The sequence below is a fragment of the Heptranchias perlo genome, chromosome 6, assembly GCF_035084215.1.
Source record: "Heptranchias perlo isolate sHepPer1 chromosome 6, sHepPer1.hap1, whole genome shotgun sequence".
NCBI classification, from domain to species: Eukaryota; Metazoa; Chordata; class Chondrichthyes; order Hexanchiformes; family Hexanchidae; genus Heptranchias; species Heptranchias perlo.
In genome coordinates this window covers 57,643,894-57,931,492 of record NC_090330.1, presented here as the reverse complement: position 1 = coordinate 57,931,492, position 287,599 = coordinate 57,643,894, and the positions used below count along the sequence as shown (strand labels likewise).

General features: G+C 44.0%; 3 protein-coding genes and 1 non-coding gene across 4 annotated transcripts; 2 read left to right on the top strand and 2 right to left on the bottom strand.

Moving 5' to 3' along the window:
- Positions 1 to 77,472: 77,472 nt before the first annotated feature.
- LOC137323192 (V-set and transmembrane domain-containing protein 5) lies at positions 77,473 to 86,025 on the top strand. The gene is made up of 3 exons (XM_067986701.1): positions 77,473 to 77,551; positions 83,893 to 84,219; positions 85,853 to 86,025. Exons 1-3 carry the CDS (start codon positions 77,473 to 77,475, stop codon positions 86,023 to 86,025), a joined length of 579 nt encoding a protein of 192 aa, XP_067842802.1.
- A 5,362-nt stretch (positions 86,026 to 91,387) lies between these two features.
- med17 (mediator complex subunit 17) lies at positions 91,388 to 120,033 on the bottom strand. The gene is made up of 12 exons (XM_067986348.1): positions 119,723 to 120,033; positions 116,701 to 116,867; positions 111,657 to 111,867; positions 110,103 to 110,239; positions 109,306 to 109,390; positions 107,739 to 107,891; positions 106,389 to 106,519; positions 94,473 to 94,657; positions 93,915 to 94,052; positions 93,280 to 93,397; positions 92,415 to 92,574; positions 91,388 to 91,907 (listed from the first exon to the last, which is right to left on the bottom strand). Exons 1-12 carry the CDS (start codon positions 119,973 to 119,975, stop codon positions 91,699 to 91,701), a joined length of 1,947 nt encoding a protein of 648 aa, XP_067842449.1. The 5' UTR covers positions 119,976 to 120,033; the 3' UTR covers positions 91,388 to 91,698.
- A 9,634-nt stretch (positions 120,034 to 129,667) lies between these two features.
- Positions 129,668 to 262,865, bottom strand: cep295 (centrosomal protein 295). The gene is made up of 30 exons (XM_067986347.1): positions 262,787 to 262,865; positions 259,919 to 260,061; positions 258,658 to 258,776; positions 255,902 to 256,102; positions 249,993 to 250,117; positions 247,969 to 248,062; positions 245,737 to 245,850; positions 243,160 to 243,300; positions 242,496 to 242,679; positions 233,865 to 234,041; positions 224,297 to 224,554; positions 223,930 to 224,036; positions 221,426 to 221,725; positions 214,375 to 214,472; positions 209,942 to 211,037; positions 209,048 to 209,273; positions 204,438 to 204,617; positions 203,230 to 203,463; positions 200,821 to 200,943; positions 188,045 to 188,188; positions 187,458 to 187,709; positions 177,090 to 177,247; positions 173,016 to 173,187; positions 169,957 to 170,666; positions 161,135 to 161,302; positions 140,749 to 140,872; positions 136,323 to 136,523; positions 136,129 to 136,231; positions 134,418 to 134,517; positions 129,668 to 130,323 (listed from the first exon to the last, which is right to left on the bottom strand). Exons 2-30 carry the CDS (start codon positions 259,932 to 259,934, stop codon positions 130,282 to 130,284), a joined length of 5,967 nt encoding a protein of 1,988 aa, XP_067842448.1. The 5' UTR covers positions 259,935 to 260,061; positions 262,787 to 262,865; the 3' UTR covers positions 129,668 to 130,281.
- On the top strand, positions 245,319 to 245,437 carry trnal-caa (transfer RNA leucine (anticodon CAA)). Its single transcript has 2 exons — positions 245,319 to 245,356; positions 245,392 to 245,437. It is a non-coding gene; the product is annotated as a tRNA-Leu (tRNA).
- Positions 262,866 to 287,599: the final 24,734 nt, after the last annotated feature.

Here is a 287,599-nt window from a genome sequence, read left to right as displayed (position 1 = left end):
CTATTGTATCCACACCAAGAATCTCCATGGTTTTCTCATTAGGAGTCAAGGGTCACAACTTTGGTGATCCACCTCCTCCGTTTGCATGTGATGTCTCTTGTTATGCTCCGCCTCCTTCAAGGAAATTGAAAATAGAATGAAAAAGAAGACACATGTCACCCAAGTGCCCAGGCCCAGTCAGCTTCTGGGGCTGTGTGAACATGCAGCATTCAGGTAACTTGTGCTGGCAGCACCCTTGGGACTTGTTGCTTGCTATATTTAATGGGCCACAGAGTTAACATGTTGATATAGCAATATTACACACGAGCATCATGAGCATTCCTGTATAATTAGAAAGATGAACAGATAGCAGAGTACATTCTCCCTCTGTGAATGTGCATCAAATTTAGAGTGAAGTGCAGTTCACGTTATATTACTGGATTAGCAAACCAGAGGCCTGGACTAATAATCCAAAAAAAGTTAGTTCAAATTGCACCATCTTCTCAGGTCAACTAGGAATGGGCAATAAATGCTGGCCTTCCCTATGACACCCACATCTTGAGAATGAATAAACAAAATATAAGGCAACATTGTAAAAGCAAGCCACATGTCAGTACACTTACCTCAACAACTTTACATAGCCAAGAAACATTTCATCACCTGGTATCAGGTTCAGGCCAAAGGTGAGACAGTGTTCATAAGAACATAAGAAATAGGAGCAGGAGTAGTCCATTTGCCCCTTGAGCCTGCTCCGCCATTCAATCAGATCATGGCTGATCTTCAACCTCAACTCCACTTTCCTGCCTGATCTCCATATCCCTTGATTCCCTTAGAGTCCAGAAATCTATCTATCTCAGCCTTGAATATAGTCAATGACTCAGCATCCACAACCCTCTGGGGTAGAGAATTACAAAGATTCACAACCCTCTGAGTGAAGAAATGCCTCCTCATCTCAGTCTTAAATGGCCAATCCCTTATCCTGCGACTATGCCCTCTAGTTCTAGACTCCCTAGCCAGAGGAAACAACCTCTCAGCATCTACCATGTCAAACCCCCTCAGAATCTTGTATGTTTCAATGAGATCCCCTCTCATTCTTCTAAACTCCAGAGAGTACAGGCCAATTCTACTCAACCTCTCCTCATAGGACAACCCTCTCATGCTAGGAATTAATCTAGTGAACCTTCGTTGCACCGCCTCTAAGGCAAGTATATAAGGAGACCAAAACTGTGCGCAGTACTCCAGGTGAGGTCTCATCAAAGCCCTCTACAATTGTAGTAAGACTTCCTTCCTCTTGTACTCCAACCCCCTTGCAATAAAGACCAACATGCCATTAGTCTTCCTAATTGCTTGCTGTACCTGCATGCTAACGTTTTGTGTTTCTTGTACCAGGACACCCAAATCTCTCTGGCTTCTCACCATTTAAAAAATATTCTGTTCACTTGTTCTGTCACCTCTATCTTGCTACTGCTCCCTATTGCAGGGTGAACCTCCTCTCTAAAAAGATAGAGGGGAGGTTCACCCTGCAATAGGGTCTCCCTGCACTGGGATCTCCAAAGCCTGTACCACTAAATGGGGAATTCTCACCTTTGTCTGCTTGTAGCCATTTCCCCCTTTCTTGCAGGACAGCTTTAAGGGCAACCAGCAGCCAGTTCTAAGCTGCTGATGCCCAATAAACCTGACCCCCCCCCCCCCCAACTTCCAGGTGCCATAGTGCTCACAGCAGATTATGTTTTGAGTGCCAGGATTGCATTATCCACACAAGTCTGTAGTAATGAACTTAAGGTGACTACCAAAATTCTATAACATATAGGTAGTAAAATTATACGTCCTTAAAATCCTGAATTGGAGAGGCAGAAAAGCATGAACAGTGACCTCAAAGAGCCCATGCTGCAGTCCCATCATGTGTCTGAGATGAACATATATCACGCAGCTAGGCTTTTTCAGAAGGAGTTTTGGTATGAAGCCCTTTTAAGCTGTTTGTGTACCAACACTTTCTATGATAACTTACAGCAGAACTTACAGCCCTGCTGCAGAATGGGCATATATGGTAAGCAGTCAAAAGATGGTAAGGTAGACTGAGAGGGAAGAAATGCTTTGTGGCTTATATACATTGCTGATGTACTTGGCACAAGATAATGAAAGTCCCACTTTCCCTTCACTACCATTTTCCTTGACCTACATTAGCTCCCTGTCCCCCAGTGTATTAAATTTGAAATCCTCTTTAAATCCCTCATTGGCCTCACCCCACCTCATCGCTGCAATTTCCTCCAGTCCCATATCCCTCCCAACAAAAAAAACCTCTATTCTTCTGACTCTGTTCTTTTGCACACAGTCTCCTCTCTTCATTCCTCCATTGGCAGCTGTACCTGCGGCCACCTGGGTTCTACTCTCTGGAACTCCCCTCCCTAAACTTATCTGCTTTTCCACCTACCTTTTCTCATTTAACAATGTCCTCAAAACGAATCTCTTCAACCAAGCCTTTGGTCATCCCTCCTAACCTCTCCCTTCCTGCCTTGGCAGGTGTTGTTGTTGAGAGCTAGAAATGCGAAAATGGAACAACAGCATGTGCGACCACCAAGGTTTCCCAATATAGCCATGGAGGTGCTGCTAGAAAAAGTGAGGCACTGGAGGATTGCCCTGTTTGACACTCAAAGACACCCTCTGCACAGGACAGAAGTCCCACCAGGGACTGTTCAGAAAATTACCCTCTACCTATGTAGATTTTCAATCAATTTTTAGAAAAAGAATTGATTAAACATTGAATTGCATCTCATCTCTGGTTTGGTGAGTTTATCCAGTGAGTAGGAGAGCCGTAGCTAGGGGTACGGTAACATAGTAGTTATGTTACTGGACTAGTAATCCAGAGTCATGAGTTCAAATCCTGCCACAGCAGCTGGGGAATTTAAATTCAATTAATTAAATACAAATCTGGAATAAAAAAATCTAGTATCAGTAATGCTGGCCATGAAACTACCAGATTATCATAACAACCCACCTGGTTCACTAATGCCCTTTACGGAAGGAAACATGCTGTCCTTACCTGGTCTGGCCTATATGTGACTCCAGACCCACAGCAATGTGGTTGATTCTTAATCGCCCTCTGAAGTGGCCTAGCAAGCCACTCAGTTGTAAAATCTCACTACGAAAAGTCATAATAGGAATAAAACCGGACGGACCACTGGGCACCGGACACGACAAGGGCAAACCAAGCCCAGTCGACCCTGCAAAGTCTTCCTCACTAACATCTAGGAGACATGTGCCAAAATTGGGAGAGCTGTCCCACAGAATAGTCAAGCAACAGCCTGACATAGCCATACTCACAGAATCATACCTTTCAGCCAATGTCCCAGACTCTTCCATCACCATCCCTGGGTATCTCCTGTCCCACCGGCAGGACAGACCGACCAGAGGTGGCGGTACAGTGATATACAGCCAGGAGGGAGTGGCCCTGGGAGTCCTCGACATTGACTCTGGATCTTATGGCATCAGGTCAAATATGGGCAAGGAAACCTCCTGCTGATTACCACCTACCGCTCTCTCTTAGCTGATGAATCAGTCCTCCTCCATGTTGAGGAATCACTGAGGGTAGCAAGGGCACAGAATGCACTGTGGGAGGGGGTCTTCAATGTCCATCACCAAGGGTGGCTTGGTAGCACCACGACTGACCAAGCTGGCCGGGTCCTGAAGGACATAGCTGCCAGACTGGGCCTGCGGCAGTTGGTGAGGGAAAAACCTACTTAACCTCATCCTCACCAATCTGCCTGTCGCAGATGCATCTGTCCATGACAGTATTAGTAGGAGTGACCACCGCACAATCCTCGTGGAGACGAAGTCCCATCTTCGCACTGAGGACACCATCCAACGTGTTGTGTGGCACTACCACTGTGCTAAATGGGATAGATTCAGAACAGATCTATCAGCTCAAAACTGGGCATCCATGAGGCGCTGTGGGCCATCAGCAGCAGCAGATTTGTATTCCAGCACAATCTGTAACCTCATGGCCCGATATAATTCCTCAATCTACCATTAACCAACAAGCCAGGGGATCAACCCTGGTTCAATGAGGAGTGTAGAAGAGCAGCACCAGGCGTACACTAAAAATGAGGTGCCAACCTGGTGAAGCTACAACTCAGGACTACATGCATAATAAACAGCAGAAGCAACATGTTATTGACAGAGCTAAGTGATTCCACAACCAACGGATCAGATCAAAGCTCTGAAGTCCTGCCACATCCAGTCGTGTATGGTGGTGGACAATTAAACAACTAATGGGCAAGAGGAGGACTCTGTAAACATCCCCATCCTCAATGATGGCGGAGTCCAGACATAAGTGCAAAAGACAAGGCTGAAGTGTTTGCAACCATCTTCAGCCAGAAGTGCCGAGTAGATGATCCATCTCGGCCTCCGCCCAACACCCCCACCATCACAGAAGCCAATCTTCACCCAATTCGATTCGCTCCACGTGATATCAAGAAACGGCTGGGTGCACTGGATACAACAAAGGCAATGGGCCCCGACAACATCCAGGCTGTAGTGCTGAAGACTTGTGCTCCAGAACTAGCCGTGCCTCTAGCCAAACTGTTCCAGTACAGCTACAACACCGGCATCTACCCGACAATATGGAAAATTGTCCAGGTATGTCCTGTTCAGAAAAAGCAGGATAAATCCAATCCGGCCAATTACCGCCCCGTCAGTCTACTCTCAATCATCAGCAAAGTGATGGAAGATGTCGTCAACAGTGCTATCAAGCGGCACTTACTCACCAATAACCTGCTCACCGATGCTCAGTTTGGGTTCCGCCAGGACCACTCGGCTCCAGACCTCTTTACAGCCTTGTTCCAAACATGGACAAAAGAGCTGAATTCCAGAGGTGAGGTGAGAGTAACTGCCCTTGACATCAAGGCAGCATTTGACCGAGTGTGGCACCAAGGAGCCCTAGTAAAATTGGAGTCAATGGGAATCAGAGGAAAACTCTCCAGTGGCTGGAGTCATACCTAGCACAAAGGAAGATGGTAGTGGTTGTTGGAGGCCAATCATCTTAGCCCCAGGACATTGCTGCAGGAGTTCCTCAGGGCAGTGTCCTAGGCCCAACCACCTTCAGCTGCTTCATCAATGGCCTTCCCTCCATCATAAGGTCAGAAATGGGGATGATTGCACAGTGTTCATTTCCATTCGCAACCCCTCAGAAAATGAAGCAGTCCATGCCCGCAATCAGCGAGACCTGGACAACATCCAGGCTTGGGCTGATAAGTGGCAAGTAACATTCGTGCCAGACAAGTGCCAGGCAATGACCATCTCCACCAAGAGAGAATCCAACCACCTCCCCTTGACATTCAACGGCATTACCATGGCCGAATCCCTCACCATCAACATCCTGGGGGTCACCATTGACCAGAAACTTAACTGGACCAGCCATATAAATACTGTGGCTACAAGAGCGGGTCAGAGGTTGGGTATTCTGCGGCGAGTGACTCACCTCCTGACTCCCCAAAGCCTTTCCACCATCTACAAGGCACAAGTCAAGAGTGTGATGGAATACTCTCCACTTGCCTGGATGAGTGCAGCTCCAGCAACACTCAAGAAGCTCAACACCTTCCAGGACAAATCAGCCCGCTTGATTGGCATCCCATCCACCACCCTAAACATTCACTCCCTTCACCACCGGCACACCGTGGCTGCAGTGTGTACCATCCACAGGATGCACTGCAGCAATTCGCCAAGGCTTCTTCGACAGTACCTCCCAAACCCACGACCTCTACCATCTAGAAGGACAAGGGCAGTAGGCACATGGGAAGAACACCACCTGCACATTCCCCTCCAAGCCACACACCATCCCGACTTGGAAATATATCGCCGTTCCTTCATCGCCGCTGGATCAAAATCTTGGAACTCCCTACCTAACGGCACTGTGGGAGAACCTTCACCACACGGACTGCAGCGGTTCAAGAAGGCGGCTCACCACCACCTTCTCAAGGGCAATTGGGGATGGGCAATAAATGCTGGCCTTGCCAGCGATGCCCACATCCCATTAATGAATAATAATAAAAAAAAATTCCCCATAGTAACAGGTTTCAGAAGTGGTTGTTTCAAAAATATCACTATTTACTGGGGAGCTACATTCCTAAATTATTTGATCACCAATGTTTATCATCTTAACTAGATATGTGAAAGTTTTGTGTTTCCAGGAAAATATGTTCAAATACACTACTGTTAACTATAAAACTCTACCTCTTGAAAGGATTTAAAATGTTATATAATTTGAAACTAGTGATACCTAAGAGCCATATTTTCCTCTTTGGGTTGAGGATTATACTGGATTGTTCTCTGAACTATTACACGTTTTGGGCCAGATTTTGGGCATAAAGTGGAGTAAAATAGGTTCTTAAAGTCTACCAGCTCAAAACTGTTGCTAAAAAAACTGCAGCAGGATAATCCTTCCAAAAAAAATCACCAGTCCCCTTGAAGACCCACCAGGAGCCTGCTCTGATGCATTTAAATGAGTCAATTAGGGATGGCTAACCTCTTTGGCCGATATCCCCCAATTTCCACCTCCAACCTGCCCCATATAATTACCACCACTATACAAGTGGTGGGCTGAGCTGCAGTAACCTATCCCTGAAATGGATACTACATTGAAGAGGCCATTTTGTGTGCTGTTACTGAAGCTTAGTGCTACTCAGCCTCATTAGTATTTTTCTGGTGAGCTCTCAGCAGTATTCCTGCTTACACCAGGGAGTCTGCGTTTGGTGGCAGTGGCTGCAGGTCTCAGGCGCCTGCAGCAACAGAATGAGGCTGGCTGCCCGCAGGGCGGTAGAAAGAAACAGGCCTTTTAAAGGTAAAATTTTAAATTAAGGGATGGAAGAAGTGAATTGACATCGCCTACTTCCGCCATCACCTATGGTAGAAATTTCTGGAAGCAGTGGCAAATGTCAGGAGCAGGCAGAACAGAAATATGTGGTAACGTTGAGGAAACTCCAGCCAGCATTCTCAAATTTGTCACTTTCTGTCATTGTAAGCTTGGAAGAGCAGCCTGTCAACACTGCCTGTGGCCCAAAACAAGAGAGCACCCCATAGCACATTACGTTTCTCTCATCATGGTTTACAAGCATCAATCAATGAGTTTGATGGTACAGCTGAGGTATCACACTGAATGTATCTCCATCATCTTTGCCAGCTCATACATAGGAACATGAATAAGCCATTTAGCCCCTTGTGCCTGGTCCACCATTCAATGAAATCATGGTTGATATGTGACCTAACTCCATATACCCGCCTTAGCTCTATATCCCTTAATACCTATGCTTAACAAAAATCTATCAATCTCAGATTTAAAATTAACAATTGAGCTAGCATCAACTGCCGTTTGTGGAAGAGAGTTCCAAACTTCTACCACCCTTTGCATGTAGAAGTGTTTCCTAACTTCACCCCTGAAAGTCCTGGCTTTAATTTTTAGGCTATGTCCCATAGTCCTAGATTCCCCAACCAGCGGAAATAGTTTCTCTCTATCTACCCTATCAGTTCCCCTTAATATCTTGAAAACTTTGATCAAATTACCCAGTAATCTTCTAAATTCCAGGGAATACAACCCTAGTTTGTGTAATCTCTCCTCGTAACTTAACCCTTGGAGCCCAGGTATTATTCTGGTAAATCTACACTGCACTCCCTCCGAGGCCAATATATCCTTCCTAAGGTGCAGTGCCCAGAACTGAACACTGTACTCAAGGTGTGGTCTCACCACGGCTTTGTATAGCTGTAGCATAACTTCTACCCCCTTGTATTCTAATCCTCTAGATATAAAGGCCAGCATTCCACTAGCCTTTTTCATAATTTTCTGTACCTGTCCATGACATTTTAGTGATCTATGTACATGGACCCCTAAGTCTCTTTGGACCTCCACTGTTTTGAGCTATTCACCATTTAGAAAGTACTCTGATCTATTCTTTTTAGGTCCAAAGTGGATGACCTCACTCTTGCCTACATTGAAATCCATTTGCCACAGTTTTGCCCATTCACTTAATCTATTAATGTCATACCATTTCCTGATGCTGGGCATTCCTTCACCCATTGCCAGAGATTTGTGTTGGAGCAGGCTGCAGGGTAGTAATGAGATTGTTGAAGATCTGCAATAAGGCTATCTAAATCTGATTCCTTAGCATTATGAATCCAGACAAGATTGGAGCTTAAGGTCTACAACATTTGTGCAACATGGAATGACTGTTGTTGAATGTAGAACAATGTAACATATTTGTGGAAAATTGTCATATTCGAAGCAGGCATGATTCTTTCTGATAGCATAAAATGTGCAGATAGCACTTGATTAAAAGTATTTTTAATATCACAGAATCATCAACTATTACTTTGGTTTTGTACCTAGTGATTTTGTGTGCCTTTTGTCATAAGGAATCCAGCAGTTGCAGACATTGAATACGTCATGGTAAATTAACTTTACCAGAGCCCATGGATCGGTAAAACAGACGTGAACTATACAGGATTGATAATCTTCATTATCTGGTTAGACCTTTTTATACTTCTATTAGCATTAAAATTATTCCAGCCATCTATTAAAGTCAATATAAACATTTGTATGATATGGTGTCAACAATGTTCATTGTTCTCACAAATGTAAAAACCCTTGTTAAGAAAAAGAGCACAGGCATTCCAAATATTACCAATCTCTTGCTTTTATATCTATACTTTCTGAAATTATGGAAGTTGCTTTAAATTCTCAAATAATCTTTCACATTGAAAGATCTGGTCTAGTCTATGATCAACATCCTTATCTGAAACATGGGACTTCTTTCTAACTTACACATCTAGAACTATTGATATTGGACACTTTAGTGATTCATTTGCCACCGTTTCTCATCTCTAATTTTCAACTTCACTCTCAATGTCATGACCTTTCTTATCTCTTTTCTATTTTATCAATGGTCATTTATCCTCTGAATTTTCCTCACTTGTTCCTACTGAGCTTTAAATACAACATCTTACATGCTCTTTCTGCTTGCTACATCCTCACTGAAATCAAGATTTATCTCACCATCTCCTTCTCTGACTTATTTTTGCATGGCTCTTCAAACTATGGAACTCATTACTTCCTTTAGTCCATCCTTTCTCCTACAGCCTACATACTTTTAAAACCCAAGCTTAGCATCAAAGGATATATTTTCTGTCACAAAAACAGGTGATGCAGAAGTGGAATAGACATTGGGGAACTCAAAAATCTGGCTCAGAACCTAACAGTTGGATCTGACTCACTTTAGAACTCGGCATGATTTTCTGATAGGAATTTTAATGATCTCACTGAAAATGCATGATCGCTTCTTTTAAATATTACAATGTCGTTAAATAAAAAATGGCATGTGATACCTTTGGATGCTCTTTTTCCCCATTTGGAGTTCTGGGGCAATAGACAACTTAAACGGTTGGAAGCTTTTTAACCATTTTTTAAAGTGTTTTACAGTGCTTTTTTATACTGGTATTCCAGGGCTTTTGCATCCAGTATGCATTTTGAAGGTTTATTCCACATGTTGATCATTCTTTGCATGAAGAAAAATTTCCTGATATCTGTCCTAACAGTTCTGCTTTGAACCTATGACCCCCAGTTCTGCTTCTGCAGTTTAATTTAAAGTAATATTCTGGGTTAACTTTTTCTATACCCTTAACAATCCTATATAAGATCACCTCTTTTCCAGACTTTCCCGATCGTTCACACCTATGACAGTGGGGATTATCCTCATGGCTCTTCTCTGCACTTCCTCCAGTCCATGAATGTACCATTTGCTTCTTAATGACTAGAAATGGACACAGTGTTCAAGGTGTGATCTGACTTGTCTAAAGTTTGATCATTACCTCCTCTGATTTATATTTTACTGTTTTGGCTATTTAGTTCAACGTCCTATTAGCTTTGTGATTGCTGCTCTGCATTGGTTGGACATGTTTAGATCTATTAAGTGTTAGATCTATTAAGACTCCTAAGTTTCTTTCAGCTTGATCCTTAGTTATTTCAACATCGTTCATGGAGTACATGTATCATCTTTTTTCTCTATTTGTAACACTTTATATTTGTCTGCATTAAACTTCATCTGCCATTGTTCTGTCCACTTGCATATATTGTCCAACTCATCCTGTAGTTTCTGAGCTGCTCTTCTGATTCCATTGCCCTTATAAGTTTGGTATCATCTACAAATGATACCACCTTGCATTGAGTTTCTGAATAAAGGTCATTTATACAAATTAGAATATGTAATGCTCCCAGGACTGAGCTCTAGGATACCCCACTCTGTACTTCACCCCACTCTGACATAACTCCTCTAATGAGTCCTCATTGTTTCCTACCCTTCAACCAATGTCTTATCCATTCCCAGGGTTTACCATGAATTCCCACAGCTTTGAGTTTAATTAATAGTCTCTTGTGTGGAACTTTGTCAAAACCTTTTTGGAAGTTGAGGTTGTCATAGGGTTTACCAGAGAACACTTGGGTTGTCACTTCCTCAAAGAAGTTGTGAAAGAAAACTCATTAATTCCCCATCAACCTACTGCCAGTAAGGAGAAGAAAGTGTGCTTTAGAGACAATGGAAATATCTTGAGGAAAGTCTATGCTGTCATTATCATGGCATGAGTGAACTGGTGAAACATCACAACTAGGAAGAGAAATATTAGTGTTACATAATCTATTTAACTGTTTTGCCTAGACAACATTCTTATATTAACTTCTCTAACGTTTTATTTCCTGGCAAGGTTATTTTCAGAGAGTTCTTACTGCATTATCAGTTGTCCGAGCACAAGTAACCTCCTGTTTGGCTGGAGCTTTCTGCTTGACACTGGCTTTCCCTTCTGTCATTATTGGAAACAATTTTACAACACCAAGTTATAGTCCAGCAATTTTATTTTAAATTTAAAATAAAATTGCTGGACTATAACTTGGTGTTGTAAAATTGTTTACAATTGTCAACCCCAGTCCATCACCGGCATCTCCACATCGTCATTATTGGAGCAATTGGTGCTTTGACAGAGATGAAAAGTCTCACAAGGTATATACTGTGAAGTTAAATGACAGTGCCCAGATGCATCATTGGGGTTTAGTAAAAAATTGGCTAAAGTACTGGATATTATTATACTTAGTTGTATATGGGCCCATAATGAGATCTTTGGTGCCTATAGAGCTGCAGTGCATCCGGTGGCTGCTCCTTACATGCTAACAGGGTACAGTAGCATAGTGGTTATGTTACTGGGCTAGTAATCCAGAGGCCTGGACTAAAATCCAGAGTCATGAGTTCAAATCCTGCCACGGCAGCTGGCGAAATTAAATTCAATTAATTAATGAAATTCAATTAATTAAATAAAAAAATCTGGAATTAAAATACTAGTATCAGTAATGATGGCCATGAAACTACCGGATTGTTGTAAAAAACCCATCTGGTTCACTAATGTCCTTCAGGGAAGGAAGCCTGCTGCCCTTACCCGGTCTGGCCTATATGTGACTCCAGACCCACAGCAATGTGGTTGATTCTTAATTGCCCTCTGAAATGGCCTAGCAAGCCATTTCGCTACGAAAAGTCACAATAAGAATAAAACCGGATGGACCACCCGGCATCGGACCACTAGGCACCGGACACGACAACGGCAAAACACCAAGCCCAGTTGAACCTGCAAGGTCCTCCTTACCAACATCTGGGGACTTGTGCCAAAATTGGGAGAGCCTGACATAGCCATACTCACAGAATCATATCTTTCAGCCAACGTCCCAGACTCTTCCATCACCATCCCTGGGTATGTCCTGTCCCACCGGCAGGACAGACCCACCAGAGGTGGCGGTACAGTGATATGCAGGAGGGAGTGGCCCTGGGAGTCCTCAACATTGACTCTGGACCCCATGAAATCTCATGGCATCAGGTCAAACATGGGCAAGGAAACCTCCTGCTGATTACCACCTACCGTCCTCCCTCAGCTGATGAATCAGTCCTCCTCCATGTTGAACACCACTTGGAGGAAGCACTGAGGGTAGCAAGGGCACAAAATGTACTCTGGGTGGGGGACTTCAATGTCCATCACCAAGAGTGGCTCGGTAGCACCACCACTGACCGAGCTGGCCGAGTCCTGAAGGACATAGCTGCTAGACTGGGCCTGCGGCAGGTGGTGAGCGAACCAACACGAGGGAAAAACTTACTTGACCTCGTCCTCACCAATCGACCTGTCGCAAATGCATCTGTCCATGACAGTATTGGTAGGAGTGACCACCACACAGTCCTCGTGGAGATGAAATCCCGTCTTCGCACTGAGGACACCATCCATCGTGTTGTGTGGCACTACCACCGTGCTAAATGGGATAGATTCAGAACAGATCTAGCAGCTCAAAACTGGGCATCCATGAGGCGCTGTGGGCCATCAGCAGCAGCAGAATTGTATTCCAGCACAATCTGTAACCTCATGGCCCGGCATATTCCTCACTCTACCATTACCAACAAGCCAGGGGATCAACCCTGGTTCAATGAGGAGTGTAGAAGAGCATGCCAGGAGCAGCACCAGGCGTACCTAAAAATGAGGTGCCAACCTGGTGAAGCTACAACTCAGGACTACATGCATGCTAAACAGCGGAAGCAACATGCAATAGACAGAGCTAAGCGATTCCACAACCAACGGATCAGATCAAAGCTCTGCAGTCCTGCCACATCCAGTCGTGAATGGTGGTGGACAATTAAACAACTAACGGGAGGAGGAGGCTCTGCAAACATCCCCATTCTCAATGATGGCGGAGTCCAGCACGTGAGTGCAAAAGACAAGGCTGAAGCGTTTGCAACCATCTTCAGCCAGAAGTGCCGAGTGGATAATCCATCTCAGCCTCCTCCCGATATCCCCACCATCACGGAAGCCAGTCTTCGGCCAATTCGATTCACTCCACGTGATATCAAGAAACGGCTGACTGCACTGGATACAGCAAAGGCTATGGGCCCCGACAACATCCCAGCTGTAGTGCTGAAGACTTGTGCTCCAGAACTAGCTGCGCCTCTAGCCAAGCTGTTCCAGTACAGCTACAACACTGGCATCCACCCGACAATGTGGAAAATTGCCCAGGTATGTCCTGTCCACAAAAAGCAGGACAAATCCAATCCGGCCAATTACCGCCCCATCAGTCTACTCTCAATCATCAGCAAAGTGATGGAAGGTGTCGTCGACAGTGCTATCAAGCGGCACTTACTCACCAATAACCTGCTCACCGATGCTCAGTTTGGGTTCCGCCAGGACCACTCAGCTCCAGACCTCATTACAGCCTTGGTCCAAACATGGACAAAAGAGCTGAATTCCAGAGGTGAGGTGAGAGTGACTGCCCTTGACATCAAGGCAGCATTTGACCGAGTGTGGCACCAAGGAGCCCTAGTAAAATTGAAGTCAATGGGAATCAGGGGGAAAACTCTCCAGTGGCTGGAGTCATACCTGGCACAAAGGAAGATGGTAGTGGTTGTTGGAGGCCAGTCATCTCAGCCCCAGGGCATTGCTGCAGGAGTTCCTCAGGGCAGTGTCCTTGGCCCAACCATCTTCAGCTGCTTCATCAATGACCTTCCCTCCATCATAAGGTCAGAAATGGGGATGTTCGCTGATGACTGCACAGTGTTCAGTTCCATTCGCAACCCCTCAGATAATGAAGCAGTCCGAGCCTGCATGCAGCAAGACCTGGACAACATCCAGGCTTGGGCTGATAAGTGGCAAGTAACATTCGCGCCAGATAAGTGCCAGGCAATGACCATCTCCAACAAGAGAGAGTCTAACCACCTCCCCTTGACATTCAACGGCATTACCATCGCCGAATCCCCCACCATCAACATCCTGGGGGTCACCATTGACCAGAAACTTAACTGGACCAGCCATATAAATACTGTGGCTACGAGAGCAGGTCAGAGGCTGGGTATTCTGCGGCGAGTGACTCACCTCCTGACTCCCCAAAGCCTTTCCACCATCTACAAGGCACAAGTCAGGAGTGTGATGGAATACTCTCCACTTGCCTGGATGAGTGCAGCTCCAACAACACTCAAGAAGCTCGACACCATCCAAGATAAAGCAGCCCGCTTGATTGGCACCCCATCCACCACCCTAAACATTCACTCCCTTCACCACCGGCGCACTGTGGCTGCAGTGTGCACCATCCACAGGATGCACTGCAGCAACTCGCCAAGGCTTCTTCGACAGCACCTCCCAAACCCGCGACCTCTACCACCTAGAAGGACAAGGGCAGCAGGCGCATGGGAACAACACCACCTGCACGTTCCCCTCCAAGTCACACACCATCCCGACTTGGAAATATATCGCCGTTCCTTCATTGTCGCTGGGTCAAAATCCTGGAACTCCCTTCCTAACAGCATTGTGGGAGAACCGTCACCACACGGACTGCAGCGGTTCAAGAAGGCGGCTCACCACCACCTTCTCGAGGGCAATTAGGGATGGGCAATAAATGCCGGCCTTGCCAGCGACGCCCACATCCCGTGAACGAATAAAAAAAAATTTTTTTTTTAAATGTCAGCATTTTACGCTTCACACTTAACAAGCTTATGACTGTCACAGAAAACTAAATACTGCAGAAAGCCCAGAGGAGTATAGAAAGTACAGGGATGACGTGAAAAAGGAAATAAGGAAAGCAAAGAGAGGGCATGAAAAAATGTTAGCTAGTAAGATTAAAGAAAGCCCAAAGATGTTTTATCAGTACATTAAGAACAAGAGGATAGCTAAGGAAAAGGTGGGACCTATCAGGGATGATAAGGGTAACTTGTGTGTAGAAGCAGAGGATGTGGGTAGGGTTTTAAATGAATATTTTGTCTCCGTATTCACAAAGGAAAGGGATGATCCAGACGTAGTAGGAGAGGTGTGAAATATTGGATAAGGTAAATATAACGAGAGAGGAAGTACTAGAGGGACTGGAATCCTTGAAAATTGATAAGTCACCAGGGCCGGATAGATTGTTTCCTAGGCTATTGAAGGAAGCCAGGGAGGAAATAGCGGATGCTCTGAGGATCATTTTCCAATCCTCACTAGATACAGGAGAGGTACTGGAGGACTGGAAGACTGCAAACATAGTACCATTGTTTAAAAAGGGTACGAGGGAAAGGCCGAACAATTATAGCCCGGTCAGTCTTACCTCGGTGGTGGGCAAACTATTAGAATCAATACTGAGAGATAGGATAAACTGTCACTTGGAAAGGCATGGTTTAATCAGGGATAGTCAGCATGGATTTATTCAGGGAAGGTCATGCCGTACAAATCTGATTGAATTCTTTGAGGAAGTGACAAGGAGGATTGATGAGGGTAGTGTAGTGGATGTTGTCTACATGGATTTTAGTAAGGCATTTGACAAGGTCCCACATGGCAGACTGGTCAGAAAGGTAAAAGCCCATGGGATACAGGGAAATGTGGTGAATTGGATCCAAAATTGGCTCAGTAAAAGGAACAAAGAGTAAAAGTCGATGGATGTCATCGCGAATGGAAATCCGTTTCCAGTGGTGTGCCACAGGGCTCAGTGTTGGGTCCCTTGCTGTTTGTGGTGTATATTAATGATTTGGACTTGAATGTAGGGGGCATGATTGGCAAATTTGCTGACGGCACAAAAATTGGCCGTGTAGTTGATAGTGAAGATGATAGTTGTAGACTCCAAGAATATATCAATGGGCTGGTGGAGTGGGCAGAAAAGTGGCAAATGGATTTCAATCCGGAGAAGTGTGAGGTAATGCACCTAGGGAGGGTAAACAGTAAAAGGGAATACGCAGTAAACGGGAATATATTGAGAGAGGTAGAGGAAGTGAGAGACCTTGGAGTGCATGTGCCCAGGTCCCTGAAGGTGACAGTACAGGTAGATAAGGTTGTGAAGAAGGCATACGGAATGCTCTCTGTTATTAGCCGAGGTGTAGAATACAAAAGCAGGGATGTAATGATGGAACTGTATAAAACGCTGGTAAGGCCACAGCTGGAGTATTGTGCACACTTCTGGTCACCACATTATAGGAAGGATGTAATTGCTCTGGAGAGAGTGCAGAGAAGATTGACAAGAATGTTGCCAGGGCTTGAAAATTGAAGCTACGAGGAGAGATTGGATAGGGTGCGGTTGTTTTCCTTGGAGCAGAGAAGGCTGAGGGGTGACTTGATTGAGGTGTACAAAATTATGAGGGGCCCAGATAGAGTAGACAGGAAGTACCTGTTTCCCCTAGCGGAGAGTTCAAGAACTAGAGGACATAAATTTAAGCTGATTGTCGGAAGGATTAGAGGGGACATGAGGAAAAACTTTTTTACCCAGATGGTGGTGGGTGCATGGAATTCGCTGCCCGAATTGGTGGTAGAGGCAGGAACCGTCAACTCTTTTAAAAAGTACCTGGACCTGCACCTAAAGTGCAGGGCTACAGACTGGGTGCTGGAAGGTGGGATTAGAATGGGCACCAGGTTGTTCTTCGAGCCAGCGCGGACATAATGGGCCGAATGGCCCCCTTCTGTGCTGTATCTTTTCTATGGTTCTATGGTTCTAAGCGTGACTGTTGGCCCCAATCTGTATGAAAGTATTTGCTGACAAAATTCAGCAAACCAAGCCACTCAATGCCACTCCTAATGTTAATGGAAGTGGTTAAGGCCCTGTATAACAGGCAGCCAATCCACTACCACCCGTTTTGTGCTCCCCCACTAATGTTTATTCTTCTTCCCGAGTCTCATCACTTTGCACATGTCAACACTGAATTTAATTTGCCATTTCTCAGCCCAACTTCCATATCTATCTAGATCCCTCCACACCTCATCAGGTGCCCTTGATTGTTTGCACCCTTCTTTTTCCCACCCTGCACTTTGAAGTCATTGGCAAAACTTATAAATCATTGATATACAACATGATAGCAAAGGTTCCAGCATTAATCCTTGGAGAATCCCACAAGTCACTTCCCACCGCTGTGACACAGTTCCAAGCATGACCACCCTTTGGCCTGGATTTTGTTTACAATACTGCCTGAAATCAGAAATTTTCCTCTCTTCTCCCACTGCAGACATCTTGGCCACCAAACCTTGTCTTCCTACTGTAACTTGGCCTTGCTGGGTGCAGAGAGAGGAAACTTTCATTCTTTCAGTATGGGCTGGATTCACGGTCCAAAAATGAAAGAACACTGTGTGCTAACCCACTTCACTACTGTGTGCTGCTTGATGCACACTCCATTATAGTAACAGCAAGAAGGATGTACATTTTAATCGTGTCTTTAAGTAGTAAACATCCTAGTTCTTCCCAGAGGAGAAATGGATATCAAGCAGTAGTAGGAGAAGAATTAGAAGAGGTGGTTGAAGGCATAGTTGAAAAGATAGGTTTTGAGGAGCTTTTGAAGTTAGGGAGAGAAGCTGTGGGGCAAGGTTAAGTTTGAATGTGAATTCTAAAGCACAGCTGTTGACAGGATCATCTCAGACAGGAAAAAGTGATGAGTTTTTGAGGCTGAAGGATGTGGAGAGATTGGCTAACAATTTCTGCACTTTTAGGAGTGATTTTTTGGTATTCTGCCTACAAAGCCTTGGGCTTGCTGCTCACTGCTTCTGGGAGTATAAGACCATCAGGAACTTTAGGACCCACCCTGATCCACAGTGAGGGTTTCTCAGGATCAGGTATGGTATTCTCTGTGGGCATACCATTATAATAGAGGAGAAGGAGCAGCAGCAGAGGATGGAGGAAAGGAGACTAGGGCAGCATTTAAGTAGAATACATCCCACAAGATATTACCCCCCATCCACAGAATATACAGACAACACAAGTCATATGAGGTTGTTAGTGAGGTGATGTGTATAGAAAGGTGTGCTTCACAAAAGAGGCAATAGAGAACCACTACCACTTATTGCATGAGGACCTGTAACCACAGTCCTCTGGCCGCACTGCTCTCTCTGTGGCAATGAGGTGATGACTGCATTCAACTTTTATGGCACAGACTGTTTTCAGGCAGCCATGGGCGATATTAATAATATGAGCTAGGGTGCACTATGGCATGCGTTCGTAAGGTGACTGATGCACAATTCAGGAGAGCTGGGCAATTCATCACCTTTAGCATCATAGCAAGGTAGCAGTGAGATAGGTCCATCCATTTTTAAGAGGTTATTGGCTTTCCTGGGTTCCAGGATGCGAATAAATGACACCCCTACTGATTTGCAATCTCCTGCAAAAAAAAACCCTCGACTACCTCAACAGGAAGGGCGTCCACTGTCTGAATGCACAGATTGTGTGTGACAACATGCAGTGGATCGTGCATGTCAGCGCATGATATGCTGGAAGTTGTCATGATGCATTGATCTTTCAAAATTTGGACTTCCTTTACCTCTTCAGGGAAGAAAATCATGTTAACAGCTGAGAGTATGAAAGAAACTTGCAAGGGATACCAAAACCAATACGAAGAACTTTTATAGTTATATTAGGAAAAAGGCGGTGGTCAGGAGCAGTGTTGGCCCCTTAAAAACTGAAAGTGGGGATATTGTCATTGACAATGGGGAAATGGCGGACATGTTGAACAATTACTTTGTGTCAGTATTTACAGTAGAAAGAGAGGATAGCATGCCGGAAATCCCAAGAAAACTAATATTGAATTAGGGACAGGGACTCAATAAAGTTAACATAGGTAAAGCAACAGTAATGAAGAAAATAATAGCACTAAAGAGTGACAAATCCCCAGGACTAGATGGTTTCCATCCCAGGGTTTTAAAGGAAGTAGGTGAGCACATTGCAGATGCCCTAACTATAATCTTTCAAAGTTCTCTAGATTCAGGAACTGTCCCTCTAGATTGGAAAATTGCACATGTCACTCCGCTTTTTAAGAAAGGAGAGAGAGGGAAACCAGGGAATTATAGACCAGTTAGCCTAACATCTGTTGTGGGGAAAATGCTGGAGTCTATAATTGAGGATAGAGTGACTGAACACCTCGAGAATTTTCAGTTAATCAGAGAGCCAGCATGGATTTGTGAAAGGTAGATCGTGCCTGACAAACCTGATTGAATTTTTTGAAGAGGTGACTAAAGTAGTGGACAGGGGAATGTCAATGGATGTTATTTATATGGACTTCCAGAAGGCATTTGATGAGGTCCCACATAAGAGACTGTTAGCTAAGATAGAAGCCCATGGAATCGAGGGAAAAGTACGGACTTGGTTAGGAAGTTGGCTGAGCGAAAGGCGACAGAGAGTAAGGATAATGGGTAGGTACTCACATTGGCAGGATGTGACTAGTGGAGTCCCGCAGGGATCGATCTGTCTTGGGGCCTCAATTATTCACAATATTTATTAACGACTTAGATGAAGGCATAGAAAGTCTCATATCTAAGTTTGCGGATGACACAAAGTTTGGTGGCATTGTAAGCAGTGTAGATGAAAACATAAAATTACAAAGCGATATTGATAGATTAGGTGAATGGGCAAAACTGTGGCAAATGGAATTTAATGTAGGCAAATGTGAGGTCATCCACTTTGGATCAAAAAAGGATTGAACAGGGTACTTTCTAAATGGTAAAAAGTTAAAAACAGTGGATGTCCAAAGGGACTTAGGGGTTCAGGTACATAGATCATTGAAGTGTCATGAACAGGTGCAGAAAATAATCAAGAAGGCTAATGGAATGCTGGCCTTTGTATCTAGAGGACTAGAGTACAAGGGGGCAGAAGTTATGCTGCAGCTATACAAAATCCTGGTTAGACCGCACCTGGAGTACTGTGAGCAGTTCTGGGCACCGCACCTTCGGAAGGACATATTGGCCTTGGAGGGAGTGCTGCGTAGGTTTACTAGAATGATACCCGGACTTCAAGGGTTAAGTTACGAGGAGAGATTACACAAATTGGGGTTGTATTCTCTAGAGTTTCGAAGGTTAAGGGGTGATCTGATCAAAGTTTATAAGATATTAAGGGGAAAAGATAGGGTGGATAGAGAGAAACTATTTCCGCTGGTTGGGGATTCTAGGAGTAGAGGGCACAGTCCAAAAATTAGAGCCAGACCTTTCAGGAGTGAGATTAAAAAACAAAGGGTGGTAGAAGTTTTGAACTCTCTTCCACAAACGGCAATTGATACTAGCTCAATTGCTAAATTTAAATCTGAGATAGATAGCTTTTTGGCAACCAAAGGTATTAAGGGATATGGGCCAACGGCAGGTCTATGGAGTTAGATCACAGATCAGCCATGATCTTATCAAATGGCGGAGCAGGCACGAGGGGTTGAATGGGCTACTCCTGTTCCTATGTTCTTTTGTTCCTATGACTTGTGAGCGACAAAGCCTACCCTCTGCTCACATGCATAATGTGCCCGTTAAGACTGGCCTGAACAGCAGCAGAGGAGCACTACAAAGACTTGTTGTGCAATAAGATATGACCAGCAGAGTTTTAGATGAGCTGAAGTTTATGGCGGATAGGAGGCTGGCCAGGAGATCATTGGAATAATTGAGTGTGGAGATCACAAAGGCAGCAGATGGCATGAGGTTGGGTGGTGGCAGGCAATGTACATCTTTGTGATGGAGAGCATATTGGTTCAGAAGCTCAGCTTGGGGGTCAATGAGAATGTCGAGGTTGTGAACAGCTTGGTTCAGCGAGAGACAGTGGCATAGATGGGGGATGTAGTTGGTGGTGAGGGTACGGAGTTTCGGGTGGAGCCCAATGACAATGACACCAGTCTTTCCAATCTTTAACTGGAGGAAGTGTAGGCTCATCCTAGACGGAATGTCAGACAAACAATCTGACAGTGCAGAACAAATGGAGAAGCCAAGAGGGGTGATGGAGAGGTGGAGCTGGTATCATCGGCAAACATGTCGAAGCTGACCACATATCTGCCGATGATATCACCAAAAAAATGTGGATGGGGAGCAGGAAGAGTCCAAGGATGGATGGATAAGCAGAAAAGGAGCGGCAAGAGAAAATGGGAAACAGCAGAAATAATGTTGAAGGGTAAAATGAATGCAGAAAACAATAACAACAGTATGTATTTATATAGCACATTTAACATAGAAAAACGTTCCAAAATGCTTCACAGAGGCATAATCAAAAAAAAATGGTTGCCAAGCCAAAGAACGAATTATTAGGATGGGTGACCAAAACCTTGGTCAAAGGAGTATGTTTTAAGAAGTGTCTTAAAGGAGGAGAGGTTGGTGTAATTGGAAGTCAAGAGCTTGCCATTTTAATTAAACAACTAACCGGAGGAGGAGGCTCTGTAAACATCCCCATCCTCAATGATGGCGGAGACAAGCATGTGAGTGCAAAAGACAAGGCTGAAGCGTTTGCAACCAATTTCAGTCAGAAATGCCGAGTGGATGATCCATTTCGGCCTCCTCCCGATAACCGCATCATAGAAGCCAGTCTTCAGCCAATTCGCTTCACTCCACGTGATATCAAGAAACGGCTGAGTTCACTGGATACAGCAAAGGCTATGGGCCCCGACAACATCCCGGCTGTAGTGCTGAAGTCTTGTGCTCCAGAACCAGCGGCGCCTCTAGCCAAGCTGTTCCAGTTCGGCTACAACACTGGCGTCTACCCGACAATGTGGAAAATTGCCCAGGTATGTTCTGTCCACAAAAAGCAGGACAAATTCAATCCAGCCAATTACCGCCCCATCAGTCTACTCTCAATCATCAGCAAAGTGATGGAAGGTGTCGTCGACAGTGCTATCAAGCGGCACTTACTCACCAATAACCTGTTCACCGATGCTCAGTTTGGGTTCCGCCAGGAACACTCAGCTCCAGACCTCATTACAGCCTTGGTCCAAACATGGACAAAAGAGCTGAATTCCAGAGGTGAGGTGAGAGTAACTGCCCTTGACATCAAGGCAGCATTTGACCGAGTGTGGCACCAAGGAGCCCGAATAAAATTGAAGTCAACGGGAATCAGGGGGAAAACTCTCCAGTGGCTGGAGTCATACCTAGCACAAAGGAAGATGGTTGTGGTTGTTGGAGGCCAATCATCTCAGCCCCAGGACATCGCTGCAGAAGTTCCTCAGGGCAGTGCCTAGGCCCAACCATCTTCAGCTGCTTCATCAATGACTTTCCTCCATCATAAGGTCAGAAATGGGGATGCGTATTGATTATTGGGCAGTGTTCAGTTCCATTCGCAACCCCTCAGATAATGAAGCAGTCCGTGCCCGCATGCAGCAAGACCTGGACAACATCCAGGCTTGGGCTGATAAGTGGCAAGTAGCATTCAGGCCAGACAAGTGCCAGGCAATGACCATCTCCAACAAGAGAGAATCTAACCACCTCCTCTTGACATTCAATGGCATTACCATCGCCGAATCCCCATCATCAACATCCTGGGGGTCACCATTGATCAGAAACTTAACTGGACCAGCCACATAAATACTGTGGCTACAAGAGCAGGTCAGAGGCTGGGTATTCTGCAGCGAGTGACTCACCTTCTGACTCCCCAAAGCCTTTCCACCATCTACAAGGCACAAGTCAGGAGTTTGATGGAATACTCTCCACTTGCTGGGATGAGTGCAGCTCCATCAACACTCAAGAAGCGTGACACCAACCAGGACAAAGCAGCCCGCTTGATTGGCACCCTATCCACCACCCTAAATATTCCCTCCCTCCACCACCAGCGCACAGTGGCTGCAGTGTGTACCATCCACAGGATGCACTGCAGCAACTCTCCAAGGCTTCTTCGACAGCACCTCCCAAATCACGACCCCTGCCATCTAGAAGGACCAGGGCAGCAGGCACATGGGAACACCACCACCTGCACGTTCCCCTCCAAGTCACACACCATCCCGACTTGGAAATATATCACCATTCCTTCATCGTCACTGGGTCAAAATCCTGGAACTCCCTACCTAACAGCACTATGGGAGAACCTTCACCACACGGACTGCAGCGGTTCAAGAAGGCGGCTCACCACCACCTTCTCAACGGCAATTAGGAATGGGCAATAAATGCTGGTCTTGTCAGCGACGCCCACATCCCATGAACAAATGAAAAAAACTACCTCTGAGGCATAAGGGGTACAGGGATCCCGCCGTTGATCGGCCATTGGACACAGAGGCAGTGGACGCTGTCTCTGGGTTCCAGCACCCCTCGTTATAATCACTTCTGTCCTGAAACTCCATTCTGAATGCATGATCTAGCTCTGACACATCATCGCTCAGCTGTGAATTCTCACACTGCACTTGTGCATTCACCTCTTCCAAATCCTTGTTTTTCCTATTAACCTGTTCTAACTGGTGAGCCAGGAGGACATTCAGGTTTTCAACTGTCTGCTTCTCACCCCGCGAGCTTTGTTTCTCTGCATCCACTGTTAACATAGCAGCTTCTAGCCCCTTACACTGAACTTCACACTCCTGCAGCTGCTTGGAGAGTGCTTTAAAAGCCGTAAGTGAGCCTCGGACCATCAAGCCATTTTTATGTTTCTTACTAATGTTTTTAGCTAATTCTTGCTCAAAGCAAGTTCTTATCCAATTTAATGGATCAGCTTGTAGGACTGCGGCAAGCACAAAGTCCATACCCTTATGTTTAAGGATATATTTCTCTAAACATTCAGCTCGATAAGATTTAGGCACAGCGATGGCTTTAAAATAATGTTACTGCAACGTGCAAGTACGAATAGTCAGTAGTTGGCTCTAGGCACTTCTCTTCCTTTCAGAGAAACCAGGACGCAATCCTTCAGTCTCTTTTCTATGATATAATTTCAAAATACTCCCTTTACTGGGGTGCCAATTTGTTAGAGGAAGGATGTTCTTATAATCTACTCCTCAAAATAATAGGGTTCACAGCATTGCAGGTAGATATTCACAGATTTATTAAGCCTATGATAGTAACTATATTGACAATAATTAAACATACACTTAACAACAGCACTTACGTGTTTGTAACCCGGAGAATCCACAAGTTAACAGTGAAATCATCGGCTGCTCAGGCCCCATCGAATTCTGAGGTCTCCATTCCCGCAAAGTCTCTTTTATATTGATTTTTTCCAATCCTGTTATCTTTTAGTATTTCCTATTGTTCCTTTCTCGTCTTTCATGTATCCTGTCAATGACTTCAGTTTTACACATCCTGATTGATCTGTCAATCAAATCCTTAGGATAAAGTCAGTCACAGAACTATCAAAGGCATTCTAACACTCCTGTGCGCTTGTTACTTTTCCATCACCCTAGGCCGCAGTCCTTTCGACAGATGTCGCCTTCCAGCCTTTGCATGCAGCCGTTTGTGTATCAATACAAACACCTTCAACTTTACAGTCACTGTTGCAATGTAGGAAATACAGCAGCCAATTTGCACATGGTAAGGTCACACCAATATCCCAGCAATATGATAATAATCAGACAATCGGTTTCAGTGATATTGACTGAGGGATAAATATTGGCCAAGATACTGGGGAGAACTCCCCTGCTCTTATTCAAAATAGTGCCATGGGATCTTTTAAGTTCAACTGAGAGGGTAGACGGGGCCTCAGTTTAATGTCTCATTTGAATGATGGCATCTCTGACAATCAACAATAACCTCAAATGATCACATGTCCTAATATGGCTTCAAAATTATCCAAATGCATGTTTAAAATGTAACACCTTTGCTTTAAAAATATGATTTTGTACTTGTCATTGTTTGATACAATTGAGGCATAATTGAAATCCGTATTGATAATATGAGATTGCATTCTCATGCAGTAAATGTAAGTATTCAAATGAACTTTGTTTCAACAAAGGGGACTTTCTTGCTGGCATGTTTCTTTTTAGTACGAATTTTTGTCTTATCAAGTTAAGGGATGTTAGAACTGGATTGAAACTGTTTAAGTCTATTGCACATAAGGCAAGTATAACCAATGGATAGAGCATTCCAACAATCTCGGTTAAATTTGCTCACAGGGCCCATAGATGAAAAGCCAGTGTCTAATCCACTGTGCCATTCACTACCCAGTACCTGATGTGTTTTCAACTAATTAATGGATATCCCATGACATCACTTATGGTGAGTCAGGGCTTATCCTTGCTCGAAACAAATGTATGAAGCTTGAATGGAAAGCCTCAGTGATGTTAAGTGCTTACGTCAACAAAGCCTACCACCAGAGTAACCAATAACAGTCTTTCCTTCCCTTTTATATTTTTTAAAACATTGTGACAAAGTGACAATGTCTGATGTGTGACAGATGTGTCTCAGATTCACTGCACCTTTCACCCCATCACTTCTCTCTCCTCTAAAAGCCTTCCCAGACTCTTTTTTTTTGCCCGGTATGTCACCCTTCCAAAACTGTAAACAATTTTACAACACCAAGTTATAGTCCAACAATTTTATTTGAAAATCACAAGCTTTCGGAGGCTTCCTCCTCCCTCAGGTGAATATGGAAATGAAATCCTCGAACCTTTCGCATTTATAAATCACAGAACAATACCTGGTGATTACAGATAGTCTTTCCAACTGCCCGTTGCCAAGGCAATCAAAGTGTTCAGACAGAGAGGTGTTACCTACAGGGCCACCGAATATACAAACAACCAAAAAAAAACAACAGAGAGAGGCAGAAGCATAGAAACATCCGGAAGGAAGAGAAAGACAGCAAATGACCCATTATATTAAAAACAGATAACTTTTGTTCGCTGGTGGGGTTGTGTGTTTTTTTTTATTCGTTCACGGGATGTGGGCGTCGCTGGCGAGGCCAGCATTTATTGCCCATCCCTAATTGCCCTCGAGAAGGTGGTGGTGAGCCGCCTTCTTGAACCGCTGCAGTCCGTGTGGTGACGGTTCTCCATTCAGGACATTCAGGACATTCAGCCACCGACCTTCGGGTAAGCGTACTCCAAGGCGGCCTTCAAGACACACGACAACGCAAAATCGTCGAGCAGAAATTGATAGCCAAGTTCCGCATCCATGAGGACGGCCTCAACCGGGATCTTGGGTTCATGTCACGCTACACGCAACCCCACCAGCGAACAAAAGTTATCTGTTTTTAATATAACGGGTCATTTGCTGTCTTTCTCTTCCTTCCGGATGTTTCTATGCTTCTGCCTCTCTCTGTTGTTTTTTTTTGGTTGTTTGTATATTCGGTGGCCCTGCAGGTAACAGCTCTCTGTCTGAACACTTTGATTGCCTTGGCAACGGGCAGTTGGAAAGACTATCTGTAATCACCAAGTATTGTTCTATGATTTATAAATGCGAAAGGTTCGAGGATTTCATTTCCACATTCACCTGAGGAAGGAGGAAGCCTCCGAAAGCTTGTGATTTTCAAATAAAATTGTTGGACTATAAATTGGTGTTGTAAAATTGTTTACAATTGTCAACCCCAGTCCATCACCGGCATCTCCACATCATGGCTTCCAAAACTGTGGCAGCTGGCTCAGGGTTCTGCTCCTCTTACTATCAGTCTGTAAAGGGTTAAGGGATGTTTTGTTTATTAAAAACTCTACATAAATGCAAGTTATTGTTAACGTCATAATATTCACTTACTGCAATCTCTGTAACATCGTCCACCTCTGCCCTTACCTTAACCCCCGTGCAGCCAAAACCCTCATCTACACCTTTGTCAGCTCTATATTTAACTTTTTCTTTTTTTTTATTCGTTCACGGGATGTGGGCGTCGCTGGCAAGGCCGGCATTTATTGCCCATCCCTAATTGCCCTCGAGAAGGTGGTGGTGAGCCGCCTTCTTGAACCGCTGCAGTCCGTGTGGTGACGGTTCTCCCACAATGCTGTTAGGAAGGGAGTTCCAGGATTTTGACCCAGCGACAATGAAGGAACGGCGATATATTTCCAAGTCGGGATGGTGTGTGACTTGGAGGGGAACGTGCAGGTGGTGTTGTTCCCATGCGCCTGCTGCCCTTGTCCTTCTAGGTGGTAGAGGTCGCGGGTTTGGGAGGTGCTGTCGAAGAAGCCTTGGCGAGTTGCTGCAGTGCATCCTGTGGATGGTGCACACTGCAGCCACAGTGCGCCGGTGGTGAAGGGAGTGAATGTTTAGGGTGGTGGATGGGGTGCCAATCAAGCGGGCTGCTTTATCTTGGATGGTGTCGAGCTTCTTGAGTGTTGTTGGAGCTGCACTCATCCAGGCAAGTGGAGAGTATTCCATCACACTCCTGACTTGTGCCTTGTAGATGGTGGAAAGGCTTTGGGGAGTCAGGAGGTGAGTCACTCGCCGCAGAACACCCAGCCTCTGACCTGCTCTCGTAGCCACAGTATTTACATGGCTGGTCCAGTTAAGTTTCTGGTCAATGGTGACCCCCAGGATGTTGATGGTGGGGGATTCGGCGATGGTAATGCCGTTGAATGTCAAGGGGAGGTGGTTAGACTCTCTCTTGTTGGAGATGGTCATTGCCTGGCACTTATCTGGCGCGAATGTTACTTGCCACTTATGAGCCCAAGCCTGGATGTTGTCCAGGTCTTGCTGCATGCAGGCTCGGACTGCTTCATTATCTGAGGGGTTGCGAATGGAACTGAACACTGTGCAGTCATCAGCGAACATCCCCATTTCTGACCTTATGATGGAGGGAAGGTCATTGATGAAGCAGCTGAAGATGGTTGGGCCAAGGACACTGCCCTGAGGAACTCCTGCAGCAATGCCCTGGGGCTGAGATGACTGGCCTCCAACAACCACTACCATCTTCCTTTGTGCCAGGTATGACTCCAGCCACTGGAGAGTTTTCCCCCTGATTCCCATTGACTTCAATTTTATTAGGGCTCCTTGGTGCCACACTCGGTCAAATGCTGCCTTGATGTCAAGGGCAGTCACTCTCACCTCACCTCTGGAATTCAGTTCTTTTGTCCATGTTTGGACCAAGGCTGTAATGAGGTCTGGAGCCGAGTGGTCCTGGCGGAACCCAAACTGAGCATCGGTGAGCAGGTTATTGGTGAGTAAGTGCCGCTTGATAGCACTGTCGACGACACCTTCCATCACTTTGCTGATGATTGAGAGTAGACTGATGGGACGGTAATTGGCCGGATTGGATTTGTCCTGCTTTTTGTGGACAGGACATACCTGGGCAATTTTCCACATTGTCGGGTGGATGCCAGTGTTGTAGCTGTACTGGAACAGCTTGGCTAGAGGCGCAGCTAGTTCTGGAGCACAAGTCTTCAGCACTACAGCTGGGATGTTGTCGGGGCCCATAGCCTTTGCTGTATCCAGTGCACTCAGCCGTTTCTTGATATCATGTGGAGTGAATCTCCATTGCCCTCCTTGCCTAACTCTTAATGCCCACCCTCCATAAACTCCAAATTGTCCAAAACTCTGCCCGCAACCTATCCCACACAAAGCCCTGCTCATCCATCACCTCGATCTTCACTGACCTACACTGGCTCCCCATCGCTTAACAGATCAAAATTAAAATCCTGTTTGTTCTCTACAAATGCCTTCATATCCCCACCCCAACCTACCACTGCAGCTTTCTCCAACTTTATCTCCCCTCCTGTGCCCTCTGATCCTTTGACTCTGGCCTCCTGTGCATGCCCCTCCCTGCATTCCACCTTCGACGGCAGAACTTTGAGCCACTTTGGCCTCATGTACTGGAATACCACATCAAAAACCCTACCATCTAACCACTCCTTGCCCAATGTAGCTTCACTAGGAGGTTACCTGGTATGAGGAAATACAAATGCGAATAAAGACTTGAAAAATTGGCCAAAACATCTGTTTACGCTGCTTCTCCAGAGTTTCCACCGATCATCTGGCAAAGTTACAGTGGGAGATCGGGAGAACTCTACGGAAATTCAGGGCTCAGATATAAAGCTCCAACTGGTACGTCTTATATACTATCTTATTGTGCATTCACAGGTTTAAAAAGGATAAAATTGAACACATAGGTAAAGGAATATATATCTATATATTTTTAAGATCTGACATGTTTCCAGTGAAAAGTTTTAAGTAACCATTTTGGCTGTGATGCCCAGCGGTATCTCTAATAGGACTGTCCAGTGTTAATGTGACATTCTGACGCCATGTGACTGCTTTGAGTCTGCATGTAGTTGCAGCTTCTGGTCACCAAGTGGTGCTGTATCTAATCCCCACAAATCACTCAAATGTTCTCTGAAAGTTTCTGCCATTTCTTTCTCAGTAACTGAAATTTATATCAGCCAAATATCTCTGTAAGTGGCGAGATGGCGGCCCACCGGGACATGCACTGCTAACCCAGCTAAAGTTCGTAGGGTCTCTAGGGATGGGTCCCTTAATTAGCAACCCAATGGCAGGTGCCCGTGCCATTAGGGACATTTCTAGGGCACCTGCCTTGCCCCTGAGACTGCACACTGTGGTGCAAGTTGCTAGTTCTGGTGGGAGCAGGTGAGACAGACAAGGAGCTAGCCACAGAGAAACATGTTCAGGAACAAATCACAAAATTCAATGTTTAAACAGATCCCTTAGAAAGTAGCAAACCACTGCTGTCAGATATGGGATCCCCTTCTCCATGGTATCGGGCTCATGTCCTACACCTCCCCTCATTGCTGACACACCAGGAATCCACCAGCGAGCAAAACCCCACATTCTACCCACAGTTCTATCAAACCCAGGTACCCCTCTCAGATCAAAAGACCCCAACGCTGACAAATTCCAGCAGCCCCACTGCAGTTCTGTCAAACTCGAAAATCATCATCCCTACTCTCTCAGACCCCAGGACATCCCCCAGTGCGACCAAAATGCAGGACTGCCTCAAAGTGCAGCCAAACCCCATTGTGCCTCCCTACAACTGCTAAATATTAGGGAACTGAATTTATCTCTGGCAGAACAGCTCTGGTGGAACAGCTGAGAAATGGACCAGGATCGCAATATGCCAGTTCTCAAGCTAGGCTAGGATTTGCATTTATCCCTTACAAGGTCACTGAAGCGGTGGTGGGCAAACATCGGGGCAGAGACTCCCTACACTGGGACCTCCCACTTCTCCAGTCCATATGGGACCAAATGTATGTCTTAAAGCCAGTATACCCGATGATATGAGGCTTACCCCCCAGGATCTACCTGAGAAATTAAAATCCTTTTCATGAGCAAGCTACCTAGGGGTGCTTAGCAAGCATCTACAGCTTACTGGCCTCATGTTTATGAGGCCAAAGGCCTCAGGCCTATCCGTTCTGGTGCAGGGATCGTTCTCTGGATCAACGCAAACCAATTTCTAGGCCCCAGTCTCAGCTACGTTGAAACAACAACAAAAACAATAACAACAACTTGCATTTATATAGCACCTATAACGTAGTAAAACGTCTCAAAGTGCTTCACAGGAGCGTTATCAAACAAAATTTGACACCGAGCCACATGAGGAGATATTGGGACAGGTGACCAAAAGCTTGCTCAAAGAGGTAAGTTTTAAAGAGAGCCCTAGAGGAGAAGAGAGACATAGAGAGGCGGAGAGGTTTAGGGAGGGAACTCCAGAGGTTAGTACCCAGGCAGCTGAAGGCACGGCCGCCAACGGTGGAGCGATAAAAATCAGCGATGCATAAGAGCACAGAAATTGGAGGAGCGCAAAGATCCCGGAGGTTTATAGGGCTGGAGGAGGTCACAGAGATAGGGAGGGGCGAGGCCATGGAGGGATTTGAAAACAAGGATTAGAATTTTAAAATCGAGGGGTTGCCGGACTGGGAGCCAACGTAGGTCAGTGAACACAGGGATGATGGGTGAACGGGACTTGGAGTGAGTTAGGATATGGACAGCAGAGTTTTGGATCAGCTCAAGTTTGTGGAGGGTGGAAGATGGGAGCCAGCCAGGAGAGCATTGGAATAGTCAAGTCTAGAGGTAACAAAGGCATGGATGAGGGTTTCAGCAGCAAATGAGCTGAGGCAGTGGCGGAGACGGGCGATGTTACGGAGGTGGAAGTAGGTGGTCTTGGTGATGAAGCAGATACGGGGTCGGAAGCTCGTGTCAGGGTCAAATAGAAAGCCAAGGTTGCGAACGTTCTGGTTCAGCCTCAGACAGTGGCCAGGGAGAGGGATGGAGCCAGTGGCTGGGGAATGGAGTTTGTGACGGGGATCAGGCAATGGCTTCGGTCTTCCCAATATCTAGTTGGACACAAAGAAGTTTGATAAGTAGGCCCTCCTTCCTTAGTGAATCCTCTGTAGATAGAAAATAGTAATAAAAGCCATGTAGGCTAAATTGGGCAGCGTAGCGCTTGTTTTGTAAGCGCTGCGCTGACACCTAAGCCCTGGAAATGGCGTCCCAGATGCGCTCACACACGTCCAGCGTGACGTGCACAGGATGCCATATTGGCACGTAACGAACGCTGGCAGCATGAGGAGTAGGAAGATTATGCACTGTCTTGACCACGCACAGCTGAACAGGAGTTAAAGGACATGAAGGACCCTCCACTGGTGCTATTTAAAGGGATCATGCAGGAGTAATAGGTTTGTTGCTAGATTAGTTATTCTGGCTGCTGGTACAATTGTGGGTGTTTGTGAAAGTTTCCTATACTTGGGGAAAGTTGCAATATTCTATTGAGAGTGGTCTGCAGTACTGCTAATGGCATTTAAAAGAATGTGCTGAACAAAGTTGCTTCCAAACAAACATAGGTGGCCTGCTAGGGCTTCCTCTGGGAATGAACATGATTGAGAGCATGCAGAGAGGCCACACAGAGCAGGAGAAGCTGCGAGAAGAGGGAGGAGGAGGAAGTGAAGGAAGAGGCAGGGAGGCCTTCACTTCCTCCTCCTCCCTCTTCTCGCAGCTTTTCCTGCTCTGTGTGGCCTCTCTGCATGCTCTCAATCAGGCCCTGTCTACCAGGGTTCTGCATGATCAGAAGATTTTTTTATTCGTTCATGGGATGTGGGCGTCGCTGGTGAGGCCAGCATTTATTGCCCGTCCCTAATTGCCCTTGAGAAGGTGGTGGTGAGCCGCCTTCTTGAACCGCTGCAGTCCGTGTGGTGAAGGATCTCCCACAGTGCTGTTAGGAAGGGAGTTCCAGGATTTTGACCCAGCGACGATGAAGGAACGGCGATATATTTCCAAGTCAGGATGGTGTGTGACTTGGAGGGGAACGTGCAGGTGGTGGTGTTCCCATGTGCCTGCTCCTCTTGTCTTTCTAGGTGGTAGAGGTCGCGGGTTTGGGAGGTGCTGTCAAAGAAGCCTTGGCGAATTGCTGCAGTGCATCCTGTGGATGGTACACACTGCAGCCACAATGCGCCGGTGGTGAAGGGAATGAATGTTTGGGGTGGCCAATCAAGCGGGCTGGTGTCGAGCTTCTTGAGTGTTGTTGGAGCTGCACTCATCCAGGCAAGTGGAGAGCATTCCATCACACTCCTGACTTGTGCCTTGTAGATGGTGGAAAGGCTCTGGGGAGTCAGGAGGTGAGTCACTCGCCACAGAATACCCAGCCTCTGACCTGCTCTTGTAGCCACAGTATTTATATGGCTGGTCCAGTTAAGCTCCTGGTCAATGGTGATCCCCAGGATGTCGATGGTGGGGGATTCGGCAATGGTAATGCCTTTGAATGTCAAGGGGAGGTGGTTAGACTCTCTCTTGTTGGAGATGGTCATTGCCTGGCACTTGTCTGGCACGAATGTTACTTGCCACTTATCAGCCCAAGCCTGGATGTTGTCTAAGTCTTGCTGCATGCGGGCTCGGACTGCTTCATTATTTGAGGGGTTGCGAATGGAACTGAACACCGTGCAAACATCAGCGAACATCCCCATTTCTGACCTTATGATGGAGGGAAGGTCATTGATGAAGCAGCTGAAGATGGTTGGGCCTAGGACACTGCCCTGAGGAACTCCTGCAGCAATGTCCTGGGGCTGAGATGATTGGCCTCCAACAACCACTACCATCTTCCTTTGTGCTAGGTATGACTCCAGCCACTGGAGAGTTTTCCCCCTGATTCCCACTGACTTCAATTTTACTAGGGCTCCTTGGTGCCACACTCGGTCAAATGCTGCCTTGATGTCAAGGGCAGTCACTCTCACCTCACCTCTGGAATTCAGCTCTTTTGTCCATGTTTGGACTAAGGCTGTAATGAGGTCTGGAGCCGAGTGTTCCTGGCGGTACCCAAACTGAGCATCGGTGAGCAGGTTATTGATGAGTAAGTGCCGCTTGATAGCACCTTCCATCACTTTGCTGATGATTGAGAGTAGACTAATGGGGCGGTAATTGGCCAGATTGGATTTGTCTTGCTTTTTTTTGTGGATAGGACATACCTGGGCAATTTTCCACATTGTCGGGTAGATGCCAGTGTTGTAGCCGTACTGGGACAGCTTGGCTAGAGGCGCAGCTAGTTCTGGAGCACAAGACTTCAGCACTACAGCCGGGATGTTGTCGGGGCCCATAGCCTTTGCTGTAACCAGTGCACTCAGCCATTTCTTGATATCACGTGGAGTGAATCGAATTGGCTGAAGACTGGCTTCTTGATGAGCAATACAGTAACCTCAATGACACCTCCCCATTCACCAACAGTCCCACACTCCTTACCTTTCCTTTTTCACATGACCATCAAAATGTCCTCCTTATGATTACACATTGCTTTCTCCCTCAGCTCATCGCAGAAATGAAAACCACCATCAAATACAAATTCATAACCACATTTTTAGATTTACACATGAAATGATTCAAACAAACTTATACTATTCACCCTTAGTGCCTGTCATTCGTGTGCCTTTACCTTTCCTAGTGCTCCTACTAGGTGCATCCCCAATGGCTGGATCATGGATGGTGGAAGGCTGCTGACTCTCTATGGAGGGGAGTGCAGATGGCCTTGGAGGACGACCTCGAACAGCTCTGAGCCGGGAGGGCCAGGCTTTAGATTGCACCATCTTGGCCTGGCTGCAGCAGTCTGGCCTGGCTGGCTAACAGGCAACAGCAAGGACACTGGCGGAGTGGCAGGGGTGGGAGCAGGAATGCTGTCATCCTGAGAGAGGACAACAGGTTCATCTTCCATGGCGTCACTGCCACTCTCCCGGGGCGGCGCCACAGCAATCCTGGTGATCTGCTAGAGAACAGATTGCTGAACTGCTATGACGCCCTGGAAGCCCCGTTCCACAGTGGTTCCCAAAGCCATGATAGCAACAATCTGAGCCTGGAACACAGTAGTCTGAGTTTCCAAAGCAGCAGTTAGACCTTGGATAGCAGATGTATGTGCTCCAATGGAAGCTGTGATATTGGTCATCAGACGCTGCATCATGGTGGGTTCCGCAGGTATGCGGATGGAGGTGGGAGGTGCCCACCTATTCCATGTTGGTAAGGATGGGCTCCAAGCTCTGCGCAAAGCACTGTGCCAAGTTGGAGCTGGACTCCACCATGCCCCTTGACATTGTGCACCAGCTTTCTGGCAGGCTTTCCAGTGCACCAAGCACTTGGTTGTATAGGTCCATCAGCCTTCTTCTGTAGCCTGACTCCTCTGCAGCAGAACTAGTGTGCGACCTCGCCCTTCAGCGAGTTGGCACCTGCGATATCCATTCCCCCTGCTCCGGTTCCTGTGTACTTGTGCCCAGTGTCTCACCACGTGCAGATCCCTTCTCTATCCTAGCCTTTAAACTATGCGCAGTGTCAGTCTCTGAGCTGGTGGCTGCGAGTGTAAGATCGAGTGATGGTGTGTCTTCATCATCGCTGTCATCTGCCTCTGCCTCCTCTGACTGTGCAGGATCCAGTTCTTGGGTATCTGAAATGACATAGAGACACAGGTTGACTTGTGGTGCGGGGAGAGGAGAAAATAAGACATGCGTGCTTACACCATCTGCAGAACGTGAGTCAGAAAAGATTGTGGGATTAGGGAGATGTGGGAAGCAAGAACATAAGAACATAAGAAACAGGAGCAGGAGCAGACCGTACGGCCCCTCGAGCCTGCTCCACCGTTCAATAAGATCGTGGCTGATCTTCGACCTTGAATCCACTTTCCCGCCCAATCCCAATATCCGTTGATTCCTTGGATTCCAAAAATCTATCGCTCTCAGCCTTGAATATACTCAATGACTCAGCATCTACAGCCCTCTGGAGTAGAGAATTCCAAAGGTTCACAACCCTCTGAGTGAAGAAATTCTTCCTCAGCTCAGTCTTACATAATCCTGAGATTATGGCCCCTAGTTCTAGACTCTCCAGCCAGAGGAAATAACCTCTCAGCATCTAACCTGTCAAGTCCCCTCAGAATATTATATGTTTCAATGAGATCACCTCTCATTCTTCTAAACTCCAGAGGGTATAGGCCCATTCTACTCAATCTCTCCTCATAGGACAACCCACTCATCCCAGGAATTAATCTAGTGAACTTTTGTTGCACTGCCTCCAAGACAAGTATATCCTTCCTTAGATTAGGAGACCAAAACTGTAGACAATACTCCAGGTGTGGTCTCACTAAGGCCCGATACAATTGTAGTAAGACTTCCTTACTCTTGTACTCCAACCCCCTTGCGATAAACGCCAACATACCATTTGCTTTCCTAATTGCTTGCTGTATCTGCATGTTAACTTTTTGTGTTTCGTGTACAAGGACACCCAAATTTCTCTGAACACCAACATTTAATAGTTTCTCACCATTTAAAAAATATTCTGTTTTTCTATTCTTCCTACCAAAGTGAATAACCTCACACTTCCCCACATTATACTCCATCTGCCGCTTTCTTGCCCACTCACTTAACCTGCCTATATCCCTTTGCAGACTCTTTGGGCTCAATTTTAATTTGGAAGTGCAGGTGCGTTGGGGGCAGTGGGGGGGCTACGAAAATTGGGGAAATGAGGAGCGGGAAATAAACCCGGCTCCGACATGCCGACTTCCACGTCTCACAAAGACGCAGCTGGGTGCGCGTGCCATTCCTGAACCCGAAAGTCCCGCCAGTAATTAAAGCCGGCAGGACGATATTTAAAGAAGCAAATGTACCTCATTGAGGTAAGAAGGTACTTTATTTCTTACATATTAGGTAGCTAAAACGATTTTCGACTTACCTGGGCGGCTTTCCTACAGCTTCTGATTCATGCCTGGTAAAAAAATAAATAAACCTACCTTTGAAACACTGTCACCTGCACCCCCTGCTCCTATGTCTGATGTCGCATCGATGTCACCCCCCGATGACTCCTTCTCCGATGTGTCCCTCCCCCCGATGCCTCCCTCTCCGATGTCTCCCCCAACGCCCTCCATGTCTCCCTCTCTAATGTCCGACCCCCCGATCTTTGCCCCCCCCCCATCTTTGTCTCCCCCACCCCACTCTTTCTTGCAGTGCCGGATGACGTCTCTCTCTCTCTCTTTCCCCCCCCACCCCGGCATTGCAGCTCCTGTCAGCATCCAGCCTGTCAATCAGGCTGGCTGCCAGTCGCGAAACCCGGAAATAGGTTTAATGAGCAGCAGTTACCTCGCGATCACGTGGGGAAAGGTAAGATATTATTTTTCGGGTTTGCCACACGCCCATTGAACCCCGCTGCCATCCCGCCACCCTTTTTAAAATTAAGCTCTTTGTGTCCTCCTCACAGTTTACTTTCCCACCTAGCTTTGTATTGTCAGCAAACTCGGTCCCTTCATCTAAGTAATTAATATAGATTGTAAGTAGCTGAGGCCCAAGCACTGATCCTTGAGGCACCCCACTATTTACAGCCTGCCAACCTGAAAATAACCCATTTATTCCTACTCTCTGTTTTCTGTCTGTTAACCAATCCTCAATCCGTGCTAATATATTACCCCCAACCTCATGAGCCCTTCTCTTGTGTAACAACCTTTAATGTGGCATCTTATCGAATGCCTTTTGAAAATCCAAATAAATCCACTGGTTCCCCTTTAACTACCCCGCTAGTTACATTCTCAAAAAACTCTATGCTGACTCTGCCTAAGCATGTTATGATTTTCTAAGTGCCCTGTTACCATTTCCATAATAAAGGATTCCAGCATTTACGTGACGACTGATGTCAGGCTAACTGGCCTGTAGTTCCCTGTTTTCTCTCTCCCTCCTTTCTTGAATAGCGGGGTTACATTTGCTACCTTGCAATCTACTGGGACTGTTCTACAATCTAGGGAATTTTGGAAGATCACAATCAATGCATCCACTATCTCTGCAGCCACCTCTTTTGGACCCTAGGATGTCGGCCATCAGGTCCAGGGGATTTAATGGCTTTTAGACCCAATAATTTCTCTGGTACTTTTTCTTTACTAATATTAATTCCTTTAAGTTCCTCACTCTCATTAGCTCCTTGGTTCCCTGCTATTTCTGGTATTTTTTTTGTGTCTTTTGCAGTGAAGACAGATACAAAATATTTGTTTAACATCTCTGCCATTTCCCCATTATAATTTCTCCTGTCTCAATCTCTAAGGGATTTTTGCAACTCTCTTCCTTTTTACACATTTGTAGAAACTTTTACAATCTGTTTTTATATTTCTTGCTAGTTTACTCTCATTCTATTTTTTCCCTCTTTATCAGTTTTTTGGTCATCATTTGCTGGTTTCTAAAACTCTCCCAATCCACAGGCTTACTACTCTTCTTGGCAACAGTAAAAGCCTCTTCATTTAATCTAATACTATCCTTAACTTTTTTAGTTAGCCATGGATGGATCACTTTTCCCATGGAGCTTTTATTTCTCAATGGAATGCATATTCATTGAGAATTTTGAAATATTTCTTTAAATGTTTGCCATGGCTTATCTACCATCATACCTTTTAATTTAATTTCCCAATCTACCTTAGCTAACTCACCCCTCATACCTATGTAATTGGCTTTATTTAAATTTAAGACTCAAGTTTCGGACTTAAGTATGTCACTCTCGAACTCAATGTGAAATTCTATCATATTATGATCACTATTCCCCAGAAGATCCTTTAGTATGAGATCACTAATTAACCCTGTCTCATTACATAAAACAAGATCTAAAATAGCCTGTTCCGTGGTTAGTTCCATGATGTATTGTTCTAGGAAACTGTCTTGAATGCATTCCATGAACTCGTCCTCTAAACTATCTTTGCCAATTTGATTTGCCCAGCCTATATGAAGATTAAAACCCCCCACAATTATTGCATTACCTTTGTTACAAGCTGCTATTATTTCATGATTAATACTCTGTCCAACAGTATAGCTACTGTTAAGGGGCCTATAAACTACTCCCACCAGAGTTTTCTGCCCCTTGTTATTTCTTATTTCTACCCATACTGATTCTACTTCCTGATCTTCCAAGCCAAGATCATTTCTCACTACTGTCCTTATGTCATCCTTTATTATTAGGGCTACCCCCCACCCCCCTACTTTTCCATTTTGTCTGTCTTTTTGTAATGTCAAGTACCTTGGAATATTTAGTTCTGAACCTTGATCACCTTGCAACCATGGGCCCGAAATTAGGAGGGCGGTGGGTTCTCAGCGGGGGGTCGACTGGGCGCATGGGTAACGCGCCCGGTGAAATCAGTATGCTCCACACGGAATCGCAGGCTAATTGGAGCCACTTACCTGTGTTTCCGGGTTTCCCACTGGTAAGCTGCGCAGCGGGCGGACTGCGCATGCGCAGCATAGACTGTCAGCTGGAGGAGCTCTATTTAAAGGGGCAGTCCTCCACTGACTGATGTTGCAGGGAATAGGAAAATTTACAGCATGGAGCAGCCCAGGGGGAAGGCTGCTCCCAGTTTAATGATGCCTCACTCGAGCTATTATTGGATGGGGTGAGGAGAAGGGGGAGGACAGAGATCTTCACCCCGGCGGGCGGGAGGAAGCAGCCTGCCTCTGCCACCAAGTAGGCCTGGCTCGAGGTGGCACCAACATATCGCGCACCTGCATACAGTGCAGGAGGCACTTCAATGACCTAAGTAGGTCAGCCGAAGTGAGTACACTTACTCATTCCCCTACACTCCGTCTGCCACATCACCGCCCCCACCCCACATCTCCTTCTGCACTGCCAACACTACTCTGTCACATCACCCCTCACACCCACTCAAACCTCATCCTCATCTTACCTGCACTTATTCACCTCGTCAGTACTCATCCCACCGCTACCACTCAACCCAATCCTCATACAATCTCATGGCTCTCTCTCATACTCACCCTCTCGTGCATCTCTTTCACGGTCAGCCCCACTCAACCTGCCACTACCTGTGCTGCAGCCACAGGGCATGCATCACATATGTGCAGTAGGAAGAGTAAGGCAAATGTGTCGTGAGCATGAAGGGGATGCACAAGGGTGTTTGAGGGTTTGTCATGGTTTTTACTTATATTTAATTTCTGATCAACTCACATTACATATTATATTGTCACGACTACTGCACATGTTTGCGAATCTTGTCTGGTTTGTGCAATAATGCCCTTTCCTGAGGATCACAAGAAGACCCACAACTGATGACACCCATTGTGTCACTGCAGAGTGGGTGTAGATGTATTTGCAGGGCTCTTTTGTAGACGACTGAGAGACATCGGCGATGTCCCCGGTGGCACCCTGGAAGGATGCGGAGGAGAAGTTGTTGAGGGCAGTGGTGACTTTGACAGCGACAGGTAAGAAGATGGTGCTCGGGCCAGCCGGGAGCAGCTCGACATGAAGGAGGCTGCAGATGTCCACGACTACATGTCGAGTGACTCTGAGCCTCCGTGTGCACTGCTGCTCAGAGAGGTCCAGAAAGCTGAGCCTCGGTCTGTAGACCCTGTGGCGAGGATAATGCCTTCTGTGACGCATCTCTCTCTGCCATTGCCCTCCCTCCTGTTGTGCAGGTGGATGTGTCAAAGCACTGTGTTGTGGAGCTCCACGTGTCAGAGGTGGACGCATGGCCGGCGAGGCTGGTGATGTTGTTCGCCCTCCGAGGAGGTCATGACTGCAGCTACGGCGGCCCCCATCTGGACGATGTACATCTGAGGGGGTCCGCAAGGTGGGTAAATGTGTCTGGACATTGGGGTAAGTGTGCAAGTTTGTGAATTTTATTGTTAGGAGGATGGTGGTGGAGGCCAAACTTTGTCCAAAGTGACAGAGTGGCCTCCTGCAATGAGTGAGGGTCTCCACCCCCCACCTGTCAAATGGACCTTTGCAGCTGCCACAGGCTGATGGCTTCAACACGTCCATTTGAACTGGGAGTATTTCCCCCAGTATGGGAAACAGTCCCAGTTGTTTGCAAAATCCCACCCCTCCTAAAATGTTATGTTAATCAGATCTCTAAACGACCTGAAATACCTTAATGAGTACTTTAAGAGGCAACCCGCCGGCTTTAATTGCTGGCGGGAGTCCCACATGCGGAGGCTGCGTGCGCATGTCAGCGCGTCACTGGGGAACCCGGAAGTGGGCGGGTTGGAGCCGGGCTCCTGACCCGCCCCTAGAATCTCCAATTTTGGCAGCCCCCCCGCCACGAACGCACCCGCCCGGGGGTGTGAAAATCGAGCCCCAAGTCTCTGTAATGCCTGTTAGATCAAACCCATTTATCTCTATTTGTGCCATTAATTCATCTATCTTGTTACAAATGCTTCGTGCATTAAGATAAACCGCCTTTAATTTTAACTTTTTACCATTTTTCGCTGCTTTGATCTTATTCGCTGATGCACTATTACCGTTAAACTCTCTGTCCCTTCCTGTCACACTCGGCTTATCTTTACCCAAATCCCTATTTCCTTGACTTTTCTCTTTAGATTTCTAAATTTCCCCTCACCTAACCCCTCCCCCCACCTTCTTAGTTTAAAGCCCTAGATGAGCATTAGGTATGCAGAGACCTTCATTATCGATACCTCCAGCGCCACCAGTGGCCACGGCCTGTTCAATGATGGCCAGCACTGTCTCCTCCATGGGGCTTAGGACTTGTAGGCACACCTGTCCTCCGTCCATTCTTTCCTGCTGCTTGCTGTGGTGCGCCACCTTCTCCTACAAGAAAGCGGGAAGTGTGTCAGTGAGTGCCCTGCAAGATGTTTGGGTGATGTGGCTGTCATGGTTGAATAGCTGCCAGTGTGTGTGACCTGTGAGTTGTGAGTGTGCGGCTTGCCAGAGTTTTAATGTGTGATGGTGAGATGCAGCATCTGATTTGAAGGGTTGAGTAGTGATTGAAAGAGTTTGTTGGTAGGTGGGTGATGGGGGCTGTAGTGCGTGGAGCAGTGGATGAGGCTAGTGATGCGTTGGTAGGATATGCCACTTGAACTCACTCACCTTGACCACTCGTGTCAAATCATTGAACTTCTTTGTGCACTGCATTTGTGCGTAGTACGATGCTCCTGGCATTGACCTCGTCCATCATCGTCACCCACTGCCTATTCAGCATATGTCTGGAGGGCCTCCTGCCCCCCTGCGGATAAAGGATAGCTGTCCACCTCTTCCACCAAGGCCTCTAGTACACCGTCCGCGAACCTTGGTGCATGCTCTCTTGCCGGCGCAGCCATTCTCCAGTATATTCCAGCACAGATTCACTTCCCAAAGCAATTCCAGCACTTCCTGCAGCCATAGTGCACCTCCACTTTAAGAGGTGCAGGCTGCAGGCTGCCTTTAAATAGTGCTAGCCACTCCCGATATCGGGGCATCCTGCTTGTACGTGCAACCAATCAACAGTGCAGGTAGCATTGGCTGCACGCAGCTATTATTGAAATCATCAGGCCTCATGAACACTATGTGCTACCTGCATCGCAACCAACAGGCATGGGTTAATCACGCACCGCGATCCCAGCGCCCGTTTTCAGGGGTTAATCAATTTAACCCCCCATGCTTTTAACCCAACCCGCCCTGTGGGAACAGGTTGGGTGAGGTGAGCAGTTTAAAATGATTTGTTGTGTATATGGACTTTCAAAACGAGTTTGATAAAGTGCCACAAAATAGAGTTGTTAGCAAAATTGAAGCCCATGGGATTAAGTGGGCAGTGGTAACTCTTAACTTTTTAAAAATCAAGACGGGAAACAATGTCATAAATACTGGACAACTCTGCAGTGAATCAAGAAAAGAGAATGTGGGGAGCTGATTATGATTCTTCACCAGTGCTGGATTCGATAAGGTGCCACACAAGAGGTTGTTACACAAGATTAGGGCTCATGGGATTGGGGGTAATATATTAGTGTGGATTGAAGATTGGTTAACGGACAGAAAACAGAGAGTAGGAAAAAAATGGGTCATTTTCGGGTTGGTAGGCTGTAACTAGTGGGGTGCCACAGGGATCAGTGCTTGGGCCTCAGCTATTTACAATCTATATTAATGACTTAGATGAGGGGACCGAGTGTAATGTATCCCAGTTTTCTAACGATACAAAGCTAGGTGGGAAAGTAAGCTGTGAGGAGGACGCCAAGAGTCTGCAAAGGGATATAGACAGGTTAAGTGAGTGGGCGAGAAGGTGGCAGATGGAGTATAATGTCGGGAAATGTGAAATTATACACTTTGGTAGGAAGAATAGAAAAGCAGGATATTTTTTAAAAAGAAAGTCTTTCATTTATATAGCACTTTTAACAACATCCCAAAGTGCTTTACAGCCAATGAAGTATAATCACTGTTGTAATGTAGGAAATGGGATAGATTCAGAACAGATCTAGCAGCTCAAAACTGGATATCCATGAGGCGCTGTGGGCCATCAGCAGCAGCAGAATTGTATTCAGCCACAATCTGTAACCTCATGGCCCGGCATATTCCTCACTCTACCATTACCAACAAGCCAGGGGATCAACTCTGGTTCAATGAGGAGTGTAGAAGAGCATGCCAGGAGCAGCACCAGGCATACCTAAAAATGAGGTGCAACCTGGTGAAGCTACAACACAGGACTACATGCATGCTAAACAGTGGAAGCAGTATGTTATAGACAGAGCTAAGCGATGCCACAACCAACTGATCAGATCAAAGCTCTGCAGTCCTGCCACATCCAGTCGTGAATGGTGGTGGAAAGTTAAACAACTAATGGGAGGAGGAGGCTCTGTAAACATCCCCATCCTCAATGATGGCAGAGCCCAGCACGTTAGTGCAAAAGACAAGGCTGAAGTGTTTGCAACCATCTTCAGCCAGAAGTGCCGAGTGGATGATCCATCTCGGACTCCTCCCGATATCCCCACCATCACGGAAGCCAGTCTTCAGCCAATTCGATTCACTCCACGTGATATCAAGAAATGGCTGAATGCACTGGATACAACAAAGGCTATGGGCCCCGACAACATCCCGGCTGTAGTGCTGAAGACTTGTGCTCCAGAACTAGCGACGCCTCTAGCCAAGCGGTTCCAGTACAGCTACAACACTGGCATCTACCCGACAATGTGGAAAATTGCCCAGGTATGTCCTGTCCACAAAAAGCAGGACAAATCCAATCCGGTCAATTACCACCCCATCAGGCTACTCTCAATCATCAGCAAAGTGATGGAAGGTGTCGTCGACAGTGAGGTGTGAGTGACTGCCCTTGACATCACGGCAGCATTTGACCGAGTGTGACATCAAGGAGCCCTAGTAAAATTGAAATCAATGGGAATTGGGGGAAAACTCTCCAGTGGCTGGAGTCATACCTAGCACAAAGGAAGATGATAGTGGTTGTTGGAGGCCAATCATCTCAGCCCAGGACATTGCTGCAGGAGTTCCTGAGGGCAGTGTCCTAGGCCCAACCATCTTCAGCTGCTTCATCAATGACCTTCCCTCTATCATAAGGTCAGAAATAGGGATGTTCGCTGATGATTGCACAGCGTACAGTTTCATACGCAACCCCTCTGGTAATGAAGCAGTCCATCCCCGCATGCAGCAAGACCTGGACAATATCCAAGCTTGGGCTGATAAGTAACATTCGCGCCAGACAAGTGCCAGGCAATGACCATCTCAGACAACAGAGAGTCGAACCACCTCCCCTTGACATTCAACGGCATTACCATCGCCGAATCCCCCACCATCAACATTCTGGGGGTCACCATTGACCAGAAACTTAACTGGACCAGCCACATAAATAATGTGGCTACAAGAGCAGGTCAGAGGCTGTGTATTCTGCGGCGAGTGACTCACCTCCTGACTCCCCAAAGCCTTTCCACCATCTACAAGGCACAAGTCAGGAGTGTGACAGAATACTCTCCACTTGCCATTCACTCTCTCCACCACCTGCGCACTGTGGCTGCAGTGTGTACCATCTGCAAGATGCACTGCAGCAACTCGCCAAGGCTTCTTCGACAGCACCTCCCAAACCTGCGACCTTTACCACCTAGAAGAACAAGGGCAGCAGGTGCATGGGAACACCACCACCTGCACATTCCCCTCCAAGTCACAAACCATCCTGACTTGGAAACGTATTGCCGTTCCTTCATCGTCGCTGGGTCAAAATCTTGGAACTCCCTACCTAACAGCACTGTGGGAGTACCTTAACCACACGGACTGCAGCGGTTCAAGAAGGCGCCTCACCACCACCTTCTCAAGGGCAATTAGGGACGGGCAATAAATGCTGGCCTTGCCAGCGACACCCACATCCCATGAATGAATTTAAAAAAAGGAACATAGAGACCTGGTGGTTCACATACACAAATCTTTGCGGATGGCAGGACAAGTTGAGAAGGCTGTTAAAAATGTATACGGGACCCTTGGCTTTATTAATAGAGTTATAGAGTACAAAAGAAGGAAGTTATGCTAAAACTTTATAAATCACTTGTTTGGCATCAGCTGGAGTATTGTGTCTAATTATGGGCACCGCATTTCAGGAAGGATGTCAAAGCCATGGAAAGGGTGCAGAGAAGATTTACTGGAATTATACCAGGGATGAAGAACTTCAGTTATACGGAGAGACTGGAAATTTGGGATCGTTCTCCTTAGAGCAGAGAAGGTGAAGGGGAGATTTAATAGAGGTGTTCAAAATTATGAAGGGTTTTGATAGAGTAAATGAGGAGAAACTGGGGATTATATTGGTCGTTGAGATGCAGGCAGCATATAACATTTGTGCTGCCTGGTGATTTACCTGATTGTTGAGAACAGCCAGGCTCAGCTGTGCTGTTGAGTGGCTGCTCACCAGCAGGGGGGCCCGATATCTCAAGTGGCTAACGCCACTTAAAGGCAGCCTGCACCTCTTACTTGCAAAATATAAGATATGGGTCTGCACGGAGTCTGAATGGAAATTAGACATCACACACATAAAACACAGATGCAGATCCCGTCCCTATGTTTACAAACTGTTGAGTTATTTTAAAACATTGAATAAAGGTTGCATACCATTAAATACCATGGGCTCAATGTTACCAAGGCTGCAAGTTTGCGGCAGGGGGGCTATTGGGCGCGTGGGTAACGCGCCCGGCGAAATCAGTCTGCCCCCCAGCGCGATCACAGCCTAATTGGATCCACTTACCTGCTCCTCTGGGTTCCCCACTGCTGATCTGCGTGTCGGGCGGACTGCGCATGCACAGTAAGCTCTGTCAGCTGGAGGAGCTCTATTTAAAGGGGCAGTCCTCCACTGACAGATGCTGCAACAAATAGAAAAAATTACAGCATGGAGCAGCCCAGGGGGAAGGCTGCTCCCAGTTTAATGATGCCTCACTCCAGGTATCATTAGATGGGGTGAGGAGGAGGGAGAGGACAGAGATCTTCCCCCCCACCGGCGGGCGGGAGGAAGCGGCCTGCCTCTGCCACCAGGAAGGCCTGGCTCGAGGTGGCAGAGGAGGTCACCTGCACCACCAACATATCACCCACCTGCATACAGTGCAGGAGTCACTCCAATAACCTAAGTATGTCATCCAAAGAGAGTACACTTACTCATTCCCCTACACTCCGTCTGCCACATCTCCGCCCCCACCCCACATCTCCTTCTGCACTGCCAACACTACTCTATCACATCACCCCTCATACCCACTCAAAGCTCATCCTCATTTTACCTGCACTTACTCACCTCGCCAGTACTCATCCCGCCACTACCACTCAACCCAATCCTCATACAATCTCATGGCTCTATCTCAAACTCACCCTCTCATGCATCTCTTTCACAGTCAGCCTCACTCAACCTGCCACTACCTGTGCTGCGGCCACAGGGCATGCATCACACATGTGCAGTAGGAAGGGTAAGGCAAACGTGTCGTGAGCATGAAGGGGATGCACAAGGGTGTTTGAGGGTTTGTCATGGGTGTTACTTATATTGAATTTCTGACCAACTCACATTACATATTATATTGGCACCACTACTGCCATGTCTTTGCGAATCTTGTCTGGTTTGTGCAATAATGCCCTTTCCTGAGGATCACAATGAAGACCCACAACTGATGACACCCATTGTGTCACTGCAGAGTGGTGTAGGTGTATTTGCAGGGCTCTTTTGTGCAGACGATTGAGAGACGTCGGCGATGTCCCCGGTGGCACCCTGGAAGGATGCGGAGGAGAAGTTGTTGAGGGCAGTGGTGACTTTGACAGCGACAGGTAAGAAGATGGTGCTCGGGCCAACCGGGAGCAGCTCGGCATGAAGGAGGCTGCAGATGTCCACGACTACATGTCGAGTGACTCTGAGCCTCCATATGCACTGCTGCTCAGCGAGGTCCAGGAAGCTGAGCCTCGGTCTGTGGACCCTGTGGTGAGGGTAGTGCCCTCTGTGACGCATCTCTCTCTGCGGTTGCCCTCCCTCCTGCTGTGCAGGTGGATGTGTCACAGCACTCTGTTGTGGAGCTCCACGTGTCAGAGGTGGACGGAGTGGCCGGCGAGGCTGGTGAGGCTGGTGATGCTGTTCGCCCTCCGAGGAGGTCATGACTGCAGCTACGGCGGCCCCCATCCGGAAGATGTACATCTGAGGGGGTCCGCAAGGTAGGTACATGTGTCTGGACCCCGGGGTAAGTGTGCAAGTTGGTGAATTTTCTTGTCAGGAGGAGGGTGGTGGAGGCCAAACTTTGTCCAAAGTGACAGAGTGGCCTCCTGCAATGAGTGAGGGTCTCCCCCCGCCCCCCCCACCTGTCAAATGGACCTTTGCAGTTGCCACAGGCTGACAGCTGCAACACGTCCATTTCAACTGGGAGTGTTTCCCCCAGTATGGGAAACAGTCCCAGTTGTTTGTAAAATCCCACCCCTCCTCACATATTCCCTTAATCAGGTCTGTTAATGACCTGAAATAGCTAGATAAATATTCTCAAGTGACACCCCGCTGGCTTTAATTGCCTGCGGGAGTCCCACATGCGTGGGCTGCGCGCGCACGTCGGCGCGTCTGTGGGGAACCCGGAAGTGGACGGGTTGGAGCCGGGCTCCGAACCCGCTCCAGGATTCCCCGATTTTCGGAGCCCCCCCCGCCAGGAATGCACCCGATAGCAGGTGCTAAAATGAAGCCCCATAAACTCCAATCTGCACTCCAGACCTCACCAATCTGCCAATCTGAGTTTGTACCAGGCCTGCGAGAGAATGTGCACCAAGGTTCTCTGCTGATGCTCCAGAGAGCTTGGTGCAAGAGGTGGACAGAAGGAGAGGCATCCCATATCCACCGGGGGGCAAGAGGCCCTCCAGACATATGCTCACGAGGCAGTGGGAGGCAGTAGGGGACGAAATAAATGCCAGGCGCATAGCACCGTGAACATGGCTGCAGTGCAGGAAGAAATTCAATGCTTTGACACGAGAGGTCAAGGTGAGTGAGGTCAACTGTCAAGTGGCTTCTCCTACCAACTACACACCTAGCCGCTTCCACTGCTCCACGCACTACACCCCCAGCACCCACCTACCAACAAACTCTTTCAATCAGATGCTTCCTCTCACCCTCACACATTACCACTGTTGCAAGTCGCACACCCACATCTCACAGGTCACACACATTGGCAGCTATTCAATCATGACACATCACCCATTCATGATACATCACCCAAACATCTTGCCAGACACTCACCAACACACGTCCTGCTTTCTTGCAGGAGAAGGTGGCGCATAACAGGAGGCAGCAAGTGGCAGTGACTCCATGGAACATGAACCTGCTGTCCTCTCCCAGGATAACAGCATTCCTGTCCCACCCCTGCCACTTCGCCAGTGCCCTTGCTGTTGCCTGTCAGCTAGCCAGCCCACTCCCTGTAGAGTATTGAAACTTTATTATAGGAACATAAGAAGATAGGAACAGGGGAAGCCATTTAGCCCCTTGAGCCTGTTCCGCCATTCAGTGAGTTCATGGTTGACCTGTGACCTAACTCCATATACACGCCGTAGCCCTATATCCCTGAATGGGATTTGGATAACCTTTGGTTAACAAAAATCTATCAGTCTCAGATTTAAAATTAACAATTAAGCTAGCATCGACTACCGTTTTTTTTATTCGTTCATGGGATGTGGGCGTCGCTGGCAAGGCCAGCATTTATTGCCCATCCCTAATTGGCCTTGAGAAGGTGGTTGTGAGCCGCCTTCTTGAACCGCTGCAGTCCGTGTGGTGAAGGTTCTCCCACAGTGCTATGAGGAAGGGAGTGCCAGGATTTTGACCGAGCAACATTGAAGGAACGGCGATATATTTCCAAGCTGGGATGGCATGTGACTTGGAGGGGAACGTGCAGGTGGTGTTGTTCCCATATGCCTGCCCCCCTTGTCCTTCTAGGTGGTAGAGGTCGCGGGTTTGGGAGGTGCTGTCGAAGAAGCCTTGGCGAGTTGCTGCAGTGCATCCTGTGGATGGTACACACTGCAGCCACAGTGCGCCGGTGGTGAAGGAAGTGAATGTTTAGGGTGGTGGATGGGGTGCCAATCAAGCGGGCTGCTTTGTCCTGGATGGTGTCGAGCTTCTTGAGTGTTGTTGGAGCTGCACTCATCCAGGCAAGCGGAGAGTATTCCATCACACTCCTGACTTGTGCCTTGTAGATGGTGGAAAGGTTTTGGGGAGTCAGGAGGTGAGTCACTTACCGCAGAATACCCAGCCTCTGACCTGCTCTTGTAGCCACAGTATTTATATGGCTGGTCCAGTTAAGTTTCTGGTCAATGGTGACCCCCAGGATGTTGATGGTGGGGGATTCGGCAATGGTAATGCCGTTGAATATCAAGGGGAGGTGGTTAGATTCTCTCTTTATGGAGATGATCATTGCTTGGCACTTGTGTGGCGCGAATGTTACTTGCCACTTATCAGCCCAAGCCTGGATGTTGTCTAGGTCTCGCTGCAGGCGGGCACGGACTGCTTCGTTATCTGAGGGGTTGCGAATGGAAGTGAACACTGTGCAATTATCAGCGAACATCTCCATTTCTGACCTTATGATGGAGGGAAGATCACTGAAGAAGCAGCTGAAGATGGTTGGGCCTAGGACACTGCCCTCAGGAACTCCTGCAACAATGTCTTGGGGCTGAGATGATTGGCCTCCAACAACCACTACCATCTTCCTTTGTGCTATGTATGACTCCAGCCACTGGAGAGTTTTCCCCCTGATTCCCATTGACTTCAATTTTATTAGGGCTCCTTGGTGCCACACTCGGTCAAATGCTGCCTTGATGTCAAGGGCAGTTACTCTCACCTCACCTCTGGAATTCAGCTCTTTTGTCCATGTTTGGACCAAGACTGTAATGAGGTCTGGAGCTGAGTGTTCCTGGCGGAACCTAAACTGAGCATCGGTGAGCAGGTTATTGGTGAGTAAGCGCTGCTTGATAGCACTGTCGAAGACACCTTCCATCACTTTGCTGATGTTTGAGAGTAGACTGATGGGGCGGTAATTGGCCGGATTGGATTTGTCTTGCTTTTTGTGGACAGGAGATACCTGGGCAATTTTCCACATTGTCGGGTAGATGCCAGTGTTGTAGCTGTACTGGAACAGTTTGGCTAGAGGTGCAGCTAGTTCTGGAGCACAAGACTTCAGCACTACAGCCGGGATGTTGTCGGGACCCATAGACTTTGTTGTATCCAGTGCACTCAGCCGTTTCTTGATATCACGTGGAGTGAATTCGAATTGGCTGAAGACTGGCTTCTGTGATGGTGGGGATATCGGGAGGAGGCCAAGATGGATCATCCACTCGGCACTTCTGGCTGAAGATGGTTGCAAACACTTCGGCCTTGTCTTTTGCACTCACGTGCTAGACTCTGCCATCATTGAGGATGGGGATGTTTACAGAGCCTCCTCCTCCCGTTAGTTGTTTAACTGTCCACCACCATTCACGACTGGATGTGACAGGACTGCAGAGCTTTGATCTGATCCATTGGTTGTGGAATCACTTAGCTCTGTCTACAGCATAGTGCTTCTGCTGTTTAGCACGCAAGTAGTCCTGTGTTGTATCTTCACCAGGTTGGTCACCTCATTTTTAGGTATGCCTGGTGCTGCTCCTGGCATGCTCCCCTGGCTTGTTGGTAATGGTAGAACTGAGTCATATGCCAGGCCATGAGGTTACAGATTGTGCTGGAATACAAATCTGCTGCTGATGGCCCACAGCATCTCTTGGATGCCCAGTTTTGAGCTGCTAGATCTGTTCTGAATCTATCCCATTTAGCACGGTGATAGTGCTACACAACACGTTGGATGGTGTCCTCAGTGCGAAGACGAGACTTCGTCTCCATGAGGACTGTATGGTGGTCACTCCTACCAATACTGTCACGGACAGATGCATCTGCGACAGGTAGATTGGTGAGGACGAGGTCAAGTAGGTTTTTCCCTTATGTTGGTTCGCTCACCACCTGCCGCAGGCCCAGTCTGGCAGCTATGTTCTTCAGGACTCGGCCAGCTCGGTCAGTCGTGGTGCTACCGAGCCTCTCTTGGTGATGGACATTGAAGTCCCCCACCCAGAGTATATTCTGTGCCCTTGCTACCCTCAGTGCTTCTCAACATGGAAGAGGACTGATTCATCAGCTGAGGGAGGGTGGTAGGTGGTTTCCTTGCCCATGTTTGACTTGATGCCTTGAGATTTCATGGGGTCCAGAGTCAGTGTTGAGGACTCCCTCCTGACTGTATATCACTGTACCGCCACCTCTGGTGGGTCTTGCCTGCCATGTGGGACAGGACATACCCAGGAATGGTGATGGAAGAGTCTGGGACATTGGCTGAAAAGGTATGATTCTGTGAGTATGACTATGCCAGGCTGTTGCTTGACTAGTCTGTGGGACAGCTCTCCCAATTTTGGCACAAGTCCCCAGATGTTAGTGAGGAGGACTGTTGCAGGGTCGACTGGAATTGGTTTGCCTTTGTCGTGTCCAGTGGTCTGATGCCGGACGGTCCGTCCGGTTTTATTCTTATTATGACTTTTTTTTAAGTGAGATTTTACAACTGAGTGGCTTGTTAGGCCATTTCAGAGGGTGATTAAGAATTAACCACATTGCTGTGGGTCTGGAGTCACATATAGGCCAAACCGGGTAAGGACATCAGGTTTCCTTCCCTAAAGGGCATTAGTGAACCAGATGGGTTTTTACGACAATCCAGTAGTTTCATGGCCACCATTACTGATACTAGTTTTTTTAAAATTCCAGAATTTTATTTAATTAATTGAATTTAAATTCCCCAGCTGCCGTAACAGGATTTGAACTCATGACTCATGGATTACGAGTCTAGGCCAGTAACATAACCACTATGCTACCCTGCCCTACTTGCCTGGTTGAGTGCAGCTCCAAAACACTCAAGAAGCTCGACACCATCCAGGACAAAGTAGCCCGCTTGATTGGCGTCCCATCCATCACCTTAAACATTCAATCCCTCCACCACCAGCACACCTGGCTGCAGTGTGTACTATTTACATGATGCACTGTAGCAACTCGCCAAGGCTTCTTTGACAGCACCTTTCAACCCCATGACCTCTACCACCTAGAGGGACAAGGGCAGCAGATGCATGGGAACACCACCACCTGCACGTTACCTTCCAAGTCACACACCATCCTGACTTGGAAATATATTGCAGTTCCTTCATGGTCGCTGGGTTAAAATCCTGGAACTCCCTACCTAACAGCATTGTGGGAGTACCTTCATCACACAGACTGCAGCAGTTCAAGAAGGCAAATCACCCCACCATTTCAAGGGCAATTAGGAATGGGCAATAAATGCTGGCCTTGCCAGCGACACCCACATCCCGTGAATGAATAAAAAAAATATACTCAACGACTGAGCATCCATAGCCCTCTAGGGTAGAGAATTCCAAATATTCATGACCCTCTGAGTGACAAAATTCCTCCTCATCTCAGTCCTAAATGTCCGACCCCTTATCTCGAGACTATATCCCCTAGCTCTATATCTCCTAGTCTGTGGCTTTGCCACAGTGACTGGTTGAGGCAGAGACCACTGCCTCTTTTAAGGAAAAGTTAAATAATTATTTGAAGCAGAGAAAGGTACAGTGCTGTGAGGAGTGAGCAGGGCATTGGGATTAGTTTTAGACTGCTCTATCAAAGAGTTGGCACACACACAATAGAATGAATGGCCTCCTTCTGTGCTGTAAACTTTTATGGTTATTTGGTTCTATGTTATCCCATCATTGATTGTTACTGTTAATCCAGAGATTGTGAATTCAAATCCGACCGTGGCTGTTTGAGAATTTGAATTCAATTTTAAAAACCTGGAAATAAAAAGCTGATGTCATGAAGCTGTCAGATTGTCGTAAAATCCCAACAAGTTCACTAATGTTCTTTAGGGAAGGAAAGCTGCTGTCCTTACCCGTTGTGGCCTATATATGATTCCAATCCCACACCAACGTGGTTTACTGTTAACTGCCCTCTGAAGTGACCAAGCAAGCTACTCAGTTGTATCAAACTGCTACAAAGAATAACAAGAATGAAACAAGATGGACCACTAGTCATCGTACCGGGACACGCCTTCAGCATCGCTGGGTCAAAATCCTGGGACTCCCTACCTAACAGCATTGTGGGATCACCTTCATCAGATGAACTGCAGAGATTCAAGAAGGCGGCCCAGCACTATCTTTTCAGGGAACTAAAGATGGGCAATAAATGCTGGCCCTGCCAGTGACGCCCACATCCTGAGAATGAATGAAAAAAGATAATTGATTACAGCATCAAAATAACATATTACCAAAATGATGTGTAAGGTTTATTGCATATAGCTCTTTAAAACTGTTAAGTTCCATTTTAAGAGCAGAATTAAAAACAACCTTTCATCTCAGTTTGTGGCAATGTTTGTTACAAAACAGACAATATAATTGTCCCACTCCTAGGTGGCATGTTGATGTAGGCTGTTAGGACACCAATGTGTTGTGCCACAGAATGGTGGATATGAACTTATCCCTACCCCACACACCTGCATTCACAGCTATATGTTTCACACATGCCTCCATAGCTGGATCCTGAACAGAAGCCGGATGATTCCCAACAAGGAGAAATGGAAAATCAGAGAGATCGAGAAAGAGAGTAATTCCTGGGCTGCTGTTGCACATCAAGTGGTTGCCATCAAAATATAATTGGTGGAGATCTGCGATAAGGTCACTTATTTCTGATAAACAATCCAACTACCACCTTTAACCTCTAACCTCTTTTACTCCATAATTTTTTGTGTTGCTTTATTTTATCAATACAATAGTGATTGCTCATTTGGACGTTTTGCTCTTCTGCCACCTAATCTCCATGCACCATGTATTCTTTCTCATCATAGGTTGCTATGTTCCATCCTCACAGAGCTAATAACATTCAGCACACATTCTTCAATTCATTCTTTTCTGAAACTCAAAACCATAAAATGCTTTCCTCCCTCATTGTTAGTTTCCTCTGAGAACCCACATGCTTTTAAAACCTAAGCTTGTTGTCACATCATCACTATTTCTTGTCATCACTCATCTTTTCTCTTTTCAATGTTGATAGATGAGCTTTGGCCCTTCACTTAGGATTCTCAGTAAAAATAAATCTGTACCATTTTGGCCAAGGATATTGCATGGAATAGGAAGATCAAGGAGCAATAGAGGAGAAAGTATATTTTCCCTTAGCCTCAACAAAGACTGCTCCCTTCTGATAACAGCAGCATCAACATTATCTATCTCTAAATCTGCTAACAGGTAAGTCATAAATAATGTTATCAATTTCAGAAGAGTATAAAAAGTAACATAGTTCATAAACCTAGAAAATAATTTACCCTTATTGGTCTGTCAACATTTACAAAAATCAATTTAAAATCAGTTGTGCCTAGTCCTATCTAAAGGAGACTGATTTGTAGCTATTGCTACCAAAAATATCAATGCTCCTCCGGGTGTCACTGCTTCAGAGAAAAGGCTATGCCCTAGTGCCAAGTCTAATTTCAAATTGGGACCTATCAGTGCAAATTTAAATTGTTTCTCATTATTTTCACCTGTATGCGTCATCATTAAAGATGGTCAGTGACTTCTGACATTTGCAGATAACAGGCGACATAGTAAATGTTAATGGCAAGATGTAAGTTCTTCAGGACAGTAGCACAAAATGTCATAGAACTTAACAGAGCCCTACACCTTCTTCTCTACACTGCTATCACATACTAATCTGAGGGTTTCTATAAATTTCAAAAAACTTTAAATGACATTGGTGTACATCGGGGTGCAAAGGAACCGAAGAACTTCAGTACTGGCAGAAATTCATCAAGAGGACACGTATTCCACTGAGAGCTGTGAACATTGTGTTATAGAAACAATAGAGGATAATGAGACAGTTCCACTCAAGAAGATTCCAGTGATCCTACTGAAGAGTTTCAGCATGACCAGGTATCCTTATAATAGAGAGCTCAATTCTCCTAAACCTCCCAAGCAGTGCAGAGTTTCAGCAATCAAGTAAAATAATAGGGGAGCAAGAGAGAAAAATGATTCAAGAATTCTAAGTATTTTTGGATAGGGTGGTACAGGCAGGCATAACTTTAAAGGGAGAGCACTTGAGAATTTACAGTAAAATGGGTAGAGTGGAATGGAACTAAGGTGAAAGAGAACACTTTTGGGAAATAGTCAACAAAGAGGAACACCTGGGATAAGCCAAATTGAATAAGAATGCCGAGGAAAGTAATACTTAAAAGCAGGCATAAAATAGAAGTAAAATAAAAAGGGAGCACCTAGAATAAAAGTTAGAAGCTTAGAGAGCAAGGTACAGCAACTTACAGGGACAGACAGAAACAAGAGGATTTTTGTGGTCAAGTGGATAGAATTAGATTCAGTAAATGAGTCATCTCAGGTAAATTATATGGACAGGCTAGCATCAGACATGGGAATGAACCTTCAGAGACTGGTGTTGGAGACCAGTACAATCAGGACCAGCATTGTCACAACAGAGGAACAAGTGCTGAAGGAAGCCAAAGAAATGGGATACTGGATGGATTACAGTTGACTAAAGAAGCAAGAAAGGTAGAAGATGCTGTGAAATTACCTAAGAGATTATATTGGTGAACAGATTCCAGGCACCATTCAACATTGCAAATGTAATATTTCTGGATAAAAAGTTAGTTAGAAAGCCATGAAGGAAGCCGGGTCAAAGATACAGTTTTCAGGTCATGGAGAGATTGTAGTCATAGGCAATTCTTGCTCAGGTAAGTGGATAACCATGTGTATCATAAGAACAAACCCACAGAATGGTGAGCTGTCTACCTGGAGTGAGAGTAGTATATATTGAGGAAGGATTTGGATGGATACTGAAGGGTCCAGGTAAAGACCCAGTGGTGGTAGTCCACATAGAGGTAAATGGCCTAGGAAGAACTAATACAGGGGCTTTAAGAGTCACATTTACTGAATCTAATACTATCCACTTGCCCACAAAAATCCTAAAGAGCCTGAGGATTGGGGGAGTTTTAGAAACCAGCAAAGGATGACCAAAAAATTGATAAAAAGGGAGAAAATAGAATATGAAAGTAAACTAGCAAGAAATATAAAAATGGATTGTAAGAGCTTCTACAAGTATGTAAAAAGGAAGAGAGTAGCAAAAGTAAACGTTGGTCCCTTAGATGCTGAGACAGGAGAAATTGTAATGGGGAATAAGGAAATGACAGAAACATTAAACAAATATTTTGTATCTGTCTTCATAGTAGAAGACACAAAAAGCATACCAGAAATAGTGGGGAACCAAGGGGCTAATGAAAGTGAGGAACTTAAAGATATTAATATCAGTAGAGAAAAAGTACTGGAGAAACTAATGGTACTAAAAGCTGACTCATCCCCTGGACCTGATGGCCTACATCCTAGGGTTCTAAAAGAGGTGGCTGCAGAGATAGTGGATGCATTGGTTATGATCTTCCAAAATTCCGAATTTGCCACCTTCTGGATTGGAAGGTAGCAAATGTAACCCCGCTATTCAAGAAAGGAGGGAGAGAGAAAGCAGGGAACTACAGACCAGTTAGCCTGACATCAGTAGTCGGGAAAATACTGGAATACATTATTAAGGAAGTGGTAACAGGGCACTTAGAAAATCATAATATGATTAGGCAGAGACAACATGGTTCTATAAAAGGGAAATCATGTTTGACAAATTTATTAGAGTTTTTTGAGGATATAACTGGCAGGGTAGATAAAGGGGAACCTGTGGATGTAGTATATTTAGATTTTCAAAAGGCATTCAATAAGGTGCCACATAAAAGGTTGTTACACAAAATAAGGGGTCATGGCGTTGGGGGTATGTTAGCATGGATAGAGGATTGGTTAATGGATAGATAACAGTGACTAGGGATGAACAGGTCATTTTAACTAGTGAGGTGCTGCAAGGATCAGTGCTTGGGCCTCAGCTATTTACAATCTATGTTAATGACTTAGATGAAGGGACCGAGTGTAATGTATCCAAGTTTGCTGACGATACAAAACTAGGTGGGAAAGTAAGCTCTGAGGAGGACGCCAAGAGGCTGCAAAGGGACATAGACAGGTTAGGTGAGTGGGCAAGAAGGTGGCAGATGGAGTATAATGTGGGGAGATGTGAGGTTATTCACTTTGTTAGAAAGAATTGAAAAACAGAATATTTTTTAACTGTTGAGAAACTATTAAATGTTGGTGTTCAGAGAGATTTGGGTGTCCTCGTACAAGAAACACGAACTGTTAACATGCAGGCACAGCAAGAAATTAGGAAGGCAAATGGCATGTTGGCCTTTACTGCAAGGGGGTTGGAGTACAAGAATAAGGAAGTCTTACTACAATTGTACAGGGCTTTGGTGAGACCTCACCTGGAGTACTGTGTACAGTTTTGGTCTCCATATCTAAGGAAGGATATACTTGCCTTAGAGGCAGTGCAACGAAGATTCGCTAGATTGATTCCTGGGATGAGAGGGTTGTCCTGTGAGGAGAGATTGAGTAGAATGGGCCTATATTCTCTGGAGTTTAGAAGAATGAGACATAATCTTATTGAAACATACAAGATTCTGAGGGGGCTTGACAGGACAGATGCTGAGAGGTTGTTTCCCCTGGCTGGAGTCGAGAACTAGGGGTCATGGTCTCAGGATAAGGGGTCGGCCATTTAAGACTGATCTGAGGAGGAATTTCTTCACTCAGAGGGTTGTGAATCTTTGGAATTCTCTACCCCAGAGGGATGTGGATGCTGAGTCGTTGAATATGTTCAAGGCTGAGATAGGTAGATTTTTGGACTCTAGGGAAATCAAGGGATATGGGGATCGGGTGGAAAAGTAGAGTTGAGGTCGAAGATCAGAAATGATCCAGGATACAATTCCAAAGAGGGTGCAGGAACAGAGAGACCTGGGGGTATGTGTGCACAGGTCGTTGAAGGTGGCAGGACAGATTGAGAAAGCGGGGCTAAAAAAGCATACGGGATCCTGAGCTTTATAAATAGAGGCATAGAGTACAAAAGCAAGGAGGTTATGATGAACCTTTAAAAAATACTGGTTCGGCCGCAACTGGAGTATCGTGTCCAATTCTGGGCACCACACTTTAGGAAGGATGTGAGGCCCTTAGAGAGGGTGCAGAAAAGATTTACCAGAACGGTTCCAGGGATGAGGGACTTCGGTTATGTGCATAGACTGGAGAAGCTAGTGTTTTTCTTCTTAGAGCAGATAAGGTTGAGAGGAGATTTGATAGAAGTGTACAAAATCATGAGGGTTCTAGACAAAGTAGATAAAGAGAAACTCTTCCCATTTGCAGAAGGGTCGAGAACCAGAAGACACAGATTTAAGGTGATTGGCAAAAGAACCAAAAGCGACATGAGGAAAAACTTTTTTACGCAGCGAGTGGTTAAGATCTGGAATGCACTGCCTGAAAGGTTGGAGGAGGCAGATTTAATTGTGGCTTTCAAAAGGGAATTGGATAAGTACTTGAAGGGAAAAATTTGCGGGGAAAAGGCGGGTGAGTGGGACTAACTGGATTGCTCTGGCAGAGAGCCGGCATGGGCTCGACGGGCCATATGGCCTCCTTCTGTGCTGTAGCCATTCTATCATTCTATGATTCTATGATCTTATTGAATGGCGGAGCAGGCTCGAGGGGCCATAAGGCCTACTCCTGCTCCTATTTCTTACGTTCTTATGTATGAGGACCGACTCAAACTAAAAGATAAAGGTTGCAAAGTAACATTCTCTGATATACTTTCAGTATTCGGGAAAAAGGAGAGTTTATCAAAAGAATTGAGGAGATAAACAAATGATTGGCAGCATGGTGTGAGAATAACAATGCCAACTTCATAAATAACTGGGAATCCTTCCTGAATAAAAAGGGCTGGTACAGGAGAGACGGGCTACAATTAAACCAAATAGAGACAAAGAGACATGTGAGAAACATCGATGCAGCAATAGAAAATCATTTCAATTATACAGGTGGGGTGTAGGACAGGTTGGAAGCAGGATCCCAGATGAGACCAATGGTAGGATAGAAAGTAGTCAACAGATGGGTACAAATTCAGAAACACAGGGAGACACAAATGAACTGGAAGTCAGGAATAAGGAGAGTCTAGAGGATGTGAGAGGAGGCAAATATATAATAAAATGTATGTACATACATGCTACAAGCTTTAAAAATAAGATGCTGTTGTGGCAGTAAGGAACTATATGGTGAGAATCCAGAAGATGGAGACAAATATAACATTCAAGGGTATGAAGTGTTTAGAAAAACCAGAGTAAACAGAAAAGGAGATGGTTTAATCATATATGTCAGGTACACACCTGGGAGGCAAAAAAAAAGATGCTCTTCTGTAATTATCTTGCATTTGTGATATTGTGCTGAAAACATGCAACTAAGATTGTTTCAGTGTTTGAAATAATCATTGCTAACTAATCGACTTCTTAAATAACTTTTTTGTTTTGTTCTAAAATGATAGCTTCTTATCAATTTCTTTCAGATTCTGGGAGATATTCCTTGGCAAGTGTATTTTCAGCGAGTTCTTGCTGCATCATCAGTTTCTCAAGCACAAAAAACATCTTATATAGTTGGTGCTTTCCCTTCCATCATTATTGGTGCAGTTGCTGTTTCTACAGCTATGGAAAATAACCCACCATATTGTGAAATGATACAATATTCTAGTCTAGTTTATCATGCATGTGAGACACTTAGATAAATTATGATGGTCCTTGACATAAGTGAGCACGGCAAACTAGTTGTCACTCCGAGGGTGTTGGTTTAATTCTATTGGCATGTGGCTACTAAGCAATAAAAACTGAGCATTCTGGGAAGGGAGGAAACTGTCCGATTGTATGTATACAAAGTCCAAAAAATGAACAATACATACCAATTATAATGACCCCGAATTTCTTGGGGCCTTTTGGAAGGTAGAAACACCAATGGAACAAGATGTCTGGCCATCCATGAGGTACACAGCTGAGCCCAACAAAATTTGCAGGTTCAGCTTATTTGCATAAGGTTGGTGAGGCAGAGGCACAACTCCCATGTAAAACGTCATCATAATAATTACCATCCTTCTCCTCCTCCTCCTTCTTTTCCTTCTCATCTGGCCCTCTGTTGGGTTGGGGGTAGGAAACTTGTTACTGTAGGATTTAAAAGTCTACAGCATTTAAAGTGATAACAGCTTCCTGGAGGGCCAGCAGGTAAGTATTTTTCCTCCAACTTTAGTCAGCATGTTGAATCGCAATGAATTATTACCAAAATAATTTTGTTGCTTCTTCAAGGCCCTTTTCACAACAAGCAGCAGAATTTTCAGGAGCCGAGACATTTAATTTCATCCTCATCAACTCATGGATTTTTTTTTCTCTAAGTTAGGCCAGGGGTTTAACTAAAAGCTTAAATCAATAACTTGGACTTCATAAATTAATTAGTTAATAAAACTAAGAGTAGCGAGAGATTAAAAACTCTAATGAAGTGAATAAATAAATTCTGATTGGACAAGTGATGACAGGGCAGGTGGTGTCGTAACTGCAGTATGTGTGAGTTGGTGGAGAGCAGCGTGATCCCCGGCAACCACATCTGCAGTAAGTGTCTGCAGCTCGAGGAACTTCGGTTCAGAGTTGTCGAGCTGGAGTCCGAGCTGCAGACGATGCATCAAGGAGGGGGAGAGTTATCTGGACACTTTGATCCAGGAGGCAGTCACACCCCTTAGATTAGGTAGTAGTTTAAATTCGTTCAGTGGTCAGGAACAGAAGGGTGTGACTGCGAGTCAGGTAAGGGGGCCCAGGATCTAGTGATGGAGCAGCCTCAGCCCTTGACCTTGTCCAACAGGTACAAGATACTTGCTACCTGTATGGATGAGAGCAAAGGCGGTGGGGAGGATGGGCAAGCTGACCACGGCACTGTAGTACAGGAGGCCATTCAAGTGGGGGGAGTAAAAAGGAATGTGGTAGTGGTAGGAAATAGTATAGTCAGAGGGATAGACACAGCTCTCTGCAGCCGCGACCATAGAATCATAGAAAGGTACGGCACAGAAGGAGGCCATTCAGCTCATCATGCCCGTGCCGGCCGAAAAAGAGCTATCCAGCTTAATCCCACTTTCCAGCACCTGGTCCGTAGCCCTGTAGGTTAAGGAACTTCAAGTGCACATCCAAATACTTTTTAAATGAGTTGAAGGTTTCTGCCTCTACCACCCTTTAGGACAGTGAGTGCCAGACCCCCACCACCCTCTGGGTGAAAAAAAATCTCCTCAGCTCCCATCTAATCCTTCTATCAATTACTTTAAATCTATGCCCTCTGGTCGCTGACCCCTCTGCTAAGGGAAATAGGTCCTCCCTATCCACTCTATCTAGTCCTGTCATCATTTTATCTACCTTAATTAAATCTCCCCTCAGCCTCCTTTGTTCCAAAGAAAACAACCCCAGCCTATCCAATCTTTTCTCATAGCTAAAATTCTCCAGCCCTGGCAACATGTTCGTAAATCTCCTCTGTGCCCTCTCTAGTGCAATCACATCATTCCTGTAATGTGGTGACCAGAACTGTACACAGTACTCAAGCTGTGGCCTAACCAATGTTTTATACAGTTCTAGCATAACCTCCCTGGTCTTATATTCTATGCCTCAGCTAATAAAGGAAAGTATCCCGTATACCTTTTTAATCACCTTATCTACCTGTCCTGCTACCTTCAGGGATCTGTGGACCTGCACTCCAAGATTCCTTTGTTCCTCTACACTTCTCAGTATCCTCCCATTTATTGTGTACTCTCTTGCCTTGTTTGCCCTCCCCAAATGCATTACCTCACATTTCTCTGAATTGAATTCCATTTGCCACTTTTCTGCCCACCTGACCAGTTCATTGATATCTTCCTGCAGTCTACAGCTTTCCTCCTCACTATCAACCACGCGGCCAATTTTTGTATCATCTGCAAACTTCTTGATCAAGCCAAGTCCAAATCATTAATATATACCATAAAAAGCAAGGGACCTAGTACCGAGCCTTGTGGAACCTCACTGGAAACAACCTTCCAGTCGCAAAAACACCTGTCAACCATTACGCTTTGCTTCCTGCCGCTGAGCCAATTTTGGATCCAACTAGCCACTTTCCCTTGAATCCCATGGGCTTTTACTTTTCTGACCAGTCTGCCATGTGGGACCTTGTCAAAAGCCTTGCTAAAATCCACGTACACTACATCAAATGCGCCACCCTCATCGACCTTCCTTGTTACTCTTCAACAAATTCAATCAAGTTAGTCAGACATGACCCTCCCTTAACAAATCCATGCTGACTTTCCTTGATTAACCCGTGCCTTTCTAAATTATGATTTATGCAGTACCTCAGAATTGATTCCAATAATTTGGCCACCACTGATTGACCAGCCTGTAATTACTTGGTCTATCTTTTTCTCCCTTTTTAAACAACAGTACAACGTTAGCAGTCCTCCAATCCTCCAGCACCACGCCTGTAGCCAGGGAGGATTGGAAAATGACGGTCAGAGCCTCTGCTATTTCCTCCCTTGCTTCTCTTAACAGCCTGGGGTACATTTCATCTGGGCCTGACGATTTATCTACTTTCAAAGATGTTAAACCCTTTAATACTTCTTCTCTCTGTGTGTTTATCCCATCCAATATTTCACACTCCTCCTCCTCTTCTTTAACTACAATCTCTGCATCATCCCCCTCTTTTGTGAAGACAGACGCAAAATATTCATCAAAAATCATACACACATCTTCCGCCTCCACACATAGGTTACCTTTTTGGTCTCTAATCGGCTCTACTCTTTCCTTGGTTATCCGCTTGCTCTTTATGTATTTATAAAACACTTTTGGGTTTTCCTTAATTTTACTTGCCAGTACTTTTTCATGCCCTCTCTTTGCTTTCCTAATTTCCTTTTTAATTTTACCCCTGCACACCACCAGTCCTGAAGGCTCTGTTGCCTGCCCAGTGCCAGGGTTAAGGACATCTCCTCGCGGCTGGAAAATAAATTGGAGCATGAGGGGGAGGATCCAGTTGTCGTGATCCACTTAGGAACCAACGACATAGATAGAACTAAGAATGGGGTTCTGCTAAGACAGTTTGAGGAGCTAGGGTCTAAATTAATAAGCAGAACCTCAAAGATAATAATCTCTGGATTACCACCCGAGCTATGTGCAAATTGGTATAGGGTCAAACAGATCGGAGAGTTGAATGCGTGTCTCAAAGATGCAGGAGTTTTGATTCATGGGTCACTTGCACTAGTATTGGGAAAAGAGGGAGCTGTTCCGTTGGGACGGACTCCACTTAAACCGGGCTGGGACCAGCCTCCTGATGAATCGAATAACTAGGGCTGTAGATAGGGCTTTACACTAAAAATGGGGGGAGGGGTCAGGTGAGGGGAAATTTAGAAATGTAATGTGAAAAGTCAAGGCAACAGAGCAGTGTAGTGATTTGGGTAAAGATAAGTAGAGTATGGCAGGAAGGGACAGAGAGTTTACTGATAATAGTGCATCAACAAGTAAGATCAAAGCAGGGAAAAATTGTAAAAAATCAAAATTAAAGACTCTTTATCTGAATGGAAGGACCATTCATAACAAGATAGGTAGAAACGTAGAAACATAGAAAATAGGAGCAAGAGTGGGCCATTCGGCCCTATGGGCCTGCTCCACCATTCAAAATGATCATGGCTGATCGTCTAACTCAGTACCCTGTTCCCGATTTTTCCCCATATCCCTTGATCAATTTAGCATTAAGAAATATATCTATCTCCTTCTTGAATACATCTAATGACTTGGCCTCCACTGCCTTCTGTGGTAGAGAATTCCACAGGTTCAACACCCTCTGAGTGAAGAAATTTCTCCTCATCTCAGTTCTAAATGGCATACCCCGTATCCTGAGACTGCGACCCCTGGTTCTGGACTCCCCAGCCATCGGGAATATCCTCCCTGGATCTAGCCTGTCTAGTCCTGTTAGAATTTTATATGTTTTGATGAGATCACCTCTCATTCTTCTAAACTCTAGTGAATATAGGCCTAGTCCCAATCTCTCCTCATACGTCAGTCCTGCCATCCCAGGAATCAGTCTGGTAAACCTTCGTTGCACATGGCAAGGATATCCTTCCTCGGATAAAGAGACCAAAACTGCACACAATACTCCAGATGTGGTCTCACCAAGGCCCTGTATAACTGCAGTAAGACATCCCTGCTCCTGTACTCAAATCCTCTTGCAATGAAGGCCAACATACTATTCGCCTTCCTAACTGCTTGCTGCACCTGAATGCTCGCTTTCAACGACTGGTGCACAAGGACACCCAGGTCTCGTTGCGCCTCCCCTTTTCCCAATCTATCACCATTCAGATAATAATCTGCCTTTCTGTTTTTACAACCAAAGTGGATAACCTCACATTTATCCATGTTATACTGCATCTGCCATGTTCTTGCCCACTCACCCAACTTGTCTAAATCACATTGGAGCCTCTTTGCATCCTCCTCACAGCTCACATTCCACCCAGGCTTTGTGTCGTCTGCAAACTTGGAAATGTTACATTTAGTTCCCTCATCCAAATCACTGATATATATTGTGAATAGCTGGGGCCCAAGTACTGATCCCTGTGGTACCCCACTAGTCACTGCCTGCCACCCGGAAAAAGACCTGTTTATTCCTACTCTCTGTTTCCTGTTTGTCAACCAATTCTCAATCCATGCCAGTATATTCCCCCAAATCCAATGTGCTTTAATTTTGCACACTAACCTCTTGTGTGGGATCTTATCAAAAGCCTTCTGAAAATCCAAGTACATCACATCCACTGGTTCTCCCCTATCTATTCTACTAGTTACATCCTCAAAAAACTCCAGTAGATTTGTCAAGCATGATTTCCCTTTCATAAACCCATGCTGACTTTGTCCAATCCCGTTAATGCCTTCCATCTTTTATAATAGTCTCTAGCATTTTCCCCACTACTGATGTTAGGCTAACTGGTCTGTAATATCCTGTTTTTTCTCTCCTTCCTTTTTAAAATAGTGGGGTTACATTTGCCACCCTCCAATCTAAAGATAAATTAATTGCTCAAATAGAGGTAAATGGGTTTGACCTAATAGCCATTACAGATACGTGGGGCACAATTTTGAAAGAAATCTGCAGGTGTGTTGGGGGCGGGGGGCAAAAAAAATCGGGTTTTTTTGGTGCGGGCAGGAATCCCGGTTCCAACCCACCAAAGAACGCGCACGACCCAGAGTCATCTGGGTGCAGGTGCCGTTCCTGAATCTGGAAGCCAGCGGGACAATGTTTAAACCACTAAATCAAGTACTTAAAGTACTTGAAATGTAAATAAATCCAATTAACAAAGAAGGCAAGCAATTTGAACGCTGCCTCAACGTGTTTCCCGTACTGTGTGAAACACGGAATTGGACAGTAGTCGGGTTTCAGCCAGCAGCCATTTGGACATTTAAATCCCTTTTTGACAGATGGGGATAAACGGTCAGTTATTGCAGCAGGGCACTCAGTTCTCTCAGACAAACTTTTGGCCGGGAGATCTGTGTGTTTAGACTGAAAATTCTTAGTTTCCAATCAGAATTGTTCTGTTGACACATATTTACCAACTTTTCAGACCCCCTCAAACTGACACCATCAGGATGGGGAGTGCCATCGCTGCATTCACTGGTACATCCGGGGACGAGGAACATCACCATCCTCGCCAGGCACGGCGTGCACTTCTGACACTTGGAGCTCCACAACACAGTGCTGCACCACAGGCACCTGCATAAGAGCACAGAGGGCAACAACAGAAGGACCGACCTCGTCAGAGGGTCGACAGACCGAGACTCAGCTTCCTGAACGTCTCTAAGGAGCAGTGCATACGTAGGCTGAGAGTGAGTCGCCAGTTGGTCGCAGACATCTAGAGATGGTGGTGGAGGGAGTGAATGTTTAAATTAGTGGATGGGGTGCCAATCAAGCAGGCTACTTTGTCCTGGATGGTGTCGAGCTTCTTGAGTGTTGTTGGAGCTGCACTCATCCAGGCAAGTGGAGAGTATTCCATCACACTCCTGACTTGTGCCTTGTAGATGGTGGAAAGACTTTGGGGAATCAGGAGGTGAGTCACTCGCCGCAGAATACCCAACCTCTGACCTGCTCTTGTAGCAACAGTATTTATGTGGCTGGTCCAGTTAAGTTTCTGGTCAGTGGTGACCCCCAGGATGTTAATTGTGGGGGATTTGGCCATGATAATGCTGTTGAATGTCAAGGGGTGGTGGTTAGACTCTATTGTTGGAGATGGTCATTGCCTGGCACTTGTCTGGCGCGAATGTTACTTGCCACTTATCAGCCCAAGCCTGGATGTTGTCCAGGTCTTGCTGCATGCGGGCATTGACTGCTTCATTATCTGAGGGGTTGCGAATGGAACTGAACACTGTGCAATCATCAGCGAACATCCAACCTTATGATGGAGGGAAGGTCATTGATGAAGCAGCTGAAGATGGTTGGGCCTTGGACACTGCCCTCAGGAACTCCTGCAGCAATGTCCTGGGGCTGAGATGATTGGCCTCCAACAACCACTACTGTCTTCCTTTGTGCTAGGTATGACTTCAGCCACAGGAGAGTTTTCCCCCTGATTCCCATTGACTCCAATTTTACTAGGGCTCCTTGGTGCCACACTCGGTCAAATGCTGCCTTGATGTCAAGAGCAGTCACTCTCACCTCACCTCTGGAATTCAGCTCTTTTGTCCATGTTTGGACCAAGGCTGTAATGACGTCTCATGCTTAGAATTCTTGCGTTCAGTCGTATTTACCTACATTTTGGACCCCCTCAAACTGACAATATCAGGATGGTGGGCGCAATGGATCTATTGCACTGTACAACTGAGGAGGAGGCACGTCACCATCCACAGCAGGCATGGCGTGCAGCTCTGGGAGTTGAAGGCCCACAAGACTTCTGCAAAGGAGCAGAGAGGGGACCAACGGAAGGGGGGACGTCGCAGGAGACACTATCCATGTGAGAGGGTCTACAGGCAGAGGCTGAGCTTCCTGGACCTCTCTGAGGAACAGTGTCTATGCAGGCTCAGATTGAGTCACCAGGTGGTCGTAGACATCTGCACTCTCCTTCATGCAGAACAGCTCCTGGCTGGGCCTGGTGGACATGCATTGCCCTTCGCAGTTAAAGTAACCACTGCCCCCAATTTCATCACCTTTGGATCCTTCCAGGGCACCACCAGTGACATTACCAGGATCTCTTAGTTGTCTGCACATAAGTGTATACGACAGGTCACAGATGGCTTGTTTGCCAGGGCATCCGGCTACGTCAACTTCCCCATTGACGACATCAGCCAGACTGAGAGGGCAATGGGTTTCCACTCTCTCATTGGCTTCCCACGGGTGTAGGGCGCAATTGATTGCACAAACGTAGCAATCCGAGGACCCCCGCACATGAGCCAGGACTGTTCACCAACCAAAAGGGATATCACTACATCAATTTGCGACCACCGGAAGTGATTTCTGCAGGTGTGTGCCAAATTCCCTGGCAGCTGCCATGATTCCTTCATTTTACGCGAGTCCAACATCCTGGACCTCTTCCACGCACAAGACAGACTCACTTCCTGACTCCCCAAAGCCTTTCCACCATCTACAAGGCACAAGTCAGGAGTGTGATGGAATACTCTCCGCTTGCCTGGATGAGTGCAGCTCCAACAACACTCAAGAAGCTCGACACCATCCAGGACAAAGCAGCCCGCTTGATTGGCACCCCATCCACCACCCTAAACATTCACTCTCTTCACCACCGGCGTACCGTGGCTGCAGTGTGTACCATCCACAGGATGCACTGCAGCAACTCGCCAAGGCTTCTTCGACAGCACCTCCCAAACCCGCGACCTCTACCATCTAAAAGGACAAGGGGGGGCAGCAGGCACATGGGAACAACACCACCTGCACGTTCCCCTCCAAGTCACACACCATCCCAACTTGGAAATATATCGCCGTTCCTTCATCGTCACTGGGTCAAAATCCTGGAACTCCCTTCCTAACAGCTCTGTGGGAGAACCTTCACCACACGCACTGCAACGGTTCAAGACGGCGGCTCACCACCACCTCAAGGGCAATTAGGGATGGGCAATAAATGCTGACCATAAACGAATAAAAAAAAACATGAGGATGAGAATTTTAAAATTGAGGCATTAATGGACCGGGAGCCAACGAATTAGACTGGAGGTTTAGCAGTGCTGAGGAGGGAAATGTAGGGATTCGTAGCTTTCTGCACATTCTTTCCATTCTTTTAATGTCTTTTCACTGTCTCACTGAGATGACCTTATAGATCAACAGTTTCCTATTAAACAGTTTGCAGGTCATTCAACTCACTGACCTCCTGTCTGCTGTTGGTGTATCTGTTGAACAAAAATAGAAAAAGCTAGAGAAACTCAGCAGGTCAGGCAGCATCTGTCAAGAAATCAGAAATCAGCCTATATTTTGGCTTTAGGCACTTCCTCAGAACTGAAAGATATTACAGATGAACAGCATTTAAAAAGGAACAGGACAAGGGGAAAGGGGAAGGGGAGATGAAAGAAATACTATGAAAAAGGAATAGAATGCTGTGTAAAGTGGTATGGTGGGGAACAGGAGATGGTTAAATGGCAGGAATGATATTTGCAGGAGACAAAAGGAGCCATAGTGAGAGAAATCAAAAATATTTACAAAACACAGTGAGCGTGCGAAGAGCTAAAGGGGGATAGGTAAGTAAAATGGGAAGCATGAAAAACTGACAAAGTGAAGCAGGCTCCAATGGCCCAGGAGTCTGGTGGAAGAGAAAAGTACATCAACACCAAGGATACAGACCATCCCGCCAACACAGTGTTTCGACGAGGGAAGTGGGGTAGTGGGTCACCCCTTCAAGCACCATCCCGCTCCCCTCCCCATCCCCAGAAATACTGGCACACCCATCCTACATTGTCAGCCAGAGGGGAAGTGGGAGCTATAGTTATTGCCTGAATTTGTTAACGACAATATTAAGGCTGCAAAGTGCCCAGTAGAAAGATGAGGTGTTGTTCCTCAAGCTTGCATTGAGCTTAATTAGAACAGTGTTTAAAAAAAAAGAAAGACTTGCATTTGTATAACACCTTTCACAACCTCAGGACATCTGAAAGCGCTTTACAATGAATGAAGTAATTTTGAAGTGTAGTTACTGTTGTAATGTAGGAAATGCGGCAGCCAATTTGCGGAAAGCAAGGTCCCACAAACAGCAATATGTTAATGACCACATAATCTGTTTTAGTGATTTTGGCTGAGGTATAAATATTGGCCAGGCCACCGGGGAGAACTCCCCTGCTCTTCTTCAAAATTGTGCCATGGGATCTTTTATGTCCACCTGAGAGGGCAGACGGGCCTTGGTTTAACGTCTCATCCAAAAGTCGGCACCATCGACAGTGTAGGACTCCCTCAGAACTGCACTGGAGTGTCAGCCTAGATTTTGTACTCAAGTCTCTGGAGTGGAGCTTGAACCCACAACCTTCTGACTTGGAGACCATAAGGCCATAAGAGATAGGAGCAGGAGTAGGCCATTTGGCCCTTCGAGCCTGCTCCGCCATTCAATGAGATCATGGCTGATCTGATTTTTACCTCAACTCCACTTTCCCGCCCTTTCCCCATATCCTTTGACTCCCTTGCTGATCAAAAATTTGTCTAACTCAGCCTTGAATGTATTCAATGACTCAGCCTCCACAGCTTTTTGAGGTATAGAATTCCAAAGATTCACGACCCTCTGGGAGAAGAAATTCCTCCTCATTTCCATCTTAAACGGGCGACCCCTTATTCTGAGACTACGCCCCCTAGTTTTAGATTCCCCCATGAGGGGTAACATCCTCTCAGCATCTACCCTATCGAGTCCCCTCAGAATCTTATATATTTCAATAAGATCTCCTCTCATTCTTCTAAACTCCAATGAGTATAGACCCAACCTGTTCAATCTTTCCTCATAAGATAACCCTTCCATACCTGCAATCAACCTAGTGAACCTTCTCTGAACTGCCTCCAATGCAAGCATATCCTTCCTTAAATAAGGGCACCAGAACTGTACGCAGTACTCCAGGTGTGGTCTCACCAGCACCCTGTACAGTTGTAGCATGACTTCCCTGCTTTTATACTCCATCCCCCTAGAAATGAAGGCCAATATTCCATTTGCCTTCCGGATTGCCTGCTGCACCTCTATGTTGACTTTTTGTGTTTCATGTACGAGGACATCCAGATCCCTCTGTACCACAGCATTTTGTAGTATTTCTCCATCAAATAATATTTTGCTTTTTTATTTTTCCTCCCAAAGTGGATGACTTCACATTTTCCCACATTATATTAGATCTGCCAAATTTTTTCCCATTCGCTTAACCTGTCAATATCCCTTTGCAGACACTTTGGGCTCGATTTTAGCAGGCCTGCGGGTTCCCAGCGGGTGGTCCTCCGGGAGCGTGGAAAACGCGGACGGCTAATTGCGTGCGTCCCCCACGCGATCGCGGGATAATTGAACTGGTTAAGCCCTGCTTCCGGGTTCTCCTCTCCCCAGCTGCGTGCCGGCCGGCTGCGCATGCGCAGTACCGTCGACGCGATGTAGGAGCTCCACTTAAAGGGGCAGTCTCCCAAAGCCCCTCCTGCTGCAATCAGTAGGCTACAGATGATGGCTCACCCGAGGGGAAAGGCTGCGCCACGTTTTTCAGACCTTGCGCTGCAGCTGATGCTGGAGGGCGTGAGGAGGAGGAGGGACACGCTCTTCCCCGCGGATGGACGCAAGTTCCCTGCCGCCGCCACCAGGAAGGCATGGGCAGAGGTGGCGGCGGAGGTCAGCAGCAGGGCCAACACCCCAAGGACATGGGAGCAGTGCCGCAAGCGCTTCAATGACCTCACTAGGTCTGGCAAGGTGAGTACACCAACGCACCCTCCCACAGCCCGTCCCCACCATCACGCCAAACAGATCACAACCCCTCCTGCACAGCCACCACTGCGCTTCATCAGCAATCCTCACAGCCACTCACTCACCATCCTCGCCGTGCCCGCAAGTACCCACCATCCCTGTCCCCACCCGAACACTACCACACACCCCAATCCCTATGCAATGGGATGGGCATGTGGCACACGCATCCTCCCATCCATCTGCCCCACGCTCAACCCACCCACACCGATGCTCGATGCGTCTCACTATGCAATACGCACCCACTCACGCATCTGTGGTTTGCCTTGACAGGAGAAGAGGAGCAAGAACAACAGGGAAAGGGCACGCACCGGAGGTGGCCCGCCGCAAGTGGTGGAGCTCACTGACGCAGAGGTGGAGGCGCTCGACCTCGCCCGCATGCCACATTGCCTGTCGGTGGCTGATGGTGAGTCTGTCGCTGCAGAAACGGCCGGTAAGGGAAAGCTGACACTCAACACTCATGATCGCGAGTGACCGTATCATCACCTGGCATCAGGCGCACCGTAATGTTTGTGCACATGCCTCATAGTGCCCTCTGTTCTCTTGCAGGGCCGTCTGCGAGCGATGCGATTGAGGAGGGCGATTCCTCAGAGGACATGGCGGTCTCTGAGGGTGCATCGTCACATCTGAGCCAACCATCCACCAGCGCAGAGACACGCACCTCGGTGGGTCCCCCTCGCCAACTAGTTGGGGTAGCACTTGGTGATTCACCGCGCACGAGTGAGCATGAGCAGACCCTGGTGGCAGGGGCAGCCGCAGAGGGTCCGCGACGGAGGGAGCACTCATCTCCAGGCTCTGCTCAGCCGGACCCAGATGCTGAACCCAGGGGGCCACCAGTGAAAAGGAGAGTCGTCGAGGGGCACCAGCTAATTGCTGAGGTACTGGGAGAGGTGCCGCGCGCATTGTCCACAATTGCGCAGGCGATGGAGGAGTCCAACTCCTGCATGCGGGCATTGGTGGCGCAGGCACAGGAGGGTACCGGCGACACAGTGTCGCGGGTAGGTGCGGGACTGTCTGCGGTGGAGGACAGGCTGGCCTCCCTCGAGCGTCACGCACAGCTCCACATCGAGTCCGTGCAGGCCCTGACAACGGCTGTACGGATTCAGGGTGAGCAACATTCCGCCGCCATCAACAGGCTGACGGATACACTAGGGGTGGCCTTGCAAGGCCTCACACATGCCATCCAAACTGCCGTCCAGCAGGGTGGAAGGGGTGATGTGGGCCGAGGCCACGAGAGGGATGATGGTGACCGGGGACATGGAAGCGGGGACGCTTCTCAAGGCGCCCCCACGTCCCATCCGTTGCCCCCCTCTCAACCAGTACCCGCAATGGTGCCTCCTCTCCAGGTGGCCGAGTCTGCCCCTGCCCCGGTGCAGGAGGAGCAGTCTGTGGAGGTGCCCTCACAGGCACCGAAACCCAGGGGGCGTCGGCCCAAAGCATCTACCCGGTCAGGGCGAGAACAGGAGCAACCTGCCACTACCTCTGCTGGAGCCACAGGGGTAGCACCACGTAGGGGTACCCGCAAAAGAAATCCAAAGGCGTTATAAGCACAAAGGGAATGCACCAGGGTGTCTATTAATTTGTACACTTTTTGTTTATATTATCTCACATTGGACATATTAAATACTATATTCTCACCACTCCTGCCACCTCTCGTCCATTCTTCCGCGGCCTGTGCAATAGGTGCGTTCCGTGCAGCCCAGCATGACGGCGAACACCTGCTGCCGCCCATTGGGCACACTGCTGTGGGTGCAGGAGTACTGGCAACAGTCTTCAGTGGAGGGGGCTGGTATGGCCCCTCGCATGTGCAGGTGAGGAGATGCGAGCGCCTCGCACTGTCTGACTCTAGGAGAACCGTTGACGTATGAGTGCCTCCCTGGCCCGGCGAGCATCCCGGTGAGTCGTGGTTCGGCGCATGGGTTGTCCACCATCCTCTGGCGCGTCCGCGTCCTCCTCCGCCTCCTCCTCCTCCTCCTCATCGACGTCCTCAATGTGGGTGGCGGGTGTGGATTGGGCCTCCTCCAGCGGCACCCCTCTCTGTTGGGCCATGTTATGCAGGGCACAGCAGACAACTATGATTCGTCCCACTCTGAATGGTGTGTATTGCAGCGCTCCCCCAGAACGATCAAGGCACCTGAAGCGCATCGTGAGCAGCCCTATGGTCTGCTCAATTGTAGACCTGGTAGCAGTGTGGCTGTCATTGTACCGACGCTCCGGCTCGGTGATGGGGTTCCTCAGAGGCGTCATGAGCCACGTGTGTAGGGGATACCCCTTGTCGCCGAGGAGCCAGCCGTTGCCGGCGTTGGGCGCCTGCAGGATGGGCGGGACGGTGGACTCCCTGAGGACGAAGGCATCGTGGCAGCTGCCGGGGTATCTGGCGCACACGTGTAGGAATCTCTGGCGGTGGTCACAGATGAGCTGGGCGTTCATGGAGTGATACCCCTTCCTGTTGATGAACAGCCCTGGCTCATGCGGAGGTGCCCGTATTGCGATGTGGGTGCAGTCGATTACACCATGTACCCGTGGGAAGCCAGCCATGGCATGGAATCCAACCGCCCTCTCCATCTGGCTGCGCTCGTCCATGGCGAAGTTGATGTAGTGCGAGGCCCTGCGGAACAACCCATCGGTGACCTGCCTTATGCACTTGTGTGCAGACGAATGACAGACCCCGGTGATGTCCCCGGTGGCACCCTGGAAGGATCCGGATGCAAAGAAGTTGAGGGCAGTGGTGACTTTGACGGCGACAGGTAGGAAGATGCTGCTTGGTCCATCAGGGAGCAGCTCGTCGTTAAGGAGGCTGCAGATGTCGGCGACTACCTGGCGATTGACTCTGAGCCGACGTATGCACTGCTCCTCGGAGAGGTCCATGAAGCTGAGCCTCGGTCTGTACACCCTGTGCGGAGGGTAGTGCCTCCTGCGACGCATCTCTCTCTGCGGTTGCCCTCCCTCCTGATGTGCAGGTGGGTGTGCCACAGCACCGTGTTGAGGGGCTCCACGTCTCCGAGGCGGACGGCGTGGACTGCGAGGCTGCTGGGGCTGGTCATGCTGTTCGTCCTCCGAGGATGTCAACGCACCACCCATCTGGCAGGTGTTGGTCTGAGGGGTTGTGCAGGGTAGGTGGGTGGTTCCTCGCACTGGGGCTGCGGTTTCACGTCGGTCTGTCCTCTGGCTTGGCGGGGGGTGGTGGAGGGCAGGGGATGCCCTACGTGATGCGGTGGCCTCCTGCGTGGGTGAGGGCTCTCCCCCGTGGAGTGCACCTTGGCAGCTGCCACAGGCTGCTGGCTGCAACACGCCTGGTTGGAGAGAGACTGTTTCCCCCAGTGTGTGAAACTCACTGCCTTGAAGCTAAAATCCCACACTTCCTGTTTTGACAGCTGCTTCAGCTCATTTAATGACCTCAACAAGCAAGGTAAGTACACTCAAGTGGAACCCCGCTGGCTTTAATTGCCTGCGGGATTCCCACCAGCGGGGCCTGCGCACGCACCCCCGCACGTCAGCGCGGCACCCGGAAGTGGCCGGGATCTCGGCACGATCCGGTCACGTGACTGGATATCGGGATTTTCGGGGCCCCCCCCGCTGGAAACCCGCAGGAAACCCGACGCTAAAATCGAGCCCTTTGTGTCCTCATCGCAACTTGCTTTGCCACCTATCTTTGTATCATCAGCAAATTTGGCCACAATACACTCTGGGCGCTAAATTGGGCCGTGTAGCGCCCATTGTTTCGGCGCTACACGGCCTCTCCAACATCCAAGATGGCGCAGATAACGAACGCTGGAATCATGTAAAGTAGGGAGAAAATGGCTTCAATTAATGTGCAACGCTGATTTAAAGTGATAGACACCATTTTGGGACTACTACTTCCTTAATAATAGATTCTAGCATTTTGCCAACGACAGATGTTAGGCTGACTTGTCTATAGTTATCTGCTTTCTGTCTCTTTCCCTTCTTGAATAGGGGTGTTATGTTTGCAGTTTTCCAATCTGCTGGGACCTTTCCAGAATCTAGAGTGCTACCACTAAGCCACAGCTAGAAGGTCAAAGACAGAGAGGTGAGAGTGGGACAGGGAATTAAGTGACAAGCGACAGGGAACTCAGGCTTGTATTTGCAAACAAAACAAAGATGTTCGGCAAAACTGACCCTCGGGAAATGAATCAATGCTGCACTGGGACACTCGCTGCAGCAGCGCGAAGATGAGGAGGACCAGTTAAAGGGGGAAAGAGGCATCCTGAAGATTTCAAAAGATTTTAAATAAAGGCCTCAGACTGGACCAAGGCCTCCCTGCATTGAAAGTTTGGGGCCATTACAGAAGGAAAGATGGCCACCACTAAACCCTCTCCCTCCAAGCAACAAAATGATGGGCCTTCCACTGCTGCCCAGAGTCTACCGCCACCCCTCTCCTGGCAGTCCCTGGGATTGGCAGCAGTAGCAGCGGATGGCAGAGAAATCGGGCAAATTCCCAGGCCCCACCTCCTCCTCATAATTTAAATGTAGCAGCAGGGTCAAGGGATGGCCAGCGTCTTCACTGCTGGAGCAGGGGGAAGAAAATCTATGGGCAGTGCTGGTAGTGACTGGGATGTGGCAATAGGCCTCCTCATCTGATTTCCCTTGCTATTCCGCTATTATACTATCCGATAGTGAAGGAAAATCCAGCCCAATGTATCTAATATATAGACTTAGTGGGAAAGATTCTCTGGGATTCCCCCAATCTCCCGCTGTAATGCCTGGCAGCAGAAGATCAGCGGAAACCCAGGCGAAATGGTACAATTGTCCGTTTCTCCAGCGCTTCAGCCAAAGTTGTAGCAGTACATTGAAATCAATGGAAAGGAAAATCGAGCAAGGCGTATAATAGACGGCTGATCCACTACCGCCCGGTTTACTCCCCCACTGAAGTTGAAAGTTCTGCCCATGCCATCTACTGCATTCACATGGTCAGTCATGTATTTGTGGGTAATGCCATTCCTTTCAATAACAGAAAAGGATGGCCTGTGACTACCAGCAAAAGTTATGATTTATAATAATTATTTTCTAGAATGTGCTAATAATACATACATCTTGAGGGAGTCAGGAGTTCAACTTCTGTTTGAGCGGGAAGACAGAACACAATGGTGTTAGAAATTCAGGTCTGCCATATCTCCTCCAGTTCAACAGCAACAGTCATTCCCATAAATGTCTTACTTTTATAGGAGTTGACTCATATTGTGCTATATCTACTTGTACAATAATGTAACCCAGGGACGTAACAACAGCTCCCGTTTGTGATCTGGATTGGATATTCGGGTGCTTTAACCTCTCTGAAGGTGTGTCAAGCAAACACTTGGTGAAATGAGGCTTGATATAAATCATTAAGCTGCTTTATTTCACATCACTTGAATATACAGAGCAACAGATTCACTTTGTTCAATCGATGCAACTTAATAACGCAAAAATAATTAGCAGGACCACTGCCATGCTAGACTTTGGCCCGGGAGGAGACAACCCATCCTCACCCACCACCTCTGCCCCTTCTTCAGTCGTGCAGTAATTCGACAATTTTTTATCCTCAAACTCACTGATACATTCAAAAGTGTGTGTGTCTGCAGTAGCACCTGCTTCAAGTAATGTGAATGATATAGTGCTGAGGTGAGCTGCCAGCACGAAATGTGCTCCCCATTGGTGCCCTGCTGGATTGCAGATGGGAAATCAGTCCATGCAGCCACTTCTCAATGGCCTGCAGCAACCACTTAAAGGGTAGCTACATTTTGTTGTGTGGGACAGAGGAAAACAACACAGTGGAGCAGCAGGCAACATGGGTTCAGAACTTAAAGCAGCAACTACAAGCACTTTCAAATTCTTTAAGGTGAAAAAACGCACAAGCTACTGCAAGAAAATATTTTCAAAAGCTCTATACAGCTCTGTCTGAGAGCAACTCAAAATGGCTGCCTTCTAACTTGTATTCGTATGGTTGGTGGGAGTAGCAGGAACCAATAGTAGTCAGGCTGTGAGGACAGAAAATGGCATTGTGGTCTAAAGGATCCCTATTTACATGCTTTCATAAGCCTCCCTCCTGTTCCAGGCGGGAGGTCTGGCCGCCAGGAATGATGTCCACCAGAAAATGGGAGCACGCGTAAAAGCAACAGTAAGTGGGTAGGACAAGCAGCCCGATGATTTTCCATCCGCTACAGGGTGGTAACAAGAGGAAAATCGCTCCAGTGTGTTACTTTGTCATGGCCATAAATGAAGCAGTCTGTTTACCATTGTAGAAAATGTGAATACTAGCTAAATAAGATAAATAAAATAAATACACACACACACCTTGGAGATCACTGTTATTGGCTTAGGGTGATGGCAAATGCAACTACTGCTTTGTACAGCTTGTCTAAAATAAACAAAGGGGCTTTTTTACACTTTAGCACAACTTATAGTGATCAAAAAAATATGAATTGCAATAGTCCAACGTCCCTTCAGGAAAATATTTACACATAACACATTTTGATGTTAGAGTGCAAGTCCAGAAATGTAAATCATCTAAACGTAATTGGTACCTGTATAGGTTTAACAAGAATATTTAAAGTACATAACTGGAATTAATGGCATGTTATTATGGAGATATGTTGCAATACTGTACTCTTTTAAAGGGGCATTGTCTTGATAGGAAAAATAATTTGGCATTTTGTTTTAGTTTCCAAGCAGACAATGTGATTGTGTAAGCTGTAACAAATGAGTGTGATGTTATCATGACAAAAATGACACACTGCAGTTCTTCTCCCTTTCCAAATTAAAAAAAAGTTTTAACAAAGTTTTCTTTATGAAGGCAATAACTCTTTAGTAATAACTCCCTTTAAAACAGACATATTTACTTAGACTTTCCATTTACTGGACATTGTGCTGCATATTTTAAATAAGCCAGTGTATACTGTCCTTAGATTTATCACAGGGTAGTATTAAGGACCTGCAGCACTAATAGACTTGGAGTCTTGAAATAACAGGGACCCAAAGGTTTAAGAATTAAGGAAGAAATGAAAAATCATTGCAGCATAACTGCTACAACTGAATATAAAATTATTCCAATTATAAGCTGCAGAATTGTATAGTTGAACTGGAGTTTCTACTGAACAATAGGCATTACATTTATCAATGTGTACACACTGGGAGAAGACCCACCTATGCTTCCTCAATAATAATAACACCATCCTTATGTCAGGCCATGTGCCAGCTCATATGCAGGTGAAAAGGAAACCAGTTTGTCTAGTGTACTTTCAGTACAAAGTCCGTTTAAAACACACTTCAGAGAAGCAGAGACTGAAAGAAATGCACTTGCTGTGCTAATAATCAAACTCCTAATGGATGTTTAAATGTTTCTAATGAGGACTGGAAGCTGGAATAACAACAGTTTTCTGTTAATCTTGTGTTTAACAGGCTTGTGTTTACAAAGTAAGTAACTAGATTTTATATATATTTTTGGTTGTGAACAAGGATGGTTTCTCCTTTGAAAGGGGGAGAGATAGACCATGAGGAAAGGGAACCATGTACAATGTCAGCCAGCATGGGGGGTTAGGAAGGGAAGGTGGGTGGTCAGCAGTTGAGTGGGTAGGAGATGAGAGAGACGGGGGGGTTGGGGGGAGATTTGGCTTGGTGGGAAAGGGAAATAGGGAAAGCAGCAGAAGAAACTGCTATCTTGGTGACAAAGAAATCCAAGAGCTTCACACATTTGTTGTTAGAGGTGAGGGTGGAAGAGGCAGAGGAGAGGGGTTTAAGGAGATGGTTGGTAGTGCAGAAAAGAAGCCAGGGGGTTATCTTTGCTAGTCAAGATTATCCCAGTTTAGTGGGCAGCTTTGACAGAGGAAAACAAGAACTGGCTGAGCTTGATGTGGTCCAGCCAGATTAGATGATGGATGGCTAAGCTAGTTCTGTGTCAGATATGCTCATGCCCAATAAGCACTGAATAGTATACCCATTTTTACAACTGTTTTCAGCAACCAAAATTGTAGTAGTGCAGCTTTAAGAAATGTCCTTCTGAAAGGCCAAAACATGACTGGCTTCTAATGTTTATTTTATATGGGTAGTCTAATAGCACGGCATAGTCCACGCATAAAATTTTGGAAAATAAAGGACAGCTCATTGACATTAAATTGACTTTGGCAATTAAACTTTCACACATTTTGTGTGAGAACACTTTATACCAGCATAAAAGGCCAGCTGGAAAACAGCTGCTGCACAAGTACAGGGTTGAGCCCACAAAACTGAAATCCTCCCCATTTCCCACAAAATCAGCCCCAATGTTTCCTGACGCATATGATGTGATTTGCTTCCCAGTTTTATTTTTAAAAATGTCTAACCTGTTCCAGCAGTGGAAATGTAATTCACAGCTGGTAACAAACCTGATCAAATGGGCATCAGGGATCACAGCAGAGGGAAATGGGGAAACAATTAAATTGTGTCCATTCCAGAGACTTAATTTTGAAACAAGCTGAAATGTTTTGTTTTCCAAAAGTAGAAAGGTTTGTAATTAAAAAGTGAATGCAGGGTCTCTTGGGTACATCAGCTAAGTCAATCAGAACGAAAAACATGACAGATTAAGCAAATAACGAAGCATTTAATGAGCTGAAACTTGCAACATTTTGCTAAGCAGCAGAAGCAAATGTTTTGGAAGTTTCAGTTTATTAAATGTTTGTTAGCTGCTCAACAGTGGGTCAGCAGCATTATTGGTGCTTTCTAATTAGCTTTTCAGTTGTTCTTCCATTATAACATATTCAACCTCAGAAGGGTACCCTACAGAACTATGACATTTCCCACTGCCCACAACAGCCATTCTTTGAGACCAGCCAAACACATTTCTCATTGGTCCGTTATAGTTGGCAGACAGCGGTGACATTAACCCCATCAGTCCGAGCTGGATTCAAACTCGGGTCCCAGAGGTGAAAGGCCAGTACTGATTCCCTTTCTTTCCTGTAACACTTGTTTGACCATTAGGTCACAATGCAAAGGTTTGTAATGGTTCTCAAATTAAAATGAGTTCATTCCATTTAATCATTTAAAACCATTATTAAAATACATCTATTTAATTTAATAATTGAAAGCATACGAGTTGGTATTTAAAAGATTTATTCTTTGTCTTTAGGCAGCAATTATCCAGCCAGTACAAATCTATCCAAAGAATTTATTTGAATCTGCAGATTCAAAGCATAACAATTCATTTTCCAGACAGCATTAAAATGTAACCCTTGATCTTAATTTAAAAGATATTCATCTCCCTAATGTTTCAAAAATATGAAAAAAGTATTTGTAGATTACATTAAAAGAGTTTAAGGGCAAGGCTTCCTTAAATACTTCGTGGTTTCAGCTATTGTTCTAAGGGATTGTTCTCCTTAGAGCAGAGAAGGTTAAGGGGAGATTTAATAGAAGAATTCAAAATTATATGGGGTTTTCATAGAGTAGATAGGGAGAATCTGTTACCACTGACAGGAGAGTCGATAACCAGAGGACACAGATTTAAGGTAATTGGCAAAAAAGCCATGGGAGAAATGAGGAGAAATTTTTTTACTCAGCGAGTTGTTATGATCTGAAATGCACTGCTTGAAAGGGTGGTGGAAGCAGATTCAATAGTAACTTTCAAAAGGGAATTGGATAAATACTTAAAAAGGAAAATTTTTTAGGGCTTTGGGGAAAGATCAGGGTAGTAGGACTAATTGGTAGCTCTTTCAGAGAGCCGGCACAGGCACGATGGGCCAAATGGACTCCTTCTGTGCTGGATCATTCTATGATTCTGTGTGTAGCTACCACAGAATCCCTGTGCTTACTTTTTAAAATTCTTTATTTCAGTAACTATTCTATACTGGAGAAAGAAGAAAGTCAGCATTTCTAAATGACCTTATAGACTTGTATTGAGATTCCTTAGTATATTTTCTATGTTTTATGATCTATCTGTAGCAGGCAAACCTCCCAAACCAGCAGCATGGGTTCTTTTTGAAAAATAAAAAAGGGCACCAAATAGAAAGTGGCTGTTTGTTGGCATCATTTCCACCCAGACTCAGTGAGAAAGACCATCAGGCACATAGGTTTGTGTAACATGAGACGCAGACTTATACAGTTACAAATGGCTTTATTGGGCATAAAAATTCAAGTAGCAACACTGTAGAGGAGCCATCCTATATAGGAAGCAAAAGAACAAGGGAAAATATTGAGCAGACACTGTTGGTAAAAAAAACATCAGGTCTCGTTTTATACTAATTCATATATGTATAGTTTTATACCACGTACTACAGCTGAGAATTACATTTATTCCATTAGCTTCCAATGATTTAAAAGAATTTCTTATGAACACAAATAGTACTGCTGCACTTAGTAAAGTCCCCTTAATGCATTCTACAATCTCCCTGAAGCCACTTGCTAATCTCTCTGACGTTCTTATTTAAAAGTTGTAAAGTATTCATTAGGTCATTGTCACCTTGGTGATATTGTAAGAAGGTGAACATTGGGTTGGAATACGCCACCGGGAAATCAAATTTCACCAGAATCCTCTTAAATGAGAAGGCAACTATAAGGAGATTACTTTCAATGTAAAGTACTCCTCCCTCTTAGCATTTGTAAATTTATAAATCATTTACCTGCAAGAAAAGAGCTCAGGGTTGGCCTTTCTCCTGCGATGGTAGTAGTTGCAGGATATCCACGTTTTTACAGCAATGTATAGTCCCCACTGCCGACAGTGAGTTCCACAATAAAATATTGAACCTGCTCAGAGACGTTCTGCCAATACTGGTCAGAAACATGTAAGCATCAATATTGTTTGCCCAATGGTTACGTATGAGACCAGTGAAAACAAAAATAAAACTAAACTGTCTGCCGATGAACACACCCTTCACCCACCCACTGTAGAGTAAAACTTGAATGCACTGCTCTATTCCTGCCTTGCTGAGAACAAGACACCAGCATGTCTGAGAGCAGAAATGCCATTTTAAATATATAATCTTACCTATTTACAGTTCAATGCTTTGGTTAATCTTATTACAACTCTTTTGCAGAGCTGCTTATTCCACAACCCTACCCGTAAGTACTCAATTACACCCACACCAGCAGTCACTCAGTGCCAACAGGGTGAATTCCACAGATCTCCAGTTTTACTTGCCAGGTACCACCATTATTGTTAGATAAAGTCAATATAAAAAACTTACCACCCACCTTAAATCTAACTTATCATTGTTAAAGTTAAAGCTGTGTAAAGGTAAAAAGTTAAAAACAGTGGATGTCCAAAGGGACTTAGGGGTTCAGGTACATAGATCATTGAAGTGTCATGAACAGGTGCAGAAAATAATCAAGAAGGCCAATGGAATGCTGGCCTTTATATCTAGAGGGCTGGAGTACAAGGGGGCAGAAGTTATGCTGCAGCTATACAAAACCCTGGTTAGAACGCACCTGGAGTACTGTGAGCAGTTCTGGGCACCCCACCTTTGGAAGGACATATTGGCCTTGGAGGGAGTGCAGCGTAGGTTTACTAGAATGATACCTGGACTTCAAGGATTAAGTTACGAGGAGAGATTACACAAATTGGGGTTGTATTCTCTAGAGTTTCGAAGATTAAGGGGTGATCTGATCGAAGTTTATAAGATATTAAGGGGAAAAGATAGGGTGGATAGAGAGAAACTATTTCCGCTGGTTGGGGATTCTCGGAGTAGGGGCCACAGTCTAAAAATTAGAGCCAGACCTTTCAGGAGCGAGATTAGAAAACATTTTTACACACAAAGGATGGTAGAAGTTTGGAACTCTCTTCCGCAAACGGCAATTGATACTTGCTCAATTGCTAAATTTAAATGTGAGATAGATAGCTTTTTGGCAACCAAAGGTATTAAGGGATATGGGCCAAAGGCAGGTATATGGAGTTAGATCACAGATCAGCCATGATCTTATCAAATGGCGGAGCAGGCACGAGGGGCTGAATGGCCTACTCCTGTTCCTATGTTCCTATGAGAAAGAATATTCTCGCTTAATATGTTCAGAAAGTAACTCAGTATAAGGTAATGCAATCATTTTACATTCATCCAAAGTAATTTTGTATTTGTTGAACTCCTTTTATAAATGCTATGGTGAAAATTGTTACTTTGGTCATTACTTTAAAAATCTGTCATGTCCATGACTAAACTTGTTGACTCACCTATCTGAACACTTGTTGCTCAGCAACAAAAGCTTCAGAATTTTACCTTCTGTTTACTTTGTCATTCTCTGTTAACATAATGGATCTGTTTAGATTGCTTATCTAGAATAAAGAACATGCCATGGATCATTGCACTGGAATCGTACAAATTAACTTAGCAAATAGAACTTTATTGAACAAACAACTTTATTCGTGGTGCTCATGTTATTTTCAACTCTTGAGACAAAGGAATAGAGTTTAATTTTGTGATAAGAGGCCTTGGCCTAGAAATTCGATCGCGCCGCACCCGTTTTTCAGACGGTAAACGTGAGCATAAGCGTCCAATATGGTTCACAACAAGCGCGGGCTTATTACAAGCCGTAAGTGTGTTGTCCGCCATATTGGATCAGGCTTCTCTGTAGGCATCCAGGGCGCACGCTGGAACTATGGAAAACACTGAATAATATATTCAAATTAGGGCCCTGCACTTATTGGAGGACCCTTTCCTGACATTGTTGTACCCCAGCACCTGACTCATCCCATGATAAACTCACCCAGCAACTCGTGGTGCTAACAGGCAGGAAGGACCCTTTTGTCGTGCTATTTAAAGGGAGCATGCAGTACTTACAGGTTGCTGGTTTGTCATTTCAGGCCGATGGTTAACTTCTGTTTGTTTTTTGGCCTGTTAGCTGCCTCTGGAAACTGAATTCTGACTGCTGAGAAGATTTTGCTGGTGATGTACTGTTTTTGGCTGCCTTCTAAAGAGTTTGACTGCAGACAGGGGTGGTCTGGTAGAGGTGCCTTTGGGGCTGGAGGAGGAGGGGGAGCAGCAAGAGAGGGAGGAGGAGAAGGGCACTGCAAAGGAGGCCATAACATCAGCGGGTCTTCAGGGAGCACTTCTTCGACATGAACTTTTCTGAGGAGCAATGTATGAGGCGCCTTCGCGTCAGAAAGAGGCTGTCACCGAGCTATGTCAACTGCTGTAACCACAACTTGATCTTCAAACCAGGGCATGGACAGCACTGCTTGTGGCTATCAAGGTCACCATGGCCCTTAACTTTGAGGCCACGGGCTCCTTTCAGGCTGCAGCACATGACATAGCAACGTATCACCCTAGCATCTTGAGGCCCCATTGGTTCTGTTCCAATTACGTTTGAACCACGCTAGACAAATAGGCAGATTTACATCCATTTCATGTCCGGGGTGTGTTCTAACCAGATCGGCAGGAAATTTGAGCGTAACTTGACACTGGCAAAATGGATGTGAGATTGGGCACGTTTTCGGCTCTAACTTCCGGGTTGGTCCCACAGAGGAAATTCCAGGCCTGAAACTGCAATTGACAGATTTGTTCTTCCACTCAAAAATGGTTTTATTCAAGGTACTTCCTAGGTATGAGAATTGCCCAATTCTCTCTCCCCTACTGCAGGGGCATATCACAGCCTGTACTCAGTACCAGCACCAGTGTGGCTCAGTCTGGGAACCCCCATTCCTTAGTGCTGAATGTATGGCACCAATAAGCACCTTTGCAAATGATCTTAAATTTCCTGCCTCATTATATAACACAAGGTTCTCAAGTAGTTTGAAACAACACGAGAGTGGATGCATATTTGTAAATATAATGAACACATCTGGTTCTGTCATTTTGCAGCTAATGGAATTACAGTACTAATACCTGACCATGTTGTCAGTGCTACAGTGGATGAAAGTGCCTTTCTTTCAGTGGAATACAAATGCAGTGGAATACCTACTATTAGATGGAAACACCTGTCACTGTGGGGGCTGAAGAACATCATGACCTGGGAACCAGACAATTATCAAAACATTTCAGAGAGCTATGAAAACCGGATTCAGGAATACAGAAATGGGTCCATCCAACTATCAAATGTTCAGCTACATGATGCAGGCTGCTATGTTGTGACAGTGACAGATGAAGTAGGAAACAGCAAGGATGGTGTTATTGTGTTGAATATAAATGGTAAGTTACAGTTAACAATTTATTTCTTGTTCTTTTTGTTCTGTATTTCTGGCTGTGTTTTATGATTTTCTTTTTGCCTGGAAACAGAGACAGTTTCCCAACAGTTGCCTGATTCAGAACTGTCAACCGGTCTCTAAAGCCGTACTTTTCAATTTTGAATAATCTACTTTTTCACAGGTTACTAATCAGCTATACTTCCTAGCATAATGGATCCTTATACATACTAAATATAATTATAACTAGTTCAACCAGCCACTGGTTTCTCCAAACTGGGTTTAGAAAAATGTTCTTAAAGGTTATTTGTCACCTAGCAAGGAGAGTGTAGATGAAATGCAAATACGACAAACTCTTAGAACAGGTTGTTCCTATAACAATAAATATTAGGTCAGTTGAATCAAGGTAACAACTTGAGTCTGCTTCCCTTATAGCTCAGTGGGTAAATGGTGTAATATGGTGTTATATGGTGTAATATGGAGCTATACAGAACAGGAAGGTCCTAAATTTACTCTCTGCTTGGGAATGTTGTTTGGAATTCACTAGGGCGGCAGTTAGGGTTCCCAGCCCTCCTGGTTTCGGCGGGAGTCTATTGAAATTGGTGATTTGTCTCCCGAGCTCTGCTGTTGGCAACTCAGGATAAAAGTTCATTGCAACCCCAATTTGTGAATGTAGCAATGGCACCCCCGATCCTGATGGTGTCAGCTTGAGGGGGTCCGAAAAGTTGGTAAATATGTGTAAAGAGAAGAATTTTGAGTGGAAACTAAGAATTTTCAGTGAAAACACAAAGATCTCCCAGCCAAAAGTTTGTCTGAAAGAACTGAGTGCCCTGCTCCAATAACTCACCTTTTATCCCCATCTGTCAAACAAGCATTTGAATGTCCAACTGGCTGCTGGCGGAAACACATCTGGTAGAACATGGAGTGTTTCCCACAGCACAGGAAGCACGCTGAGGCTGAATGAAAATCGGTCCCCTGCCTCAATGACCATGAAATTAACTAGTTCAAATACTTAAAATATCTAACTAACTGTGTTAACTATCATCCTGCCGGCTTTAATTGCTGGTGGGACTTCCGCATTCGTGAGGCGTGCGTGCAAACAGAAGCGTCTATGGGGAACCCGGAAGTCGGTGGGTTGGAGCTGGCTTCCGAACCCACTTAGGATGTCCCCGATTTTCGGAGCCCCTCCGCCTCCAACGCACCCGCAATTTGATTTGAAAATCGGGGCCCTTGTATCCACTCAGCACCTCCCTCGATAACTCAGCTGAGATCAGGATAGCATGAGTTCAGGAATCCATGTGGAGAATTGCAAGGGAAATTCTACCATTCAATTGCAGTATGTTAGCGCAATTATTCAATGTACTATAAGGTCACCTCCGTTTATTTTATCTCGCCTTTTTGCACATAGCCTCTGTGATCATATAGACCCAGTTAGAGTCTACAAATACACACTGACTGACTGCTGACTGAATTTTTCCTCATAATTTATAGCTGCAACATTAGTCCTATACTGCATTTCTTATAAGAAATCAGATCAGAATCAGAAATCTATAACCATACACCACTAACAATATAACATTCATGGCTTCAAAAGTTTAACCTGGCTGTTTGCATTTATTTTGACATTTGTATTTCCACAGAACCAGTTTATAAGGACTTGTATTTTGTAGTTATTGTCACAACAGTACTTGTTACAATATCTACTCTTCTAATGTTCTTCCTATGGATCTGCAATCAATGTATGGAATTGTTCAAAATGAAGAGGAGAGCACGAAATGTAAATGGTAATCTCAACATAGTAATTGTGGTTTGATAGAGTAAGAATTCATTGTAGCGAAGCATGGAGAATATTAATTTTGTGCAGAATAATTTTTGCATAGAATAATTGAGGGGGTAAAATCACTATGTGTTATACACACGTGCTAAATTTGTATTCATTTATAATAATTAGTTTGCACTATGATTAATGGAACACTTGTGTACTTTTCTCCATGTTCCTAAAATTCCTCCTGAGACTGAACCAGCTTCACACATTAGCAGCTTTCTATCACTTGTTGAGGGCTTGTTAAACACCAATTAAAGGCAAATGAGCAAATGTGCTCATGCTTGCCTTCCAGTCCCTCTCATGTTAATAATGCTAACTATAGAGGTGACAGTGTAGAGGATTGGTAGATATTGAGCATGAAGCAAAGAGGGAGATACTGTAAAACGTGGCTCAGCTGTTACAGTGCACAGAACAGCATAAGTTGCATCATAGACTCTTACTTTGTTGAACATGCTGAAGGAGCAGCAGAGAAGGGTGAAGGGCTGAGACATAGCGCGAGGACCACTAGCATTGACTAATGTCCTCGGCAGTGTGTCCAACTCAACCATGCTAAGGATTAATGTTTGAAAGAGACTATTTCTCACCAAAGAAGCCAGGGATAAACAATGCCATCTCCTTGCTTGAGAGACTCATACTCTGGAGGATTTTAGTGATTTTAGACATGAAAGCCCAGAATGAATCAGTTCTAACATGTGGAAGGAGCAGAAATAACGGCTGAAGAAGGGCTAGCTGCTGCTCGGCAGAGGCCTAGCATCACCACAGTCCCTGCTGAATCAGGAGCATGAACAGATGCACATCACTTGTCTTCTTGCAGAGTACACTGCACACAAACTGCTCAAAAACAGTCAGCTGAATATAGAACTCTTGTGGCATTACACTACCCAACTATATACCAATTGTTTGCAATGTACTCTGCAAGGAGACAAGTGATGTGCATCTGTTCGTGCTCCTGATTCAGCAGGGGTTGTGGTGATGCTAGCCTCTGCCTGTTGTCATGCATAGTGGACGAGTGCCAGCCCATAGCGATACCGTGTTTATCATGGTAAAGAAAATAATTTCTTCATCATTATAATATATGGTGATATTTCATCCCCATGGGGTTTCTATTTATTTCTCTGTAGCTTTTCCCAAGTTGAGTCAGCTCAATAATAGACATGTGCGACATGTTAACACTATCTATCACTTGTCATTCCTAGTATTATGATGGCATTATATAGATTTGAAACAGAACTCATAATTTTAACCATGTTACCAATGACCAAAAAATGCCTAGATCAGTATCATCATAGTTTTTCAAATCAATTCTTTATTTAAAAGTAGATTCTACCGAATTGTGCAATAATTCTCAATCTGATACATTTGTACACTTTCTGATGTGTTAGTTATTTTGTTTCATCTTTTGAAACTGCTTGTAAGAAGTAGTTTGAATGCAATAGTTCATGTAGTACTCTCCCTTATAACATACCACAAAGTCTTGTTCAGTGACCTTGAAAACATGGACAGCCATTCAAATTGTGTCACGAGGGGGAGTTCTACACTAGTTCTCATACTGCCTTGAATAAACAGTTAAGTGTAAAGCAGAGTAATGCATGTTGACTGAGACACACGAGTAAACATACAGAATTATAACCGTTCAGATCATGTGCCAACTTAGTTGAACACATCATCTCTTTGAAAGTGTTAAAGGTATAGTGTCAACAGACGAGGGATGATTAGCAGTGAGGTCTTTCACATCTCACTTAAAACCAGCGCTGAGATATAAACAGAAGCCACACCTGCCAGCAATGCTGCTTGGCATTTAAAATTTGTAAACAATTTTACAACACCAAGTTATAGTCCAGCAATTTTATTTTAAATTCACAAGCTTTCGGAGACTTCCTCCTTCCTCAGGTAAACATTTACCTGAGGAAGGAGGAAGTCTCCGAAAGCTTGTGAATTTAAAATAAAATTGCTGGACTATAACTTGGTGTTGTAAAATTGTTTACAATTGTCAACCCCAGTCCATCACCGGCATCTCCACATCATGGCATTTAAAACACTCAGAAGCTCACTAACATAATTAAGGCACAACTTTGATGCCTCTTGGTAATGCTCACTAGTGGCAACTATCTGTTCTCCATATAGACATGAATTCAGAGCTAACCATTTTCCTTTGTTGACTTGAATATGCTATTTTATTATGTCCTCTGCTTTTTTTTCTATGTCTAAGCTTCTACAGGTATGGAACTATTACCACTTTAGCCTTGCATGATGTGTTCCAGTTTGTGTTGGAGCAAGACACTGGTACAATCTGAAGATAAAAGCAGCTTGAAGGAATAACTGAAACTAAGAAACTTTATCGAATGAAAGGGACAGATTTACGATACTACATGTTTACACTCCGATTATTTCATGCAAAATTATAGTTGAGATGACAAAAGAAAACAATCAGAATGCAAAATAACTAAATGGTCTCAGCAGTTTTCTGTGATACATTTGCTCTTGCAACTAGTTTTATTAATGTTTGTATAATTTAGATGTATGATGAACAATGCATTTGTTACATACACAGTGCTTCCACTGCAATGTGGATTGTACGCTAAAAGCATGTTTTGAGTACAAGCTTAGAAAATTAAAGCAATACACGTTTAAGTAAATTTTAATGAATGTTGTATCTCTTGACACAGTGGTACATTTTTTGTTTAAATGCAAATTGTAGAATTCTTTAAAATGTTGATTTTTGAACCTATTTGATGAACTCAAATTTTTAAAAAATTAATTTAAGAAAACTAAGTACTTTATATGCTTTGCAGTACCGTAATGATAAAACTGTTAACCGAGGAAGCTACACAAAAATAGTGGATATTTTGATGCACACTATTTTAGGATACTGTGGGCCATAATTAATATGCACTGTACAACCATACTCATTATTGCATTCAGACTATATATGTTGATTAAAAATATCTATCTTTTTAAAATATGAACTTTTGATGTAAGACAATGAAAGAAGCATATCATGTTAATATTTTCAGTGTTTCAAATCATCCACATTCTAATAAGAATCATTAATAGTGTGGCTTAACTTTCTACTAAGAATTCATGAATTTAAAGAGTAATCCACTGTTTTGACTTTTCTTTGTAAAATTTTGATAGCACCTTTTACGACCTCAGGACATCCCAAAGTGCTTCACTGCCAATACATTTTTGAAGCGTAGACATTGTTGTAATGTAGGAAACGCGGCAGCCAATTAGCACACAGCAAGGTTCCACAAACAGCAACGATACGTGACCAGATAATCTGTTTCAATTATGTTGGTTGAGGGATAAATATTGGCCATAACACCAGAACTCCCCTGCTCTTCTTCGAGTCGCAGCATAGGATCTTTTACATCCACCCAGGAGGGCAGACGGGACCTTGGTTTAATGTCTCATTTGAAAGATGGCACCTCCATCAGTACTGCACTTAGTTGTCGGCTTGGTTTATGTGTTCAAGTTGTTGGTGTGGGGCTTCAACCCATAACCTTTTGACTGAGAGGTGGGAGTACTACCACTGAGCCACAGCTGACACCTTACATTCTCTCACTTTCTCTTTAGCCACTTACCAATCACACCCTACCCTCGATACCCACTAATCTCAGTTGATAAAGAAGTCTCTCGTGTTTTATCAAAAGCTTTGGGGAAATCTAGGTAAACGACACACCTCAACAGAATAGGAGGTCGGTCAGGCAAGATCTACGCCTTCTGAAACCATGGTGCTGTGATTTATCAGGTTATTTTCTTGCATGCATTCTGCCATTTTGCTTCTGATTATTTATTCCATTAGATTTCTGATTACTGTGGTCCAGCTTATGGATGTATAGCTGTTGGGTATGGCTGTGAACTCCTTTATAAATACAAGACTACATTTGCCCATTTCCAATCTGTCTGAAAACATCCAATGTACAGTGTTGACAACTTCAAAATGACCATCAGCGCTTCACAAATATCCCCCCTCCCCCCAAATATAGTTCATCTATCCCCATTGATTTATTGGTTTACAGCCTTCTGTGCCTCTGCTTTCCAAATGTAAAGTTCCTGGAGCACACATGATGTTTGTTTGACATTAGATGGTACATTGTTGATGCTCCAATTCTAAATCAGGTCCATTACAGCTGTTCTATTTGAAGCAATGTTTCAATCTTTGCTTCGGGGTAAGGAAAAGAGATCAGTCAAAGGTCCCAGTGTCGATCACTATCCAGTAGCCTCTACAGTATACTACTGAATAGTAGATTATGTCAGGACTAAGCTTGGCTGTGACAACCCACGATTTAAGAGCTTACTGACACTCAATGGCTGGAGTTAAACATGAAGAATACTTGGGAGAGGTGCTACCAGCACCTAGGTTGTAATATCCCAGAAAAGTCAATACCTTAAAAAGGGAGAAAATTGGAAAAATGGCTTGTAAAATGTCACACATTCATCTACTGACACTGAAGCAGATTCAATATTCACCTAAGCTTGCCAGTGTAAATGCTGCAAATAGGTTTCCTGCTGGAACCAATCCTCTGGTGGTAAGATGTAAAATCTCAGCAAATTTTTCCCTGTAGTAGTTTCATTCTACTCAATGCAGCAACTCAGCTTCATTCCAGCCACTGGAATTTATATACATATGTACACATGTTGCATCGCAAGAATTTAAGAGGATGGAGAATATTTACTCTGATGGAAGTGCATTGTTAACCAGAAGAAACAGCATCTCTATTCAGTCTATATGCTTCCTCTTTCCAGATTAAGACATCTGGACTCTATAAAGATAAAAGATGAGCAGGAAAGCATTGCAAGACAGCAATATAGTCATGAGTTGTGATGACATTATAAACTTCAAACAGTTTTATGCATACATCAGGACTCAAACAAAAGGTCAAGAATTTGGGTTGAAATACTGTAAATTATTTTTTAAAAGCATCAGTCCAAATGCTCAAAGTAGATGAGATGCAAATATCTTTTTTTAAAATGCAAGAAGCATTTCCTCCATTGTACATAGAGGGAATAAAGGAAGATAACAGAACACTGCTCCAAATAGCTATTGTGGCAGTGTCAATCAAGAACCTTTTAACATCAGGATGCTGGTCATTAGCAAAATGTTAGTAAAAGGGAAGTTCCCTTTTCTCATGAATGGATGCTGCTCTTGTTTATTGCCTATTCGTAATGTTAGCATGACCTCTGAGTATGACTTGCACTTTGAAGACTTGCCCTGAAGGGAAAAAAAATATTTATCTCAACTATCCCTGAAGAATAGTATTTTTACCGCTGTTGTGATCATAATTTTAACGGTTCAGAGTGTCAAGGCACTGTGAAATGGCATTTTGATTAATGCGGAAATCTGCAATTGAAACATTACCGTATTTTATTTACAGACAATAGAAATTTATGTACAAAAATGAAAAATAAAAAAAATACATCGGCATCACAGCAAGTGGAGCATTTAATCTCTAGTTATGGACTTCCAATTAGGAAGCCTTTAAAACTTTCACCCATCTGCATTTATCGACGCAACATAACATTTTGGAAATTTCAGCAATACAGGAAGTACATTTTTTTTTTGCTAGTCTCAAGTTTAGATCCCATCGCTTAAAATTCAGTAGAACTGTCTGGAGAAACTTGTAAGTTCGAGATGCTGGTTCATACAAAAGCCATCGATTACGGGCACGGTGCAAGAGCTGCCATCAGGAGTTCCATTTTATAAACAAAGTTGCGTCCTTCCATCTTACTCCACAATACTTCCTTGTATGGTCCTCGAAGGTGATTCCATTTACTGTCCTGCATCACATCGCTTTTGGGAAGATCTTTGCACTGACTTCTAGGAAACTGTACCACCACCCTGCAGCCACTTTCAGGCCCATTCCGAACTGTAACAAAAAGGAGCAACAAAAGATAGATGTGATTCATTGTAAAAGTCCCTATGTTATTCATAAAAACAGTCCACAGAATCAGGGCCATTTGAAAATGTTGCTCATTAGAGAAGAAGTGTTGAGTTTTCTTATTCCTCCCCAAAAACAAAGTTTCAGTTGGTATGCGAAATGAGGAAATAAAATTAATCACTTGTTATTTGCATTACAGTAATAAATAAAATTTAACAGGAAACATAAACTTGGATTGTTGCGGCAGACAGCATTGTGTTCTTATAACTAATGTATTACGACTGAAGCCACTCCAAGTGACCAGTTACAGACTACCAGCCATGGCTCTGCTTATCTTCTCTACTGGAGATAGTGGAAGTGAAAACAAAATGAAATAGGGATATATCAAGTATTACACAAAATCCACTTAAGCTGCAAAAAATATCCAGACCTGCACTCAAAACAGGTTGAATCATCATTCACTATGCAGGAACTTTATTCCTGGTATACTCTTACCTGAAATTGAATACTCTCCATTGGGTGAAGCCACAGTTATCGCAGAAGCATTTCCAATACTCTCCACTGGACCCAAGCCCACGTGGTTGCTGAAGCTCAACAGATGCCAACCCATTACTTTGGCTAATTGCTGAACCGCATGTACCTGATGCTGCGACATCTATTAGAGAGAAAAAAAACAGGATCATGTCTCAAGGAAATTTAGAATTATCCAGAGAATTTTAGCTATGAGAAAAGATTGGATAGGCTGGGGTTGTTTTCTTTGGAACAAAGGAGGCTGAGGGGAGATTTAATTGAGGTATATAAAATTATGACGGGACAAGATCGAGTGGATAGGAAGGACCTATTTCCCTTAGCAGAGGGGTCAGTGACCAGGGGACATAGATTTGAAGTAATTGGTAGGAGGGTTAGAGGGGAGCTGAGGAGAAATGTTTTCACCCAGAGGGTGGTGGGGGTCTGGAACTCACTGCCTGAAAGGGTGGTAGAGGCAGAAACTCTCAACTCATTTAAAAAGTAATTGGACGTGCACTTGAAGTGCTGTAACCTACAGGGCTACGGACCAAGTGCTGGAAAGTGGGATTAAGCTGGATCACTCTTTTTGGCCGGCAGACACGATGGGCTGAATGGCCTCCTTCTGTGCTGTAACTTTCTATGATTCTAGGATTCTGGATCCCACTTGTATTCGTAAATACAACATTCACTGTGCAACGAAAGCCCCATAGGTATCTTCAGGACAGATGTCTTTCCACGCTGTTAAATTGATAAATCTTATAAATGACTTTATTCCATTCACCATGACTTGCTTATTCATGGGTTTAGAAGTGTCTAACTGCTCTCCATTATATTGCATCCATTATCTGGTTACCTGGGAGAGAAGGAAGTCCTGCAATTCCTGCTCCTGGTGGGAGAGTGTAATTACTCTCCCATCTCTGTGCACCACCTTAATCTGTTCAACACCAATGTTCAACTGTAGCTGGATTGATCTGAGAAGTGGAGGGAAAAGAGTCACATCAAAACAGAAGTACAATATTTGTTTGGAGCACCATATCTTCCATGTATAAAATGTGATATCCTGATGAATTTCAGGTGCTGAGCACTTTAAACCAGAACAAAAGGAATAGAAGAAGCCTAATATCTCCTTTGCAGCGTGTTTGGATAAACAGGAGGGCTGCAACCTGGACAGATTTGTGAAAACAAAAAAACAGAATATGATCAATTCCAAGCAAATTATTTCTTGCCAAAAGTTATATATTAAATCCTCACATTGGGACAATTAAAAAGGTACTGATCTACTTGCTGGTTTCCACCACAAATTTACCAGAAGGGTTTTAGGATCAGAAAAGACTGACCTCAAGGGTTTACATCAGATACTTGGAAAGTACCAGATACATCAATACTAATATAAATGTAAAGTGTTAAGAAGAAATTAAAAGTTGCAAAGAACACTGACTGAAAAATACACACTAATTTTAACATTGCATCTACTCCATCATTACTCACTTGCAAATCTGCTCATAGCCTTGAGAGGTTATCAACACTTTAACACTAGATTCATATACATCATTAATGTTTGACCAATGAGCTTGTATCTGTGGATCCTCAATACGACTGGCCAAGCTGTCAATTGTCCTGGCAGTTCTAAAATTAAAAGCATAAAAACACATTTGCTTGTACCTTTGATAAATTCTTACACTGTCCCATATAACCAGAGAACATTATAGAATAACCCTTTGCAATTTGTCTACTTTTTAAAAAAAATGATTACACCTTAAAGCACTTTGGGATGTTTTTCTACATTAAAGGTGCTAAATAAATGCAAGTTGTACTGCTGAACATTAAATTACATCTGTATTAGAGAAGTCTAGACAAACACATACTACAGCCAAGTATTGGTCTCTAATGTATGACTGCCATTTCTTCTATGGCTAAAAAATTAGTTACACATTTTCAAGATCTAACTATAATCTCTATCAGGATGTTAAGTTTGCCTTATCTCTGGCACTTTCTAGGTTAATATGCTGCTTTTCTATTTGCACAATTCACTCCAGCATTACTCACCTACGTCTCAAAAAGATGTGCTTAGCCTGTTTGATTATCTTCTCCAATAATCCTTCATTTTGCTGTAAAGCACTGATCTCTCCTTTATCATATGCCTGTGGGCCAGCTAACCTCATTCTCTTCAGCCCAAAAGGTACAGTTGCTGGATGAGGCATCACTGAAGAACTCAAGGTCTGTTTATGGAACTGTGAGACAAAGTTCAATCTATATTTCAGTAATTAATGCTGCCAAAACTATTTTTTAACCAATACTAATTGCACATGGGTAGTCAAGACCAATTTGAATTTTTCAAGTCAAGCAGAGTTAGAAGAGACAGGGAAGGGGAGTGGGAGGGACAAAGAGGGAAGCAGAGGGAATTCAGATCAGAGGGGGTAGAGGCATGGAATAGCCAGTCATTGGGGGGGAAGAAATAAATCCAGTGGGGGTAGGTGCCACGTATGGGAAATGTAGTTGGGGGAATACTATAATAGGGGAATTGAAGTGGGGTAGGGGAGCCACTGGGAGATAATTGCAGCCAATTTGAGGATTGAAATGGGAAATGCAGTCAGCTGAAGAAAGACAGGTTAGGAACATAAGGTAGGGAATTGGTTAGGAGGTAGGAGACAGAGAGTAGGAATAATGGGTATGTATTCAAATTGGCAGGATGTTACTAGTGATGTCCCCCAAGGATCTGTACTGGGGCCTCAGTTTTCCACTATATTTATCAATGACTTAGATGAAGGAATAGAGAGCCGTATATCCAATTTTGTTGACAATGCTAAGTTAGGTGGCACAGTAAGTAGTGTAGATGGGAGCAGAAAGTCGCAAAGGGATAGATTGTGAGTGGACAAAACTGTGGCTGACTGAGTTCAATGTGGGGAAGTGTCCACTTTGGACCCAAGAAAGATAGATCAGAGTATTTTCTAAATGGTAAAAAGCTAGGAACTATGAAGGAGCAGAGAGATTATGGGGTCCACGTTCAGAAATCACAAAGGTAGTGGATGCATACAAAAAAAAATTGAAAAGGCTAATGGAATGTTAGCCTTTATCGCAAGGGTGCTGGAATACAAAGGGGTGCAAGTTATGCTACAGTTGTATAAACCTCTGGTTAGACTGCATCTGGAGTACTGTATTCAGTTCTGGGCACCAGACCTCAGGAAGTATATATTGGTCTTGGAGGGATTGCAGCGCAGATTCACCAGAATGATACCGGGGCTAAACGATCAAATAAAAAAGTTCAAAACCGAGATAGATAGAATTTTGTTAGGTAGGGCATTAAGGGATATGGAACGAAGGCAGGTAAATGGAGTTGAGGTACAGATCAGTCATCATCTAATTGAATGACGAAACAGGATCGAGGGGCTGAATAGCCTACTCCTGTTCCTATGTTCTTACTCTCTGTCTCCTACCTCCTAACCAATTCCCTACCCAGGTCAATTGTTGAGGGTCAAAAACATGCTCAGTGGGGGATTGGGTGGGGGTAGCAAAAACTTGTTCACGTTAAGGGGTGGGGGTGGGGCGGGGGGAAAGTGGTTTGAGGGCCAGAATCTTTTCACTGCAGATTGTGATCCGTGCATTCACTTGTCAGCTGCCACACTGTTCGGTCCAGCTCCATTTTAATCTAGTAACTTTACTCTAACAGTGCAGGCTTCATGGGAAAACTAGATTACAATCTTGAGACACCTTATCCTGAATATATTATCTACAATTTTACTGGTATATTATCAATTAACCAAAAATGTCACCAATCAATTCTGACGACGCAGAATAATAAAATACAAGTGCCACACTACTAGGACATAAAGGGATGCTCAATCTCACACCTGCATACACTTCCAGTACACAACAGTGTGAAAAAAAGGCAAGTTTTTCTATTATTTTCAAAAGGCATTCGATAAGGTGCCACATAAAAGATTGTTACGCAAGATAAGGGATTGGGGGTAACATATTAGCATGGATAGAGGATTGGTTAACCGCCAGAAAACAGATAGTAAGGGATAAACGGGCCATTCTCAGGTCAGCAGGCTGTAACTAGTGGAGTGCCGCAAGGATCGGTGCTTGGACCTCAGCTATTTACAATCTATATCAATGACTTAGATGAAGGGACCGAGTGTAATGTATCCAAGCTTGCTGACGATACAAAACTAGTGGAAAAGTATGCTGTGAGGAGGACACAAAGAGTCTGCAAAGGGAGACAGACAGGTTAAGTGACTGGGCAAGGTGGTCGATGGAGTATAATGTGGGGAAATGTGAGGTTATTCACTTTGGTAGGAAGAATAGAAAAGCAGAATTTTTTAAATGGTGAGAAACTATTACATGTTGGTGTTCAGAGAGACTTGGGTGTTAGCATGCAAGTACAGCAAGCAATTAGGAAAGCAAATGGCATGTTGGCCTTTATTGCAAGGGGATTGGAGTACAAGAGTAAGGAAGTCTTACTACAATTGGCTTTGGTGAGACTTCATCTGGAGTACTGTGTACAGTTTAGGTCTCCTTATCTAAGGAAGGATATACTTGCCTTAGAGGCAGTGCAACGAAGGTTCACTGGATTAATTCCTGGGATGAGAGGATTGTCTTATGAGGAGAGGTTGACTAGAATGGGCCTATACTCTCTGGAGTTTAGAAGAATGAGAGCTGATCTCATTGAAACATATTAGATTCTGAGTGGAGCTTGACAGGGTAGATGCTGAGAGGTTCTTTCCCCTGGCTGGAGAGTCTAGAAGTAGGGGGCATAGTCACAGGATAAGGGGTCGGCCATTTAAGATTGAGATGAGGAGGAATTTCTTCACTCAGAGGGTTGTGAATCTTTGGAATTCTCTACCCCGGAGGGCTGTGAATGCTGAATCATTGAGTATATTCAAGGCTGAGATAGATAGATTTTTGGACTCTAGGGGAAATCAAGGGATATGGGGATCGGGCAGGAAAGTGGAGTTGAGGTCGAAGATCAGCCATGATCTTATTGAATGGCGAGCAGGCTCGAGGGGCTGTACGGCCTACTCCTGCTCCTATTTCTTATGTTAAATTTCCACATCAGTTTCCATTCAATTTTCCCATACCAATGTGACAATGTAATTCCACATAGTGGCCACTTGGTGGCATTGTTCAGCAAATTTCAGCATTGTCTTCCAGCTGTCTCCACCTTGTTTTTCACCCAATGTTTAGGTATTGTCCCCCCCACCCCACTCCTCTTATTGGTCAAATGACTCCTTTAAATTTTACACATTTTCATTTGCCAATTATTTTCTCTCCCTTTGTAATTCCCCCAGACTCCCATCTTCTTCTTTGTGTGCCTCCAGGGATCCTTTCAACCCATGTACCTGGATGTCAGGCCTGCTTAATACTCTTATCTCACTGGCACCACTTTATTCCATCAGCTCCTCTTGCCCATACTAGTACGTTGCCTCACAGCCTGTTTTCGGCCATTCAGCTGCTCTCAGCCAATACACCCCTCCATGTAAATACAGGTATGGACTTAAAGGGACATTTTAACTTTTAGTCCCTTTGTAATTGCCTCATCCTCCCATTCACAGCTTACTGTGCCTCCTAACTTAGTATCATCTGCAAACTTGGATACACAATTCTCTATTCATTCACCCAAGTCATTAATATTAATATATATATATATATATATATATAAAATGGAAAGCTGAGGACCCAGTATAGATACCTGGGGAACACCACTTGTTACATATCCCACCAGAGTATATTCCCTTTATCCCTACTCTGTCTCCTACATCCCAATTACCAATCCATAATTGCATGGTTACCTCCAATTCCATGCATTCTCATTTTCACTAATAATTTCTTGTGCTGACCCTTATCAAGTGCCTTCTGGAAGTCCATATACACATCAATAGACACTCCACTATCCACCATGCTAGTGACCACCTAAAAAAAATTCAACTACATTAGTCACTACAAATGGCTTCCCAGTTTGTCTGCTAATAGAAGGTTTAAGTAATTGATTTTGTAGAGTAAACGTGCATTAGTATTTTAAGAACAGATTTGAGCGGCAGCCAATTTTCTCTCGCTCTCCTGAAGGTTATAACTCATGATAGGGTATGGATTTACTGACACTTTTCTTCCCGTCAAAAAGACCAATGTTAATGCACATCAGCGGAATAATCAACTTCTGAAGCCATCACAGCCAAATGTGGCCATACCTAAATTTGGCAGAGCTCACTGACAAACAATCTTGAACAGGAACACTAAGTTTCTTTTCCTACAATGCAGGTGCTGAGGCCAATGACAGCAAACCCACTTGATTCCCTAGTCTAGATTTTCTAATCAATGTTAAATTATTGCCAGCGGTAACCCACATAAAATATTGAGCCAACTTTAAAATAACCCGGACCAGAAAATCTAGACCAGTAAGTCAGAAAAGACAAGGAATCTAATTGATCTATATGAGTCACTTCACACCATGTCGTAATTTACTCACTGAGCCACTGGGGAAGCTCATGGCAGCCAAATTTAGCTTCCAAAGTCACTGCTTCTCTGATAAAAGCAATCAAGTTAAAGGGACTGTTTATTTTAATGCGGCATGTTCAAACAATTTAAGATAAAAGTGTATGGCTGTTTTGTTTACATCACAATTATAGCCTTTTATTAAAAAAATTCTAAATATATACTTAAAATTATAACATAAGCTTCAGCAGTATTGCACTCTGCTAAGTAGAACTGTAGTTGGAAGCTCCTCCTTCTCTTTGTGAAATTTGCAAAAATGATACTGGGTCTCCACATGGAAAACACCATGGCTCTTTTACTTGTTGTTGGCTGGGAGCAAACCACTAAATTCTATCATGTGCCAAATAATCTTTTTAATTACTAATTAATTATGCGCACGTTTGATTAAGTGCCGCATAATAGGTTTGCCATCAAGATTGAAGCCTATGGAATAAAAGTGGCAGTAGCAGCATGGATACAGAATTGACTAAGTAACAGGAGAGTAGTGGTGAATGGCTGTTTTTTCGACTAGAGGGAGGTGTACAGTGGTGTTCCCCAGGGATCGGTACAAGGACCACTACTTTTCTTGAAATATATTAATGACTTGGACTTGGGTGTACAGGGCACAAATTCAAAATTTGCAGATGACACAAATCTTGGAAGTGTATTTTTTTTTATTCGTTCGTGGGATGTGGGTGTCGCTGGCAAGGCCAGCATTTCTTGCCCATCCCTAATTGCCCTTGAGGTGGTGGTGAGCCGCCTTCTTGAACCGCTGCAGTCCGTCTGGTGAAGGTTCTCCCACAATGCTGTTAGGAAGGGAGTTCCAGGATTTTGACCTAGTGATGATAAAGGAACGGCGATATATTTCCAAGTCGGGATGGTGTGTGACTTGGACGGGAACGTGCAGGTGGTGTTGTTCCCAGGTACCTGCTGCTCTTGTCCTTCTAGGTGGTAGAGGTCGCGGGTTTGGGAGGTGCTGTCGAAGAAACCTTGGCGAGTTGCTGCAGTGCATCCTGTGGATGGTACACACCGCAGCCACTGTGCGCCGGTGGTGAAGGGCGTGAATGTTTAGGGTGGTGGATGGGGTGCCAATCAAGGGCTGCTTTGTCCTGGATGGTGTCGAGCTTCTTGAGTGTTGTTGGAGCTGCACTCATCCAGGCAAGTGGAGAGTATTCCATCACACTCCTGACTTGTGACTTGTAGATGGTGGAAAAGTTTTGGGGAGTCAGGAGATGAGACCCTCGCTGCAGAATACCCAGCCTCTGACCTGCTCTTGTAGCCACACTATTTATATGGCTGGTCCAGTTAAGTTTCTGGTCAATGGTGACCCCCAGGATGTTGATAGTGGGGGATTCGGCAATGGTAATGCCGTTGAATGTCATGGGGAGGTGGTTAGACTCTCTCTTGTTGGAGATGGTCATTGCCTGGCACTTGTCTGGCGCGAATGTTACTTGCCACTTATGAGCCCAAGCCTGGAGGATAGTGATCAATTTCAAGAGGATATAGATAGGCTAGTGGCATCAGTGGACATGTGGCAGATGAAATTTAACACAAAAAATGCAAAGTGATACATTTCGGTCGGAAGAATGAGGAGGCACAATATAAACTAAAGCGCACAATTCTATTGGGGGAACAGGAAGAGAGAGATCTGGGGGTATATGTACACAAATTGTTGAAGGTGGTAGGGCAGGTTGAGAAAGTGGTTAAAAAAGCATACGGGATCCTGGGCTTTATAAATAGAGGCACAGAGTACAAAAGCAAGGAAGTCATGATGAACCTTCATAAAACACTGGTTCAGCCGCAACTGGATTATTGTGTCCAGTTCTGGGCACCGCACTTTAGGAAAGATGTGAAGACCTTAGAAAGGGTGCAGAAGAGCTTTACTAGAATGATTCCAGGGATGAGGGACTTTAGTTACGTGGATAGATTGGAGAACCTGGGTTTGTTCTCCTTGGAACAGAGAAGGTTGAGAGGAGATTTGATAGAGGTATCCAAAATCACCAAGGGTCTAGACAGAGTAGACAGAAACTGTTCCCATTGGCAGAAGGATCAAGAACCAGGGGACATAGATTTACGGTGATTGGCAAAAGAACCAAAGGTGACATGAGGAAAAACTTTTTTACACAGCGAGTGATTAGGATCTGGAATGCACTGCCAGAGGGGGAGGCAGATTCATTCATGGCCTTCAAAAGGGAACCAGATAAGTACTTGAAAGGAAAAAAATGTGCAGTGCTACGGGGATAGGGCGGGGGAGTGGGACTAGCTGGATTGCTCTTGCATAGAGCTGACACAGACTCGATGGGCTGAATGGCCTCCTTCTGTGCTGTAACCTTTCTATGATTCTATTGCAATTCCAGGCTTCTCATTAACTCGGAGTTGGAAGAGGATTGTAAAATTTAGGTACTAGTTCCCAGATACACAATGATCACAGCATTCTTCTTGCATGGATCTAAGTTTATACATACTGAAACCACCAGGAAGAAAAGTTGATTTTATCCGTTTGTGCCAATTTTTGTTTTACTTTGCTAATTCCAAGAGGCATTCCTAACACTTCACTGAACTAAAACAACAAAGTAACACAGATTGTCTAACCGCTTCAACTTGTTTCACCATGCATAAAATAGTCTCCTAAAATAGTTGTGAATGGATAATACAATGAAGACTCTTTATAAAAAGGAAACACTCAGGCTCTAAGCAAAGAAGTCTTTTTCTTTAAATAATTTAATTAATCTGTCAATCTATTTTTACTGTGGAGCCTCCAGTCCCCTTCTGTTGAATAAAAGCCACTCTTTCTCCTCCAAAACACACAAAAAAAATAAAAAGCCACTTCCAGTCTCTGAAGTTTATTCACAAAAAAAGCCTGGTAATCAAAAATTAATATGATGCACTCAGCAAAGCTGACTCCTCCTTGTAAGCAAAGGCAGAAAGACCTTGCATTCATATAGCACTTTGCATATCTTGAAGACAAAGCACCTCACAACCAATTACTTATTTTGAAGTGTACTCACTATTATTTAGACAGATGTAGCAGCCAATTTGCACACAAAGCACCAATGACATAAATGACCAGTTAACCTGTTTTTGGTGATGTTGCTTGAAGGGTAAATGTTTTCCAAGATACCAGAACTCCCCTGCTCATCTTCATATAGTGCCATCTGAACAAGTGCGGCGGGGCCTCGGTTTAATGTTTCACCCGAAAGACGACACCTCCGACAATATAGCATTCCCTCAGTACTGCACTGAAGTGTCAGTCTAGACTATGTGCTCAAGTTCTAGAGTGGGACCTGAATCCATGATCTTCTGACTCAGGTGAGATGCTACCATTGAGCCACAGAGCATAGGAACATAGTAACAGGAGTAGGCCATTTAGCCCCTCCAGCCCGTTCCACCATTCAATGAGATCATGGTTGATCTGTTACCTAACTCCATATACCTACCGTAGCTCCACATCCGTTAATACCTTTGGTTAACAAAAATCTATCAACCTCAGATTTAAAATTAACAATTGAGCTTGCTTCAACTGCCGTTTGCAGAAGAGAGTTCCAAACTTCTACCGCCCTTTGCATGTAGAAGTGTTTCCTAACTTCACTCCTGAAAGTCCTAGCTCTAATTTTTAGGTTATGTCCCCGAGTCCTAGACTCCCCAACCAGTGGAAATAGTTTCTCTCTTTCTACCCTATCAGTGCCCCTTAATATCTTGAAAACTTCGATCAAATCACCCCTTATTCTTCTAAATTCCAGGGAATACAACTCTAGTTTGTGCAATCTCGTAATTTAACCCTTGGAGTCCTGGTATCATTCCAGTAAATCTACGCTGCACTCCGTACAAGGCCAATATATCCTTCCTAGGGTGTTGTGCCCAGAATTGAACACAGTACTCCAGGTGTGGTCTAATGGGAATCAGGGGGAAAACTCTCCAGTGGCTGGAGTCATGCCTAGCACAAAGGAAGATGGTAGCGGTTGTTGCAGGCCAATCATCTCAGCCCCAGGACATTGCTGCAGGAGTTCCTCAGGGCAGTGTCCTCGGCCCAACCATCTTCAGCTGCTTCATCAATGACCTTCCCTCCATCATAAGGTCAGAAATGGGCACGTTCGCTGATGATTGCAGTGTTCCGTTCCATTCGCAACCCCTCAAATAAAGAAGCAGTCCGAGCCCACATGCAGCAAGACCTGGACAACATCCAGGCTTGGGCTGATAAGTGGCAAGTAACATTCGTGCCAGACAAGTGCCAGGCAATGACCATCTCCAATAAGAGAGATTCTAATCACCTCCCCATGACATTCAACGGCATTACCATCGCTGAATCCCCCACCATCAACATCCTGGGTGTCACCATTGACCAGAAACTTAACTGGACCAGCCATATAAATACTGTGGCTACAAGAGCAGGTCAGTGGTTGGGTATTCTGCAGCGAGTGACTCACCTCCTGACTCCCCAAAGCCTTTCCACCATCTACAAGGCACAAGTCAGGAGTGTGATGGAATACCCTTCACTTGCCTGGATGAGTGCAGCTCCAACAACACTCAAGAAGCTCGACACCATCCAGGACAAAGCAGCCCGCTTGATTGGCACCCCATCCACCACCGGCGTACTGTGGCTGCAGTGTGTACCATCCACAGGATGCACTGCAGCAACTCGCCAAGGATTCTTCGACAGCACCTCCCAAACCCGCGACCTCTACCACCTAGAAGGACAAGAGCAGCAGGTACATGGGAACACCACCACCTGCACGTTCCCGTCCAAGTCACACACCATCCTGACTTGGAAATATATCGCCGTTCCTTCATCGTTGCTGGGTCAAAATCCTGGAACTCCCTTCCTAACAGCATTGTGGGAGAACCGTCACCACACGGACTGCAGCGGTTCAAGAAGGCAGCTCACCACCACCTTCTCAAGGGCAATTAGGGATGGGCAATAAATGCCGGCCTCGCCAGCAACGCCCAGATCCCATGAACGAATAAAAAAAAATAACCAGGGCTTAATATGGCTGTAGCATAGCTTCTAAACCCTTGTATTCTAGTCCTGTAGATATAAAGGCCAGCATTCCATTAGCCTTTTTGATTATTTTCTGTCACCGTCTATGACATTTTAATGATCTATGTACACGGACCCCTAGGTCTCTTTGGACCTCCACTGTTTTGAGCTTTGCACCATTTAGAAAGTAATCTATCCTTTTTAGGTCCAAAGGGGAAGACTTTATACTTGCCTACAATGAAATCCATTTGCCACCGTTTTGCCCATTCACTTAATCTGTTAATATCTCTCTGTAATTTTATGCTTCTATCTAAACTGCTTACAATACTGCCTATCATTGTGTCATTGGCAAACTTAGATATGCAGCTCTCTATCCCTTCATTTAAGTCATTAATAAACACAGTGGGTAACTGAGGTCCCAACACAGGTCCCTGTAGGATACCACTAGTCACATTCTGCCAATTTGAGTACCTGCCCATTATTCCTACTCTCTGTCTCCTGTCGCTCAGCCAATTTCCTAACCAGGTCAATAATTTGCCTTCAATTCCATGAGCTAACAGTATCTTATGAGGGACTTTATCGAATGCCTTCTGGAAGTCCATATAAACAACATCCATAGACATTCCCCTGTCCGCTGCTTTAGTCACCTCTTCAAAAAAATTCAATCAGGTTCGTCGGGCATGACCTACCCTTTACAAATCCATGCTGGCTCTCTGATCAACTGAAAATTTTCAAGGTGATTAGGGACACAGTTTAGTCACTCTATCCTTAATTATAGATGTGGAGATGCCGGTGATGGACTGGGGTTGACAATTGTAAACAATTTTACAACACCAAGTTATAGTCCAACAATTTTTATTTGAAATCTACAAGCTTTCGGAGGCTTCCTCCTTCGTCAGGTAAATGTTCAGGAGCTCCTCGAAGCCTACGCATTTATACATATAGAACAATACATGGTGTTTACAGACTGCCCCTGCAACTGCCCGTTGCCAAGGTAATCACCGTGTTCAGACAGAGAGGTGTCACCTACAGAACCCCCGAATACACATTCAACAAAAAAACAAACAGGAAAAAAAAGAGAGGCAGAAACATCCGGAAGGCAGAGAAAGCCAGCAAATGACTTATGAGGGACATGAGATGTTAGGCTAACTGGTCTATAATTCCCTGGTTTCGCTCAGAAGCAGCGTAGAAACAGCATTTGTAAACTTCATGATCAGGATCTAAATACAATTCATTTTAGCAAAAATAACTGGCGTACTTAATTTTGATGCTGAACTTGCTGAAATTACCCAAGCACAGCGAGTGAGGGAACTAATGTCAATTCAACATTTTTGTCAGTGTACAATTTTACAGTAGGGATAATTAAGCCAGTTTTAGCAATGCATATGGAGGGAGCCAGTGAACAAACAGGCTGCCATAATCTGAACTACAGAAGCACTAAATGTAACAGTACTTTTGGATTGATAGCTAGGAACTAAAAGGACAAATTCCTAATGTCAATGCAGGTGCCAATGACTGAGTCCACTATAGACATCAGTCTTGCACAATCTGAAGGGTCCCATCTTCTTAGCAGTGAAGCTTATTTACATAACTTTTCCTATCATTTATAGAGGCTTTTTTAAAATCAATTCAGAGTTCCAGAAGTGTGGACTAATATCATGCCAAATCTTAATTTTTTCCCATAAACTGTGTCCCTAACCAACTTAATAATCTATTGCATTCATCTTCCCTGCTTGATTAATGTTAGTTCTTGGCCAGGTTTTCTGCTTGTGCATCGCCAGGCTGTTACATCCCCATTTGAGTGAACAGGAAAATTACAGACTGGCGAGCACAGAAACAGAAAATTCCTCCCCCTTGAGGCTATTATCTTATTCATAGTCTCCCTTCCTATTTCTTAGTTTCCTAGTTGTCTTTGTATTTTACCTATATTTTGTAGGCATACCAGATGTCATGTACGAGTATTTAGGTTCCTCAAATGCTTTCTTTTCCATTTGGTCAATCTACAGTGCTACATTACACTATTGCTCATACTGTGTTTTTCAATATCCAGTACAATTATTTTGCCGTACAGCACAAATACTTAACTTAGCTTTGCTTCTTACTTTTTGAGCATAAATGCCATCAAATTCCGAAGATTCCAGGGTTCAGATTCTCCACATAGTCCAGCATCAGCTCAAATTGATTCCCATACAGAAAGGGCAATTCTGGCCCTCAACACTGCAGCAGAACCAAGTGTACCTAGAAGCAATGAGCCTCCTTTAACCTCACCGCAAGAACAGATATTAACCCCCTCCTCCTTTAAGACCCTTCTTAAAACCCACCTCTTCCACCAAGCATCTTGTCACCTCTCCAAATATCTTCTACTCTGGTTCAATATCCATTCTTGCCCGATTACACTTCTGTGACGCGCCTTGGGATGTTTATCTACGTTAAAGGCGCTATATAAATGCAAGTTGTTATGGTTATTGTTTTGTTCTAAAAGAAATAGTTAGTTAAATATTTGTGAAGTTCTTCAATACCTCTCTCATTAGCTGGTGAAGGTTGTGTTCCAGCACATATAGATGGTCATCAGGCCGCTGCTTCTCAACAGATATTTTCTGGGTCTTCTTATCATTCACAAAGTGGCACAAGGAAATGGATAACTGCAAACCTAAAATATGTCATTACATGAACTGATTATGCATACAGTATCTCAAATATGCAGCTATACCATAAGGCAGTTTAAAAGAAAAATTGTTCTGTTCCAGTTTTATTAACATATTATCTTTTAGTAGGTAGAGTACATTGTAAATAAAAGAGCCACACCAAAGGCATTAAAGATCAGAGAAAGACTAACACTGCTTTTAGCATACTGTGCTTGATGACCTGATATCAAATTTACTTTTGACTAATTAATAAAATTAATTTAAAGTCTTAATTCAATAAAATCTGAAAATATTTTAGAAATGCTGAGATTGCAAAAGAATAAACCCACTCATGCAAGTTCTCTAATTTCCAAAACATCTATGCAGTAACTTGCTAATTTCAAGCAGGAAAGCCTGGTAAATTTAGAGAACCTTCAAAATATTCATGCAATACAAGTTGTAGAGATCCATGTCATTCTGAAAATATCTTGTTTAACCTAATTAATAAGCATATATCTGAAAAAGGGACAACACAATAGGTTAAGCAAATCTATATTCTTGTTTTTAGTTATTAAGCAATGATCTACACTACAGGGAGAATTTGGTATAACTCCTTAAAAAAAGTTAGGTCAGTCACAATCTTCAAAAAGACATAACACGGTTTCAGTAGCACCAAACATATGGAGTAATTCAGTGGATGATAGGAAAAACAAATCTATTCCACAGGAAGGATAATTCTGTACTCAATGACTTAACTAACCTCTATATATTATTAAAATATAATGCGCACAAGAGAAGTTTATTTTTAATTTAACACTTCCTGTCGGTTCATGCTATTGCAATCGTAGTTTACTTTCATTTAAGAGTTCCTGCCTTATATGCAGTCACATGACAAAACTTAAATGAGAAAACTCAGAAGGAAAAAAATACAGGAATGTAACACGCTGGCCCAGTCAAGGTAACAACGTAGGAACTGCTGGTGTTCCGAAAGGTGAAATGAAATTAAAAGGTCGTGATAATGAATTATTATTTTTCAATCATTTGGAAAAATTGCATGAGGAGCAGAAATTGAAACATTTCAAACAGATTTAGTAATACTGCAGAGCTAAAATATATGAACATTGAAATTAACTGAAAAGAAATGTTATATATGACCCAAAATCTTGCACTTTTGCTGTGTACAAATCACAAGAATAATTCATAGTGCATGGCGCTGAAAACAAACCAAAAAAAAATATTCCTTACCTGGAAATGGTTGAGAGATGATCTGATTTTTCACCACAATGTGAGGTATCTGTGATTTAATCTGTACTGCTTCACGCGAGAGCTGTGCAAAGATCTCTTTACACAAGAGAACACTCTGTGCTGCTTCCAGCTTGGCTTGCCAGTGTGCAGTACCTGCAAATGATGTATAGTTTCACAACAGCTTCTCAAAACATTTATTGCAAAGTTGAATCACTGTCAAGATGCAAACTTAAGGACACAATTATTTGAGGTCAGCTTGGTCCTTCACTTTATCATGGAAGTATAGAATATGTTCCCTTCTCATCCCCCATTTCAGAAGACTCCAAGACTAAAAATATTGCAGTACAATGCAGACACAACATTCTTTCAGAAGATTTTTTTTCTTGTTGCAAATTTAGCATTCAGTCCTGTTTGGAAACAGAATTCTGCAAACAGGACCCTTAACTAGACATAATAAAAATGTACACTTCTTTCAAATTATGAATGTAATTAAATTTTTTCCACCAAAGAAGACTTCTTTTCAGAAAGTGAAGCGTGTTCAACACGAAAGATAGTAGTGTTGAGAAGTGGATGTTTTCCCATTTTGGACACTCAGGCCTGGATTTTTGAGGCAGCTGTTATGGTGTGAATCAGGCGGTCGGGAACGGAAAATAGACAGGAGTTCCACTCCCTCCACACTTTTAAGCTGTATTTCAGTTTTTGGGAGGTGTGAACCAAAGATGTCAGAAGCATCTACGCCAAACAGGCTCAAGCTTCATTTTAATAATCATTTGGGAGCAGAAAGGTACTGGAACTCATTTCTGACATTGGGATGTGCAGGATGTCATTTGCAAAGCTGCCAATGTGACGTGGGTGTCCAGAATTACTGGAGAATCAGCTGAGGTGGTAGCTGATTTAAAGGGTACAAGTAAATTGAAAAAAAATTATAAGTTCAGTCATTTCTTGACATTTCTTTTTCTTCTCTGATTCACATGAGCCTTTGTATTAATTGTTCTAATTTGTGGATTTTTTTTTGCCTCTGGCTCCAATAGGTTTCCCGGTGAAAATCCCCTTGAGGTATTTTGAAGAGGAGGACCACTTACTGAAGCATGCCAAGCTGCACAAAAGGTGCTCTGTGCCCACCCGTTGGTACCTCCACATCTGTAACTGCATACAGAGATGACCTCTTCACCACCACCTAATGCAGAACCACCTGTGTTTCAGCAGCCATCAAACAGGTGCTTGGATGCTGGACTGCTCTGTCACTTGCCTGCAGGATCATGCCTGCACCTTGGGTTTCCTTTCCTTTTTTGCCTGTCACTTCTTAATTTCCTCCACCTTCAGGCTTGCCAAAGGCTGCTAATGGATGAAACGCTATTGTAAAGTTTACAAGTAAATAAATAAAACTCCTGGAACCATTCCAGGTGTTCTGCCAATCACAAAACACAGGAAACGTGCAGTTTATAGCTAGGATTTCCTTCCTTCCAATATAACTGGCATCATAATCATCCAGTGAGCAGAACATGCATCAATAGGCAGGAGATAATCCTAAATATAAACCAATTTTTGATTCTGAACGCCTAGATACCTGGATTGGGTTTTTGTGTAGGTCGTCTAAAGAGGTTGACTGTGCCAAGATCCCCGATGTCAGGAGCCTGCTTCTGAATAGAAACCTTAAAAAAAATACAACATTCATACCTATAAAGTACTGTATAGTAGTCTTGAAGAATAAATGTTATTGGAATTACTCAAAATAATTAAGCAAGCCTTCTGACATGGAAAGGTTGTTATTCATATCATTGCAACAGCTAATACAGCATTTATTCTTGTGAAACCCTAAAGCAGATTACTGTAAGTGTTTAAGAAAATACGACCCACAAGATCATCTTAACTGAGTAACACTAGTTAATCTCATTAGTTGAATTGAATTCATTTTACAAGTTGGACAAGTAACACAAATTAAGACACCTAAACGGGGATAACATTCACAACGGCTTGTGCCTTTAACACAAGAAAACATTCCATAGCACTTCACTGAAGCATAAACAGACATCAAATTGACACTGAGCCAAAGGTCATTCAAAGCTTGGTCAAAGAGGTAGGTTTTAAAGAGGATCTTAAAAGAAGAGTGGCTTAGGGAGGGAATTCCAGAGCTTAGGGCCTAGACGACTGAAGGCACGGCCGCCAAAGATGAGGCAAAGAGCATAGGAAATGCACAAGAGGCTAGAGTTGGAGGAACGCATAGTTCTTGGAGGGTTGTGGGCTGGAGGAGGTTAGAGATGGGGAGGGGCAAACGGATTCGAACACGAGGGGAAGGGATTTGAACACGAGGATGAGCATTTTAAAATCAAGGCATTGGTGGATGGCAATGTGGTTTGTATTTACCTTAATATACGCTGATCCCTCCAGATCACTAGGAATCATTATGTCAAGAGGACAATAATCATCTGGAATTTTCTTATCTGGATCCAAATCAGTATTCTTTAGTACTTCAAATGTCCCGTGGTGAGGGAAGAGGGACCCTTTGGGAAAAAGAATTCAGGTTTAATAGAAGTTCTTTTAACAATCCATCATAGGGATTCTATAACGTAGTGATTCAACATATTTTAGAAATTAAGTAAGAAATTATTCAAATGGCTTCCGGGTAAATGATACTTTTGTGATATTTGAAGCTTATACTGATTTATCTTTAAGATACATTTCTCAAAGTTATATTTTCTTGCTCCTGACACTGGATAATGGCCTTGTGAAGAAGGAAAGCATATAGAATCTTACATATCCCAGTGGATCCCTGGTGACATGAAGTCAGAAGATAGGTTGTTTGATAAGGACAGGAGGATTATATGAGTCTACAATTGTGTTTATATATTTAACTTGTTAGGAATAAAGGGAATGTTGGTTAAAAAAGAAAGAAAAATGAATGTAAAATAGAGTGAAGGATAGTGAAATTATACTGAAATAAAATTAATTCAAGTAATTGGAAAATGAAACAACTACAGACAGAAAGATTGCTATATAAATGTAGAGGTTTATGAATACAATTAATTAACTTGTATATTAAAATGTATCTGTACATATAGAAATTTGTAAATATTTCATAATACACTGAACATATGTTTGAAGTACGTCGCATATCAATATAATAGCAAGATAATAAAAATATTTAAGTAAGTTTTATACTTGTGTGACTGTCAGTTTCCTTGCTGGTTGAAATATAAGTGTGAAGTTGGATATGTGACAGTAGGACGAGGGTAGGTTGGGGAATTTGGCTTGAGTGGTAGGGAGGTATGAAATCAATAAAAGTATTTCTAACTAGTATTTATAGCCACTGGTGCAGGGTTCCTTGGAGCTTGGGGCAATGGGGAGGGTTCTGGTTACGTGCACACGTGTGTGTGTGTGTGTGTGTGTGTGTGTGTGTGTGTGCGCGCGCGCGTATATATACACACCCATAAATGAAAGAGCAGAAATACTGGGGGCAGCAGAGTAGGAAAAAAAATCAGATCGGCAGGAGGAAGAAGAAATAAAATCAAATATCAGGAACTCATTACTTAGCCGACAAATATCCTTACATACTTCCATCATACCTATGTCTCCATAATAGTCTACAGAGTAGATTTTCAGAGTCTTCACATGTTGCAAGTTATGAGCATACGACGTCAGGAAATCATGTGGTCTGTGCCTGCAATTTACTGTGCACTGATTTCAATTAGCCAGCTCTTTCTTATACACACTTGTGGCGTGCGAGGTACTTTGTCACAAGCTAGGACTTTGAAAGTCCATGCTTGTGTCTCTTGGTACTTTACTCTTTTTTAGGCTCATTAGTTCTTAGAATTATTGCACATTTCATAGTTGAGGATTTAAAGCAGCGGCAAATACTTTCCTTACTGAATAGATTAAAAAAGTACCTAAGAAATACTTATGTACTGGAATTCTGCATACCTGCACTTCTATAACTCAAATCCCCAAGGATTTTGTCACCCACTTTTCTTAGTTTCCAGTGTTGCCGTAGTCTGAGCAGCTCTGAGTTGAAGTCTCTTTGACGTTTATGCTCCTGGTTTTCAGCCACAGATTTATTTAATCTCTCTGCTCCTTTCAAGAGAATCTGAGCAGCTCCTGCTAGGGATTTCTTTTTCCCACACAGTTGCAAACCCTGAAGGAAAACAGCAAAATAGGGCAAATGACAACAAAGCAATACAAAAGTTAAGGATGAGACAATACGCATTAATGAGAAAAGCACTAATGCCAGAATCTTCCCCTAAAAGATTTATACCCTTTAAGCCCAGATCTTTTATGACATTTAAATTGTTCAAATACTGTATAACTGAAAGACAACCAATTGAGATTAAAAGTGGATAAGCATTTCAGAAAAGTTTTAAAATCGCTTAAAAAGAGGAATGTACAGAAGGGAAAATGCTCTCAATGGAAAACTCCACCCAACACTCACTACCTATAGATTTTTTCCTCAACCATCAAAAATCTGATACGCTACAATGGGCCAGATTTTGCTGTCAAAATAAGTGAGGTTAATGGCGCTTGCCGTTAATAGAAACACAGAAAATAAGGGCAAGAGTAGGCCATTCAGCCCTTCGGGCCCGCTCCACCATTCAAAATGATCATGGCTGATCGTCTAACTCAGTACCCTGTTCCTGCTTTTCCCCCATATCCCTTCATCATTAAGAAATATATCTATCTCCTTGTTGAATACATCTAAGGACTTGGTCTCCACTGCCTTCTGTGGTAGAGAATTCCACAGGTTCACCACCCTCTGAGTGAAGAAATTTCTCCTCATCTCGGTTCTAAATGGCATACCGCGTATCCTGAGACTATGACCCCCTGGTTCTGGACTCCCCAGCCATCGGGAACATCCTCCCTCATCTAGTCTCTCGAGTCCTGTTAGAATTTTATATGTTTCGATGACATCACCTCTCATTCTTCTAAACTCTAGTGAATAAAGGCCTAGTCAACCCAATCTCTCCTCATACGTCAGTCCTGCCATCCCAGGAATCAGTCTGGTAAAGCTTTGTTGCACTCCCTCCACGGCAAGGACATCCTTCCTCAGATAAGGAGACCAAAACTGCACACAATACTCCAGATGTGGTCTCACCAAGGCCCTGTACTACTGCAATAAGACATCCCTGTTCCTGTACTCAAACCCTCTTGCAATGAACACCAACATATCATTCGCCTTCCTAACTGCTTGCTGCACCTGAATGCTCGCTTTCAGCGACTGGTGTACCAGGACACCCAGGTCTCGTTGCACCTCCCCTTTTCCCAATCTATCACCAGATAATAATCTGCCTTTCTGTTTTTACAAACAAACTGGATAACCTCAAATTTATCCACGTTATACTGCATCTACCATGTTCTTGCCCACTCACCCAATTTGTCTAAATCACATTGGAGCCTCTTTGCATCCTCCTCACAGCTCACATTCCACCCAGGCTTTGTGTTGTCTGCAAACTTGGAAATGTTACATTTAGTTCCCTCATCCAAATCACTGATATATATTGTGAATAGCTGGGGCCCAAGCACTGATCCCTGCGGTACCCCACTAGTCACTGCCTGCCAACTGGAAAAAGACCCGTTTATTCCCACTCTCTGTTTCCGGTCTGTCAACCAATTCTCAATCCATGCCAATATATTCCGCCCAATCCCATGTGCTTTAATTTTGCACACTAACCTCTTGTGTGGGACCTTATCAAAAGCCTTCTGAAAATTCAAATACACCACATCCACTGGTTCTCCCCTATCTATTCTACTAGTTACCTCCTCAAAAAATTCCAGTAGATTTGTTAAACAAGGTTTCCCTTTCATAAACCCATGCTGACTTTGTCCAATCCCGTTAATGCCTTCCAAGTGTTCTGTTATCACATCTTTTATAATAGACTCTAGCATTTTCCCCACTACTGATGTTAGGCTAACTGGTCTGTAATTCCCTGTTTTTCTCTCCCTCCTTTTTTAAAAGTGGGGTTACATTTGCCACCCTCCAATCTGTAGGAACTGTTCCAGAGTCTATAGAATTTTGGAAGATGACCACCAATGCATCCACTATTTGCAGGGTCACTTCCTTTAGTACTCTGGGATGTAGATTATCAGGCCCTGGGGATTTGTCAGCCTTTAGCCCCATTAATTTCCCAAGCACTATTTTTTTTACTAATACTGATTTCCTTCAGTTCCTCCCTCTCACTAGACCCTTGGTTCCCTAACATTTCCAGGAGGTTCTTTGTGTCCTCCTTTGTGAAGCCAGAACCAAAGTATGTGTTTAATTGTTCTGCCATTTTTTTGTTCCCCATTATAATTTCCCCCATTTCTGACTGTAAGGGACCTACATCTGTCTTCACTAATCTTTTTCTCGACATATTTATAGAAGCTTTTACAGTCAGCTTTTATGTTCCCTGCCACTTTACTCTCATGCTCTATTTTTCCCCTCTTAATCAATCTCTTTGTTCTCCTTTGCTGAATTCTAAACTGCTCCCAATCCTCAGGCTTGCTGCTTTTTCTGGCAATTTTATGTCTCCTCTTTGGATCTAATACTATCCCTAATTTCTTTTGTAAGCCACGGTTGAGCCACCTTTCCTGTTTTATTTTTGCGCCAGACAGGAATGAATAATTGTTGTAATTCCTGCACACGTTCTTTAAATATTAGCCATTGTCTATCTACCATCATCCCTTTTAGTAAAGTTCCCCAATCTATCCTAGCCAACTCAATCCTCATACTTTCGTAATTTCCCTTATTCAGATTCAGGACCCTAGTTTCGGATTCAACTACTTCACTCTCCATCTTAATGAGGAATTCTATCATGTTATGGTCGCTCTTCCCTAAGGGACCCCGCACAACAAGATTGTTAATTAATCCTTTCTCATTGCACAATACCCAGTCTAGAATGGCCTGTTCTCTAGTTGGTTCCTCAATGTATTGGTCTCGAAATCCATCACATACACACTCCAGGAATTCCTCCCCCACGGTATTATTGCTTATTTGGTTTGACCAATCTATATGTAAATTAAAGTCTCCCATGATTATAGTTGCACCCTTCTTGCATGCATCTCTAATTTCCTGTTTCATGCCCTCCCCTACATCTCCACTACTGTTTGGGGGCCCATAGACAACCCCCACCAATGTTTTCTGGCCCTTGGTATTTCTTAGCTCCACCCATACAGATTCTACATCGTGATTTTCTGAGCCAATATCCTTCCTCACTATTGCATTGATTTCCTCCTTTACTAGCAACGCTACCCTACCTCCTTTCCCTTTTTGCCTGTCCTTCCTAAATATTGAATACCCCTGGATGTTCACTTCCCATCCTTGGTCACCCTGCAGCCATGTCTCCGTAATCGCAACTATATCATACCTGTTAATATCTATCTGCGCTGTTAATTCATCTACCTTATTGCGAATGCTCCGCGCATTAAGACACAATGCCTTTAGACTTGTCTTTTTAAGACTGTTAGTCATCTTAGTATTATTTTGCACTATGGCCTTATTTGTTTTTCGCCCTTGTTTTCACTCTGCCTTCCACTATTGCTTCTTCCCTTTCTGTCTTTTGTTTCTATCCTTGTTTCCCCCTCCTCTGTCTCCCTGCTCAGGTTCTCATCCCCCTGCCATTCTAGTTTAAACCTTCCCCAACAGCACTAGCAAACACCCCCGCGAGGACACTGGTCCCGGTCCTGCTCGGGTGTAACCCGTCCCGCTTGTACAGGTCCCACCTTCCCCAATGTCCCGGGAATCTAAATCCCTCCCTCCTACACCATCCCTGCAGCCACGCATTCATCTGGTCTATTCTCCTGTTCCTATACTCACTAGCACGTGGCACTGGTAGTAATCCTGAGATCACTACCTTTGAGGTCCTGCTTTTTAATTTATCTCCTAACTCCTTAAATTCACCGTGCAGGACCTCATCTCTTTTTTTGACCTATGTCGTTGGTACTGATATGGACCACGACTACTGGCTGTTCACCCTCCCCCTCCAAAATGCCCTGCAGCCGCTCCGTGACATCCTTGACCCTAGCACCAGGAAGGCAACATACCATCCTGTAGTCACGTTTGCAGCCGCAGAAATGCCTATCTAATTATGCGCAAATGGTACAGCAACTTCAGGCGAGGGGCAGATGCGCGGTTAAACTCAAAAATCCAAGTTGCTGTCCCAGTTGCACTGCTCCACTGTTAGCTTCGCATAAACGGCATCTCGCTGTCTGCCCCACCATTGAAATGCATTGAATGGCGTGAAGTTGCTGTATTTGCACGGTAGATACGAACTAAACTCGCCACAGAAAGTTAAGTCATTTCAATTCTAAGTACCCTTTTAATGACGTGATAAGTATTAATTACTGTCAATCAACCTCTCTGGCACCGAAAATTAACTATTACAAGTGTGGCATCTCATTCCTTCAGGTTTTAACTGTTGTTGGAGATTCTAAAAATGGAAAAATTTAAATTTAATTTTTTTTAACTTTTACTTTCTGTCTCTTTTTTCTCTCTTAATCCAATCTTTCTTTCTCTCTATTTCTCTTTCTGTACCTGATTTGACATTGAATTCACCCACTCTAATTTACACTTCCTTCTCAGTCCTTGTGCTGTTAATTTCACAATCCTTCAATCTGATTGGTTGAGGAGATACACAGTTGCTTGCCCTGTTCACTCAGGTCCCAGATGCCCTGTTTCACTCACTGTGCTGTTATCAGCTCGCACTTTCAGCAACTTGCCATGCAAAAAATTTAAAAACCTAAATGTGCAAGGGCAAGTCCAACCAATGACAGATGCCGTTAGATGTCCTGCTACAGCAAAATCTGGCCCAATATGTTTTTTTTCCAGTTTTGTTGCAGAAGCTCTAAACACCTTTTATTTTGCAGTTTAGGTAGCACTTTTGATACTTCACCGCCTGACTGGAAAACCACTTGCATTAATGTGACTAGGAATCCAAAACTAAAATATTACTTTAGTCAGTCAGGCATCTTGATGCAATTTTGCTCCATTGTTAAATACCTGTTTTGAAGGGGGTGGTTCCTGAGAGACAGGGTCCAATGTCATATATTTTTTCTCCTTGAGGACATTAAGTACATCATACAGCACACACATCTCTGTCAGTGTGCTTCTCAAGTTATTTCTAACTGCATCCCAAGGCCACAAGGAGGGCTGAAACTTCAGTATTGCTAAAAATCACAAGAAAACAAACATAATAAAGATCAAATTTGCATTTATATAGCACTTTTCATGATCTCAGGATGTCCCTAAGTGCTTCATAGCCAATTAAGTACTTCTGAAGCATGGTCATTGTTGTAATGTAGGAAACGCAGCAACCAATGTGCAAGCACAAGGTCCCACAAACAGCAATGAGATAAATGACCAATTCAACTGTTGTAGTGATATTGGCAGAGGGATAAAGTTGGCCAAGACACCGAGAGAACTCCCCAGCTCTCTTTGAATAGTGCCATGAGGTTTTTAACATCTATCCGAGAGGGCAGACGGGATCTCGGTTTAACGTCGCATCCGAAAGATGACATCTCCGACAGTACTGTATTGAATTGTCAGCTAGATTATGTGCTCAAGTCTCTGGAACGGGGTTCGAACCCACGACCTTCTGACTCAGAGGCAAGTGTGCTACCGTTGAGCCAAAACTGACACCTAATAAATAATCAAAGAACCACAGAATACTACAGCACAGAAAGAGGCCATTTCCCCATCAAGTCTGTCTGGTGTTTTCCTCCACTGAGTCACCCAGCCTAATCCCACTCTCCTTCGCACTCTCCATACCCAAACAACAATCATGAAGTCTGATCATACTTCACGCATTTGCCAATCGCCTGAAATCACCTAAAAATCTTCAGCCCACCAATGCAAGATCGAAAATGACAGAGCTGATTTAGCTTCGTCACCAGTAGCATTTTTAATCACAGCCAGTCAGTGAAATTTATGCTCAAGGAAGGCTTCACTGCCTCCTACTGAAAAAATATTGGATCTTTTACATTACAGTGTTGTCTGTAGTGTAACGGGGTAGAAGAGGCACCAATACCTAGCTCAACGCAAGCTCAAGAAACAGCACCTCATCTTTCGATTAGGCACTTTACAACCTTCTGGCCTCAACACTGAGTTCAACAACTTCAGATCATAACCACCACTCCCATTTTCTCAGACAGCAGGTGCTGGTATGGTTCACCTGTTGTCATTTACACCTCCTCTGGACCCATCTTGTTTCTTTTTTGTCCCATTACCATCTCCTTTTGCCTTGCACCATCATTCCTTTTGTCATTTAATCACTTCTACCCTCCACCCTATCATAGACCTTTCCCTTTTCTCTCGCCCCTCCCCGCTTTCCCCTGACTCTGTACTTGCTCATAAACTGTTAAATCTCTAACTTCTTCCAGTTCTGATGAAAGGTCATTGGACCTGAAACGTTAACAGTTTCTCTCTCCACAGATACTACCTGACATGCTGAGTGTTTCCAGCATTTTCGTTTTTTATCACCAACACCATTCATTAATGTCCTGGTATAGAGGGTATAATTTCAAAATTTGTAGATGAAACTAAACTCGGAAATGTAGCAACGTGGAAGATAGGAGACTTCAGGAGGTCAGACAGACTGGAGAAATGGGCAGACACATGGCAGATGAAATTCAATGCAGAGAAGTGTGAAGTGGCAGGACAAGTTGAGAAGGCTATTAAAAAAGTAAATGGGATCCTGAGCTTTATTAATAGAGACAGAGTACAAAAGCAAGGAAGTTACGCTAAACCATCATAGAACACTGGTTAGACCTCAGCTGGGGTAATTGTGTTCAATTCTGGGCACCACACTTTAGGAAGGATGTCAAGGCCTTAGAGAGAATGCAGAAGAGATATACTAGAATGGTGCCAGGGATGAGGGACTTCAGTCTCTCCACATAACTGAAGAAGCTGGTGTTGTTCTCCTTAGGAAAGAGAATGTTAAGGGGAGATTTGATAGAGGTATTCAAAATCATTAACTGTTTATAGTAGCCATGGTGTGGAGATGCCAGTGATGGGACTGGGGTGGACAAATGTCACCTGACGAAGGAGCAAAGCTCCAAAAGCTTGTGATTTCAAATAAAGCTGTTGGACTATAACCTGGTGTTGTATGACTCCTTACATTAACTGTTTTGACAGAGCAAATAAGGAGAAACTGTTTCCAGTGGCAGGCGGGTGGGTCAATAACCAGAGGACACAGATTTAAGATGATGATCAGCAAAAGAGCCAGAGGTGACATGAGGGAACATTTTTTTACACAGCAAGATATAATGGTCTGGAATGCACTGTCTGAAAGGGTGGTGGAAGCAAATTCAATAGAAACTTTCAAAAGGGAATCGGATAAAGACTTAAAGGGAAAAAGGGCTACAGGGTACGAGCAGGAGAATGGGACTAATTGGATAGCTCTGTCAAAGAGCCAGCATAGGCACGATGGGCCAAATGGCCTCCTCCTGTGTTGTACCTGCGATGATGCTTATGTAGGTATGGTCAGTTTATAATATCCTGTGGTAGTGGCTCCACAATTTGTGGAAGGCTGTTGGTGTTCTTAATATGTGAGGGGACTTCAGAGCACTGGCAACAACTTCCCATGCGCATGATCCCACGGGTACAATTGCTCAAAAGTTGCATTTACTTAACCTTTTGGGGTTACAAAATGCACACTGCGGTGGTTTACAAGCAATTACCATCCAGAGGCACATGTGCTGCCTTATTTATATCATCCCCAAACAGCATTAATACAAACTGGATAACAGAGTTTCAGCAGCTGAATGATGTGTTTCCTCAGAGTTGTACCAACTCTCGGGCACAGACAGAGGCGGATGAAATAAGAGAAAAAGCTACCGCAACTGCAAGGCCCGCAGACAACGGGAACCCCAAGGGAAGCGGAGTGGAGCGGATCCCCGCTCCAAAACAGTGCGGCCTCACACACGGCCCGGCCCCGGCCCGGTTCACCGGTCTCTGAGTGCCCCAGTCCTGCTGCTGTCATTCTGTTCCCACCTCCCAAGCCCCTCGACCGGCTCTCACTCACCCTCCTCCTCGTCGCTGTCCTGCTGCCGCTGCCCCCACTCCTCCCCGGCCTGGGCTCCGGCCCCAGCCCCGCTCTCCTGCTCCTCTCCCTCCGAGTCGCTCCGGTTGAAGTCGATTTTCTGCGCCAGTTTGGCCAGATTCTCCGACATAGAGAGCGGCTGCACGTAGGCCTCCGTCCCATCCAGAGCCACCTCCTGCACCTGATTCTCACAGGCCGCCTCGATGCTGATGGTGACAGGTGGACCGGCCGCCATCGCTGCGCCTCGGCCCGTGACCCGACAACGGAGAGCAGGCCGGGCCGCCGCAAGAAGCACGCATGCGCACTCCACCACGCATGCGTCCAACCCACCATCGGGACTTCTGTATGACGTCACTAGCGCGGTAAAGTTCCGAGAATCTGACTCAGTTAACATGAAGAAAACAGCAAACCAGAATCTGAAAGAGAAAAATTGTTCGAGTTGGACTCCAGATCACTAGAGCCCTGTTTTTAAAAGAGCGATGTGTTGATAGTATCACGCCAAATGACACTAAATTCTATAACATTGCAGATAAAAATTGTCGCAGAGAAGTGATACATTTTGACAGGAAGAATGAGGAGAGACAGTATAAATCGTACAATTTTAAAGGGGGTGCAGGAACAGATAGTGTAAATAAGGAGAAACTGTTCCCAGTGGCAGAGGGGTCAGTGCCCAGAGGACATGGACTTAAGGTGATTGGCAAAAGAACCAGAGGCGACATGAAAACATTTTTTTTATGCAGTGAGTTGTGATCTGGAATGCACTGCCTGAAAGGGTGCTGGAAGTAGATTCAATAGTAACTTTCGAAGGGGAATTGGATAAGTACTCGAAGGGAAAACATTTGCAGGGTTATGGGGAAAGAGCAGGGGAATAGGACTAATTGGTTAGCTCGATCAAACAGCCGGCACAGGTACAATGGGCTAAATGGCCTCCTGTGCTGTATCATTCTATGATTCTATGATAAACATCCATGTGGATTTGGAAGAATCCCACCATTTAAACATCAGACAATTAATCCACACTAAAATTTACATTCTCCTAAATTTAAATCACCATTCTCCCATTTGGGTCAATCATGCAATTGGCATCCTACAGTGCCCACCTGTTACTGATAGCTTCAGGCCAACCAGTGAATACTGTATTCTGTGTTCACCTAAGATTGGCAAGCTGGCAGAAATCACACCCAGTGATCCCACACATCATGGACCTACATATGGCCATTTTTGCCAAACCCAGGAGCAGATCCACCAGGGGGTCCTCTGACCTGCTTGCCTATGTACCGGGTGACCAATGATGAGCACTAAGGCAGAAAATTGCAGCCAAAAATTGAGAAGCAGCCCCTTCAAATAATGAAATCGGGGCTGCAACATCAGGTGACCAAGATATTTGTGAATTGGCTCAAACAATGGTTGGAAGCCACCACAATATGCCACATGCACCTCCCAGGAAGTATTCTCAAACACAAAGCTTTCCACTGGAGAAGTTCACCCAAGTCAGGTGGCATAAAACCTTCTGCCAGAATCTATCCTGATGGAAAATGAAGGTGAGGAAGTGAGGAGTATGCAGCAGCAAGAATTCCTTCCATATGGCATAGAATAATATGGGGGAAATTTCCAAGAGACGGCTCAAGTTGTGAAGCAAAGGTATTCAGGGCTTTTGATGTCTTGTGCACGTAAGCAGTTCGGTCTGAACAGAAGTGAAATCAAATAGAACCACTTCATACACCTCTATATAACCAAAGTCAGGGCCTGTTGCAGATTTGATTTTGTGGAGGTTATTGGCAATATATACAGTGAATGCCTCTAGTGACATAGAGCCAGGACCTTCACTAGCCAGTATGTCCTTGACTCTGGTGACTTTTGCAGTAAAGGCTCATCTTCCCCCACCCATCGGTCCTCTCATGCCAGCATATGGCATAGATAGGTAGAAGTTCCTGATCAGCGGCTCCATGAATATTGCTGCCTCCTCAGCGAGGAGAAAGCAACAAATGGAAGCAACCGGGCTCCAGCATTCCAGCAGGTCCAAATAGAAGACTTACAACTTAGATAAGGAAATCCCTTGCAGCTTTATGTCAAAGAGCTGCCTGTCAGCTGTCAGATGAACGATGACACCAGCACAAACTACTTGAGAGGATCCTCAACATAAAGGTATCTCATAGGGTCTGAAGACAGAAAATCACTAAATGGATACGCAGGCATAACAATGACAGTGACTCTGCCGAAGCAGGGGACTCAGAGCCCCAGTGTGTTCCTTTGTCCCAGAAGAAATAAAACAATTTCTCCAGAATCTCAGTGACACAGAGGAGGGGTCAAAATGATCAGCCAGTATCATAACATAGCAGTCATCAGCTGTTGATGACCAGGACTCTTGCCCTGTAGGAAAGCATTTGGAACATTCCTTCCAGCGTCTGATACATGCAGACTTTAGTCTGCAGATTGGTGCAGTTGGCCTGCCAGATGTCCTTAGCAGGGCTCAGGTAGACTCCCAGGTATAGGAGGTAAATGGTGCTCCAGCTGAACGCATCAGAGCTCCTCTGGTAAGAAGTCTACCTGCCGCTGACCCATCAAAATTCCAGAACACTTATCTCAGTTGATCTTCACGGAGAATGCAGCCGAGTACACTCGGTCGCACTCACATATCTTCCACAAGTCAACACAATCCCCCATCACGAAGAGCATATCATCAGCATAAGACAAGGTGATAACCTCCGTGCCCAGTTAGGCAGGAGAGCTTGTGAAGACTCTTCCATCACCATCCCTGGGTATGTCCTGTCCCACCGGCAGGACAGACCCACCAGAGGTGGCGGTACAGTGATATACAGTCAGGAGGGAGTGGCCCTGGGAGTCCTCAACATTGACTCTGGACCCCATGAAATCTCATGGCATCAGGTCAAACATGGGCAAGGAAACCTCCTGCTGATTACCACCTACCGTCCTCCCTCAGCTGATGAATCAGTCCTCGTCCATGTTGAGCACCACTTGGAGGAAGCACTGAGGGTAGCAAGGGCACAAAATGTACTCTGGGTGGGGGACTTCAATGTCCATCACCAAGAGTGGCTCGGTAGCACCACTACTGACCGAGCTGGCCGAGTCCTGAAGGACATAGCTGCTAGACTGGGCCTGCGGCAGGTGGTGAGCGAACCAACACAAGGGAAAAACTTACTTGACCTTGTCCTCACCAATCTCCCTGTCGCAAATGCATCTGTCCATGACAGTATTGGTAGGAGTGACCACCGCACAGTCCTCGTGGAGATGAAGTCCCGTCTTCGCACTGAGGACACCATCCAACGTGTTGTGTGGCACTACCACCGTGCTAAATGGGATAGATTCAGAACGGATCTAGCAGCTCAAAATTGGGCATCCATGAGGCGCTGTGGGCCATCAGCAGCAGCAGAATTGTATTCCACCACAATCTGTAACCTCATGGCCCGGCATATTCCTCACTCTACCATTACCAACAAGCCAGGGGATCAACCCTGGTTCAATGAGGAGTGTAGAAGAGCATGCCAGGAGCAGCACCAGGCGTACCTAAAAATGAGGTGCCAACCTGGTGAAGCTACAACTCAGGACTACATGCATGCTAAACAGAGGAAGCAACATGCTATAGACAGAGCTAAGCGATTCCACAACCAACGGATCAGATCAAAGCTCTGCAGTCCTGCCACATCCAGTCGTGAATGGTGGTGGACAATTAAACAACTAACGGGAGGAGGAGGCTCTGCAAACATCCCCATTCTCAATGATGGCGGAGTCCAGCACGTGAGTGCAAAAGACAAGGCTGAAGCGTTTGCAACCATCTTCAGCCAGAAGTGCCGAGTGGATGATCCATCTCAGCCTCCTCCCGATATCCCCACCATCACGGAAGCCAGTCTTCGGCCAATTCAATTCACTCCACGTGATATCAAGAAACGGCTGAGTGCACTGGATACAGCAAAGGCTATGGGCCCCGACAACATCCCAGCTGTAGTGCTGAAGACTTGTGCTCCAGAACTAGCTGCGCCTCCAGCCAAGCTGTTCCAGTACAGCTACAACACTGGCATCCACCCGACAATGTGGAAAATTGCCCAGGTATGTCCTGTCCATAAAAAGCAGGACAAATCCAATCCGGCCAATTACCGCCCCATCAGTCTACTCTCAATCATCAGCAAAGTGATGGAAGGTGTCGTCGACAGTGCGATCAAGCGGCACTTACTCACCAATAACCTGCTCACCGATGCTCAGTTTGGGTTCCGCCAGGACCACTCGGCTCCAGACCTCATTACAGCCTTGGTCCAAACATGGACAAAAGAGCTGAATTCCAGAGGTGAGGTGAGAGTGACTGCCCTTGACATCAAGGCAGCATTTGACCGAGTGTGGCACCAAGGATCCCTCATAAAATTGAAGTCAATGGGAATCAGGGGGAAAACTCTCCAGTGGCTGGAGTCATACCTAGCACAAAGGAAGATGGTAGTGGTTGTTGGAGGCCAATCATCTCAGCCCCAGGGCATTGCTGCAGGAGTTCCTCAGGGCAGTGTCCTAGGCCCAACCATCTTCAGCTGCTTCATCAATGACTTTCCCTCCATCATAAGGTCAGAAATGGGGATGTTCGCTGATGACTGCACAGTGTTCAGTTCCATTCGCAACCCCTCAGATAATGAAGCAGTCCGAGCCCGCATGCAGCAAGACCTGGACAACATCCAGGCTTGAGCTCATAAGTGGCAAGTAACATTCGCGCCAGATAAGTGCCAGGCAATGACCATCTCCAACAAGAGAAAGTCTAACCACCTCCCCTTGACATTCAACGGCATTACCATCGCCGAATCCCCCACCATCAACATCCTGGGGGTCACCATTGACCAGAAACTGAACTGGACCAGCCATATAAATACTGTGGCTACAAGAGCAGGTCAGAGGCTGGGTGTTCTGCGGCGAGTGACTCACCTCCTGACTCCCCAAAGCCTTTCCACCATCTACAAGGCACAAGTCAGGAGTGTGATGGAATACTCTCCACTTGCCTGGATGAGTGCAGCTCCAACAACACTCAAGAAGCTCGACACCATCCAAGATAAAGCAGCCCGCTTGATTGGCACCCCATCCATCACCCTAAACATTCACTCCCTTCACCACCGGCGCACTGTGGCTGCAGTGTGTACCATCCACAGGATGCACTGCAGCAACTCGCCAAGGCTTCTTCGACAGCATCTCCCAAACCCGCGACCTCTACCACCTAGAAGGACAAGAGCAGCAGGCACATGGGAACAACACCACCTGCACGTTCCCCTCCAAGTCACACACCATCCCGACTTGGAACTATATCGCCGTTCCTTCATCGTCGCTGGGTCAAAATCCTGGAACTCCCTTCCGAACAGCACTGTGGGAGAACCGTCACCACACGGACTGCAGCGGTTCAAGAAGGCGGCTCACCACCACCTTCTCGAGGGCAATTAGGGATGGGCAATAAATGCTGGCCTCGCCAGCGACGCCCACATCCCGTGAATGAATAAAAAAAAATAAAATAAAGAGATTCTTCAGCTTGACCCACGTCTATGCCATTTCTAATAAAAGGATTTCGTCCTACACCTTAATTTATCATGTTTTAGATACTAGCTCATCTGCTGCTCACTTTACAGGTTTATTTCAGATTTCCAGAATTTTCTTAAATCAAACAAATATTTGGATGAAATAGAACAAACATTTGGGATGAACAAAAACTGCAGATGCTAGAAATCTGAAACAAAAACAAATTGACATTTCACGTGAGAACCCTTCAGGGAAGAAGGTTGGTCAATGGAATTGTCCAGAATAGTGGAGGGAGGTGGTATTTAGTGTGAAAGACCCTATGGAGAGTTACTCAGAGAAGTTTAATGAAGTCAGAAAAGTCAGCCTCCCAAGAATGCACTGAACTGACCAAGTTTGCCACTTACAATCACCTCTCTCTTCCAGTAATTAAATGCTTCAACAACTTACCATTAATGTCTTATGAAGCTCCTCCAGGCCTTTTACACAACCAACCTTCACCTTCAAGTGTTCCTTAACTCACAGCCTTACGCACATAGACTTCTCAGAAAGCTTTTCATGAAATATTTTTGCTTGTTTCATGCACCTGTCATCATCCATTGTGATCTGCATGCTGACATCTGGGTTAGATTGCACCTCATGTCAGGCAGCCTCTGAATGTCAGACAGCAAGAAAAAAGAACAGCAAAGATCTGCTTGGCCCACTGCTGGCAGCCTTGCCAGCACTGCATTGCAAATGCCATCATTTATGCTCTCCCTGCCCTGCATCAGTCTATATTCACCTGAAGAGCAGAAAACAAGTGAGACAGAGGGGAGTGGGCAGGAGAAGCTGGGGATGGAGCCTCAAGATCCAGATTCCACAGGCCCACTTTTAAGAGGAATACTTGCAGAGCATGCTCCCTAGTTGGTCTTTTAGAACGTTGTGCAGATGGTAAGGGATGTGGAGGAATTCACAGCCAACATCTGCTTCAACATAATGGATGGTTTCATAGCGGTGCAGGCAACTCTAGTGCACGTAGCAACCCCAGGCTGACCCGCAGCAGACATTCCTACTCAGAAGGTAGGAAGAACTTGCACTTGTATAGCGCCTTACATGTCCTCAGGATGTCCCAAAGCACTTCACGGCTCATGAAGTACTTTTGAATTGTAACCACTGTTGTAATGTAGGCAAACGCAGCAGCCAATTTGAGCTGAGCAAGGTTCAACTAATATCAATGAGAGAAATGACCAGATAATCTGTTTTAGTGATGTTGGTTAAGGAATAAATGTTGGCCAGAACACCGGGAGAACTCCCCTGCTCTTCTTCCAATAATGTCGTGGGATCTTTTATGTCCACCTGAGATGGCAGCTGGGGCCTTAGTTTAACATCTTATCCAAAAGATACCATCTCCAACAGTGCAGCACTCTTTAAGTATGCACTCAAGTGTCAGCCAAGATTATGCTCAAGTCTCTGAAGTAAACAACAACTTCCAATCATATAGCCCCTTTAACCTAGTAAAATGTCCCAAGGTGCTTCACTGGAGCGTTATCAAACAAAATTTGACACCAAGCCACATAAGGAGATATTAGGACATATGACCAAAAGCTTGGCCAAAATTCTAATAATGCTTAAGGAGTGTCTTAAAGGAAGTGAGAGATGTAGAAGTTTAGGGAGGGAATTCCAGTGCTTCGGGCCTAGGCAGATGAAGGCACAACCACCAATGGCGGAGCCATTAAGATCAGGGATATGCAAGAGGCAAGAATTGGAGGACCGCAAAGATCTCGGAGGGTTGTAAGGCTGAAGGAGATTACAGAGATAGGGAGGGGTGAGGCCATGGAGGGATTTGAAAACAAGGATGAGAATTGTAAAATCGAGGCGTCCCTGGACCGGGAGCCAATATAGGTCAGCGAGCACAGAGGTGATGAGTGAACGGGACTTGTTGCGGATTAGCGTACGGGCAGTAGAGTTTTGGATGAGATCAAGTTTATGGAGGGTGGAAGATGGGAGGCCGGCCAAGAGAGCATTGTGATAGTCAAATCTAGAGGTAACAAAGGCACAGATGAGGATTTTGCAGCAGATGAGCTGAGGCAGGGATGGAGACAGGCGATGTTACAGAGGTGGAAATAGGTGGTAATAGGTGGTCTAAGTGATGGAGTGGATATATGATCAGAAGCTCATCTCAGGGTCAAATAGGATGCCAAGGTTGCGAACGATCTGGTTCAGCCTCTAACTCAGAGGCAAGGATGTCATCACTGTGCCAAGGTTGACAGAATTACCTTCTGTCATGCATGCTTAGACTGCTGCCATGTAGGCCTGGGGTGCTAGATTGGAAAGGGTCATCTCTTCTAGTTTCGAAGGATTGCAGGGCTTCGCTGATCTAATTGGTACAATTAGGTCTGCTTTCCCACTGATCAGTGGCTATGTAGAGCCAGTACCCAGTACTAGTGGGATTGTAGGAATATACTCATGATGCTACTGTAATTCAGGATAGTAGCATTCCCACCACCCACCTCAGATGCCTGCACATGTGACAAAGAAGGTAGGGCCAGGCTACTTGTGCAACAGCACAACAATTGCAGGCTGCAGCTGGTCAACCTCAGAGCTTAGCTGCCATTAGACAAGGGTCACCACAGTCCCAAGGGATTCCTATTGGAATGCATAGCCAGCCAGCTCATGCATTGCTGTCATTTACCTTAGCACCTAGGAGTACAAATTAAGATCAAGAGTTCCAATATAACACACTGAGTGCTAATGGTAGTATAGTGGTAAGAAGCATTTGGCACATACACAGTGGGTTGTAAATAACATAATTGCACTGAAATTGTGCATGCAAATGCTATCTTGGCATAGGTTGGAGGGTGGCTTGGATGAGATAAAAGGCATAGGAGCAATATTCATTAAGGCACACAGAGAAGGGCCTGTACATGCTGGAACATTTGTGATTCAAAAGGGGGCAGATGTGGACAGATATATTTATGCACTGGGCAGATGTGATGGTCAAGAGAAGTTCTCCAGTACTGGCACAAATGGCTCTTGCAGCTGGCAATGGAGTGGGCCCAGCATGCTTTTCATGCTGCTGATCGGCATATTCCTGATCCCTCTGCTGCCTACCCCCTCTGGGCTCTCCATGAGAAGGCCTCTTTCTAAGGTAAAGTTGTGCAGCAGACTATCACGATTCGAGACCCTAGCTAGACTATATTGCAGAGCACCCCTAAACCAATTCAGGTATCTGGAGTGTGCCTTCAAAACTCTAATAATGCACACTGTGAAGACTCGAATTCCTTGGTCTGCATAATCTGGAGTTGGGGTAGCAACAGTGGTGTGTCATGTGCCTCCTGTAATGCCTGACCAGCCTAGCCTCCCTCTGCTCTTCTTCCATTCCTCCAAGGACCAAAAAATACTGGAATATTCCCAATGGAATTCTCATTGAGGCCTCTGTAGAAAAGGTGAGTGGGCAAAAAAAAATGGAAGCCCCATAGCAGAAGTCAAAAAGGTGTTTGATGAAGCAGTATTCAATAAAATAAAAAATAATTTCAAAGTCTTGTGGCCATCATTACTCCACAATTAGGAGGCCAGCCATACTGTTAATTTATTTTTAAAGTTGAAATGTGGTTAGACCACACTTGGAGTATTGTGAACAGTCCTTCTGGTTTCCATATTATAAGAAGGATCTAGAGGCATTGGAGAATGTGCAAAGAAGATTTACTAGGATGATACCAGAACTGAGAGGTTATACCTATCAGGAAAGATTGAGCAGCCTATCTCTAGAAAAAAGACTGAAGGGTGACCTGATAATCTTAAAGAGCTCTATGAAAGGGTAGACATGGAGAAGAGGTTTCCAATTGCGGGGGAGACCAGAACTAAGGGCCATGAATATAAGATAGTAACTAATAAATCAAATAGGGAATTCAGGAGTAACTTCTTTACCCAGAGAGTGGTTAGAATGTAGGACTCACTACTACAAGGAGTAGTTGAGGCGATTGGCACAGATGCATTTAAGGGGAAGTTAGATAAACACATGAGAGAGAAAGGAATAGAAGGATATGCTGATAGGGTTAGGGAGGGAGGAGGCTCGTGTGGAGCATAAACACTGGCATGGACCTATTGGGCCGAATGACCTGTTTCTGTGCTGTACATTCTATGTAAAATCTGTATAATTTTAAAAAGGTAGTGTAATTTTAGACGGCATATGCATTTGAAATTAAGGACCCCAACCAGGAGAAGATGTTTCCAATTTCTAAAATAAACACAAAAATTGTGTCTGTACATTTTTTATATAAGTTAACAGTACTATATATAGAATGAAAAGCAAAACAAACACTTAGTAAGGCCAGGACTAAGGACTCATCTGCCATCAGAATTTTTGTAAAATAATTGTAAGTGCAGCCATTAGCTTTATAAGGAACTACTGATTTGATTTTTTTTTAAAACCATGAACGAATCTGAAGCAGTCAGTGCAGTGCAACACAAATTGCTAGTTTTATTTGTGGTATTTTATCCAAGAATTAGTACATTTGGACACACATTGTACAGACTCAGATAAAATGTAGCATTTGATATTAGGTATGATTTCTCCTATTTACATTATTACAATGGAATGCTAACCAATGGTTGACACAATGGAAAACATTCCATACACAAGAATAATGTAATATTGTGGATGAGGTACAAATTTGAACAAAAGATTATATGTTGACATTTATCGAGTGATTCAATTCATGAAACAAAATATTTCCAAATGTATCGAAAGGGATATGTCGGGATATACAGTTTGATACAAAATTGTATTAATTAGTCTATATAATGGATAAATATGAATGTAGTTTATAAATTATTACTATATATAAAAGCACTGTATTGTACAAAATTTACAAAAAAGTGAAAACACCTAAATTCTTATTCACTATTTACAGACTCATCTTCATAGAATGTTGCTTAAAAAGATAAAATTACAAATAAGATAATTATATTAAAATAACAATAAACCACACCATTCAAAGAGGAGTATATACGTTAATACAAGTAATTTGATATAGTTATTCTTGATTGATTGAAAGATCGTGGAAGCATCACTGATGCACTTTTTTAGCTCTTAGTTTTTCCAAAGTTTTCTAGGGAAATCAGAAATATTATTTTCAGCAAGTCTAATATAAAAGTTTTAAACCTGATTGTAGTAATAACAGTGAAGGCACATTAAATATTTTCATTAAAAAAAACATAAGAACACTTTCTCAATTTCTGTTTTCTTGGATCTCCCCATACCAGACACCATCCCTGGTTGATAGAGGGTGTGTAGGTGATTTGCTCCCAAGCCTCTGCTCAAGATGTTCTATAAATGGCCATTACCAAGTGCACAAGAATAGTGTGAAGTGAAATTCTAGCTAATTTTTTCTCTGTGGAGAAGCACCTGTTAACTTGGAGTTTCTCCAAAAGAGCATAGCTTAAAGATTGGTAACTCACTGGGAAGATCGTCAGGGCCCGATTTAGAACGGGCACTGCGCCCAAACTGCGCCAGTGGATCGATGGAAATTGATCCTTGAGCCTCATCAGCATGCTCAGCGTGATCTGCCAGCGCTGGTCGCACCTCCCAGGTAGCTCGACTGAGTGAAGACATTAATGTCGGACTGCCCAGCTCACCAGCAGCAGCTCTTAGATAAGTCCCAAGGGGGAAGAGGGGATTGGAGTGGGTGGGTGATCGCGATTCCTGTGATGTTGTTGAAGGACTCCTGCTCCTCGGGAACGTTTAAAAAGAATTTTCAACTTACTTTTCCGCTACCAGGGCAGGGGTAGAATCCTGAGCGGGGCAGGCCCCCACAGCAGCGACTAATTTCACCAAGGGGTCCTTCAACAGGTGTTAGTTAGGATTATATTTATCTAGGAATGCCTAAAGGAAGGGCCCCATGAATTTAGCAGTGGGATGAATGCCTGCGCAGATTGGGCACCAGGCAAGTACCACTGCTAAACTGGTATGCTTTGTGCCCGAATAATGGGCTCAATACATATCAATTTCTACCCCGGGCAGATACTCCATGTTAAGGCTCTGTTGTTTTCCAACATTAAAAGGTATAAGTACTATTCACCTATAAATAACTATTATAGTTGTTCTAGAGAATGGTATTTTGAAGCCCATATAAAACAAATCAAATTGTGTCAGTAATACAGAAGAAAATATTAGATCAGCCACTGAGAGGAAAACAAGTCCAACCTCTACTTAGTATAGCAATTACTCAAACCAAAAAAAGCACACCAACATAGGGAACAGGATTACACCATTCAGCCCTTTGAGTTTATTCCACCATTCAATGAGATCATGGCTGATCTGTATCCTAACTCCATTTACCCACCATGACTCCATATCCCTTAATACCCTTGGCTAGCAAAAATCTATTGATCTCAGATTTAAAATTATTAATTGAGCTAGCATCTACTGCTTTTTGCGGGAGAGAGTTCCACACTTCTAGCACCTGTTGCATGAAGAAGTGTTTCCTAACTTCTCTCCTGAATGGCCTGGCTCTGATTTTAAGGTTATGTCCCCTTGTCCTAGACTACCCCACCAGTGGAAAAAGTTTCTCTATCTACCCTAGCAACTCCTTTCAATAGCCTAAAAACCTCGATAAAATCACCCTTTAACCTTCTATATGCCAGGGAATACAAGTCTAGTTTGTGTAATCTCTCCTCATAATTTAACCTTTGGTGCCCTGGTAACATTCTGGTGAATCTGCACTGCACTCCCTCCAAGGCCAATATATCCTTTCTTAGATGTGGTGCCCAGAACTGTTCACAGTACTCCAGATATGTTCTAACCAGGGCTTTGTATAGCTGTAGCAAAACTTCCTCCCCTTTATATTCTAGCCCTCTAGATATAAAGGCTAACATTCTATTAGCCTTTTAATTATTTTTTGTACTTGACCACAACATTTTAGTGATTTGTGTACATGGTCCCCTAAATCTCTTTGGACCTCCACTGTTCCTAGCTTTTCACAATTTAAAAAAAAACTCAGATCTATCCTTTTTCGGTCCAAAATGGATGACCTCTCACTTACCTGCGTTGAAATCCATCTGCCACAGTTTTGCCCACTCACTTAATCTATCAATGTCTCTTTGTAATTTTATGCTCCCATCTATACTACTTACTGTGCCACCATTCTTTGTGTCATCGGCAAACTTGGGTATATGGCTCTCTATTATGTTATCTAAGTCATTAATAAATATAGTGAATAGTTGAGGCCCCAGCATAGATCCTTGTGGGACACCACTAGTCACTTCTAATTCGAATACATACCCATTGTCCCTACTCTCCATCTTCTATCGCCTAACCAGGTCAATAATTTGCCTTCAATTCCATGAGCTTTAATTTTAGCTAACAGTCTCTTATGTGGAACCTTATCGAATGCGTTCTGGAAGTCCATATAAACTACATCCATAGACATTGCCCTGTCTACTTCTTTAGATACTTCCTCAAAAAATTCAATTAGGTTCATTAGACAAAACTTCCTTCATATTCTAGCCCTCTAAACATAAAGGCTAATATTTCATTAGCCTTTTTCATTATTTTTTGTACCTGACCACTACATTTTAGTGATCTGTGTACATGGACCCCTAAACCTCTTTACAAATCCATGTTGGCTCTCTCTACTCAGCTCAAATTTTTCTAAGTGCTCAGTCACTCTGTCCTTAATTATAGATTCCAATAACTTCCCCACAACGGATGTTAGACTAACAGATCTACAATTTCCTGGTTTCTCTCACCGTTCTTAAATAATTACATTCGCAATTTTCCAATCTAAAAATGGACAATTCCTGAATCGAGAGCGCTTTGGAAGATTATGGCTAAAGCATCTGCAATTTCCTCAACTACTTCCTTTAAAACCTGGGGTAGAAAGCATCAGGTCCTGGGGATTTGTCAGTCTTTAGTGCCATTACTTTTTCTAATACTGTTTTCTTGCTCACGTTAACTTTAGTGAGTTCCAGTCCTTGCTTTATTATTAATTTTCCCAGAACGTCAGGTATATTATCCTCTGTGAAGAGTGACACAAAGTAATTATTCAACAAGTCTGCCGCTTCCTTATTTTCATTTGCAATATTACCCGCATCTGTTTTTAAAAAGGAAAGGCCCACATTACCCTTGACTACTCTTTTCCTTCTAAGATAATTGTAATAACTTTGTGTTAATCTTGATATCCCTCATAAGTTTCTTTTCGTATTCCCTTTTTTCAGCTCTTACTGTCTTTTTTGTCTTTCTTTGCTGTTCTTTATATCTCTCCCAGTCCCCTGGATCTACACTATTCTTTGCACTTTTGTTTGCTCTTTCCTTTAGTTTCATGTTATCTCTCACCTCTTTTGTCAACCATGACTGTTTTATTTGGTAAGTAGAGCTCTTGCCCCTTAGGGGTATACACTGGTCCTGTATTAAACTAAATTCCTTTTTGAACACCTCCCACTGTTCATCTGTAGTTTTATTCAATAGTTTTGACTAGTTTGTTATCGTCAGTCTCCGTCTCATCCCGTTAAAGTTAACCTCACCAAAATCTAGAATCTTAGTACTTGTGTTACGTTTCAAACCTAACATTGAATTTGATCATATTATGATCACTGTTAGTTATTAGATAACTATTCCCTTATTGTTAGATTAAGTCTGGCTCATTACTGAATCTTGTATGGCCTGCCCTCTTGTTGGTTCTAGAACATATTGCTCCAGAAAACTGTCTTGAATGCACTCAAGAAATTCACTATCTTTCTGACTTGAGCTACTTTGCTCTTCCCAATCTATATGAAAATTAGTCTCCCATTAAAACAACTTTGCTTTTGCTACAAGCCTCTCTAATCTCTGAAATAATACATTGTGCCACTTCATTGCTGCTATCAGAAGATCCGTAGACAACTCTCATTACTGTTTTAAGTCCTCTCTTATTCCTCAATTCTAACAATAACAGTCTCCGCTGCTTGCTTTCCCTTACCTACATCCTCTCTTACTAATGTTGTAATGGTATCTTTAATCAAGAAGGCTACCTTTCCTCTTCCAGTTTCCCTATCCTTTCTAAAGAACATAGCAAATGGGTTTTAACAACTGAGAAATGTGAGACCTGCAATTGAGGAAAAAGTGGCAGACGAATTATTCTTCCTAAAATTTACAAGGTTTCCTCCGAAGTCATTTCTCTTTAGACTCAAATACAGAGATATACATTTAACAGGCTGGTTTATTTACCTTTTGGAATTCTTTTGCTTTTTCCCGATTTCTGGCACACACCGCTTGTCTGGTCACCTCCTTTTTCCTGTTTTTCACTTCACCAAGCTGACTGTAGAGACTGCAAAATATGAATAATATGCTAATACAAAAATACTGACAAATCCAAATATAGAACTTAGTTTCCCAAGTATTTAAGAGAAATTCATGAACCGAATTTAGGACCTAGAGAGATCCTCTTTATGAACTATAGTATTACGGTGTTGATTTGAAAGTTACTGAAGTGCATCCATGGCAAGGAGTTATCCTTGGAATTTGCAGAAAATCAACTATGTATTATTCCCAAATCATTTATTCCATTTCATAGTGGTATTGATGGTACTGAACAGAACACTCATTAGGCTCAATGTTAACATTGAAAAATGGGTGGGTTGGGGTGGGGAGGAGGAGGGGGTGGGGCATTGAAAATTACCACCTTTTCAGACCCACCCCCATCCCGTCCATTTCCAGTTTTCACTGGGGCGGACGACCAACCTGCTCCCAGGAGGCGGGTCAGGCCTGAAAAACTTTCAAGGAGGCTTCAGGCCTCCATTTATTTGGACTTCCCAATTTCGACCCGGGGAGAGGGGGGGCAGGGATTCCCAGGCCTTCTGTTTTACGCCTCGTGGAAGGAGGCGAGAAGGCCCGAGACTAACAGGTTGATGCCTAGAAAAGGCACAGCTTGTGGGTCCAGAGGAGCAGGAGTGCTTCCCTCAGGCCCAACAAGCCTACCAGCACCGACCCCCCAACCGATCGCAGCCCCCCCCCCCCCCCACCACTGGCATCGATCATGGACGCCCTCCCCATTGATCACGGACCCCCGACTCCCAATCCTCCCCCTCATTCTGATCCTCCGATCCTTCCCCCCGACCCTCACACCCTCAATCCTCCCCCTCAACGATCACGGACCCCTCATCCCGACGGCCCCCACCCCCGACTGATCCCCGATCCCATCCCCAATGACTCATGACCCCCGTACCAACCTATGCCCCCCCCATCCATAAAAGACTTACCTGCAGACTTACCTGAAGACGTCCTCTCCCTGGCTGGTCTCCTGTCCGTCTGAGACCAACCTGTTAATCAGGCCAGTCAGTCAGATGGGAAACCAACAAAAAAGACGTCCTTACGTCAAAATTATTAGGATGTCCGGGAAACCCTGACCTCAATTTGACCCCCCGCCCCCTTCCCAGCTCGGTTTTAAAATTGAGCCTATTATCTCCCTCTTCCTAGGTATTTACCTTTCAACAATGATAATCTAGAGCTCTGTTGTTTATAGATCATTACTCCAACCATACTGACCAGTTCAATTTTGTGCTAAAATCCATAATACACTTTTGTAAAAATCTAACTAACCTATTTAACATATTGCCAGAATACTTATCGCACAATATCAGCAGCCTTCAAAGCAACTAACATTACACTTAAAATCTGATATACTGAAACATAAACCACTTTTTGAAATTAGATCTAGTCACACTTCAGACTCTGTCATTGATCCATCAACTGGTGATTTAGGTTTCCATATATGGCTAAACCTTAATATGTAATCTGATATAAAATGATTAAAATAACAATGTTGCACAGCAAAGGATGTCCTAATTCCAATTGTGACCAGGTTTAAAAAAAATCATACCAATAACGTAAGGGGGTTAAAAAGGTTAAACAGAGAATTCTACAACAGCTTCTACTATACCGGAGTGTTCTTTGTCGCATCTCTACTTCTACATTCTTTCTGTCCTCTGGAGTAGAGACTTTCACTTCCCCCACCATCTTCAATTGAGCTGCCGCTGATGATGCTGGTTAGTACAGGAAAGTAAATGAGATAGCTCAGTTTAACAACTCATTTATGAGGGAAGAATAGCAAAAAAAGTGCAGCACAATTCTTACCAGACAAAGAAGTCTGGTCCTGTTTTAAAGGAATTGGTTCCACTCTTGGCTTCATTTTTAGTTCAACAGACCGGACTACTCCAGATCTTTCCTTTCTTTTCATGTCCTCCACTCGTTTTGCAGAGTTTGTAAGAAATTTATGTTTTTTCTTAAGAACTGCTTCATTCAAAATCTTAGATGATTCAAACTCGAATACCAAAACTGGAGAACCAAAGAAAAAATTACTTTTTAAATAACAGTGATATATATTCTGAAATAAGAACCTAATTTTATTATCCTCAAAATTACACAGTACAAATATTAGTGTATCCAAATTTAACATGTTCATGTGGAATTTCCTTGTGAGCTATTTTAACAGAAGAATTACGCTTAAAATAAATGGTTCAGTGCCTGTTAAAACAGTGGACAAATTGTGGAATTTCATGTGAAAATGTCCATTATTTTAACAGAGGCATTAAACAATTTATTTTCAGCAGGTTAATTTTGCATTGTAATTTCAAGGCCTTTAAGAGTTTAGATTGCACTAGAAGATTGCCCATGGCACCAGTCACAGTCAGAAATTACGCTGTTCCAAGGTTGAGTAAGTAGGGAAGGAGTGCTCATTGCCACTGAAAGAATTTTGTAAGAAATCTCAGAGGCAATGTCAAAGACTGGAGAAATGCAGCTGTAATAGGCTAGCCAGGAGAGCATTGGAATAGTTGAATCTGAAGGCGACAAGGGCACAGATAAGGGTTTCAACAGCAAATGAGTGGAAGCAAGTGATGTTACAGAGATGGAAGTTGGGATTCCTTGCGATGGAGAGGATATGGGGTCAGAAGCCTAGCTGGGGGTCAGATAAGACACTGAGGTTGCAAACAGTCTGATTAAGCTGGAAGCAGTGGCCGGGGAGGGGGATGGAATCAGTACAAGGGTATAGAGTTTGTGGCGATGGGATGTGGTCCACTAAACATTGGGAGACCAAACCACGATTGGATATCGGTACGCTGGGTGTCTTTAGCGTACACGTGGAAACTGACCCATGCCTGCAGATGATATAGTCAAGGGGTAGCATGTAGATGAGAAAATGGATAGAGCCAAGGATAGATCCTTGGAGAATTCTGGAGGTAACGGTGTAGGGGTGGGAAGAGAAGATATTGCTGGAATTGCTCTGGTTATGATCAGATAGGTAAGTGTGGAACTAAACGTGGGCAACAGAGGGGAGCTGTTAGGATGGTGTTGAAAGTTTGCAGAGGAGGAAGAGGAAGAGATAATGCATCAGTTACAGATAATATCATTCATGACTTTAGTTAGGGCTGTTTTGGTGCTGTGGGAGGGATGGAAACTCGATTGGAGGGGTTGCAGGAGATAGGCATGGATTTGGGGGCAGGCGACAACACTTACACTGACATTGGAGAGGAAAATGTATTTGAAGATGGGGCTGCAATTTGCAAGGTCAGAGCGGTATTTTTGAGGAGCAAATTTGATAGGGAGGGGAACAGTGATTGAGAAGAGGTAACCATTTACAATGTCATGGGTAGTTGGGTGGTTAACAATTCAGTGAAATGGAGCTGGAGGTGAGTCTCATGAATAAGATCAGCTTGGAGATGGCATGGGGGGCTGGAAAGAAGAGTCAAAAGAGAAACTTGAAAGAGTTGGGGTTCAGCGCTAGGATGGTAAGCAAGCAGGGAAGCAACTGAATGGATGGTCTCTATCTTGGTGACAAAGTCGTCCATGAGATCCTCGTATTGCTTGTTAGAGGTGAGGGTGGAAGGCATAGGGAAGACTCTTGGTAGTGGAAACTTCAAGCAAGACTAGAGATTAAATGATTTTCTCCCACAACATTTAAACATATGGAATAGATTTCCATTAAAAGTAATACATGTTGGGTTACTGGGTAATATAGTGGGTTGGACAGAGCCCTGGGTTCCAATCCAAAACAGTCATGCATGGAAATCTCCATTGGTTGGCTGTAAGAAATTGGTATGAAATGAGTTTGCGCAATCTCAACCCAGTTCTAATGGGCATGAACCCTCAACAAAAAATAAATCTTCCCCATATTCAGCCCACTGAGGGGGGTCACAGGATAGTTGGTGTAGCAAATAGAAAAATGTCACACTACTCAATGAGGAGGGCTCCTCTGAGGTTCTGCTCTTCGTGGTTAAACCATATTGTTGGGGCAAAGGATGCTTTAATCTGTATCTATACCTAACCCGATGCTGACACTGAGTGCCCAAAATGGGAAAAGTATTCCATTTCTCAGCATTAACATCAGTCACTTTGATGACCACACACACACACACACACACACACACACATATTACAATAAAAGACATGCGTTCATCATAACTGTACAACAAAACTTGAATATATACATGGGACAAATAGTAACCAAAATAACAGGAAAATATACTCAGGAAGGAACTGCATCAATATTGGGTGCAGAGCATACATTCAGGTTGGTAACCCTGAGCCATGAAATTGACTGAGCTCCTCACCCTCAGAGCTTTTGTCAACACTATTAGAAACGCCAACCAGTTCCCCTTAGAGTTTGTAAGAAATTTATGTTTTTCATATCACATGTTCAAAATGCACCTCTCCAGGCCTGAATAATGTGAAGTCTAATGTCAGTTTCAGAGAGCTGGAAGTTTTATCTGTAACTAGTCATTTATTTTAGGAGATACCATAAACTAGATACAGTCTACAGTGTGAAAGTTGTTGGAGCAAACTGATCCACTAAATTGTCTGTCATTGCATACATTACAGTTACATCTCATTTAAGATTAATATGTTTGAAGTGCATCTAAACAAGTTGCTTAAACAGGAGTTTGAATGAACTAGTTTCACTGTATAGTAGTTGGTGTCAGCCTCCCACAGACATAGGACTCTTTAGTCTAAGTCATAATTGCTCCCGAAAGATGAAACATATATAAAATGATCCAGGCAAGAATTCAGGAAAGTGTTCAGGGGACCTATGATTCAGCAGGTCAGCTGATGGATCAGTTGTTGCAGCGTGAGCTTATTTTGCAGGCAGAAAAGTAAAAGCAGATTTTTGCAGACAGTTGTGTCCATGGAACTCCATGGTGTTCCAACTTCCGTTTCAAGTTAGCCCTAAAAAAAAATTTTGTTTTCTGATCAGATGAAAAGTACAGTACTCAAGTGATAGTGTAGCTAGAATTAGAGTTTCTATATGTAAATTTAATAAGAGGGAATCTATACTGGGGTAAACTGAAGGCCTAGTTATTCATCTACAAAGAGTCATAGGATCAATCAGCCCCTTATAGTCAACAGTCAACTGGTAATCAAAGAGCTGCAGTTTAACAATCTACAGATCCTATGTAGATTCCATTCTTGTCGTTTTCACAGACAGCAGCTAAAACAATTCTAGTGCCACACCTTTATTAGATCAAAAAAATACTTAGGGCTAACAACAGATCAGTCATGTTTAAGAGGAAGTAACAACATTCAAGATCTGCAATATCAAAACTAGAGTTGGTGATAATAAGCTATTCATGGAAGGGCGGTGGACAGAGAACAAAAAGAGGGATAACACCTCTGATTTGATTGAGAGTTTTGTTTTGTGAGATGTTTGGTAGAATGACATATTATATAAAGTCCAATGACCCAAGACAGTGATATTGAAAAAAAATCCTAGCTATGTACATGCACACATGTTTTCCATTATTAACTTAGTTGCTAAAATTATGTCTTTATCAGGAGCCAAGTGTTTCTAAGCAAATTTGTTTAAACTTAAACAACTCAATCCATGTAAGAGAATAATGGGAGCAAACAATACACTTATAGTTCAATGGGGACTCTTGATGCTAAATTATCTTCCAACTTTATCTTAAAGTATTTTTACATTGTAGTGGCAATTTCAGGGAAGTGGCACTATATATTGGTCTCCCAGTACTGCTGTATATTTCCATCTGGCACCATTCTTTATCAGAAGCAGCCAGAAATGGTGCTACCAAATCCAATGGTAGATCATGAGACCCATGAAGAAATGGGTCCTGTGCTGATGCCAGAATAAGTTTGATTGCTTGTATTTCTAACTAAATTTTTAAAATATAAATGCCTTTGAAGAAATATTCCAGGTTCCATATATGTTTTAATACTAAGAACTAATATCAAATCCAGAAGTTCAATTTCTTTCTTTTGATCCAAGCACTTATTTTCTGCCCAAGAACTTCACTCTGTAAAAAGCCAAAGTCTGTCCAAGGCTTGAACAGCACTCCCACATCTAGGAAGATTATTTTACCACCTCTCTTGCACTTCTGGTCAAGGAACAAGAAAAATCTAGTCATCTAATGGTAGTCCTGCTAAAAGAAAACTATACCACATAATATTTTACTGTGTAGCAGAAATTATGCATGAATCAGTTATACAAGCTAAACATTAAAGTGTTCAGTGTTTTCAACTTTGGCATTCTGAAGTTATTTTCCCATACCTGTTGGAGATTTTTGAGATGAAGATTCTTTGTCATTTACTTTGTGATTTGCAACTGGCATGTCGTGCAAGGTAGAAATTGTGTGATCTGTGGTCTTCAGCATCAAAGGCTGCAATCCACTTGCCTACATAAAAAGATAGAATACTCATTATTATTCTATATGACTTACAAAGACAAATATTATCAGGAAACTGAATCATCAAATTATAACCAATTTCCCTGGATCCTTGACTACTTTGTGGAATTTTGCTGAAGAAATGCTTCACGCAACACTAAACCAAATTTTAATTAAAAAACAAACCAGTTTACTCTTACCATGGGAGTGCTGGGTTTAGTAATTAGGGGCCAGATTTTACTGTCAAAATAACGGTGAGGCTATATTCCTTTAAGACACAAAAACCCAACAGGAAAAGTGGTCCAACTGTGGCTAACAAGAGAAATTAAAGATAGTATTAAATCAAAGGAAGAGGCATATAAAGTGGCCAGAAAAAGCAGTAAGCCTAAGATTGGGAGCATTTTAGAATTCAGCAAAGGAGAACCAAAAAATTGATAAAGAAAGGGAAAATAGAATTTGAGAATAAACTAGCGAGAAACATAAAAACGAACTGTAAAAGCTTCTACAGGTATGTAAAAAGGAAAAGACTGTCGAAGGCAAATGTGGGTCCCTTATAGACAGAGACGGGAGAATTTATAATGGGGATTAAGAAAATGACAGAGAAATTAAACAAATACTTTGGGCTCGATTTTCGCACCCCCGAGCGGGTGCGTTCGTGGCGGGGGGGCTGCGAAAATCGGGGATTCCCGGGGCGGGTCAGGAGCCCGGCTCCAATCCACCCACTTCTGGGTTCCCCAGTGATGCGCTGACATGCGCGCGCAGCCCCCGCATGTGGGACTGCGCGCGCATTCCCACATGCGGGGGCAGTCCCACTTCAGGTTGTTTACAGACCTGATTGACCTGATATTTTAGGAGGCGTGGGATTTTCAGATCAACTGGGACAGTTTCCCGTACTAGGGGAAACACTCCCAGTTGAAATGGACGTGTTGCAGCCATCAGCCTGTGGCAGCTGCAAAGGTCCATTTGACAGGTGGGGGGTGGAGACCCTCACTCATTGCAGGAGGCCACTCTGTCACTTTGGACAAAGTTTGGCCTCCACCACCCTCCTCCTGACAAGAAAATTCACCAACTTGCACACTTACCCCGGTGTCCAGACACATTTACCTACCTTACGGACCCCCTCAAATGTACATCTTCCGGATGGGGGCCGCCGTAGCTGCAGTCATGACCTCCTCGGAGAACGAACAGCATCACCAGCCTCGCCGGCCACCTCTGACACGTGGAGCCCCACAACACAGTGCTGTGACACATCCACCTGCACAGCAGGAGGGAGGGCAACCGCAGAGAGAGATATGTCGCAGAAGGCACTACCCTCACCACAGGGTCTACAGACTGAGGCTCAGCTTCCTGGACCTCTCTGAGCAGCAGTGCACACGGAGGCTCAGAGTCACTCGACATGTAGTCGTGGACATCTGCAGCCTCCTTCATGCCGAGCTGCTCCCGGCTGGCCCGAGCACCATCTTCTTACCTGTCGCTGTCAAGGTCACCACTGCCCTCAACAACTTGTCCTTCACATCCTTCCAAGGTGCCACCGGGGACATCGCTGACGTCTCTCAGTCGCCTGCACAAAAGAGCCCTGTAAATACACCTACACCCACTCTGCAGTGACACAATGGGTGGCATCAGTTGTGGGTCTTCATAGTGATCCTCAGGAAAGGGCATTATTGCACAAACCAGACAAGATTCGCAAGCCGTGGCAGTAGTGGTGACAATATAATATGTAATGAGTTGATCAGAAATTAAATATAAGTAAAAACCATGACAAACCCTCAAACACCCTTGTGCATCCCCTTCATGCTCACGACACGTTTGCCTTACACTTCCTACTGCACATATGTGATGCATGCCCTGTGGCTGCAGCACAGGTAGTGGCAGGTTGAGTGAGGCTGACCGGGAAAGAGATGCACGAGAGGGTGAGTATGAGATAGAGCCATGAGATTGTATGAGGATTGGGTTGAGTGGTAGTGGTGGGATGAGTACTGGCGAGGTGAGTAAGTGCAGGTAAGATGAGGATGAGCTTTGAGTGGGCGTGAGGAGTGATGTGATAGAGTAGCGTTGGCAGTGCAGAAGGAGATGTGGGGCGGGGGCGGTGATGTAGCAGATGGAGTGTAGGGCAATGAGTAAGTGTACTCACTTTAGCTGACCTACTTAGGTCATTGAAGCGCCTCCTGCACTGTATGCAGGTGGGCGATATGTTGGTGGTGCAGGTGACCTCCTCTGCCACCTCAAGCCAGGCCTTCTTGGTGGCAGAGGCAGGCTGCTTCCTCCCGCCCGCCTGGGGGGGGGGGGGGGGGCGGCGGCGGGGAGGGGAGATCTCTGTCCTCCCCCTCCTCCTCACCCCGTCCAATAATACCTGACGTGAGGCATCATTAAACCTGGGAGCAGCCTTCCCCCGGGCTGAAATCTTTCCTATTTTCTGCAGCATCAGTCAGTGGAGGACTGCCCTTTTAAATGGGGCTCCTCCAGCTGACAGCCTATGCTGCGCATGCGCAGTCCGCCCGCTGCGCAGCTTTCCAGCGCGAAACCCGGAAGCATAGGTAAGTAGCTGCAATTAGCCTGCGATTGCGTGCGGAGCACCCTGATTTCACTGGGCGCGTTACCCACGCGGGCCCCTTGTGTCTGTCTTCACGGAAGAAGACAAAAAACCTCCCAGAAATACTAGAGAACCAAGGGTCTGGCGAGAATGAGGAACTGAAAGAAATTAGTATTAGTAAAAAAAGAGAAATTAATGGGACTGAAAGTCGATAAATCCCAAGGACCTGGTGATCGACATCCCAAGGTTTTGAAAGAGGTGGCTATAGAGATAGTGGATGCATTGGTTGTCACCTTCCAAAATTCTATAGATTCTGGAACGGTTCCTGCAGGTCGGAGGGTAGCAAATGTAACTCCACTATTTAATAATGTGGAGATGCCGGTGATGGACTGGGGTTGACAATTGTAAACAATTTTACAACACCAAGTTATAGTCCAGCAATTTTATTTTAAATTCACAAGCTTTCGGAGACTTCCTCCTTCCTGCAGGAACCGTTCCAGAATCTATAGAATTTTGGAAGGTGACAACCAATGCATCCACTATCTCTATAGCCACCTCTTTCAAAACCTTGGGATGTCGATGTCGAAGGAGGAAGTCTCCGAAAGCTTGTGAATTTAAAATAAAATTGCTGGACTATAACTTGGTGTTGTAAAATTGTTCACTATTTAATAAAGGAGGGAGAGAGAAAACAGGGAACTACAGACCTGTTAGCCTGACAACAGTAGTAGGGAAAATGCTAGAATCTATTATAAAGGATGTGATAACAGGACACTTAGAAAATAATAATAGGATTTGGCAGAGTCAACATGGATTTATGAAAGGGAAATCATGTTTGACAAACCTACTGGAGTTCTTTGAGGATGTAACTTGTAGAATAGATAAGGGGGAACCAGTGGATGTGATGTATTTGGATTTTCAGAAGGCTTTCGATAAGGTCCCACACAGGAGGTTGGTGAACAAAGTTAGACCACATGGAATTGGGGGTAATATACTGGCATGGATTGAGAATTGGTTAACAGACAGGAAACAGAGTAGGAATAAATGGGTCTTTTTCAGGTTGGCAGACTGTGACTAGTGGGGTACCGCAGGGATTGCTGCTTGGGTCCCAGCCATTCACAATCTATATCAATGATTTGGATGAGGGGACCAAATATAATATTTCCAAGTTTGCTGATGACACAAAACTAGGTGGGAATGTGAGTTGTGAGGAGGATGCAAAGAGGCTTCAAGGGGATTTAGACAGGCTAAGTGAGTGGCAAGAACATGGCAGATGGACTATAATGTGGAAAAATGTGAAGTTATCCACTTTGGTAGGAAAAGCAGAAATGCAGAGTATTTTTTAAAAAGCTAACATACAGGTGCAGCAAGCAATTAGGAAGGCCAATGGTATGTTGGCCTTTATTACAAGAGGATTTGAGTGCAGGAGTAAAGATGTCTTACTGCAATTATATAGGGCCTTGGTGAGACCAGACCTGGAGTACTGTGTACAATTTTCGTCTCCTTACCTAAGAAAGGATATACTTGCCATAGAGGGAGTGCAACGAAGGTTCACCAGGCTGATTTCTGGGATGGCGGGTTTGTCGTATGAGAGATTGAGTAGACTAGGCCTGTATTTTCTAGAGTTTAGAAGAATGAGAGGTGATCTCATTGAAACATACAAAATTCTTACAGGGCTCAACAGGGTAGATGCAGGGTGGGTGTTTCCCCTGGCTTGGGAGACTAGAACCAGGGGGTCACAATCTCAGAATAAGGGGTACGCCATTTAGGACTGAGATGAGGAGAAATGTCTTCACTCAAGAGGGTGGTGAATCTTTGGAATTCTCTACCCCAGAGGGCTGTGAAGGCTCAGTCATTGAGTACATTCAAAACAGAGATCGATAGATTTCTAGATATTAAAGGCATCAAGGGATTTGGGGATAGTGCAGGAAAATGGCATTGAGGTAGATCATCAGCCATGATCTTGTTGAATGGCGGAACAGGCTCAAGGGGCCAGATGGCCTACTCCTGCTCCTATTTATGTTCTAATGGCACTCACCGTTATTTATGCACAAATGGTACAGTAACTTCAGGCGAGGGGCAGTTACATGCAGAAATCGAAAAGTTGCTGTCCAAGATGCACCGCTCCGCAGTTAGCATCACGGCATCTTGTTATCTGCCTCACCATTGAATTGCATTGAATGGTATGAAGTCGCTGTATTTGCAAGGTAAAAAAGAACTAAACTCCCCACAGAAAGTTAAGTCTTATCCATTTCAGTCTAAGTACCCTTTTAACGATGTGATAAGTGTTAATTACTGCCATTCAACCGCACTGGCACTGAAAATTAATTATTACAAGTATGGCGTCTCATTCCTTCAGGTATTAATTGTTGTTGGAGATTTTTAAAAAGTAAGATTTTTAATTAATTTTTTTCACTTTTCCTTTGTCTTTTTTTTCCTCTCTCTTAATCCAATCTTACTTTCCCTCTCTTTTATTTCTCTTTCTGTATCTCATTTGACATTGAGTGAATTCAATCTAATTTTCACTTCCTTGTCAGTCCTTGGGCTGTTAATTTCACAATCCTTCAATTTGATTGATTAAGGAGATACACAGTTGTTTGCCCTGTTCACTCAGGTCCCAGATGTCCTGTTTCCCTCGCTGCGCCATTATCAGCTCGCACTTTCAGCAACTTGCCATGCAAAAAATTAAAAAACCTAAACGTGCAAGGGTAAGTCTAACTAACAGCAAATGCCGTTAGATGCCCTGCCACAGCAAAATCTGCGCCTTATTTTTTCATTCTGAGGTTTGAACATTGCACTGGAGGCATTTAAATTTATTTTCAAACGTCTTAACCATCATTTCACTGTGATCAACACCATTATTACTTGCCAGCAATTTTACATGACATTAGTTGGATGACAATTACTGTACTGAGTTGCTCTTGCCTTGTTGCAAATGAAAATATTCAAACTGCTAATACTGATTTATTCCAATGCACGATGTACTCCATTTAATGTAGAAAACAAATCCCCCTTTGGAATTTCAGAAGCACAGTGACAAATTGCTATATTCCACAAGTGAAAGGCTATTTGAAGAGATACAATACTTCTCCAATAATGGTTTAAACCAACTTTTGAACTAGAGATTTGTGAGGTTTTGAATTTGCTCTATTTACACTTATTTCCTTTTAATTTATCCAAATGAATTCAAACATCATAGTTGAAATGGATTCTCTAACACTTTTACGCTTTTCGCATTAACAACCACACTAAAACTATGGCAATATATTTCTGCATTCAGCCTTTATAACGTACTTCCATATAGTTGGAGAAAAAAAAAAGAGGGAGAAGGGAGTGGCACTAAATATGAATAAAAACACAAAGTGCATGTGCAAAGTTGCTCAGAGTGTGGGAAATAGCACTAAGAGAAACTTGGCTGCAAACTGGGCAAGAGTGGGAAATAAACAGATCAGGGTATATATATATTTTTTTTAAATGAGTGACAGAATAGATAAGAAAGGAGGAGGCATGGCAATATTGGTGAAGGAGGGAATACATGCTGTAGAGATGACAGACATAGTCAATGTGGTTAAGAGATCAAAGATATAAATGGGATTATTCCATTAGTGGGGCTATACTAGACTCCCTAATTGTGGGAAGGCAATAGAAGAGGAAATCTGTGGACGCATAGGAATAATATAATTCTAGGAGGTTTTAATTACCTACTCAATGCTTGAGATAATGAGGGAGTGAATGAAGAAAAGGGAATGGAATTCTTAAACCACTTGCCAGTGTCCTTCCTCAAGCAGTAAGTGTGTGTCTTCAAAAGGGAGGGCCGTTGTTATATCTAGTTATGAGTAACCAAATAGATCAGGTAGATGAGTTAGGAACATAGGAAGGAACAGGAGTAGGCCATTCAGCCCCAGGCCTGCCCCGCCATTCAAGTAGATCATGGCTGATCTGCATCTCAACACCATATCCCATAATACCCTTACCTATCAAAATTCTATCTATCTCAGTTTTGAATTTTTCAACTGACCTAGCCCCAACAGCTTTTTGAGGGAGAGTTTTTCCGGATTTTCACCGCTTCAAGTTTCGGAATGCCATGGATAAATGGAGGTTAGAAAGAAACTAAAATTGAAATCAAGGGCATATGGGGCCTATGGGTATGATACAAAATAACAGATCTGAAGAAATAAGGAAAAAGCTTAAGAAATGAAAACAGGCAGGGGAAATTTCAAATACAACAGTAAACTATTCCATAAATATATCAATATAAGGAGAATTGGGAAGTGTGGTTTGGGATCCCAAGAGGAGAGGATAGTGGGTTAATAGGTATAAGTGGAAATTGGTGGGGATACTTAACAAGTTCTTCGCTTCAGTGTTTACAATAAAGAAGGATATTGGAGAGGATATAAATCCTGAATTGGTTGAAAGCAAGAGAAGAGATATTACTGAGAGCTATAATAAATAAAAGGAATGTGTTTGAAAAGTTAGTTAAGCTGAAGGAGGACGAAGTGCCAGAACCTGATGGAATACATCCAATGATCCGGAGCAAAATGGGGAAGTAACAGTGGAAGCCCTACAAGATATATTACAGGGTTCTATTGAGAACGTATCTGTGCCAGACGACTAGAGAGTGGCCAACATAATACACATTTTCATAAAGGGAGACAGAGCTAACCCGGGTAATTACAGCCCAGTTAGTTTCACATGGGGAAAATTTTGGAATCTTTAAAGATGAAATTATTAAACATAGAAATAAGGAGAAAATAACTAGAAGTAGCCAACACAGATTTCAGAAAGGGAGAGCGTGCTTGACAAACCTAGAGTTCTTTGAGGAGGTGACAGATATGATACAGATGGGGAAGTGTAATGAATGTGGTATGCATGGGCTTTCAGAAAAAGTCAAAGTACCACACAGGAGACTATTGGAGAAGATTAAGGGGTATGGAATTAGAGAAAAGGTAGCAAATTGGAGTGAAAACTGCTCAGAAAGGAGAGGAAGGTTATTAAGGGTAATTTCTTGGAGTGGCTGGAAGTGGGTAGCGGTATCACTTGTAGTTCTGTTCTAGGACTACTTTTATTCACTGGGTACATCAATGCTTTGGACATAATGCTAGATGAAGTGGTATCCAAATCTATGGACGATTCAAAAATAAGAGGCTCAGTAAATATTTCAGAGGACAAAAGGAGGCTACAAGGGGATAGCGATAAGATGGTGGAACGGGCAAGAAAGTGGCAGATGGATTTCAATGTCAGTAAGTATGAGGTGGTACATTTTGGTTAAAAAAAAATAATACTTTGAATGGGGGGAAGGTTTCTGATAGGGCAGAGCAGAAGGATCTGGGTTTCAGGCTCACAAAAGATATTAAAAGCAGAAGCGTAAATCAATAAGGCTATGAAAAAAGCCAATGGAATACTGGGATTTATAGCAAGAGGTATACAATATAAAGGTGAAGTTGTAATGGTGACTCTATATAAGACTTTAACTAAAACCAGTTTTGGGCGCCACACTGTAGGAAGGATGTTGAGGCAATAAAGATGGTACAGCATAGATTCACTCGGATACTGCCTGGGATAGGGGAATGCAAAGTATACAAAGAAAAACTTGAAGAATTGGGGCTATTTTTGTTGGAACACATGACATTACAGGATGATTTGATAGCGGTTTAAAATTATGAAAGGATGGGGCAGGTTGAACAGAAATAGACTGTTTCCAGTGGTTGAGGAGTCTAGATTGAGGAGACAAAGATACAAGGTCAAAATGCAAGATTTAAGACAGAGAGCAGGAGAAACTTTATTTATTTGCTTTTTTTTTATAAAAAAAGCATAGGGGGTCATGTGATTGTGGAATGCATTACCAGAGTTAGTGATTGAAGCAGAGACCACTTCAACTTTTGGGAAGAGTTTGGTAGGCAGTTGAAGGCAAGGGGAATAAAGGAATACAGGAACAGGATAGGCACATGGGATTTGGATTATTGGTTATATGGAGGATAAAAGAACACAACAAACTTGCATTTATATGGTACATTTCACAGCCTGAGGATGTCCCAAAGCACTTCACAGCCAAATAAGTATTTTTGAAGCGTAGTCACTTTAGTAATGTAGGAAGCATGGTGGCCAAATTGTCCATGGCAAGGTCCCACTAACTAGATTTAGTAGTGTTGGTTGAGTGAAAAAAAAAATTAGCCAGGATACCAGGAGAACTCCCCTGTTCTGTTTCAAATAGTGCTATGGGATCTGTAATGTCCACGAGAGGGCAGACACGCTCAGTTTACAGGCTCATACGAAAGACGGATAAATACCAGAGACTGGTTGGCCTAAATGGCTTGCTTCCATGTTGTAATTTTCATGTAATTCTATGTAACTTAACACTACGGGCTCGAATTTAGCAGGCCTGCGGGTTCCCAGCGGGTGGTCCTCCGGGAGCGTCGAAAACGCGGACGGGTAATTGTTCGCGTCCCCCACGCGATCGCGGGATAATTGGACCCATTAAGGCCTGCTTCCGGGTTCTGCGCTCCCCAGCTGCGTGCCGGCCGGCTGCGCATGCGCAGTACCGTCGACGCGATGTAGGAGCTCCAGTTAAAGGGGCAGTCTCCCAAAGCCCCTCCTGCTGCAAGCAAGAGGTCTGGGAGAATGGCTCAACCAAGGGGAAAGGCTGCGCCCCGTTTTTCAGATCTGGCACTGCAGCTGATGCTGGAGGGCGTGAGGAGGAGGAGGGAAACACTCTTCCCTGAGGATGGGCGCAAGTTCCCTGCCGCCGCAACCAGGAAGGCATGGGCAGAGGTGGCGGCGGAGGTGAGCAGCAGGGGCAACACCCCAAGGACTTGGGAGCAGTGCCGCAAGCGCTTCAATGACCTGACTAGGTCTGGCAAGGTGAGTACACCAACGCACCCTCCCACATCCCGTCCCCACCATCACGCCAAGCAGATCACAACCCCCTCCTGCACAGCCACCACTGCGCTCCATCAGCAATCCTCACAGCCACTCATTCACCATCCTCGCCGTGCACGCAAGTACCCACCGTCCCTGACCCCACCCGAACACTACCACACACCCCAATCCCCATGCAATGGGATGGGCACGTGGCCCACACTTCCTCCCATCCGTTCCGCGCCACGCTCAACCCAACCACACCGATGCTCGATGCGTCTCACGATGCAAGACGCACCCACTCACACATCTGTGTTTTGCCTTCACAGGAGAAGAGGAGCAAGAACAACCGCGAAAGGGCACGCACCGGAGGTGGGCCGCCGCAAGTGGTGGAGCTCACCGACGCAGAGGTGGAGGCGCTCGACCTCGCCCGCACGCGACATTGCCTGTCGGTGGCCGATGGCGAGTGTGTCGCTGCCGAAATGGGCGGTAAGGGAAAGCTGACACTCAACACCCATGATCGCGAGTGACCGTATCATCACCTGCCATCAGGCGCACTGTCAAGTTGGTCCACATGCCTCAAAGTGCCCTCTGTTCTCTTGCAGGTGCGTCTTTGGATCAAGCGAGCATGGAGGGCGATTCCTCAGAGGACATGGCGGTCTCTGAGGGTGCATCGTCACATCAGAGCCAACCATCCACCAGCGCAGAGACACGCACCTCGGTGGGTCCCCCTCGCCAACTAGTTGGGGTAGCACTTGGTGAGTCACTGCGCACGAGTGAGCATGAGCAGACCCTGGTGGCAGGGGCAGCCGCGGAGGGTCCGCGACGGAGGGAGCACTCATCTCCAGGCTCTGCTCAGCCGGACCCAGATGCTGAACCCAGGGGGCCACCAGAGAAAAGGAGAGTCGTCGAGGGCCACCAGCTAATTGCTGAGGTGCTGGCAGAGGTGCCGCGCGCATTGTCCACAATAGCGCAGGCGATGGAGGAGTCCACCTCCTGCATGTGGGCATTGGTGGCGCAGGCACAGGAGGGTACCGGCGACACAGTGTCGCGGGTAGGTGCGGGACTGTCTGCGGTGGAGGACAGGCTGGCCTCCCTCGAGCGTCACGCACAGCTCCACTTCGAGTCCTTGCAGGCCCTCACAACGTCTGTACGGATTCAGGGTGAGCAACATTCCGACGCCACCAACAGGCTGAGGGATACACTAGGGGTGGCCTTGCAAGGCCTCACACATGCCATCCAAACTGCCGTCCAGCAGGGTGGAAGGGGTGATGTGGGCCGAGGCCAAGAGAGGGATGATGGTGACCGGGGACATGGAAGCGGGGACGCCTCTCAAGGCGTCCCCACGTCCCACCCGTCGCCCACCTCTCAACCAGCACCCGCAATGGTGCCTCCTCTCCAGGTGGCCGAGTCTGCCCCTGCCCCGGTGCAGGAGGAGCAGTCTGTGGAGGTGCCCTCACGGGCACCGAAACCCAGGGGCCGTCCGCCAAAAGCATCTACCCGGTCAAGGCAAGAAGACGAGCAACCTGCCACTACCTCTGCTGGAGCCACAGGGGTAGCACCACGTAGGGGTTCCCGGAGAAGAATTCCAAAGGCCTTATAATCACAAAGGGAATACACCAGGGTGTTTATTATTTTGTACTTTGTTTCTTAAATGATGTCACATTCCACATATTAAATAGTCTATTCTCACCACTCCTGCCACCTCTCGTCCATTCTTCCGCGGCTTGTGCAGTAGTTGCGTTCCGTGGAGGCCATCATGACGGCGAACACCTGCTGCCACCCATTGGGCACACTGCTGTGGGTGCAGGATTACTGGCAGCACTCTTCAGTGGAGGGGGCTGGTATGGCCGCTCGCATGTGCAGGTGAGGAGATGCGAGCGCCTCGCAGTGTCTGACTCTAGGAGAACCGTTGACGTATGAGTGCGTCCCTGGCCCGGCGACCATCCCGGTGAGTCGCGGCTCGGCGCATGGGTCGTCCAACATCCTCGGGCGCGTCCTCCTCCTCCGCCTCCTCCTCCTCCTCCTCCTCCTCCTCCTCGCCCTCGCCTTCCTCAATGTGGGTGGCGGGTGTGGATGGGGCCTCCTCCAGCGGCACCCCTCTCTGTTGGGCCATGTTGTGCAGGGCACAGCAGACAACTATGATTCGTCCCACTCTGAATGGTGTGTATTGGAGCGCTCCCCCAGAACGATCAAGGCACCTGAAGCGCATCTTGAGAAGCCCTATGGTCTGCTCAATTGTAGACCTGGTAGCAGTGTGGCTGTCATTGTACCGACGCTCCGGCTCGGTGATGGGGTTCCTCAGAGGTGTCATGAGCCACGTGTGGAGGGGATACCCCTTGTCGCCGAGGAGCCAGCCGTTGCCGGCGTTGGGTGCCTGCAGGATGGGCGGGACGGCGGACTCCCTGAGGACGAAGGCATCGTGGCAGCTGCCGGGGTATCTGGCGCACACGTGTAGGAATCTCTGGCGGTGGTCACAGATGAGCTGGGCGTTCATGGAGTGATACCCCTTCCTGTTGATGAACAGCCCTGGCTCATGCGGAGGTGCCCGTATTGCGATGTGGGCGCAGTCGATTACACCCTGCACCCGTGGGAAGCCGGCCATGGCATGGAATCCAACCGCCCTCTCCATCTGGCTGCGCTCGTCCATGGCGAAGTTGATGTAGTGGGAGGCCCTGCGGAACAACCCATCGGTGACCTGCCTTATGCACTTGTGTGCAGAGGACTGACAGACCCCGGTGATGTCCCCGGTGGCACCCTGGAAGGAACCAGATGCGAAGAAGTTGAGGGCAGTGGTGACTTTGACGGCGACAGGTAAGAAGATGCTGCTTGGTCCATCAGGGAGCAGCTCGTCGTTAAGGAGGCTGCAGATGTCGGCGACTACCTGGCGATTGACTCTGAGCCTCCGTATGCACTGCTCCTCGGAGAGGTCCATGAAGCTGAGCCTCGCTCTGTACACCCTGTGCGGAGGGTAGTGCCTCCTGCGACGCATCTCTCTCTGCGGTTGCCCTCCCTCCTGCTGTGCAGGTGGGTGTGCCGCAGCACCGTGTTGGGGGGCCCCACCTCTCCGAGGCGGACGGCGTGGACTGTGAGGCTGCTGGGGCTGGTCATCCTGTTCGTCCTCCGACGATGTCAACGCACCACCCATCTGGCAGGTGTTGGTGTGAGGGGTTGTGCAGGGTAGGTGGGTGGGTCCTCGGACTGGGGCTGCGGTTTCGTGTCGGTCTGTCCTCTGGCTTGGCGGGGGTTGGTGGAGGGCAGGGGTTGCCCTATGTGACGCGGTGGCCTCCTGCGTGGGTGAGGGCGCTCCCCCGTGGAGCGCACCTTGGCACCTGGCACAGGCTGCTGGCTGCAACACGCCTGGTTTGAAGGGTCCTGTTTCCCCCAGTGTGGGAAACTGACTGCTTTGACCGTAAAATCCCACACTTCCTCTTTTGACAGCTGCTTCAGCTCATTAACTGACCACAACGAGCAAGTTAAGTGCTCTCAAGTGGAACCCCGCTGGCTTTAATTGCCTGCGGGATTCCCACCAGCGGGGCTTGCGCGCGCAGCCCCGCACGTCAGCGCGGTACCCGGAAGTGGCCGGGATTTCGTCCGAATCCGGTCACGTGATCGGAGATCGGGATTTTCGGGGCCCCCCCGCTGGAAACCCGCCGGAAACCCGACCCTAAAATCGAGCCCTACGTGTCTAATTTGTCACTTTACAGTGTAGTACAAAATAGCATATCTTTAATAATAATACATTCTACATGTTTTACAGAATTGTGGCTTGTATTGTAACTGAATTTTGAATGTCTGCAGATAATCACAGCACTATGAATGTTAATTCATTAGCAAAGTGCATTATAAATATTAATTTATTCATGTCTGAATATTTATGTTCGCTAGAATGCAACATAATAAAGAACAATCCCTTGATGCCAGTTACCTTTAATTATATCTCCCTAGGATTTGCAGCCTTGGTCAGATGAACAACCTGACCACATTAAAAAGGGGCTTTGTTACAGAAGCAACCCAGAGCATGATCTGCTGGATGTAAAAGCAGTGGAAGAGATGGGTTGCCTCATGTGCTGCTTGGGACGGAAGAGAAAATGATGATTTCCAGTGAATTAAATTTTTTTTAAAAAACCTTTCCTTTTGGTTTTTGCCTTGATATTTATATAAATTAAAAAATCTTAAATGCATTAACTTGAAAGTCCATATTTGTGGATATTTTACATTTCTGGAATCTAACTAAGAAAAGGAATGTATCATACAGTGCTTTTTATTATTCACTAATTGCTTGGCAGCCAAAACGTAATATTAGCTCTAAAATTCAAATTACATGATTCCACACTTTCAAAATATCTCCATCGCAACATACTACTTTTCTCCTTCCTGTTCTCTTTGATTTTTCATACTTTAACAGTGGCAGTTCTTAGTCCGGCTCCCAACAGCAATTTAATTATGTCTAGAAATCACATTTTCTGACAATAAGATGCATGGGCAAAAACTAGTGTCTATTGTTGTCCATAGCACAGGTGGAACCATTCTACAAACTATAAAGTGGGTCAACATAATAATCAAATGGTTGCACTACAACATGCAAATTGGCCAAATTAAAAAAACATGAAAAGCAAAAGCTTGAACCCGAAAAATTAGACGGTCAGAAGGACAAGACACCAAAAAGATGGCAAGAAAGTACAAATGAGTTGTTCAGCCTGTCCCTGGAATCATTCTTTAAAACAGTTAGTTAAAACACAAAACAAAGATTAAAAGCTAAAATGACTTTCTAGGCTTTTTAGTTAGTAGTTGATGGCTGTCTCTATAGAATTTGCTTTAAATATGCTGAGGCGGCTGAGTATATACACAAATCAACTGTTCTGTTTCCCTGTAATAAAAAATTATTGGGTCCCCCAAGATCTAATTTTTCAAGAAAAAAAACACAAATAAATCAATTGTGACTTTGTTCCTCCTGTGGTATATGACCAGGTTAATTTGCTTAAATGTAGCAATACCCTAGGACTTGTGGTACATCCTACTTATACAACAGACAAATTATTTTAGTTTTTTAAAAAAAGTCTCAAACATTTGTATTGGAAATGGAGGCTATAACAAATGTTTGAGACTTTAAAAATGGAGGTCATACATATTGATGTGCAAAGAGTAACATAGCAGTTGCATATCCTGGTTATGCAGATCTATGGCAGTTGAGATTATGGGTAATTGTATTGGGCCCGATATTAGGAGGGCGGCGGGTTCGCGCCCAGTGAAATCGGGGTGCTCCGCACGCAATCGCAGGCTAATTGAAGCCACTTACCTTTGCTTCCGGGTTTTGCACTGGAAAGCTGCGCAGCGGGCGGACTGCGCATGCACAGCATAGGCTGTCAGCTGGAGGAGCCCTATTTAAAGGGGCAGTCCTCCACTGACTGATGCTGCAGAAAATAGGAAAAATTACAGCATGGAGCAGCCCAGGGGGAAGGCTAGTCCCAGGTTTAATGATGCCTCACTCCAGGTCTTATTGGATGGGGTGAGGAGGAGGGGGAGGACAGAGATCTCCCCCCCCTCCCCCGGCGGGCGGGAGGAAGCGGCCTGCCTCTGCCACCAAGAAGGCCTGGCTCGAGGTGGCAGAGGAGGTCACCTGCACCACCAACATATCGCCCACCTGCATACAGTGCAGGAGGCGCTTCAATGACCTAAGTAGGTCAGCCGAAGTGAGCACACTTACTCATTCCCCTACACTCCGTCTGCCACATCACCACCCCCACCCCACATCTGCTTCTGCACTGCCAACATTACTCTGTCACATCACTCCTCACACCCACTCAAACCTCATCCTCATCTTACCTGCACTTACTCACCTCGCCAGTACTCATCCCGCCACTACCACTCAACCCAATCCTCATACAATCTCATGGCTCTATCTCATACTCACCCTCTGATTAATCTCTTTCACAGTCAGCCTCACTCAACCTGCCACTATCTGTGCTGCAGCCACAGGGCATGCATCACATATGTGCAGTAGGAATCGTAAGGCAAACGTGTCGTGAGCATGAAGGGGATGCACAAGAGTGTTTGAGGATTTGTCATGGTTTTTACTTATATTTAATTTCTGATCAACTCACATCACATATTATATTGTCACCACTACTGCCACATCTTTGCGAATCTTGTCTGGTTTGTGCAATAATGCCCTTTCCTGAGGATCACTATGAAAACCCACAACTGATGCCACCCATTGTGTCACTGCAGAGTGGGTGTAGGTGTATTTACAGGGCTCTTTTGTGCAAGCGACTGAGAGACGTCGGCGATGTCCCCGGTGGCACCCTGGAAGGATGCGAAGGAGAAGTTGTTGAGGGCAGTGGTGACTTTGACAGTGACAGGTAAGAAGATGGTGCTCGGGCCAGCCGGGAGCAGCTCGGCATGAAGGAGGCTGCAGATGTCCACGACTACATGTCGAGTGACTCTGAGCCTCCGTGTGCACTGCTGCTCAGAGAGGTCCAGGAAGCTGAGCCTCAGTCCGTAGACCCTGTGGTGAGGGTAGTGCCTTCTGCGACACATCTCTCTCTGCAGTTGCCCTCCCTCCTGCTGTGCAGGTGGATGTGTCACAGCACTGTGTTGTGGGGCTCCACGTGTCAGAGGTGGACGGCGAGGCTGGTGATGCTGTTCGTCCTCCGAGGAGGTCATGACTGCAGCTACGGCGGCCCCCATCCGGAAGATGTACATTTGAGGGGGTCCGCAAGGTAGGTAAGTGTGTCTGGACACCGGGGTAAGTGTGCAAGTTGGTGAATTTTATTGTTAGGAGGTGGTGGAGGCCAAACTTTGTCCCAAGTGACAGAGTGGCCTCCTGCAATGAGTGAGGGTCTCCACCCCCCACCTGTCAAATGGACCGTTGCAGCTGCCACAGGCTGATGGCTGCAACACGTCCATTTCAACTGGGAGTGTTTCCCCCAGTATAGGAAACTGTCCCAGTTGATCTGAAAATCCCACCCTTCCTAAAATATCAGGTCAATCAGGTCTGTAAATGACCTGAAATATCTGATTAATTACTTGAAGTGGCAACCCGCCGGCTTTAATTGCCGGCGGGAGTCCCACATGCGGGGGCTGCGCGCGCATGTCAGCGCGTCACTGGGGAACCCGGAAGTGGGCAGATTGGATCCGGGCTCTGGACCCGCCCGGGAATCCCCGATTTTCGCAGCCCCCCCCCCGCCACGAACGCACCCGGTCGGGGATGCGAAAATCGAGCCCGTTATGTTTAAATGTTGAAGAGATTGACTTGATTTGCTACTGTTTGCTAAGTTTTTTTTTTAAAATTTCGTGTGTTTTAAGCGTTTCATTGTAGTTATCAACCAAAATGTCTTTCTTCTGCAAAACTCTCACAATCTTGGACTATAACTTTGCAATAGTTTATCAGGCAGTCACTTAAGATTCTTTTGCCCCACAATGGTCCTTTATTAGTGCTAATCATATACTAATATTTGATGTAACAAAAAGGGAAATCTTTCCACCTTCAATAATATTTAGTTATAGCTAGACCCACATGCTTTAACATTCTACTATTTCTAAATTTCCTCCAAACTGTTTACAAGGAGTTAAAAAAAATAGCAGCCAAGGGTGACTCATAGAATCATAGAAGGTTACAGCACGGAAGGAGGCCATTCGGCCCATCAAGTCCACGCCAGCTCTATGCACGAGCAATCCAGCTTGTCCCACTGCCCCGCCCTATCCCCAGCACATTTTTCCTTTTCAAGTACTTGTCCAGTTCCCTTTTGAAGGCCATGATTGAATCTGCCTCCACCACTCCCTCAGGCAGTGCATTCCAGATCCTAACCACTCGCTGTGTAAAAATGTTTTTCATCATATCACCTTCTTTTGCCAATCACCTTAAATCTATGCATTCTGGTTCTTGACCCTTCCGCCAATGGGAACAGTTTCTCTCTATCTACTCTGTCTAGACAGAGGTTGTAGAACAGGGAAGAAGTGAAGTGTAGAAATGGGGAAATAGTAATAGGGGACAGCCACAGCTCAAAGTCCTGAATGTTGAGTTTCCTCCGAAGTGCCAGGGTAAGGGATATAACAGAGCAAGTGCAAAAGATTTTGGATAGGGAATAGGAATAGTCATGTTGGAATCAATTACATAGGAAGGAATAAAACAGAGGTCCTGAGGAGCTTCAGGAATTAGGAGCGAGATTAAAGGGCTGACCTCAAGGTTACATATAAGTTTACAGTACATAAGGAGACCATTCTGTGCATCCTGTCTGTTCCAGCTCTTTGCTCGCACAATCCAAAACTAATCCCATAGCTCCATTCTCTCCCTCTTGCCCTGTATCTTCCTCTGCTTCATATATTTCTCCTAACCTCCCTTTTTTCCTTTTAGTGAGAATTTTAAATTGCTGACCCCTCACTGACTCCCTTAACAGAGAAAATAACGTTTCCCTATTTACCTTATTAAAACCTTTTATTATTTTAAAAACTCTTCCTCAGTTTTTCCTTCCAAACCTGTGGGAAAGCACCTAGCTTCAACTCTTGGCCTTCATCAACACAGCTAAAATAAACAAACAGTCTGGGACAGCGGAAAAGTGAATTTGCATCTCACAATTTTATGATGCTATGCAGCACTGCTCCAATGTAGTGTACTACCTCTACATAATCTGTATTGCAAGTTTAATACTACAATGATTTTCCAGCAATAACATGTATAACTAAAAATAAACTAACTCTTCCAATAAATTGTGAGGTATAGCAGCTTCAGCACACGTAATGGGAGTATTATCATAAATATAGCATACGAGATGCTAATTTCCAAAGACTGTCAATAAGCAAGGTAGATTTAGTACATAGTGCAAAATATACATCCCAGATGATATGTAAAAAAATTAAGCCTAGATGTTTATAACAAAATACTAGTAATACAGATACCTTGTTTGACGTGATGGTTGTCTCTCATGGTTAAACAAGAGTTGCGTTAAAATAAAAACACATTTTAAATGGATAAAGTACAATTGCATATTGCTACTAGACTTTACAGAATTTTAGCCAGTTACTTAGCCACTTGAGCACCGGAGACCTTTAGGGGTTGCACTTATCAAGGAGTTTGACAACAAATGGTTTTCTTTTAGAACTGCCGTACATAAAATTGTAGCCTGAAATTTCTTTACATCTATTAACATTAAGTTCAAGTTGACCTATGCAGTCAAATCTTATGTACTGGTAGGGAATGAGGCACCTTGCAAATCAAAGCTGTGAAGCTGAAGGAATAATGGGCGCTAAATTGGGCTGTGTAGCGCCGAAACAACGGGCGCTGCACGGCCTCTCCGACATCCAAGATGGCGTCTTAGATGCGCACGCACATTTCCAGCGTGACGTGCGCCAGACGCCATCTTGGTATAGGAGTTAGCGCAGGCGCAGATAACAAACGCTGGAATCATGTGAAGTAGGGAGAAAATGGCTTCAATCAGTGTGCAACGCTGATTTAAAGTGATAAGTCCCAAAATGGTGTCTAACACTCAACTCAACGCATAGTCTTAACCCCGACCATCTGATCGTGTCTTAAGGACCCTCACCAGCGCTATTTAAAAGGGATCATGCAGGATTTACAGGTTAGTTGCTAGATTATTGCTTCTGGCTGCCAAGACATTTGTAACTGTTTTTGGAGGTCCTCTAGACTTGAATACTACGACGCAGGGACATAGCCTAACAATTAGAGCCAGGACGTGCAGGAATGAAGTTAGGAAATGCTTCTACACGCAAAGGGTGGGAGGCGTTTGGAACACTCATCTGCAGACGACAGTTGATGCTAGCTCACTTGTGAAAGTTAAATCTGAGATTGATTGATTTCTGTGAACCAAGGTTATTAGGGGATATGGGGGTAAGGCAGTATATGGAGCTAGGTCACAGGTCCACCATGATTTCATTGAATGGTGGAACAGGCTTGAGGGGCTAAATGCCACTGCCACTTGCTGCCTTCTCCTGCAAGAAAGCGGGACATGTGTCTGAATGATGTGCCTGTCATGGTTGAATAGCTGCCAGTGTGTGGCCTGTAAGTTGTGGGTGGACGGCTTGAAACAGTGGTAATGTGTAAGGGTGACAGGAAGCATCTGATTGAAAGAGTTGAGTACCGATGGAAAGAGTTTGTTGGTATGTGGGTGATGGGGGGTTTGGTGCATGGTGCAGTTGGTAGGAGACGCCACTAGACAGTTGACCTCACTCACCTTGACCACTCATGTCAAAGCATTGAACCTGTTCCTGCCCTGCATCCATGTTCATGATGCTGTGCGACTGGCATTGACTTCGTTCCCCGCTGCCTCCCACTACCTTTTGGATATATGTCTGGAGGGCCTCTTGCCGCCACCCCCCCCGCAACTCCGTTGCGGATATAGGATGTCCCTCCTTCTGTCCACCTCTTGCACCAAGGTCTCTAGTGCATCAGCAGAGATACACGCAATCCAACTCAGATCGGCAGATTGGTTAGGTTTGGTGTGCAGATTGTAGGATGTGGGATTTAGTAGTACGCAACCTTTATTCAATGTTTTAACATAACTCATCAGAGTGTAAACATAGGGATGTAACCTGCAGCTGTGTTTCACGTGTGCGATGTCTGATCTCCGTTCAGACAGTAGGCTGTTATTGTCATCAAATAACAGGTACCAGCTACCTTTAAGAGATTTCTAAGAAACATCCTCCCTTTAAGAGATTGAGCTCCCTCTGGTGGTGGAAAGTGCAAATTGCATTGATTCCACGTGCAAAGCCTGGAAAGGAACGCTGATTGCAGGCAAGTCCTCGGGTAGGTCCAAACTTGCGTCCTGCCTGCGCAGGGTCCAATTGGTGCAGGGTAATAGCACATCACGCTACCTACGCCCAAAAACGGCTCCTATCGAACATTTCCCCCAATGTTTTAGATATTTTACCTGAGAAAATGCTTGGATTTCATTCAATTCATTTTTGGTGGTCCGGTTTTCAACTGGAATTTCCTGTTCTTGTGGATCAATTGATTCATCATCTACTAAAGTTGAATCATTCAGTGTCAACTGTGTCAGTTCAGGTTCTTCCATAATCCCAACATCTGACTCAATCTCCTAAGACAATAAATTAGAAAATGGACCATTACTACTCCCTGACAATAGTAGAATATATATTACAAAGAAAAATCCCAAGAACTTGGCTCATAAAAATGAACTAAATTGAGAAGAGAACAAAGTGAGCAGGAGGGAAAAAGGGAAAAGCAGAAGTGGGAGACGGGGCGTAAAAGTTATTTATGGGGGCTTTTAAAGCAGCAAATGAGTTGGCAAAGTGAAGCAATCTAGGGAGTTCCAGAGGACAGGCAATAGTGGCTGAAACTATGGCCTCTGGAACATAGGAAGTGGGGAACAAGGAGTGATCCTTTAGTGGAGGAACAAAATGGTCCATGTTGGGGTATATGCTACAAGGAGGTTGTAGTCAAGTTGGGCAAGTTTGTGAAGCGATTTGAAAACAAGACTAACCCATCTGGGACACTAGTGGTGCATGTCATAATGGGAATAATGAGAATGCAGAGTTTTATGCCTTCGTATTAGTTGTGGATGAGTACCCTTTTCTACATTAGTGTAAATCTTTCCAACTCTCACATCACATCCCATATCAGGAAAGATTGAACAGCCTGGGACTCTTTTCTCTCGAATATAGACCAAGAAGTGACCTGATAGAAGTCTTTAAAATTATGAAAGGGTTCGATAGGGTAGATGCAGAGAAGATGTTTCCACCTATGGGGAGTCCAAAACTAGGGGCCATAAATGTAAGATAGTCACTAATAAATCCAATAAGGAATTCAGGAGCAACTTCTTTATTCAGAGTGGCAAGAATGTGGAACTCGCTACCACAAGGAGTAGTTGTGGCAAATAGCATGGATGCATTTAAGGGGAAGCTGATCAAGAATCAAGGGGAAACTGATTAAGAGTTATTAAACTGTGCTCACAGGAGATTTCAGATACATTTGATTGTATTAAATCATAAATTCCCCTCCAAGTCACACACCATCCCGACTTGGAAATATATCGCCGTTCCTTCATTGTCGCTGGGTCAAAATCCTGGAACTCCCTTCCTAACAGCACTGTGGGAGAACCGTCACCACACGGACTGCAGCGGTTCAAGAAGGCGGCTCACCACCACCTTCTCGAGGGCAATTAGGGATGGGCAATAAATGCTGGCCTCGCCAGCAACGCCCACATCCAGTGAACGAATAGAAAAAAAAAATTTAATACATTCAAATTCAATTTATGAATGTATTCTTAAACGGAAAACTTAAACAATTTAAAATTACTACCAATGTGAGTGCAGCTCTTTTTGTCAGATTTTGACTATTTGGCATCCAATATATTTTGCCAATCATGAATTATGTGGTCCACTAGTGTCAAAATAATACACTTTCAGAGCCAGATAAGTAATGCTTATACTATGAGTGTTATTCTTCACTTTTTAAAATGTGTGTGCGCTAAATTGGGCCGTGTAGCGCCCATTGTTACGGCGCTACACGGCCTCTCTGACATCCAAGATGGTGTCTTGGATGCGCACGTATGTTTCCTGCGAGACGTGCACTGATACCATCTTGGAATAGGAATTTGCGCAGGTGCAGGTGCAGATAACGAATGCTGGAATCATGTAGAGTAAGGAGAAAATGGCTTCAATCAGTGCACCTCAACTCTATTTTCCAGCCTTTGCTCCAAATCCCTTGATATCCTTACCCAACAATAAGAAGGAATGTGGCAGGATCAATCTCAGGTCACTCAATAGAAAATAAGGGGACAATGTGATCCCTTAGAGAAAATACTGATTCTATGCTTTTCAGTTCGAATTAGTACAAAAATTATTCTGTGGATGTCATAGTCCATGTATCAACAGCAATTATAACATTTTAGGTTCCTTATTCACTTATGAAACTTGCACTATATGTTACATATAGTGATGTACTATATGTAACATCTTTAATTTTTGTCAAACTATAAAATACCATTTTAAGTAACTTATCCAGAATTGGGGACATTCGCTGATGACTGCAGAGTGTTCGGTTCCATTCGCAACCCCTCAGATAATGAAGCAGTCCGTGCCTGCATGCAGCAAGACCTGAACAACATCCAGGCTTGGGCTGGTAAGTGACAAGTAACATGCGCGCCAGACAATGACCATCTCCAACAACAGAGAGAGAGAGAGAGAGAGAGAGAGAAAAACTCCCCTTGACATTCAACAGTATTACCATCGCCGAATCCCCCATCAACATCCTGGGGGTCACCATTGACCAGAAAGTAGGGTACGGTAGCATAGTGCTTATGTTACTGGACTCGTAATCCGGAGTCATGAGTTCAAATCCCGCCATGACAGCTGGGGAATTTAAATTCATTTAATTAAATAAAATCTGGAATTTTAAAAAAACACAGTATTATTAATGGTGGCCATGAAACTACCGGATTGTCGTAAAAATCCATCTGGTTCACTATTGTCCTTTAGGGAAGGAAACCTGCCGTCATTAGCCGGTCTGGCCTATATGTGACTCCAGACCCACAGCAATGTGGTTGACTCTTAATTGCCCTCTGAAATGGTCCAGCAAGCCACTCAGTTGTAAAATCTCGCTAAAAAAAGTCACAATAAGAACAAAATCGGACGGACCACTAGGCATCGGACACGACAACAAAGGCAAACCAAGCCCAGTTGGCCCTGCAAAGTCCTCCTCACGAACATCTGGGGACTTGTTCCAAAATTGAGAGAGCTGTCCGACAGTCAAGCCACAGCCTGACATGGTCATACTCATAGAATCATACCTTTCAGCCAACGTCCCAGACTCTTCCATCACCATCCCTCGGTATGTCCTGTCCCACCAGCAGGACAGACCCACCAGAGGTGGCGATACAGTCAGGAGAGAGTGGCCCTGGGAATCCTCAACATTGATTCCGGACCCCATGAAATCTCATGGCATCAGGTCAAACATGGGCAAGGAAACCTCTTGCAGATTACCACCTACTGTTCTCCCTCAGCTGATGAATCAGTCCTCCTCCATGTTGAGTACCACTTGGACGAAGCACTGAGGGTAGCAAGGGCACAGAATGTACTCTGGGTGGGGGACTTCAATCTCCATCACCAAGAGTGGCTCAGTAGCACCACTACTGACCGAGCTGGCCGAGTCCTAAAGGACATAGCTGCCAGACTGGGCCTGTGGCAGGTGGTGAGCGAACCAACACGAGGGAAAAACCTACTTGACCTCGTCCTCACTAATCCACCTGTCGCAAATGCATCGGTCAATGACAGTATTGGTAGGAGTGACCACCGCACAGTCCTCGTGGAGACCAAGTCCCGTCTTCACACTGAGGACACCAACCAACGTGTTGTGTGGCACTACCACCTTGCTAAATGGGATAGATTCAGAACAGATCTAGCAGCTCAAAACTGGGCATCCATGAGGCGCTGTGGGCCATTAGCAGCAGCAGAATTGTATTCCAGCACAATCTGTAACCTCATGGCCCGGCATATTCCTCACTCTACCATTACCAACAAGCCAGGGGATCAACCCTGGTTCAATGAGGAGTGTAGAACAGCATGCCAGGAGCAGCACCAGGCGTACCGAAAAATGAGGTGCCAACCTGGTGAAGCTACAACTCAAGACTACATGCATGCTAAACAGTGGAAGTAACATGCTAGAGACAGAGTTAAGCGATTCCACAACCAACGGATCAGATCAAAGCTCTGCAGTCCTGCCACATCCAGTCGTGAATGGTGGTGGACAATTAAACAACTAGCGGGAGGAGGAGGCTCAGTAAACATCCCCATCCTCAATGATGGCGGAGTCCAGCACGTGAGTGCAAAAGACAAGGCTGAAGTGTTTGCAACCATCTTCAGCCAGAAATGCCGAGTGGATGATCCATCTCGGCCTCCTCCCAATATCCCCACCATCACAGAAGCCAGTCTTCAGCCAATTCGATTCACTCCATGTGATATCAAGAAACGGCTCAGTGCACTGGATACAGCAAAGGCTATGGGCCCCGACAACATCCCGGCTGCATAGTGCTGAAGACTTGTGCTCCAGAACTAGCCGCGCCTCTAGCCAAACTGTTCCAGTACAGCTACAACACTGGCATCTACCCGACAATGTGGAAAATTGCCCAGGTATGTCCTGTTCACAAAAAGCAGGACAAAACCAATCCGGCCAATTACCACCCCATCAGGCTACTCTCAATCATCAGCAAAGTGATGGAAGGTGTCATCGACAGTGCTATCAAGCGGCACTTACTCACCAATAACCTGCTCACCGATGCTCAGTTTGGGTTCCACCAGGACCACTCAGCTCCAGAAACATGGACAAAAGAGCTGAATTCCAGAGATGAGGTGAGAGTGACTGCCCTTGACATCAAGGCAGCACTTGACCGACTGTGGCACCAGGAGCCCTAGTAAAATTGAAGTCAATGGGAATCAGAGGGTAAACTCTCCAGTGGCTGGTGTCATACCTAGCACAAAGGAAGATGGTAGTGGTTATTGGAGGCCAATCATCTCAGCCCCAGGACATTGCTGCAGGAGTTCCTCAGGGCAGTGTCCAAGGCCCAACCATCTTCAGCTGCTTCATCAATGACCTTCCCTCCATCATAAGGTCAGAAATGGGGATGTTCACTGACGATTGCACAGTGTTCAGTTCCATTCGCAACCCCTCAGATAATGAAGCAGTCCGTGCCCGTATGCAGCAAGACCAAGACAACATCCAGGCTTGGGCTGATAAGTGGCAAGTAACATTCACACCAGACAAGTGCCAGGCAATGACCATCTCCAACAAGAGAGTCTAACCACCACCCCTTGACATTCAACAGCATTATCATAGCCAAATCCCCCACATTTAACATCCTGGGGGTCACCACTGACCAGAAACTTAATTGGACCAGCCACATAAATACTGTTGCTACAAGAGCAGGTGAAAGGTTGGGTATTCTGCGGCGAGTGACTCACCTCCTGACTCCCCAAAGCATTTCCACCATCTACAAGGCACAAGTCAGGAGTGTGATGGAATATTCTCCACTTGCCTGGATGGGTGCAGCTCCAACAACACTCAAGAAGCTTGACACCATCCAGGACAAAGCAGCCCGCTTGATTGGCACCCCACCCACCACCTTAAACGTTCACTCCCTTCACCACCGGCGCACTGTGGCTGCAGTGTGTACCATCCACAGGATGCACTGCAGCAACTCGCCAAGGCTTCTTCGACAGCACCTCCCAAACCTGCGACCTCTACCACCTAGAAGGACAAGGGCAGCAGGCACATGGGAACAACACCACTTGCACATTCCCCTCCAAGTCACACACCATCCTGATTTGGAAATATATTGCCGTTCAGTCATCGTCGCTGGGTCAAAATCCTGGAACTCCCTTCCTAATAGCACTGTGGGAGAACTTTCATCACACGGACTGCAGCAGTTCAAGAAGGCGGCTTACCACCATCTTCTCAAGGGCAATTAGGGATGACACAAAGATTGGTGGCATTAAGAACATAAGAAATAGGAGCAGGAGTTGGCCAATCGGCCCCTCAAGCCTGCTCCGCCATTCAATAAGATCATGGCTGATCTGATCCTAACCTCAAATCTAAATTCATGTCCAATTTCCTGCCCGCTCCCCGTAACCCCTAATTCCCTTTACTTCTAGGAAACTGTCTATTTCTGTTTTAAATTTATTTAATGATGTAGCTTCCACAGCTTCCTGGGGCAGCAAATTCCACAGACCTACTACCCTCTGGGTGAAGAAGTTTCTCCTCATCTCAGTTTTGAAAGAGCATCCCCTTATTCTAAGGTTATGCCCCCTAGTTCTAGTTTCACCCATCCTTGGGAACATCCTTACCGCATCCACCCGATCAAGCCCCTTCACAATCTTATATGTTTCAATAAGATCGCCTCTCATTCTTCTGAACTCCAATGAGTAGAGTCCCAATCTACTCAACCTCTCCTCATATGTCCGCCCCCTCATCCCCGGGATTAACCGAGTGAACCTTCTTTGTACTGCCTCGAGAGCAAGTATGTCTTTTCTTAAGTATGGACACCAAAACTGTATGCAGTATTCCAGGTGCGGTCTCACCAATACCTTATATAACTGCAGCAATACCTCCCTGTTTTTATATTCTATCCCCCTAGCAATAAAAGCCAACATTCCGTTGGCCTTCTTGATCACCTGTTGCATCTGCATACTAACTTTTTGATTTTCTTGCACTAGGACACCCAGATCACATTGTGAGCTGTGTGTATGAAAACATAAAATTACAAAGGGATATTGATAGATTCGGTGAATGGCCAAAACCGTGGCAGATGGAATTCAATGTAGATAAATGTGAGGTCATCCACTTTGGATCAAAAAAGGATAGAAAAGGGTATTTACTAAACGGTAAAAAGTTTAAAAACAGTGGATGTCCAAAGGAACTTAGGGGTTCAGGTACATAGATCATTGAAGTGTCATGAACAGGTGCAGAAAATAATCAATAAGGCTAATGGAATGCTGGCCTTTATATCTAGAGGACTAGAGTACAAGGGGGCAGAAGTTATGCTGCAGCTATACAAAACCCTGGTTAGACCACACCTGGAGTACTGTGAGCAGTTCTGGGCACCGCACCTTCGGAAGGACATACTGGCCTTGGAGGGAGTGCAGTGTCGGTTTACTAGAATGATACCCGGACTTCAAGGATTAAGTTACGAGGAGAGATTACACAAATTGGGGTTGTATTCTCTAAAGTTTAGAAGGTTAAGGGGTGATCTGATTGAAGTTTATAAGATATTCAGGGGAACAGATAGGGTGGATAGAGAGAAACTAGTTCCACAGGTTGGGGATTCTCGGAGTAGGGGGCAGAGTCTAAAAATTAGAGCCAGACCTTTCAGGAGTGAGATTAGAAAACATTTCTACACACAAAGGGTGGTACAAGTTTGGAACTCTCTTCCGCAAACGGCAATTGATACTAGCTCAATTGCTAAATTTAAATGTGAGATAGATAGCTTTTTGGCAACCAAAGGTATTACGGGATATGGGCCAAAGGCAGGTATATGGAGCTAGATCACAGATCAGCCATGATCTTATCAAATGGCGGAGCAGGCACGAGGGGCTGAATGGCCTACTCCTGTTCCTACGTTCCTATGGATGGGCAATAAATGCTGGCCTCGCCAGCGACGCCCACATCCCATGACCGAATTAAAAAAAGTGGACCATCCACATAAACAAATACTGTGGCTACAAGAGCAGGTCAGAGGCTGGGTATTCTGCGAGTGACTCACCTCCTGACCTTTACACCATCTACAAGGCACAAGTCAGGAGTGTGATGGAATACTCTCCACTTGCCTGGATGAGTGCAGCTCCAAAAACCCTCAAGAAGCTCGACACCATTCAGGACAAAGCAGCCCGCATCTTAAACATTGGCACCCCATCCACCATCTTAAACATTCACCCCCTCCAATACCGGCGTACCGTGGATGCAGTGTGTACCATCTACAAGATGCACTGCAGCAACTTGCCGAGGCTTCTTCGACAGCACCTCCCAAATCCGCGACCTCCACCACCTAGAAGGACAAGGGCAGCAGGTGCATGGGAACAACACCACCTGCACGTTCCCCTCCAAGACACACACCATCCTGACTTGGAAATAGATCACCATTCCTTCATCGTCGCTGGGTCAAAATCCTGGAACTCCCTTCCTAACAGCACTGTGGGAGAACCTACACCACACAGTTCAAGGCGGCAGCTCACCACCATCTTCTCAAGGGCAATTAGGGATGTCCAATAAATTCTGGCCTTGCCAGCGACGCTTACATCCCATGAATGATTTAAAAAAAACAATTTCATACCCAACATAGGCATTAAATAAAGTTATAAATCCAATTTTTATAATTACAGTAAAGTCTATCTTTACCGTAAAAACTGAAACATGCATCTCAAAGATCGGAAAAAATAATTTGATAGGATGGTAATAGATATTAATGGAGGGGAATGTCCAGTGAGTTATCACATGGTATTTTTAAAAAATCTCCATGGCCTGCGTTCAAACTCCATTCAGGGCAATTATATCAAAGTCTCCTTTTTCCTGACATGAATAAGTTTGGCTGTATTAATCCAGTTCGCAGTGGCTATGAGCCCAGAATCTGGTACTAATTGGCAATTTCACACAGTAAGACCACAATGACGACTGATTCTGGAAATGAAAAATAAAAAAAAACAGATGCAATCGGGACTGAGGCACATTGTTGAGACAAAGGAGGGAGCTTTACTTTGCAGTCAGCTACTTGACCCAAGAGTGCCTGGCACTAGCACTGGATGTCCAAAATGGGAAAGTGTTCTATTCCCTAGCACTGATACTCCTGGTCTTGAATGCAACTTTGAAAAAAAAGTGTATTGGGTCAAGTATCTTGTCTTTTTAAAGTCAGTATATATACACACACACACATATATCATACTGCAGAAAATAAAATGGACCTTTTGTTCATGCTGCATAGAACATTACTTTTGGCATGGAATTTAATTTGACATTTTCCCCCAAAAGTGACAAACGAAATTATAAAAATAAGCATTGTAATGTAAAGGGTTTTAAAACTGCCAATTCCTCCAACAGAAATACATATTTTACCTATTATATAAGGCAGCATCTTGCTGTTCATAGTACACTAAACAAATGGCTAATACAATGGAAGCAACTCAATCAATTCTTGTTCACAGGCATCTCTGTTGATTTTTTAACCAAATATACACATTAAAAACTTACCCATATTGGTATAGTACTCTGTGACCTGCAAACTCCTGATGCAAGGTTTGAAAATTGAGACTGATCCTGTTGATGAGCCTCCAACTCATGTTCACGTTCTAGTATAGCAGCAGTTCCTTCTTTTGGATGAGATAACTGCTCAGATTGCGTCTGGTGATTATGCTCTGAAACATGTTGCACTTCACTACCAATGCAATTTTGTTTCTCTGGTAACATTGACTTAGAGGCTTCATTAGCTAGATTTTTCAGAGTAGCTGCTTCATCCACCTCATTTGAGTTTATCTCCTTGGTAAATGTGATGACCCGTGGAGTTATATACTCACAGTCCGCTAGCTGTTTTCCATTTTGATCATCACAAATGTGACACTCACCATTTACTGTACTCAATGTTGCATTTAGTTGAAAGAACGAACCAGAATGCTCCCATGAGTTGTCTCCATCATCTCTTCGCAAATTTTCAATGGCCAAGTCAGAACAAGTTGATCGGTTTACAGAGCCCGGAGTCCACGAAGCAGCACCTACAGTTTCTGGTCTTATAAGGCCAGGCGGAGGAAGGTATTCACTGTTTGTTGAAGAAGTTTCATTATTAAATCCTTGTTCTGAAGCTCTGACATATGTTAGACTTCCACCAGAGTGGCCTGTGTTCAAACTGTATTCACTTGGAGTAATTTCCAGTTGAAGCAGTTGAAAAGATTCCAACCCACCATCTTCTACAAAATAGAATCATCTTTAGTCACATAATACATAACACAGCTTCAGCAAAAATAAATTAGATTCCACACTAAGCATCAGGTTAGCCATTAGTCATTTATATTACATCCTCTGCTTATTGCACACCAAAACATTTTTTTCCCCTGTTGTATTTACTGAAACTGAATTTTAATAAAACATGTGTATAGACTTATGAAATAATTCCTAGGTTCAGTTACAAATACAATGAATTATTATGGCAACATTTCACTTCTTCCAGACAGGTGAATGGGATACAGGTTTGCAGCGTGCTCAGTTTCAAAAAGAACCCAATTGGCTGATGAGAGAAAATGGCACTTAAAAACACTGCTAAAATTTGGTGAAACATTTTAATATCTTCAAAAGAACATTGCTACATTAGTCAACAAAAATAATGTAAGTAGAGGTAGAAGCTTATTAGAATATATAACATAAAAGCTTCCTAAAAGTTTAGTCTCACCTCTGAAGATAAAATGCAAAGTTACTTTGAAAGCTGATTATTAGCTGTCACTTACAAACACTAGTCACCACTCACATTTGTGGTTAGATGTTTCAGTCAAAATATAAATAAATTGGACAATAATACTGCATTATGAACATACGTGTAAAAAAATTGGATTTCTCCTCTGAGCCATCAGAAATGCTCGGAATTAGCAAATGAAAGATGATAATCCTCAGGCAGGATCGACCTCTTGTGTGATACCTTGTAAATCATGTAGCACGTTTACCATGTGCTCTTTACATTTAAAATAGGGGTCCCCAGAAAATGGTGTCCAAATAAAGAATCACCACCCATATGCAGCACTCCCTCTATTTACTTTTCTTTCTATATCACTTTGGGCGTGTCTATATTTTTCATAGCTACGCATGCACAAATTAATTAGCCATTACTGTAAGCTAACCCTCCAAGTCACACACCATCCTGACTTGGAAATATATTGCCGTTCCTTCATCATCGCTGGGTCAAAATCCTGGAACTCCCTACCTAACAGCATTGTGGAAGAACCTTCACCGCACGGACTGCAGCGGTTCAAGAAGGCGGCTCACCACCATCTTCTCAAGAGCAATTAGGGACGGGCAATAAATGCTGGCCTTGCCAGTGACTCCCACATCCCATGAATGAATAAAAAAAAACCAACACATATTGTTCAAACTTTCCATGGAAATGTAGCATCAGCAGAGATGATAGTTTACTGCTTTGATTTATTTGTGTGAAGAGAAAAGATTCAAAACCTTTCAATGGAGCTGAATTCATATGGTTATCTTTATTGTTTTTTTACACTTTTAACTCTTGTTGGGAAACTATGATTCATATTTAAACTTAAATACTTTCACTTGATATTAATGCTTTTGCTGAAATACTGTTTTGACAACTGCCAAATTTAGTTCTATCCCCAGGATTTCTTGAAATAGCTCTAGTAACTAGTGGTTCAGTAAGTAGCCAGAGTACTCATTGTGGTTGCGTGCGATGAACTGAATAGATGCTGAACCAGTTCTAAGTGCCTGAAAGATTAAACATGCAATCTCATGGAACCTGTTCTGTGCATTTAGTAGGCCAGTATAGGAGTCAAAATCACAAGACTCAAAATTGGATCTGCAATGCACTCAGAACTCGAGTATGGGAAAGTCATATCCAGGCGTACCACTGATGGCGGGAGGACTGCACATTTGCTGTGAATGGCACCTATGTATTGCAGTGAAAACCATAGTCTTCTAGCCTCGATGCACATGAGCACAGCTCAGGAATCAGGATTCCAAATCACAACGACCTTGTTGTAAATGAGACAGCCCAGATTTATAGCAGAAATACTCAGTGTAAAACTACTGGAATTTTCTGGATGTGAGGATAAACTGAGTGTTATATTCCACATATCTGCGGTCTTTAACCAAATTTACAAGGCCAAACTTCAATCGTTGGTACCTGTGGTAACTTTTGAATAGGGCAATTAATTATGAGATGTGATTTGTTATTGTACAAATACCAGCAATTTTCGTAATCACAATTTTGCATACAAAGTCTGAGGCATTCAGACAGCAGGTTGCACTACATAGGTAAGTGTAGAAGTTTGCAGGATTTGGTGCAGTCTGTTGCACTGCATCAAGTCACTTGCCTACTAATAAGGTTATGTTCATGTAACCTTTATTTTTGTATTCAAAATTGTAGAACTGAAAATTAACTTTTGGTCCAAAACAGTTTCCCCAGCTATATATCTTTTTCCTGACCATTTTACAGACAAGTATTCAGGCATAACAATAGACATTGTGTACCTTAATACTACATTGGAAGGAACCAGTACTTTTTTTTTTCTTAATTTCAGATAGACACTTACCCACATTATAGTCCTGCTGAATATATTCCTTCCTTTGATTTATATTGCAAGCTGTTCTCCCATGGTCAGGAGCGGATACAATGCTGTCAGTGAAGGACTGGATCTCTGAGCTCATGGCTGGGTTAGAATGCTGATTTTCTGAGGCGTTGTCAGGATTAAGGGCATCTGAATTCTGTAACAATTTTTTTAAAAATTGACTTCGAAGAGTTTTCTCCATTTTTCCAAAATGAGGCATTTTTCATACAACTTAGAAGAACTGAACTTTCAGTAACGTTCCTATGTGTTTTTAGATTCTGACAACACGATCATCTGACCTTTCCCACTCCTGCACTGCATGAATAAAACATGCCACACTCAGGAGGCTTCAGACAACTGTAACTCTGAAACCTCAAAGAAGGTAAGACCATAAGAGATAGGAGCAGGTGTAGCATTTGGCCCCTCGAGCCTGCTCCACCATTCAATGAGATCATGGCTGATCTGATTTTTACCTCAACTCTAAAGGTAGGATGAAGACAATCCTATCATGTAGGTAACCATCTAGACTTTCAACATTCCTCACACGCCTCAAGAAACCGATGCATTAGTGATATCAGGAAAAAGGTCCTTGCAGGGCAGCAGCCACCTGTAAAGCAACTTGGGATATCCTTTAGAGTCATAGAGTCATACAGCACGGATAGAGGCCCTTCGGCCCATCGTGTCCGCGCCGGCCATCAGCCCTGTCTACTCTAATCCCATATTCCAGCATTTGGTCCGTAGCCTTGTATGCTATGGCATTTCAAGTGCTCATCCAAATGCTTCTTGAATGCTGTGAGGGTTCCTGCCTCCACAACCCTTTCAGACAGTGAGTTCCAGACTCCAACCACCCTCTGGGTGAAAAAGTTCTTTCTCAAATCCCCTCTAAACCTCCCACCTTTTACCTTGAATCTATGTCCCCTTGTTATAGTACCCTCAACGAAGGGAAAAAGCTCCTTAGTATCCATCCTATCTGTGCCCCTCATAATTTTGTACACCTCAATCATGTCCCCCCTCAGCCTCCTCTGCTCCAAGGAAAACAAACCCAATCTTCCCAGTCTCTCTTCATAGCTGAAGCGCTCCAGCCCTGGTAACATCCTGGTGAATCTCCTCTGCACCCTCTCCAAAGCGATCACATCCTTCCTGTAGTGTGGCGACCAGAACTGCACACAGTACTCCAGCTGTGGCCTAACCAGTGTTTTATACAGCTCCATCATAACCTCCTTGCTCTTATATTCTATGCCTCGGCTAATAAAGGCAAGTATCCCATATGCCTTCTTTACCACCTTATCTACCTGTTCCGCCGCCTTCAGGGATCTGTGAACTTGCACACCAAGATCCCTCTGACCCTCTGTCTTGCCTAGGGTCCTCCCATTCATTGTGTATTCCCTTGCCTTGTTAGTCCCTCCAAAGTGCATCACCTCGCACTTAAAGGCACTTTGTAAATTAAAATTGTTATATTTGTGTGTCCTAGTTTTTCAGTCGCAGCCTCTTAACGGATCCTCTATATCCTTGAACCTTAGTCATTTCAAGATCTCAATCATATCCCCCTCAGTTTTCTAGCGAAAGAGTCCCTGTTCTTTGAGCCTATCCTTATACGTTTTATTCTCTAGCCCCTTCGTTGTTTTAGTAGTTCGCCTCTGTACCATTTCTAACTCAGTTACATCTTTTCTAATGTGGGTTCCAGAGTTTCATACAATATCAAGGTGCAGCCTGATCAATGCTCTACATATAGTGGCAGTATGACTTCCTTAAACTGACACTGTGCCTCTTCTTATACAACCGAACATCCATTTGTTTTTTGATGACCAGAGGCTGGATTGATATCTTGAGGGATCTAGTTTGCAATGACTCCCAGATCCCTTTACTGATTAAAAAGATGCCACTGAATTGAACAGACAATCCAAAGTTAGCACAGGCCAAAATCATTTTCCTGTTTGGTCCAAAACAAATTAAAGAAGTTTTTAAAATGGCATGGAAGTGGTAACGGTCACTTGGACAACATTTCATGTCAGTGTCACATCACATCAAAAATCTTTAAGGAAAGCTGTTCTTTGTGAAATTTTCCCATTCGAAATGGTACCAATGCTTAGTTCTCTTTGAAGACATATGAAGGATACAAAGAATGGAAAATGTGTGTTACAAATGTCAGTAACTGAAATAAGCTCTACAGGAATTCAGAATGAAATAAATACTTGGATTGATGCAGCAGCTTATTAAGTCATTGAAATGTCTCCTTTACACAGTGACTTATCTAAGCAAACACACCAGTAACATTCCATAGACAGTAATGAGATGAGAGACATGTTTCTTTTTGGTGGTATTTGTTGAGGGAGGAATGCTGATCAGGATATCAGAGTTTCCTGTTCAAATTGGGCATTAACATCGACCTGAACGGGAAGATGGGATCTCAGTTTAATGTCTCCTCTGAAGGACAGCACAGTCAACAATGCAGCACCCCTCGGCACTGGAATATCAGTCTTGTTTATGCATTAAAGTTCTATGGGGAGCTTTATATAGTGCCTTTAAAGTAGTAAAAATAACCCAAGGTGCTTCACAGGAATATTATCAGAGGTGATGCCTCTGGTATTCGCGCATTTTTCTACCTCTGTCCACTTGTACAGGGCAACTTCCCTGGATATCTTCCTACTGCCAGTTGGATAGAACCTCTCCCTCCTCCTGCTGACATCCTCCACCTCCTGCAGCCCGACATTGCGTTCATCCCTGCTGGTCATTTGGCCACTTCCCACCAGTTTCAGGTGGGAATCTCACTGGCGACATGCAATGGCCCGGCAATTAAAATATCCCAGTTCTCACTCTGCTGTGGTCAGGATGGTTTGCTGTCTGCCTCAGCCCCCGCCCACCTGATTCCCGCCAGAGATAAAATCGGGGCTTATGACTCAAGGTAGGACAAGACTGGTTGATTATTTTCAGAATATCACAACTGATCCTGAAACCACACAATTCCACTCCATCCTATTTGAACAGAAGTCTTTTTGCTTCAAATGTGAACTGAACACCAAGGTCTCACTTGCAGATTTTAGATGATCAAACAATGCCAATGATCAAAAGTGGGTACCTTGATTACAGCAGCACATTTGTACAATGCAAGTCTACAAAAATAGCATCAACATACAGTGCAATACAGGAACATTAGAAAACATTTTTAAAAAGTTTTAAAAAAAACACAAGAACTTGTTTAAAAGGATTAAGTGGCCATTAAATAATTAACCATGATAAATTATGGAGATCTGAATTAGCAGCGAGAACAACTTTTTCCCCTAGTGTGGAACAGCAGCAGCTGGTACTGACAACAGAGGAAAAAGTAGCAACGTTTAAATACTAGACAAGGCTTTATATACAGTGCAGACTTAGGGGGGGGAAATTAGAAGAGGAAATCATATATAGCTCATGGGGGCATGGGAAGAATTGAATTCTCAAAAGAGACAATGCCTAACAATTTTTTGGATGATAGCCTATTCAAAACATGGATGTATGAATAAAAGAAAAAAACATTCAACAATGTACTATTAAAATAATAGTTGAAAATCTGCAGTGGTCCACAAGGTACAGCTAACACCATATGCTTTTCTTTATAAGTTACAACAGTGTTCCAAATGAAATAAGACATTTTTCAAACTAAATACCTTTCTGGTAGTAATTCAAGGAGAAATCAAAATACTCTGAACCAGATTACATTCTCTGCTTCTAGGGTAGCTTTTGCTGGCACAAGGGATAATTCTAGCGATCGCTATCAATTGCAATTACCTTGGCTATGCTTCTTATGATAGATTTTTCACTGGATTGATAAAAATTCCTTTAGCATCCAGTATCTTACCCTAAAAACTATACAGTTTTTAGTAGTAACTGATATGTACATCTCCTTGCCCATAACCTCAAAGACTTCTCCACTGCAACTTGATTACATCTTTAGAATACAATTGGTTTGCTGTAACATAACCTACAAATATATATTTTGGTTTGACTACAAAGCAATATAAGTATTATGTGCATACATCAAGGTCAGTGTCTTAGCAACAAAATCAAAACTATTCTTAGCACCTTGCTGGAAGTAGAAGATAATGAAGAACTTGAAATGCCAAAATCAGGTCTGGACTCCAAAGGCTGGAATTCTAGATTTGAATCCTGCTGGGAAAACTGCAGTGGAAGATAGAAATTAGGGTCTCCTGGGTCTGAAATATCATGACCAGTTGTAGATCCTGAAAAAAAATATATAGGGAAAAATCAGCAAGCTCATTTTTACAACAATTGAAATACAATTGCACAATTTTCAAGGAAAGTGCAGTACTGAAGAAACTGAACAAAGATATCGCTAAAGTGAACATTTGCACAGCAATAGGATTTATTAAAAATTAAGCCAGGCTCCTGTTGGCTCAGTAAATTTATCCAGTGAGCAGATAATCCATAAAAATTGAGAAAGTCCCAGGATACAACTGGCCTCAGCACTCCCAGATAAGGGATTTGGGGAGGGGGGAGGTGCAAAGGGAAGTTCCTTGCTAAAAGTGCCTGTGTCTGGGCATTAAGCGAGAACCAGGATTGGTATAGTCTAGAATGCTCACACTGCAGGCTCACACATGACCAACGGCCAGAGAGTATCCAGAAAACGTAAACCTACAAAAGGCCTTCAGGAAAGGTGTTGTTGGGAATAAGAAAACCGGCAAGAAAAGGTAATACTGTATGTCTTTTCTTGTTTTCACTTTTATTCTTCCTGTTTCCTGTTCATAAACAACTTGATTTTGGACTGTTATCAAACTGCATTGTTATGTTGTGGCAGCAATCCTGACAATAAAACACTTTATATTGGCTTAGTTACTCTCATCTTAAAGCATAATAAACAATTGACTCTGATGCGTACTGTTACACTTGGAGAATAATTTTGTGTGAAAACTCCCGAAGATCTAGAACAGAACTCATCCATCTGGAAACTATAAAACAAACTGTATTATTTGGGTTAATAAAGTTGCTCCAGACAAATTGCTTACACGGAGTATGGGTTCAAAAACCAGGGGACATAATTTTCAAATTATGCAACAGTATGCATGGATTTTAGGCAGAACTATTTCACAACAAGGGTAATAAATGTACAGAATAAATTTTCAGAGAAGGCTGTTTTGATCAAAACTTTAAATTAGGATCAAAAGACAATTGGATAGGTTTTCAGAGAAGGAAGGAATCGAGGGGTGGGATGAGAAGGCAGAAAATGCGGGGCTGAGGAATACACAATGAATGGGAGGACCCTAGGCAAGACAGAGGGTCAGAGGGATCTTGGTGTGCAAGTTCACAGATCCCTGAAGGCGGCGGAACAGGTAGATAAGGTGGTAAAGAAGGCATATGGGATACTTGCCTTTATTAGCCGAGGCATAGAATATTATGCGGATATTACACAGTGTGCTCAGAGTTCGGTACGTGTGGGAGTTGAAGGGTTAATCTCTTTAAATCTAGTGCATATTGCTTCAACTGTTTAAGGTCAATTAAAAAGTTTAAATTTCTAAGTTTCTGTCAGGTGTGGGAGTTGAAGGGTTAATCTCTTTAAATCTAGTGCATATTGCTTCAACTGTTTAAGGTCAATTAAAAAGTTTAAATTTCTAAGTTTCTGTCTGGCTTCAGCAGAGAGCTGCTGTAGCAAGTTAATTGGTTAGCTAGATTCAATTGGTCCCTGAAGGTGGGGCAGGCCTGACTCATCTGAGTCTCAACTGCAGAAATACAGGGGCCTGTCAGTGCGGACTGCACGGTGTGCGGATATTACACAGTGTGCTGAGAGTTCGGTACGTGTGGGAGTTGAAGGGTTAATCTCTTTAAATCTAGTGCATATTGCTTCAACTGTTTAAGGTCAATTAAAAAGTTTAAATTTCTAAGTTTCTGTCTGGCTTCAGCAGAGAGCTGCTGTAGCAAGTTAATTGGTTAGCTAGATTCAATTGGTCCCTGAAGGTGGGGCAGGCCTGACTCATCTGAGTCTCAACTGCAGAAATACAGGGGCCTGTCAGTGCGGACTGCACGGTGTGCGGATATTACACAGTGTGCTGAGAGTTCGGTACGTGTGGGAGTTGAAGGGTTAATCTCTTTAAATCTAGTGCATATTGCTTCAACTGTTTAAGGTCAATTAAAAAGTTTAAATTTCTAAGTTTCTGTCTGGCTTCAGCAGAGAGCTGCTGTAGCAAGTTAATTGGTTAGCTAGATTCAATTGGTCCCTGAAGGTGGGGCAGGCCTGACTCATCTGAGTCTCAACTGCAGAAATACAGGGGCCTGTCAGTGCGGACTGCACGGTGTGCGGATATTACACAGTGTGCTGAGAGTTCGGTACGTGTGGGAGTTGAAGGGTTAATCTCTTTAAATCTAGTGCATATTGCTTCAACTGTTTAAGGTCAATTAAAAAGTTTAAATTTCTAAGTTTCTGTCTGGCTTCAGCAGAGAGCTGCTGTAGCAAGTTAATTGGTTAGCTAGATTCAATTGGTCCCTGAAGGTGGGGCAGGCCTGACTCATCTGAGTCTCAACTGCAGAAATACAGGGGCCTGTCAGTGCGGACTGCACGGTGTGCGGATATTACACAGTGTGCTGAGAGTTCGGTACGTGTGGGAGTTGAAGGGTTAATCTCTTTAAATCTAGTGCATATTGCTTCAACTGTTTAAGGTCAATTAAAAAGTTTAAATTTCTAAGTTTCTGTCTGGCTTCAGCAGAGAGCTGCTGTAGCAAGTTAATTGGTTAGCTAGATTCAATTGGTCCCTGAAGGTGGGGCAGGCCTGACTCATCTGAGTCTCAACTGCAGAAATACAGGGGCCTGTCAGTGCGGACTGCACGGTGTGCGGATATTACACAGTGTGCTGAGAGTTCGGTACGTGTGGGAGTTGAAGGGTTAATCTCTTTAAATCTAGTGCATATTGCTTCAACTGTTTAAGGTCAATTAAAAAGTTTAAATTTCTAAGTTTCTGTCTGGCTTCAGCAGAGAGCTGCTGTAGCAAGTTAATTGGTTAGCTAGATTCAATTGGTCCCTGAAGGTGGGGCAGGCCTGACTCATCTGAGTCTCAACTGCAGAAATACAGGGGCCTGTCAGTGCGGACTGCACGGTGTGCGGATATTACACAGTGTGCTGAGAGTTCGGTACGTGTGGGAGTTGAAGGGTTAATCTCTTTAAATCTAGTGCATATTGCTTCAACTGTTTAAGGTCAATTAAAAAGTTTAAATTTCTAAGTTTCTGTCTGGCTTCAGCAGAGAGCTGCTGTAGCAAGTTAATTGGTTAGCTAGATTCAATTGGTCCCTGAAGGTGGGGCAGGCCTGACTCATCTGAGTCTCAACTGCAGAAATACAGGGGCCTGTCAGTGCGGACTGCACGGTGTGCGGATATTACACAGTGTGCTGAGAGTTCGGTACGTGTGGGAGTTGAAGGGTTAATCTCTTTAAATCTAGTGCATATTGCTTCAACTGTTTAAGGTCAATTAAAAAGTTTAAATTTCTAAGTTTCTGTCTGGCTTCAGCAGAGAGCTGCTGTAGCAAGTTAATTGGTTAGCTAGATTCAATTGGTCCCTGAAGGTGGGGCAGGCCTGACTCATCTGAGTCTCAACTGCAGAAATACAGGGGCCTGTCAGTGCGGACTGCACGGTGTGCGGATATTACACAGTGTGCTGAGAGTTCGGTACGTGTGGGAGTTAGGTGAAGTGGGGGAAGGAGGTGCTGCTTTGCCTTGCTTTTCTTGCAGAGCGGTAGTGGACCTGAGAGCGGTGAGCGGCGGGAGAGAGCGAGACCAGAGCGGAGATATAAACAGCGCGGAGAGAGCGAGACCAGAGCTTACTCTGAGAGCGAGACTCTGAGACCAGCGGCAGTTCGGGGTGACGTCACCAGTCAGAAAGTGACGCGGCACAGGGGAGGCAGCTGATTGGTGAGTAGGTTCAGGTGAGTATTTCTACCATTTTACTGTAAGTAAAGTAATAAGAAAGGGAAGATCTGCAGGTTTTATAGCAGATAGTGTTTTTTTTTTAGTGAACCTAGGTCCCTAGTATAGTTAACATTTTCTAATTTCAACGTAATTTAAAAGGGGTAACTCAGCTAAGGCAAGTCATGGCAGCAGACCTCGCACCCGTGATATGCTCCTCCTGCAAGATGTGGGAAGTCATGGACACTACCAGTGTCCCTGCCGACCATGTGTGCGGGAAGTGTGTCCACCTGCAGCTACTGACCGATCGTATCTCGGAGCTGGAGCTGCGGGTGGACTCACTGTGGAGCATCCGCGATGCAGAGAAACTCGTGGATAGCACGTTTAGCGAGTTGGTCACACCGCAGGTAAAGGGTATACAGGCAGGAAGTGAATGGGTGACCACCAGGAAGAGTAAGAGATGCAGGCAGGTAGTGCAGGGGTCCCCTGTGGCCATCCCCCTCTCAAACAGATATGCCACTTTGGATGCTGTTGGGGGGGATGACTTATCAGGGGAAGGCAGCAGCAGCCAACTTCCTGGCACCACGGGTAGCTCTGCTGCACAGGCTGGGAGGAAAGAGTGGCAGAGCTATAGTGATAGGGGACTCAATTGTAAGGGGAATAGACAGGCGTTTCTGCGGCCGCAACCGAGACTCCAGGATGGTGTGTTGCCTCCCTGGTGCAAGGATCAAGGATGTCTCGGAGCGGCTACAGAACATTTTGGAGGGGGAGGGCGAACAGCCAGCTGTCGTGGTGTACATAGGCACCAACGATATAGGTAAAAAAGGGGATGAGGTCCTAAAAGCAGAATATAGGGAGTTAGGAGGTAAATTAAAAAATAGGACCTCAAAGGTAGTAATCTCAGGATTGCTGCCAGTGCCACGTGCTAGTCAGAGTAGAAATAGGAGGATATTTCAAATGAATACGTGGCTAGAGGAATGGTGCAAGGGGGAGGGATTCAAATTCCTGGGACACTGGAAACGGTTCTGGGGGAGGTGGGACCAGTACAAACTGGATGGTCTGCACCTGGGCAGGGCCGGGACCGCTGTCCTAGGAGGAGTGTTTGCTAGTGCTGTTGGGGAGGGTTTAAACTAAAGTGGCAGGGGGTTGGGAACCTGAGCAGGGAGAGAGAGGAAAGCGTAACAGGAAGGGACAGAAGGTATGGAGTAATAGGTAAAGTGTTAAAAAAGGAAAAAGCAGGAACTAAGCGTCACAAAACAGATTTGAAAGTTCTTTATCTGAATGCACGTAGCATTCGTAATAAAATGGACGAGTTAACGGCACAAATAACTACGTATGGGTATGATCTTGTGGCCATTACAGAAACATGGCTGCAGGGTGACAACGACTGGGAATTAAATATGCCAGGGTATTTAACAATCAGGAAGGACAGGCAGGAAGGAAGGGGAGGTGGGGTGGCTATGTTAATAAAGGAAGGAATCACTGTAATACAGAGAAATGATATTGGGACAAAGCATCAAGATAATGAAACAGTTTGGGTGGAGATAAGGAATAATAAGGGAAAAAAAACATTAGTGGGCGTAGTATATAGGCCTCCTAATAGTTGCAACTCTGCTGGAAGAAGTATTAATCAGGAGATAGTCGGGGCATGTAATAAGGGAACAGCCATAATTATGGGGGATTTTAATTATCATATTAACTGGACAAATCAAATTGGGCAGAGCAGCCTTGAGGACGAGTTCATTGAGTGCATCAGGGATGGATTTCTTGAGCAGTATGTAACTGATCCTACAAGGGGGCAGGCAACCTTGGACCTGGTCCTGTGTAATGAGTCAGGATTAATTAATAATGTCCTAGTTAAGGATCCCCTTGGAACGAGCGACCACAACATGGTTGAATTCCATATCCAATTAGAGGGTGAGAAGGTTGATTCTCAAACAAGCGTACTGAGCTTGAATAAAGGAGACTATGATGGTATGAGAGCGGAATTGATTAAAGTGGACTGGGAAAATAGATTAAAGGGTAAGACGGTACATGAGCAGTGGTGTTCATTTAGGGAGTTATTTTACAACTTTCAAAATAAATATATTCCACTGAGGAAAAAAGGGTGTAAAAGAAATGACAGCCACCCGTGGCTAAGTAAAGAAATCAAGGATAGTATCCGACTAAAAACAAGGACATATAAGGTAGCCAAACTTAGTGGGAGGATAGAAGATTGGGAATTCTTCAAAAGACAGCAAAAAGTAACTAAAGGATTGATTAAGAAAGGGAAGTTAGATTATGAAAAGAAATTAGCAAAAAATATAAAAACAGATAGCAAGAGTTTCTATAGTTATATAAAAAGAAAAAGGGTGGCTAAGGCAAACATAGGTCCCTTAGAGGATGAGACCGGGAAATTAATGGTGGGAAACATGGAGATGGCAAAAATGCTGAACAAATATTTTGTTTCAGTCTTTACAGTAGAGGACACTAAGAATATCCCAACACTGGACAAACAGGGGACTCTCGGGGGGGAGGAGCTAAATACGATTAAAATCACTCAGGAGATGGTACTCAGTAAAATAATGGGACTCAAGGCGGATAAATCCCCTGGACCTGATGGCTTCCATCCTAGGGTCTTGAGGGAAGTGGCAGTAGGGATTGTGGATGCTTTGGTGATAGTTTTCCAAAATTCCCTGGACTCAGGAGAGGTCCCGGCAGATTGGAAAACTGCTAATGTAACACCGTTATTTAAAAAGGGTAGTAGGCAGAAGGCTGGAAATTATAGGCCAGTTAGCTTAACATCTGTGGTGGGTAAAATTTTGGAGTCTATTATTAAGGAGACAGTAACGGAACATTTAGATAAGCATAATTTAATAGGACAAAGTCAGCATGGCTTTATGAAGGGGAAGTCATGTCTGACAAATTTGCTTGAGTTCTTCGAGGATATAACGTATAGGGTGGATAAAGGGGAACCAGTGGACGTAGTGTATTGAGACTTCCAGAAGGCATTCGACAAGGTGCCACATAAAAGATTATTACTTAAGATAAAAAATCACGGGATTGGGGGTAATATTCTGGCATGGGTGGAGGATTGGTTATCAAACAGGAAGCAGAGAGTTGGGATAAATGGTTCATTTTCGGACTGGCAACCAGTAACCAGTGGTGTTCCGCAGGGGTCGGTGCTGGGTCCCCAACTCTTTACAATCTATATTAACGATTTGGAGGAGGGGACCGAGTGCAACATATCAAAGTTTGCAGATGATACAAAGATGGGAGGGAAAGTAGAGAGTGAGGAGGACATAAAAAACCTGCAAGGGGATATAGACAGGCTGGGTGAGTGGGCGGAGATTTGGCAGATGCAATATAATATTGGAAAATGTGAGGTTATGCACTTTGGCAGGAAAAATCAGAGAGCAAGTTATTTTCTTAATGGCGAGAGACTGGAAAGTACTGCAGTACAAAGGGATCTGGGGGTCCTAGTGCAAGAAAATCAAAAAGTTGGTATGCAGGTGCAGCAGGTGATCAAGAAAGCCAACGGAATGTTGGCTTTTATTGCTAGGGGGATAGAATATAAAAACAAGGAGGTATTGCTGCAGTTATATAAGGTATTGGTGAGACCGCACCTGGAATACTGCATACAGTTTTGGTCTCCATACTTAAGAAAAGACATACTTGCTCTCGAGGCAGTACAAAGAAGGTTCACTCGGTTAATCCCGGGGATGAGGGGGCGGACATATGAGGAGAGGTTGAGTAGATTGGGACTCTACTCATTGGAGTTCAGAAGAATGAGAGGCGATCTTATTGAAACATATAAGATTGTGAAGGGTCTTGATCGGGTGGATGCAGTAAGGATGTTCCCAAAGATGGGTGAAACTAGAACTAGGGGGCATAATCTTAGAATAAGGGGCTGCTCTTTCAAAACTGAGATGAGGAGAAACTTCTTCACTCAGAGGGTGGTAGGTCTGTGGAATTTGCTGCCCCAGGAAGCTGTGGAAGCTACATCATTAGATAAATTTAAAACAGAAATAGACAGTTTCCTAGAAGTAAAGGGAATTAGGGGTTATGGGGAGCGGGCAGGAAATTGGACATGAAGCTGAGTTCGGATCGGTCAATGCCCTGTGGGTGGCGGAGAGGGCCCAGGGGCTATGTGGCCGGGTCCTGCTCCGACTTCTTGTGTTCTTTAGATTTGTGGTTGGGATCAGATCAGCCATGATCTTATTGAATGGCGGAGCAGGCTCGAGGGGCCGATTGGCCTACTCCTGCTCCAATTTCTTATGTTCTTATGTTCTTATATAAGAGCAAGGAGGTTATGATGGAGCTGTATAAAACACTGGTTAGGCCACAGCTGGAGTACTGTGTGCAGTTCTGGTCGCCACACTACAGGAAGGATGTGATCGCTTTGGAGAGGGTGCAGAGGAGATTCACCAGGATGTTACCAGGGCTGGAGCGCTTCAGCTATGAAGAGAGACTGGGAAGATTGGGTTTGTTTTCCTTGGAGCAGAGGAGGCTGAGGGGGGACATGATTGAGGTGTACAAAATTATGAGGGGCACAGATAGGATGGATACTAAGGAGCTTTTTCCCTTCGTTGAGGGTTCTATAACAAGGGGACATAGATTCAAGGTAAAAGGCGGGAGGTTTAGAGGGGATTTGAGAAAGAACTTTTTCACCCAGAGGGTGGTTGGAGTCTGGAACTCACTGTCTGAAAGGGTTGTGGAGGCAGGAACCCTCACAACATTCAAGAAGCATTTGGATGAGCACTTGAAATGCCATAGCATTTTGCTGCCCACTGCAGTGCCAAAAATAGACCAAATGCTGGAATATGGGATTAGAGTAGACAGGGCTGATGGCCGGCGCGGACACGATGGGCCGAAGGGCCTCTATCCGTGCTGTATAACTCTATGACTCTGAGATCAATCAAAAAAAATGTGGGTTTGTTGGGCCAAATGACCGTTTTCTGTTCTTGAAATTTCCCAAAGCCCTATAGGAAACAAGGAGCTCCTACCATGAGATATGACATTTTATAGTACTCACGGAAGATTTAACGTTCTTGATTTCCTTGTTCTTTAAAAGTTTAACATTTGCATACAATTACAATTAATCATCCACAATTACAGTTAATCATCCTTCACAGGGCAGATGGTGGGGGGTGGGGGGGGTGCTGGCTGGGGAGAGGAAAGAGAATCACCTCACTCAGTTGTGTACAATGCCTTGTTCTGAACCACATCTGTAGTTGTCCAGAGGCAGCAAAGATCTCAATCCACAATGCAAGCAATGTAACAGACAAAATTTACCATATCTGTTCAGTAAGTTGTATGAAGATTCCATATCCAGCTGGCTAACTGTTTTTAAAACCTGAACCCTGCATTCAAAAGTGGTGACAAATATGACATATAGAGAACTATAGAACCATTGGCCTTAAATTAATAACAGGCAAGATAACGAAAGCTATAATTGGCTCCTGTACAATCATTTAAGAGAATCAGCCAACACAGATTTAGAAGGTGGATGATCTTGCCAAATCGCCTCAACTGGACTTCTTTCAGGATGTTAATTGGGACATTCAGAAAGCTTTTGACAAAATATCAAATGATACAATGCAAGGTAGAAGATGGGAATTAATTAAAAGTTGCTTTAAATAGGAAGTTGAGTATACTAGTCAGAGGGTCAGAATGTGTTTAGGTGTTTAGTGAGGTTCTTTGGTGGTCAGTGATTGTTTCTAACCTAAATTAATAAACTGGATACAAAAACTAAGCATAGACTTGTTAAGTTTTCTGATGAGACCAAAATAAGGATATGTGTAGAGATAGAGGTAAAAGCAAAATGTTTGCAGAATTATTTAGATAGGCACTGCAGTGGGCAGCAAAATGACAGATATTGGTTATACAAATGAAAGTGAACTATCAAAGAGACTTAGTAAAGGATCTGGGAATGATGGATAACTCATCAATTTCAATATCTGGACAATGACACAGCAATTAAAAAAACCAAAAAGAATGCTGGGATATATATCAAGAACAGTAGATTGCAAGTATCTGGAGGTTATACTGGGGATTAACAATGCTTTGGTCAGACTTCATTTCGAATACTATGCTCCATTCTGGTCATCACATCATAAAAAGCATATATAAGCATCGGAGAGGACGCAGGATAGAGCAACAAGATTGATCCCTTGTGCAAAGAAAATTAACTAGGAGGAACAATTAGATAAGCTTAAGCTCTGCAGTTTAAAAAGGGAGGTTAAAGGGCACATCACTATTGTATAAAAAATATGAAACACATACACGCACAAACAAACACACACACACACAGTGTAAACTCTGAGTATTACTTCAAAGGAAGCTAAAAAAGACAACAAACCTTAATTTAAATTAGTGAAAAATATTAATGACATTCAAAAGACCTTCAGTTCAAATGTTTAGAACAATCTGCCAGGTGGGGTAGTAGAGGCAGAAACATGCAGATGTTCCAAAAGAGAGAGACTGGACACTATAAAGGAAAAGTTAAACACAGATAAGTCTTTGGCTTTTCTTATGAACAGTTCAAAAAAATTTAAATGACTTACCTTGATACTTTCCACTTGAATCCAGTAACTGGTTTAGATCTCTAGTATACTTTTCTATTATCTGTTGAATTTTGCTTCCATTAGGGCTACATTCCTCTGATTTGGAGGAAGAAAGATCTATGTCTTGGCTCGCGATTGTACCCTGGCATACAGGGAATGAAGATGATGAACTTGATGTATTAACAGGACTAACAGGTGATGTAGCAGTCGGCCGTCTTCTAGCAATGTCTTGAATGGTACAGTGATAATCACCTGTTGTTAGAAATAAAGGTAAGGGAACAGAAAAATTATGCTATTAACTGCAGTATTTGTACTCAAAATGCAACCTATGCTCTGCATTACAATAGCTACAAGATAGAAATAAAAGGTCCAAAACTAATAAAAACTTATTCTTCCTTCTCACATCTTCCCTTAGTAATGTAAGGACTGAAGTTTCATTATGCAGAGCTGAGCACTTAGTATAGATTTCAAATTGTTTGTACAACAACTTGCACTTAATATAGCACCTTTATTGTAGAAAAATGGCCCAAGGCATATCATAGAAGTATAATCAGACAGTGCAATGAATAGGAATTAATGTTACAAACCTGAACTGATGGGACCAACTCCCACTTGCCCACTTGAAGCCAAACTCCCAGTGGACAGCGTTGTGGAAGATATTTCATCTGCCTCAGGAGTTTTTTGAATAGCAGTAAATCCATAAGTATCACTGGACCAAGAGTAAGGAAATACTACCTACAGCACATAAATGATATATATAAATAAATATAAAATCTACACAGAGTTTAAAGCACAACCAGAACATTAAAAAGGGGAAATAGAATTGTTTTGTTCCAAGTATTCCCACTTCCACAAATTTCAGTCAAAACAAAATAATTATCACCTGCAAGAACAACTGTTGAAAGAGCCTTCTAGAGGCCAGCCATTTCAGGGGGTCGATTTTAGCACCCGCGATCGGGTGCGTTCCTGGCAGGGGGGGCTCCGAAAATCGTGGATTCCCGGAGCGGGTCGGAGGCCCGGCTCCAACTCGACCACTTCCAGGTTTCCCACAGACGCGCTGACATGCGCACGCAGCCCCCGCATGTGGGACTCCTGCCGGCAATTAAAGCCGGCGGGGTGCCACTTAAGCTATTTATTTTGGTATTTCAGGTCGTTTACAGACCTGATTAATAAGATATTTTAGGAGGGTTGGGATTTTACATACAACTGGGGGAAACACTCCCAGTTCAAATGGACGTGTTGCAGCCATCAGCCTGTGGCAGCTGCAAAGGTCCATTTGACAGGTGTGGGGGGGGGGGGGGGGGGGGGGGGGGGGAGACCCTCACCCATTGCAGGAGGCCACTCTGTCACTTTTGACAAAGTTTGGCCTCCACCACCAACCTCCTAACAATAAAATTCACCAACTTGCACATTTACACCGGTGTCCAGACACATGTACCTACCTTGCGGACCCCCTCAGATGTACATCTTCCGGAAGGGGGCCGCCGTAGCTGCAGTCATGACCTCCTCGGAGGGCGAACAGCATCACCAGCCTCGCCGGCCACGCTGTCCACCTGACACGTGGAGCTCCACAACACAGTGCTGTGACACATCCACCTGCACAGCAGGAGGGAGGGCAACCGCAGAGAGAGATGCGTCGCAGAGGGCACTACCCTCACCACAGGGTCCACAGACCGAGGCTCAGCTTCCTGGACCTCTCTGAGCAGCAGTGCACATGGAGGCTCGGAGTCACTCGACATGTAGTCATGGACATCTGCAGCCTCCTTCATGCCGAGCTGCTCCCGGCTGGCCCGAGCACCATCTTCTTACCTGTCACTGTCAAAGTCACCGCTGCCCTCAACAACTTCTCCTCCATATCCTTCCAGCGTGCCACCGGGGACATCGCCGACATCTCAGTCGTCTGCACAAAAGAGCCCTGCAAATACACCTACACCCACTCTGCAGTGACACAATGGGTGGCATCAGTTGTGGGTCTTCATGGTGATCCTCAGCAAAGGACATTACTGCACAAACCAGACAAGATTCGCAAAGATGTGGCAGCAGTGGTGACAATATAATATGTAATGTGAGTTGGTCAGAAATTCAATATAAGTAAAAACCATGACAAACCCTCAAACACCCTTGTGCATCCCCTTCATGCTCATGACACGTTTGCCTTACGCTGCCTACTGTACATATGTGATGCATGCCCTGTGGCTGCAGCACAGGTAGTGGCAGGTTGAGTGAGGCTGACTGTGAAAGAGATGCATGAGAGGGTGAGTATGAGATAGAGCCATGAGATTGTATGAGGATTGGGTTGCGTGGTTGTGGCGGGATGAGTACTGGCGAGGTGAGTAAGTGCAGGTAAGATGAGGATGAGGTTTGAGTGGGTGTGAGGGATGATGTGACGTGACAGAGTAGTGTTGGCAGTGCAGAAGGAGATGTGGGGTGGGGGCGGTGATGTGGCAGATGGAGTGTAGGGTAATGAGTAAGTCTACTCACTTTGGCTGACCTACTTAGGTCACTGCAGTGCCTCCTGCACTGTATGCAGGTGCGCGATATGTTGGTGGTGCAGGTGACCTCCTCTGCCACCTCGAGCCAGGCCTTCTTGGTGGCAGAGGCAGGCCGCTTCCTCCCGTCTGTCGGGGGGAAGATCTCTGTCCTCCCCCTCCTCCTCACCCCATCCAATGATACCTGGAGTGAGGCACCATTAAACCTGGGAGCAGCCTCCCCCCGGGCTGCTCCATGCTGTACTTTTTCCTATTTCTTGCAGCATCAGTCAGTGGAGGACTGCCCCTTTAAATAGAGCTCCTCCAGCTGACACAGCCTATGCCGCGCACGCGCAGTCTGCCCGCCGCGCAGCTTAGCAGTGGGGAACCCCAACAAGAGGTAAGTGGATCCAATTAGCCTGCGATTGCGTTCGGGGCAGACTGATTTCACCGGGCGCGTTACCCACACGCCCAATCGCCTCCCCCCCGCCGCCCTGGTAATATCGGGCCCCAGATCTCTGTCCCACTTCAGACACTCTAATGCTCACATTACAGAGATAATCCTTGTCTGTCCTGGAACAGTTCAATTAACTGCAATGGGAGCCGACATAAAAGATCAGACTTGGAGGTCAATCTGGAACGATACCACAACAGAAAGCTCGCTATGAAGGGCATGGGCTGGTAGTGGGTTTTTTTCTGGCATTGGGATGATTCCTGGTTGACCCCGACCACAATGAATAGAGTTGTTCTGGGATGCACATGGACTCTTTCCATAGCATGGAGCACAGATTGGCTCAGGAGGTAAGGAGATCCAAAGCGGCAGGATAAAGTGGGATTACGGCAACAACTTGCATTTTTATAGTCATCATTATGTACGGAAAGATGCCTCAAAAGCAGTTTACATAAAAGGAGAGCCAAACATGGGACACCGAGCAGAAGAGCAAACACTGACAGTTATCAAATATATCGGGCTCGATTTTCCGATGTCCCAGCAGGTGCGTTCGTGGCGGGGTGGGGGCTCCGAAAATTGGGGATTCCTGGAGCAGGTGTGGAGCCCGCTTAGATGCGCGCGCAGCCCCCGCATGCGGGACTCCCGCCTGCAATTAAAGCCGGCGGGATCCCACTTAAATCAATTAATTGGATTCTTCAGGTCATTAGGAGACCTGATTTGTAGGATATTTTAGGAGGGGTGGGATTTTCATCTAAACTGAGAGTGTTTCCCGTACTGGGGGAGCACTCCCAGTTGAAATGGACGTGTTGCAGCCACCAGCCTGTGGCATCTGCAAAGGTACATTTGACAGGTAGGGGGGGGGGGGAACGCTCACTCATTGCAGGAGGCCACTCTGTCATTTTGGACAAAGTTTGGACTGCACCACCCTCCTCCTAACAATAAAATTCACCAACTTGCAACCTCAACTCCGGTGTGCAGACACATTTACCTACCTTGCAGATCCCCTCAAACATACATCTTCTGGATGGGGGCCGCCGTAGCTGCAGTCATGACCTCCTCGGAGGACGAACAGCATCACCAGCCTCGCCGGCCACGCCGTCCACCTCTGACACGTGGAGCTCCACAACACAGTGCTGAGACACATCCACCTGCACAGCAGGAGGGAGGGCAACTGCAGAGATGCGTCGCAGAAGGCACTACCCTCGCCACAGGGTCTACAGACAGAGGCTCAGCTTCCTGGACCTCTCTGAGCAGCAGTGCACACGGAGGCTCAGAGTCACTCGACATGTAGTCGTGGACATCTGCAGTCTCCTTCATGCCGAGCTGCTCCCGGCTGGCCCAAGCACCATCTTCTTACCTGTCGCTGTCAAAGTCACCACTGCCCTCAACAACTTCTCCTCCACATCCTTCCAGTGTGCCACCGGGGACATCGCCGGCATCGCTCAGTCGTCTGCACAAAAGAGCCCTGCAAATACACCTACACCCACCTGTAGTGACACAATGGGTGGCATCAGTTGTGGGTCTTCATGGTGATCCTCAGGAAAGGCAATTATTGCACAAGCCAGACAAGATTTGCAAAGTCGTGGCAGTAGTGGTGATAACAATTTTTTGCAAAACAAACAAAAGTAAATCAAAAACATGACATTTTGTCTTACACGCTTGTGCATCCCCTTTGTGCTCACAAAACCTTCACCGTACGTTTACGGGAACCCCCTAAGTGGTGCTACCCCTGTGGCTTCAGCAGAGGTAGTGGCAGGTTGCTCTTGTCCATGCCCTGACCGATGAGATGCTTTGCGTGGACGCCCTCTGTGTTTCGGTGCCCGTGAGGGCCCCTCTAAAGACTGCTCCACCTGCACCTGTGCAGGGGCAGACTCGGCCACCTGGAGAGGGGGCAGCATTGCAGGTACTGGTCGAGAGGGGGGCAACGGGTGAGACGTGGGAGCGCTTTGAGTGGCATCCCCACTTCCCTTTCACCGTCATCCCTCTCCTGGCCCAGGCCCACATCACTCCTTCCACCCTGCTGGACGACAATTTGGAGGACTTGTGTGAAGCCTTGGAAGGCCAGTTGTAAGGCATCTGTCAGCCTGTTCAAGGCAGAAGAATGTTGCTCACCCTGAATCCGAACGGCCATTGTCAGGGCCTGAATGGACTCATTGTTGAGCCGTGCTTGACGCTCGATGGAGGAAAGGCGAGCCTCTATCGCAAACATTCCTACACCTACCCGTGACACTATCTCAGAGATGCCTCGATGTCCCTGTGACAGTATTCCACTCATGCAGGAGTTGGACTCCTCCATCCTCTGCGCGATTGTGGAGAGTGCGCGTGGCAACTGTTCCAGTACCTCGGCAATATGCTGCTGGCCCTCAATGACTCTCCTTTTCACGGCTGGCCCCCAGGGTTCAGCATCTGGGTCCAGCTGAGCAGAGCCTGGAGAAGAGTGCTCCCACCGACGCAGACTCTCCACGGCTGCCCCTGCCACCAGGGTTTGCTCGTGCTCACATGTGCGTGGAGACTCACCATGTACAAGCCCAACTAAGTGAGGACGGGGACTCACCGAGGTGTGTGTATCTGCGCTGGTGGATGGCTGGCTCAGATGTGGCGATGCATCCTCAGAGGCCGGTAGGTCCTCTGAGGAATCGCCCTCCGCAGTCACGGCGCTCGCAGACGGCCCTGCAATAGAACAGAAACCAATATTAAGCATGTTGAGGTGCTGCAGATGCCAAGTGATGCTAAGATCATTCGCTATCATGAGTGCTGAGTGTTAGATTTCTGTCACCAGCCGCTTGTGCACTCCCAGTCTCGGCGTCCGCCATGGACAGGCACTCCAGCGTCCAGCTTATTTCGAGTGCCTGCTCCTCCGCATCTGTTAAGACCACCTGGTGTGGCGGGCCCCCTCTGGTCCTTGCCCTCTCCCGGGCATTCTGGCATCTCTTCTCCTATCAAGGCAAAACACAGAGGCGTGATTGAGTGATGGTTGCATGGTGACCCGCTGTATGCATTGGTGTGGGTGGGGGTGAGCATGAGGGAGATGCATGGGAGGGTGCGTGTGAGACATAGCCATGAGATTGTATGAGGATTGGGTTTCATGGTAGTGTTCGAATGGGAACTGGGGCGGTGAGTAAGTGCAGGCAAGGTGAGGATGATGTGAGAGCGTTGTGGTGGCAGTGCAGAAGGAGTTGTGTGGTGTTTGGAGGGGATGTGGAAGGCGAAGTGTGGGTGAATGCATAAGTGTACTCACTTTGGCTGACCTGGTTAGGTCATTAAGTCGCTTCCTGCACTGGACCCAGATTCAGCACACATTGCCGCTGCTGCTGGCCTCCTCGGCCACCTCCAGCCAGGCCTTCTTGGTGGCAGAGAGAGGTCACCGCCTCCCATCCGATCGAAAAAAAATTTCCCTCCTCCTCCTCACCCCATCGAGCAGCACCTGGAGTGAGGAGTCAGAGAACCTTGGAGCAGCCTTGCCTCTGGCCTGCTCCATGATCCAAAATTGGTTCTTTGCTGCAGGAGGAGCATTGGAGGACTGCCCCTTGAAGTAGGGCTCCTCCTGCTGACAGCCTGTGATCCGGGTGCACCCGCTGCGCAGGTCTGGAACGGGAAACCCGGAAGCCATGGTAAGTGCCTTCAATTAGGCTGCGATTGCGTGCGGAGCACCCCGAATTCACTGGGCACGTTACCCATGAGTCCAGTCGACCCCCTGCTGCCAACCTGCCTCCCTCCTAATATCGGGCCCATAGATTATTTTAAGACAAGGATAGGGAAAGTACTGTCAACAGAATGTACTCCCCTTAGACTTTCCTCACCTTTTAAATCATTTAATGTAATTCAATAGTGAATTTTACTTTCAAGCTGCAAGATGTTCTAAGAAACAGTTAAAACTGCAGACAGCAGTTCATTAATATTTAACCATTTTCATGGACAAATTTCAAAAGGCCATGAAACAACCAAGAAAAGATTCAGATCTGTGAAAACAAACATTTCTGTTTAACTTTTAGCTGATGTGCTCATTAGGCAGCAAGCTGTGACTGAGCTGGATGCTGCATCATTAAGAAGCTGTTTTTAATTTGTTAGCTACATGGACCTTTATTAGAATTAATGAACATCTCTGCAGTGCTGCTACATTCAGTACTATGAATCACAGCAATCCAAACTACCCAACAGTTCAAGTACTGGACTACCATTATTGAGTGGCAAATATTTAACTGATGCATGCCAACTGGCTTGGGCCTCAGCTATTTACAATCTATAGTAATGACTTAGATAAAAAGGGACAAAGTGTAATTTATCCAAGTTTGCTGACCAGTTGTTTCGGCGCTACACAGCCTCTCCGACATCCAAGATGGCGTCTTGGATACGCACGCACGTTTCCTGCGTGATGTGCGCCAGACGCCATCTTGGTATAGGAGTTTGCGCAGACGCAGATAACCAACGCAGGAATCGTGTAAAGTAGGGAGAAAATGGCTTCAATCAGCGTGCAACGCTGATTTAAAGCGATAAGTCCCAAAATGGTGTCTAACGCTCAACTCAATGCATAGTCTTAACCCCGACCATCTGAACATGTCTTAGAGTGCCTGGAGGACCCCCCCCACCAGCGCTATTTAAAGGGACCATGCAGGATTTACAGGTTAGTGGCTGGATTGTTGCTTCTGGCTGCCGAGACATTTGTAACTGTTTTTGGAGGTCTCCTAGACTTGAATACTACAACGCGGGGACATAGCCTAACATTTAGAGCCAGGACGTACAGGAGTGAAGTTAGAAAATGTTTCTACACGCAAAGGGTGGGAGACGTTTGGAACGCTCTTCTGCAGATAGCAGTTGATGCTAGTTCACTTATGAATGTTAAATCTGAGATTGATAGATTTCTGTGAACCAAGGGTATTAAGGGATATGGGAGTAAGACGGGTATATGGAGTTAGGTCACCGGTCCACCATGATCACATTGAATGGTGGAACAGGCTCGAGGGGCTAAATGCCACTGCCACTTGCTGCCTCTTGATATGCGCCACCTTCTCCTGCAAGAAAGCAGGACGTATCTGGGTGATGTGCCTGTCATGGTTGAATAGCTGCCAGTGTGTGTGGCCTGTGAGTTGTGGGTGGATGGGCCGCTTGAAACAGTGGTAATGTGTAAGGGTGAGAGGAATCATCTGATTGGAAGAGTTGAGTACTGATGGAAAGAGTTTATTGGTATGTGGGGGGTGGGGGGGGTTTGGTGCATGGTGCAGTTGGTAGGAGACGCCACTTGACAGTTGACCTCACTCACCTGGACCACTCATGTCAAAGCATCGAATTTCTTCTTGCACTGCATCCATGCTCATGATGCTGTGAGCCTGGCATTGACTCCGTTCCCCCACTGCCTCTTGAGTATATGTCTGGAGGGCCTCTCGCATCCCCACCCCGGATATAGGATGTCCCTCCTTCTGTCCACCTCTTGCACCCAAGGTCTCTTGTGCATCAGCAGCGAACCTTGGTGCACGCACTGTCGCAGGCCTGGTACCAAGTCAGATCAGCAGATTGGTGCAGTCTGGCGTGCAGATTGTAGGATGTGGGATTTAGTAGTGCGCAACCTTTATCCAATGTTTTAACATAACTCATCAGTGTGTAAACAGAGGGAAGGGACCTGCATCTGTGTTTTAAGTGTGCGATATCTGACTCCGTGCAGACAGCAGACTGTTAGTTTTATCAAATAACAGGTACCAGCTACCTTTAAGATTTCTAAGAAACATCCTCTCTTTAAGAGATTGCGCTTCCTCTGGTGGTGGAAAGTACAAATTGCATTGATACCACATGCAAGACCTGGAAAGGAATGCTGATTGCAGGTAAGTGCTCCTGTGGGTCCAAACTTGCATCCTACCTGCGCAGGGGCCATTGGGCATGGGGTACTAGCGCGTTGCGCTACCTGCATCCAAAAATGGCCCCTATCGAATTTTTCCCCAAAGAGTCTGCAAAGGCTTATAGACAGGTTAAGTGAGTGGGCAAGAAGGTGGCAGGTGGAATATAATGTGAGGAAATGTGAGGTTATTCACTTTGGTAGGAAGAGTAGAAAAACAGAATATTGTTTAAATGGTGCGAAACTAGTAAATGTTGGTGTTCTGAGAGATTTGTGTGCCCCTGTACACGAAACACAGAACGTTAACATGCAGGTACAGCAAGCAATTAGGAAGGCAAATGGTATGTTGGCCTTTATTGCAAGGGGGTTGGAGTACAAGAGTAAGGAAGTCTTGTTGCAATTGTACAGGGCTATGGTGAGACCACACCTGGAGTACTGTACTATTTTTACAGTTTTGGTCTCCTTACCTAAGGAAGGATAAGCTTGCCTTAGAGGCAGTGCAATGAAGGTTCACTAAATTGTTTCCTGGATTGAGAGGGTCGTCCTATGAGGAGAGATTGAGTAGAATGGGCCTATATTGTCTGGAGTTTAGAAGAGAGGTTATCTCATTGTAACATAGAAGATTCTGAGAGGGCTCGACAGGTAGATGCTGAGAGGCTGTTTCCCCTGGCTGGAGATTCTAGAACTAGGGGGAATAGTCTCAGGATAAGAGGTCGGCCATTTAGCACTGAGATGAGGAGGAATTTCTTTACTCAGTGAGTTGTGAATCTTTGGAATTCTCTACCCCAGCGGGCTGTAGATGCTCGGTCGTTGAGTATATTCAAGGCTGAGATCGATGGATTTTTGGACTCTAAGGGAATCAAGGGATATGGGGATTGGGCAGGAAAGTGGAGTTGAGGTCGAAGATCAGCCATGATCTTATTGAATGGTGGAGCAGGTTCGAGGGGCATTATGGCCTACTCCTGCTCCTATTTCTTATGGCCTCTCAGTTTGGGGCAACAACAATAATGTTGCAAAAATACTGGTTTAAATTAAGATTTTGGTACTGGATTAAATTGAAGATTTTGGTACACATGATTTAAGTTTACTTATATCACTAACTTAAATATTGAATATTAATTTCAATAACTGAGTAACATTATTTATGGTCAAAGTATAAAGGATAAACTATACATTGAGGCTCTGCTGATATTTGGTATTAAATGTCAAATATCAAGTTTAAAGACCTGCATTTCCTACTTTACTTTTCCTGAAACCACTAATTGCTGACCAGCATATTAGGATGACCGCAGCCATCACACTGCTGTGCCTGTACTGAATTTCAGAGTACTATTGTACTCAAAAATGCCACAGAATGATGTGGAAGTGTTGAATGCTGAGTCAGGAATAAGCTAAATACTAACTAAAAATAAAATGTTCGTGCAACAGTGAACCTTTTGCAAACCTATCTGCAATATTCATAAATGGCAAAATAATCTGAGCTCTAATTCCCTTTCTTCATACTGGTGAGTAATATGTTTGTCCTGCAAAGGCTGCAGCTAAAAAAACAGAAATAAGCTGAAATCAATATGTCATCCACATACTTTAAATTGTCAGAGAACACTAATTTACAAGACTGAACAATCCCTTCAAGAGTACTAAAATGGCGAAATAACAATGAGATGTTTTGAATCAAAGTGTAAGTGTGTAGAAAACCATAAAGAAATGCCTGACCAAATTAACTTTCTAATACACCTAAACCATAAAGCTGACCATATTAATGTAGAAATACTGAACAGTTACTTGACCATAAAAGAAGCAAAGCATGATGGATAAGTTGACCATGTTAGCTGACCAGCTGAATATAATAGAAAGCTTATGTTTTAAGTTCTCACCAAAGACACACAGAAGAGCTATTGTCTGCTTATGAGATAACTGTCTGACTTAACAGAAATGAATGACCATATAGCCTTGAGACGGAGTACAGAACTGATAATAAAGACAGTTTCTTAGGGGAAAGGCACTTTCCCAGACATTGTCTCGTGATGTTGAACAGGCATGGGAAACTAGAGGGTGGGTTCCCTATTTTTGATTGACTAACCACTTGAACCAATAAGAATGTACATGTACGCCCATATTCTATGATGGACAGACATTACTAATTGAACTGTATAAAAGTTAACTGTTTCCTCTGCTCAGCGAAGAGGTGGTTCTAACCATTGTCTTAGAACACAGCTTCCACTTGTACAAGTTTCTTAATAAATTCTTACTTGTCTGAAAATAAGTGTTTGGAGTTAATGCATTGTGTATAATAGGTAATTAAGTTTTCGACAAGTGGGAGGGATTGTTCTCAAATATTTGATTTTGAAGATGGAGCATGCATGGGATACTGGAGCTTTACACACTAAATCAGGCACCTTAGACAACTACACTATTTTACAGAAATGAGACTCACCGTTATATAAATTAACAAAATACTGAGCTCAGTTCAAGTGTAGCGAACATCACTGAAAACATTTTTTAAATCAGTATGAATATGTTTACATCATTGCTCAGTACCAAGAAGTGTAAGTCTCAGACATGAAATACCCATTTGCACATGCGCACATAAATGCATTCAGTACATACATATATAACACACACACACACACACACACACACACACACACACACACCACACAATACTGAGCTCAGTTCAAGTGTAGCGAACATCACTGAAAACATTTTTTAAATCAGTAAGAATATGTTTACATCATTGCTCAGTACCAAGAACTGTGACAATCTCAGACATGAAATACCCATTTGCACATGCGCACATAAATGCATTCAGTACATACATATATAACATACACACACACACAAATACACACACTCGCTAAACCACATTCCCACAATTGCTTATCTGGTCTGTGCTCTAATCATTCACTATTTAGACCAAATAGTGATCAGATTTGGCTCTTTGGCATCATCGACCCATTGAGTAAACCAGTAAATCTTAGAAGAGACTCAGAGCAAAGTGCAGTAAAAACATATAAAAAGAGCAATATCTGTGCAGCAAAGACATCTTTTCTCTTTATTTATAAAAACCCATTATAAAATGCTATTTTTTGGTCGCTGTTCCATGGATATCATGACTTGGCAATGTCACATTTTTCAACTTTTTGTACTCAGTGGCATCATTAAGCACTTCTGGGTCAGGTATAACACGAGTCAGATACGAAATGAAGTTTTATCTACTTCATCCCAATAATGTAGCTCAACTCCATTCTTAGAACACCAGCCCAACTGCACCCTGTCATTTTCATTGCACAATAATAATCTTTGTTGCATCTGAGCATGACTTTGAAATTAGAGCTAACTGTGCCACATGAAGGGCAGAAACATGGACTCATGCTCAGTAAATGCTGGGTGCAACTTCTCAAACTCATCTCACTTCAGACTCCTACAGCTAGAAAAATCTTTTTAATGCCATCAGGCCAAGTTGGAACAAACCAACAGATAAAGAGGAAAACAAACTTCCCAGAGCAGAAGCAGTGATCCAACTTAGCCCACCATCCAGACCCTGAATCTACCTAAAGTTTTAAAGCTTCAGAATGTGATATGTCAATCACTTTCTTGAATGAAGTCACAATTTTTTTTTGTTTTGTTCAGATTTGCAATATCCTCTACTGTATTGCAAACTTTTCTAAATAATGCTCTCGACCAGCCATTTCAACAACGTGACTACAAGAAAAGGACAGAGGCTGGGGGGGCACTCTGATGAGTGGCTCACCTCCTGACCCCTCAAAGGCTCTCCACCATTTACAAGGCTTAAGTCAAAAGTGTGATGGAACATTCACCACTCCCCTGGATGCATACAGCCACAACAGCACTCAAAAAAACACCAACTCAGGACGGAGCAGTTCACTTTATTGGTGCCCCTGCCATGGAATCAATATCCACTCCCTCTACCAACGATGCAGTGCGGCTGCAGCTTGTACTATCTACAGGATGCACTGCAGCAGCTCACAGAGTTTACTTCAGCAGCACCTCCCCTGCAATCTCTACCATCGACAAGGACAAGGGCAACAATGCCTTGTCCAAAGGGAACATCACCTCCAAGTCACACACCATCCTGACTTGAACTTATATCATTGTCACTAGGTCAATATTCCCTTTCTAATATCATTGTAGGAGCACAGCATCACAAGAATTGCAGTAGTCCAAGAATGAAGCCCACCACCACTTTCTCAGGGCAACCGGAGATTGGCAATGTGACCTTGTCGGCATCGCACACTACAGATTTTTTTTTTTAAAGTGTTGTTTTTGTGTTTATCACTGAAGAATTATTTTGAGGTTGAGCATCACTGATTCAGTTTCATAAGGAGCCTTCATTTCCTATTACCTCTATTTGTCCAAAATCTTGGTAAGTTGCAACAAGCCAATGATCAAAAACAAATCCCTCATTATTGCATTTGAGTTACTGGTTATATCTCAGGTCCTGGTGTAATGTTCTGCAACTTCAGGAAGTGATAGGAAAGAAGAGATCACTAGACTGTGGCTTATGCTATGAAGTGCTTAACAATTTACTAACCAGTAAATGGATAAGTGAACAGAAACACAAACACATACATACAAAACTGGTTTTATTAAAATAATTACTTGCCTTGCTATTTGTGCTGCATGTTGATAAAGTTGGGCCAGGGTATTCAAGCACACCTTTTCTAACATCGGCAGAATAACTTGGTAAACTTGTAAAAGGAGCTGAAGGAACTGTAGGGAGAACTAATTTAGAACCAGGGGTCAGATAAATAGGAGAATCAGCACAAATAATATAACGCTTTTTTGGCCTATCAAGCACATTGGGCTCAACTTTCAAATTAAAAAACAGGTGGGTTGGGGGCAGGGAGGCATTGAAAATTGCCATTTCAGACCCGCTATTTCCGGTTTTCACCGGGGCGCGATGAGGAGCGTCAAAATCGTATGTCCAGGAAATCCGTACTAATGGGTTTCCCAACCTCAATTTGACCCCCACCGCCCCTTTCCCGACTCAGTTTTAAAATCACCCCTGTTGTCTCCACAGATCCACGTACCATCTGTTCTATCACGAATGTACCCGTATAATTTTCCCATTCCCAGATCCAAGATTTATAAAAAATGTATAAAAATGAATCTATTCCATGGGGTCAATTTTAGGATGGCCGAGCGGGTGCATTCGTGGCTGGGGGGGGGTTTCCTAAAATTGGGGAATCCCGGAGCCCGGCTCCAACCTGCCCACTTCTGGGTTCCCCAATGATGCGAATCAATGTGCGCGCAGCACCCGCATGCGGGACTCCCACCGGCAATTAAAGCCGGCAGGATGACAGTTTAGATAGTTAGGGAGGTACTTGAGGTTGTTGACAGACCTCATTGGGAAGAGATTTTAGCAGAGATGTGATTTTGGACTCTCCTCAGCGTGTTTCCCATGCTGTGGGAAACACTCCCTGTTGTTGCAGACGTGTTTCAGTCAGCAGCCATTGGGAGATGCAGAGGATTCCTTGACAGTTGTGGGGGGGGGGGGGGCGGGGGGGAATACCTCATTCATTGCAGCAGGGCACTCTGACACCGCAGACAAAGTTTTGCCTGCCACACCGTTGTCTCCACACTCAAAATTATTATATCATACCCTAAACTCTGCTGTCCAAACACATTTACCTACTTTGCGGACCCCCTCACGCTGTCAGGATTGGCGGGGGGGGGGGGGGTGGGGGGGGTTCCATAGCTGCATTCATCACACTATTGGAGGACGAGCAACATCATCAGCCTCGCCAGGCACGTCGTCCACCTCCGCCACGTGGAGCTACACAAGAGTGCTACACAACAGGCACCTGCACAAAGCAGTCGTGCAACTACACATACACCCACTATAGGGTGACCCAATGGATGGCATCAAAGGTGTTCATGGAGAACGTCATGAAAGGGCCCATTGCACAAGCCAGTCAAGAATGGCCAAGATGTGGCAGTAGTGGTGACAATATAATATGTAATGTGAGTTGATCAGAAATCAAATATAAGTAAAAACCATAACAAACCCTCAAACACCCCTGTGCATCCCCTTTATGCTCACGACACGTTTGCCTTACGCTTCCTACTGCACATATGTGATGCATGCCCTGTAGCTGCAGCTCAGGTAGTGGCAGGTTGGGTGAGGCTGACCATGAAAGAGATGCATGAGAGGGTGAGTATGAGACAGAGCTATGAGATTGTATGAGGATTGGGTTGGGTGGTAGTGGTGGGATGAATACTGGGGAGGTGAGGAAATGCAGGTAAGATGATGAGGGTTCAGTGGGTGTGAGTAGTGATGTGATAGAGTAGTGTTGGCAGTGCAGAAGGAGATGTGGAGTGGGGGCGGTGATGTGGCCCCTCCTAATATCGGGCCCCATGTGTCTATTACTCTGTGGGAAATGAAAATTCTTTTAAATCTCAAATTGTGCCCCAGATTGTTAATTTCAGACTCAACTTCCACTCCTATATTCCCTTCTCTTTGCTATTACTTTTAATAACCACAGTTTTAATACAGTAGATTTAATTCAGGTTTATAGCTTCATGGATTTGGACAGAAGCACCTACCTGTGAACTGTGAACAGAAGTCATTTGAAAACTATTAGAATATCTTTGGTATAATAACGGCTAAATTTACAAAACATTCAGTTCTCTTAAAATAAATTCTGAAAAACATTAAAAGGAACCAAATTCTATAAATAATTAACTCACTGTGCAGGAGCATGAAATGTAATGTGGATACTAATTTAATATATTTCATACCAAACAATCTGCTCATCTTTGAAATTAACTTGGGGCAGGAAGAAAAAGGAAAAAGAGAGCAAATGCTAGGGTATTACCATCAGTGGCCCAACTATAAAAGTTGTTGGGAATATTCTTAATAATTTCCTGTATTTTTAAAATTTCTTTTACATGAATCCCAAAATTATACCCCACTCTAACACTGCAAATGTCCACGGGTGTATATAAAGGAATCCAAAGCACATTGAGCTTTTAATATTTAACATTCACATATGCACACTTGTTTACCTTGTCCTGGGGGGCTGCCAGCCTCCAGCTTTAACTTCTCTCTCCAAGTCAGTCTGCCTGTTTGAATGGAATCTACAGCACTGTTTACAACACTAGAACTTTGCTGACTGCTGCTTGTTGATACTCTGGAGAAGTCCATTTCTATTTTAGAGCAACGGGATGAATCCATACTACTTGATGTTAGCTCTCTGGCTTCTGACCAATAGCAGTTATCGGAAGATGTATTCCTGTTAACTGACATAGAATAGACTACCTCAATTTAGGTTGTAGCTTAATTGCCCACCAATCACAAAACAGTATCAGCTATGCAGGAATTAGAATATCTGATATTGAAAAAAAGCTATGAAAATAAGCTTCTTCTGCAAGTGTTTTCTACAGTACTGGTTTTCAGTTACTTCATATCTTTATGGCAAAGCTTTTAGCAGAATAGCCCAATTTCAAGTTTTCTGCCCTCGGTCAAATATCATCCTTTAAACTGTTTCCTGACCAACATTATCCCCTGCCATCTGTTTAAATTGCATCCTGATGTGCTTTACATGAATGTGACTTCTAATTTTGGCTTCTACCAAAACTGGGAGGTGGTAAGGACAACTGTTGAAAAAGCTAAAAAGAGGGGAGGGGGCGAGAAGGTGACCTTTCCATCCCCTCCTCCCCACCTATCGAGTTGGGGGAGTGGGACTAAAAAAGCTGGAAAAAATATAAATATTTAGAAATAAACTTTTGCTTCATTTACAAACAAGCGATGAAAATAACTGCAATACAAAACCAGTTGAGGTTGAGTAATACTGGATTGCAACGAGAAAAGTCTTCCTTTCTCGTTGATAGATGATACTCGTTGTATGATACAACCGTAGCTATATAATACAATATTACAAGCTTTAATTTCTCCGTAGCAAAGCAGCATAAAGTTTCAAGCATTTGGCAAAAATTGTTTTGCAAATAAATTAAGTCTGCAGTTGCTTCTTCTGAAAGCTATCTATGGATCCTTGTTCAAAAAATAAGTGTGAAACTCAAGTGGAACAGAAACAGGATCAGGTGAGATGCCCCCATGCTTGATCACCCTGCTAAAATTCAACTGTCTAAGCTTACATAAGAACAAGGACCACTTGTGTGAGATAGTGGAAGCTGCCTGCATTTGCTAAATGAGTTAACACCTGCAGGAAAAGAGGAAGGAGAGATTGGAAAGGAAAAAAAATATATATAATTACCAAACATAGATAGTCTGTCACTTTTAGGCGATTCTACTTCCTGAATTGCACTTAATTCATGCTGTTCAATGAGTCCGAAAAGTCCCAACCTTGTCTTAGTTACAGGTGGTTTAGAAGGCCTCCAATGTTGAGCCTCTCTTTCGAAAACTTCAATATTTGGAGATTCTGAGGAATGACTACCTTTGAAAATAGAAAAAAAATTATAAAAACATTTTTCAAATTGAATTTTGTATCAGGCAAAATTTCAGATTCCTTAAATTTATGTACCATAGGGTCAATAGATACAAACAGATTATGATTTATTCATAGCACGAAGCAACAGGCAGTTTTGTGAAAACTAAGGCAGTGTGTTTTTATTTTTTTTAAAAAAGAGAATACACACAAATGGAAAATTATTCAAAAGAAAATTTCTGAAGATGTGTGATATTCCAAATTATCTTTTTGCATTAATGATTCGGATATGAAGTTCTATTTTTTTTCCTCTTGAAAATGTTGATTTCTTGATGAGTGCTAAAGTTCAAATGGCACCCTCCAGGCCTTGTTCAAGTGGCCATTTTTCACATATTAACAGTGAATATCAGTAGACTTAACTGAGTTTTGGAAGGGTACTCAATCACAGGGGCATCACACCTGATCCTGTTTCCGCCCCTTAAATAGCTAAATCAGCAGAGGAGCTTGAAGTTTCATTGCTGATCAAACAATGCTAAATAACTGTGACAAAATCTTTCAGAAAGATCTCAGACAATTTAGCAGGTGGCGTGGCAGTGCCACCGACACCAAAACTAGCATTTTAATTGTTATGGGATGTATTACGTTCTTTCACATGACTTGACCTTTTGTTTTATGCTCACCAATTTGCACATTTACTGACACCAGGGTAAATTTTGCATCATTTACAGAGGACAAGTGGCTTATTTGCACAAGCACACATGTTGTATTTGTACCGTATTAACCAACATCCGTTTGTAACTATTTAGTTTGATGAACCAATCATGCTTCACAGTGAAAATGCCTTTAAGTCTGATGGTCCAAAACACACAGGGCCCGATATTAGGAGGGCGGCGGGTTGGCAGCAGGGGGGGTCAACTGGGCGCGTGGGTAACGCGTCCAGTGAAATCGGGGTGCTCCGCACGCAATCGCAGCTTGATTGAGGTACTTACTTTTGCTTCCAGGTTTTGCGCTGCGCAGCGGGCGGACTGCGCACACGCAGTCAGCTGGAGGAGCCCTATTTAAAGGGGCAGTCCTCCACTGACTGATGCTGCAGAAAATAGGAAAAATTACAACATGGAGCAGCCCAGGGGGGAGGCTAATCCCAGGTTTAATGATGCCTCACTCCAGGTCTTATTGGATGGGGTGAGGAGGAGGGGGAGGACAGAGATCTTCCCCCCAGCGGGCGGGAGGAAGTGGCCTGCCTCTGCCACCAAGGCGGCCTGGCTCGAGGTGGCAGAGGAGGTCACCTGCACCACCAACATATCACGCACCTACATACAATGCAGGAGGCGCTTCAATGACCTAAGTCGGTCAGCCGAAGTGAGTACACTTACTCATTCCCCTACACTCCGTCTGCTACATCACCGCCCCCACCCCACATCTCCTTCGGCACTGCCAACACTACTCTATCACATCACTCCTCACACCCACTCAAAGCTCATCCTCATCTTACCTGCACTTACTCACCTCGCCAGTACTCATCCCACACTACCACTCAACTCAATCCTCATACAATCTCATGGCTCTATCTCAGACTCAACCTCTCATGCATCTATTTCACGGTCAGCCTCACCAAACCACAGGGCATGCACCACATATGTGCAGTAGGATGCGTAAGGCAAACGTGTCGTGAGCATGAAGGTGATGCACAAGGGTGTTTGAGGGTTTGTCATGGTTTTTACTTATATTTGTTTTCTGATCAACTCACATTACATATTATATTGTCACCACTACTGCCACGTCTTTGCAAATCTTGTCTGGTTTGTGCAATAATGCCCTTTCCTGAGGATCACTATGAAGACCCACAACTGATGCCACCCATTGTGTCACTGCAGTGGGTGTAGGTGTATTTACAGGGCTCTTTTGTGCAGACGACTGAGAGGCGTCGGCGATGTCCCCGGTGGCACCCTGGAAGGATGCAAAGGAGAAGTTGTTGAGGGCGGTGGTGACTTTGACAGCGACAGGTAAGAAGATGGTGCTCAGGCCAGCCGGGAGCAGCTCGGCATGAAGGAGACTGCAGATGTCCACGACTACATGTAGAGTGACTCTGAGCCTCCATGTGCACTGCTGCTCAGAGAGGTCCAGGAAGCTGAGCCTCGGTCTGTAGATCCTGTGGTGAGGATAGTGCCTTCTGCGACGCATCTCTCTCTGCAGTTGCCCTCCCTCCTGCTGTGCAGGTGGATGTGTCACAGCACTGTGTTGTGGGGCTCCACGTGTCAGAGGTGGACGGCGTGGCTGGTGATGCTGTTCGTCCTCCGAGGAGGTCATGACCGCAGCTACGGCAGCCCCCATCTGGAAGATGTACATTTGAGGGGGTCCGCAAGGTAGGTAAGTGTGTCTGGACACCGGGGTAAGTGTGCAAGTTGGTGAATTTTATTGTTAGGAGGAGGGTGGTGGATGCCAAACTTTGTCCAAATGTAAAAGAGTGGCCTCCTGCAATAAGTGAGGGTCTCCCCCCGCCCCCCCGCCACCTGTCAAATGGACCTTTGCAGCTGCCACATGGCTGCAACACGTCCATTTCAACTGGGAGTGTTTCCCCCAGTACGGGAAACAGTCCCAGTTGATCTGAAAATCCCACCCCTCCTAAAATGTCAGGTCAATCAGGTCTGTAAATGACCTGAAGTACCTAGTTTATTTACTTCAAGTGGCATCCCGCCAGCTTTAATTGCCGGTGGGACTCCCACATGCGGGGGCTGCGCGCGCATGTCAGCATGTCACTGGGGAACCCGGAAGTGGGCGGGTTGGAGCTGGGCTCCGGACCCGCCCCGGGAATCCCCGATTTTCACAGCCCCCCCGCCACGAACGCAACCGCTTGGGGGTGCGAAAAATCGAGCCCACAGTCTCTATCTCTCCCCACCTTTTCCTTCCCTCCTTCATCTCCTTCTCCTCTTTCTCCTCGTCACCTCACACATGGCTTCAAAGTGGGTTAATTAATAGAACTGTCATTTGGTAAGCAGCATGGAAGCAGAGGTATATGGAACAACATGCATCAGAACACATTATATCTCACTTTTTCCTTCTTTTGCATAATGCTGAAGTCTATTCCAAGTGATTCAAACACAGTCACCATTGAACAGGTTTACACTATGTTTGAAAGAGACACTTGTGACTTGAAACAAATATACAAAGATGAGGTTAAGCAGTTCATTGAAATAGGTGGATGGCTCAATTTTTATTCTGCCAATGCAGTAGTAGACGCAATATAATTATTCTTCCATGGTTCGGTTATGGTGAGTCAGTTACAGAAAAAAAATAGCAAATGAAATTTTTTTCAAAAAGTATTTTGAATTACTCAGTTGGTTCATCAACAAAAGTTGACATGTTGGAATAGGGATTTACCATTATTCATGCTGATATACAGATTTGTTATAAATATCGACATAAGCAGTTTCAATGTTAAATATTGACATAAAAAGTGACTCAAAATAATAACAAAGGAAGCAAGGTTTGTGGACAAAAAATAATCACATCATATACAAGATTAATAGCGCAGATATTTTATAAAACAAAGCATTGAAACAAGAGAGGTAGCTTATTTCAAGTATGTAGCAGTCTTCCATGTTAGCGTCATGGAAATACTCTGACATAGAAGACTGCTACACGTGATTCAAACGCAGTTGCTATTGAATAGGTTTACACCAATATAGAGATGCCTGTTTGAATGAGACACTTGTGATTTGGAACTAAAACTAATGCAATTTTAGTTTTCTTGACACTTCAATTACTTATGATTTATGTGGACAAGAAAATTGATTTTCAATAAAAGGTATATACTGGGCTCACATAATCTTCAGTGTGCTTTTCTTCCTGCTTAACATTGCATCAAATTCAAAACCAGGTGTTAATACCATCTGCCAACATCTCTTTCTGCTTAATCACTCCAGCAGCAATGTGCTGGTTTAAACAGTGCCAAATAACTCTATGTCAGGATCCTTGATAAAAAGCCCAGACAATGTAATAGGTGGAGTGGCAGTTACAGAACAACTTGCATATTAAGAGGACATAGATTTAAGGTAATTGGCAAAAGAGCCAAAGGTGACATGAGGAAAAACTTTTTTTACACAGCAAGTGGTTAAGATCTGGAATGCACTGCCAGAGGGGGTGGTGGAGGCAGATTCAATCATGGCCTTCAAAAGGGAACTGGATAAATACTTGAAAAGAAAAAAATTGCAGGGTTACAGGGAAAGGGCGGGGGAGTGGGACTAGCTGGATTGCTCTTGCTTAGAGCTGACGCTGACTCGATGGGCCAAATGGCCTCCTTCCGTGCTGTAACCTTTCTATGATTCTATTAACTGCGCAAGGGTGCAAAACTCTAAACTTAATTATTTAGTAGGAAAATAAAAAAACACAAATTTAACCACACAGAACTAAAATAATCAAGATTTATAACTAAAAATTACCAGCTCGTATAGATTCGGAATCATAGCAGCATGAAGGCAATAATGCTCCGTTTATTTGAATTGCTGGCTCCGGATCTTCAAGGTGATCTTCATTTTCCAACTGGAGAATCTTATTAGTTGATCCAGTACTAAATTCCTCTAAGGTTTGCAGCAGGGATGACATGAGACTGAGCTGCTCAACATTTTCACTTGCAGGTGTTACTTCATGAAGCGTCAAGTGTCTGGGCTAGAATTAAGAACATCTACATAAGAACACAAGACAAAGGAGCAGGAGAAGGCCATACGGCCCCTCGAGCCTGCTCTGCCATTCAATAAGATAATGGCTGATCTTCAATCTCAACTTCACTTTCCCGCCCAATTCCCATATCCCTTGATTCACTTAGATTCCAAAAGTCTATTGATCTCAGCCTTGAATATACTCAACCCTCTGGGGTAGAGAATTCCAAAGATTCACAACCCGCTGAGTGAAGAAATGCCTCCTCTTCTCAGTCTTAAATGACCGACCCCTTATCCTGAGACTACGCCCCCTAGTTCTCGACTCTCCAGCCGGTGGAAACAACCTCTCAGCATCTAGGAGTTATGTCTTACCATCTTAATTCTGTTGCCTATATTGTTGCCTAAAACACAAAAAAATACATTAACTACAAATTTTATTCACTGGAGAAATTCTACACTCAAAAAGGAGTCTAATTAGAATATTCAAATCACTTCTGGTTAGCAATCTTGTTATCTCTAACCATATGGTCTCCAAGTGTTGTGAAGATAAGAATCACTTTTTTTTTGTCGAGTTAAGCAAACATGAAAAGTTTACACTAAAGTCACCCTTTTTCCCCTTTATACTCCTATACTGTTACACATGCAAAGCAAAAGCACTTGGATATATGTACCATGTACCTGTTTTTCAATAAAATTCTTCTCCAGGGCTTGTTGCATCTGTTCCTTCATTTGGTTTTGTCTATGGATGAATTCTTCTTGTAACATTTGCCTGGCAACAAGATCCTCCCTCTGCCTATGCAGCTGTTGCTGCAATTCTTTCAAGTGCTCTTGTTGGACCTGAATATCTACTGATGCAGCACACAATTTCTCCTGATCCTTCCTGGCTTCAGCATGTTTTGTCAAGGTTGTGGAAAACATCGAGTGTTTCAATTTTTCAACTGAAATTTTTGATGTTCCTGGCTGTATTTCTATGGGCTTTGGTTGATCCTGCAACATCTCCATTGATCTTACTTGTGCCAGCCCTTGTTGTGGCACAACTGTATCTAAAGTCCTGATGCAAGGTTCTGATATTTCTAGACCATTCACTTCAAATACATCGTAGGGCATTGTGTGTCTTTCAGATTTTGGTGGGTCATGTCGACTTTTGATTTCACTGTACACGAAAGATGGGTTTTGATTAACATTGACATGACCTCCAGAACTACTTGATCCATCATCAGACATTCTGGTTATTTGCTGTTGCTGGTTCAATGTGTTCTCAACAGTAGCAACATGTTGCTGTGCAGGTATAAACTGTGTTTTGAGCGATGCCGAATCCAACAAAGTTTGTCTTAATAAAGGTTGATGTCTTGGTGAAAAGATAGAAGCATGTTCTGAATTCTTTGGTAAGCAAATGGTGGGAACTGGTACTTTGTTCTCTGTAGACAAAGGTATCCCTGGATTGGCTTGTGATTGACTAGTGCTCGTGCATGGTAAACCTGCTGGTTGCGAGTGATCAAATGGCACTGTCATGGATGGCCAGTGACCCAGAGTTCTAGACCGATTCACAAGACCAGGATGTTGAGCAAAAGGCACGTGGAAAGCCTGTTCAGGATTATTTCTGGATATATTAATCTTGAGCTCAGATCCAGCAGATGTATCATAATAGCTTATCTGAGGTACTGAGTGCTGTCCAGACAAGTGCCGTGCTCTGGTAGAAACAGAAGTCCATCCTTTTTTCAACTGATATTCCTCCAATTGTTTCCTGGCTTCTTCCACTGATTTTTTATGCAGCCTTAAAATAAAATGAAGTAGTGAAATGAGGACATTAGAGATAATATTCTTTGACAGCAGAAAAGCCATAAATGCCAACAATGAACATACAAACCTGCAGTACTCAAAACAAAGTAAAGGAAATGCCCATATAAAAATGCACCACTGTTAACAGCTAAAGTATTTAAAATTAAAAGGTATCAGTATATCAAAGTAAGTCCTAGTATTACAATTTTTACTTCGCAATGGTCTCAAAATTCTCCCTCTAGCGAACCAATTAGAGTTTAGGTCTTGACCATCAACCTTTCTCCAATTGAAGGTGGTTTGGATCAGATGCCACGTTAATAAAAAAAATGGTGTTCTGCTGTTTTTCCTTCTCCCTCTGCCCATCCCCACCGTTGTCCTTTCTCCTTTTTGCTGACCATTTCAGCTTATACTTACTGAATGTGGAGGAATTCTAGATCCAAACTGGTTCTGGAATCTACAACATACAGATCATAGAACTATTATACTCTGCACCTTGCTCTCCTTCAAATGTTTATCTACTCTTCCCTCAAGAGATGCAGTTGTCTCTGCCTCAATTACTGCCTGTGGCAAAATTTTCCATCCTCTTAATAACTCTAAGGAAATTCTTCCCCTTGGTGACAAGCTGAAATTAATAACTGCCCCTTCTCACTGACTCCCTAACAAGAGGGAACAGTCTTTCCCTAGTCACATCAGAACCCTTTCTAATTTAAAAAACCTGTTGGATCTCCTCTTAACCTTCTCTACGCCAGTGGAAATAATCCCAATATCTCAAGTCCGCCTTCATAATTGTAGTTTTCCATCCCTGATGGTAAATCTATACTCAGTAGACTGGAAATGAGCTCTGAGGCGGTAAGGAAGACGGAAAGCCCAGATGTAAAGGTGTCTTGCAGGTCTAGCCGATTTTGACTGCAGGACCTGTTTCGAATTTTTTCAATAGGTTGCGCGCGTGACAGCTAGCCAGCTGGACTGGCTTGCTGCCTGTTGGGCGGGAAAGCAACCGGGATCTTCAGTGTTTGGATTGTGGGGGCCAGGGAGAAAGCGGAGTTGGGGGGGGGGGGACGTCATCAGACATTGTAGGGGGGTGGGAAGTAGGGAGAGTCGGATAGCGCAGGGGGAAGCACATTGGGCAGCACGGGGGGGGGGATGCACATGGTTTCGGACGGTGGGGGTGGAAATTGGGGGAGAGTCCCATCGCGGGGTGATTAAAGGGTAATAAAGAGTAAGCTTGATGAGCCATGGTTTGGGGGGAGGGGGGGGAGCAGTGCGAGGGATATCACTCCTGTTCTTCCTGGCCCAAGCAGTGCAATAATGGCACATACCTCATGAATCAGGCCCTTCTCGCCACCATTCTTAGCCAGGATTCCAGTGGCCCAGGAATTCCGGCTCCCAGGAGTTAAAAAATTAAAACGAGTTAAAATGGAGGCAAGGTGCCTCCTTAAAATATTTTAGTGACCGACCTGCGTCCATTAAAACTGGAAATAGGCAGGTTTCCCTTTTTAAAATTTTTTTATCCTCCCACCCCGCGCTGGGGGGTTAAAATTACCCCCATGACTTTAATGTACTTTCTGCAATGGCGTGCCCAAAATTGCACCCAATATTCTTAATGTACTCTAACCATTGCCTTACACAAATTTATCGTTACCTCTTTGTTCTTGTATTCGATGCCCCCGGTTATAAACTTAAAACGGTTTTTAGCTTTTTTTTAAAAATGGATTTATCCATCTTTCTTGTCGGCGAGATGTTTTGTCACTGATTGAATATGTGCAGCATTATTCGGGACAACGTGGTGGGATGCCTGCATGCAGGAATGATCTCCAAATGGGAGCGGTGGAGGAGAATTACAGGCAACTGAGTTGAGTTTGTTACCAAATGGGTACCATGATGGCAGTGGGCCCCGATTTTAATCAGATGAGGGTCTCATTTATGAGCTGTGCCCGCTAGAACAACTCAGTTACTGCCTCGTGAGGGAGGCACATTCTTCTGAAGCATTGTCAAGCGGTTACAGTGAAGTAGTCTGCCTCGATCTGCAGGCAGGAAGGCATGGGTACCAGCGAGTAGGAGCCAGAGGTTGCCTACAGTGCCTGTTCAGTCTGACTTCCCTGGGGGGGGGGGTCCACCTGATCTTCCTCCTCAAAGCAGAAAGGGGTAAGTCTAAGAGAGTCCCCATTGTTTCCTGTGGCCCAGTGAACAAGATTAAAACTGTAAAAGAATGTAAAAAAAAATGTCTAAAAGCCTTTGAAAATACTTGAAGATTCTTAAGTATACTTATATTATGTTAAAAAATACCTTTAAAGACTTTAAAAACCTTTAAAGAAAGTTAAACAGATCTTACAAAAAAAAACTTAAGCTTTGACTAAAAAAATACATAAGAATAACTTTTCTTTGCAAAAAACTGCTATGAAAACACACTTATCAGCTTCCTTGTGGCCTTATGGAGTGCCTCCAAAACCTCTTCGAGGTATTAGTTGCCGGCAGTGGCCAATAGACTGGGGAGAGAAAACCCACCCATCTGCTATCATTTGCATGCAACAAAACAAGGGTGCAGCGGCTAAAGACATCTGCAACCAGAGGGGTGGAGGAAAATTCAGGTAACAATTTTTGATCTGTCCCATTTTCCTTGCTTCTGCGCTCTGGGACCATTTGCTTCGGGCAACCAGTCTTAGGAAAATCCACCCCTTGGTGTGTCTGAATGCCAACTTGAATATATTGATCAACAACTAAGGTTTAGTGTTCACAAACACTGGTTGTTGATGTCCTGCACTTTAGGCATCAACAATGTTCTGTGCCATTATACACAGTGCTTTTGTCTTGGCAGATGGGCATTTTGTTCTAACTTGTGCCGGCACTTGATATTTTTTTAAAAATACAGCATAAGATTTTTGCATGGGTCAGGGCTAATGGCATACCAACAACCGAACTGGGTGAAGGGGAAAACATGAAATATATAGCACTTTATCCCTCTTTTTCTTTGCTTTTATTCGTATTTGTCCATTTTCAAGTAAGCTGGCTGACTGCTTTTTTAAAAATAAATGAACGCACATGACTGGGGTAGTAGCAGTTTCATGCAGCCCACTTTAAAGAGCACCATAATTGCTGAGTCCAAAAACATGCATTAAATCAGCATTGCATAGATTGTCACATTGGCAAATTTTTTGTACACATCTGCATTAAAACACAGATTCAAATAATTTCATCAGTAAATGCAATCTACAACCATGAGCTAAAATATATAGTTCGCACTCATCTTTTCAAAATGCTAAAATTGCATGTTGCACAAAAACAATGAATAACCAAGCTTCTGCAAGTCAGGAAAAAGCAACTGAACTACTTGCCTGTTTTGCTCTATAAGACGCTGCTGATACTGATGAATTGTATGCAAATGTTCATCTTCTGGAGACAGCTCATTTGACACGAGCTCACAATGCTTAAACTGTGGAGAAAACAAAGTAAACCAAATGATTTGTAAAAAATTATTCAAGTTTTTGCCCTTTGTAATGCTCAGTTTGTATAAAGCACAAGAAAAATGCATTGGACATCTGTTCGGTAAAAACTAAAAATTTTGCTTATGCAGACATAGTATACATAGTGTGTTATTTGGGAGCAAGCTAAGTATGTTGTGATAAGGAGATTGTAGTAACTATTGACTTGGGTGTAAAAAAAACGTAAAAATCTCCAGACATGTATTAGCAAATTGACTGTACGCACAATGGGCCAGAATTTGCTGTCAAAATAACAGTGAAGCTAAAGGCACTCGCCGTTATTTATGCGTAAATGGTACAGCAACTACAGGCGAGGGGCAGATGCACGGTTAAACATGAATATCCAAGAGTTGCTGTCCAAGTTGCGCCGCTCCGCTATTAGCTTTGTGAAAACGGCATCTCACTGACTGCCTCACCATTGAAATTCATTGAATGGTGTGAAGTTGCTGTACTCGCACGGTAGGTACGAACTAAACTCGCCCAGAAAGTTAAGTCTTGTCATTTCAAATGCAAGTGCCCTTTTAACAACTGAATTAACTATTACAAGTGTGGAGTCTCATTCCTTCAGGTTTTAATTGTTGGAGATTTAAAAAAATGTCAAATTTAAAATTAAAATTTTAAAAAAACTTTTCCTTTCTGTCTCTTTTTTTCTCTCTCAATCCGATCTTTCTTTCCCTCTCTATTTCTCTTTCTGTACCTGATTTGGCATTGAATTCACCCACTCTAAATTTACACTTCCTTCTCAGTCCTTGCACTATATTTCTCAATCCTTCAATCTGATTGGTTGAGGAGATACACAGTTTGTTGCCCTGTTCACTCAGGTCCCAGATGCAGTTTCCCTCACTGTGCTGTTATAAGCTTGCACTTTCAGCAAACTACCACACAAAAAATTTAAAAACCTAAACATGTAAGGGCAAGTCTAAGTAACGGCATATGCCCTTAGATGCCCTGCTACGGCAAAATCTGGCCATTGTTTCTTTAACTTTTAGTTTCTATGCCAAGAGCTGCTTCAGGTCCCAGTTAAAAAAGAAGTTCTTTGCACTGTACAGTACATCATTTATAAGTTAAATATAATTCTTACCAAAGAATCTTTATCTTCATTAAATACTGTCCCATTGCATCACATATTACATCTCTTGAAAAAAAATTGCAATTTCATGGGAAGTTGGCTATGCAAAGGTGATGATTAATAATAAAAGATAGGTCTATAGTTATTTGCCAATAAAGCTAGCAGAATGAGAAATTAGCTTTACTGAACGCTGATCAGATCAGAGAGTCTGCATTAAAACAGAGATCTTGAGTATCACATTAACTGATCGGAAGTAATTTATATTTTCTGGTAATCAATTTTAAATCAGCTTAGAACCATCAATCCTTTAGCAGGGATACTCATTCATCAACTACATTGAGGCTGTTAATACACGATGACATCTGATTCAAGTAAATAAGGAAGGAAAAGATAGAACAAAACTGCCCAATGCTATCAGCTACACATTTGCAGCTATGCCGCGATGTCGTCGTTCCCCCTCCATTACAAGGACATCAGATTCACTGTTCCATTTCAGAACTGAGTATTGCAACTGGACATAGTGTCTTCGAGAAAACAACCCGATGGCTCCTCAGTTCCAACTTTTTCAGTGTTCACAAATGTTCTGTCCCTCTGTGCCAATTTTTTCCCCTCCATTTCTTCTTAGGATGTGGGCAATGCAAGTAAAGCTGCATTTATTGCCCATTCTAGGTGCCCCAAGGTGGTGGCGGCGGCTAGCCTTCTCCTTGAACTGCTGCAGTCCTTGTAATGATGGCGTAAGGTAGGGAATTCAATCATGTTGACCCAGTAATGATAAAAGAACAGCAGTACATGTCCAAGTCAGGACGATGAGTGACTTGGAGAAGATCTTACTATATTTGTACTACTTAATATTACAGGTCACAGGACTGGGAGGTGCTGTTGGGTAAGCTTGGTGAGTTGCTGCAGGGCATCCTGCAAATAGTACATAGAACAGAACATCCTAGAGGTGGAGGGTGAACAGCCAGAGGTCATAGTCCATTATCGGTACCAATGACATAGGTAGAAAGAGGGATGAGGTTCTGCAGGCAGATTTTAAGAAGTTACGAAAGAGATTAAGAAGCAGGACTTTAAAAGGTAGTAATCTCCAGATTACTCCCGGTACCAAGCGCTAGCGAGTATAGAAATAGGATGATACAGCAGATGAATGCGTGGCTGGAGAGATGGCCCAGGAGGGAGGGCTTTAGATTCCTGGGGCATTGGGACCAGCTCTGGGTGAGATGAGACCTGTACGGTTGACGGGTTGCACTTCACCGGAGCTGGGACCAATGTCCTCATGGGGAGGTTCGCTGGTGCTGTTGTGGGGGGGGGGGGGGGGGGGGGTGGTGGTTTGAACTAAATTTGGCAGGGGGATGGACACCAGGATAAGAGCATAAGAAATAGGAGCAGGAGATGGCCATCCGGCCCCTCGAGCCTGCTCCGCCATTCAACAAGATCATGGCTGATCTTCTACCTCAATGCCATTTTCCTGCACTATCCCCGAATCCCTTGATACCTTTAATATCTAGAAATCTATCGATCTCTGTTTTGAATGTACTCAATGACTGAGCCTCCACAACCCTCTGGGGTAGAGAATTCCAAAGATTCACCACCCTCTGAGTGAAGAAATTTCTCCTCATCTCAGTCCTAAATAGCCTACCCCTTATTCTGAGACTATGACCCCTGGTTCTAGATTCCCCAGCCAGGGGAAACAGCCTCGCTGCATCTACCCTGTCGAACCCTGTAAGAATTTTGTATGTTTTAATGAGATCACCTCTCGTTCTTCTAAACTCTAGAGAATACAGTCCTCAATCTCTCCTCATACGACAATCCCGCCATCCCAGGAATCAGTCTGGTGAACCTTCATTGCACTCCCTCTATGGCAAGTATATAATCTCTTAGGTAAGGAGACCAAAATTGTACCCAATACTCCAGATGCGGTCTCACTAAGGCCCTATATAATTGCAGTAAGACATATTTATTCCTGTACTCAAATCCTCTTAGAATAAAGACCAACATACCATTGGCCTTCCTAATTGCTTGCTGCACCTGCATGTTAGCTTTCAGTGACTCATGTACAAGGACACCCAGGTCCCTTTGAACATCAACATTTCCCAATCTCTTACCATTCAAAAATACTCTGCATTTCTGTTTTTCCTACCAAAGTGGATAACTTCACATTTTTCCACATTATAGTCCATCTGCCATGTTCTTGCCTGCTCACTTAGCCTATCTATATCCCCTTGAAGCCTCTTTGCAGCCTCCTCACAACTCATATTCCCACCTAGTTTTGTGTCATCAGCAAACTTGGAAATATTACATTTGGTCCCGTCATCCAAATCATTGATATATGAAGGGGAAGTTATGTCTGACAAATTTGCTTGAGTTCTTTGAGGACATAACGTACAGGGTAGATAAAGGGGAACCAATGGACGTAGTGTATTTAGACTTCCAGAAGGCATTCGACAAGGTGCCACATAAAAGATTATTGCTCAAGATAAAGAATCACTGGATTGGGGGTAATATTCTGGCATGGGTGGAGGATTGGTTATCAAACAGGAAGCAGAGAGTTGGGATAAATGTTTCATTCTCCGACTGGCAACCAGTAGCCAGTGGTGTTCCGCAGGGGTCGGTGCTGGGTCCCCAACTCTTTACAATCTATATTAACCATTTGGAGGAGGGGACAGAGTGTAACATATCAAAGTTTGCAGATGATACAAAGATGGGAGGGAAAGTAGAGAGTGAGGAGGACATAAAAAACCTACAAGGGGATATAGACAGGCTGGGTGAGTGGGCGAAGATTTGGCAGATGCAATACAATATTGGAAAATGTGAGGTTATGCACTTTGGCAGGAAAAATCAGAGAACAAGTTATTATCTTAATGGCGAGAAACTGGAAAGTACTGCAGTACAAAGGGATCTGGGGGTCCTAGTGCAAGAAAATCAAAAAGTTAGTATGCAGGTGATCAAGAAGGCCAACGGAATGTTGGCTTTTATTGCTCGGGGGATAGAATATAAAAACAGGGAGGTATTGCTGCAGTTATATAAGGGATTGGTGAGACCGCACCTGGAATACTGCATACAGTTTTGGTGTCCATACTTAAGAAAAGACATACTTGCTCTCGAGGCAGTACAAAGAAGGTTCACTCGGTTAATCCCGGGGATGAGGGGGTGGACATATGAGGAGAGGTTGAGCAGATTGGGACTCTACTCATTGGAGTTCAGAAGAATGAGAGGCGATCTTATTGAAACATATGATTGTGAAGGGGCTTGATCGGGTGGATGCGGTAAGGATGTTCCCAAGGATGGGTGAAACTAGAACTAGGGGGCATAATCTTAGAATAAGGGGCTGCTCTTTCAAAACTGAGATGAGGAGAAACTTCTTCACCCAGAGGGTAGTAGGTCTGTGGAATTTGCTGCCCCAGGAAGCTGTGGAAGCTACATCATTAAATAAATTTAAAACAGAAATAGACAGTTTCCTAGAAGTAAAGGGAATTAGGGGTTACGGGGAGCGGGCAGGAAATTGGACATGAATTTAGATTTGAGGTTAGGATCAGATCAGCCATGATCTTATTGAATGGCGGAGCAGGCTCGAGGGGCCGAATGGCCTACTCCTGCTCCTATTTCTTATGTTCTTCTGTAATAGCTGGGGCCCAAGCACCGATCCCTGCGGTACCCCATTAGTCACAGTCTGCCAACCCGAAAAAGACCCATTTATTCCTACTGTCTGTTTTCTGTCTATTAACCAATTCTCAATCCATGCTAGTATATTACCCCCAACTCCATATGCTCTAACTTTGTTCACCAACCTCCTGTGTGGGACCTTATCGAAAGCCTTCTGAAAATCCAAATACACCACATCCACTGGTTCCTTGTTTCTCCTGGGAAGCACTGGAAAGGAGAAACAAGGTGCACAAAGGATTGGGAGAGAAAGATAGCACTAGAGCAAGAAATAGTATGGTATTAGATGGGACCAGACTAAGAGAGCACAAGAAAGTCTAAAATAGGTTTACAGTGCATGCACGAAGTGTGGTAAACAAGGTTGGAGAGCTGGAGGCGCAATAAGCCACATGGGAATATGATAATGGAGACCTGGCTCAAAAAAGGGTAGGATTGGGTACTAAATATTCCTGGATACAAGGTGTTCAGGAAAGATAAGGAAGGGAAGGAAGGAGGGGAGTGGCAGAATTGATTAAGGAGAATATTGCAGTGCTGGAGAGAGAGGATATGCTGGACGGGTCAAGGACAGAATCTACTTGGTTAGAGTGAAGAAACAACAGAGGTGCCATTACACTACTGGGTGTATTCTATAGGCCACCAACAAGTGGGAATGAGATAGAGGAGCAAATTTTCAGGGAAATTACTGAGAGGTGCAAAGGTCATAGAGTTGTGATAACGGGGATCTTCAACCACCCTAATATAGACTGGGGATAGTAATAATAAGGGGCAAAGAGGGGGAAGAATTTTTGAAGTGTGTTCAGGAGAACTTTCTTGACCAGTATGTTTCCAGCCCAACGAGGAAGGAGGCATTGCTGGACTTGGTTCTGGGGAACGAGACCGGCCAAGTGGAGCAAGTGTCAGTGGGGAAACATTTAGGGAACAGCGATCATAGTATCATAACGTTTAGAATAGCTATGGAAAAGGACATGGACCACTCTAAAGTAAAAATACTCAATTGGAGGAGGATCAATTTCAGTGGGAGGAGAACAGATCTGGCCCGGGTAAATTAGAATCGAAGATTGGCAGGCAAAACCGTAACAGAACAATGGGCGGCCTTTAAGGAGGAGATGGTTCAGGTACAGTCTAGGTACATTCCCACAAGGGAGAAAGGTAGGGCAACTAAAGCTAGAGCTCCCTGGATGACAAAAGAGACAGAGGGCTCGTTGGGGGGGGCTCCGAAAATAGGGGAAATCCCATTCGGGTTCGGAGCCCGGCTCCAACCCGCAGACTTCCGGGTTCCCCATTGACGAGTCTGGGTGCGCGCGGGCCTCCGGAATGCGGAAGTTCCACCAGCAATTAAAGCCGGCGGGATGATACTTTACACAACTGTAAGACACTTTAAGTGGTTGAACTAGAGAGTAAGGTGAAGCAGAAAAAAGGGCATATGACAGATGCCAGGTTGATAACACAAGTGAGAACCAGACTGATTATAGAAAGTTCAGAGGGGAAGTGAAACAGGAAATAAGAGGGGCAAAGAGAGAGTATGAGAATAGTCTGGCAGCCAACATAAAAGGGAATCCAAAAGTCTTCTATAGGCATGTGAACAGTAAACGGGTAGTAAGAGGAGGGGTTGGGCCGATTAGGGATCAAAAAGGAGATCTACTCATGGAGGCAGCGGGCATGGCCGTGGTACTAAATGAATCCTTTGCATCTGTCTTTACCAAGAAAGATGATGCTACCAGAGTCTCAGTAAAGGAAGATGTAGTTGAGATACTGGATGGGCTAAAAATTGATAAAGAGGAGATACTTGAAAGGCTAGCTGTACTTAAAGAAGACAAGTCATCCGGTCCGGATGGGATGCAGGCCAGTCAGTTTAACCTCGGTGGTGGAGAAACTTTTAAAAACGATAATCCAGGACAGAATTAGCAGTCAGTTGGAAAAGTGTGGATTGATTAGGGAAAGCCAGCATGGATTTGCTCAAGGCAAATCTTGTTTAACTAACTTGATAAGCATTTTTTGATGAGGTAACAGAGAGGATAGATGAGGGCAACGTGACCGATGTGGTATATATGGACTTTCAAAAGGCCTTTGATAAAGTGCCGCATAATAGGCTTGTCATCAAGATTGAAGCCCATGGAATAAAGGGAGCAGTAGCAGCATGGATACAAAAAGACTGCAACGGATATCCAATTCACTCACCTCAGCATTTACATGTGGGTGCCCTATATCCATGTGTGCAGCTTGAGGTCTCCAAGTACCTTGTTCACTCACAGTATTATCTTTCCTCTCCTGCTGATGTTCCAAATGGCCTTTTATCTGTTCATGCTCCTGCCATGCCTGCTTTTCCAAATTGTTGCTCAGTCTTATTTGCATTTGAGTTTCTCCTTGTTGCTGTTGTAACTGAGCTTTCTGCAAATGAGTTTCTAGGTTCTGTTTCTGCTGTTCAGATTGCCATAGCAAAGCCAACTGTTGCTGCTTCTGTTGTTCTAATTCATGCAACTAATGAAAGAACAAAAGTGGAGCTAAGCAATGCATCATGTATACATTAATATCAAATTTTAATTAAGGAAGTCAATTCCCAGCCCTATTTCATGTAAAGCATATTTCAACTTTTTGAAATTTTGTGAGGAAAGACTGGATGACACAGCTTGTTAGAACGGAAACTCAGAAGCCCATCACATTTTTGTAATTATGAGATTTGCATGTATGGAAAGAGCACCTTAACCATGCTGTAACATGCTGGATATTGACATGATGCACAATAAATGGGAGGATACTGAGAGGTGTAGAGGAAGTGAGGGACCTTGGAGTGCATGTCCACAGATCCCTGAAAGTACCAGGACAGGTAGATAAGGTGGTTAAGAAGGCATACGGGATACTTTCCTATATTCTATGCCTTGGCTAATAAAAGAGCAAGGAGGTTATGCTAGGACTGTATAAAACCACCAGTTAGACCACAGCTTGAGTACTGCATATAGTTCTGGTCATCACATTACAGGAAGGATGTAATTGCACTAGAGAGAGTACAGAGGATATTTACGAGGATGTTGCCAGGACTAGGAGAATTTTAGCCATAAGGAAAGATTGGATAGGCTGGGGTTGTTTCCTTTGGAGCAGAGGAAGCTGAGGGGTGATTTAATTGAGGTATAAAATTATAAGGGGCCTAGATAGAGTGGATAGAAATGACTTATTTCCTTTAGCAGAGAGGTCAATAACCAGGGGGCATGGATTTAAAGTGATTGGTAGAAGCTTTCGAGGGGAGCTAAGGAGAAATGTTGTCACCCAGAGGGTGGTAGGGATCTGGAACTCACTGCCTGAAAGGGTGGTAGAGGAAGAAACCATCATCGCATTTAAAAAGTACTTGGATATGCACTTGAAGTACCATAACCTACAAGGCTACAGACCAAGTGCTGGAAAGTGGGAATAGGCTGGGTGGCTCATTTTCGGCCAGCGCGTACACGATGGGCCGAATGGCCTCCTTCTGTGCCGTAAATTTTCTATGATTCTATCATGCAAATACTGGGGGAAATGTTCTTTTCACCACACTGATGAGCACAAATTCCTCCCTCACACCCCACCAAAAACGTTTTTTCTTTGTTAGAACAATAACTGCACTCTAGGGTCTTTATTCTAGTACCCAGATATCACAGGAGTACACTCAGGCTGTCAATTAGGATAAATCACTGAGAATGCAAGTCGCTTAAGTGCCAAGGCATTGGTCTTACACCACACCATAAAAAGGCATTTTCCCTGCATTGTGCAAATCAGTTATTTTCCAAAGGAGGTAGAAAACAAAAATAAAATGTGATACAACACAGTAACAATGTAGCTTTCACATAAAACAGCCCCTTGGAGGGCTGGATGAAAGGGATTCTTGAAATGTGAATGAAGCTTCCATTTCAAGAATGAAGACAACTCTAAGATAGCAATAAAAAAGTGCTAATTCCAACATTCCTCAAATAAAATAGCAGCTCTCCGGGTACTATCCTAGCACATGATAGGGTTTTCTCCGAATAGCTAAAACTTTTGCAGAGAGATACTAGGCCATCTCATTAATCTGGTAGATAACACTGCAGTTGGCTAAAGGAGAGGAAATGGTTCACTGGATTGTGTACACTTACGCAATTCCACAAGGGCTTTGGGGAGGTGAAACCTACAAAGCTAAAAAGGATTGCCAGGTGATCTGAACCAGGAAAATCAGTCAGATTCATGGTGGGTCTGCAGTGGCTGGTAAAAATCCTGTCGCGACCTACCTCTGGTTACGAAACTACCCTGAGGGAAATCCAAGCCTAAAATGTTTATTTTCAGATTTGTTTTTTTCAAATTAGATTGCCAGTGTGATTAAGTGCCAGAGACTCATCCAGATGACAATTCTCAAAGTATCAGTTTAATTGGAAATAACAAGAAATTTCACATATTAGGAGAAAAAAGCGTATTTGAGGAACTCAGAACTAAAATTGAGCCTTTTCCCATATCACAATTACTGCAATTTTCACCATACTAAATTATCAGAAACTGGACACAAGAGTTAATTTCAAACAGCAAGAACAGTAGGGCAAACAGCAGTGCTAACTTGCACTTTGTAGCAGGCCGGAAGAGTATTGCTTTTCTTTGTTCTCTCTCTCCCACCCTAAAAGAAAATGCACAAAAATATGACTGTTTATCTTAGCTAATGCTTTTCTTTTGAGTTTCCACAAACATACTTGTTTCTTTCTGTCTACTTCAGATCGGATTCTAGTTGCTTGCTCCTTCGGATGAAATAAGGTCATATTTCCAGCCATTATGGTATCTTCAGAAACTTCTTTTTGCTCTATAAAGTACAACAGCATGGATTATGCTTCACAAATATATCACAAGATAAACATACTTCATCACAGAAGGAAATTAATTTCCATTAAACCAATAGTGCATCAAGTTAAACTTGTTTGAAATTCTATTCTAATATGGTATTTTAAAATACCAAGATTTCTAAAAAGATAATGTGACAAATCTTCAGTTTTAAAAATTAGATTGGCTGAAAGTGCAGACTACAAAAGAAAATCAAAATTTAACATTTCTTATTAGACTTACGTTTATTGGCATGAACGAGCACTGACTGCGTTTCTGGATGCTCTTCCATGGATTTGGCTGTGGATTTTGTCAAAGTTCTTTGCTCGCTTTCTTCACTAGTGATAGAACCAGACTCAATGGTCATATCTTTGTTTACATCCTTTGGTTCAGGTTTTAATGTACAATGGTTCCTTTGGGTCCTTATCTTGGTAAATAGTTTCTTTAAGGCTGCCTTAGATGGACTTGCAGAGGAGGGACTGGATACTACCAACGGTGGAACTTCACAGTAGCAGAAAATGGTAAAATTAGTTACAATATGCAAACATTTTCTAAACCATTCTACTAAATTATTTGATTTACCTTGCTAAAATTAAACAAAAATATCCTAAAAATTTGATGAGCTAGAGAACAAAACATGAACACAAGTATATGGATGATGCAAATGGGTAGTACATTAGTGGCACAATAACATGCTGTACCATGAAAAATAATAACAATTTTATTACAAGGTTAAAGAAAGGCAGTCAGACCCAACTAGCCCATCCTTTTTTGGCTGATCGAACCCACCCCATCTGCCTTCTCATCATATCACTGGATCCCTTCCATCACCCTTCTTGAACCCATTTCTAATATTTGCTTCAGCAGCCATCCCTGGCAACTTATTCCAAAGTATTTTACCCTTTGTGTAAAATGAAAATACCCAATTTCACTTCTTACCCCCTACTCAGGTTTCCTGTATTGAACCCTTTGACATAGCGAATGAAAATAGATTCCTCGTAGAGTCTCCTGCATTGTTAAAATGAATGGCCAGAAAAATCATGCGGGCATGCTATCCTTTCACTTAAATTCATGATATGTATCTCTGCACCAGGAACACCAGTTCATAACATTTACCCTAACGTAAGTGTTCCACACATCAAAGGAACATAGCCTAATTTAATGCGTTCTAGGAAAACCACGTGTTGAGTATCCGTAAGAAAATATTGCCATGATTTTGCATGTAGATGGTGTCACAAATGATAAAAATAAATAGCAGTTTTGACCTGAAGTCAATTTGAAAGTAACCACTTAACAAACATCCCAAAAATTATACCAACAAGACCAGGTTTGTAGATCTTAAGAACCACCAAGTTATGGTCCAAATAGGGAACCAGAGAAAGGTCAAAATGGACACAATTTCCAAACAGCTTCTTAAAATGGGGCATTAACAGGCAATCCTTCATTGCACTTAATGCAAAAGACAAACGTCCAAACATGAACCCAAACAAACTAGGTTTTAAATCATTGGCTAATAGGTGCTCCAGAACATACAGGGTATCACCTGACATAGAACTATCAAACTTAGTAGTACAGTATTACACAAACTTTTTCCATTTTGTGTTATAAACTCTGCTGATGGATGTTTGGTGGGAATCAATCAATGGTTCCCCATTCTCCCTCCCACTGCAAATCTCTTCAAGGGCTCACTCCACCATAACTCTGCAATCTCTTCCAGCCTTACATTTCAGCTTGCACCCTCCACTCTTCAGTGTCTAGACCATTGGATGTTCTCCTGCTCCATCACTGATGGCAGAATATTCAGCAATTATAGTCCTGCTCTCTGGAATACTTTCCTAAAAACCCTCCACCTTGCTTTACATCTTCAAAAGCCATCTCAAAATCTACCTCTTTCACCCAACCTTTGATCACCTCCCCTACCTCGTCTCTAAATTCCCATTCAGCAAATGTCCCTGCTGATGTCACCCCCCCACCACCATGAAACATCTTGGAGCACTTTGCTACGTTAGAAAGGAGATTTATAAGTGTGAGTAGTTATCTAAATTAATGGCTGTCAGAAGTGCAACCACAGCAGACTAATCATATGTTGCAACTGTTGTACAATTAACATCCAATAATTGTCTTATTCAACAAGAATGTCTCAGTGTCCAGCTTCAAATACTTGACCCCATCAAATGAGATGAGAAATCCTTCATGCAAGGCAATGGAATCTAGCTTCAGCTTATGACCATGATATCCAAGAACCATGGTTTGCAAGGCTAATATGAAGTTACCAGTACAACTTTCACTGTTTGCTTGCAGCTTTTGAATTCTACATCCATCAGGGGAAAGAAATGCAAACATGCAGGAAAAGGAGAGTCTGTCCAGCCTCCAGGTTGATAAAACCTCAGTCCTCGAATAGAAACTAATCATTTTGCAGATGTTGGCCAGGGGCTGCACTCTTTGTACTACGCCAATAACCGTAACTGGTGACCTCCGGTCAACACAGAGAAGTAAACAGGTCCATCGCACGACACCTTAAACTCCTGAAAATGTCCGGAGTTACCTCCAGGTGAATTACATGGTGCGAGAACATCTGTCTCTACGTTGTCTACCTTGCTAAATGCTAAGCTGGAAGAGTATTTCCTAGATTTTTCTTGCTGAAACCACCCATTCTTGGGCACTATAGAGGCAGAGTGATGTAAAATGAGGCAGAGACTTTTCACCGATTGTCTACCCCAATAATGACCGCCATAAATTTCCCTCCCCGACCCCACGACACTGAGCTGTCTGCGACACCCCTGATGCACGCAGATGAAGGTTGGGGTTTCTTTGTCATCCCCAGGATTTCCCCAACTTTCTGCCTTTTTTTAATCACCCCTACAAAACACTGTCACTATAAAGGTGGCAGTGTTTAGTCCAGTACATCGTCCCAGAGGTGGGCAAGAACCGGGAAGGTCATACAGGGTAGAGATACTGCAAGACTGTTTTGGCAGGAAGTGACTTCCAATAAATAAAAACTGCAAAACATCCACTGAAAGGCATTTGCTGAATTTTATAGGCAACTTAGAGAGAGTTCTTCTTAGGAAAACAACAGATCTCTCTCTTGGGATTCCATTGTTCCTGTCCTTTTAGGGCAAGGTGAATGAGGACATGGAGGTAAGGATGGATGCCAAGAGAGTGCAACATCACGCATAAAGGTGACACACAATCTGCAGGTATCCACACCATAGGTGTGCAGACCAAGGAAGTCCTATCTGGATTTTTCCTTGAGGATGTTTGAGAAAGATGCATTCTCCCTATCTTCTCTTCCCCTCCCCATACTGCAAGAGATGTGTGAGCTGTTGGAGCGTGACCTGCACTCTCTTTTTGCCAGGAGCACAACCTAGCAAGTGGCTGTGAAGGTGACAACAGCACTAAATTTTTATGCATCCAGATATTTCCAAGCTGCCTCTGGTGATGTAGTCACATCAGTCACAGCAGTGCACTATACAGGTTGCTGGTGCCCTCTTCAGGCACACTTCTGATTCCGTTGACTTTCCCATGAGAGCAAGCAATCAACTAAAGGAGACCAGAGGTATCCACTTCATTGATGATTCCTTTCGGACAAAAACAGGCATAATGAACCATTGCATGCTATATGAATAATAGATGAGCAGACCAAGTCCTGTTTCTGTTGACTAGATAGAATTGGGGGGAGGGGTGGTGGAGAACTACAGTAGAGTGAAGCAATGGTTTCCAAGAATTATACAGGACCCTAATCTCTTACCTCTATGTGACACTACCTCAGAATCAGGAGGTTTTGAGGTTTGCAGCTGAGAGTGTCTCAATGGAGCCCTTGAGGACTGAGGTGGCACTCATCTCAATAATGCTGATGATCTTGCAGGACCTACTTCCAGTGTCATGTCGCTTGCATATCCAATGCCTACTGGGCCAAAACCAGAATCTCCCTCCTGTAATGGCACTGGGGATGGCTGCATTGATGCAGACTCATTATCACGGTCATGAGAAATGGCGACTTTTGTGACCACAGCTTGTAATCCACTCGTGCTGGGCAATGGCTCAATTGGGTGAATGGTCTGTGCGAGAACAGGCCAAATAGTCCTAGTTAACTGATGAAAGCCCTGAGCTAAGATGCGCTTTCAGGACTCCTATGGAAGCAGTTGTTGCTCCTAAGTCCTCACATCGGGCATGTTGATACTGCAGAGATCTCTCGGATGGCCACATTAATCAGCGCATTCATGTTATGCAATCTCTTTAATGGTGCAGCAGATGTGGATTTCGCCAACATGTCCACAATCTAAAACACAAGAGACGACCATCTCCACAACCTGCACATGAGATCTATTGTCCTAAATCATGGGTCTTTTAAAGGTTTGGCCCGAGAACTTGATTCTTGGGTTTCTCGGCCGAGGACAGTCGTTTCTGCAACATCCGGGGAGAAATGGCAGTTTCCTCACCATTCTCGCCGAGCTTCTCCTGCTCACAGGTGCTCTGAGATTCATCCTGCGATATATCCTATCTCAATATTTACCTCGTCCAAGTGGGTGTATCTGGGCTGGTGCTTGAATAAGTAATGTGCCAACATGGAGTCAGTGAATCAGATGTACCAATGGGCACTGTGGAGCAGACAAGCTGCTCATCAGATCTTTCAATCTCTAAGCCTTCATCCCCTGTGAGGGACACAGAGAACATTTATTTTAGGAGGGTTTCTTTTCATTCTCAGGATGTGGGTGTCGCTGGCAAGGCCAGCATTTATTGTCCATCCCTAGCTGCTCCAAGAGGGTGGTGGTGAGCCTTCTTCTTGAACCACTGCATTTATTGTAGGTTTTTTTTGATAAACTGAGTGACTTGCTAGGCGACTTCAGGGGGCAGTTAAGATTCAACCACAATGGTGTGGGACTGGAGTCACATAGGTCAGACTAGGTAGGGTGGCAGGTTTCTTTTCATCAAATGAACCAATTTGTTTTTACAGCAAACCGACAGCTTCAGGGTCACTTTAACTGATACCAGCTTTTTGTTTCCAGATTTTTAAATATGAATTCAAATTCTCAAACTCCCATGGTGGGATTCCAACTCATGGGGGCAATTTTAAGCCCCCAGGACGGGCAGGGAGGAAGACAGGTTAAAACTTTTTAAACGGGAAACACGACCCCAACTTGCCAACTTCCGGGTTTAATGGAGGCGAGTTGGGGGCCGGGTGACTAACCTGCTTTCCTGAGGCAGGTCTGTCATTAAAATATTTGAATGAGACTCTGTGCCTAAAATTTTATCTCTGTTCCAGATTTAACACGGGCCAGCTGGGTTTCCCAGGCCTCGGGAAACCTGGCAGCTGAAGGGAAGCAGGAACAATTGGATGGAAGAGGTAAGTACCTTTTCAGCACTGCTTCTGGGCCAGGAGGACAGGAGGAGCAGGAGTGCTACCCCCCCGCCGGCACACTGAGCTAACCTGTAAACCACCCTGTGAACGGACCTCGATCGTCACCCTCCTCCACTAACCCCGCCCCCCCACCCCGTGATAGGACCCACCCACCTCCCATGTCCAACTACCCTCAGCCCCGATATCCTACTCCTCCTGCACCCCTGGTGTCCGACTCACCTCCCTCCCTGGCCTGGAGCCCCAGGCCTACCCACCCATCAGTCAGCCAGCCTCTCAATTGGGCTGGCTGCAGCCAGGAAACAGATTTTTTAAAATTTAAATCAGGACCTGCCACTAAAGTTGGCCGGATCTCCAGGGAACCCATATTTCTGGGTTTCCCGGCTGGTAAACCTCCCCCTCAACCCCGTTATTATCGGGGCCATATTATCTGGATTATTAGATCATTAACAACCAATATATTAGCATACCCCATGCACCCCAAATTGCAAATCAGAAGATGTGACTAAGCAATGATAGAGGAGGCCTTTCAAGTAATCAGAATGTCTGAAGACAGTAAACACTCAAATGGAGTGGTTGAGGCAGAGACCACCCACCTTTTAAAGGAAAATTGGATCAATATTAGAAACAGAGGAAGATACAAGGCTACGGGGAGAACAGACCCAGTGGGATTAGCTTGGAATTGTTTCAGCAAAGAGCTGGCACAGACATGATGGATCAAATGACAATCTCCTGTGCTGTGAACTTCTATTGAAGTTTGCAACTATGGTTTATAGGGATGCAGCCATCAGGAATCCAGTGAAATCAGCTGTTGTGGTCTACCAAAGATTCAGAGGAAGGGTTCCACTCCAGGGTTTCGGATCAATGGAGCCACTACAATGAGGCTTTCGGTGACTCATGTTGAAAACCTTTGTAATTGGATCTTTAGTCTGAACATGTCTTCAAGGAAGTCCTCACCATTTTCCTCCTCCTCTAGAGACTCCTGCTTCTGATTATTGGTATGTAGATGGGGACATTCTAAAAAGCAAGCCACTTGTCTCCAATGGCTGAGGATGCCTCATTATGTATGTGACCACAGTACTTACTGATTATGCCAAGTTACTGACAGTTTTGTTCAGGGAGTCAAATCAGTCTTGTTCTGTGGTTCTCTAGCGTGTTTTCTGGAGAAGGGTGCTGGATTCATTTTGGTTCTCAAACTTTGTTTTGGCCATCCCTAAGGGAGTACTGACCAAAAGGGCACCTGATGCAAGCCAGCACCAAGATTATTTCAGCAGTACTAAGACTCCTGAGCTGAGTAATCCCTGTCTGAAGGGTGTCCTATGTTGCTAGACAGATTGTTACCTCCGTGCAAAGATCTGGGAATAATCTGTGCTCGACTTACTCAGACTTGTCAGCACTGGTAGCTTGGTGCTGACAAACTCTTTGTATCAAGGCTGTAAATGGTCCTCGGTGTCATTACTATCTCAGCATTGCCCAACATCAGTGAGCTCCTAATGTTGACTAAGTTAGAATCCCTAGAACTGTATGATGCTGATGTTTCCTGGATGTTAGTCACTGCGCCACAATCAGATTTCTTTAGGCTTACTATGCTTGTCTACCTTGTTATGAACATAGGAAACAAGATGCAGCGATCCTGTACTGATGCAAATCGTGAATCCAAGGCAAATTATCCAAGCCACGATGTTATGCTTAGGCAACAAACATTTTATGGAACAGTCACGGGTATCAAGTGTGACTGATCTATTTTGCATAGTATTTAAGGCCTTTGGCAGGTGTTAGTGACAACATATTGAACCAACTAGGCACTTAGTTGGTTTCTGAAACTGTATTGGCGAGTGCCAAAGGGTGAACTGTACAATCACAGCCCAACTGGAGCATGGACTCTATTTTGAGTGTAAAATTCCAATTTGTGTTTTAGCCCTTAGTATGTGAATGATCTCTGTTTTTTGTTTTTTGTTTTATCTTTTCTGTTTGCTCTCCATGTGGTAGTCTGGGGAACATACGATTAAATCATTTGGTAACCCAATGACCAAACACCAAAATTTTCTTTTGTATGTTTGCCCTGGAGAGGACAGCCTAGTATATTTTGTTCCTGACCAGTAACACCTCAGGCTCCAGAGAAACCTGAAAAATAGGATACAAAAAAACTGAAGAGATAGGCCAGATTAAGTCTGTTGAATGTAACTTACCCCTGTAGAGAGGCTGGGCACTTTTTATGACATGGGAGTACAAGACATGTGGCACCACCTTTCTGCAATGCCATGCACATTTTCTAATTATGTGTTCAGCACTTGGTTTCCCCAGAAAGGTGTGGATATCACATGAAAGGTGTGGATAATGCTGAATGAACATTTTCCTTTGCCAACAATATAGTTTCCTCTTCTCCAAAAAAATGTCCACCGTAACTATTCCACTTAATTTAGACTTCCTGATACCATATTCATTACTCTTTGTATACTCTCAGTCCTTCCTATAAATAATCAGTTCAGCAGAGTAGTAACACTTATACAGCAATACTCTATTCCTCTGCTAAAATGAAACATTTGCTCTTTTTTTTAAACTGTAGTTATGCATCAGGCTGGCAATTGCATAGATTTCTTCAGAATAACTCCAATCTTTTTCCTGATCAGTAATGCTGTACAATTGTTTTATTTAACACTTTGGTTCTTTGCACTTTTTATACTTAGCCACATTGTCCTGTATCTGCCATCTACTGGTCCAGTTGCCTGAATCATCTGAAGCCGTTTGAATTAATTGCTCATTATTTGTATTGCCAATTACTTTGCCATTATCTGCAAAGCCAGAGATTTTGTTCATAATACACTTGTCCAAGTCATTTATTTATCCTACCCAGTTGATTATTTAGATCAGTTATTCAGATCAGTATAAGCAATACATTATTTACTTTACATCTGTAACGAAAAGGCAAAAGTTTTCTTAAAATAAATTTTCAATGTTGGTTCTAAATTGGAGACAGAGTAGGAACTGGACTGCATTTTACTACATGGGTTATTGTTGCACCTGCCTAACTCAAGTCTCAAGTGTTATAGTTTACAGTCAGCTGTTGAACATGGAAATATGCAAAAGAAGGTCATTTTGAGCTTCTGCGCTGTGGGAGCTGTGCATTGGTTAGTGTTGGCCATGGTGTTGAGCAGGTTGGATGATGTTGAAGTGGAAATATCAAACAAATTGTTTAGGGAGCAATTGTTTCAGTCAAGACAGTATCCTAGATATCAACATTATGAAAATTTAGTTCCAATTTTTGCTTCAAAAGGTCACATATCAGAACCAAGAGAATGTGTTCAGAAATCGTACTGCCCAAAAAGGTTAACTTCAGGAGGATTGGGTTTTTTGCTTGCAACTAACACAAGGCAAAGGAAATGGTCAACGGATTTGTGGTTCCAGTTGACCATTCATGATACTGTACTTCTGTGGATTCATTTGCCAGCGTTTCAAGATAACAAAAAGCATCAATGCATTTATATTATTCAATAATATTTGGCAATACACAAATATAGAAACAATTTTTCATATTATTTCAAAAATAGCTATTAGTTCACCTGATCCAAATACAATGAAACCTATATAAACGGACGCCCCCAAAAAACAGACACCTGCAAAAAATAGATAACTTATTGACAATCCCAAATAACTTATATTGTAGCAGATGCAAGCTGCACCTTGAAACTACAAACACCCACAAATTATGAACAACGGACAGCCTTCAATGCACCAAGTGCGGTTACAACTTAAAACATGGGACACGCAGGTCAGCGCGAGGCAGTAGCGGGTTTTGTGAAAGAAACAGCTTTTGTGGAATGGGGAGCTCTATCCCAGGGATAGAAAGGTTTCGCTACTGCTATGGATGCTGGGTAAAGAACTCCCCATTCAACAAAAGCTGGGAACTGCAGCGGGCAACACCACATCTCACTCCACCAGTACGTCAGGTACCGATGAGCTGCTAACAGACCCCTACCTATCCCCCAGCACATCAAATATTAGCAGCTGTAGCACACAGAGGGAGAGGATCCCAGACAGGGGTCTGCAGGACACGAATCCCCCCAATTTGCTGGGATCTCCCAGGCACTCCGCCTACAGCAGTCACCTCGCCCTGTGCAGGCTGCCAATGTCGCAGATCCCAGGATCACCACATCCCTCCCTCAATAATGGCAATGAACTGGGAAATCCAACGAACAGAAAGTGAACTGAAATCACATCCCACTGGCAGGGCTCCAGAATTAGGCACAATCCCAGGTGAAGGTGGAAAAAAAAGGAATGCTGCAGGAGATACAGCCAATCCCACGATATTTGGCTCATCCGGTTTCCTGCACATGCAATGACCATTTTGAAAACAAGGACACCTAATGCAAGTCCCTTAGGTGTGCCTACTTTACAGGTTTCATTGTATACTACATTCTACAGAGGAGAATATTCAAATTTCTTGGATTCTGTTACCTTTGGTTTTACTGAAGTGCGGTATCTCCAGTTCCTCCTGGTCCCCTTTTGCATGTTGCTCTTCCTTTTGAAATCCCTCTGGCTCTATAGAAAGGTCTAAATCTTCATCCTGCGTCCCAACAGATGGGGCTGATAAAGGTTCAGGCTTAAGACGCAATATCAGGTCACCTCTGATCTCTAGGGGGAAAATAAAAAAAATAACTACAAAGAATATCAGTAACTGACACCAAAATATTGACACTTTCACTTGCAGTCTGCACTCAAGGCTCAGAATTGACGGCCATGATGTCCCTTGCATAACAAAGAAAGTACTTGAACTACTAAGTGAGTGTGCTGAAGTGTGTAAAAAAACAAAGATCCTTATGGCTATAAACATAGCCCTGCAGTTATAGAATCATAGAATGGTTACAGCATGGAAGGAGGCCATTCGGACTATTGAGTCCGTGCCGGCTCTCTGCAAGAGCAATCCTGCTAGTCCCACTCCCCCGCCTTATCCCCATAGCACTGTAAATTTTTCCCTTCAAGTACTAATCCAATTCCCTTATGAAAGCCACAATTGAATCTGCCTCCACCACCCACTCCGGCAGTGCATTCCAGATTATAACCACTGTCACCTTTGGTTCTTTTGCCAATCACCGTAAATCTATGTCTGCCGGTTCTTGACCCTTCCACCAATGGGAACAGTTTCTCTCTGGACACTTCATGATTTTGAACACCTCTATCAAATCTCCTCTCAACCTTCTCTGCTCCAAGGAGAACAACCCCAGCTTTTCCAGTTTATCTAGGAAGTCCCTCATCCCAGGAATCATTCTAGTAAATCCCTTCAGTACCCTTCTCTGAGGCCTTCATATCCTTCCTAAAGTCCAGTGCCCAGAACTGGACACAATACTCCAGTTGTGACCAAACCAGTGTTTTATAAAGGTTTATCATAACCTCCTTGCTTTTGTACTCTATGCCTCTATTTATAAAGCCCAGGATCCCGTATGCTTTTTTAACCGCTTCCTCAACCTGCCCTGCCACCTTCAACGATTTGTGCACATATATCCCCAGATCTTTCTGTTCCTGCATCCCTTTCAGAATTGTACCCTGTATTGCCTCTCCTCGTTCTTCCTACCGAAATGTATCACTTCACACTTTTCTATGTTGAATTTCATTTGCCACATGTCCACCCATTTCACCAGCCTATCTATGTCCTCTTGAAGTCTATCACTATTCTCCTCACTGTTCACTACCCTTCCAAATTATTACTAAAACATCTGCAACATTTTTGACTAGCAACAAAACAGCACAACACTTAGAAGAATAGCCCTACATATGAAAAGCTTCCAAGACAGAAAAGATTTATGATACATTTATGAATTTGTAACTAAAAAATGAGTTATGATTTTCCCCTAAATAATCTTGAAAACATGTAACACAATTAAAAACTGAATTTATTAAACATCCATTACATCCCATGAGATTACGGCAAAATGAAGCATGATGTCTCCAGGGGTAGTTATGTTATGGTGTGTTCCAAGAGGACTTTAGACAGCAGCTGCAGCTTTCTAAGCAAATATTGAAAGATAGTTCATAGAATCATAAAATTTACGGCACAGAAGGAGGCCATTCAGCCCATTGTGTCTGCGCCAGCCGAAAGAGCTATCCAGCCTAATCCCACTTTACAGCTCTTGGGCTGTAGCCTTGTAGATTACAGCACTTCAAATGCATATCCAAGTACTTTTTAAATGCAATGACGGTTTCTGCCTCTACCATCCTTTCAGGCAGCGAGTTCCAGACCCCCACTACACTCTGGGTGAAAAAAATTCTCCTCAGCTCCCCCCTAATCCTTCATATCTCCCGCATTGGATGTCCCAGAAGATTCTGTTGTATAGCAATCCCAGACACAGTTTTGAGAGAGCTCCAGTGGTACAAAAGCCTACTTTGTAGGTATGAATTACGTTAACACTAGTCTGAATTGCTAATTTAAAGATAATGCTTCATACTATCATCTTTGACTAGACTATTTGTAAAATACTAAAAGTAAAATACTGCAGATGCTGAAATAAAAACAGAAAATGCTGGAAATATTCAGGTCAGGCAGCACCTGTGGAGAGAGAAACAGAGTTAACGTTTCAAGTCGATGACCTTTTGGAACCCAGCCGGAAGTTAGAAGTTGGTGGGGGGAAGGGGGCATGGAGAGGCTGGCAGCAGATGCTAAGAGTTTTTGGGGGTCAGGCGGCTCATTCATGCTCTTCATAAACATGTTTGCCATTTTTGTGAGCAGCCTGAAAAGATGCCTTTAAGGACCACTAGTTAGGCTGCTCTACTTCTAGTACCAATTGGCAGAGTGTGCCACCGATCGGTACCTGAAAATTGAGACAGGTACCCTATCTTAGCGCACAACCCTGCATCTTATTTCACTTAACAGAAAATAGCCTTTAGGGAGGGAAACCTTGGGGGTGATTTTAAACCCCAAGAACTGGTGGGTTGGGGGTGGGTGGGAGTTGAAAATAGTTGTTTTTTGGGTCGCGACTGCAACCCAGCTTTATTTCTGGGTTTAATGTTGGCGTGGAAAAGTACAAGCTTTCCACTGGGAATGCAAAGTCCGAAAATTTTGCAGTTGCGACCCAAAAAAACAACTATTTTCAACTCCCACCCTCCCCAACCCACCCGTTCTTGGGGTTTAAAATCACTCCCCTTGTCTTACCTGGTCTGGCCAATGGTTGACTCTTAACTGCCCTCTGAAGTGGCCCAGTAAGACACTCAGTTATTATCAAACTCAGATAACTAGGGATTGGCAATAAATGCTGGAGCTGCCAGTGATGCCCACATCCAGGGAATGAATAAAAAACTTAAAATCTATTTAGTGTTAATGTTTCACATCCACTACCAAAATAGTGCATTACCTCATCTTTTAGTGGTACTACACACCCAAGATTTCTCAAATCACAAGTCTTCTATTCCAATGCAGTGTTAAACTGAAGATCACCATACAAGTTTTACATCACCACCTTGGAGAGTGCTCCAAGAATTATTTTTACTTGTAATGCTAATTGCTGTCAATAGGTCTTACCCATAAAATTTATTTCTACCTTGCAGCTTTCAATTGCACTGTTCAGATTTTTTACACTTTCTATTTTCCACATCTACAATGCTCTGAAATATTGAAAATGCAATGCATGTGCACATACACAAAAACTGTTTCCAGAACTACATTTCACATTACTAGCAAGATGGGGGGAGGGATCTGGTAGCAATAACAAAAGCTTAAAGATAAAAGAAACAGGAGATGAGTGTAAAGGTCAGGCCAGGGTGAGGGATAATGATAACATAAATGGTCAAGGAACAAATACATAAAACAGAAGAGTAAATGGAATGTTAAAAAGAGCAGAAAGGACAACTATTAAAGATGAATTAAACGGCCTGTACAGCAACGTACACTGTGTCCAAAATAAAATGGGTGGACTGGAGGCAATAATTCGTCGCGAGGAACCAAATGTAGTAGCAATAACTGAAACGTGGCTACGTAAACAACAGAACTGGCAACTAAATACTGCAGGTTATAACATAACCAGAAAGGATAGGGAAGGGGGGGGGAAAGAGGTGGAGTAGCTGTGCTAATTAGAGATAACATAACGGCAGTAGAAAAAAGGGACATAACCAACAGAAGGATAGAAACAGAATCCAGATGGATTGAAATAAAAGATAAGGGATTGATCAGGCTAAATAGGGGGGGGTATACAAAGGACTACCTAATAGTGAAAAGGAGATGGAGGAAGACGTATGTAAGCAAATATGTGGGGCTCGATATTAGGAGGGAGGCGAGTTGGCAGCAGGGGGTTGAATGGGCGCGTGGGTAACGCGCCCAGTGAATTTGAGGTGCTCCGCACGCAATCGCAGCCTAATTGAAGGCACTTACCTTGGCTTCCGGGTTTCGCGCTGGAAAGCTGAGCAGCGTGCGGACTGCGCACCCGCAGCATAGGCTGTCAGCTGGAGGAGCCCTATTTAAAGGGGCAGTCCTCCACTGACTGATGCTGCAGAAAATAGGAAAAATTACAGCATGGAGCAGCCCAGGGGAAAGGCTGCTCCCAGGTTTAATGATGCCTCACTCCAGGTCTTACTGGATGGGGTGAGGAGGAGGAGGAGGGAGATCTTGCACCCGGCGGATGGAAGGAAGTGGCCTGCCTCTGCCAACAAGAAGGCCTGGCTCAAGATGGCAGAGGAGGTCACCAGCACCACCAACATACCACGCACCTGCATACAGTGCAGGAGCCGCTTCAATGACCTAAGTAGGTCAGCCGAAGTGATTACACTTACTCATTCCCCTACACTCCGTCTGCCACATCACTGCCCCCACCCCACATCTCCTTCTGCACTGCCAACACTACTCTGTCACATCACTCCTCACACCCACTCAAAGCTCATCCTCATCTTACCTGCACTTACTCACCTCGCCAGTACTCATCCCACCACTACCACTCAAACCAATCCTCATACAATCTCATGGCTCGATCTCATACTCACCCTCTGATTAATCTCTTTCACGGCCAGCCTCACCCAACCTGCCACTACCTGTGCTGCAGCCACACATATGTGCAGTAGGAAGCGTAAAGCAAACGTGTCGTGAGCATGAAGGGGATGCACAAGGGTGTTTGAGGGTTTGTCATGGTTTTTACTTATATTTGATTTCTGATCAACTCACATTACATATTATATTGGCACCACTACTGCCACGTCTTTGCAAATCTTGTCTGGTTTGTGCAATAATGCCCTTTCCTGAGGATCACCATGAAGACCCACAACTTTTTTTTTTTATTCGTTCACGGGATGTGGGCGTCGCTGGCAAGGCCGGCATTTATTGCCCATCCCTAATTGCCCTTGAGAAGGTGGTGGTGAGCCGCCTTCTTGAACCGCTGCAGTCCGTGTGGTGACAGTTCTCCCACAGTGCTGTTAGGAAGGGAGTTCCAGGATTTTGACCCAGCGACAATGAAGGAACGGCGATATATTTCCAAGTCGGGATGGTGTGTGACTTGGAGGGGAACGTGCAGGTGGTGTTGTTCCCATGCGCCTGCTGCCCTTGTCCTTCTAGGTGGTAGAGGTCGCGGGTTTGGGAGATGCCACCCATTGTGTCACTGCTGAGTGGGTGTATTTGCAGGGCTCTTTTGTGCAGACGACTGAGAGACGCCGGTGATGTCTCCGGTGGCACCCTGGAAGGATGCAAAGGAGAAGTTGTTGAGGGCAGTGGTGACTTTGACAGCGACAGCGACAGGTAAGGTGATGGTGCTCGGGCCAGCCGGGAGCAGCTCGGCATGAAGGAGGCTGCAGATGTCCACGACTACATGTCGAATGACTCTGAGCCTCCGTGTGCACTGCTGCTCAGAGAGGTCCAGGAAGCTGAGCCTCAGTCTGTAGACCCTGTGGCGAGGGTAGTGCCTTCTACGACGCATCTCTCTCTGCGGTTGCCCTCCCTCCTGCTGTGCAGGTGGGTGTATCACAGCACTGTGTTGTGGAGCTCCACTTGTCAGAGGTGGACAGCGTGGCCGGCGAGGCTGGTGATGCTGTTCGTCCTCCGAGGAGGTCATGACTGCAGCTATGGCGGCCCCCATCCGGAAGATGTACATTTGAGGGGGTCCGTAAGGTAGGTAAATGTGTCTGCACACCGGGGTAAGTGTGCAAGTTTGTGAATTTTATTGTTAGGAGGAGGGTGGTGGAGGCCAAACTTTGTCCAAAGTGACAGAGTAATGAGTGAGGGTCTCCCCCCACCAACCTGTCAAATGGACCTTTGCAGCTGCCACAGGATGGTGGCTGCAACACGTCCATTTCAACTGGGAGTGCTTCCCCCAGTACAGGAAACACGCTCAGCTGAGTTGAAAATCCCACCCCTCCTAAAATATCCTACAAATCAGGTCTGCAAACGACCTGAACTATCTAATTAATTGGTTTAAGTGGGATCCCGCCGGCTTTAATTGATGGCGGGAGTCCCGCATGCAGGGGCTGCGCGCGCATCTAAGCATGTGACTGGGGAACCCGGAAGTGGGTAGGTTGAAGCCGGGCTCCGGACCTGCCCCGGGAATCCCCGATTTTCGGAGCCCCCCCCCCACGAACCCGCCGTCTTGGACGTCCGAAAAATCAGTAAAGGACATAGAATAATAATCATGGGAGACTAACTATCCCCAAATAAACTGACAAGAGGTAGGTAGGTAAAGGGGTACAGGGAGTGGAGTTTTTACAATGTGTGAAGGACTCCTTTCTTACCCAGTTTGTAAAAAGCCCAATAAGAGAGGAAGCACTGCTGGATCTAGTAATGGGAAATGAACCAAAACAGGTAGGAGAAGTAAGCATAGGGGAACATCTAGGTAATAGTGACCACAACATAATAAGGTTTAAGATAAAGATTGAGAAGGACATAAGTAAGAAAAAGACCAAAGTAATAAATTGGAAAAAAAGTCGACGTTCAATGGATGAGAATGGAACTAGGGAAAATAAACTGGAAAAATGTACTGATAAACAAAGAAATAAGAACTGCAGTGGGAAATATTTAAAACGGTGATCAAGAGTGTCCAGGAGAAATATATCCCACTAAAAAGCAAGAACAAACTAGCCAGTAATGATACACCATGGTTGAATAACAAAATAAGGGTAAAATTGAAACTAAAGAAAAAAAGCAACTAAGTACGTAGACAACAAAGGAGGAGAGGATGACAAAAGGGAATACACAAAGATTAGAAAAGTTAAAAAAAAATTAGGAAGGCAAAGAGAAACTATAAAATTAATCAAATATAATAAAAATAGTAAAGTATTCTACAGACACATAAATAACAAAAGAAAAATCAGGATAGGGATACACATGATAAACTCACAGGTAATGACAGCAAAATGGCAGAAATATTAATTACTTTGCCTCAGTATTTACCAGGGAGACTAACATGGTGGGCATGATACTAGAGGAGATCAAAAAATATATAAAGTCATTTAAGATAGAAAGGGGGGAGATAATTGATAAACTAATCAAACTAAGGGAGGATAAGACCCATGATCCGGATGGATTGCTTTGGCGCATATTAGGAGAAGTTAGGGAAGAGATAGCAGAGGCACTATTACATATACTTAAAAATTCATTAGCAAAGGGAATAGTGCCAGAGGGCTGGCGGACAGCTAATGTGATTCCTATATTTTAAAAAAGGAGATAGAAGTCGTCCAGGAAACTACAGACCAATTAGCTTAACATTGATGGTAAGAAAGATAATGGAATCCTTACTCAAAGATGTAATCGAAAAACATCTAGAAACCGAAAATATAATAAAGAATAGTCAGCACGGATTTCAAAAGGGCAGGTCCTGCTTGACCAACCTTACTGAATTCTTTGAAGAAATAACAGAAAGGGTAGACAAGGATAATGTAGTAGATGTAATATATTTGTATTTTCAAAAGGTCTTCGATAAGGTACCACATTGTAGACTCACGACTAAGGTCAGAGCACGTGGAGTCAGGGAACAAGTACAGAATGGATAGCAAGCTGGCTACAAAACAGAAAAGATTGAAGGTGGTTACTCAGACTGGCAAAAAGGTGGGAAGTGGTGTTCCACAAGGATTCGTGCTGGGATCTCAGTTGTTCACCATTTACATGAAGGATTTGGTCTCGGGAATCGGAAGTACAATTTCAAAATTTGCGGACAACACTACATTGGGGGTATAGCTAGTACCAAGGAGGACTGTGACAAAATACAGGAAGACATTAATAAACTTGCAGAATGTAATTGGCAAATGAATTTCAATATAGATAAGTGAGGTATTACATTTTGGTAGGAAGAATAAGGGGGCCACATACAGCTTGGATAATAAGAGTCTAAATAGGCTAGAGGAGCAGAGCGATCTGAGGGTACAGATACACAAACCACTAAAGGTAGTGACGCAGGTTAATTAGGCCATAAGAAAAGCAAACCAATACTGAGGTTCATTTCTAGAGGGATAGAACTGAAAAGCAGAGAGGTTACGTTGAACTTGTATAGAACATTGGTTACACCATTCTTGGAGTATTGTGAACAGTTCTGGTCTCCATATTGGCACTGGAGAAGGTGCAAAAAAAATTTACTAGGATGATACCAGAACAGAGAGGTTATACTTATCATTAAAGATTGAACAGGCTGGGGCTCTTTTCTCTACAAAAGAAAAGACTAAGGGGTGACCTGATAGAGATCTTTACAATTATGGAAGGGTTTAATAGAGTAGAAGTAGAGAAGATGTTTTCACTTGCAGGGTAGAACAGAACTAGGAGCCATAAATATAAGAAAGTCACTAATAAATCCAATAGGGAATTCAGGAGTAATTTCTCTACCCAGAGAGTGGAACTCACTACCACGAGGAGTAGTTGAGGCAACTAGCATAGATGCATTTAAGGGAAGCTAGATAAAAACGAGGGAGAAAGGAATAGAAGGATATGATGATGGGGTTAGATGAAGTAAGGAGGGTGGAGGCTCGTGTGGAGCATAAACACATGCATGGACCTGTTGGGCTGAATGCCTGTTTCTGTGCTGTACATTCTGTGTAATCTTTCATGTTCTTACCACTCAATTCCCAATCATTTCTGAATTTCTGAAAAATGTTTAGCATTACAACAAACTAACTGCAACTATATGCTCTTGATCTTACTTTTATCACCAGCATACATATCCTCAAAGGCAAATTCCATCTCCCTCTGCCGATCCTCTTTTACTTCCACACGTCTATACTGCGGTTCAAACAGTTGGGGTGGCATTTGAGCCACAGTCTGCCTTCTACGTGTCAGATCAACATGCTGCATTTGTTCCAGTTCCTTCATCAGTCTCTCTCTATCCTGGAAGCGAATGTGAAAAAATACTTTAAATGTATATTTGTCAATTTCACTTTTTATTCTTTACTAAGGACTGCAGCAACAGTAATTTGTGCAATGCATTAGTCTTTTGTATCTTTCTTCAAGCCCTAGTCTTAACTGTTGTGCAGTAACTACACTGAGTTTGTTGATTGCAGTAAAACAGCTGGATCTAGCACCCCACCCCCACGATTACTAGGCTTGTGTCAAACTGCTGTACTTGTTCACCAGATATTAGGTTTAATGCTGCTAAGGAGATCACAAATCCATGAAAAATGATCAACATTATGTTAAACTAGATTTTAAACTTACTAGAACCAGAATGTAAATACTGCACATCCACATAGCAATGTAGCATGCAACTTCAGTAAATAGGTTAAACTTTTTTTTTATTAATTAGTACTGCGTTGTGTTATTTGCTGGTTGAATACTTGCTCACTCAGTTTATGGTAGTGCCTTTATTACCTGTATCAAGTGAACCATTTGGAGAGCATGACTGCCTCGCAATCTAGCTTTCTCTAGCTGTTCTCGCCTCTCCATCTCAGCTTCCTGTTGCAATTCCTCCAAGCGCTTTCCTTCCTCATCAGCAGTCAGTCGAGCACTAACCTATTGAAAGAGTAAGCTTTTAATAGTTAAAAAGTAAACGCACAATGTACAGTAAATCTTGTGAAGATAATTTAGAAAGACCATGTGTTGGTCGAACTTTAGAATATTGTGGGAAATCATGCCCCCTTACCTACCTATTTAAAAGGTGTGCTAATTAATACTGTATGTGCTATATTAAATAGATGGCTCAGTAACTTATGGACATCACTCATTATGTTCAATAGAAAATATTTTGGTCCACAATTTTTTTTTCCCCACACAAATTAACTCCTTTTTACTGGCAAATACTTTTAGCTACAAATTTGAAAATTTAATATTTTGCCACATTTACAGCATACGTAACAGTTTTTAAAACAAAACATAGCATGCAGGGCTTTTAAAGCCCAATTACTATTTCTCAATTTATCTCAGTTGTCTCCTTCATTCTCTTCAACCTTGGTGGTCTCCTTCACCTTCAGCTTAACTCTTCATTGATTTTTCAGAAATTGAGAAACCAGAGGAATCTTCTGATTTGCTACTGTGCTCCTATCCAATGCAATGCAGTTTTTAAAAAGTTTGTGCATTTCACTTTATTTCCCACACTTCTTATCCTCAGCTGTGACATGCAGCACTATGAATCAACTTGAAAGGTTTTGAAGAAATTTAAGAGAGATTTTTCCCCGAGATCAGTGTCAGGCCACATATTCGCAGAAGATGATAGCTACAAGAAAAGTGCTTACTGGAGAGTTAGTTATCGTTGTAGGAATAATCACAACAATAAAGCCATTAATGGGGACTCAGGAATGCTACGCGGACCCAGGTTAAAGAGGAGTGCGGAACTGGCAGCAAAGACTCTGGGAGTGCCCATACGTTTCACCCGTGACCGACCAGCATGCCAAAAGGTGAAGCAACAACCAGAACCATAACACCCCAAAAGGAGGTGCCCAGAAGTACCAGCTAGTCACGAGAAAGGGAAAGCAGGGAATTTAAAGAACCCAACTCCAAGCTTGGGTAAAATTGCAAATAGATTAGAATGAATGGCAGCAGTCAAATAAAAGAACCTCCAGACAATCTTCTAACCATGACATGCGGCATCAAGGATGCTACAGTCCAAGCGATGTACAAAGCCAAATTGGGACTGGTGTTATGTAAAAGTAGCACAAGGGAAAAGAACTTCCCCATTTGGATCCTGAACAGGGGAAAAGAGACACATACAACAAGTTAACAGTTAGTGGCTCTATTTTTACTTATATAGGATACTGTCATCTAGCCACTCTAAGACAGCCAAGTGTTAGTTTCTATTAGTGACTGTGTGAGCAGGAATCCTTAAGATTATAGTTATCCATATTCTAAACAAGTACTTAGCTTTGATCTGTAATTCAGCCTCTTTATGCATTTTGATTAGTGAGAGGGATACTCTTGCCAACGTGGACAGTAAATTCACTCTTGCATCAAGATGACATTCATTTTCCATTTCTAACCATCCCCACCTTTATTGTAAAATACGTTCATTGGTTGAGTTTCTACCTACAGCACCCAGAATTCTTCTCATTATTACTACTGCATGCCTCGAATGTCAGCTGGAAATAAAGACCAAGGAGAATAAACCATTTAAGAGTTACCATTACTTTAAAAACTGTATAGATTTTCTAACTAGTTACTGCAGAACATTATTTAGGATACACATATTAATGCTCCTAAGGTGAGTGGAATGAATGTTGGATTGTGGTTTGTTTTTGAATGGCTTATGTTTGAATGCAGCTGTGCTGCTTGTGTTTTGTCAAGTTGAGAAAGCAGAAATGTAGGAGAGGATGATGTTAAGAGATAGGTTGTAAAATTCGAGTTGTAGTGAGAAATAGGTGTATGAATGTTGGTTTAATTGCAGGGATGGTGAACTTCATGACTGGCACTGCCTGATAAGTCATGCAAGAAGAGTGAATGATGTGTGTTTTGTGTTTGCATAGGAGGAATCAGTGCGAGGCAGCTCAGTAAGGGTACAGATTTTGGAGGACATTTTTGGAGCATTGCACTGCCTGGTTGTCAGGATGGCCAAATGGTCTAAGGCGCCAGACTCAAGGACTGCTTATCCCTACCTTACTAAAGGTTGGTGAATTCTGGTCCCTTTCTAGAGGCGTGGGTTGGAATCCCACTTCTGGCATTAGCTTTTTATCCACACAAATGCCGTCAGGGTCAAAAAGCCTGCTCAATTCTGTTTCAATTTACATGTGGCCGCTTCAAGTAACTCAACGGTATTGCCGTTTGCTGACAAAAGCGAATCAGATCAATACTTGAAGGGAAAAAATTTGCAGGGCTATGTCGAAAGAGCAAGGGAATGGGACTAATTGGACAGCTCTTTCAAAGAGTTGGCACAAGCAAGATGGGCCAAACGGCCTCCTCTTACGCTGTACCTACTCACTTAATAAGCTGCATTTGTTTGTATTCAAATCATTCAGATACCTGTTTTGTGTTCATTTCCCTGTCCACATAAGGCTCAGGCAGATGGTAGTGTGTGACAGAGAAGCTGTCAATATCATACATCTTCACTGCTGGGTATTTTGGAACTTCAAGATCCTATAATTTAAAAAAAATGTAAAGTTGTTTCTAGACAGTAATGATACATAAATGCAATTAGGAATTTTCTTTAAAAGCATGAAGTAGATAATTGAAATTAATTTCATTTAAAATCTGTTTGTTCCACACCACTTAACTTTCACAGTATCAGCTGTAGACAGTACCAATTAATATTTTCACTATCAGCAGGTTCAGGGAAACTCACATTTCTGGACCAACTAGTTTTATATGTTTTCAGCTCAAGCAATCCAACATTTGCGGGGTGGGGGGGGGGGGGGTGGGGGGAGAAAAAACTTACAATAATAAAGCCATCAGGGATTATTAAAAAAAAACTATAATCTTAGCCTAAAGTTTAAACACCTTACCTGCACTCATCCAGTCATTCAGTTTTTATTCTCCATTATGCCCTCTCATTTTTTCTAACTTTAAATTTGTAACAATTGACTTTACTGAAAATCTATTTTATGGTTATGCAAAAAACATATCCATAGAATTATGGTAGAGTCCCTTGCAACTTCAAGGCTCATTCACCCAAAACTGCCCTATAAGTCCAATGAGTGCTATTCAAATATCAGGGTTAGAGGCCCTCTGATAACACACAATGTTAAGTAGTTCAGGTGATTTTGGAAAAAGAGAAAAAAAAAATCACAAACTCCAGTTTCCTATTTGAGGAATGGAGATTCTACCCCCCCACCCACCCCCAACCAACACACAAGTGCAAAAATCAACATGGCCACCCTAGCTTTTGAAGTGACAATCAAAGCATTTGGCGAATTGGCAGGATTTCTCTTCATTTTTCAGTGGGAGGGCAACACTTCATTCATATCACATGTGGAGGATGAAAGGAAAAGGGCAGAGAAAAATAAATTAATTAAATCTTCCTACAAGTTCATCTAAGAATCTGCAAAGTTATTGGTCGTTTACTTCTGCCTTCTTCAGAACAATGGAAATCTGATAAGGAACTGATTTTTAAGTCAGTTCCATTTGTAAAGAGGTTGATGTGGAGATGCCGGTGATGGACTGGGGTGGACAAATGTAAGGAATCTTCCAACACCAGGTTATAGTCCAACAAATTTATTTTAAAATCACAAGCTTTCGGAGATTATCCCCTTCGTCAGATGAATGAGTGAAAAGGTTCTCAAATCGCATATCTTATACTATGTTGGGACAGTATCACACCAATCAAAAGGTGTCGTTGTTATTCAAACAGGCCAGTCACGGAGAACAGCACGTCCCAGTACACTGGATATACATTGTGTCGATTACACAGGCAGGCAGAAAGAAACTCAAAATGGCAGAGAGAGAGAGAGAGAGAGAGAGAGAGAGAGAGAATATTAAAAAACATATAATTTTTTTCCCCCTTTTTGCTGGTGGGGTTACGTGTAGCATGACATGAACCCAAGATCCCGGTTGAGGCCGTCCTCATGGGTGCGGAACTTGGCTATCAACTTCTGCTCGACGATTTTGCATTGTCGTGTGTCTCGAAGGCCGCCTTGGAGAACGCTTACCCGAAGATCGGTGGCTGAATGTCCTTGAAAAATTATATGTTTTTTAATATTCTCTCTCTCTCTCTGCCATTTTGAGTTTCTTTCTGCCTGCCTGTGTAATCGACACAATGTATATCCAGTGTACTGGGATGTGCTGTTCTCCGTGACTGGCATGTTTGAATAACAACGACACCTTTTGATTGGTGTGATGCTGTCCCAACATAGTATAAGATATGCGATTTGAGAACCTTTTCACTCATTCATCTGACGAAGGGGATAATCTCCGAAAGCTTGTGATTTTAAAATAAATTTGTTGGACTATAACCTGGTGTTGTAAGATTCCTTAAAGAGGATGAAAACAGTTTGCTACAGCACCATCAAGAGATTTTTTTTTTAAAGTATGACAGCGTTCTACTGCAATACCTACTGCTGACTAGATTCAGTTTTGACTGGACTTTTCATTTGAAAAAGGGTCTTTGTTATAATAGTTGCGTTATAAGTTATCTTGTATTACTTTGGTTGATAATTGGATGCATATAATGCAGATTACAAAAGACTGGTGAAGAAGTGTCAAATTGGAATGCATATCCAAATTAAACAAGAACTAGACGTGTTCTGTAAAAGTACTGACCGCAATCGGGTTTGGCGGAGGTGGTGGAAGATGTGCAATCGTTATAGCCCTTTTTTTCTCAACGAGCAGTGCTTTTTTGCGAGTTTTAATACGCCTGCATGGTGGAAAAAAATGTAATCTTTTAAAATCCAAACAATATTCCAAGATGACAAAAAGTTTAAATTCACTGCTAGACACAATTTTAACTCTATGAAGTTTTTTTAAATATAGATTGTTCTTTTTAATTAATTTTTCATCATATACTACACGGTGCTGTTTTCTCTTCTAACTTCCATGTATTGCAGCATCACAAAATGTCTCAAAGTTAAGAGTAACAAAAGCACTGGGCAACGTGCTGTGCCTAGAGTGGGGAGACACAGATTTGATCCTGTGTGACATCAAACTTCATTTTGCTGTGTGGAAGGGCTGGGCATTGGCCAGGAATTTCAGGAGGAAGAAAAAGTTCCTAATGAACCTCCTTGTAACTGGTTTAATGCAGCAATGCAAGAGATTTGCATACCAAGTCATAGCAGGGATGTTTCGAAGAGAAAACCACATACTGTTCAAAATTCCGAAGTTTAATTAGTTATTCTGCAAGTCAACTATGGAGATTTTTTTTTAAATCTCTCCAGCTTTAGCTTTTTGTCTTTTTTTTTTAAAAACAAACTTTTCGCTTAATTTCAATTCATTTCACATATTTTCCCCTTAGCAGCAACTCACATAATTTGGTGCAATTTGTTCCTTCCCTCCCCTTAGTATCAATGTGTGTTCACTTATATCCAATACAATCACTCTCTACCCATACTTCTTCCACCAATACACTGCATCTCTGCTCAGATTTCCTCTCTAATTATTTTGTTCCTGATATTTCTGCTTGAATCAACACCACTCCAATTTACTATTCCAGTGAAAGTGTATTACGAATTTAGGCAAGACGATCCAAGTCTTCTTAGGATGCACATATTCTTACAGTTAGCATTAGTGCAAGTCAATTTCAACTTTGACGGGTGACCTGACTCCAGAGCAAAGCACAGGGAGATTCCCTGGATGGGGTGGGGTGGACGGTCATCTCATACCAATTCAGTTTGACATGTCATTAAGTGTAAATCCGGTACAATGTCAAACCGAGGTTTGCAAAGTGCTCAGGGTGTTCATTGAAAACTCTACACACTTTGTAAACCAACATGACCAACCTCCCTTTGCAGACACTTACATTTCTAATTTTTGAGAGAGCCATTTCCTAAACAGGGCAGTTAAAGTTCCAGCCAAACAGAAGCCAAGCAGTGTAAACAGAGTCCTGCAACCCAAAATGCAGCTATCAGTCTCAGCTGTAGTGTAACCGCATCCTCGGAGCCACTGAAACCAGTCTACTAATTGGTAATAGAAACGATAAAAAAGGCAGAAGAGATCAAGAGAATGCAGGGGTGGGGGAAGAGAAGAGGTGGAGAAATGGCTGCAAGTTGAATTTTGAGTAGGTCCTAGGAACTGTAGCCCTGGGATGCCAGCAAATAAATTTGTACTAGATTTTTCCCAGTTATGTGCCAGGGAAGTTCCGACTGTCTGTTGAAAGGAGCAGACGCAGGCCGGACAAAAGTCCAGAATGTTTGGAGGTCCATTATGATGCATCATTTTGCTTGTGGAAGGACTGGGAGAGGGAAAAGGGAGGAAGAGAGAAAGTTGAAGCCAATAATGAGTAACTGAATATTTATGAATTTGTTACATGTTAAGTTTTATTTCCAGGGATCAATAGTGGGGTGGTTGAGGATCTGTCATGGCAGCTATATCTTAAACGTTTTCAGGAAATATGATTTGATAAATATTTTTTGGTAGAATGTAATTGTGCAGTATTTTGATGGAATCTAATAGGTAGAAAGGTTTTTCCTAATAGAATCGTTGAATAATAAAAGTAGAAAATAACCAAATGGATAACCAATGCGAAGAAAAAGACAAATTGAAATGATCACAGATAAAAAAGCTGACAAACAAATAGATACGATGATCTTCAATATGTAGGACCCACATATCAAATAAATATAATAGCAAACCTATCTTGGACTTCAAGTTCCTTTTCCCTTTGCTGCTTCAACTCCCTTAGTGCTTCTCTGTGCCTCTTCTCAGCTTTTTCTCTGTTGACAGCTATCTGTTTCGATTGAGCTTTCAAATCTGGTTCCTGCAAAAAAAAGAGAAAACGTGGTGAAAGTCAGTAAACATTGTACAACGATTGAGAAATAGTAAAGAAATTCATTTTACGTGAATCACTTATATTGCTTTCATTTTATTACTTCTGTAGTTAAAATTTTAGAATTAAAAAACCTGCAAATATGGCTGACAGGCAATATCTGTAGAATGTCAACAAATTTGTACGGTTGTAACTGTTGTTATATAAAATATAAAACGGACACCGCGCAACAATCGCCAAACAGGAGGGTTCCCTCCCAGTCGGGGAACACTTCAGCAGTCATGGACATTCATCCACCGACCTTCGGGTAAGCGTACTCCAAGGCGGCCTTCGAGACACACGACAACGCAAAATCGTCGAGCAGAAATTGATAGCCAAGTTCCGCACCCGTGAGGACGGCCTCAACCGGGATCTTGGGTTCATGTCACGCTACACGTTACCCCACCAGCGAACAAATGTTATCTGTTTTTAATATAATGGGTCATTTGCTGGCTTTCTCTGCCTTCCGGATGTTTCTGCCTCTCTCTGTTTTTTTTCTCTGTTTTTTTTCCCTGTTTGTTTTTTTGTTGAATGTGTATTCGGGGGTTCTGCAGGTGACACCTCTCTGTCTGAACACGGTGATTGCCTTGGCAACGGGCAGTTGCAGGGGCAGTCTGTAAACACCATGTATTGTTCTATATGTATAAATGCGTAGGCTTCAAGGAGCTCCTGAACATTTACCTGAGGAAGGAGGAAGTCTCCGAAAGCTTGTGAATTTAAAATAAAATTGCTGGACTATAACTTGGTGTTGTAAAATTGTTTACAATTATATAAAATAGCCATCGATAGTTCTATTAGAGTCATTCTACTGGGAGTTCATTATAAACCACTGACCAGTGGAAAAGAGATAGATGATGAGGTATATAGACAAATTAAAAGGGAAAAAAAACAGAAACAGGGCCATAATAATGGATTACTTTAATTATCCAAAATGATAGATGGGAGTAAAAGTAATGCAATTGGCAGAGGGAGGGGTTGCTACAAATGTATCTAGGCTGCTTTCTAGATTGCAGGATAAAAAGGCAGTCTTGGAAACATAGAAGCATAGAAAATAGGAGCAGGAGTAGGCCATTCGGCCCTTCGAGCCTGCTCTGCCATTATATATGATCATGGCTGATCCTCTATCTCAATACCATATTCCCGCTCTCTCCCCATACCCCTTGATGCCTTTTGTGTCTAGAAATCTATCTAGCTCCTTCTTAAATATATTCAGTGACTTGGCCTCCACAGCCTTCTGTGGTAGAGAATTCCACAGGTTCACCATCTCTGAGTGAAGAAATTTCTCCTCATCTCAGTCCTAAATGTCCTACCGCGTATCCTGAGACTGTGACCCCTCATTCTGGACCCCCCCCAGCCAGGGAAAACATCCTCCCTGCAACCAGTCTGTCTAGCCCGGTCAGAATTTTGTGTTTCAATGAGATCCCCTCTCATTCTTCTAAACTCGAGTGAATACAGGCCGAGTTGACCCAATCTCTCCTCATACGACAGTCCTGCCATCCCAGAAATCAGTCTGGTGAACCTTCGCTGCACTCCCTCAATGGCAAGTATATCCTTTCTTAGGTAAGGAGACCTAAACTGCACACAATACTCCAGGTGCGGTCTCACCAAGGCCCTGTATAACTGCAGTAAGACATCCTTGCTCCTGTACTCAAATCCTCTTGCAATGAAGGCCAACATACTATTTGCCTTCCTAACTGCTTGCTGTGCCTGCAAGTTTACTTTCAGTGACTGATGTACAAGGACACCCAGGTCCCTTTGAACATCCAAATTTCCTAATCTATCACCATTTAAATAATACTCTGCCTTTCTGTTTTTCCTTCCGAAGTGGATAACTTCACATTTATCCACATCATACTGCGTCTGCCATGTATTTGCCCACTCACTCAACTTCTCTAAATCGCCTTGAAACCTCCTCAAAACTCACGATCCCACCTAGTTTTGTGTCGTCAGCAAACTTGGAAATATTACATTTGATTCCCTCATCTAAATCATTGATATATATTGTGAATAGCTGGGGCCCAAGCACTGATCCCTGCAGTACCCCACTAGTCACTGCCTGCCACCCCAAAAAAGACCCATTTATTCCTATTCTCTGTTTCTTGTCTGTTAACCAATTTTCAATCCATGCCAGTGTATTACCTCCAATCCCATGTGTTTTAATTTTGCACACTAACCTCTTGTGGGATTTTATCAAAGGCCTTCTGAAAATCTAAATAAACCATATCCACTGGTTCTCCTTTATCTATTCTACCAGTTACATCCTCAAAAAACTCCAGTAGGTTTGTCAAACATGACTTCCCTTTCATAAATGCATGTTGACTTTGTCTAATCCCATTGATATTTTCTAAGTGTCCTGTTATCACATCCTTTTATAATAGACTAGCATTTTTCCCACTACTGATTTTAGGCTAACTGGTCTGTAATTCCTTGTTTTCTCTCTCCCTACTTTTTTTAAATAGTGGGGTTACATTTGCCACCCTCCAATCTGTAGGAACTGTTCTAGAGTCTATAGAATTTTGGGAGATGACAACAAATGCATCCACTATTTCCATGGCTACCTCTTTTAGTGCTCTGGGATGCAAATTATCAGGCCCTGGGGATTTATCAGCTTTCAATCCCATTAATTTCCCCAGCATTATTTTTTTACGAATACTAATTTCCTTTAATTCTTCCTTCTCACTCGTCCCTTGGTTCCCTAGCATTTCTGGGAAGTTATTTGTGTCCTCTTCCGTGAAGACAGAACCAAAGTATTTGTTTAATTGCTCTGACATTTCCTTGTTCCCCATTATAAATTCTCCCATTTCTGACTAAGGGACCTACATTTGTCTTCACTAATCTTTTTCTTTTTACATACTTGTAGAAGCTTTTACAGTCCACTTTAATGGTCCTTGCAAGTTTACTCTCATACTCTATTTTTCCCATCTTAATCAATCTCTTGGTCCTTTTTTGCTGAATTCTAAACTGCTCCCAATCCGCAGGCTTGCTACTTTTTCTGGCAACTTTATATGACTCCTCTTTGGATCTAATACTATCCTTAATTTCTTTTGTTAGCCACGGTTGGGCCGCTTTTCCTTTTGGATTTAAGGCTAGGGGAATATCTAGGAAACAGTGATCATAACAATTAGATTTAATATAAAAACTGAAAAGGAGGGGAATAAAGATAAATATACCCAACCACATAAAAAAAAATATCAGATATTTGTTTAGGAAGATGAGGTAATTAAGTATAGCCAACAAGGAATTGTAAAAAAGGCAAATTGTATCTGTCAAATGTAAGAGTTCTTGGAGGGTAAATAACGAAGCGTGTCAATAAAGGAAATGCAATGGATGTTGTGAACGTGGATTTTCAACGGGCATTGAAAAGATTCTGCTTAACAGTCTCTGATAAAATTAAATGACACAGCATTAAAGAGGATGTAGCAACATGGATAGGAAACTAGCTAAAGGGTAAAAAAAAAATGGTGATAGTTCGTAAATGTGACAAAGTTGAATTTTTGTGGCAGTTCAGACAGGGCAGGTGGTGAAAAGTATAGCCAGGCAAGGAGGCTTTAGTAAGTGGCAAGTTGTCACCATATGTAAGCCAAGTTTATTTCAATGCAATCATCCATAATAACGTCACGGATGGCAAAAACCTTGTTCACAAGTGAGGAAATGCGGAGAAGGCAGTGACTGTTGATCCGCTGGCAGAGTTCGAGGTATGCAGTAGTGGGTGGAATGAGCATGACGAAAAGGAGATTGGCAAGATTAGCACCCAGCAAGCACATTGGGCAGGATGGTCAGCGAGAAAAGGCGGCAAGGAAGTTGGGGTTGCTGCTCATAAGGAAGCAGCAACAGGCATCTCAAAGGGCCCTTCGGATAAATCCAAAACAGGCAGAGTATGGCTATGGGCTTATTCAACATGGAATTTAAGATGCAGACGGCAGGAGAGTAGGAAGGCAGAGAAGAAGTGATTGGTTAGGGTAGAGTATGGATTGGGGAGGGGTCAAAGTACCCAAGAGGGAAGAAATGAAAGGTGGCACAATTGGATGACAGGAAGGAGAGGAGACCGGAGAGAACAGAAAAAAAAGGGGAATAGAAGCAACTGGTTCGGGTCCACAGTGGAAGCCAAAATGCGCATGCAAATGGACACATATTTCAGGTTACATAGAAATGGCAGAGATTAGGAGAGACATGTCCTGGTTGTAAACACAGGATAGGGAGGAGATGATATGAAAGAGTCCAAAGACAAAGTCTGAGCTCTTGTGGTGAAATGAAGACAGGGTAGATTCAGCTTCGAGCGTTCACGAACCAGCGTCCAGGTTCAGAGACAGAAGTGGATCCAGAAGTGAAATAACTATAACCAAAAGAACGAAGACAGGACTTACAGGATTTTTTTTTTAAGTACTAGGACATGGAATGCCCCACCAGAAACAGTGGTGGAAGCAGAATCCAATAGCTTTTAAAAAAGTGAATAAATATTTGGGAAAAACAATGTAAATGGGCAGGAAAATAGGAATGTGAATAGTTCTTTTAGAAAACTGACAGAAATAATTGCTGTTGTATGATTTTCTAGTTGGACCCACATTGACAAAATTGGCCTCCAATTGGCCCAATGTTGCCTCCAAAAGACAGCCAATTCTATCTCATAATTGCAGAGATTGATATGATCATCTAGGTCAACCTCTGATGGGTTTTAAACACTTACTTCAGGACTGCTTAGCTACCTTGTCTGTCATACCAGCTGCATGAACATACATGCCCAGAAGAGATGAATCAATCACCGTTCAAGAAAGAGTAATTTAATCAAGAACAAAGCTGATATCGTTAAATAATTACATTATTAGAAGGTACCTGTCTTTTTAATGTAAAATGAGCATAAAAACAAATAATGCTTAGTGAACATGTGACACTGTGATCTTTTGAAGAGCATTGGGGTTGTATGTATGAAGCAAAAATCCCTCAGATGTGTAAAATGAGCATGAGTGTTGCCTTAAAAAAATTAATTATTTTGAAAAAAGCTCCCAATGGGTCAGTGCTTAAATGCATCGCATAGCCAGAGATCAGAAAGGTTCCGGGTTTAATTACCTATTTTGTACTGAATTATATTATCTCAGTCAGGCAGTAGTGCAGACATTACAATTGTATCCTAGGCTTGGGGTATAAGCAGAGAAACACCCCGTGTCCCCACTCCTTCCGGTTATCCAGTGGCCCCTGCTAGGAACTGCATACATGGGGATGCTGGGTGAAGACAGGATCACGCTCAGCTGCAATGCGCTGTTAAATAGCAATGCAGATATATGAAGGGAGTGAAAAAAAAACGATTTTAAAGCGTGGGAGGAAATCAATGCAGTCTTTTGTGTATTGTAAGTAACGAAATACAAACCAATGTTGGCATAATCACCTGCACAGTCACGTGGCAGTGAATGATGGGTTGCAGTGAAACAAGAGTGCTTATAATACATATTTAATGTCCATGTTACAGTTTAGGTCCCCCCCACCCATTTTTCTCATGTATCCAGCTGGACTAAAGAACCAAAACTTGCATCTTTATTCTCTGCTGTACAAGGGATAGTGCGCCCAAGTTTAACGATTAATTTTAAATTGCAGTAAATTTCTTACTGGACTATATGTATTCATATTCACCAATCCCTCAGAAGGTAGAAAAAATTAACATGCCACCTGACCAATGTGTACAGGCTACTTGGGTCACATTTAGTTAAGATGAAATGACAAGACAGAATTATAGCATTTACTCACATTTTCTTTAGCTTGTCTGTGCCCCTCACCCACTGCCTTTAAACTACAGAGGTAGAGCTTTTCTAGACTCTTCGCTTTCTCAACTTGTGCCTTCTGCCATTCAGTCTTCAATTCATTTGCCAATTGCTCAAGTTGTTGATTACGTCGCTGCTTTACTTCCTCCCGGATTTGCACAGCAATAGAACGCTCCTGTTCTCTGACCTGTGATATAACCAGAGAAAGAATTAAAATAAGTGGTCTCAACCTTGGCTATCATACCTGCTTTCATGCAGTTTCTAATACCACAATCTAGATATAAAATTTTATTAGTATCATAGTAGGTACAGCACAAGAGGAGGCCATTCAGCCCAACGTGCCTGTGCCGGGTCTTTGAAAGAGCTGTCCAATTAGTCCCATTCCCTCGCTCTTTCCACATAGCCCTATAAATTTTTTTCCCTTCAAGTATTGATCTTTTTTTTAAAAATTCATTCATGGGATGTGGGCGTCACTGGCAAGGCCAGCATTTATTGCCCATCCCTAATTGCCCTTGAGAAGGCAGTGGTGAGCAGCCTTCTTGAACTGCTGCAGTCCGTGGAGTGAAGGTTCTCCCACAGTGCTGTTATGTAAAGAGTTCCAGGATTTTGACCCAGCGACAATGGGTCAAAATATCTTTCCAAATCAGGATGGTGTGAGACTTGGAGGGGAACGTGCAAGTGATAGTAGTATTCTCATGTGCCTGCTGCCCTCGTCCTTCTAGATGGTAAGATCGTGGGTTTGGGAGGTGCTGTCGAAGAAGTCTTGGCAAGTTGCTGCAGTGCATCTTGTAGATGGTACACACTGCAGCCACAGTGCACACTGGTGATGGAGGGAGTGAATGTTTAGGGTGGTGGATGGGGTGTCAATCATGCAGGCTGCTTTGTCCTGGATGGTGTCAAGCTTCTTGAGTGTTGTTGGAGCTGCACTCATCCAGGCAAGTGGAGAGTATTCCATCACACTCCTGACTTGTGCCTTGTACATGGTGGAAAGGTTTTGGGGAGTCAGGAGGTGAGTCACTCGCTGCAGAATACCCAGCCTCTGACCTGCTCTTGTAGCCACAGTATTTACGTGGCTGGTCCAGTTTAGTTTCTGGTCAACGGTGACACCCAGGATGTTGATGGTGGGGATTTGGCGATGGTAATGCCGTTGAATGTCATGGGGAGGTGGTTAGACTCTCTCTTGTTGGAGATGGTCATTGCCTAGCACTTGTCTGGTGCGAATGTTACTTGCCACTTATCAACCCAAGTCTGGATGTTGTCCAGGTCTTGCTGCACGCGGGCATGAACTGAGTCATTACCTGAGGGGTTGCGAATGGAACTGAACACTCATCAGCGAACATCCCCATTTCTGACCTTACGATGGCGGGGGGAGGGGGGGGGGGGAAGGTCATTGATGAAGTAACTGAAAATGGTTGGGCCTAGGACACTGCCCTGAGGAACTCCTACAGCGATGTCCTGGGACTGAGATGATTGGCTTCCAACAACTACTACCATCTTCCTTTGTGCTAAGTAGGACTCCAACCAGTGGAGAGTTTTCCCCCTGATTCCCATTGACTTCAATTTTGCGAGGGCTCCTTGATGCCACACTCAGTCAAATGCTGCCTTGATGTCAAGGGCAGTCACTCTCGCCTCGCCTTTGGAATTCAGCACTTTAGTTCATGTTTGGACCAAGGCTGTAATGGGGTTTGGAGCCAAGTGGTCTGCTTGTCTAATTCGCATTTGTTAGCAAACGGCAATACCGTTGAGGTACTTGAAGCGGCCACACATAAACTGAAGCAGAGTTGAGCAGGCTGTTTGATGCTCTAATATGCAGAGAATGATGGCACAGTAGTGTAGTACACTGAAGCTCTACTGTAATGTATCATAGTGGGGAAGAGAAGAACGAACAAATTTACAATTATATATCACCTTTCACTTCCTCAGGATCTCCCAAAGTGTTTCACAGCCAATTAATTATTTTTGAAATGTAGTTACAATTGTTGCAAGCTTTTGCCTGAAATCCCTCAATTACCAATCTTACAAATGCCACTGTGACTGGGCACTAAACTAATGCTGAGCATCTTTGCACAAGGAGAAAAATTCAATGCATCTCCCAGTGGACAGTCAAACAGCAGGACTGTAAACAGTCATACATTTTAAGCAAGGACATTAAAGTCAGTTTTTATTGCCAATTTAAAAACCTGGATTTTTTTTTGGATGTTTCAGTTTTTATTTTATTAAAAACAGGGAGGAAAACCAAGAGGAAAATTTAGAGCCCAAAAAACCAGGGTAAACTCAAGAAAAAAAACTTTTTATTTTGGACATTTCTAAAATGCAGTATGATAGGGGTCTAAGTATGCTCTAATGTAAGTTTCTATGATCACAAAATACTGTCAAGCCACTACAAAATACTGACTGCTAAAATGTACATTTAAAGTAGCATATCACCAGCATAGTACGGTAAAGCACAAATACTTTTCAAGTCTGACAAGTATGAAATAGTTGATGTTAAAATATAATTTTGCATTATGAGCTTTGCATCAATTCTGTTAATGACATAGCTGAAATCATCTAAGCTCGTCAGACATATTTCATTTTGTTTCAGAGCTTTTCATTCCACAGTATAGAAGCTTACAACGGATATACATCTTGATATATGGTTTCATTCCTTTGGGTTAAAACACAAAACCACATGCTGCAGAATTCTAGTATTTTCAGTTAAAATAATTTCTAATAAATTAGAAGTGCCTGCACTGGCCGTACCTGTTTTATTCTTAACCTTCTCCTCCTCTCATGCTCTTCTTTTATCAAAAGTGCCTCTTCATTTGGACTAAGACGAAGGCCACTCAACTTGGCCACTTTTCTTTTCATCCTTCTTGTGTCTGTAAGGAAAAAACAATTTTAGAAATAGGTTTCCTTAAAATCAACAACTTCAGGTTTACATTTACTATCTACCAAATGGAGATTAATATTGTAATACTTCATTAAGAAAGTGAATCAGCTGCATTTAAATTGAAACAACACCAAGTCATACCTAGGACAATCACTCCCCCTTTCCAGAAAACAAGGACGCCTTCCCCTTCAAAAAAAAAGGACTCCTCCTTCAAATGCACCCTTTCAGTCTCAAATTCCTGAAGTTCCATTCAGAACTTGAACTCCTTATACAAAAAAGGACCACTACTTCCACCACCCTGTAATTCTACATCTGATCAGAAGATCTGATCAAACAGGTCTCTATTGGCTTCATACGGGTCACCGGATTAACCAGTGGATGGGTTGGGATGAGAAGGGAACCGGAAACCTATCACCAACCACTCATCACTAAGCAGGTACAGATCTCATACTGGCACCAGGCGTTTAAATGTATCACAATGGTATCTCTGCGTGGTACTAAGAGAAAATAGAAGAATGAAATAACTAAAAAGATATGAAGAAATCCAATCAAAATAATTTGAGACTCAGCTAGAAGCAGACAAGTAGAGAACTCATGATACAAGATTAAATTATGTGATAATGAATACAATTTACCGAACTCTCCAAAAACATTACTTATGTTTCTTTGAAGTTTACTTATGGTGCTGATTACTGCATGAATTGAACATAAAAGATTATTAGACAAAGTTAAATATATTACCACTGGCAATTACTCTTGGATCACCTGCAATAGTACCACCAGCCCTCAGACATTACCAAATCCCACTATGATGTTCCATTGTCCCAGGGTGGTTACCACTTTTTTTTTTTCTCTCCTTCCCTTCCATCTACAAAATAAGAGATTTGAGCTGCTTTTTTTTTCAATCTTTTAAGTCAGATACAGGAGTTCAGCACCCATGAATTGCCTCCCATCGTTTATGCTGTCAAATCTGGTTTTCCATTAACTGACAACAGACCCATAAACACAGGTAATCTGGATCAACAAGTCTGCAGAAATCAGAATTAACTACCAGACTCCTGGAATTTCACTTAAAAGATCAATATAAAAGGCCCTTTACCGGCCATGGAAACAGTACATCCTTTGCTTTACCTTGGGACATCACCATCCTTGGTCTAGACGTTATGCACCCACATTACAGAAATCCTGGGGCAACGTGGTTGAAGAACATGGGGGTTTTTTCTGTGGATTTCTTCTTGCTTCAGGTCCACCAGTCTTCCAAGATAAGAAGATACCTGAAGTGTCACAGATAAAAGGGATCAGCATGTTTTTCTCATACCTTCACGGTGTCCAAGACACAACCCTCAGCTGTCGTGTTTTGTTCACATTTTTAGAGTTAAAAAAGGACCAAAGCACTCTTCTTGCCTTCCTGGTTCACTTTTTAATAACATGGGCAAGTTAAACAGATTGTAAATCAGTATTCCTGGCCAACTATGGTCTGACCCTTACTTCAAAGGCTGCCCAGGGATAGTTGTAAACATTGTAGGCTCACAATTATATATGTCATTCCAGCTGATGTGGGGAAGGCAGGACTGACTAGTTTAGCAGTACACTAGAGTAATAATAACAGAAAAATGAAAACTATATTACCACTACAATTCAATCTTGACTTCAGAAACTACGCAAGTTTAATTCTCACATCTTATAAGTAGCACTCCACCACATTAGTCTCGTTACTGCTGCCCAATATCCTATAAACTTAATAATACACCAAATTTTCATTTCATATTGTCAAGCATTGAAAAATATCAAGGAAAAAAAAATCAAGTCAGTGACATGTTCACATACTGTAAAGAATTATGACATAAAAATACAGTAATGTAAAAGTAATCCCTAGTCAGGTTTCTAAATTGCATGGTTATTGTCTTCGCATGCATCCTGCATCATGCACCATGCACCCAACTCAAGTTAGGAGTTAAGAGATACAGACCCTGTTATTCGGCGCGAAGGGTGCGGGGGAGCCTGGTAACGGGCAAAGAACCCGGTACGGCTGGGGCCATCGAGGCCTTGCCAATCTTAACGGCAGGGCTTTATTTAAATAAATCACTGTAGACTCCCACCCGACAGTGGGCCAGATTGACTGCCTGGCCGGTAGGCAGGAGCAGAATTTAGCGGCAAAAGGCCACAAACAGGGGCTTGTGGGAACGGTCCCCAGCAGTCATTTGGGGGGGGGGGCGGGGGAGGGCAAAGCTCTAGGGTGCGATCAGGGGGTTGGGGGGGGGGGGGGGGGGGGAAGAACCCAACCCCCTGATCGCACCCTAGAGACCAGGGCCGGGTGACATCATATAGCTGTGACTTTTGCATATTAAGTAGGTCCTCGTCTGCTTTTAACAGCTGTAAGGAATCTTACAACACCAGGTTATAGTCCAACAGTTTTATTTGAAAATCACAAGCTTTCGGAGCTTACCTCCTTCGTCAGGTGAGTGAGAGGTTCACCTGACGAAGGAGGTAAGCTCCGAAAGCTTGTGATTTTCAAATAATACTGTTGGACTATAACCTGGTGTTGTAAGATTCCTTACATTTGTCCACCCCAGTCCATCACCGGCATCTCCACATCATGGCTTTTATCAGCGTCCAGGGCCTGAATCACTACCATAAAAATTACAGCTGCTGGGAACGGAGCCGGGTTACTCAATCCCTATATTATAACCCCCCCCCCAAAACCATCTCCCGCTAGTCGAGGGAGGGGTTAAAATCAAGGCCATAGAGATTGCTAGCACTAAGTACTGTGCAAGATCAAAACTGACTTCTGCACAATTACCTATGAATTGCCTGCAGAAACTGTTCTAGACACTATCGTTGTCACTAAATGCATCAATTATTAAATAGCAAATCAAATTCCAGTTTAGGGCATAAAGAAGTCAATGTTCTTCATATTTTTGAAGAAATTTCTTTCACGCTACTTTTCAATAATCAAATTATTTTATAACAATAAAATCACTTCTATCCATGAAGAAAAAGTATGGTTTGAAACGGTGGATCTCTGTATTCAACAAATTGACCAAACTACCAAAAGCACATTATTCGGGGAGAATTCTGAGTGCAAGTGCATTTTATCAAAAATCATAAAGGTACATTTATACCATCCAAGACATTGCTGCCCCAGGAAGCTGTGGAAGCTACATCATTAAATAAATTTAAAACAGAAATAGACAGTTTCCTAGAAGTAAAGGGAATTAGGGGTTACGGGGAGCGGGCAGGAAATTGGACATGAATTTAGATTTGAGGTTAGGATCAGATCAGCCATGATCTTATTGAATGGCAGAGCAGGCTGGAGGGGCCGATTGGCCTACTCCTGCTCCTATTTCTTATGTTCTTATTATGTTCTTATACAACTTGGATCAAATTTAGTGGTGGAAACTCCAAACCGATTTATTCTTCTCTGGTTTTTATTTTTTATAATGGTAAGCAGCAATATGATTCCAGTTTGCCCTCAAAGATCTAACTTTAACATCACATTTAAAAATGTTTTAAAACATCAGAGTTGTTGAAGAACTTCACTGACAATATAGGACTGAAACGGAATCAATAACAGCAGAAAACCAGGGTTAATCAGCTGCTGCGAGGGGTTTATGCCGCACATGTGTAAATATCAGGTGGTAATCTGTTTTCAAAAGGATCATCTTCAATTTGATAACGGAGCTTGGCGGACATTTCTTTCTAGTATTTTTTATTCTATTAACGTACGTCGCGTCGAGCTCCATCATCCCGACACCGGCACACGATCGGCATAAAGAAAGAGACACGTGGCTCTACTCGCCACCAAACTAAACTGAGAAGAAAAAACTTTAACCAGCAACTCGTTTTACATCAACAAAGAGCAACAAAAACAAAGAATACTCGGGGCGGATTTGCTGGGACCTGCGCTTCACGACGCAAGTAGCTCCGTAAATTGGAACGGGCCTTAGCCGAGCCATGGCGGCGGCCCAGACCCGGACAATCCGTCGGTTATTAACGAACCTCAATCCGCACGCTCTCCAGTTTAAACGGAGCGATCGTTCGTTCACAGCGCGAGACCAACACTCTCCGGCAGATATTTAATAACGAACTGCGCATTGTGACATCACTTCCGCAAATTTAAAACGAGCGCCAAGCAAACCTGAGACGCGCGAGTGGAGGATCGGACTAAGGTCTTGGAGACCAAGAAACAGTCCAAATCATAGATCAGAGAGAGAGAGAGAGACAATCCAGATCATAAACCAGAGAGAGAGACAATTCAGATCATAGACCAGAGAGAAAGAGACAATCCAGATCATAAACCAGAGAGAGAGACAATTCAGATCATAGACCAGAGAGAGTGACAATCCAGATCATAGACCAGAGAGAGAGAGAGACAATCCAGATCATAGACCAGAGAGAGAGAGAGACAATCCAGATCATAGACCAGAGAGAGTGACAATCCAGATCATAGACCAGAGAGAGAGAGACAATCCAGATCATAGACCAGAGAGAGAGAGACAATCCAGATCATAAACCAGAGAGATAGACAATTCAGATCGTAGACCTGAGAGAGTGACAATCCAGATCATAGACCAGAGAGAGAGAGAGACAATCCAGATCATAGACCAGTGAGAGTGACAATCCAGATCATAGACCAGAGAGAGAGAGACAATCCAGATCATAGACCAGAGAGAGAGAGACAATCCAGATCATAAACCAGAGAGATAGACAATTCAGATCGTAGACCAGAGAGAGTGACAATCCAGATCATAGACCAGAGAGAGAGAGAGACAATCCAGATCATAGACCAGAGAGACAGGCCAAATCATAGACCATAGAGAGAGAGAGACAATCCAAATCATAGACCAGAGAGACAGGCCAAATCATAGACCGGAGAGAGAAACAATCCAGATCATAGATCAGAGAGAGACAATCCAGATCATAGATCAGAGAGAGACAATCCGGATCATACACCAGAGAGAGAGACTATCCAGATCATCGACCAGAGACAAACAATCCAGATCATCGACCAGAGAGAGAGAAAACCCAGATCAGAGGCCAGAGAGAGAGACAATCCAGATCATAGACCAGAGACAGACAATCCAGATCATAGACCAGAGAGAGAGAAAACCCAGATCAGAGGCCAGAGAGAGAGACAATCCAGATCATAGACCAGAGAGAAAGAGACAGTCCAGATTATAGGACAGAAGCAGAGAATCTAGATCATAGATTGTAGACAGAGAATTCAGATCATAGACCACAGCAAGAGAAAATCCAGATTATGCAGACAGAAGCGCTCGTACCTGAATTTGATAGAGGAACAGTTACTGCGGAAGCTTCACTTTTAAGAAAGCTGTCACAAACTTATGCCACATACCACAACAGGACCTGCAGTGTCTGCAACGGATGAACGGACACCGCGCAACAATCGCCAGACAGGAGGGTTCCCTCCCAGTCGGGGAACACTTCAGCAGTCAGGGACATTCAGCCACCGATCTTCGGGTAAGCGTTCTCCGAGGCGGCCTTCGAGACACACGACAACGCAAAATCGTCGAACAGAAATTGATAGCCAAGTTCCGCACCCATGAGGACGGCCTCAACCGGGATCTTGGGTTCATGTCACGCTACACGTAACCCCACCAGCGAAAAAAAGTTATCTGTTTTTAACACAACGGGTCATTCTCTGTCTTTCTCTTCCTTTCGGATGTTTCTCTCTCTCTCTCTCTCTCTGTCTTTTTTGTTCTGGCCGTTTGTGTATTCGGTGGTCCTGTAGGTAACATCACTCTGTCTGAACACTTTGATTGCCTTGACAACGGGCAGTTGGAAAGATTATCTGTAATCACCAGGTATTGTTCTCTGAATATAAATGCGGTAACCTTCCATGGAATCCCACACTTGCTCACCTGACGAAGGAGAAAGCCTCCGAAAGCTTGTGATTTTCAAATAAAACAGTTGGACTATAACCTGGTGTTGTAAGATTCCTTACATTAGGCATAAGTCAGCATTAAAGGATACAGCTCTTTCAACGTGAAGCTTGTTTGCAACCAGCTGCACACTATCATGCAGGTGAATGTTTCCTTTCTGATTATCTGGTCATTATCTCATTGCTGTTTGTGGGACCTTGCTGCCGTGTTTCCTACGTTACAGCAGTGGCTACACTTCAAAAGTACTTCGTTGGCTGTAAACCATTTTCGGATGTCGTGAGGTCGTAATGTAAGCAAGTAAGTGTTATTTGATAGCACTGTTGACGACTCTCCCATCACTTTGCTGATCCTGGGGAGTAGGCTGTTAGTGCAGTAATTGGCCGGGTTGGATTTGCTTTTTGTGGACAGGACATACCTGGGCAATTTTCCACATTGCCAGGTAGAGTCCTGTAGCTTTTGCTGTGTCCAGTGCACTCAGCCATTTCTTGATGTCACATGGAGTGAATCAAATTGGCTGGCGATTGCCATCTGTGATGGTGGAGACCTCAGGTGAAGGCACTTCTGGCTGAAGATTGTTGCAATGGTTTCATCCTTTTTTTTACCGGGCTCCGCCATCATTGAGGATGGTTATATTCATGGAGCCTCCTCTTCCCGTTGCTTAATTGTCCACCACCATTCATGACTGGACATGGCAGGGTTGCAGAGCTTTATCTTGATCCATTGGTTATGGAATTGCTTAGCTCTGCCAATAGCATGCTGCTTTTGCAGTTCAGCATGCATGTAGTCCTGTGTTATAGCTTCACCAGGCTGACATCTCATTTTCAGGTATGCCTGGTGCTCTTCAACACTCCTTATTGGATCAGGGTTGGTCATCTGGCTTGATGGTAATGGAGGAGAGAGGGATATTTTGGCCCATGAGGTTGCAGATTGTAGTGGTAAACAATTCTGCTACTGCTGATGGCCCACAGTGCCTCATGGATGCCCAATTTTGAGCTGCTAGATCTGTTCTGAATCTATCCCACTTAGTACGGTGGCAGTGCCATATGACACGATGAAGCGTGTCCTCAGTGTGAAGACAGGACTTGGTCTGTGCAGTGGTCACTCCTACCAATGCTATCATGAAAAGACACATCTGCGACCGGTAGTTTAATGAGGACGAGCTCAAGTAGGATATTCCCTCATGTTGTTTCTCTCACCACCTGCCATAAGCCCAGTTTGAGTTCTTCAGGACTCGGGCAGCTTGGTCAGTAGTGGTACTACCGAGCCACTTTTGGTGATAGACGTTGAAGTCCCCCACCCAGAGTACATTCTGTGCCCTTGCTACCCTTAGTGCTTCCTCCAAGTAGTGTTCAACATGGAGGAGTACTGATTCATCAGCTGAAGGAGGGCGGTAGGTGTAATAAGCTGGAGGTTTCCTTGTCCAGGGTTGCCATGAAGTCATGAAACTTCATGCGGTCCAGAGCTAATGATGAAGACTCCCAAAGCCACTTTCCCTCGACAGTATACCACTGTGCTCCCACCTCTGGTGGGTCTGTCTTGCCGGTGGGACAGGATATATCTAGGGATGGTGATGGAAGAGACTGGGATGTTGGCTGATAAGTATGATTCCGTGAGTATGACTATGTCGGGCTGTTGCTTGACTAGTCTGTGGGACAGCTCTCCCAACTTTGGTAAGAGTCCCCAGTGAGGAGGACTTTGCAGGGTTGACTGGGCTTGGTGTGCCTTTGTCGTGTCCTGATTCGATGGTTAGGTCGCAACCGTGTAACATCCGTAACATCGCCCGTCTCAGCCCCTCCCTCAGCTCATCTGCTGTTGAAACCCTCATCCATACCTTTGTTACCTCTAGACTTGACTGTTCCAATGCTCTCCTGCCGGCCTCCCATCTTCCACCCTCCATAAACTTGAGGTCATCCAAAACTCTATCCTAACTTGTACCAAGTCCCGTTCAGCCATCAACCCTGTGCTCACTGACCTACGTTGGTTCCCGGTCCGGGAACGCCTCGATTTTAAAATTCTCATCCTTGTTTTGAAATCACTCCATGACCTTGCCCCTCCCTATCTCTGTCACCTCCTCTAGCCCTACAACCCTCCTAGATCTCTGTGCTCCTCCAATTCTTGCCTCTTCTGCATCCCCAATTTTAATCGCTCCACCTTGGCAGCCGTGCCTTCAGCTGCTTAGGCCCTAAGCTTTGGAATTCCCTCCCTAAACCCCTCCGCCTCTCTACCTCTCTCTCCTCCTTTAAGACGCTCCTTAAAACTTACCTCCGGTCACCTGTCCTAATATCTCCTTATGTGGGTCGGTGTCAAATTTTGTTTGATAATTGCTCCTGTGAAGCGCCTTGGGATGTTTTACTACATTAAAGGTGCTATAAAAATGTAAGTTGTTGTTGTTGAATGGTCCACCCATTTTGATTCTTGTTTTTCTTTCTAGCAGTTTGATACTTGCTAGGCCACTTCAGAGGGCAGTTAAGAGTCAACAGTGTTTTAGTGGGACTGGAGTCACATATAGGTCAGATCGGGTAAGAATGGCATATTTCCTTCCCTAAAGGACATTAGTGAAACAGGTAGGTTTTTACAACAATCATGGTCATTTTTACTGATTTCAGCTTTTTATTTCCAGATTTTTTTATAAACTGATTTCAAATTCTCAAACTACTGTGGTGGGATTTGAACTCATATTCTTTAGATTACTAGTCCAGTAACATAATCACTATACTACCATAGCCCATGTGTAGATTATTCAAATAAGTCTAATAGCTGTCTCAATTTGTGTTTTGCCGTGTTGCTTCTATTCAATTAGAGTTCAGAGTGTGGAACAGAAATATTAGAAGCAGTAGAGAGGGAAAGTGTGTGAAAGAGAAAGAATAAAACAAGCAGATTGACTGAACATAGTATGTGCAAGGAACACTCAGAGATTGAATGAAAGTTAAAAGAGAAATACTTATGACTGAAAGCCTAGCATGAGATCCATCCCCCAATAATGATCAAACTGGTGTTTTAGTCAACATTCACTATCCAAGTAAACATTATTATTAAGTGAATGTTACAGGATGCTATTAATTACTTATATTTTGGATTTCTGCCAACAGTAATGTTCCACATTCAAAGATGTCTAGAAGAGAGACTATGAAGCCAATATCACAGAACATGTGTGTGAGAGCGAGGGACTGAAGGAAAGTAGCGTTTTTCAAAGTGGCATATTTTTGTGTAAATGGAAGACTCAGAATGAAGAAAAATACAGAGTGTTTATGAGTCTGAAGGAAGGCATCTAGTTTGTGTGAGTTACATGGGATATTACATAGAGTTACATGGAATTTACAGCACAGAAACAGGCCATTCGGCCCAACAGGTCTATGCCAGAGTTTATGCTCCACACGAGCTTCCTCCCACACTTCATCTAACCCTATCAGCATATCCTTCTATTCCTTTCTCCCTCATGTACTTATCTAGCTTCCCCTTAAATGCATCTAGGCTATTCGCCTCAACTACTCCTTATGGTAGCAAATTCCACATTCTAACCATTCTCTGGTTAAATAAGTTTCTCTTGAATTCTTTATTGGATTTATTATTGACTATCTTATATTTATAAGCCCTAGTTCTGGACTCCCCCACAAGTGGAAACATCTTCTCTACGTCCACCCTATCAAGCTCCTTCAGAATTTCAAAGACCTCTATTAGGTCACCCCTCAGCCTTCTCTTTTCTAGAGAAAAGAGCCCCAGCCTGTTCAGTCTTTCCTGTTATAACCTCTCAATTATGGTATCATCCTTGTAAATCTTTTTTGCACCTTCTCCAGTGCCTCTATATCTTTTATGTAATATGAGACCAGAATTGTGCACATCACTCCAAGTGTGGTCTAACCAAGGTTCTATACAAGTTTAACATAATCCCTCTGCTTTTCAATTCTATTCCTCTAGAAATTAACCTATTAAGAATAAAGGAATGCATAATGTGTGTGAAAGATTGAGAGATATTGAGGGTAAATGAAGATGCTGTGAGAAAGATGTTAAGATTGACTGACTGAGAAAATAGACAGCCAGTGAAAGAGAAGTAACCATAAAGACAGGAATGCAATAGAGCAAGAGACAGAAACAAAAAGGTCATGAAGTGGGAAGGTGTGTGAAAACCCAGGGTTAGATGAAGGGACCTCATTACCATGAGGTAGGCAGGAGCAAGTGCATTGTGGGCAAATCTCTGGCCCCGCCTGCCATCGCAGTTGTTAACTCCAGGGGCTATCCATGCACTAGGGGGGGTTGCCCGAGACATCTCCTGACCCCAGCCATGGCACCCTTGGCAATTCCATTTTAAAGTTATACATTCTGTCCTGTATTTATATACTTTGATTTAATATTATTTATAGTTAAATAGAAAAACTTACACCAATTTGGGAAGCAGACAAGTAGAGTTGGCTGGAGCATCGGAGCACAACCTCTGCAGTACAGCCCTAGTTGCTGAGAGACACAAAACTGAACCATTACAGCAGCAAGCACTGGTGGGAGAGTGTGATCACAGCATTTCCAGTTCATTTAGGTAATTTTCAATACAAATGTGGACATAGGAATTTATACCGGAAAAAGTTGATAGAATGTGTGCACTGATTTTTAACGTCTATAATATTTCAAAAATGGTGAGTTGTTTCAATACTTAATGGTATTGTACCTGTAGCATAATATCATGTAAGCAATTGTGGAGTCGGACCTAACATTATTTGAAGGCTGCCAATTGAATACGTAGTCTGTTATGTCAAACTGCCCTTCCTCCACGTGCACAAGTTGTATGCTTCCCAGCACAAAGCAAGATTTATAAACATAACCCCCGCCTTTACTGAACAAGCTTTTAACTCCCAACTTCCCTACCCTACAGAGCAAAATTTTGGACCTAAACACACCCACACTGAGTAAGATTTCAGTCCACAATCCGGTTTCACCCAGTGAGTAAAATTTCGACCCCTCGCTCTCCCCCCACTGGCAAAATTTTCCGTTCCAAAAGTTGTACAAATAGAAAAAAAAAGGCAAATGCTGGAAATCTGAAATAAAGACAGAAAATGCTAGAGATACACGGTAGATTTGTCGGCATCCATAAAGGAAAAACACAGGTGAATGTACGAATTATCCTGATGCTGCATATTATACGTGATTCAGTGTCGTCTCTCTACACCATTCAACACAGAGCTGCCAACATCGGAAATTGTTAACAGTGACATTCATGATCAGTAAAGTAACACCAATTGCAAACCTATTTAAATATGCAGAACTGCTTTTATTTGGCACAGCGAGATATGACAACCTATGTTAGATTTCTAAAATGACTTCGTCTCACTTGAAGTGGCTGAGTCTTTGATAGTTCTCTGCTTTAATATTAGTATTTTGTGTCTGAATGAATGTCTGCGTGTGGATAAATCAATGTGCCTGCAATTCTTAATGTGTCTGTGTTTCTGTGTCTGTACCTGTATGAAATCCTCAGTCTGCCCAGTGAGGGATGATTAAATGACTGGGGGCTGACATGGTACTCCGGCGGACAGAGGGCGCTCCAGGGGAAGAAACGCCGCGGCGGCGGCCGCCGATGGGGAGAGGGTTGGTTCTGTCCCTCCAGTCCCTGTTGCTCGGAGTGAGAGTCTGGTGCCACGTAATCAGGGTGATAGGTTGGGCAGGAGGAGGAAGCGGGCGGGCCGCTGGCCAGACAGCCAGGGGGCTTCTGCACCCGCGGAGCGGAGCCAGCGCAGAGGATAGGAGAGAGCCCGAAGCACAGGTTCAGGCGGAGTCTGCGCCGCTTGGAGTGCGATTGATCCTCAGCCCGCGTCCGGTAAGTCTTCCGAGGGAGCCGAGAGAGGGAGACGGGAAAGTTGGGAGAAATCGGGATTAGAGTTCATTGGGATAGCGGGGGAAGAGAGCCCGGGAGGGAATAGAGAGAGTCGGGGAGAAGGAAGAGAGAGACCGGGTGAGAAAGTTAGGGGGCAGAAGGTCCGAGGGAGGAAAGGGAGTTTGGGGGAGGAGGAGAGCCCGGCGGGGAGGCGCCCAATTGGAGAGAGAGCCCGGCGGGGGGGCGCCCAATGGGAGAGAGAGCCCGGCGGGGGGGCGCCCAATGGGAGAGAGAGCCCGGCAGGGTGCGCCCAATGGGAGAGAGAGCCCGGCAGGGTGCGCCCAATGGGAGAGAGAGCCCGGCAGGGTGCGCCCAATGGGAGAGAGAGCCCGGCGGGGGGGTGCGCCCAATGGGAGAGAGAGCCCGGCGGGGCGGGGGGCGCCCAATGGGAGAGAGAGCCCAGCGGGGCGGGGGGCGCCCAATGGGAGAGAGAGCCCGGCGGGGGGGTGCCCAATGGGAGAGAGAGCCCGGCGGGGCGGGGGGCGCCCAATGGGAGAGAGAGCCCGGCGGGAGGGTGCGCCCAATGGGAGAGAGAGCCCGGCGGGGCGGGGGGCGCCCAATGGGAGAGAGAGCCCGGCGGGGCGGGGGGCGCCCAATGGGAGAGAGAGCCCGGCGGGGGGTGCGCCCAATGGGAGAGAGAGCCCGGCGGGGCGGGGGGCGCCCAATGGGAGAGAGAGCCCAGCGGGGCGGGGGGCGCCCAATGGGAGAGAGAGCCCGGCAGGGTGGGGGCCGCAAATTGGGAGAGAGAGCCCGGTGGGGGGCGCCTGATGGGAGAGAGAGCCCGGCGGGGCAGGGGGCGCCCAATGGGAGAGGGAGCCTGGCGGGGTGGGGGCCGCAAATTGGGAGAGAGAGCCCGGCGGGGGGCGCCCGATGGGAGAGAGAGCCCGGCGGGGGGCGCCCGATGGGAGAGAGAGCCCGGCGGGGGGCGCCCGATGGGAGAGAGAGCCCGGCGGGGGGCGCCCGATGGGAGAGAGAGCCCGGCGGGGGGCGCCCGATGGGAGAGAGAGCCCGGCGGGGGGGGCACGTGACGGGAGAGAGAGTGTGCCTGGCAGGGGGGCGCGTGACGGGGGAGAGTGCCAGGCGGGGGGTTGTGACGGGAGAGTGTGTCTGGCGGGGGGTGTGACGGGGGAGAGTGTCTGGCGGGGGGCGCGTGACGGGGGAGTGTGTCTGGCGGGGGGTGTGACGGGGGAGAGTGTGTCTGGCGGGGGGTGTGACGGGGGAGAGTGCCTGGCGGGGGGTGTGACGGGAGAGTGTGTCTGGCGGGGGGTGTGACGGGGGAGAGTGTGCCTGGCGGGGGGGTGTGACGGGGGAGAGTGTGTCTGGCGGGGGGTGTGACGGGGGAGAGTGTGTCTGGCGGGGGGTGTGACGGGAGAGTGTGTCTGGCGGGGGGTGTGACGGGGGAGAGTGTGTCTGGCGGGCGGTGTGACGGGAGAGTGTGTCTGGCGGGGGGGTGTGACGGGGGAGAGTGTGTCTGGCGGGGGGTGTGACGGGGGAGAGTGTGTCTGGCGGGGGGTTGTGACGGGGGAGAGTGTGTCTGGCATGCGGTGTGACGGGGGAGAGTGTGTCTGGCGGGTGGTGTGACGGGGGAGAGTGTGTCTGGCGGGTGGTGTGACGGGGGAGAGTGTGTCTGGCGGGGGGTGTGACGGGGGAGAGTGTGTCTGGCGGGGGGTGTGACGGGGGAGAGTGTGTCTGGCGGGGGGTGTGACGGGGGAGAGTGTGTCTGGCGGGTGGTGTGACGGGGGAGAGTGTGTCTGGCGGGGGGTGTGACGGGGGAGAGTGTGTCTGGCGGGCGGTGTGACGGGGGAGAGTGTGTCTGGCGGGGATGTGACGGGAGAGTGTGTCTGGCGGGGGGTGTGATGGGGGAGAGTGTGTCTGGCGGGGGGTGTGATGGGGGAGAGTGTGCCTGGCGGGGGGGTGTGACGGGGGAGAGTGTGTCTGGCGGGGGGTGTGATGGGGGAGAGTGTGCCTGGCGGGGGGGTGTGACGGGGGAGAGTGTGTCTGGCGGGGGGTGTGACGGGGGAGAGTGTGTCTGGCGGGGGGTGTGACGGGGGAGAGTGTGTCTGGCGGGGGGTGTGACGGGGGAGAGTGTGTCTGGCGGGCGGTGTGACGGGGGAGAGTGTGTCTGGCGGGGGGTGTGACGGGGGAGAGTGTGTCTGGCGGGGGGTGTGACGGGGGAGAGTGTGTCTGGCGGGGGGGTGTGACGGGGGAGAGTGCCTGGCGGGGGGGTGTGACGGGGGAGAGTGTGTCTGGCGGGGGGTGTGACGGGGGAGAGTTTGTCTGGCGGGGGGGGTGACGGGGGAGAGTGTGTCTGGCGGGGGGTGTGACGGGGGAGAGTGTGTCTGGCGGGGGGTGTGACGGGGGAGAGTGTGTCTGGCGGGGGGTGTGACGGGGGAGAGTGTGTCTGGCGGGCGGTGTGACGGGGGAGAGTGCCTGGCAGGGGTTGTGATGGGGGAGAGTGCCTGGCGGGGGGTTGTGACGGGGGAGAGTGCCTGGCGGGGGGTGTGACGGGGGAGAGTTCCTGGTGGGGGTTTGTGATGGGCGAGAGTGCCTGGCGGGGCGGCTGGGGATAATAGAGATAGTCTGGCGGGGAAGTAATGGGGGGAGTGCTTGGTGGGGAGTAAGTAGTAGGAGAGAGTATCTTGAGGTTAGGGAGCGGGGAGGATGCAGTGTATGTTCGGGGTGGGAACGGAGAGTAGACAGGGGGAGAGACCAGATTATCTTGGTGGGATCACTGAAAGTGAAACAGTACCAATCAGAGTTTGACATTTATCTTTAATTTTAAAAGTTGCTGCAGGGAGCAGATGGATGATTTGGGCAGGGCAGAAACCACAACTTCGAGGGAGTTAAATCCACATTCACGATGAGGGGCAGTAGTTAGCGGGCCAGTGTGAGGGCGCGGGGGTGGCGGAGGGTGCCGAGTGTTGCTGGAGAACAGTGGATGTGGGACATTAGCGTGGGCAAGGGTGAGTGGAGTGAGTGTGAGACTGGTGAGTTGGGGAGGAGCAAAGAGTGGAGAGTATCTCATCTTATACAGGTACATGCAAATTACACAGTGCTTATGTTATGCAGTGATCTGTATTTTAAAAAAAAGTTTTGTGAATTGTTTGCCTCCTTATTTGTGTAAAATGTTTCAGTTTCTTTGAGCAAGGCTGATAGTAGAATTCTTAACTGGTAACGTTGTTTCAGTTTTTTTTAACTTTAATGAGACCCAGCACACGTGAGTTATGATAAGTGAAAGAATGCCTGCCTGCAACTGGGTGTACAGCTGGGGTGGAACCTTAGGCTCCACTTTAAATGAATTCTCAATCATTGCATGCTGCTATTGGCTTTTAAGTGTCATTTCATATGTGAATAATAGTTTCTGATTAAGTGTGAAATATTGATTCCATTGGCAGGGAATTGCTTCCATTTGGCTTATGCACTCTTGAGTTAGCTGCTAGAAGGTGGATTGACTGTGCTGATGGTGTTACCCAGCCTGTGTGGAAGTGTTTAGCCTTTAATTAGTATCTTTCTCTCTCATGATCACACATGCTAAATGTGCAGAATCACATATGTGAACCTGTTTTCTGTCACTTCCTAGCATGGCATGTTGGAGCACTGTATCATATAGTTTAAAAGTGAAACCAAGCTGAAGGGCCATGACTCAAAGTGCAGGACACCATCAAAGTTGAAACCAGCAAAGGAGATGGGGCAAATCAGGAGAAGATGATTAGGTGATGCTGAGCATGGAATTTGCAAGCTTGAAGATTGTAAGAGAAAGGAAGGGCTGAGGGTAATCAGGAGTTCCATAATTTTGTTTGATAATCGCTCCTGTGAAGCACCTTGGGATGTTTTACGATATTAAAGGCGCTATATAAATGCAAGTTGTTGTTCCATAATTTTGGGATCCTGGGAAAGAATGATTTAGAGTAGGACACTGTCAGATGAGTTTTGATTTGAACATAATTGGGTGTAAGGTAGAAGAATGTGTAGGATGGTATATTTGCAGCTTAAGATGAAAGTTTAGAGAAACATTGATTAATGCTATTGAATGAAATGGAGAAAGACAGGAAATGTACTTTTGTGATCAAAGTTGTATAGAATTTCTATCTAACTAATCTGAAATGACTTTCTGACAGATCTATGTTTAAGTATATCAAGTAGGCTGTTTGACATCAAACAGGATGGCTGTTTGTGAAATTGGCTAGTAGGTGTTTTTGAGAAAGGATACTACTGTAGGTTTAATGGCAACACAAATTAAAAGAGGCAGCATGAAGGATTCCAGCCTTTGTACACTGTAGGAGGAGCGTGAAATTCCATTGTAGTACTATGTTTTCAATTCAATTTTTAGATATAAACGCGTACACCGAATCATTGGTCACTGACCCAAGATTTGTATTATTATGCTGTTGTCGACTTCAGGCCATAAGATAAATACTGATGAGGAAAACCATTCAGCTCGTCTTAGGTTACCTATCCAAAAAAAAACTAAAGTTCTCCACCATCACAGCATATAACTGTTTCACGTCTAGTTGTACAAATGCTCAGAAATGTCATTGTGTTAGTTGCTACTGTTGTGTTGGAGGATGCATCTATTTATGATTCTATCTATCTCTCATAATCAATAAGGTTATTGAAATGTTAAGGTCAATGCTCATAGATTTATTAAGCATATAGTACTTAAGCATACACTTAAAAATATAGTACTTACAATCACACCAGATGATGATGGTTGGGGAATCAACACATTACAGTTCTTCGCTCAGTATTCACGTTGATCAAAATATTCATTACAATAAATGGTCTTGTATATTTTTTCATACCAGTGCTACATGACAATCAGCATGTCTCTACAATATATGGTAAAACCGAAAAGTTAAAAACAACTCCATATCATGAGAAACTAATAAGAAACTTATACCTTATCAATAACTTGGTTACTAAGCTGAATTCCTCAATTATGAGCCGTTGAGCTAATGAGATCAATATACCTCCTTATTTTTGTTATCTTATCGCATATTTCTTTCTTTTTATATTTAATAGCCGTTCAACCGTGTAAATCTGTGACCATAAGCTTGCCTTTGATTCTGCATCTCTCAGCAGTGGCACAATACCCTGGCCCTACCGCTCTATATGAACTTTAATTAAAAAGATAATGTTTTACACAGATGTTCTCTTCAGCAGGACTAACTCTGGTGTCCTTATATGCATTCTCTATCAGGTGCTTCAGACAAGCATATTAAAACTGCCGGTGCAATAAGGATCAGTCTCAGTTCAAAAGTTCAGTGGTCACCATCTTAGAATTGCTGTGTAGCTGAACAATTGTAGCATCATTTAGTTCTCTTAAGATGTTACAGTTAAGAATCATCCTACTTAACAAAGAATAAAAATTAAAATTACTGCTATATCAAATCACCATGTCAGCAGCAGAATTCTTTTGCCACTCTGATTAACCCTTACAGTTGATTGATGACACAAGTAATAGTATTGAGGCATGATCCAGTCTAATCTTACACTAGGATTGTGTTGGAAAAAAATTATGGTAATACCATGTCACACAAAATATGTGAAATATATAAGCAGAGAGTTTGTTTTAATTTTTTTGTGACACTGCCACTGGGTTTTTTTAGGTCACAATCCCCTGCATTTAAATAATTATAGAAATCCAGGTTGTTTTGTGTTTACACTGCACTGTCGCTCTATGTTGAATGTATGTAAGTTGGTAGGAGAGGATGGGGAGTTTCTGTTGGTCTGTTTGCCTGTTCTTCAAATTTTATATTTGTATTTTTTTCTTTTTACTAATTCCCTCTGATCTAAGTTGACACCATCATATCTGGTTGTGAGGGAGGAGCAGTTCATGCTGCTGATCACTCATCGGGCATTGCCAGTGCTGCTGCATTGTCATTCCCGCTGTATTGTCATTCCCACAGGAGGTGTACTGGGAGACTGTAAAAAGATCCCTTTTATGATATTCCAGTCCTGCAAAGCAGTGGAGTCATGACATTATTATTGTGCTGTGTTGTTCATGATTGACCAAAAGCTTTCCAGGCAGTTATAAAGAGATGTTTTGTTTTGAAAATTTTTAAACTTAAGAGCATCAAAATATAATTGATTTGATCTTTTTTTGTGAACCCCCGTTGATTTGTGGTGGTTTTTTTAAATTATAAATTATGGAGAAATACAACTTTAATTGTGATATTCCATATCTTGGATTTGCTATTATACTGTCTGTGTGAAAGTGAGTTCCGTCGGTAGGAGCTTCCATGGTTAACCAGGAAATACTGTAGTGCATGTTACAGCTCACTGTGTATTGCCATTGTTTTAGTAGGGGGAATACATAAGGCTAAAATAAGTAATTGTTGACTCAGCTCAGGCTATTTTCGGTGTGATTGAGTAAGGTGGTTTTTAGCACTCTGAATCCAGAGCTGCTGAAAGTTAAACCACCAGAGTAATTAAGGAAGTGCAGCTCCACGCATTTCCATCTTGCAGACGTGGATGGTAAATTGAGACAAAGCTGTTATTTTTCATTTAATGGGCATGTTCTAATGCTAATTACGAGGTTTTTTGCAGCCTTCGGAGAGGGGGGGGCAAAATTTCACTCTGCCAATTTTAAGACCATGTTAGAGACAGTATCCCATAGCGCTTGCAGTATAAATCATGTGGAATTATGGATAGTTGGGAGTGAGTAATAACAATCTAGTGTAGTCCAGTGCTCAGATGAAATTACAGCCTTTTACTGAAACTGCATCAGTCAGTTACAATATATATTATGATTGCAATATAAGATGATCGTATTAATGACAGTTTAAAAATAACACTCAAATTACTTGACAGTAATAATGTTACAAGATAATACAGTGGTATAATATAATTATTTTCTAATTGGGAGACAATTTTATATATATCATAGTAGGTACAGCACAGGAGGAGGCCATTCGGCCCCTCATACCTGTGCCAGCTCTTTGAAAGAGCTATCCAATTAGTCCCATTCCCCTGTTCTTTCCCCATAGCCCTGTAAATTTTTTCCCTTCAAGTATTTATCCAATTCCCTTTTGAAAGTTACTATTGAATCAGCTTCCACCACCCTTTCAGGCAGTGCATTTCAGATCATTACAACTCGCTGTGTAAAAAAATGTTTCCGCATGTTGCCTCTGGCTCTCTTGCCAATCACCTTAAACCTGTGCCCTCAGTTTACCTACCCTTCTGCCACTGGAAACAGCTTCTCCTTATTTGCTCTGTCAAAACCGTTCATGATTTTGAACACATCTATCTAATCTCCACTTAACCTTCTCTGTTCTAAGGAGAACAACCCCAACTTCTCCAGTCTCGCCACAAAACTGAAGTCCCTCATCCCTGGCACCATTCTAGTATATCTCTTCTGCATCCTCTCTAAGGCCTTGACATCCTTCCTAAAGTGTGGTGTCCAGAATTGAACACAATTCTCCAGCTAAGGCCTAACCAGTGTTTTATAAAGGTTTAGCATAACTTCCCCAATATAGATTGTGTGCGCCTGGCTCTGCCTATCTCTATTTTTGTGTATGTTGCATGTGTTTTTTTCTATTATTTTTCTGTGTGTATTAATGCATTTAGCACACAGTTTTCCTGCCACATTTCTGTCGCACCACAATTTGCATGTTACACACTTGCACTCAATTGGCTGAAATTTTGTATTCATAAGACAGTAATAAATTACAACAGATACAGAACATAACTAACATACAGCAAGCGGGAATGATAGCTACCAATCAGCAATTTCAAAAAATGTCCAATCAAAAATCAGCAGTCAGCAAATAGATATTAATAAGGATCAGAAAGGTGTCAATGAAATTGCTCTAAATATTTTTTGAAAATCCTCTTGGGCACCACCTTTAGTTTTCCACTAAGATGAAGACTTACTACTGGAAATTTTGAAACATCATAAAAGACAAAAAAAAAAATTAAATGATTAAACTTATGTCTACAATAGCATTTTTATGTTTGAAATGTCTGTAACAATGTTTTCTGGGAGTTCCCTGAGCTAAGGAGACTCATCACGTTACAGTTCCCAGCATGTATTTGTGTCTACAACGGGAAGGACTTTTGCTGGGATTGACTGAATGCGCCAAAACTTGCTGCTTATAAGCCCTTCCCCCTTGGAAAATTACTGCAAACCCCAGGGAGGCCATTATTTGAAGTTGTTTTCCCAACAATACAATCATGACTACACTTTATCTCAATTCAAAACAGTGGGGCTCATATAAACAGCAACTTTTAGAAGGATTGTACCGTCATCCAAATTTAGAGGGAGGTTTTTAATAAAAGTCGTAATTTAAACATGTATTAAGTGGAACCTTCTGGTAATACTAAGTACTCTTGTAGAGATAAGATAATGAAGAAACAAAAATGCAAATTAGTTTAAACTTCTCAAGTTTTACATTTTGCTGTTCGTTTTTTAAAAAAAAACATTTTAAACGGATAATAAAAGTAAAGATGCGCTGTCCCATATGAGATGCAGAGAATTATTTATGTAACTCTGGTACCTGCAATGAGTAAGGAAGATACTATTTTCTAGAAACAAGTCAAAAAACACTTACTGAAATGTCTGTATTCCTTGCATCTTTCCAAATTCCGTTTGTGGAGATGTGCACTGTCTATCCCGTTTTCACATCCCAGCACTTCTCGTGCAAGAAGCAGAACCTCTGACTCACTGTGAGACTCATCACTGGAGATCTCCTAAATTTATAGATTATTTATAGTAATAGTTTATATGCAAGAGCAATTTACTTTGCAGAGGTACAATTGTATTTAAATATGCTTGACGCCCTCTTTAAAAAGATACTACGATGGATATTCTTGACTTTAATCATACAACTTTTAACAGATGCGAATGTGTGTGGACATCAGGTAAGGACAAAATCAGGCTTGGATGTCCTCCCAACATTCATTGTTTGGGCTTTTAAAAAATTCGTTCATGGGATGTGGGCGTCGCTGGCAATGCCAGCATTTATTGCCCATCCCTAATTGCTCTTGAGAAGGTGATGATGAGCCGCCTTCTTGAACAGCTGCAGTCCGTGTGATGAAGGTTCTCCCACAGTGCAGTTAGGTAGGGAGTTCCAGGATTTTGACCCAGCGACAATGAAGGAACGGCCATATATTTCCAAGTCGGGATGGTGTGTGACTTGGAGGGGAACGTGCAGGTGGTGTTGTTCCCATGTGCCTGCTGCCCTTGTCCTAGGTGGTAGAGGTCGCGGGTTTGGGAGGTGCTGTCGAAGAAGCCTTGGCGAGTTGCTGCAGTGCATCCTGTGGATGGTACACACTGCAGCCACGGTACGCCGGTGGTGAAGGGAGTGAATGTTTAGGGTGGTGGATGGGGTGCCAATCAAGCGGGCTGCTTTGTCCTGGATGGTGTCAAGCTTCTTGAGTGTTGTTGGAGCTGCACTCATCCAGGCAAGTGGAGAGTATTCCATCACACTCCTGACTTGTGCCTTGTAGATGGTGGAAATGCTTTGGGGAGTCAGGAGGTGAGTCACTCATCGCAGAATACCCAGCCTCTGACCTGCTCTTGTAGCCACAGTATTTATGTGGCTGGTCCAGTTAAGTTTCTGATCAATGGTGACCCCCAGGATGTGGATGGTGGGGGATTCGGCGATGGTAATACCATTGAATGTCAAGGGGAGGTGGTTAGACTCTTGTTGGAGATGGTCATTGCCTGGCACTTGTCTGGCGTGAATGTTACTTGCCACTTATCAGCCCAATCCTGGATGTTGTTCAGGTCTTGCTGCATGCGGGCACGGACTGCTTCATTATCTGAGGGGTTGAGAATGGAACTGAACTTGTATGAAGAATGGCTGCTTGGGTGATGTACCGGAGAGTAGCCATGGTGAATTACACCAGCAAGGGGTCAACATCTTTAGGAATAGTAGAGGATGACAGAAGGGGAGACAATTGGTGAAAAAAGGAGGGAAAAATATTTAATTTTTTTTTAAATGAAAAAAATGCCTGTGGGTTTGAAAAATCAGGCTACAAGTTCTCTTTATGGTGCACTTGTTTAACAGGTCACAGTCTGTTTTAACTTTTTTTTACTGGTTATTTGTGATGAGGAATAGTATCTGTGAAACACTGAAATTCAGGTCTGATTTACATAGTTAGGTTGTCCAAGTGCAGTATAGATTGAGAGAAACAGCTGCTGTGGACTATGTGGGATTAAGGAAAAAGGGCTGACAGGAGGAAGAAGGCAACTGAAAGGCAAAAGATGGACTGGGAGAGTAAGAGTGGCCTGGGTGTATGGAGAGGGGCAGCTGCCCAGGTACGATTTCTTTACCTTTTTTTTACTCGCGTATTATTGTCCACTTTAGTATCTCTAATATGTGGTATGTAGTTGTGATTTTAAAAGTTGTCTACATCAGGTACATTTAGTTTTAGCAATTTTAAAAGGCATTTTTGTTTAGTTTAATAACCCCAGTTTATAATCTGGGTGAAGAAATTAAATCCTTACAGCTACAATGTGTAACATTTCATTATGTTCTACTGTAACTGTTATGCAATACTTGCAGATCGTCAGGTATTTCCTTTAACCCCAGAAAAGGTATTTCCTTTAAATGACTTGATAATATTTGATAATCTGTGTTTTTCACATTCATCACTATATACATTTATTGTTGAAAATAGAGCAGTAAAAGTATGGCAGCAACAAAATAGGTGTGACAATTTGCTGAACAGCAAAGAAATACAGTCTCTTAAGTGTTTTATTTCTCAATTTCCTTTTGATTTACGTGGAGCATGCAACTTTTTTCATTCAAGACAGTAAAATGGGGCAGAAAATGGAAGGAGTCCCAAACCCAGCTGGTTTAGCAGTTAGTCCTTTTTCTTTTGTGCAATAACTTTGGGTATTGGAATGTCACTCACAAACACAGGATAAAGTAAACAACCCAGACTTGACAGTTAGGCAAAAATGTACTTAACCTCGAATAGGAAATTCTCTTCTCATTTGCCACATTTATAATGCACAATTTAGTTTGTATTTATTTGGAGATGTGGGTAGTTCTCATGGACGTGTCAGTTTCTTAGCCAGAATGTTGAGACCAAAAAGGTTGTGGGTAGTGATAGAAAATTTCCAGGGTTGTACTGTTATGATTTTACTCATGCTTTGAATTTGCCCTCAGATTGGAATCCAAGGGAGAAGCTCCCATCTAATTTAATGAAACCTGTCACATAAAAGTAATTTCTTGTTTAGTCCTAGTTGCTTTGTAGATGAAAGTGGATGAACTAAGATGATAAGTTATAATAGATCAATGTTCAAATGATGTGCATTGAGACTTCTCTTAAATCCTGTAAATCATTGTCCTTGACTTGCAGATTGATTTTACACATCAATGAAAAATCAAACAGAAATGAAACCAGCACAAACTACAATGTTGACTGGTTCCAGGACTGCAAATTATGATTTATTGTAGTATTATAGAGAAGTTGGTGAGAGGCGAAGACAATTGTAATAGGTTTATAAATGAAGTATAAATCATAAGTTTTTTTCCTTGTTAACGAGCTGAGATGTTTCCAATTTTCTCCCCTTCTCTGTTGAAGGTGCTGATTCTTGCAAGGGTGCTGGTTCACAGATGCCAGTAGACCCCTAGAACTTCACCCAAGTGGGTATTCATCATCTATGAGCTTTGATAGTGATTGTCAGCAGTCCTAATGTATACATACATACATACACGCGCTACGAAAAGTCATAATAAGAATAAAACCGGACGGACCACCCGGCATCGGGCCACTAGGCACCGGCATCGTCGCTGGGTCAAAATCCTGGAACTCCCTACCTAACAGCACTGTGGGAGAACCTTCACCACACGGACTGCAGCGGTTCAAGAAGGCGGCTCACCATCACCTTCTCAAGGGCAATTAGGGATGGGCAATAAATGCTGGCCTTGCCAGCGACGTCCACATCCCATGAATGAATGAATAAAAAAAACTTTCCACAAAAGTGATTGAGTGAAAACTGTGGCTGATTTTTCCCTTCTGTAACCCGGGTTATGCAGGCCTATTGTACCCCTACTGCTGCTCTGGGGTTAGATTGCTCCATATAGAATGGGAATGGAACCTGAGATTTCTGATCTGATGGTTTATTTGTAAATGCGTATACCTGCCAGGCTTTCGGGAGAGTTGTCCCAAAGCTATTTTTTTAAAGGTATTTTACCATAATTTTCCCTTTTGTGGATATCCTTCTGCACCACACCATACCCTAAATGAGAGAGGGCATGTAACCTAAAGCTTCTTGTACCAGGGAGTACGATAAAGCAGGTCTGCGTGACTTGGTTTACAATTGTTTTGAAAAACATGATCAAAAGATATAGCTCTAAACATAGGATAAAAGCACTTGTGTCATCCTCAAAATACATTGCCTCTACAATAAGTGTAGTTTGTGCTCTAAATTAAATCACTTTCTCTTTACTTATAAAATAATCTCTTTGCACAGTCACATTTCTCAAAATCTAACAAATGATGGAATCAGTTGACCATAATAACCTCCCTGGGCAGTAATAGGTGATCCACAATGAACCTGTACTGATGTAGGATTCTAAGTATTTATACACCTCATCTCAGAGTCTTTCCTAAAAATGGTAACTGGATAACAGTATCTATATTTGGATTTTGGCACCAATTTTACAATTGCCTTGGTGATTAGCAGGAGGTCCAGCCCAGAACTATATTCTTGACAGTTTTCAGCAGCCAAAAAGAGAAAATAAATATTTTGTATTGTACAGCTACGATCGTAGACCAACATTTCTGTTACAAGAACTTCTCTTCCATACATAGAAAGCTAACTGAAAGTGATCCTAGAACTGCAAAGCTTATTAGGTTAAAACAATGCCTTTTCATCTCTTGGTTCAAATGCAGCCTAGATTAAAGCAAATCTTCTCTCTTTGGTTTAAGGGTTTGAAGTGAACTGAGATTAGGAATCAGTGCTGATTCTCTGCTTGTGGGTGGAGAGGGTGATGGGAGGGATGTTAAATTTTATGAAATTGCTAGCAAAGTGGCTGACAATTAAGCAAAGTGTCTGGATGGAACTTTTCTCTCTGTAAATAGAAATGATAGTTTTGTAAAGAAAGAAATAGCATTTATATAGTGCCTTTCACGACCTCAGGAGATCCCAAAGCGCTTTACAGCCAATGAAGTGCTTTTGAAGTGTAATCACTGTTATAATGTAGGAAACGCGGCAGCCATCAGCTATACAGATCACATTATCTTGCAAAATGACCGAACGCCACATTGTTTGGCTTGTACAGTGTTCAAGTTTTGATCCAAGTGCATTTCAACAGTTGCTTTGATGTTTTATGGAGTTTTTAATACTCATGTAATGTTTTGGTGTGCTGTTTCATTAAAATTGTTTAATTCAAACTACTGGATAATTAACAGGAGTATACTGTATACACAGCAGCCTACAGTTCACATCTGTTGAAAAACAAGGAGGATGTCTAAGCCGCAGTATGTCTTTTAGCTAGAAAATAAATTATGTTTAACATTGATATTCTTGCCCTTTTAACTATTAAAAAGGAAACAAAAAAAGCACGTTCAACTATTTAGTCTAAAAATGATTATTTAGTTCCTATCATTAGGTTTGCCAGTCTTATTTTTTGATGGGCACATGATGTGGAGGATGAACCCGGACTGATTGGGCCGAATCCCATTTACATGTCGTAATTTCTTTGTAATTCAGTGTGAGCTGTTGGACTAGCTGCATGTGTCCCATTTACTGCGTCTTGCAACAGCCAGAATTCTTAGGGCTGTTCAGTAGAGGCTGGATATTATGCAGCATTAGATATCAGGAAGCTTCACTGGAATCAAGATCCAGCAAACTATAGAGATTAAAAAGATATTTTATACCCTTGTGCTAACATTCTGAGCAAGCTTGAGTTGTTGTTAAAACCCCTTTCTGTTGTTGGATTAGTTGTCCATATAACGAGAAGTGTTAATCATGTTAGAAACACTTTGATCTGTTGTGTAAATGTGTTGCCTTCAGCCCCCTAAGTGTTAGCAATGTCTCTTGGAATCTTATTTATACAGTAAAGACCAAAATATGGATTTTTTTTCCCCAAGGTTTTTTGCTTCTTCTGGCCTGTGCTTACATAAACTCAGCTGTATGCAAGAAGAATTCTATATTTTGCATCTGGGAGCGTGTGAAGTTTTTCTCTCTGTAAATTTTACAATCCCTCTGGAGTAGGGGATGATTAAGTGAGAAGTCTTCACTTTGAATAATGTTGTAGTAATCCCTGCAGATGCTGATCTTTTTGAATTATTATTTTACCACAATTCTTGTTGCATGGTAAAATAATTAATTTCTTCGCCTCCAGCTACCGAGAATTAAAATAGCCACTGACAACCTCTGAAGCTGCCCACCTGGATACCCGTTATCACTGCTGGCTTTCATGGGGGTGGAGGAAGAGGAGATTAAAGAGAAGCTTTCGAGACAGTTCCCTAGAACAATACATCATGGAACCAACCAAGGAGCAGGCCATTTTAGATCTTGGCTTGTGTAATGAGACAGGGTTAATTAGTAATCACATAGTAAAGGCTCCTCTGGGGAAGAGTGATCATAATATGATAGAATTTCACATTGAGTTCGAGAGTGACACATTTAAGTCTGCAACTAGAATCTTAAACTTAAATAAAGCCAATTACATAGGTAAGAGGGGCGAGTTGGCTAAGGTAGATTGGGAAATTAGATTAAAAGGTATGACGGTAGATAAGCAATGGCAAACATTTAAAGAAATATTTCAAAATTCTCAATGAATATACATTCCATTGAGGAATAAAAACTCCATGGGAAAAGTGATCCATCCGTGGCTAACTAAAGAAGTTAAGGATAGTATTAGATTTAAAGAGGTATATAATGTTGTGAAGAAGAGTAGTAAGCTTGAGGATTGGGAGGGTTTTTGAAATCAGCAAAGGATGACCAAAAAATTGATAAAAAGGGAGAAAATAGAATGAAAGTAAACTAGCAAGAAATATAAAAATGGATTGTAAGAGCTTCTACAAGTATATAAAAAGGAAGAGAGTAACAAAAATAAACATTGCTCCCTTAGAGGCTGAGACGGGATAAATTATAATGGGAAATAAAGAAATGGCAGAGACGTTAAACAAATATTTTGTATCTGTCTTCACAGTAGAAGACACAGAAAGCATACCAGAAATGGTGGGGAATTAAGGATCTAGTGAGAGTGAGGAACATAAAGTACTTAATATCAGTAAAGAGAAAGTACTAGAGAAATTAATGGGACTAAAAGACGACAAATCCCCTAGACCTGATGACCTACGTCCCAGGGTTCTAAAAGAGGTGGCTGCAGAGATAGTGGATGCATTGGTTGTGATCTTCCAAAATTCCCTAGATTCTAGAACGGTCCCAGCGGATTGGAAGGTAGCAAATGTAACCCCGCTATTCAAGAAAGGAGAGAGAGAGAAAACAGGGAACTACAGGCCAGTCAGCTTGACATCAGTCGTTGGGAAAATGCTAGAATCCATTATTAAGGAAGTAGTATCAGGGCACTTAGAAAATCATAATATGATCAGGCAAAGTCAGCATGGTTTTATGAAAGCGAAATCGTGTTTGACAAATTTATTGGAGTTTTTTGAGGATGTAACCAGCAGGGCAGATAAAGAGGAACCAGTGGATGTAATATATTTGGATTTTCAAAAGGCATTTGATAAGGTGCCACTTAAAATGTTGTTAAGCAAGATAATGGTTCATGGGGTTGGGGGTCACATTAGCATGGATAGAGGATTGGTTAACAGACAGAAAACAGAGAGTAGGGATAAACGGGTCATTTTCAGGTTGGCAGGCTGTAACTAGTGGGGTGCCGCAAGGATCAGTGCTTGGGCCTCAACTATTTACAATCTACATTAATGACTTAGATGAAGGGACTGAGTGTAATGTATCCAGGTTTGCTGACGATACAAAGCTAGGTGGGAAAGTAAGCTGCGAGGAGGACACAAAGAGTCTGCAAAGGGATATAGACGGGTTAAGTGGAGCAGATGGAGTATAATGTGGGGAAATGTGAGGTTATTCACTTTGGTAGGAAAAATAGAAAAACAGAATATTTTTTAAATGGTGAGAAACTGGTAAATGTTGGTGTCCAGAGAGACTTGGATGCCCTCGTACAAGAAATACAAAAAGTTAGCATGCAGGTACAGCAAGCAATTAGGAAAGCAAATGGCATGTTGGCCTTTATTGCAAGGGGGTTGGAGTACAAGAGTAAGGAAGTCTTACTACAATTGCTCAGGGCTTTGGTGAGACCTCACCTGGAGTACTGTGTACAGTTTTGGTCGCCTTATCTAAGGAAGGATGTACTTGCTTTAGAGGCGGTGCAACGAAGGTTCACTAGATTAATTCCTGGGTTGAGAGGGTTGTCCTCTGAGGAGAGTTTGAGTAGAATGGGCCTATACTCTCTGGAGTTTAGAAGAATGAGAGGTGATCTCATTGAAACATAAGATTCTGAGGGGGCTTGACAAGGTAGATGCTGATAGGTTGTTTCCCATGGCTGGAGAGTGTAAAACTAGGGGTCATAGTCTCAGGTTAAAGAGTCGGCCATTTAAGACTGAGATGAGGAGGAATTTCTTCACTGAGGATTGTGAATCTTTGGAATTCTCTACCCCAGAGGGCTGTGGATGCTGAGTCGTTGAATATATTCAAGGCTGAGATAGATAGATATTTGGACTCTAGAGAAATCAAGGGATATGGGAATCTGGCAGGAAAGTGGAGTTGAGGTCGAAGATCAGCCATGATCTGATTGAATGGCAGAGCAGGCTTGAGGGGCCGTATGGCCTACTCCTCCAATGGCTTGTGTTCTTATGTTCTGATGATCGGATCCACCCTCTCCTTTCCCTGCAGGACCCTTAGGATGTTCCGGCCGACCGCTGTCTGGCGGCCTTATGGTCAAAGTGATTCCTCCTTAGGAACTTCTCCACCTGGGATAGGTGGTGGGGTACGGTCCAGCTGGACGGGATTGCTCGGCTAGCGTGTGGTGGACAGGTGGAAACTCAACACTTGGTGTTTGTGTACTGGGGTTCTACACACGTCTTGAGGCAGCCACACACAAAGGT

Excerpts from the sequence above, each read along its gene's own strand:
- LOC137323192 (XM_067986701.1), top strand. The coding sequence starts at position 77,473 with ATGTTTCTAATGAGGACTGGAAGCTGGAATAACAACAGTTTTCTGTTA. Across the intron at positions 77,552-83,892 it reads AACAGGCTTGTGTTTACAAA|CTAATGGAATTACAGTACTA; the intron begins GTAAGTAACTAG and ends GTCATTTTGCAG. Across the intron at positions 84,220-85,852 it reads TATTGTGTTGAATATAAATG|AACCAGTTTATAAGGACTTG; the intron begins GTAAGTTACAGT and ends GTATTTCCACAG.
- med17 (XM_067986348.1), bottom strand. The coding sequence starts at position 119,975 with ATGGCGGCCGGTCCACCTGTCACCATCAGCATCGAGGCGGCCTGTGAG. Across the intron at positions 109,391-110,102 it reads AGGGATCAGCGTATATTAAG|GTTTCTATTCAGAAGCAGGC; the intron begins GTAAATACAAAC and ends ATTTTTTTTAAG. Across the intron at positions 91,908-92,414 it reads TGGAGAGTATTCAATTTCAG|TTCGGAATGGGCCTGAAAGT; the intron begins GTAAGAGTATAC and ends TTTTTGTTACAG.
- cep295 (XM_067986347.1), bottom strand. Across the intron at positions 256,103-258,657 it reads GAAGGTTAAGAATAAAACAG|GTCAGAGAACAGGAGCGTTC; the intron begins GTACGGCCAGTG and ends GTTATATCACAG. Across the intron at positions 250,118-255,901 it reads ACAGACAAGCTAAAGAAAAT|GAACCAGATTTGAAAGCTCA; the intron begins GTGAGTAAATGC and ends TTTTTTTTGCAG.